General features: G+C 39.5%; 13 protein-coding genes across 15 annotated transcripts; 10 read left to right on the forward strand and 3 right to left on the reverse strand.

Annotated features, from left to right (window-relative positions):
* The first annotated feature begins 5,496 nt into the window (after positions 1–5,496).
* On the forward strand, positions 5,497–19,102 carry LOC137287286 (aggrecan core protein-like). The gene is made up of 12 exons (XM_067819521.1): positions 5,497–5,612; positions 6,255–6,349; positions 6,599–6,655; positions 7,030–7,159; positions 7,749–7,852; positions 8,321–8,380; positions 9,050–9,347; positions 9,815–10,195; positions 16,142–16,227; positions 16,589–16,679; positions 17,065–17,284; positions 19,035–19,102. The coding sequence occupies exons 1-12, from the start codon at positions 5,555–5,557 to the stop codon at positions 19,051–19,053; spliced, it is 1,599 nt and encodes a 532-aa protein (XP_067675622.1). The 5' UTR covers positions 5,497–5,554; the 3' UTR covers positions 19,054–19,102.
* Positions 12,135–14,929, reverse strand: LOC137287395 (perlucin-like protein). The gene is made up of 5 exons (XM_067819657.1): positions 14,708–14,929; positions 14,420–14,511; positions 13,814–13,904; positions 13,076–13,295; positions 12,135–12,247 (listed from the first exon to the last, which is right to left on the reverse strand). The coding sequence occupies exons 1-5, from the start codon at positions 14,850–14,852 to the stop codon at positions 12,220–12,222; spliced, it is 576 nt and encodes a 191-aa protein (XP_067675758.1). The 5' UTR covers positions 14,853–14,929; the 3' UTR covers positions 12,135–12,219.
* A 1,514-nt stretch (positions 19,103–20,616) lies between the features above and the next one.
* Positions 20,617–24,566, forward strand: LOC137286774 (uncharacterized). The gene is made up of 4 exons (XM_067818767.1): positions 20,617–20,934; positions 22,501–22,839; positions 23,275–23,359; positions 23,677–24,566. Exons 1-4 carry the CDS (start codon positions 20,868–20,870, stop codon positions 24,065–24,067), a joined length of 882 nt encoding a protein of 293 aa, XP_067674868.1. The 5' UTR covers positions 20,617–20,867; the 3' UTR covers positions 24,068–24,566.
* Positions 24,567–28,389: 3,823 nt separating this feature from the next.
* On the forward strand, positions 28,390–33,499 carry LOC137288172 (perlucin-like). Its single transcript, XM_067820607.1, has 5 exons — positions 28,390–28,483; positions 30,749–30,834; positions 31,092–31,182; positions 31,657–31,879; positions 33,280–33,499. The coding sequence occupies exons 1-5, from the start codon at positions 28,423–28,425 to the stop codon at positions 33,299–33,301; spliced, it is 483 nt and encodes a 160-aa protein (XP_067676708.1). The 5' UTR covers positions 28,390–28,422; the 3' UTR covers positions 33,302–33,499.
* Positions 33,500–41,579: 8,080 nt separating this feature from the next.
* LOC137287860 (mucin-21-like) lies at positions 41,580–52,506 on the forward strand. The gene is made up of 8 exons (XM_067820240.1): positions 41,580–41,655; positions 45,332–45,364; positions 45,861–46,187; positions 47,402–47,515; positions 48,741–48,773; positions 50,040–50,513; positions 50,668–50,743; positions 51,334–52,506. Exons 1-8 carry the CDS (start codon positions 41,580–41,582, stop codon positions 51,398–51,400), a joined length of 1,200 nt encoding a protein of 399 aa, XP_067676341.1. The 3' UTR covers positions 51,401–52,506.
* Positions 52,507–52,934: 428 nt separating this feature from the next.
* LOC137287861 (uncharacterized) lies at positions 52,935–57,612 on the forward strand. Its single transcript, XM_067820241.1, has 6 exons — positions 52,935–52,995; positions 54,172–54,204; positions 54,613–54,948; positions 56,421–56,534; positions 57,014–57,089; positions 57,540–57,612. The coding sequence occupies exons 1-6, from the start codon at positions 52,935–52,937 to the stop codon at positions 57,610–57,612; spliced, it is 693 nt and encodes a 230-aa protein (XP_067676342.1).
* A 3,698-nt stretch (positions 57,613–61,310) lies between these two features.
* Positions 61,311–66,417, reverse strand: LOC137287862 (perlucin-like). Its single transcript, XM_067820242.1, has 5 exons — positions 66,378–66,417; positions 65,466–65,557; positions 65,153–65,243; positions 64,794–65,013; positions 61,311–61,503 (listed from the first exon to the last, which is right to left on the reverse strand). Exons 1-5 carry the CDS (start codon positions 66,415–66,417, stop codon positions 61,311–61,313), a joined length of 636 nt encoding a protein of 211 aa, XP_067676343.1.
* Positions 66,418–71,965: 5,548 nt separating this feature from the next.
* Positions 71,966–142,640, forward strand: LOC137287018 (uncharacterized). The gene is made up of 15 exons (XM_067819105.1): positions 71,966–72,035; positions 131,333–131,365; positions 131,684–132,019; positions 133,069–133,221; positions 133,631–133,663; positions 134,337–134,672; positions 134,921–135,133; positions 135,427–135,459; positions 135,888–136,220; positions 136,716–136,943; positions 137,290–137,322; positions 137,850–138,182; positions 138,718–138,996; positions 140,433–140,508; positions 140,972–142,640. The coding sequence occupies exons 1-15, from the start codon at positions 71,990–71,992 to the stop codon at positions 141,039–141,041; spliced, it is 2,535 nt and encodes an 844-aa protein (XP_067675206.1). The 5' UTR covers positions 71,966–71,989; the 3' UTR covers positions 141,042–142,640.
* LOC137286665 (N-acetylglucosamine-1-phosphodiester alpha-N-acetylglucosaminidase-like) lies at positions 92,133–123,452 on the reverse strand. The gene is made up of 8 exons (XM_067818640.1): positions 123,382–123,452; positions 104,302–104,705; positions 100,140–100,233; positions 98,396–98,513; positions 96,979–96,994; positions 96,180–96,288; positions 93,192–93,320; positions 92,133–92,217 (listed from the first exon to the last, which is right to left on the reverse strand). Exons 1-8 carry the CDS (start codon positions 123,450–123,452, stop codon positions 92,133–92,135), a joined length of 1,026 nt encoding a protein of 341 aa, XP_067674741.1.
* A 3,937-nt stretch (positions 142,641–146,577) lies between the features above and the next one.
* Positions 146,578–155,203, forward strand: LOC137287019 (uncharacterized). 3 transcript variants are annotated; one of them, XM_067819107.1, is made up of 7 exons: positions 146,578–146,752; positions 148,437–148,463; positions 149,961–150,287; positions 152,089–152,142; positions 152,815–152,907; positions 153,938–154,013; positions 154,346–155,203. In XM_067819107.1, exons 1-7 carry the CDS (start codon positions 146,698–146,700, stop codon positions 154,473–154,475), a joined length of 762 nt encoding a protein of 253 aa, XP_067675208.1. In that variant the 5' UTR covers positions 146,578–146,697; the 3' UTR covers positions 154,476–155,203. The 3 variants fall into 3 exon arrangements, with proteins under 3 accessions (XP_067675208.1, XP_067675209.1, XP_067675210.1); XM_067819108.1 differs by lacking the exon at positions 146,578–146,752 and adding an exon at positions 147,541–147,691; XM_067819109.1 differs by lacking the exon at positions 146,578–146,752 and adding an exon at positions 147,823–147,988.
* A 6,917-nt stretch (positions 155,204–162,120) lies between these two features.
* LOC137287863 (mucin-21-like) lies at positions 162,121–172,070 on the forward strand. Its single transcript, XM_067820243.1, has 7 exons — positions 162,121–162,178; positions 164,385–164,714; positions 164,818–165,070; positions 170,443–170,796; positions 170,866–171,158; positions 171,268–171,343; positions 171,995–172,070. Exons 1-7 carry the CDS (start codon positions 162,121–162,123, stop codon positions 172,068–172,070), a joined length of 1,440 nt encoding a protein of 479 aa, XP_067676344.1.
* Positions 172,071–185,992: 13,922 nt separating this feature from the next.
* On the forward strand, positions 185,993–196,997 carry LOC137287461 (uncharacterized). The gene is made up of 7 exons (XM_067819770.1): positions 185,993–186,068; positions 186,428–186,454; positions 187,409–187,738; positions 193,205–193,889; positions 193,992–194,332; positions 194,735–194,810; positions 195,394–196,997. The coding sequence occupies exons 1-7, from the start codon at positions 185,993–185,995 to the stop codon at positions 195,440–195,442; spliced, it is 1,584 nt and encodes a 527-aa protein (XP_067675871.1). The 3' UTR covers positions 195,443–196,997.
* A 977-nt stretch (positions 196,998–197,974) lies between these two features.
* LOC137287864 (uncharacterized) lies at positions 197,975–215,692 on the forward strand. The gene is made up of 13 exons (XM_067820244.1): positions 197,975–198,053; positions 199,080–199,109; positions 201,171–201,497; positions 202,744–202,851; positions 202,935–203,102; positions 203,497–203,526; positions 203,818–204,141; positions 204,634–204,843; positions 206,432–206,461; positions 207,354–207,677; positions 208,001–208,432; positions 209,393–209,468; positions 215,317–215,692. The coding sequence occupies exons 1-13, from the start codon at positions 197,975–197,977 to the stop codon at positions 215,690–215,692; spliced, it is 2,514 nt and encodes an 837-aa protein (XP_067676345.1).
* Positions 215,693–246,572: the final 30,880 nt, after the last annotated feature.

Here is a 246,572-nt window from a genome sequence, read left to right on the forward strand (position 1 = left end):
CAGATCGATGCTCATGCTGTTGATCACTAAACTGTCTGGTCCAGACTCGATCATTTACAAACCGCCACCATATAGCTGGGACATTACTGAGTGTGGTGTAAAACAAAACTCATTCATTCACTGTATACATTTATTCTTAATACATTGTATACCGATATAAGACTGGATGCAAGTGTCCCTAGCATGGTGTTCTACCTTCGGTTGTTGGCGATCTATAGACTGTTTTTGTCATGCATGTTTAAAATGTTTCAAATTTCATTACTAGTTTAAAATATATATATATGTGAGTGTCTAGTTGTTTTACTGCCCATAGTTATCATTATGTATAATTTGATATAGTCACGACATGTGTGGAATATTGTCGATGTGACATAAAATCAGGAAAACAATTCATGAGGAAAACAATTCAGGATCTGTTTGTGCATTGTATCACATACCGTCCTGATCTGGTAAAAAATAGATCGACCTAAAGGTTAAGCTGTAGGAGAAAAGGAAAACATGGTGATAAATTGCCAGTTGTATTGTCCCAAAACTGTTTTCTACTATAAAAATACTTAAACGCGTCACAATTTATATCTGGACTCACAAAAGTCCAAAAATTCTCCGCACTGTGGCCACTCTCTCACAAATGACTTGACAAAAATATACATGCAGCTTTTATGAATATGTGCTAAGGATGAAAATTTTATTTTCGAAAACTCAAAATTTTAACTCCTTCACCCATGGGCAGGCCCAGTGGGGAAATATGTATTTGGAGTTATTCAAACATTGTCGCCCATGGGCCAATACGTGTTGCGCCCATGGGATTTTTTATAAATCTGTATATTCCAATGCCCCCGGAGATTGGATTGAAGTGTAAGGTGGGCACACACGATATTGACTGCAAGTGACCCCTCCTTTGTTTGATGTCGTTGTTGCGTCACTGACGTTGTTGATGATTGGACGTTAAATCCGTCACTAAGTTTTGTCAATCTTTATTTCCAACATAGCTGCTAAATCCCCTCTGATCATAGCATGTTGAATCTTTATTTTGCCGGTTTTGCCGGTTTTGCCACTTTTGCCACTTTTGCACTGTACCTATTACCGCGGCGGTGTATATTTTGGTGTGTTTTATTATTTCATCTACTTGTCTAGATTTATTCATTTATTAATTTATCGATTGCTTTTTAAAATTTTTTTTAGTTTGTTCGTTAGGTTTACTACTGGGGGCCGACTGCTTTGATAACTGTAATTTTTGCTGTGACGTTTGACGAGCGGGGATAACGGAGGAGGTGACCAAGCCAAAGGAAGACACAAGTACTCCATACTCTATCATTGTCTTCCTTCCTGCATGAAAATGAATCTTTTCTCACTGTAGTCTACGATGACGACACTGAAAGGAAACATAGAACTTAGTCACTATGAAAACCAGAAAATAGCTGAATCCGTCCACGATTTTATCAAGACACAACGCTTGACATTTTACAGAAAACTAATTAACTTATCAATAGCCTTCTCACAGTTGCTCTATGTTTCTACAAATCGCTAGTTAGACACAACAAACCGTAACTTTCTATCTATGTTTACTTAGATGACAGCTGTACTTGAAAGCTGTATATGTCGTATGGGTGCGTTGTTGATATAAACTGTAAAGGTTGTTTACCAATGCCAAACAGTGTGTAAGAAACACACACACACACACAAACACAAGGAGACATGGAGATGTATGGAGAAAATCGAGACATGTGTAGAGCAGCAAAGATTCACGTTGTTCAAACGGTGATGCCAGCCTTTTCGATTATTGTTCGTGCGGCGGCCGTCATTCAGAAATTGGTGCCACAGCTCCTTCTTTCACTGATGTCTTGGCAGAGTATCCCTGACTAGATTAGGGCTGAGTCTTCTGCTATTCGCAGGTTAAAGTTTTTACGGCAGGCGATACTACGGGTGTTATTAGAACAACATTGTCACACTCCACTGATTTTCGACAGCCTTTTCGACAGACAGTTTTGTATTAGATGAAACATTCGAAAGTCCTAGTGTGTGAACCAAAATAATTCGAAGATACCACCATTCGGGATGGGATGAATAAACCCCTTATACTCCTCATCGCAATGCTACATCGCATTTATCATAATGAATGCTTAAACCTCTCTGTGTGTAAAAATAGCATCAAAATAACTTGAAATTCAATCATGTATTTTATTAACATGGTACTGACTATAGTCGATTCGAATCACTGCTTCACAGTCCACTGACTGCCGTGGATGCATGCTTTTTCCTCTGGGCGGGGTAACTTAAGCTTAGTGATTTATTCTTCCTCGCAAGGCCACGTGAACCAGTCAGAAATAGACATTTTTAAATGGGTTGGATAAATGTGCCATGTACGTGTTTATAAACCTTGAGCTTCCAGTTACATTTCATCAACTGTGTACCAATATTGGCCTGGTATATGTTTTTTTTTACTAATCGTGAAGTCCTAAATAATTACATATTGGCTCCATATATGTTCTTGTTGACATCCATGGTACTTATCGTCTTTTTTTTAGGGTACTAATATCTGAAAACATTTGAAGTGAATACACCAGGCTTACACTTGTAGGATATTTATGAATGTAAGTGATGGCTACATTTGTGCACAATCGCAAACGTATAAAGGTACCATGTAAGTCCATCTCGGGTCATTGCAGGTAGCAAAATGTACTGTAAGTCCCCATGGTGATCTACCTTCAGTTCTTGGTGGTCTATGGCCTTTTCTCGCTTTGTGTATTGTTCGAAAAGTACTATAATAGACACATTAAATGCTAGGTTTAAATCACACTGATTTTCTTTAACTGTCCCTTCCTGACACGTTTTATAATATACTTCTATTATTTATCGATGTTTAACTGACCTGGGTGACGTGAGGATATGGCTGAAATATTGCCGACGTGACGGTATATAGTAACACACTCGCACTCAAATTCTTTTCATCAATGATTTTTTAACGAACTTTGATAATGAGGATAAACTGAAAAAAAATTTGCATTGTGCTTCCTTTAAACGTAGAAAGAAATTTGCTCAAGTGTCATGGATAGTTCCAAAGACATTGATATATGCTGTTATGTAAACCCAAACAACTACATTTTGAAATTACGTTAGCTTGCCAGAGGGTCAAACTTTTATTTGGGGTAAGGAAAACATATATTTGGGGTAATAGTAAAGTAGTCTCGCCCATGGGTCAAAATGTTTTTCGCCCATGGCCGAGATTTTTGTTTACATCGCTCTAAATTAGCTGAATTAAGTCAAAATGAGTTGAATTTTGTGTTATGATACTCATGACTATACCCACATTTTACAACCTCCAAAGGATGGAAAAACACAATTTTGAGTAAAAGTTAATATCCTCGTCCATGGGCCAAAATGGTTTCAACCCATGGGCGAGATTTCTTAATATCGCTCTCAGTTACCGGAAATAAGTAAAAATGAGCTGAATTTCGTGATATGATACTTATAAACACACTTTCATTCATTTACAACCTCCAAAACATTAGTTCTGACGAAATTAAACATTCTCGGCCATGGGACACACACACACACACATACAGACACTCACACAGACACAGACACAGACACAGACACACACAGACACAGACAGACACAGACAGACACAGACACACACACACACACACACATATATATATATATATATATATATATATTGTAGTTATAAATATAGTTATAAATTAGTTTCAGTCACAGTAGCCCTGTACGGCATGCATAGGTCGCCATGGTCAAGTGACAACAACACCAAATGGCCAGCATGTTCGCTGCAGATTACTCTTACTAATTTGTAGGTGTTTATTATTCTGAGTGCTGCCCTCTTCTTTATTACAGTTACCTACACCATTGACGTTCTGTCAGTTTGTATGTTGCCTGTACTCTCAGGACACAAACATTGAACCAAACATAGTTTAACTTGGAGGCAAAATATGAATACATTATAGCCCGTATCATTGCTAGAATTGCCTTTAACCCACGGCTAACAGGACTGACAGTGTACAGTGAACCTACTAATTTGGTGTATGCCCAGATGGTGGTCAGGACAGCACACCTAGTTGCGAGTAGAGCAACGTGCAGAAAATTTTGACATATTACTCCGTGTCCTAGTCCACCCAGCTGTGAAAGGTTACATAGTAAAGATGGGAAAGCCGCAATAATTCTGCTTGCATAGTAGCTGCAAGAATTATATGATTCCCCGGATTGCGAATACGATGTGACATCCAATGATCGATTAAACAAATACCAGAACCTCGAGCATGAACCTATATAATAACCTGTAATAACTGAGTAGTCAGTCTCACTGCCTTGGTTGACACTTATCATCTCCCAAATGCTGATGCTGTTGATCACTGGATTGTCTAGTTCTGACTTAAATATTTACAAAACACAGCCATGTAGCTGGTATATTGCTGTGTGTGGTGTTAAACAACAAACAAATGAAATCATATTAGCGTGTTGCAATTGTTTGTAAGTAGCTTTGTTCAAAATCAGATCGGCTTCTGTATCAACAAGCATGAAGACATTTCATGGCAAAATATGTATAAATCTGCCCGGTGGGTAGTACGCTTTGAAAGTACATGTCAGTTTATACCTTTGCACCTTGATGTACAATTCGACGTCTGAACATCGGTATGATATGTAGAAAGGTCTCAAACATTACATATTGTTTATAGGGCCAGGGTACTGATTGTCTTCAAAGTTTCATTTACAATCTGTCTTTGGTTCTAATTTAGCTGAATGTGTGTCAGGTTCAGCCAAACATTGCAAAATCTTATGCTATGATCTATTATCAGTACGTTTAGTGTCTTCTTACGAATACATAAAGGTAGATGCTGGAGAGCTGGTATCTCTCATTCTTTTGCGTTAATCGATTAAGTCGATCATGTTATCAGTGCAGGTACCGTTTGGGATTAGTGATACCGAATGAAAGTCTGAACGTATAGACCATAAATAGTAGCATTCCTCATGAAGATCTATGTTTTAAATGTTTATGTTCATAACTATTGTGCAACTGAATAGAGCACAATGTTGCTTTGTGCATCAGTTGCGACATTTACTTTAATTGTTGCTGAATGATTACAGCAGAAAAAAATAAACATTTAAATCTTACATATACACTTTACAATTTTTGGTATTCTTGCGTGCAATGCATAGACTCCAGCTTTAAGTGGAGGATGCATACAAATATTGTAGGTAATGTATTTCAGTAAATTTTACTTTTTGTGTTAATTTGTGTGTACTTGAATTTATAGAAACCCTCACTTGTGCTTTTTAACGGTGACAGATACCTACGTCAAGTAGAAGTTTCTGATTTGCCTTGTCCTTATCTCTATGATATTCAATACCTGTTCCACGCGACACGTTCATGAACCAATATGATTGTAAGAAAAGTAATACTTTGAAGGCCGGACTTTGACACTACACTGTAAAGGTCAACACGTGTTTCCTGGTCACCTGTTCCCACATGTAGTTCAGCAGGTGGATACATAAGTGTGTGATATAACTGTCTATAGGTCAGTGGAACATATCGAAGACAATGAATCACAGTGACATTATTTTGGTTTCCTTTGCCGTGGTGGTGTGGTCAATCTCGGGTAGGATATTGTCTGTTACACACTATATGCAATCTACACTTGATCACTTCCCAGTAGAACTATGCCACCCAGTAAAATGACATACTATTATACACTACTGAGCTCTAGTTAGATATTGTCTGTTAAACATAATGTGCACGTGAATTGCACACCAGGTCATATCCAAGCAATATTATGTACCATTCAGTCATTGACATACAGTTGTAGAATACCGAGGTTCTGGTTCATGTGCCTCAGGAATTCTGACGCATCTGCGCTTGTTTTCGTTTTTATTACGTTCCAGCAACATATGTCAGTGGGCTTTCTAAAAACAAAATATAACCACGCGTCTAAGATTGATTATTGTCCCGAGCGACACGTGCATCTTACCAAAGTCTCTCCCTCAAAACATCTTCTTTGAAAGGATTAGAAATGGGCTTTAGTTCATGCTTTGCATTACCGAATTATTTGGTCCTGACTCGATTTGTTCACTAACATGTCACAGCTGTAATACTGTTGAAACAAACATATACTCACAATTGTACAATCGATTTCCTATGGATGAGGAAAGGATTTTGTAGCCTCTATTGCATCTCCGTTTGATGAAGCATGCAAATGTTCTTAAATGAGCAGTTAAATTTGCAGTTCATTATATGTTGACAGTGCATGTGTTGGCTCTGCAATGCCCAAGTTGTCACCGGGTGCAGAATGTGAACCAGTGTCGGGAACGGACGGAGAATTGCAGCATCTACCAAGAAGTCTGTAGCCGACATTCAATACATTGTGTTAAGTGATATCACATGCTTAATGGTTTCCATACAAAATGATCGTGCTATAAAGTAAAATGAAATAATACGTCTTAGAGCAGATGTGTGCATGCGTGTGTGTTGGTTCCCACTATATCATTCATTTTCATACCATAGTTTTTGTTCTGTCCATCCCCCAAAGGTAAGTATCGCTGTTGAATAATGCGTTATGACACCTTGATACCTTTTATCTTTTCCAAGGTGTGCATCGGGGTTTTGGATGAATGGCACGTTACAATGGGATGTGGTACTATGAAGGTAAGCTTAAATGAAAGTCCCTTTCTTAGTAATATTATTTTAGACCTAGGGTTGAACATTGTTACATATTAATATATATTTTATCATTATTTTTTTGTTTCTATTTTGGTCAGTTGTGGATATTGTACCCATATTTAATGAAGCGATCTTTGAAAACAATATGCTAAAGAACTTCTATCATAAGGGTTCGCAAAAATATTACATGGGCACAAAACCATGTCCAAGATGCATTATGAAGTCCAAAGTGTGTCTTTGTAATTTGTGTAAAATGTGCAACTTTGTAAACTGGCATTTATTTATGCAAAAAGTATGCTAAGGTGAGTGCGGTCAGTATTACCCCCTTATGTGAAGATATGTCATGCCATCGACTGTAGAGATGCGACTATGATGACCTGCAAGACACGACTAACTGTAGAGGGACACACCCATTTGGCCCCCGGGACAGGTGTACAGTCTGCTGCACGGGAGACATCTGCCAGTCCAGGTTGAAACACATACAACAGGGTAGGAAACTGTCATGATCCAGCATGTAATTAGTCAAGGAGTGAGTGAGCGAGTTTATGTTTTGGCCACTTTTAGTAATATTCCACCAATATCAAGGCGGGGATAACAGACATGGGCTTCACACATTTTACCCATGTCGGGAATCAAATCTTGGCCTTCGTCGTGACGCTTTACTCCTCTGCTCCACATTTGCCATGATAATGCATATATATCTGGCAATTTTTTCAGTCATGAATGCAATCCCAACCGATCGCAGGTTTCCACATTACTTATATTTCCAACATATTTGTAATTGTATCCATTTGCTATGTGGAATCGATCACAGATGTTCATAGTTCTTCCCATGTTCCTACTAAATGTAATAGTGTGAAACGTACACACTTGAAGTTAAAGTAAAATATATTGCCTGCACAATAACATCCACACGCTGTTTGGAGTCACTGACAAAATCCCGATAACCGATAAGTGCATCAATACATATTCGCTTGTGAAATATCAATCTGGTTTGGCATACTGATAAGCAGATGTTGCTACATCCAGTTTGCCATCCTCATCCGATTTGCAAATACAGTGATGGGGTATATTTCAGGCTTAGATACGGTGCCTGGAGTTATCCATTGCCCAGTTTGTGACTACGAACTCGACCCTCAAAGATGCCTGGATAATATAATACCCTGTGAACATCACCACAGAGTGAGTACAAGTACACTATACATTGTATTTGAAGAAAACTCTCATAAGTTTCTCATCTATCAATACTTCAACCTTATCTGCTTGATGGGATGTTGTTGTCAAATGATGCCAGGATAATTTCATACCCTGAGAACATCATCACGGAGTGAGTGCAGGTACACTATACATTGTGTTTGAAGAAACCTCTCATAAGTTTCTCATTTACCGATACTTCCTTACTTGCCTGATGGGATATCGATGTTGTTGTCAAATGATGCCAGTATAATATCATCCCCCTGAAAACATCACCACAGAGTGAGTGTAGGTACACTATACATTGTGTTTTAAGAAACTTCTCATAAGTTTCTCATCTATCGATACTTCCTTACTTGCCCGACGGGATGTTGTTGTCAAATTTCTCACTACTTTAAAAAGAAACGAATTTGGTTTATGCGTCGGTGAGACACGAATGTAACACTTTCCTTTCAGACATGTAAAATAAAGAACACTGATGGGAAATGGTCAGCTGCTTGTTCACACAACTCGTCAGTAAGTGTTTTGTGTTATTTTGTGTACAGGAAAACGTTTTCTTGTTTGTTTGGTTTCTTTTGCCAGTATGGGTGCCTATGCCTACGTTGGTGATGAATGTTTAGGTAACTGCCCTTAGAAACTATTATTGGGTATGCATTTAAATGTATTAGTAAGTTTATTTGTGTTAAATTGTGCTCTTTTTATAAGGTTTTAAAAGAGCATCATACCATTCCTGCTCAGAGGCTGTTTGGCCAAGTTAATGGTAGACATATGGAGGAAATTTCCAAATTTGATGCATCGGTAACAAGGATAATGTGCGACACAAGACTCTCTTTTGACTTGTTGCAAGCGTTTCTGAGTTATTTCAGATGACGATTTGACCAAACATAGCATATGTTTATGACGGTGCCACTGACGGGGCAGGATACGTCTCCATTTCTCAAACGCCTTGTGTCATGACTGTTTCATAGTGATTCATAGACACATGTCTGTCATCATATCGCTTGGTGACAATCACTGGATTGTCTGGTCCAGACTCGAGTTTTCTTTTACAAAAGAACGAAAAACATACCAGAGATATTCACAACTGTACAATCGATTCTGCTTTTAGCAGAATTTTCCATTGGATATGGAAAGGGTTTTTCGCATCAAGTTGGTCATCACCCGTGGCTTTCCTTTCTGTTCTAGTGCACCCGTTCACCCAATTTGTATCCATCCGACTGCACTCTAGTTGCAGGAAGCAAAGAGTGTGTATATTGTTGCAACGATCACACTTGTCTTGACTATGCATTTGGCACAAAGCAACTACCTACCGCTGCAACAACAACCACCAGCGTTGGGGGTACTTCAGCAACGTTGACGTTCGCTCCGCCTTCCTCATGCCATGACCAGTCTCTGTTCCCGTGTCACAGAGCTGCTGGGGCGGCTTGTTCCGACCCTGACTTATCAGTCGAATTCTGTCCACTGACATGCGGTATTTGTAAACGTAAGTCCTTAGTTCCTGCGTGTCTTCGTCTGACGTTTTGTTCTTGTCATAATGGAAACGCGCACTTGCCTTGTCGCACTGCATCCATGGTCCGTGAATTGTAGCGATTTTTTTGTAAGTGTAAAGTTATAACTCTCAAAGGTGAAGTGACACACACACATATACACATATAGACACACACGTATATGTATATGTGTGTGCATGTGCGTGTGTGTGTGCGTGTGCGTGTGCGTGTGTATATATTGTATGTTATATATATATTATGACACACATATATAATCAGGAATGTGCTAATTGCGAAAGTACCCTTCATGTTTTGGTGCAGATACGCCTAGGAATTACAGCTGGTGTTCTTAAAGGTAAACGTATATTATATATTTGGTAGGTTTATATATCCATGTTATGCATTCCATTAACATCTACTGTAACAGTTTTCTGTTAATACTCTCCTGCCTTACGTTTTGCAGCCCCTTCAACAACAGCAGCCACACAACACGTGTCTTCTACATCAGTTCCGACATGTGGCGAGCCAACTACAGCATTACCAGTGACTAAACACACAACGCATATACCGGATAAACATATAACACATTCAACAAACAAACAAACGATATATGTACCTGATAAACACACAACACATTCAGAAAGTGGACAAACGACGCATGCACCTAGCAAACACCCAACACAATCGCAAACAACACAAATACACCAAAAGCATACCACTCACAGGTCAACGCAACACACATCACATTCACCCCTAACACATAAGGCTACAACGTCTCTTACGACAACAACAACTTCAGCCACTTCGACAACAGAGGACGTCCTTGTATCTGGACCAGAAATAGGTAGGTCTTCAACCAGGGCGCTGGTAAACTATCACTATTATCTTCGGTAAGATGTGCGGTCACTAGACCAGCTTATCTCCCTTCCCTTGTTTCTGTCGCTGTGGCCACCCATCTCTTTCTCTCCCTTTCTCTCTCCCTCTTGAAATCTCACATGCACTGAGAAATCTTTCACGGATGTATTATAAACTGGATACATTTATGTACCCGCCAGTTTTTACTTGGTCGACAATCAGATAAAATTTAACTAAGTACAATCACAAACATGCACCAGCATCCACAAACCTAATTACTGTCCACTAGACATCATGTTGCGGCAAACATACTCGCTTATTTTTAACAATATATGTAGGATTTTGAATTACAGTCATAGCTCTGTATTTACTCTGAAAACAATGAATCATGCATCTATAGATGTCAGTCACGAGTCACGATGCAGTCTCACTCTCCCTCCTGTTTCTGGGAAACCAGAGACCACATAATCTATATTGTATGATCCCTGGTAAAACAGGATGTGTGTCCTATAACCTATATTGGATATTACTTGTTTATTATGCACCAGGATCTAGTTTTGTCGATCCATTATTAGGGCAATGGTGGCCCTCCATCTGCGTTTCTATTGTGATACTAAGTGTGGTCTTGAATGTAAAAGTATCTTTTCCCTACCCGTCTCATGACAAATCAATTATTGTAACATATATAGTGGATAGTCTACATCTCATGTGGCATGAGATGGAAATTTGTTCGTGTCGCTGAACACAGAGGGGTTAGTATGCTTTAATGACTGACGGGAAGAGATGACTAGCAATTTTTGTGCTATTATGCGCTGGCGTGGAGCGAACCCGGCTCATGTTCCGGATTTAGCCATTTGGAGTTGCGTCCCTTGGATGTCGGCGTTACATACGTTTGTGGATTCCAGTCTCATATCACATGATGACTATCTTTCTAGGTTTCTAGGTGTTCAGCAACATACTCCTACGTATGGTTTTATCAAGTGTCAGGTAGCTACGTTCTGCAGGTCCTCTGCAGAATATATATGTGCTGTATTTCCTTCGTAAACTTCAGCACATATCGTGAACAAATACAGCGTTCCAGGTTAACCTAAACACTGGAACGAACTCCAGTATGCCTGTCAGTACTTTTAGTTGTCAGATCAATATTTACATGCCTGGTGTTGAGAGTTGAGCCTTTCTGAGCTAGTTACCGACATTCGCCATTTGTAGGCGTCTCTAATCAACTTCGCCCTTGTCCTCCCAAAAAACTAAATTGTATTGTACAACCTCGGTATCTTGGGTTGGCGTAATGAACACTACGCACACAACTTTTGACGCTTACATATTGTTATTGTCAAACACCCTGATAGGATACGTTCGTCACAAAACTTTCAAAGGCAAACTTAAACTCACCAAGTTTCAAAACGTGGTGTTTTTGTTGATTTAAATATTCGGCCACATTCTCCTACCATCGCCAGTTGCTGAAGGATGATGTCCAGCTAGGGTACATACAAACAGCAAAGGATCTGTAAGTCCCTATGGTCCCTAGTATGATTTTCTACCTTGTTTTGCTGGCAATCTATCGCCTTTTTTTATGTGAGGTCTTGTCCAAACTGTGCTGTTCGCATGCTAGTTTTAACTTCGAATTGTGATATTCTAGTTATGAGTCAAACACACGTAGACACACGCGCACACACATGTGACCATATATATGAGGCATATATATACGCATGTATATAAGCACACCTACATGTACATATACAAACAGTCATTAAAATGAAAGAAACTCATTTGTTATTGTCAACATGTGCACATGACCACACACACGCGATCAGATATAAGACGCACATACTTATACATACACACATACTAACACATACAAATGAACACATAGGTATATATACCTACAAATGTACAAGTGTAAATACAGAGACTTATTCACACAAATGTACTTTTGGCATACAACAAAACTTTTTGTTTATTCAGTGAACTGTACACTTCCTGTAGTACATTCAACACAAGGAAAGCGTATACTTATCCAACGAGACTGTCACCAGATGCACTGTAAGGAAAGGATCAAAGTTTATCAACTGTTTGGAATAAAATAATTGCCTGTTGAAGGGTGGAATGGGATACAAAATTATTCTTCATGTGGGTATTTAAATTTAATTTCGTGATATTAACTAGTGCTTTGATTCTGTGATCAGACGTAATATTACCGATCTAACCATCGTCAGTACAGACATTCGTCTTTCCTAGTGGGTAATGTGTAAAGCGTCAAGTATTCGTAGACCTACATTATTCTAGGCACTTAACGGTCCAAACAAGAGAGATAATTTAAGAGGTATAACGTTTAGGGCGAGCTATTTTGATCCCAAAAGTCCCAAATTATCAAAACAGCGCTTGTTTGCAGATAATGGCTCTGTGTAATGTCTAGAGTATTCTGTAAGGAGCATTTCCAGATAAGATTGCGTCCTTGCTCACTGGGAATGATACATGTCAATACGTGAAATGCAACGCAGGAAACAGGTCTGTTGGTCATGAAACATTTGAAATATTTGCACGAAATGTGTCATGCCAAATGTTTAGATTTCAAACAAGATCCGTACATATGTAGACAGATATGTAGACAAATAGAATGACCAAAGTGTTTGGAGAAAAGAAGTCTTTATGGGCTTTGCAAATGTGTGCGTCCATGAACTAAGACGAATTTACATATATATTTATGTAATTTTGTAAAATACATCACCGAAGAAGTCACAATGGTTTACCATCAAAGAGACGCTCCCTACACACTCAATTACTCTTCAAAGCTTATGAATAATTGTTTGATGTTTCTGTGCTCACCAGTTTGATGCAGATATATAGGGATAAGGAGGAGTCAACTTACGGCTTTTCACAAATGTATCCGGCGTTATCAATGCACCTTGCATCATACCACATGAACTCCGAGCCGTAGTTCTGGAGTAACCCACAATCCTCGTTGCCGCTCTCCGACCCAGGCTGTCCCCTCCCCCAGTTGGAGTAGGTCAGCTTGATCCCGCTATCACCCCACACCCAGTTCCCTTCCTGGATTTTGTCATTTGCTCCGAACCAAGCAATGAAGTCAGCTGTATAAACACGAGTGAGTCAGTGAGTTCCACGCCGCTTGTCATAATATTTCACCAACTACAACGGCAGGAGTGCGTGTGTGTGTGTGTGTGTGTGTGTGTGTGTGTGTGTGCGTGTGTGTGTGTGCGTGTGCGCGTGTGCGCGTGTGTGCGTGTGTGTGTGTGTGTGTGTGCGTGCGTTGGGGGGGGGGTAGGAGGGCAGAGATGAGCTTCACACATTCTACCCATGTGGGTGATCAAATCCGAGTCTCCGTCGTGATGAGCAAGAGCTCTAACCACTTGGCTACCCCACTGTCCACGTAAATGGTGAACCAGTAGTTATGTTTCATGTAAATCATATGACAATATGCTCAGCAAATGCGTAAACTACTTGAATACATTGCAACATGGTTTTAAAGTGTATAGTTTTATATAAACTGAATGTAGCATGTACATTTCCTAACTGAACTCCGATTCGAATACATCCTAGACATTGATTTTGTCATGTCCGTTAATTCAATTAAAATCAAGAAACTTACATTTAAAATTCAGTACGAAATTACTGATGAAGCTGTTCTCGTCACTGTCTTCTATTCTGGCCAAGTACGAGTTGTAGGTCTTGCAGATAGCCTGTTATAAAACATGTCCTTCAGCATAATATGTAACCCGGAAAATACTGAATCTGCTCTGTGATCCTATGAAAAATGTAAGCCTCCAACTTATATTCCTAAGAGACTGGGACTGTAAGACCCACTAACATCATGGCATAAAGCACCACTGAGGCAAAAGTTGTTACATCTATGTTTAACAATACGCCCATGAACATAACACACGCACACGCACACGCACACGCACACGCACACACACACACTTGCACATATATGCATAAAGGCACATACTGATGGATTAACTCAAATTACGTCGTTCTGAAAAAAAAAATCAATTATATTTATTCAAGTACATCAATTAACATTTAACGGGAGCTTCAACAAGAAACCGTGCTCACGTTCAATATTTGAAACTGTCGTGCGAAACCTGAGCTGCCTTTGTCAAGAAAATTTATGATAGCGGTAGTGCTTTAGGGTTGAAGAGTCCTATTCACTGAGAATAACAACTGTTGACTGCACTTGAATACACAGGCCTACCTTCGCTGTGTCATATGGCTGCCAGGTTGTGTTGAAGTTGTAACAGGAGGTCTTGTACACGACCCATCCGTCGGGACAGGAGCAGACACAGTCTTGTCAAACAGTAGATATGCTATCATCATAATTTATATCTTTACAAATTTATACAATAGTCGATGCTCGTGGGTCATGCAATATTGTGACATTGTTTATGGAGCTTTACGAATTGTAATCTTTAAACTTCAAAACGCAGTGTTCTCACATATTGTTAGAACTCTTAAAATTAACATGAACCAATCATACTTGTACCTGCAGCTGGAAGGAAGATACAAAGCACGAACAAAAGGAAAGTATTGATTAGGGCGGCCATTTTAGAGGACTGGTACCGGACAGTCTGTTGCGTCTCAGGCGATATCACGGACCTGTCCACGTAGAAGTTTTTACGAGAGTCCATTTGGGTCACGTGATCTCTAATAGAGCAGGAACATGTATTTTGCGAAGTTTCACGGCATCATTTAAGGTCAAATGTGAAAACGGGGATTCTGTTCAGTAATGATGGTTGTGTTAGCTGAGTTCCGTCTCTTTTGTAACTATCTGTATGTGACACCTGGGTGTATCAACATACGCTGCATTTTCGTATGGCGCATTGCAAATAAAATATGTACAATATTTTTATGTGTGTTGGTGAGACCAATTGTCAGCAATATGAATTCCTGGACACCCTGTTTTAAATTATATGTAGATCAACCAAAACCACGTAGACATAAGTAGGTCAGTGACACACGAATTTCGTGTATATACCTTGTCAAAGAATAACCTCGATGATCCAAAGGGGTAAAGTGACTGTAATGTGGTTGAGTATGCTTAAATGCCATATACACCAAATCTTAAATCGTGCGTGACTGGACGTGGGTGTTTGTCATGTGCGTGATGTATTGGAGTGAGTCTTTCGCAGATGTTACAGTGACCAAGAAATGACTCAGTTAAGCAGAGTTACCAAGTCGAGACAAATAGGTCATTGCATGTCGCTCCTATATAAGGCCATGTAATTCTCAGCCAGGACGGGAGTGTTGGGCAAATTAATTCCTTCCTGTTAAATTGTAGATCCTGTTCCTAATAGTATATTACAACAGAACACAAACATTTAATAATAGTTAGGTATCATTACAGTATTGATTGTGAATGTGTAAGGGTTACATGCATTTTGCACGGGCCGGTATTCTGATGCATTGTGTAGAGGCATCAATAAAATTCTTACAATAGATACCGTGATATATACATGACGGTACATGGATGTGTAACTAAAACATAAATTAATTGAACATAGTTCTGTGCTTGTATAGCTTGGGCCAACTGTCCGTTTGTTGATAAGATGTTGCACTTATCTCAGGTCAGACAGAGTGTTAAATACTTTTCGTGTGTTCTATTTCAATGTCACCACACTGTGGAAATATGTGTACGGTATTGATTGGTGGATTGCTCTTTCTAGCACCAGCAGTGTCAGGTAACACACAATTCTATGAAGCAAGGAATGGGCAATTCAGCATCCTTCCCTGAACCTTTAAAGCTGTTTTACCACTCATCATCGCTTGTAACATATTCATGCATTTGTGACCTTCCCTATAGCATCCAATTCTTTCAGTTGCTTGCATGCGTATACTGACTGACAGACTGATTCATATATCGACTGATCCACTGACTGACCGACTGATAGATCGATTGATTGATTGTGCTCTGTCGCAGGTGCTGGTTGTCCCAACGGCTATACGCAGTATGAAGATTCCTGCTACTTTCACCGCAATCAGAAGATGACATTCATTAAAGCATCTGTAAGTTCACAACAATTTTACATCGCGTTACCATCCATTTATAAATGTGTGGCAAGTCTTCCCATAACTACGTTCCCTAATCTTGATTCGTGCGAAAGAAACTACTGGGATAATGTCCCAAACAGAGAACAAAAATAGAATTAATGCGGATGCTTACTGCATCCATTTATGATGAACCCTAGTGCACCTTAAACCATCATGGTTTGTCAATATAGCCTGAACTAAACGCAGTATAGTGAAGAAGGCAGCCTCATAAACATTTCAGACTACTGGCCAGGCAAATGCTTTAAATTATAAATGGCATGTGGACTGATGGGTTATACCGTTAGCATGTAAATGTATATAGTTTCTTCATTTTTAGGAATACTGCCGACAGCACCAAGGACACTTGACTGAGATTGAAACAGCACAGGAAGGAGCCTTTGTGAAGGCATACTTGCAGGAAAGGATCAGTAAGTAGGTTATCGAATAGAAACAGCTTTAAATGAAGATGAAATCCCATGACCTTAAGAGGGTTCCGTGTTAAAATGTGTATCCAGCAACTAAAGCCTTCACAAAGAATCTGGTGGTTTGGTTTGATGGTTTGATGAGTGCTTTTCTTATTGGATCTGTCCACAATATCAATCATTGGTTTGTCATGTGCAGGACTAGGTATTTTTGAGTGCTGCATTAACAATCGTTTTCGAAAGAAAAGCTGTATTTTGAAACTACTGATTACTATTTCCATTTAGAATGGCAATAAATATTCCTAATTGGTTCACTGGTGATGGAATACACAGTAGAAAGCACACACTTTTTTCTAAGAAAGTTTGTTTGCTGATTCAACGGTTGTTTCAGTTAGCAAGGGTGTCTGGTTAGGCGCAAACGACATTCGTTCTGAAGGCTACTTTGTGTGGGACAAGTCGGAGAAGCCGCTGAACTACACGGATTGGTATCCTGGTGAGCCGAATCAGGAGACTGACGAGGAGGACTGCCTGAGCAGCTGGAAATTTGAGGGATACCAGTGGGCAGATCACTACTGTGACCGACCTGACCTGGACCCATTGTGTGAGACAGAGTAAGTTGTTTGGGGTTTAGATAGCGAAGGTGAATGGTTAGCTAGACATGAAAGGATTGTTAGTGAGTAGACCTGACTTCGAGTCCTTGTGTGAGAAAGAGTAAGTTGTTTGAGATTTAGACAGTAAAGCAGAATGATCAGCAAGACATCAGCGGGTTATTAGTGAGTAGACCTGACCTCGAGCTCTTGTCTGAGACAGAGTAAGTTGTTTGAGATTTAGACAGTAAAGCCGAATGGTCAGCTGGACATCAGCGGGTTATTAGTGAGTAGACCTGAGCTCGAGGCCCAGTGTGAGACAAAGTAAGTTGTTTGGTGTTTAGATAGTAAAACTGAAATGGTAGCTGGAAATAAGAACGGCATCAGTGGACAGATCACCCTGACCTTGAGCCATGTAGTGATAAGGAGTTAGTAGGATGAGAATTCAGATGATAATACAGGTGCAACACGCGTAACAAGACGCATCATTCATAACAATGTGTAGACACTAAAAAGCTTACACCTGTCAAACATAGAGATAAGTGAGTGAGTGAGTGAGTTGAGTTTTACGCCACACTCAGCAATAGTACAGCTATATGGCGGCGGTCTGTAAATAATCGAGTCTGGACCAGACAATCCAGTGATCAACAACATGAGCATCGATCTGCGCAATTGGGAACCGATGACATGCGTCAACCAAGTCAGCGAGTCTGACCACCCGATCCCGTTAGTCGCCTCTTACGACAAGCTGAGTCGCCTTTTACGGCAAGCATGGTACTCGGCAAAGTGTCAACACATTGTACTTCCTAGATTTATTATCCATTACCGCACATAAATGTATTGGCCAACATCAGGATTGACAAGGCATGGATTTCGGAAAGTAACATGGTGGGAATTCAGAAATTTTAAGATTTCAAATTTGCGAAAATACTGATATCCATAACCTGCAATAGACAGGCATGTTTAAGAAATCACACCACCCAGCCAGAAATAGTCATGTCGTCGAATGGTAGACGCATGGGTTCAACCAGGCATGTCATCCACTGCCGAAAGTCGCCGTTTGGTTACCATGGAAAGCATGAAAAGATCCAAGGCTTAACTATGGGCACATGGTAACGAGTCGATATACACTCCTGTAAATGTAGCGGAACCTGAACTTTCAGTTGGAATAGGAAATATAAGCGTTCATCGACATTATATTTTTAAAACTATATATGTCTTATGAACGCGCCACATTTGATCATTATCACCACCCTTAAACACAGAGCTTGAGATGCACGTGCTCAAGCCCCATACACGTGCCTGACGTATCATTCTTGACTTTTAAGTTTACAAAAAGGTCAATCAATTGCTGTAGGCCATTAGTTTTGATAATCATCTTGCACCACGCAGTCGTCAGTGTTTGTTTCTAACCCTTTATGTGTTTGTATATTCCACGTCATACACCACGTCATACACGTCATACACATCTGTCAACATGTGCAAACAACCATGAGCACAAGGAAGTTTAACTGGAGATGCAAACTGAAAATATTCATCATAACCATATCATGTTGATTGACCCTGATTTGACTCTGATATATCTCTCATGTTTTTCAATCGTAAATTGAACTGAACTTCCCCCACCTTTTTAATAGCATGTGTCAAATAAATACATGAATTGATGTGTTAGGATTATCTTTTATAGGTTGAAACTATTTATAAAATGGGCAGTGTTTAACTTTACATAGACACACAAATACCTTTAATCCTACTTTTTCGCTTTATTTTTCAGGGTAATAAAATGTAGCTGAGTAAGAGGGTGGTTTTCCTACTGCTTGAATAAAGGTCGCGATTTACAAACATGCGTTTTGGTCTTAATATATTTTCCACGACTTTTGTAATTAAATACAAATGCGCCACAATTCAGTGGTTTGTCGCTTTGCATTTGCCGATATTTTGCGACTGGTCGCAACACCAAGTTTGCTTTTAAGGTCCGATACATCTCTTAAAGCAAGGATTTCCGATAAACCGTTACTCGTGAAGCATTTAGTTTAATCAAATGTCAGTCTTTCTTTCTTGACATATATCCCGATTTGACAAACTCCAGTGTATCATGTTTCCTTTAAAGTATCTTTTTGGGATATACTACAAAGTACATTTGCATCACTATATCGATGTGTATAGTTAACTGCTTTATTCATGCTCTTATCGTCTAGTCAGTATGGATGAAATGGCAGGTTTTACCAGGTGACGAGCAGTTCAGCATCCTCAACATTTTCCTGAATCTTCTTCCATAGCCGATGGATAACTAAAGATTGTTCAAATAGACAAGTAACTGCCTATAATTCAAATGATAACAGAGAAGCATAGCAAAACGAATGAAACATTCTTAACTGTTTAAGATTCCGTCGCCTCACCATATCTGATTTTACAACACAAAATGATTTCTGGTCTTGCAGTTATAAAAGCCTGTAAACACATAAACACGAACACACTCGCGCACATTCACCCTCAAGGTAACATTCACAGATACGCTCACACACATACGTCATGACACAGTCACACAAACTGTCATAAGCACAAATATTTACACTTTTCCGTGTACGTCGCAATAAACTTATTAATCTTCAATTCGACGTTAAGTCAAATAGCTTGTTTACTATCACTTTAAAAAGCACGGTTACAGTTCAAATGTCCCAATATGATATGATATAAACATACAGGTATTCTTTTACGAAATACCACTATTTTGTGAAAATATTCACCCAGGTAGGTGCAATCCCGCTATAACGGCTGACACCTGTTATCCACTGGTTGACTTACAGGGATGTGCAAACATTATTGTCTCACTCTCCAACACCAATATCAAATGATACTTGTAGTATATATTTTGTGGTTAATGTCTACCATAATAATATTTAAACGTTGATGGAAATGCCGTCAAACCAACCATTATTCATTGCCTTAAATTAAGGTAAGCTAAGGCGTAGGACCAGCCTTTAGAGTTTCGTATCCTAAGGCAGTACTCTGTGTGTGTGTGTGTGTGTGTGTGTGTGTGTGTGTGTGTGTGTGTGTGTGTGTTTAGAGAGAGAGGGAGGCAGATACAATGTGATGATGCATGCAGAGAGAGAGATAATATACATATGATGATACATGTAGAGAAAGAGTGAGCGGGAGAGACAGAGGGGGATACAATGTGATGATACATGCAGAGAGAGGGAGAGAGAGGATACAATGTGACGATACATGCACAGAGAGGGGAAAGAGAGAGAGAGGGATACAATGTGATGGTACATGCACAGAGAGAGAGAGCGGAAGAGAGAGAGGGATACAATGTGAAGGTACATGTAGAGAGAGAGAGAGAGAGAGAGAGCGGAAGAGAGAGAGGGATACAACGTGATGATACATGCACATATAGCGCTGATAAGTATACGCACACTCAGACACGGAAAATGACTGCTAGAGATTATGCCTGCCATCTTGTCGTTGTGTGAATCATACATGATGTGTATGATATGAGAAATGTAAGATCAGGAAGCACGGGCTATTGTTGTGTGCGTTGATGTTATATAATGGGGGCGAGAGTTGGGCCTCATAACCTCCACTGGACTGAAGACACGGTATAATGGACGGGCACGAACTTTTTAGCTGTATCATCTGTATCACACTGATGGTCATGGTTCCTGGAAAAGGTACGTCGAACTCGCTGTCAGTCTCAAAAGTATTCACTTGCATGCGATGATGAATAGATCATTTCTAATGAAGTAACTTAAGACGAGGAGATACCCATAGTGAACAAGTAGCATCGGTTAGCGGGACAAGAGCAGTAACTGTTGAGTACAGAGCATCTTGTAAAGTTGGCTTCGGGTGTGTATCGTGGGTACGGTAGTGTACAGAGCGGATGGGGTAGCTTGTGGTGGCTTTTAGCTTAGGCAGTGTTGCCCATGGTGTGTATAAAACATACGGGAAAGCCAGTGGTAGTATGTCTGGCCTATAATGCAACCTGGGTAGACGAGGTAAGCTGTGGTTGTAGGGTAATCGGTAGTGGCAAAAGGGTAGTGGGCTACCAGCTGTGGTAATGTGGTAATGGGATACGTGAGGTAACACTTGCTGAGTTAGGGCAAATGGGCTAAAAGTTCTGGTAATAGGACAAGTGGGAAAACAATGCAGGTAGTAGGGCAAATGGGGTAACAGTTGTGGTAGGGGTAGCCAATGGTTGTAGAGCGGTATGTGGTATCTGGTGTAACAATTGTGATAGTGGGTAAGTGGGGTAACTACGAGTGGTAATAAAATAAGAGGAATAACAATAGTGGCAGGGGAGTAAGTGGGGTAACAAATGTGGTAGTAGGGGTGTGGTATAAAAGTAGCGGTAGTAAGGTAACAGTTATCACAGCAGGATAAGTGGCAAAACAATTGTGGTAGCAGGGTAAATGGGGTAACAGTTGTGGTTTTAGGGTAAGTGATGTAGCTTATCACAGTTGGGTAAGTAGCAAAACAATAATGATAGTTGTAGTAGGTTAACTGGGGAAACAATTGTGGTTTTAGGGTAAGTGGTGTAACAGTTGTGGTAGTAGAATATATGGGATAAGAGTTGTGGTTGTAAAGTGGGGTAACAAATGTGGCAGTAAGGAAGTGGGTGTCAGTAGTGATAGTAGGGTAATTGAGTAACACTTATGGTAGATGGGCAACTGGAGTACACATGTGTCGTAGTCGGGAATGTCGAATAAACATTATGGTAGTAAGGTAAGAGGGGTAGCAATAGTGGTAGTTGGGTAAATGAGGTCACAGTTGTGGTAGTAGGACAAATAGGGGTAACAGCTGTAGTGGCAAAGTAACTGTGGCAACGATTGAGGCAGTAGGGTAAGTAGTGTAGTAATTTCAGGAGTAGGGTAAATTCGTAGAAATTGTGGTAATATGAGGATAACAATTGTGTTAGTAGGGTGGGTAGTGGGTAACCAACGGTGGTGATGATACATGCAGTGGTTGGATAAGTGGGGGTAATAGTTGTGTTAATATGGTAATTAGTTTAACCTGTAACTGTGATAGTATAAGCATGGTATCCATCGGTGGTAGTAGGGTAACGTAGGTAACCAGTAGTGGCCTATATTGTAAGTGGCTATCCAGTAGTGACGATAGGGCAGATGGGCTGGCTCGTCTAAAGCCAATATTTGGTGGAAGCGTCATGACATTCTCTTGAACATTGTCAATGCCGACAAACATCCACACTCACCCACTACTCAACTACTGTTATATTTCAGCTTTGAAACGAAGCGAATCCTGCTTTATTCCTCCGCCGACCCCAGACTGTGCCTATCATCGACTTCAATGTGCTAGCGGTGAAAGAATTGAAATCAGTGAAATATATTATGTTGCAAAAAGTGATAAGCTAGATTGTCTGAATAAACAGTTGAACTGCTCTGCTGTGTTTCATCAAAACTGCTGCAAACAGACACGCGGGGAAACAACTCCTCGTTTCTTCAACACCACCGATAGTGAAAGAATCAAAACTCAATGTTCGAATAAGAGAAAATGTGAGTTTCCTGCCCATCGAACACCAAGCCTGATTTTCTCTGTGGTTACGTATGAATGCATTCAAGGTAAGTTGATCGCGTACGCCTGGATTAACGAGTAGAGAAGGGTGTTTGAGGGCTAGTTGGTTCTCTCGTAAAGATTACTAAGTGGGAATTATACATGCCACGAAAACATTCACAGCCAGTTAGAACAAAATAACATTAGAAAAGAAACATATTGTTCTCTGAAGCTATTCAAAGTTGTGGGTGTAGTGTTAAAGTTCAAGTGAAAACGAACTCTCTTCGGGCCATTTGTAAACATACAGGTTTCGTAAACATTTTGCACGGGTCATTCTCAACACTTACTTTGCAAACTCATGACTTTTTTCCATAGCATTTGTCGTCATCAGACATTCTTGGACTTTCTTTAGTTCAAAACAATGGAAGTCTAAAGTTTGAGAATGACGTTGACTGAATTGCTTGCGTTGACTTTCTTCCTACTTACTGTCACTTTCTTTGAAGGCAAACCCATAGCAATCGCCACTGGCACTATGGCAGCTGTCGCCATTTCTGGAATCGTAATCGCCGTACTGTGCTATTCTAAAAGGTACTTCATCCACGGATTTACACGTTAAAGATTTCCAGCATTCATCATCCATTACGTTTAATCAGTACATGTCCATGATAGATGTTGAATGTTGCTCACTCACACATAGTTTTGAAACTTCAAAATTTTATTTCATTTGAATACAGTCTGTAATTAATACAGAACCTATAACCGGAAAAAAAGCAGGTGGATTAACATACATTTACCTCTGGGATAATTGTACTCCATGCTACATACTCCAAACAATAATTTGATTGTGGTTTGAATCCTGCCTGGTTTCAAACAACCCCAACTAAGTCATTCAAAATATTTTGCAGGCAAAGAAAACAATCACCCCAGGAGAAAAGAACAAGACTGAACTCTGCCCTGTCTCCTCTCTACCATGAAGTGATAGACGCGCAGTCATTTCCCCGTCAGACCGCAAGCTATGAATATGCCACTCTTGAGGATGTACACGGAGGAGGACCGGGCCCAAAGCCAGTTGTGGCAGGATATGATCACTTGGGGTTCGTGTCCCGGGGAGTCGATGCCCGGGGGCTGGGGGTACATTATGACACTGCTTCATGTGCTATGCCAGTCAGTCAGCAGGAGAGAACGGATGACGAGGGGGCCAGGGAAGGAAGTATCCTATACAATCATCTGAGTGTCAATCCGCAGAGGTCAAAGGTCCTGCACAACCATTATGATGTTGCTATGTCAGAGCAGTGAAGTCAGCGTGATCTGCAGCGCCTGGTCTTAAGAGGGGTGTAATAATCATATCGATTCTACTTGGAAAGATGCGGATTAATAGTCACATCAAGTATGTGAAATAGAAAAGGACAACGTTAAATTCGGTGCTGTTGATCGTTTAAAACACTCGTTTGTTTGGGTTTTTTTGCCCCAAACAAAATACCATCATGATCAGTATGCTGCTCCGTGCTCAGTGTGTTCACCACTTGAATGTAACAAATTTAATTGTCATAAAGATGGAATGTATCAATCCACGTCTCTGTTGACAGTGCTTTCAACTAATATTGCCATCCCTAGTGTTGATATGACTCGTCATGTCTCAGTTGCCGGCGCCTGTCATTGCAAGTGGGGATAAGACACCTTATGTCTAGTCACATCAATGCCACTACTGCACTGTTGTCTCAAATAGAGTGGTAGCAAATTACAAATTTGTCGGTTTGTGGTTTCATCTAAAATGGGAATAAAAAAGTACTCGCTATCATTGTTATCAACTCCTGTCACCAACGTTCTCATCTCTGCTTCGTCTTGAGAGGGGGATTATAATGTCATCAGACTAAAATGAAGGGTTCCATACGAAAACAACCTAAGTCAGACTTACGTTGTTTTGCAATAATAACAGAGGTAGGTGGAGCTTGAGAAGCTCCTTCTTGTGATTATAACGCTGTTGGGGTATGCTTTACAGTTTTCGAGAAAGCAATCTTTTAGAATATGATACTCAGTGGCAAAATGACCTATGTCAGACTGTGATGACTTAGGTTGTTTTGTCATGGAACTAAGTGAAATGTCCTCCGACTGCATGGCTACCACCCAAACAAGCAACTCATATATAAATTATATGAAATGAACATTTATGAGGAACACTGTTACCAAACCTAACAAAACATGTAAGTGAACACTGAAAGTATTAATTTAAACCTGTAAACTCCATTTTTCCACTCCAGTGACTTAGGTTGCTTTGGGAGGGGATGGATCACACTTGTTGATGGAATGTTTTGTTCCCACTAAATGCGTTTATAAGAATAATTAACAGGTTTTGGAGCTTAAAAGATTGACAAAATGTCAGGATATTAATTAACACGCTGAAGTTCTAAATCCTTAACGGCATAATACCTAAATTGAAACAGCGATGATAGTTGCTGGCTGTGTCCAAGACGGAAGGCCACCCCATATTGTGATGTGTTATGCAAGATTAGTCGCGAAATTCTTGGTAATTAATCCCCGTAAAAACGCCAGTGTACAGTGTAATGTATAACACACACTCATTAGGTGAAGACGCCTACTAACTGATTGTGAATTTATGTCACCATACAGTAATAAAACGAAACATCACACAGTAACTGATGATGATCAAATTTACACTCTATGCCTCTGCGCTACATTCAAACAGCAGAATCATTATTTTTTAAACGGTAAACATTATTTTATCATTACTTACCTTATTGTTAAACTGTTTTACCTTATTTGTATTCTTGTTGTCCGTTTGTTATTGATGTTCAAAATTCTACTGCACTAGCCTGACGTGAAGGAAGAATTCTAATATTCACACCCACTAAGTAATACCGTGTTACAAGACAAAACAGAATTTCATGTGAGTAAGTGTTTGCCTTATAATCCAAAATCAGTTGGAAAAATTCTGAGAGAACCACAACAATTTTCATCAGGAACAGGACCCATGACTGCTCCATGCCCATTCATTTAAATGCCATATCTTATTTTGTTCTTAACTCCAAATGGAATCTTTTGGGGATAGTCAGGACAAAAGTACATTTGCTTGGATGATATATATCATGCACACAGAATTTCCAACTCTGTAACATGTTTCTGTCGTGCCACATGTACACATGTATGATCATCCGACACCAGTGTAGACAGGTAAGATCCTATCTCAGAGAAGAGTGTCATCTACCTTTGTATTCAGTGTTACTTCAACTTCGCGAAGAAAGCCGTTACTGTAGCCACCATCAAGGCGACTTTCTCTGAATAACTGTCACAAAAACCAAAGGCTGATATTCTGAACGACGACCAGTGCCGTGTCAGGGTATATGTGAAGAGGAGTTCTGTGATGACAGCGACTAGTGAATTCAAATGTTGTTATGACCTGTTTGGTGCTGAAGGTGATGAGATGGTTTTCAACCCAGACATTAAGTTCCACTACCTGAGTGAACTTAGTTTTACGCCGCACTCAGCAGTGTTCCAGCTATATCGCGGATGTCTGTACATAATAGTCAGGGCCAGACAATCCAGTGATCGACAGTATGAGCTTCGATCTGTGCAACTGGAAACCGATATGTGTCAACCGAGTCGATCCCGTTAGTTGCTTCTCCCAACATGCATGAAGTACCTAAAGGCCAACATCCTTACAAGATTATAGAATGACATTAATAATGCCTATGCGTTCGTCACGAGTTTGTTTCCAGTGGCATATCCGAGTAAGCGTTTTCTCATTCATGAAGTTCCTTGATTTGGATTGTTCCTTAAAGTTCTTGAAATCTAACGTTTGAAGTTTTTAAATTAGTTCATATTTTCAGCTTCAAAGGTATAGGTTTCAATTCTTTTATATTTTACCTGCAGAATATAATCGTCAAGGGCACTTCTGTCCGAAATCCTGATAGCGATCCCTATCACAACTAAGTCATGTGAAATGGATTTCTCTTCTACGAGAATGAATTGTGGTTTTACATACAAACAAAATTAGTATTACATTATGTTTTTTTTTCTATGTTATAGCGAAAGGAAACACTGCATTTTCTTTTCAGTGTGTTCATTTGAATTGCATGAACTTTAGGTTAAAAACACTACTCGAAAGCCTTGATCATAGACACGGCTGAAATCCTGCTGTTTTGTGACATTTGATAAGATGTTGATTGCCATGTTCATATTTCTAACTGGACAAGAAGTCTGTCCTATAATGCCAATGACCATTGATGTACTTACAAAACTAAATCTACAATACAAGAGTACAATACTAGAATTGTGTTTCATGAGTACCGCCACTTTATAGCAACTGCAACTTTAAGATTCGGGCTATCTTGTTTAACACCATATTTCTTGCTGAAAAGATTTGTTCCATACTCCATATGCATGACCTTGCCTGCCACAGGGTGAGGCTCATGCTATCACAATGCAATCTTGTTGAAGTGGCAATGATTATTGAATCAAGAACTGCATATTCCATTCGGCTTACATGCTGATACCAGGAAGTGTTCCATTGTCATTGTTATCATTTAGCATTGAAATACAATAATAAATACACTTGCATCCATAATCAGGGTACTTTAACTGACATAATGAAATAGTTAAGTATTTCAGTGACTTAGTTTACATTCATATTTATTTGGGCACGGAAACCTTTGCTATCTTAGGTTGTTTTGACAGTTAACGAAGAAGTCATAAATGCTTTTTTTCGCAATCAATGTTGAAATATTGCTGAAAAATCGTGTAACGATTCATAATCCTTCATTGTATGTTTCATGTTGTGGTTTGTGCCTGTTTATGCCCATTATCTCTCATTCGTCTCTCCTGTAAAGTTGCAAAAAATGGCTGGTTGTTTTGACCTTTTAATATTACACCGGTCGAAGAGTGAATTAGTTACTGAGTATGGTCTTATGCCGCTTTTATTCCCACAATACCACATCGGGTGACGCCACTGATCCTGTGGCCTTCAGAGTAAAGACCCGTGGAGGCAGGGGTTAAAACTGACCTAAGTAGCTCATGCTTGAAGTAAGGGAATGGTCAGGGACGCTGTATTGGTCGACATATGTCATCGGTTCCCAAATGCGCTGATGATGCTCAAGCTTCGAGCACTTGATTGTCTGGTCCAGACTCAATTATTTACAGACCTCCGCCATATAGCTGGAATATTGCTGGGTGTGGTGTAAATCTAAACTCACTCACTCAATCACTTCAGAGTAACGAGCGGACGCTTTAACAAGTAGACACCAGCAGTCGTAGAAAGAATTACACAAGAAAGCAACTTTTTCCCCATTAGGCCAACACATATAAGCAGTCCTGAGTCAAGAACATTCAATCCATAACTTACTCTATGCAATTTTATTAGAACAATATTTGCCATTTCTGCAGTGAAACACTTCGATGACGGAAACCTACATTACGTCTACAGAACCATTGCGACTCTTCTTTGTGAAGAAGTATACTTTGTTTCAGGCATTTAGTAGATGGGAACGGAAGGGAAAAAAGAGATATCAATTGTGTAATTGTGCCTTTATCTGTGTGGTCGTATATTGGATATAAATAGACGATAATCCATGACAGCTGAGTACAGGTCACCAGATAACAGAAACACGCCGATATTTTTGCCACGGCCAGGCAGCAAAATGGTGACGAGGTACATTCTCGTGATACTTCCATTTGTTTTTTTACCCACAATAGTTGCAGGTAAGTGGATGAGGAATATATAAACCATCAAAGTTTGATAATCGCTTATACATAACCTTGACAGTTATGCAGGAGTGGTCAAAGACACCATAAAGTTAGGTGTACCTCCCCTGTGGTTAACATCGTATTCATCGGCAATACAACGACATTTTTGACTGCATGGAATTTTGAGTGTGGGACAGGCAACTGTAATGACATGCAGAATATTCACTCATCGCGTATTGGTAAGGGGCAAGCACCCGGTCCCGTTAAATCGCTTCTTACTTTGAGCAATAGAGTACGAAGGTATAAACCTGCCCAGGTCCCAAATATTTCAGGTGCATCTTTGGTTAACCCCATCTGTCTGATGAATACTTTATTTTGAATGGTAAGACGAAGACACGATCCACTTGAACTTAAAACACTGATTCTAACATTTGTGGTGAAGGTTGTTATACACATCCTTACTCGTTATATTAAAACAAATTTAAATACGTTTTCAAAAGTTGCCTTCTATGCTGCCTTCGAACTAATCCAGGTACAATGAACGTGTTTCTTCGTTCATGTGTAATGTATTTTTCTCCAACTGTCGACATCTATATTCTTTCAGTCAGCCACACTCCCTCAGAATATAATATGCTTAGGGACAAAAATAACGACGTTTTCTTATTTATTCCAGGTTTCGTCACAGGCTAGGCGTTATTACGCCTGTGAAGAAACCTTGGAAAATGCATAAAGGAACACCAGTCCTTTCATGCGATCCCTTATTGTTTTCCCTTGGCATATATTGTAGACAATTTTAGGTGGTTGTACATATCTTTTTGTCTTGCGTGGTGAAGGGTTCTGTTTGCACTCTAATCAACAGGCATAGAACGAGGTTGCTTGTGTTTCAAAGTGAGTGAGTGAGTTAATATTTAAAGTCACATCGGCAATATGGCAGCCACATCGTGACGAGAACATGGAACACTGAAATAGAATATATGTACCTTATAAAACTCCTGTCGACGAAGGACAGTAAAACAACTAGCATATCACAATCAGAAACAAAACTAGCGTGGAAAGTTATAACTAATATCAGTATTTGGACAATACAAAATAAAGACAGACTATAGATTACCAACAATAAAAGGTAGATCACCTGACTTGGGACGTGTTTCAAATGAATGCAGTTTGCAGGATCCTAAAAAGGGGATTTTTGGTTTCTCGGCTGCTGTAGGCCTGTAGTAGTGTAGTCTATGTTTTACATGACGCTCATTTTAATGGCATATCAGTTTGGCTCTAAGTTACCAAAGTGTGAAACGTATGATTTCGAATCCGATGTGCAGGGTCCTACAAAGTGGGGATTTTTGGTTTGTCGGCTGCTGTAGATCCACAAAGTGCGACCAATCTAAATCCTAAGTCTCATCAGACTTGTGCATTTAGGTGACAGTTGCTTTATACTGTTACTACACTCCATGGGTGTTGTGTGAGTGAGGTCCCTTACAATTCACGAGTATATTTCAGTCATTTTTTAAAATTTTGTCAGCAATCACTGCAAACGGAGGATGGAACGTCTATGGTCCAGTTTAACTAGCATCTCTATTTTTTTATACTGGCAAAAATAAGTCATGTGCAAATCATTGTTGGGACATCATCCTCTGCAAAGCGAAACCCGACGTTACACGCTATATTGAAGTTACTACTAATTTAAACGCTAACGTTGAGAGCAAACCTTTAGATTACTTTAGGCAACGTTCCATGAGACACTCTGTGACACAAATGCAAGTACAAGTCGATAGTCTAGACTTTATATGACGCTTATTTTAATGACATATCAGTCTGGATCCAAATTACCAACGCATGAAATTTCACGGTGAAATTTATGTTGCGCGAACTGAATAGAACCGGTTTTGATTTATGAGGTAGTGTGTCTGTGTTTAGCACAAAAAGGCGACATTTCATTTTGTCAGAGGTTAGCAGCACCAAAATAGAATGGAACCTGCCCAAACCAGCATGTGTCCAATCCGGCAAGTTGTCAACATTGGCATAAAATCTCAGTCCCATCCATGGCTTGTGCATTTTTATAATCAGCTCTACCATCAAGCACATTGTCTAAACCGGATTAATTCTTCAGTCCCAATGAGTGCCGGTTTAGACAGCTTCCATTGTATCTAGCATCTTGTGTCATGGTGGCTCCAAATCTAACAATGAACAATCGGACCATGTGCACCAGAGATGAGCCCCGAGATGAAAATGGGATATGAATCACGGTCTACGTGACACCGACAAACAATGACCCTGTTTCAGGAATAGGATGTCCCAATGGATGGATCCGTTTTGAAGGTTCTTGCTATGTATACAACAGCCTTGACCGTACATTTATTCATTCTTCGGTGAGTCACTCCAACAATAGGGCAACACTGTGAACTATTTAGCGCTGGTTAAATTGGAGTATTGATAATGTATTAATAGTTTCGTATTTATGTTTGTTTAACATGATGAAAACAATCTCTGTTTGAAGAATGTACAAATCCCTAGGGTTGTTCCTCTCAAATGTTGCCAAGTCCATTAAATCGGAAATTGTCATTGTGGCATCAACGTGATGTGTAAGTACACAGATGCCATTTATTGCTTGTTTTTACTGTTTCAGAGTTTCTGTGAGGAGCTGGGTGGGTACCTGGTAGAAATACAATCCGAAAAGGAATCAATCTTTGTGACCAATTTCCTAAACGACCTTGTCGGTATGTATAAGATTTGGAGCTCTAATCTAACGGTGGAAATATGATGTGTCGTTGTATGTAGTTCAACAAACACTAGAGTCTGTAAAGATTTAATCTTTGTTGCCAATTTTCCAAAGCAACATGATGTTTAGTGTGAGGGTGTATGTCATCTGACCGTGAGGTCTGGTCGTATACAGACAAACCAGTAAAGTTATTCATAGAAGATTATACACACGCGATTCAACACATGTACATTTAATATCAGATAAATTACTTTATCAGCTTATAATTACGCACCTTTAAAGCAGTGATGTATTTACTGAGTGATAACCCATGACTTCCAATACTCATCTCGAGTGATGACACAAGCCAGCCTTGTACATGTTATGAGGACACTTTACCATCTCATGACACGATATTCGTAAAACACGTGTTCACTCGTAAGTGTTTCGACAGTTTTGCGTAATCGTTTGTCATTGGCATGTGCTTCGTCAGTGAAAAACGGAGTTTGGCTGGGAGGCAACGACTTGATGGCGGAGGGCCACTGGGTATGGGACAAGTCGGAGATGCCCTTTAACTACACCAACTGGAACCCATCAGAACCTGACCAGTCATCCGCTGGTGAACAGGACTGTCTGTCTGTCTGGAAAAGAGGAAACTACCAATGGGCTGATCACTACTGCAACAGACCGGATCTTGCAGCTATTTGCGAAAGGGAGTAAGTAGTGATGTGATTTGCATGTTTTAAATCATATGGTACATCAGTTACAAGATTGACATTGATGTAACAGGGAGTGGAGTCATCCCAAAGATGACATCCGTACCTTGTCAACATGCTGACGGAGTTAAGCTCTGCGGTCATGTGGACAAGGCGTACGATTTCGGATCAGAAGGTCCGTCGTTCGAATCCCAGCACCGGACATCGGAAATTTTGTGGCCGTTACATTGGCATAACTGGCGTTTGGGCGTTTGAAACCCAACCACAATTACATATTGATTACCTTCGTCCCTCATTGTTAGGACGTAAGCTCCAGTTCCAGCCCTGCCCGCACTTGGTCCATGAGGAAAGTTTAGTCAAGGAATGAGGAGTCGGGCGACCGTGACATTACATTTATGTACCAGCGTATATACATTCAAGGACAAACTCAACACCAAGTGCTATACTCACATAGGGTTACTGTCTCTCAGTCCATATATCTCTTAGTACACTTCAGCGAAAGACAGGGCAGGGTTGTACCAACACGGGGAACTGAATAATATGGATTGGCCTCCGAAATGTTGAACTAGTACTCTCGGCACTCTCGGCACTCTCGGCACTCTCGGCACATGTCCTTTTAAATGGAACGATTTCTCGAAACAAACTTTAGGTTTTACTCACATCTGAAACTGAGTTTGACTGTTTGAAACAACCGACTTATTCAAGTCAACTGCAGTTTTAACATAACAAAAACCCAAATAACTCAAGTAAGTTATCCACCAAACTCAAATCATCTACCAAGTTTGATCTTAATATCGATTTCATTTCCTTCTGAGAAATGCATTTTCAAGTGTTGTCTCCAACTTCAGTTAAAACCCAAACTTCAGACTTAAGTTTGATTCGAGGAATCGGGGCCTGATCTTGATCACATATTTCAACATGTTTTGATTAGTAAATAACTGTATCTGATCTTTCACTCATGTGTATTATAATTAGAAGGGTCTAGGGCAGCAGCTTAGGTAACTCACCTTTTCAGGGATTTGTTAATTCCGTCACCGACCTTTAACTCATGTATTTTGTAATCTTCCTATGACATGCCGTGTCTTTGCCTGGCGGAAGCTTTAGCCAAGTTCATATCTCAGTGTATAAATTTTTCTTATTCCCGTCTTTCTGTATCCATTCTGTTTATAACTGTTCAGTTATGAGCCAAAGGTTATCAGGTCCGAGTTGAACGGCAAATATAAATACGGAATCTAATGTACTTCTCCTAATGTTTAGGGATGCATTCTTCCCTTACAACAATATGGTGTATTTAATTAATATATAGGATATTATTATACATGAGCTGTTTACACATGAGCTGTGCATGGACAGATGGGTGCATTTACTTGATTTTAATAACATAATTTTATTTCTTGCAGTTTTGTCGGATGTACCAACTGAGCAACGATGGAGTCATCAAAAGGGGAGACAAGTTCTCGTCTGTGTGTTTGACGTATGGTTTAGGCTGTGTATATGTAGGGAACCGTCAATCAGTAACCGCCTGCGACCATTACATAGCTACATCCAGGCAAATGAATTGGTAATGTGAATTTGGCATTTCTCTTTGTATCAAAGACTCAATTATACGCCTTCATTTGAGTTTGACTTCTGGGTACTTTGTCGTAGCATCAATTTGGTCGTAGATCGAACTTTTGCTTTGTACGTATCGTCCACTTTCCCTTCAAAGAATGTTTTCTTGTAGCTTGTTCCTCATAACGGCAATATCGCAGAGTTATTCTAGCAAAATCACTGCGATCATAATCAAGCCTGTATGGAGTTCCCCACTGATTGATCATCAGCATTGCTCTACACATTTGAGAAACGAACACAAGCATCAGCTAGCGAGCCTGACCACCCGATCGGGTGTCCCTACAATCTTGGGTTGCTGAAGACAAATTCTGTCTTTCAAAGAAGCACAAGTGTTGGAGAATACTCATTTTCCAGTTTGCCCCGAGGCTTTTGTAAGACTATGTTGAGGTATATTAGATTCACCTTTGCGCTGAAGACGCTCCGTGGAAAGTGGCCATGTGAAATGAATACGACAATGTCTGTGTCAAAGAGATACACGTAAAAGAGTTGGGAAGTGTTGCATACAATAGAGTGACTGAGTGAGATCATTTTTATCGTCACATGGGCAATATTTCAGCCATATCCTGACGAGAACAATTGATTTTATATAAAGTGATTAATGGGAAATTGTGAATACCTGTCAACGAAGTACAGTAAAATTAACTAGAATATCACAGAGAAGAATGTAAAGCTAGTCATTAGATTTAAAATGCAGAGGGGGAGTGAGTGAGTAAATATGTAACGTGACAATATTTCAGCCATATCGTGACGAGAACATTTAACTCTGAAAATAACTATATGTATATTATAAAACCTGTCGACGAAGGGCAGTAAAACAACTAGAATATCACAATTAGCATTAAAACTAGCGTGGAAAGTTAATATTGACATCATTATATGGACAATACAATATGAAAACAGAAAGTAGATCACCACACTAAAATATAGAGAAGAATGCAAAACTAGTACTAAATAATTAATAAAATACGAATAAATATAATAATGATAATACATGTACATTAATGATAATTAAATAATTAATAGAAATTAAAAAACGGCTTAATCATTGATGACAATACATGGGAAGAAAACCATGTATACTACCATACTATGGACCATGGGGACTTACAGTACATATGCTTCCTGCATGGATCCTAGCTGGAACTACATCATAATTTCCGCTGTGAGCAATCTTGATACATACATTAAAATACGCATATACTGCGATTAAAAAAGGAAAGTTTTAAACTTACCTTGAATGTTTCGGAACTTACGTACCCGCTCACTTACACAGAGTACGTTGTAGCAGTGTGTCATATCATGCCAACCCAACAAAGACAAGCATATTCAGAAATCAACGTGATGGTTGAAATACATTTGCTTCCGTTGATTCAGTAGGTTTGCATATCTCTTGAAACATGTCATATTTGGGATTTCACTTTCCTAGTAAAGTACAAATTCTAGTACTTTTTTGGTTGAGTGGAAGTCGTGGTGGCTGAGCGGGCTAGCCGGTTGACTTTGTGTGCTGGCGATTAGGTGCCTGACTCTTAGGGTGCAGGTTCGAATCACGGGTGGGACTCAACCACAAAAGTACTAGAATTTGTACTTTACTAAGAAAGTGAAATCCCCAATATGGCATATGCTGCATTTGACCACTTTCTAAATGGCATCGTGTAATCATATCCCTTGAAATATCATTACCAAGGAGTGGAAATCATTGAACGTTAATTGTTTGTGTCTTATTAGTCTCTGTAGCATTTGCAGCTGTTCCTCCAGATTCACCAAGATGAGTGAGGTGTGACAATCTGTCCAGCATGATGACATCAAGATGAGTGAGGTGTGACAATCTGTCCAGAATGATGACATCAAGATGAGTGAGGTGTGACAATCTGTCCAGCATGATGACATCAAGATGAGTGAGGTGTGACAATCTGTCCAGCATGATGACATCAAGATGAGTCCTCATGTTCAGTAACTAAATTGTGTATTGTTTGTGTGGTGATGTAGAAATACGGAAAGCCTTTATAGTGGCGATTGGGGCACCTTCCATGTCAACATACGAATTGTCTTGTGGGGATTGATAGTCAACGACTTGTATGCGAAGATACAAAAGATCTTCTGGTTGTCGATAGATAAGGCTGTGATGGTACAGACGTCGTGTGTACTGAGGAATGCGTTGAATGTGAGGATACTGAGCGTCTTGTGGGTGTGGATAGATAACGCCTTAATGATAGTGATAAAGGGTGTCGTGTGTACTGAGGCATGTGTTGAATGTGAATATACTGAACGTCTTTTTGGCGTGGACAGATAAAGCCTTAATGATAGGGCAACCTGAAGCTAGAAACGGATTCAGAATTCGGGATTGGGAATTCGAATCTCGATTCTAAATATTGTTTTTCAGATTTGGGATTCAAACCCCGAATCTGAATTTTTAGTTCATATGCGGGATTCAGATCACGAATCTGAATTTTCGTCCATTCTCGAATCCTTAATCTGGAAAGAAGTAATCAGATTCGAGATTCGAATCCCCAGTCCCGAATCCCGAATCCGTTTCTAACTTCACGTTGCTTAATGAGTGAGTGAGTGAGTGAGTGAGTGAGTGAGTTAATATTTAACGTCACATCGGCAATATTTCAGCCATATCGTGACGAGAACATTTTGATATTGAAATGACATATGTATACATTATAATCACCTGTCGTCAAAGGACAGTAAAACAACTAGAATATCACAGTTACAATTAAAACTAGTGTGGAGAGTTAAAACAAATACCACTATTTGGACAATACAAGATAAAATACGGGCTGTAGATCGCCAACAACTGAAGGTAGATCACCATACTAGGGACCATGGGGACTTACATTACTTTTGCTACCTGCATGGACCCTAGCTGGATTTACACCATCCCCTCAGCCGTTGGTGATTGTAGGAAAATGTAGCCGAAATTTAAAATGACAAAAATACTACGTTTAAAAAATTGGTCAGTTTAGATTTCACATTGAAAGTTTTGGGACTTACGTATCCTCTCAGGGGGACAATAATTTTACGCTACTTTAACCCCCTTTGAGGGCACAGCCACTAACGATCGCAGTTGACAATTCTTACCACCATGGTTAAAATATCAGCTTTCTATTTACAAAACATATTATTCAAAGTTTATGTAATAATTCTATTTCCTTTAAATAGTCAATGATTAAATGATAATTAACATTAAAAAGATCCTTCATTGTTTTGACATTAAAATATTTATCCCTTGTGATGGCAAAATCAATACAGTCAAGCAAGATATGCTTGACCGTGATTCCCTCATCACAAGGGATACAAAACGGAGGATCCTCACCTTTAAGTATATATTCGTGAGTATATCTAGTATGGCCAATGCGACATCGTCGCATAACAACCTCCTCAAATCTGGACTGACAACCCAAGTAGGTGTAACCAATTTAGGGTTTTATTTCATGTAATTTATTAATACCCACTTGGGTGTCCCACTGCTTCTGCATTAGATCACGGATATAAGATCTAATTGTAGCTTTATAGTCTGAGTATGGAATCAGAAGTGGTGTCACAGATTTATTGAGTGCTGCCTTAGCGGCAAGATCGGCCATTGTGTTGCCAGAAATGCCAACGTGGCTGGGTAACCAACAAAAGACGATGTCGCATTGGCCAGTAGCAAGAACATTATACAACTCAATAATTTCTGTTAAAAGTGGATGGTTACAAGATATGTTTTTAATAGCCTGAAGACAAGAAAGAGAGTCTGAATAGATTATATACTGTTTATATTTAGGATGTCTTTGAATATATTTAAGAACTGTTAGTATTGCGTTTGCCTCTGCTGTAAAAATAGAGCTATCATTAGGTATTCTAGAAGAGATTGTTCTAGATCCAATGACAGTAGCACAAGCTACTGCGCCACCATCCTTGGACCCATCTGTAAAGAAGGATTTGTACGTATTATATTTATGTTTTAATTGAATGAATTCTTGTTTATATTGTAGTTCATTAGTATCTGATTTTTTAAACATTGTCAGTGTTAGGTCAACTTGTGGCCTCACCATTTGCCAAGGGGGAGAAGAAAAAAGCCGGGAAGGAGAAATTTTCTTCAGCTCAATGCCAGCAGCAGAAATGAATTGCTGGATTCTGATCCCAAGAGGTGGAACAAGTGAAGTTTTTTTATTATACAAATCCTCATAAAGAGGATTAAAAACGCAGTTATGAGCAGGATTGGATTCATTAGAATATAACTTTGTGATATATTGTAAAGACAATTTGATACGGCGAAGTTTTAGAGATGGTTCATCGGCCTCAACGTAGAGACTGTCAATGGGAGATGTTCTGAAAGATCCAAGACATAGCCTCAGACCTTGGTGATGTACAGAATCTAATAGCTTTAGGTTGCTTTTGCAGGCTCCACCATACACAATGGAACCGTAATCAAGTTTCGATCGAACCAGAGATCTATATAAGTGAAGGAGGGTAGTTTGGTCCCCTCCCCATTTTGAATTGGAAACAACTTTTAACAAATCGAGTGCCTTCAGACATTTGGCTTTGAGGTACCTAATGTGGGGCAGAAAGGTTAGATGCGAGTCAAAGATGAGACCAAGAAATTTAGCCTCCTTCACAACTTTGATGGGTGTGCCATTTAATGATAATTCGGGGTCTTTATGGGGTTTGTATTTCCTACAAAAATGTATACAATTGGTTTTAGTTTTAGAAAATTTAAACCCGTTTTCCAGACACCATTTATGAATTTTGTTTAGACAAATTTGTAACTGTCTCTCAATAGTTCGCATACTTTTACCACGGCAAGAAATGTTAAAATCATCCACAAATAATGATCCATCAATTGAATCACTTAAAACCTTTGAAAGACTATTTATTTTAATACTAAACAGCGTGACCGACAAAATGCTACCTTGTGGGACACCCTGATCCTGATTATAATGAGCAGACAGGGTTGAACCCACTCGGACTTGAAACTGCGTGTCGGTTAAAAACTGTGATATAAAGAGAGGCAAACGACCTCGCAAACCAAAATCATGTAAATCCTTTAAAATGCCATGCTTCCACGTAGTATCGTATGCTTTCTCAAGATAAAAAAATATAGATACTGCGTGTTGTTTGGTGATAATAGCATTTTTGACGAAGGATTCTAAACGTACTAAATGATCAATAGTACTTCGATTCTTCCGAAAACCACATTGAATATTTGTAATGAGGTTATTAGTTTCCAAATACCAAATTAATCTGTTATTTACCATTCGTTCCATGGTTTTACAGACGCAGCTGGTTAAAGATATCGGTCTGTAATTTGATGGGTCCGTGTGATCCCGGCCAGGTTTTGGTATTGGCACTACAATGGCATTACGCCACGAAGGAGGAAAAATTCCAGACGTCCATATTTTGTCAAATATATCTAAAAGTGTGACTAGACATGGTTCAGGCAAGTGTTTCAATAGCTGGTAATGAACATTGTCATCACCTGCTGCAGTATCATGAGCTTGATCAAGAGCCGTATGCAGCTCATGTAACGAAAACACTTCATTATAGTCTTCACCATTATTGGAATCGAAATTAACTTTTGTCTTCTCCTGGTGTTTCTGTTACCTCTGAAACTCAGGAACATAATTTGCTGATGATGAGTTTTTGGCAAGAGTTTCGCCAATTTTATTTGCAATGTCTGCTTTGTTAGTTACTAATTTGTCACCATCTTTAAGATGGTGAACTGCAAATTTTGAACCTTTGCCTTTTATTCGCTGAACCATGTTCCACACCTTAGACATGGGTGTACGTGAATTAATTTTTGAAACATAGTTCCTCCAAGATTGGCGCTTGTTTTGCTTATACGTACGTCGTGCCTTAGCACTAGTAATGTTAACGTTGTTGAAGTTATGAACAGTAGGATGTCTGCGAAAATATTTTTCTGCTTTCTTCCTACGTTTTCTTGCCTGTTTGCATTCGTCAGTAAACCATGGTTTACAAATATGAGGAGTTGCAGAGGACTTAGGAATGGTTTGATCAGCAATTTCATTCAGTTGTGTTGAGAACATCAAGATGGGATCTGGTACATTACTGAAGTGATCAGGTGTTAATTTTTCAACGCATAATTGCTCATATACAGGCCAATTTGCCTTAGTGAAATTCCACCGGGATGAAGGTGGATTGTCACCTGGTGTTATAGATTTCAGGAGCGTAGGGAAGTGATCGCTTCCGCAAAGGTCATCATGTACAGACCATTCAAATTCATTGACAATGTTCGACTCTGTGAGAGTTAGATCAAGTGCAGAATACGTTCCAGTGGCTGGATGCAAGTAAGTATTGGAATCATCATTAAAAACACATAACTTATTATCGGAAATAAAATCTTCAATAACTTTCCCTTTATTGTTTGTATTTGTACTACCCCATAGAGGGTTGTGCCCATTTAAGTCGCCCATAATGATGCAGGGCTTTGGGAGCTGGTCATACAAACTTTGAAGGTCAGTTTGACGAAGAACTGATGAAAGTGGTACATACAGTGAGCACAAAGTAAGAGCAATGTGCAAGGTCAGCCGGATAGCAACAGCTTGAATATTAGTATTCAGCGGAACGGCACTATGAATCATGTCCTGTCTGACAAGGATACTAGATCCTCCTGTAGCTTTGTCCCCATGGGGAGAAAATGAATGGTAGCAACTATATTGTCTTACGTTAAAAACATCAGTATGTTTCAGATATGTCTCCTGTAGACACAATGCTGAAGGTTTAAAGTCCTGTAACAATAGAAGAATCTCACTATAATTCTTCCTAAGTCCTCTGCAATTCCATTGTATTAGTGTATCCGTCATTTAGGATGTGTTATCGGTGACAGTTCACGACCCTTTTTCTTGGGAGAATGGCTCCGAGAGCGGGTTGTCAGAGGAGGTGACACCTCCATGTCATCTAAAAGATCAAATCTGTTTACAAGTGACACAGAGCCTCTTTGTCCTTTAGGAAGACGGTCACTTGTATTTTGCTTCTTAGAGTAATCTACATTTACATTCTTCTTTTTGATAACCGGTGTAGGTGCTGTTTGAGTTTCAGAGGATTGTAAAGTTTTTCGTGAGGAAGGAACAGAAGGAAGATCCTGAATACTCATAGGTGTCTGAGCTGTCAGCCAAGTCAGGTCTGTTTGGCAATCAATAGATTTAGCGGAAGGTCTCATCACCTCTGCATATGTTGACTTACCTCTCAATGCAGTGCTACCAGATGGTGTAGCTGAAGTTGCCAACTTCCTTGCTTCTGAAAAACTTATGTTCTTCTCAGTTTTAATACGTTGGACACTCATTTCAAACTGCCATACCGGACATTCTTTAGAAGACGACATGTGAGATCCAGAACAATTTACACATTTGATTTCAGACGAACACGTGCTGCTGTCGTGATCTTTACCAGCACAGCGTGAACAAGAAGCATGATTCTTACAAGTGTTCTGCCCATGGCCAAACTTCTGACAGTGGATTTGGAACATACATGTCAATTTTCATAGAGAAGCATCCTACTTTAATTGATTGAGGTAAACTGGGTACATCAAACGTAAGCAAGTAAGTATTTGTGGGTAGATATATTCCGTCCTTTTTAAAGCTGAATCGCTTAGCCTCGACCACTCCTTGCATACGCAGCTGACTAACAATGTCATCGGTTGACAGATCAGCAAGACTCTTATCTCTGTCTCGGATGATTCCTTTGCTAAAATTTAAAGATTTGTGAGCATAGCATTTTACAGAGATATTTGCAAATGATTTTGCTTCCAGAAGATTGGCCGCTTGCTCTCTCTTTAGACATTCTATGAGAATTGAACCAGATCGAGTTTTTGTAACATTCTTGACAGTCCCAGCAATTCCTTGTATTGCTTTCTCAAGCAGAAAGGGAGAACAAGATGTTAACTTTTTCTCACTTGATTCAGCGACAATGAATCGAGGCCATGTGTTACGTTCAGAGTAACAGAGTCTGGTAATGATATCATCCTCATCTTCAGTATCATCAATGTGATAACGTTTTTGCTTTTTGGGGTTTTGGTTTGCCATGGTAATAGATTTGTGTTTCATCCTCCTGGCTCCCCACCCACCACGGAGTGTCAACAAGGACGATGCCTAATGCCTGTGGGCCTCCAACAGGCGGCACCAAGGATACCAAGAGGATATACTCAAGCAGTAGCATTAGAGGTATGCACCACAAGATTGGCCCATGAGCCACCGCCCTCTGGGCATTAGACTCTAGGCAAAGTTCATGTAAACAAAATTACAGTTAAATAATATTACTTAAACCAAGGGCGCCAAGACCAAAATTTAAACAATTCCAAATCACAGTTTGTGCAAATTTCAACATAAACTCCATGCACAGGGCTTGGCATGACCAGCCGATTGGTTGAACCGGGCCCATTCAACCACCCGTCTAGGTGAAGTAAGGGTCGAAGGGGTGTGTTGAGCAAAGGGAACACGATTACAGGGCCCCAGGGCCCTCAACCCCCAGACTCCCGTCCTCCACCGACACAGGGCCGCAACCCACGGCAAACGGGTTGGTGGACCAAATATCCCCCCGGGTCCACAACGGGGGTGTCGGCGAGCTCTTAGCGTGACCCAGCACCCACCACGAGGAGGTGGCTCGCCACGGGTGCCCGTTGTTTAATGCGTGTGTACTTGAGAAATGTGGTGAATGTGAAGATTCTGAACGTCTTTTGGGCGCGGATAGATAACGCCTTAGTAGTTCAGATAAAGAACGTGATATATGTGAATTTGGTCAAAGCCATCTATGTGAAGAGCATGTTTATGGACAGGAGACCATTCACGACAAAGCTAGCGGATCCCGCGATTGTGTGGAGGAAACGTTCATATTTAGTGGAGATGCATGTACAAGAACACCTTCAGGTTCAAGTCTGGGGACGCATTGTGGATAAGAACAGTAGACGATGTGTTTTTAATTACTTGAACGTAACAGCTGTTTTCAATTCAGCACATTCAATGACACACAATGCACAAACTAAGGTTAATTTACACAATGATAAATTGATTGTGCGATTTGAAAGGAAACTCGAAATGACATCTGGGGCCAGAATGCAGCCAACTCATAATAAAAAATCGATCATATGAATAAAGAAATATATCTATATATCGCTTACCGTGTATTATCATTATCACAAAGTTATATATATCTAATCCACCCATATTTGATATATAACGCTTATATGGTAGGCTTAAGATTATTAACATTCGCCCCGATTTCTGGTGGTATCAATGTAATAAGTTAGTTTTAAGCCGCACTCAGCAATATTCCAGCTACATGGCGGCGATATCAATGTAGGTAGTTGAGGAGTGGAATTATAGTGTCCACGGATAGTCTATTATAGTTACATCAAAGCTCATTTAATCTGGAAGGATTTCAAGTGATATTGTTTCTCTTGGGGTCCCTCTCTGTGTTTTGAAAACAATGAGTTCGAAGTCGGTCGTGATACTATCCGCTAAACTTATATTATATGTCAGATACTCAGGGCTAGTCATGGTGTTGATGCAAGACCACTTAATCAACTCGCCAATCCACCATCCTGCTGAACTGTGATTGGCATCTTTTCCAACCGTTCCTATTATCCGCATAGATCTCTGTGAATTGAACTCTCAATTTATGTTTTTCGTTTCAAATTACTTTCACTTTATGTGGGATAAAGTTTCCGATTTCAAAGGAGATGTTCCTGACTGTAGGCCATCTAAACTCACGACTTTTGTTTTATATTGCTTGCACGCATCGCCACGGATTGGCCGATCCCCACCATCTTATGTTATACTAGTATATGGGAACGTACCAATGACTTACTATCAAAGGCCGTGAATTCTTTCTCTCCATATTCCATTACTTTAATACAAATGATGTCTACATAATAGCTAATTGACTGCGATATGTTATACAAAATGACAATACACCTACCACATTGCACATAAAAGCACACAAAAGCTTCGAGAAGAAAAGACTTCATTCAAATAGAAATAGATTTATTATTAGGAAAATCTTGCATAATGATGACATTGTAGGGATTATTATGATGAAAAGTCAATGACGTTTCTAGGTGACAAATAGATGTCAATATCCGGCAATTGATACGTCTTTTTATTGTCAACTTAGAACCGATGGGGCCGCCCATTTCAGCTGTCTGACATTGATCTGGGGGTATCAACAGAGGGAACGCACTTCGACGGTGTACATTGAATGATGACGCGCATATGACACTTAAACCCAAATAGGCATGATGAATACTGGCGGATGATGACTTATTAAGGGAAGTATTGACATTTCCATTGACACTTATTTGTGTCAATGTCAATGTTAACTGTTATTTTAGCACTCGCTGCCGGCTATCACTAGTTACAACTATCACTACTACTTCTACTACTACTACTACAACTACTACTACTACTACTACTACTACTACTACTACTACTGCTGCTGCTGCTGCTGCTACCACTGCTGCTGCTGCTGCTGCTTTTGTTGCTGTTTCTACATATTATTACTGTGAACACCGTCGATATAGGAGTGCATAAGACTTTTGCCAACCAAAGATGGACGTCAAGTTTGGAACCATTATTAGGATTGTCATCTTGTTTATATTGCCAAGTATATATTTCACACAAGGTAAGTTGAATGCATTCATTTATGATGGCTGCACATAGTTATCTAGACACATATTGACGTCGGTTATTGGCGATACTCGGCCTTCTTTTATATTGTGTTGTCTTCATTTGTAGTCCTATTTTTGAAATGTATGCTAGTTTTATTTCTTGTTACTGTGACATCCTGGTTGATTTTACTGTCCTTCATTGACAGGCCTTTACAAAATACCATTAATTATTATGTCTATATTTAACTGTTCTCGTTGCGATATGGCTTCAATATTGCCGATGTGACGAAAAATTTTACCTAACTCACTCACTCACTCACATATGACGCTAAAAGTTAGCTTTATTATCAAAAGGTGGGCGATTTTAAGATATGACACCCATTACCTCATGTTCAAGTAATAGTTTTACCTGCATATACGTTATCCTTACCATATTTCATACTCAGTCAAAGGAGTGTATTCACTGTGTACACCTGCGATTTGAATGATTATGTAAGTGAATGGGTGAGTGAGTGAATGGGTGAGTGAGTGAGCATGGTTTAACGCTGGTATTAGCAATATTCCAGCGGTATCACGGCAGCGACACATCCTCATTATCTCCATGTGGGGAATCGAACCATGATCTTCAGCATGACGAGAGGACGTTTTCACGACAAGGAGTGCGTTTAGTGTTCACCTCACTCAGTAGTATTCCAGTTTCATGGAGGTTTCACCACAAGGCTACCTCACCGCCTCGTTTGAGTGAGTGAGTGGGATGGTTTTTAACAGATTAACATTCCAGCAATATCATGGCGTGGGGCCCCAGAGAGGCCTTCATAAGTACTTGTGCAGGGAATCGAGACCAGGATGCCTTTGTTCAAAGTGACCTTAGCACTAGGGTGACCTTAACTCCCATACCATAGCATAGGCTTAAGGTAGTCTTAGTGCTAAGGTTGTTTTGTACAACAGCACACTGGCCCTCTGCATCATGACCTAACGCTATAACCACCTGGTACCCATTGGAACAGAAAACGATAACCATAAAGGCAGTACCATGTGCCTGCATATATACATGCCGAATATGAAAGCTCGTTCAAATTTCTCAACATGTCTCATGATAGTTATGTGCATGACAAAGACGAGTAAGGCATTTCCATGTGAATGAACAGCTTTCCTTCAGTGCGTAAAAATATTTCGCAATGTTATACATTAGTTGTCGGATAAATGGATAATGTGGCATCTCGTTTGATTTGCAGAAAACATATGTCCAAACTCATCTGGGGAAAAAGGTAAGTGTTACGTCATATAATCCATGCATTTCATATATACAGACCAGTGCCACAGTACCAGTGTAGTGCTATAATTATAGCCTGCCAACATGTCGCCAATGCCCACACGTTGTCGATGCCTGCATGTTGTCCAATACGCAATACATGTTGCATTATACCTTTTTGTGACTGTAGTAAACAAGGTGTAAACAAATATATGTTATGATGGCATCCCCTCTCACATCTCGTAAAACGACAAGAAATTAAATACGACCAAGATAATTGCCACATATAATTATTGTATAATTTAGATTATTGTATAATGTTGATTATCATTTCAAAGACACGTGTTGTAAGATGAAATTGATAACAAAATAAGTGTTAAATGAGTATTGTTAATAATTTGTTCAAATGCTGATAGAAAGCTGACAATTATTGCACAGTTATTAAAAGAACATTGTACTATTTACTGATTTTTCGGACAATGCAATGCATATCTGTGTATATTGTGCTTCAGTTGTGCATATGTGTGAAAGCAACTTTGCCTCTGGAACGTCCATCTATCTGGACACTTTTAAGGCCGTCGACTATCAAGGCAGCTGTGTATGCACACTCCGGGCGCAGGGTGGCGCTGTTGATTTCCAGATGTCAGTACAAGGGGTACACGCTGACTGTGACGCAACCCTGTTTGTTCCGCCACCCATTGATCATACCTACAACTGTGTAGACAAGACACCTTCAACAACTACAGGACGGATCGGGTCAGGACAGATGCTCTTTATATCTCTCACCAAGAATTCTGACGTGGCCGATTTCTGTGTTCATCTGGTGCAGACATCAACAGGTGAGCATGTATACCGTACTTGAACTGAATACATTGGGAAGCGACTGTGCCATCATTTCCCTCACATACCAATTCTATTTAGAATTGTTTTGAACCCGCGAAGAACCGGATCAGAACTGATCTTCAGAAACCTATGCTTGTCGTAGGAGGCGACAAATGGGACCGGGTGGTCAGGTTCGCTGACTTGGTGGACACATGTCATTGCATACAAATTGCATAAACCGATGCTCATGCTGTTGGTCGCTGGATGGTCTGGCCTAGTGAGTGTGACATTAAACAAAACAAGAATATACTATTGCAGTACTGCAATTATGTCAGAACTTTGGACTCTGTTGTTCACAGAGACAGTCGTCATTAACGCGGATTTGTAATGTGATGTTCAAAAACAAACACAATACATACCTGCTTTTATATTTGATGTATAGTTCACGCAACTGTCTTATGCGAAATTCAACATGGACTTTCACCTTACCGCAAAAGGTTACCGTCGCACATTGAGATACCGCGTATGACACTGGCATCGAGGCAGTCTTACTGTCAAGGTTGATTCTGAAGTGTGGATGAGCGTGTTCCTGTGCAAAGAGCTCAGATCAGAGAGCGGAGCGTACTTGGATGGGTAACCGCGTTTGACATCTTGACTCCTGAATGTTTCTAGGACATCAACGAGACACATGTGACACATGGTCCGGATTCGATTATTTACAGATCGCCGCCATGTAGCTGAAATATTGCTGATTGCGGCATAAAACTATCCCACTTGCTCAGTTTCCTCACAAGCTTATGCCAGTCACTCACTCACTCACTACATACAAGACGAACACACTGATTGTCTGTTTCATTCGTGCTTATCCCTGACCTGAATTACCATAACCTGGGTGCATATTTACAGCGAAGTCACGTGAATAATATCTTCGGTCCCACGAAAGCAATTTTATCTATAACACACTGGCAGCAAAGGAAAATGTCTGAAAGGTTATTTGATCATATTGTTATACCACACAAATTAAATCGATATTGAATTTACTTTCTTGGTATTGATAAAGTAAACTTTGCTAGCTCGGATATAACTGAACAAACAACAGTCCTTCATTCTCAGCGTGTAAAGGTTCAGGTAACTTTATAGAATACACTGTAATTTCGTTTTTGAGTAATGAGTAATTCCAAACGTTCATCTCCGTGCACGTTAAAAGGTAATAACATCGGCATCGTTTCAGTGGGATCTTTAAACGTAGTGTGCACACAGGGGACGCTGAAACCTACCACCACCATTGCCACAACGACAATAACGCCTCCGCCTGCAGTGACGTCATCTCCGACCACGACAATAGGTAATTATTTGGCCGTTATTGCATCCACCTTGACACCTGTGAAGTCTATCCAAGTTTCGTAGATCGATGCTCATGCTGTTGATCACTGAGTTCTCTGGTCCCGATTCGATTTTTTACACAACGCGGATGGAATATGACTTTGCGGGATGTGAACACACACAAACAAAAACACAATCGTGTACCTCGTGTATCTTTGTGAATGTTTGCTTCACAACATGTATCCCGCCATATGGCTGTAATATTGCTGAGTGCGGTGTAAAACTAAACTCACTCACTCACAACATGTATCAGTTATAGAAATATGAAAGGAGGGGTAACTGGTCAAGTGGCGGACGATAGCAAGCGTTGACCAATGACAGGGCTTGCTTTGACCACACCCCCATTATGCGGCAGTATCTTCCGTGCTATCGTCCGCCATTTGTGTCAAGATCGTTTAGTTGACGGTCAAAATCGGCTTTCAGTCGAGTTGTAGAAATAACAATAAAAAACTGGCAGAGATCATGAGCGGTGATCGATAGGCCAATCACCCATGATTGGTGATTATGTTTAGATGAGGTGTTACATATATGCGACGGTAGCGTAGCGATCGACAAAGCAGGCGAGTGGGGTACGCCGAAGTCTCCGGCTTTTGTAGATATATTGTACTGAGAAACGTTTCAAGTCGGCATCACAAAATTTTTATACTTTCTAAAAAAGTCTTTATACCTCGCAATGACACGAGGGCCTGTGGCACTGATTGGTTTCTTGATATCAAACAATTGTACTCTTAGCTGTGACTGACCCTAGGGTCCTTCCATAGTTTGTTTCTAGCCTGTATATCATATCCCAGTACCTTTCTCTCACTGGGAGTCATTCTCTTTCTATGCAAGTGAGTCAATTCTTGTAATATCTCATTCAAGACAGAAGTTGAAATCTATCAAATATCAACATATACATGTTAGCTGAAATAAATTTGACTATGGCCATGTGCTTGGTGTTCCCCAGCATGAGGCATACTTGGCACATTCATTTACAGTAGCATACTATATATTTGTTGGCCTTGTTGTGATATATTGTTCCAAGTGAGAGCGAGTTACAAATGATATTTAGAGACAATCAGTTCTGCATAACATTCTTTTAATTTCCCAGCACAGAACGAATTTAGAGACTATCAAATCTGCATAGCATTCACCTAATTTCCCAACACAATATCTTTATCTCCTATATAATTATGCTTTATTTTCAGAGAACGCATGCCAGTCTGATCCAGGAAATAAAGGTTTGCTACTTATGCTATGTCACGTTTCAGAATGTAAACTTTTGTCACGATGTTAATATCTAAGTGGACTTCCGTGACATCTCAGAGTGTAAGTTACTATTGTCTGAAATCACTGAAAATGTGTCTTATCTATGTTATTTATATGTTATGGTATAAATGGTGAGTTGGGCGTAAGCAGTGATTACTATATGTATATAGAGTTTTGGATGGAAATGTGCCCAAACCTGTCTTGCTTAATTCGAAATCATAATTTCTATTTAGAAATATGTTTGGAATAAACCCTTGTTCACAGAGAAGAAAATGATGTACGTATGATTTAAAATACATGTATATGGAGTGACAGTGACATGTAAACGAAGATTAAAAATGAAGAGTCTGACTTTTTGGTCTAAATATTATCCGATTTAGAAACGTTAGTCGGAGAACAGTATAAAGCCTTTGACAAAATTTTAACACACATATATATAATATATATGTGATCTGAGAAATCTGGAATGTGAGAAAGAGGTATCGAAATGTACAACACCAATTTGAGTTTGATTTATGAATTAGGCATAAACGACATACTCAGGAGGCCACCTCCGTTACATATTTTACTGAATAGTTATTTGCGAATTATGACAGTGAGGAAAACAACAATGCCAATGTTTACTTCAAATGCCCATATTTGGCTCTAACACAGGTCGACACAATATAGCTAGAGTGCGGCGTTAAAATAAACACACAAACAAACATAAGCGTGAGAGCAACGGATTAATGTACACAGCTACCTCATCCCTCTCTAGAGTCCATCCGAAAAGTCACATTCTGTGTGCGTTGAAGTCCTTCTGCTGACATAACCCCCTTTACCGTAAGATTTAACTAATTATTACATTGTAACATAGCAATAACCATTGTCAGTTGCTCTTAAAAGCGTCATAATGACATAATGAACACTACTCCAAGATAATGCATAAGATATGTATAGGCATTCCTGGCATACGCTTTGTTGAAACTATCTGAGTTGTAGTCTTGTGGATCCAGGCACCAATCCCTAGAAATCTATAAGTTAGAGTTTACTTTACTGTTATCACAAAGAAGGTGTTCTTGAGGTACACGTTCCACAAAGGAACAACGTGACACACGTGGAAACAGTGTTGGTACCTCTCAGATTAGACTGGTATTCCTGTGTTAGAGCGTCATCCCTGATCAGTAGAACATAGTATTTCTGCTTCCTATTTGTTGTGAATGTACAATGGGTGAAGTTTAAATGTGTGTATGTTTTAGAAGGATCCCTTAATTTGGCCTGTTCCACTGGCACACTGAAAACTACTACTCCTGCTACAACAACGTCCTCGCCAGCCACCGGAAATAGTAACGCAGTTACCACTTCCAATACGTCTGTTGCTGTGACCAAAGTTTCATCAACTACACATCAAGAAGATACAGTGACTGAAAGCAAAGATACATCCACTGCAAATCCAGACAATACTGTGACTGAGAGCAAGGACCCGACCACTGTAACAGTGGCTGAAATTAAAGACCAGTCCACTGCAAGTTCAAATGACACAGTGACTGACAGCAGGGAACAGTCCAGTAAAAGTCAAGGTAATACCGTGACTGAAAGCAAAGATTCATCCAGTGAAAGTCCAGTTGGTACCATTACTGAAAGCAATGTTTCTTCAGGCGGAAACCAAAATATGACATCGTCTGGTCGCACAGGTGTTGATAATACAGAAACACCTCAGTCCGTTATTGTAGGTAAGAATCGTTGTTTCATACCGTTAATACACGTCTACCCTTGAAGTCTCATCAACACGCATATAGTCAGCACAATTAGAAATATTATGATATTCAATAATGATAATATTATTGTTATGAACGTGCTCTTTAACTGTTTTATTTACAATTTTAGTGAGCTTTGTCGTTGTGGGAGTCTTTGCAGCTGCCGTGGTCGTGATGATATTGTTTGGACTTTTTACTTACTGCAGGTAAGAGATACAAATTGGAACAGTGCATAACATGTCGCATTTCCCGAGGATTGCATTAATGTCGTAAGGACGGGGCAGTGACGACGTTCGATACTAACCATGAAATACAGGCCTACGTTCACACACACACGTGTATAACGATTTCAGTTATCACCGTATCCCCTACGAAGGATCGCTGTGAAGAATGAGATTGGTTCTGGGTAGGAACCGTGTGTTTCTCGCAAGACGGGTAGTGCGGGCAGGGCACTATTAGCGCATGTGAATCACGTGCATTTCGCGTGCAAGGCGATGTATCGACTGCCAGTCCCATCCCAGCTAATTTAATCATTGAATACCAAATACTTGAATTATATCTGAAGTATATACCTTCAGTCGGTTGATGAGTTGGATAAAGCATGACCCGTGGGCATTACGAAGAAGGCGTTTCCTCTAAGGGATGCTCTCGGGAAAACAGCCTTACTTTTTTGTAATGTCCTCGGTACTTGCTTTATACTGTGCGTAGCATGCGCAACATTCTCTACAACAGTGTAAGTGTGTGCAACTAACATTTGTCATTGTCTGGTAATTTGTATTGTTGTTATCCTTTTCAGGGACAAATTAAGACTTGAAAAGATGAAGGCGGGACAGGATCTTCCCAATGGACATACTACTGTATAACAATTACTGAGCAACATTGGAGAACTATGCTGAATGCATTTGTATATTTCAGTGATCGTTTATACGATCAAAATACATCTTCTCGTACGAGCAGAACATTGCAAGATGCTGGATCCAGTTACTGAATGGTAACATGCGATGTAGGGTATAGCATTTATCTTCCTTATGGAGTTCCGCAAGGTTGTGTGCTATGTCCTATTCCATGTACTGCTCATACATCATCACAAGCGACATAAACCGATCAAACAGTATCCAGTGTCATCTTTACACGGACAATACCAGCATCTGCTCAGGTTCCGAACCCTTTCAATAATCGTTAGTCAGGGCTTGTGAGAAATCACAAATATCACCAGTGACATAAAGGTACGGATGACCGAACACCTACTGAAACAGAAATTCCTTTTGCTGAAAATGACAAGACAAATGTGCACCAACATAATTTCAAGAGATGAGTCTAAGACATCAGGCAGTCCTTTCATGAGTTTAGGACACCAGGCAGTACTTTCAGGTTGTTGGACCATACTTGTGGAATAGACTTGTGGAAAAAGGAACTTCAGGAACTCCGATGTCTTAAAATCAGTGCAAAGATCCTCTTGTTTATGACAACGTTTATAACTAATACTTGTGTTAATGGACATATAATGTGTTGTTTAGTTACAATAAACTCCCCGGCGCTGCAAAGGCATGATATTAAACTGGATACCTGTGATATATACATGATGCAACATCTAGAAAAATGTTTGGGTTAAGTGCGATGGATAAGCTGAAAATGGTTTCCATAACGATAAGCACATGGTGAACTCGAACGAGGCAGTAGGACCCAGAGACTGGTGGGGAGAATTTAGTTCATGGGAATATACTGATTGAGTGAGCTAGGGTTTACGCTGTTTTAAGGAATATCACGGGAGACACCAGAAATGGACTTCACCCATTGCATCCATGCGGGGAATCAAAACCAAACCTTAAGCGTGATGAGCGAAACGTTTGCCCACATCGTTACCTTACCGCCCCATATGGACATACAACATGTACATGTTAAAGTGATTCCATAAATGAAATCCGACAATGTAAAGACGCTATTATTTCAAATAAAATTCCAAAACATATTAAAATTTATTTCTACTCTGATGTGAATGACCTGAATTCCATTGATACAGTCACTGTGTAAGATAGGTAAAATCAATTAAACTTAAATGCAGTAACTCTCAGTCAACAATGGTTGAGACATTATATACTAGACATGGCAAGACTGAATGGGATTATGTTGAACATATGTCATTGATCTGTGAATGTAGATGTCTGAAGATATCTGTGATTCCGAACATTGTACAATGCAGATATAATACCTGAACGCATCTTCAGTACTGCTGACTGGAATAGTAATAAATAGGTGAAGCTTTTATTGCTATAGGCATGTCAATGTGATTTTAACTGCAGGAACACGGTCTCTGATTAATCCTCAGCGCACGATGTTACACGAAATGGCTCGATAACATCAGATTCACTCCAGACTGAAACGGGGCAACCCTATAAGATGAATAACAGTTTCGGAATCAGTCTGATTTTAAGCTTACCTTTTCTGTCTCTTACACAAGGTAAGGAGTTTGCCTATATTTATCTCTTGCTGAAAAAAATAACTGCAATCGACAAGAACTAGGCGTCGTGCACGTACTTTGCATCAGTATTGATAGACTGACTCGACCAAAGAAAAAGAATTCTTGACCAGCAAACTTTGGGATTGCTGACATGGTTTTTGTACAAAAAGTGGACAAATGTAGAAGGACAAAGTGATTATAATGTGTGTGTGGTAGTTGCACCTACCTCATACTTGATTTTATTTTCCTTACTTTTAAAAAGCGGGTTGGAATCGATGAAAACAGGTACATTTTGCTAGGTCATGTTAAAAGCACTGAACAATGCGTCAAAACTGGTGTTCTCTATTAAAGGAACATTTCAGTTTTCGATATTTTCCATAATACTTAGATCTGGATTTTCCCCAGGTCAGTCCAAAACGTTAAATCTTTCTACAAACTTATTTACGATGCCAGCAAGGTGAACAGGGGGTTATCGTCTTGAAACATTTGAGAACTGTCTAAACCAGCCAAAAAGTATCATCAAGCATGTCAATATATATTTCTCAGCATACATGTTGTCAATTCTACGCTCCGGTGAGCCAATACTGTCAACTGTCGAGAGCTGTGTTAACTTCCTGTGCGACAGCCTTTCATCGCAACCCGACATGAAAACATCATTTTTACTAGCATCCGGTGTAACCTAAAAGAATACCCAATGAGAAAAAACGACAGTGTAAATTGCACGACATACGGCGTCTCATTTTGTCTCAGTACTTTTGTCCTTTCGCTGTATATCATCGTATATCACTTGCAGTGATCAATGTTCATGAGGACAGTCACTTGATTGTGTGGTTTACCATATATAGTTACAATAGAGAAAATGACATGGGTTCATGTTGTTTGTCCTCGAATAATTCACGATACGAAAACAACACCTTACAATGTCATGTTTGCGCTGTAAAATGTGGAAATACAAGTTGCATTTCACCATTATGATGTCAGTGAATCTAATAAATCATCTTAGGGTTTATCTCAATTAAATTTAAGCAAAGTTAGTGCACAATGATATCAGGACAAATTGGGCGGAAAATCTTATCGTGAAACATTTTCTCAGTGAGAACTTGCTTCGCTTGAACACCATACACAGTGGGGAAAAGGACTCCGACATCATTTCACACTACTATTTGTTGTTTGCAGACAATATTTGTCCATCGGAAGTAGGAGAGAACGGTATGTATAATTATTGTTTCCAATTATCCAGATAATGTAAGCACCAACATATCGAAACACATTTTATCGAGAAGCGTAATAGGGGTTAAATCAGTTATTCATGAACGTTTTAAATGTATAAATTTCAGACTCTGGTGTTGTTAACACTTGACCTGCCTTTACGTGTATTTGTGACAGGTGCCACATGTGGTAGGATAGTCGCTTCTTTTGCACTCACTCGGTGTTGTGATTTATATGACCACTGATCATAATTGCGATCATTGTTTCTTTTGACATCACACATGCAAAATCATTCCCTATGATAGGACGACACCTTAAAGCCGTTAGAAAAAAATTGCAAAGGTACACCATCTTATATGTATGCATGTTTTGTGGACACCTGACTTAAGAGTAGTTGTTAAATTTCAGTTGTTCATATATGTGAAAAGAACTTTGTCAGCGGGGAAATATTCTACCTGAACACTGCTAGAGGGTTCAAGTATGAGGGAAATTGCGTGTGTCAACTTACAGCACACGGTGCTGCAATTGATCTCGAATTATCAGTTCATGAAGTCGACAAGTCCTGTGACGCTACCCTGTATTTCTCGCCCCCGATCGATCACATGTATAACTGTGCAGACAAGTCACCACCAACCGTATCCGGAAGGATTGAACCTGGACAGACAGCCTTCATTTCGTTTTTCAAACCTTCCCCGGACGTTGTAGCCGACTTCTGTGTGATGGTTGCGCAAACAACAACTGACGGTGAGTTTACAGAGATTATGCGATTGGAGTTGATAATATGATTTCCAGACCACAAAATACACATGGCTAGGCAAACCACAGCCTAGAGCAAATACTATGGAGATAGCCAAGTCCTGATGAACGAACCCCGCGTCATCCATCACCATCTACTTGATGTTAATGCATCTGGGACAATGTCCACTTTGTGTTCATTTTTTTAAAAAAGTTACTTTACTTTTTGAATAGGGGCGAAAGGTTAGCTTAGTTAAAATGCTCGCTAGGCACTCAGAGGACAGATGCGATTCCCCACATAGGTAAACCGTGTGAAGCCCATTTCTGCTACCCCTTTCCCCTACCCCCCGCTGTACAGGCATAGATGCAGAGAGGTCTTTCATTGCCTTTGTTTATATCCCCAACGAATATATTATATCCCCGTCAGAAAGGATCTTCTTTTTTAAAAGAAATTGATTTCATCGGTGGATATTGATTAATATCTTCTGTAGATACATGTAGATGTATTTTTATGATTGGTAGTTTAGATTAGGAACTAGGTTGTTGGTGGCTGTATCCTCAAAGGGAATTGAAGTATTGCAAAATTATTGTGATCCTGAGAGGGCACATAAGTCCAAAAACATTCAAAGTCAATGTAAACTTACCAGGATTTATAAACGTAGTATTTTTTTATTTTAATTTTGGCTAAAATTTCTTACAATCGCCAGCAGCTGAGGGGATGGTGTAAATCCAGCTAGGGCCCATGCAGGTAGCAAAGGTACTGTAAGTCCCAATGGTCTCTAGTGTGGTGATCTACCTTCAGTTGTTGACAATCCACAGCCTCTTTTTTTATTGTGTTGTCACTTACAGCTAAAATATTTAATTACTAGATTAGATTTAATTACTAGTTTTACATGTATATCTGTGATATTGTAGTTACTGGACAGTATTTTACTGTCGGTCGTTGACAGGATTGTATAATTTATCTTTTATTATTGGTGTTCTACATATTGTTTTAGTCACGATATGGATGAAATATTGCCAAAATGACTTTAAATTTTAACTACCTCACTCACCCACTGAATGAAATCGATAATTGGGCTCCCGAACATTTAGCTTAAAACCAGGGATTTGTAAACTTTTAGCTGACATTGTCTGTCGCTGCTTCAGCTATATGAAGGTCTACGGAAGCAACAGATCACACTGACTCCCACTGAGTGTGACTCCTTGGCTGTCTAATACCGTCAGCTCGTAATTTTCTGCTTTGGTTGAACATAAACACAATCATGTGATACTCTTTTTCATAACAGGTTTTGAAGTTTTATTTGACAGGGATATATGTGTGTCGTAAGACGACAAGAAAACCGTCCGATGGAGCAACACATGCATTCCTTGGTGACTTCACTGAGCTTTTCCTCCACATAAATACATCCTTAAACATACAATTTGGTATGCTATACTATAATGGAACATGATACACATTAATTTGATATTACCATAAGGATCAATGGGATTGACCTGTACACGAGGGAAACTGAGATCCGATAGACCAGCTCCTCACGCTGACAATACTAGGAAAGATGCTACGAAAGATGTTGCTATATCAGCATTTGTTGGTAAGAATTGCAATACATTCTTCTTCTGACTATCAACGAGCCAGTTGGACACCCATGTATGTAGTTTAATTGACCAAGGTCATTTAGAAATAAGAAGTTGCGGAAGTTCTTTCTGGTGTCCTCGCGGTCTTCACAGTGTTAGTTAATTAACATGGAGCACCTTTTGTTTCCGTTAATTCTTTCATTTGTATGTCGGGAATGAATGAAACAAGCAATTGTATCTTCATCATGTGCAATTAAACAATAATCCTCCGCAAATATTACGCCTCGCATTACAAAATAGCTGAAGTGTCTGTTTCAAAGGCACAAAGTGTGAATAAGGTTGTTCTCTCTGGAGCTACTAGTACGACATATAGAAACCATGCTTAGAATATATATGCTGGTCTTTGCAACAGTACCTTGTCATTTTGCCCATTATACAGATTCTTCTTGTACTGCAGGCAAATCATTTCACACAATACCTTTGCTTTATGTTTTAGTAAGCCTCGTCGTGGTCGTTACATTTGTCGTTGTCGTGGTGGCGATAATACTTATAGCGATTGTTTGTTACTGCAGGTAAGTGTAAGCATTTAATGTCGAGATGACTACACCTAAAACTCAGTTAACAAAAATTTTGAATGTATTCTTAAATGTATTATTTACACATACATGGATCAGTAGGTATTATCCAGGTGTCCAGACAGAGATTTGAGATTTCAAACCTTGCAGTAGGTATAGAATACAATGGATAAAGATTTGTCATGCAAAATTTGACATATGGCAGTGATATATTGATACATGTAAACATGTGTATTCACACTGCAAACAATAATTTGTGTTCTCAATCAAAGGGCTGTGGAATCTCATGCAACTATCCTTTATGAGTGATTTATATTGCATTCAACAGCAGCAAACTCATTCTCATTGAAACATGTTTGTATTCACATTACGTTCCAGAATAATCAGTGATTACAGGACATATATGTGAACTGACATGCTGATAGCCATCAAATGTCGATGTTTTAGGGAAAGAAGACGAGTAAGGAAACTATCAATCTCCCCCATCAATGTGAACGACCATGGAAATACTCATTTATAGTATGTGAAGCAGGGATTTCAAGGATGAGATGGATGGCTCTACTCCTGACCCCAAAAAGCTTTTTGTTAAGAAACAATACACAAGAAAGGAATCACTGCTATTATTTTAGATATGTATTGGTACTGTATTGGAGAGAACCTACCGACGAACATCACATCTAACACTGATGACGTAATTTCTGCAGCCACCCGAAATGTGCGTTGGGAAAGCTCCAAAGCTATGACATTCCGGATTGCAAGGGAGTCTATTTCTGTTTGATACACAAGGCCAGACCAAAACAGAGTATGAGATACGATTAGTTGAACATCATGAACACAAGCAAGAATATGATCTATGAACAGTATGTTTGTGATACAGTTTGTGTTTCCAAGGGTAAATGCAGAACGACCCATTTGCTGTCTGTTTCATCTGTTTGATTACAGATTCGAATGAGGCAGAATATTTCAGGTTTTGTTCAGGTATACTAGAAACACTGACACATCTGTATCTGAATGGTGACGACAAACCATTCAGTGTACACACACATACAGTGGTACGCTGAAACAACTTATATATGTCTGATATGTATTTATTTACACGATTGAAGTCCCGGGCCATGAATTACAGACAACGGAAAACACGTATTTTCATAGGAGATCAAGTGCAAAGTCTGTTCCGAAAAAGAAAAATAAAACTTAGAAGTATTAACAAAGAAAAAACACGAATTTCATTCTGTTTGCCTCGCGTTTTGCTATTTGTCACCTGTAATAGTCAGCGTATTCGTTGAATGAATATCATCGTCACCGACATATACTTGGATATGAACATCACACATTAACATTAAATAATGCTTTTCATATATTGATGACAGTTGCCTTCACATATATTTCTTGATTTCTGAATTTTGTGGAATGTTTGGTTGCAAGACACAGTACGATATGACCTGAAAGAAGGACATGATCTTGACTACTCGTAACATGAGTTAATTAAGTTTTGTAGTCAGTCGTGAATGCAACAAGGGCGTATTTATTTTGGCACCTTGAGTGTCTGTTCAAAAGAGTCATATGTCATTTATTTACATTCGGCTGTCATTAACTATCTTTCAGATCCGTATTTGAATACACGTACACGTTGAAACATACCCAGGCAATAAATCGTGACGTGTTGTATTTTATCATGTCAGTTCGAAATGGGACCCATGAAGATCAAGGTAACATTTCATCTTCAGTATCGTAAGAGATTTTGTGGTCAGGCTTGCTGACATGGTTGACAAATGTCATCGCATCCTATTTACGTAGATCTATGCTCATGCTGTTCATCACTGGAGTGCTTGGTCGACTTTGAAAAGTACCTAAAATTTCCCGAGGTTCGGCATAACCACAAAACAGCTACATTGAAAATACAAAGAAGTCAAGCTACGGAAGAGACAGTCCCAAGTTGAACACATGACAATTTGAGGCAACGGTGTTCCAGAATAATAACGGGGAACGATAAAAAAGCCACAGACACGCGATTTGATTTTAAGCTTTTGATCATGATGATTCAATCGTATTCACAACAGTACTGACATCTTATCAAGCCTGAAGGAAAGAATGTCGCCTTATACGCAATCATATTTTTCGAATACCCTCGTTGCATGCAATGTGGCAAAAGTCTTTTTCATGCTGATTACTTATTGTACAATTTACGAAAGCATCTGTCGTGATGAAGCTTTATACCGCCACCTTGCTGGAGTCATATGTCTTGTAAGTAATGATAGATGTTTCAGAGAAAAATGTTTCAGAGTTAATGACAGAAATTACACATTAATTATCTACAAAATGTTTAAACATGTAGCACGACCTTGTGTGTCTAACCGTCGTCATTTTCTTTGCAGTCAAGAACATTTTTACCCGTGTGTTTCATGAGGCATTTATGTTTGTCAGTTCAGCAGGACTTTTATTTAGCCGAATGTAGTGACTAATTGGAGTGGTGAATACCCAGACTCATGGCTGCAAGTACATATGCGCCATTTGAAGTTTATTTTAAATTCGACGTAAAACTATTCCGTGTACGAAATACTTCAAGGCCGAAAGCGCACGTAAAATCTCTAAAACGTCATCTTCCCATCATATATCCATTGGAAAAACATACAACAAGCAGAACACACACAAGACGCATGTCATTCGAAAGTGAAAAACCTGGGGACCGGGTTTTATGAACTTTGGGAGACACACAAGCGGATTTAAGAGTTAAGGTGAACAAAAAGGCAAAGGAAATTGATGTGGTGTTTAGTATTTTGTTACAGTGGCAAAAAAAAGACGTGAACCTTTCTAATTTAAGAGCTTGTCAGTCAAGACAATTTTGAAATCGACATTTTAAATGAGTAAGTGAGTGAGTGAGTTGAGTTTTAGGCTGCAATATTCCTGGTATATGGCGGCGGTCTGTAAATAATCGAGTCTGGACCAGACAATTCAGTGATCAACAATATGAGCATCGATCTGCGCATTTGGGAAGTGATGACATGACTCAAACAAGCGAGCCTGACCACCCGATCCCGTTAGTGGCCTCTTACGACAAGCATAGTCACGTTTTAGGACAATCATTGGTTGCTGAATATTAATTAACCCAAAATAATAATTACTGTGCCATTAATGCTGCACGGTAACTGGCAAACAGAAAGTCCAATAACTTTTCAATGCAGTCGTATGATTTCCTAAAAATCTCTCTCGGCACCAAATCTACAGCTTACGTTCAATCTGTTACGTCATTCTACTTCCATTAATGAAATGACACTGACATGGACTACCAAATACCATGTCTAGAAACATACCCTCTTAAGCATTACGGAATAGTAATTTATATTTTAGTTGGCTTACGGCATACAGTAATCCTGGTATTGCTGATGACGCAATATATATATATATATATATATATATATATATATATATATATATATATATATATATATATATATATATATATATATATATATATATATATCGCGCCGATTTCTGGAGCGAACTATAACTGTTCCATCTTACGATATGAAATGAAATTGATCTAGTGGCTACTATATCAATGTTTTCTACATAAAGGTCATGTATGTAATAATAAACAAACATAAAAAATCGTACGCATAGTGGTAGAAACAGAGTAAAGAAAACCCAATTTGAGCTCTCGATCCTTTACTACTGTGACTGACTTGTACACAAACTTTGGGCAAATCATGACGAGAAAATGTTTGTTAGTTAGTTAGATTAAGAAAACAAACACTATTTCCTTTCTTTATATTGTCTTTATTTTTTATTTATTTATTTATTCATTTATTATTTTTTTTATATTTTGCAGTCAGCAAATATTTACTCGGCTTTTATACGCGAACAATTACCCTAAGTTGTGTTTGTGCAAATGAGAATTTACCTGATGATCTTGCCAGTCCTTATTCTGGAGTTGTAAATGCCACTATGTTAATTAGGTTCAGAAATATGCGTATATCCTAGAAGACGAGGGATACACCCATAGAAAAGAGTTTGAAGAAAATCATTGCAATAAAACGTCGGCGATGGTCTCTTGTGGAAACCAGAATATACATGCAAGAACCACTGAAGATCCAGGTTAGGATTGGCCTTAGTAACCCATGTTCGTCATACGAGGCGACTAACGGTATCAGATGGCCAGGCTCTGTATCATGGTTGACACATCTCCTATTGAAACGCTCCTGGTGTTCACTCGAGCAGTCACCGATAGTTGGCGCCCCTCCATATAACCAAGCCGTCATCACAGGCAGGACAACCAGCCGGCTCGTTCAGGCCCTTATCAGAATAGGTCACTTTTCCCCACTGAGGCACCACCTCTACCTGTGCATCTGTTTCCCCGATCCAGTGTTGGCTCACCCTCCACAAATATTCCTTCCCTCGGTCAAAAAAAAATCTTTATATGTGGTAAGAATCCAGTGGTGATGATTTCCAGAATACAATGTGTGAAACTGTTGTGTGTGTGTTTCAGCATGGCCAGCAAACCCTGCTTTGACGGTCCAGCAGCCTGTTATGTACTGTTGAGAGGGTAAGTAAGTCCCAAAACATTTGATGTAAATGTCAGTTTTTCAGGTTTAATTTTGTGTTATTTTAACAACAGCAAAACAATAGCAAAAGACCCAATGGTCCCTAGTGGTGATCTAACTTCGGTTGTTGGCAATCTCTAGCCCTTTATCTTTACATTGTATTGTTTCGCAGGGTTAAAACTACATGTACCTAGCATGTATTTTGAAAAGAAGAAAACTATTTTATACAATGCCATGTAAAAATGGGCTAGCTTAGTACTCTAAACACTTGACAAGTCACCTTTAAAATTAAACCTTTTTGCAGTGTCAAAAGGTGAACAAGGTATTGCAGGTGAGGTCCGAAATATGAAACGATTGCGCTCAGGCTCTTTGCTCATCGAATGCAGCAGGAAACAAGAATCAAAAAACCTGATGTCAACTCAGCTGTTTGTTCTAATACCTGTTTCGGTTTCACCACATAGTGAGTGAGTGAGTGAGTTACTGTTTGCGTCACACCGGCAATATTGCAGCCATATCGTGACAAGAACAATCTTATTTATATCAGTGTTAAAATCAATAAACTCATTATGTAAAAACATATCATATGACACTAAAACATTGTAATCAAAGAACACAATAAATATAAACCACAGAGTATAAGGTAGATCACCATACTAGGGTCCATGGGAACTTACAGTGCCTCTGCTACCTACGTGACCTTTATCTGGATTTACACCATTCCTCCAGGTGCTGGCTACTGTATGTACGTTTAGCCACAAATTAAAATGACAACAATGCAAAAACTGAAAAGAAAAGGAGGCTTAAATTTGACTTCGCATGTTTTGGGACTTACCTACCTTCTCAGAAGGACAAATATTGTAGGGTACTTCAACCTCCCTTGAGGATACCGCCACTAACAATCTGAATTATTAATTTAACCTTCCAGTTATGGAATCTGTATCTATATACAAATCAGTCAACAAATCTAATTCGTTTAATAATGCAATAATGAGAGTTACATTATAACACAGATTTGTCATAGCTGGTGATTTAAAATGGTTATCCCTTATGAGAGAATTTTTAACACGTCAAGCAAGACATGCTTGTCTGTGATTCTTCCATCACAAGGGAACGTACTAGGATCCTCACCTTTCTATAAGTATCCATGAGTATATCTTGCGTGACCAATAAGTCATCGTTGCATGATAACCTCTTCAAATCTGGACTGACAACCCAAGTAGGTATAACCAATGTGAAGTTTTATCCCCACTTATTATTTATTCATTCCCACTTGAATGTCCCACTTCTGCAGCAGATCACGGATGAAAGTTCCAATGCTAGCTTTGTAATCAGGGTGTGGGATAGGAAGCTAAGTGGTGTCACAGATTTGCTGAGTGCTGTCTTGGCAGCAAGAACGGCCATTGTGTTACCAGAAATGCCCACGTGGCTGGGTAACCAACAAAACACCATGTCGCTCTGGCCAGTAGCAAGATCATTAGATGATTCAATAATTTCTATTGAATGTGGATGTTAACAAGGTAAGCCTTTGATAGCCCGAAAGACAGTCAGACAAGATTATGTATTGTTTACCCTTGGGAGGTTTCTGAATAGATTTCAAAGCCGTTAATATGGCATTTGCTTCAGCTGTAGAGCTGCTATCCGGTAATCTAGACGATATTGTCCTGGCTCCAATAACAGGGCTTTGTAATTGTTATATTTACTTTTCATTTGATTATATTCTTGTTTATATTGTAAGTCATTAGTTTTTGTTATTGCCATTTGTACCCTAACCAATTAGAAAAAAAGAAGTCGGGAAGGGGCTATATTTTCCAGCTCTATGTCAGCAGCAGCTGCAACAAACGCCTTAATTTTGTGTCCAGAAGCGGAACAAGAGAAGACGTTTCGTTATACAAATCCTCATTGAGAGGATTGAAGACAGGGGTATATGCAGGGTTAGATTTGTTAGATTATAGCTTTGTAATATATTGTAAAGATAATTTTATACGGCGTTGTGTGAGAGTGAACGTTGGAGAATTAACGAGCACTTTCCGACGTACTACGTCTTTTTTGCACACGGTTTCACCAGTCCAATTTAGTGTTCGATTGAAAGAGGAGTGACCGAAAGGTATGACAAACTAACATGAACTCCATGGGTGCATTTTTAAATCTGTATGCTTTATGAATTTGAAAGTTAACCAGATGTAACATATAGGAAGAACTACGAGACGATATAGCTGATATGTCGACGCCATTATGCGTACAGCATTAGTTTTTCTTTGTATATTTTGAGAGCGCCCATGATTGGCTTTGCAAAACAAATACAAAAAACACTCATTTCGTACGTATGTATCTACATTCCAGTTATCTGAAACACTGACTTTTTCAGTAAATAGTGTTGCTTGGTTTCATAAAATTAGGGTAGTCCCACCAGTTTGATCACGTAATCTAATGTAATCTGGGATGAATGAACGTGTTAGATGTGCCACAGCCCTTACACGAATACTAGTAACTGATCTTGCAGTCAAACACCCTCATGTCGAATTTGACAGTGCTTAGAAATATCCGATATTCTAAATCTGAACTGCAGAGAGACAAGGTTTTACTCTGAGACTGCTGTAAGTTCAATACAGTCCAATTCGACCCACATGTATTCATAACCAAAATCAGAGTTAACAGAGTAAACACACCAACAAGTCTTTCTTGGTTAACATGGTCTACACATTTGCTAATATTTACACATCAGTGTTGAGTACAACTGTGAATTACATCATATACAAAGTTAGTGCCTTGGTACTTCTATCCAACAAGATCTGGCGACCCCATCCTGAAGAGAAATTAAAAACATGACTGCATCCATCATGAACAGATAGGAGCATGGCAGTATGTCAGCACGTGTTAAATACTCCTGGTGTAAACTATGGAAATTATTTGAGGGAAGAAACGCTTTGGTCCTTCTCAACATTAGTATGTCATAATTGATATGGGATCCTGGTCCAGACAAATTTAGTTAGAGGCTTGTGCGACATGCATGTAAATGTTGCCGAGTATGACCTCAAACAATAGCATGCGAAACATATTACTTGAACGTTGCGCACGAAACGATATTTCTTTGTTAAATGAGAGCAGTTTTTAGTGACCCCATGAACACTTATGTCAGAGCAATGCAGTGAACACTACATACTCCTTCTCGCAAATGAAGTTTGAGAAAATGTTGCATCCAAGGTCCTCCCAAGAAAATCCACTGGGCGCCGACAGAATTCCACAGTTGGAATTTGATTCTTCGCGATCTGACTGGCCTGGTATCCAGTCTGTGAAGGATAAAGATCCCCCCTGTGGAGTCCATTGCCAAGACCCTAACATGTCACTCAAACCTATCCACGATGTCAACTTTGCTCCAGCTTCTGAAATGACAAAGATAATTTACTCTTGGGGAAGGTACGGAGTCAATTTTCTCTGGCAGGTTTTTACTTTTCAACTGAAGGTTTGTTATTTGTATATGAACGATGATATCGTTCCAGGGCAACGATATATAGTCATTACGTGCAAACTTCTTCAAGTAGTTTTTGATGAAGTCGTTTTCGGCCTTTGTTTCAATATGTATCAGGTGTGCCCCGTAGATGCCACAGTCAGTCTATCAAAACAAACAAAAACCTAGAATATTAGGTTACGATGACAGAACAGCTCTACTGGTATGGTCGGTAAATTGAGGATATTTTTCGATAACAAGACGACACACCAAGAGCGAAAAGTATAAAGTGGTATAAATCAGTTCTGAAAGAGCATTAACCTAAGTCTTTTATTATATTTTGGATCGCTTATGAGTGTAAAATTGCTTTAAAAATAATTTATATACCGCTGCTTCAGTCCAGTCCCTCTGTGATGTGATGATAGTGTAGCAGGAGCCTCCATGCTGAACCCATCCGTCTGGACAGCATGTAGTCGCTGCTGAAACGCCTGAAGTTATACACAAGGAATGTGTATGATGCTACGACATTAGCCTTATATCATACGTGGATTTAATTAACTTACTGTCACTTAAAAAGAAATAACAACCGTTCTATAATATGGTACAAATGGAGGTAGGTACTGAAACGTTTCTTTGGGTCACGTTCTTTTGATCTAATTAGAGGCACTCTGTAAATAATCGAGTCTGGACCAGACAATCCAGTGATCAACAACATGAGCATCGATCTGCGCAATTGGGAACCGATGACATGTGTCAACCAAGTCAGCTGGCCTGACCACTCGATCCCATTAGTTGCCTCTTACGACAAGCATAGTCGCCTTTTGTGGCAAACATGGGTTGCTGAAGATCTATTCTACCCCGGGACCTTCACGGGTCGACAATTGGTCAGGTTTGACCATTTACATGATTCATTAATCGTCAATCACGACATCCACACATTTAAGACCTACTCAAAACGAAATAGTTGGGAAGAATATGTTCAGATTATTTTACATAAACAAAATGCACGTAGTAAAGACAATGTAAGTCACCATAGTCCATTCAGCTGCTGGCGATCTATAAACCGATTTTATCGTATTTGTTTTGAAAAGATTTGACATATTACATTGAACTCAAAAGAGTTTAATTAACCTGTGATAATCTAGTCGCCATACTGTCCTTCACTACCAGATTTTTAGCAAGGACAAGTATATGTATTCTTGATTCAACTTTCTGTCGTCACGATATGGCTAAAATATTGCCGATTTGACGTTATATATTAACTCACTAATTCACTCGTATTCACAACATATTACTAACCTGTATGCACAATAAAAAGCAGGAAAATCCCCGTAATCATGCTTAAAATGTCCCCGTCGCATTAAAGAGAGGGAAAGGTTGTCTTAGATATTATACCTTAAGATATGTGAACTAACATATTTTGGGACTGAAATTAGAAAGACTGCGTCGAGGTGTTGCATGACTAGTTGAAAAACAATGTGGCCATTAGAGACGTTTATTTGAACGGTTGCCCGTCGCTCCTTCTGCTTAGTTGCTACATTCTTTTTAATTTACAAAAGAGCGCAACGAAGCTACATACAGCTACCGTCATGTGTGGCATTATTTTTGTGTAACCTGTACTGGATCAATCAAGTAGCAAAAAGCACGATGGCGCTGGAGTGTGGACAACCAGATGTAACTCAGCGGTGATGTTTATGAACACATCAGTCACATACGTCATTTGCTGACGTATGGTATGGTTTGAGAACCTGCGTGTTGATGGTCAGTGCGTGACTGAACGCTCTCGGATGCTGTTAGACGTACGGGAAAGCGAAACGTCACCGTTGATGAAGTCGTTGGTGTGGCGGTGTCATTGCTAGCCGAGCAATTGTCACACTTCTGCTGATGAGTCAAGGGCCTGACTGTTTTTATGGCGTGGTGCGACGAAACCTAGTTTTGCCAGTAGATAATGTTATGGCGTACAGTCCGTTTGGCTCAAAAGTGGACCAATGAATAGCAATAAACACAGAATACTCAATGAAACGCCGATCATACCTGAAACATAAGACCAATTCTGAGTTGTTTCTTTTTGTTTGTTTTTTATTTAGAATTTGCGTCCCCAAAATAAAAGAAGATCGTTGACAAATTATCACTAAAATATTGACACAGTTCACTATGTGACACAAGGGAGGAGTGCAGAGAAAGGGACAGCCAGATGTACTAGAAGCACGTGCACAAGTGCTGACAAAATTATTCATTCATTAACCTACGTTGTGCCGTTCTCCATCCTCTACCGCAAACCTGGCTGTCTCCTTCGTTGCACTGCTCCCTCTAGTGGATGATCTACTTATTTACTTTCACAATATCGACGTTTCGGTATAGCTGCTTCTACGGTTTTCAAGCATCATCTAAGAAGCTTAACCGAAACTTCGCAATTGTAAAAATAAGGCTGATCATCCAAATATATTGGCATCTGTTTACAACCAGCCTCTGTAATACCAGAGGCATGATATTATATGGTACACCAACCTTTTTATAGAAGGCCGGGCGGGACAACTTAGGAATGGCCAGCGAGTCCTAACTTGACATACAGAAGGGAGCAAGCTACAAAGACATAGTTTATATCATTGGAAAGATCTCGAGGAGATGAACACGAAAAGTTCATTTGCCAGTGTGTTCACGTGTTAATAAGCTCACAAATTGGCTCTGAAAATGCATTTCTGCAGAAATTTCTGGCAGAAATTTTTTTTCCGCAGAAATTTCTGGCAGAAATTTTTTTTCCCGCAGAAATTTCTGGCAGCAATTTTTTATTTCACTACCAGAATTATCTTAATTTAACAAAATTAGAGAGTATAAGTAATGATACTGCTGCATGAGTGGTAGTTTCATGTTTATTCCAAGTAATAAGCACTTAGCGTAATCAACGGATCTGATATTTTTGTTTGATACCAGAATTATCTTAGTTGAATAAGATTAAACACAATCGTTAAATAATTTAATGTAGACTTTCTTTAAATGGTGTCGTTTTCCCTGTTTAAAGCCTATTAGTACCAGTACCAGTATTGGGTTGCATTTTCTAATCTCAATAAGCCTACATTGTTTTTGCATGCGACATGGGTTGAAGGCGAATAGAGACGAAACCGGACATATACTACATACATACAATATAATAACAATGTAAGACGTGTGAGCCATAATTTTAATTCATCAACATGCCCGTAAAGACCAGCGTACCAGATGAGATGATAAACAATACCTATGTGACAATGCATCAGTGTTCAAAGTGTCAATACCCGCGAAAATGTAATTGCCGCTTTGAAACAATGATTTTTGCCGAAGTGGCCACCGAGTTTTCACACCTGTTAATCCCATTCAAGAATAACTAATGTGGTACAATATCCCCTTCATATTTGTTATTCCTACCTTTTTTAACCAAGACCCTAGTGAGTGAATTATCGTCCCATCATGACAGAAGCTAGTGAGATCAGTTGATTGGCGTGTTTTCGCAACAAAGGCCAGTGGTTGAAATGTTAAATTTTATAAATGTGTCTGTGATGATGGCAGTTTATATCACTGTTCTAGTGTACCGTCGGCATATTATCAGTTACATGTTTTTAAACAGGAATAGTAAGAACTATGTTGGTCACTCGAGGATTCGTGCAAAATACAGCGTTAAGCAGTTTGAAAATATTCCAATCATTGTGATTCATCCATCCACTTCTAAGCACACACAATAGAAGAAGTTGTTATCCATAAATATTATATATTGAAATGTTGGGTTTTGTACATACAGACCTTGAAACTGACAATCTGAGTTTGCACTCAGTTCCGTCCGACCCAGTCATCCGGGAAAATGGAGGTAGTTTGTTTGCAACCCACAGACGTAATAACATGTCATGTGTACAGGAATCGCACCTGCCTGTCTGTCTAATTACATAATGTGACAGAGACAGACCCCAGGTGCACGAGCCATAAAGCAGTGTAGTTTGTTTACGGTGTATAGCCTGATAGGTGTTAAGTTGGTAAATGATTGAAGTTGAGTACTGCATATTGTCATTAGCAGACAAGCAGAGTGACAGGTGACAATAAACAGACGTTGCGCTTTGTCTATGACATAGACTGCTAGTCACAATCAATGTATTCTTTGTTTCCATATACATGATTTAAAACATTTCAGTTTTCAAACTGAACTATGAAATTAGCATTTCTAATACTCTACATTTTTTTTCAAAAGCATGGGTTGCAAATATGCAGGTACTGTACCAGTGTATTGTTATTATTGCCGAACCAGGGTGCTTGTAACCACAAGAAACATCTCTTGTTCTCCCACTTCGACCGCAACGATAATCTTGCACACATCACTTGTGTTTATGCGAGTTCAAGTTGGCTTTCCGGTTCAAAATAATCACTGCACATGTGCTATGGGTGGTGAAACCACTTTCCCCCCCTGCGCTGGAGAAGCGTTTTTTCAATCGCGTTATTTTCAACTTCATAACTTTATTTTGCATTTTTGATAATTTGTTACCGAACCGATTCAGAATCTGCAAAGAACTGTTTTGTGTTGCATGTGACCTTGAACTGACAAGACGTACTGGATATACTCTATAAAACGTCTATTGTCCATGCAGCACCAACTGGCATTGTTTCGCTGTATTTCCCCAGTGGCCGCTCTATGGCTTGCGCAATTATTAACCGCGGTGTCCACTCAAGGCCAACCGAACCGGAACGATGACCGCTTATAGAGACAACCTGATAAACCACGTTAACAGGTGTGAATACTCGGTGGCCACTCCGGCATAAATTATTGTTTCAACGAGGCAATTACATTTTCGCGGGCATTGTCACTTTGAACACTGATGCATTGTTTATCATCTCATCTGGTACGCTGGTCTTTACGGGCATGTTGATGAATTAAAATTATGGCTCACACGTCTTACATTGTTATTATATTGTATGTATGTAGTATATGTCCGGTTTCGTCTCTATTCGCTTTCAACCCATGTCGCATACAAAAACAATGTAGGCTTATTGGGATTAGAAAATGCACCCCGATACTGTTAAATTAATCTTGCACGACGTGAATCCACTAAGAAGTTACAACTGTGTTATGATGAAACGAATGGGAATAATGCATAAGCCTTTTAAATTGTAAAAGCTATAATGAAATACGGTTAAATTCAGACTGTAAAATTCTCGGTTGTCTGGTACTAATAGGCTTTAAACAGGGAAAACGACACCATTTAAAGAAAGTCTATATTAAATTATTTAACGATTGTGTTTAATCTTATTCAACTAAGATAATTCTAGTATCGAAACAAAAATATCAGATCCGTTCATCACGCTAAGTGCTTATTACTTGGAATAAACGTGAAACTACCACTCATGCAGCAGTATCATTACTTATACTCTCTAATTTTGTTAAATTAAGATAATTCTGGTAGTGAAATAAAAAATTGCTGCCAGAAATTTCTGCGGGAAAAAAAATTTCTGCCAGAAATTTCTGCAGAAATGCATTTTCAGAGCCAATTTGTGAGCTTAACACGTGAACACACTGGCAAATGAACTTTTCGTGTTCATCTCCTCGAGATCTTTCCAATGATATAAACTATGTCTTTGTAGCTTGCTCCCTTCTGTATGTCAAGTTAGGACTCGCTGGCCATTCCTAAGTTGTCCCGCCCGGCCTTATAGTAATCCATGAATAGGCAGTATTTGGAGAGATTTACATACAATCCAGTACATTTTATAATTGGAAATCTAGGAGATCTTTAGGTCAGTTATTTCATTTTTGCCCAAGGAACTCTTTCAGGTATATATCCCTTGTTTCCCATGTTACCAACTCACTAATAGGATGCTAGGTTTTTGGATTGCAAACGGGCGATTTAGTTGGGGTTGAAGTGTCTTGTCACTGACAGGTATACTGACAGGCATAGTTAGCAAACATGCTCATTCTTTCATACATCTTTGATTACCTAACTATATCATCAGACAAAAAGAATAGCATGAACCTTTTTTCCGCTTTACCAACTACTTTTTGTATTTACACTCATTGTAGATTATTCTCAGAGACCCAGCTAGGTACCAGACATCAGATACTTCAAGTATGTCTGAATGTACAAATATATTTTATAATACAGTGAATAGTGTTCTCTACGGGATAAAGCCAACAGATATTTTCGGTATCTGTTGGGGTCTTATGCGGATATCGATGCAAATTAGAGAGGTCATATGCAAAATTTAGGCATTATTTTCACAGTGCAAACAAACATGGCGTCAGGGGTCGGCGATCGTGTCCGGTTGACGAACGTGGTTGCGGTACTGTCAGTGCTTTGATCCCAAAATATTCATTCCTCGTTATGATAGATGAGTTAGATTTCAAAGCATATATAGAAATCCAAAGGTTTACGGGGATACCAAAATCGGTTTTCCGACCGACTGTCAGTGTAAGTGAGAGGACAGTACAGGAATCCAGGTGCACAAAAGATTTGTTAAATTGGTCCGTATTCTATCCCTTTTATTCTCGGCATTGCTCTTTTCTATCGCATTGCTGTGAAATGTCAATGTCAAGTAACTTCTGCATTTTCACTTTGTGAGATGAGTGTCTTCCATCGCGTTTCCCAGTTCTGGTCGCTACATACGTCGACAAGCTCATGGGGTTTTCGAAAGTTTGTTCTGTTCATAGCTTATTAAGTGTATAAGTTATACACTCGACATAAGACTTTTAGTTTCATTCACTCACTCACTTAGCAGATTGAGCTTCTCAACATGCGAAGCTGTAACAGAAAACAGACACCTACATGCAAATCAACTGGAAGATTTTTACGAAAACTGATGATAAAGGTTTGAAAGTTTCAAACACATGTTGTGTCACATATCAGGTTATCTAAAAGGAGATAAGAAAAAGTGTTGAGTGGTGTGTTTGTCAACCTAACAACATGTTGTACATTTTCCTGCTACTACTTCTGACAGTTGATATTGAAGGTAGGTCTTTAATATAACACGAGCCGCCTTCCAAATAAACTAACGCACAAAAGAAACTATATACTGATGCAAATTTGTCTCTGGGAAAATGTAACAAGTAGAGATGTCAAATGTTATGTAATTCATTGTTCAACCACTCATTTATCAAGGGATACTTATAAAATTTAGAACATTTGGGGTTGCCATTAGAAATGTACAGAAGCTGTAAATTTGCAGTTTGTTAAGAGACTTATTGGAGCTTCATGACATGATCAGTTCAGATCAGATGAGTCATTATCAGACATAATTCAGTACTTGAATACGACGTCTAACAGAGTTAGTCGTCGAATAGCGTCGTTTCCAATGGCCTGCCACTCCACTATTCAATGCATCTACCAAGTCTTGACGATTTATAGGTGGTGAGTTACCTGAACGAATTTGTCTGTCTTGGTAATCCCGCAAGTGTTTAATCGGCGAGAGGTCTGGGGATCGAACTGGCCATGGCAGAATGTTCACGTTATTATGCTTGTGAAAGGCCTGTATAAATCTGGCAGCATGGGGCCTGGCGTTATATTGCAGAGACATGACACGCCTATGTTGCTGTAACAATAGCAGCACAACAGGACGCAAACTTGATCAATGTAACGCTGGGATGTTCAGTGTGCATCGAAAACTACCGGATGTGTCGTCAAATCTCTACATATGCAGATAACACTCCCTCCACCAAAAGGAACCGTCTCTTGAATGCAGCAGGGTGTTGTTCTCTCACCTTTGCCAGGGTAGACTTGAACCCGACCATCTGCACGAAATAACTGAAAACGATATTCTTCAGTAAACAGAATTCGTTGCCAATGCGATAGCGAGGGGTCAAGGTCATCCCACGAAATGGTCGATAAGCACGATTATAGCTAAAATGGATAGGATTATCATAAAAACGCCCGCACGTTATCAGAAATGAGCGGGCCACTGTAACTTGATAATGCCCGAAAAATGCTTGACGACGGGCCATTATCAAGCCCGTTATTAGGTGATTAGTTAGCTCAAAAGACCTATCATCTGATCTCCACTCCGTGTTTGTAACGTATTGTTAATGAAGGCCATATTTTATTCTTACATAATGGTGTTCAAAATGTATCTATTAACATTTACGGGTAGTTTGTTGCAGTCATATGTTAAAATGTTTGATAATCTAATGTTGATGTTAGAACCTGAGTGCGTTATTAAACCTGTCTAAAATACCACTCTTTACTCACACGCTAGACGCAGAGTCTAGGTTTGTTTTGGAACTTGGTACATATGGATGAATATTGTTGTCACTGATGATATAACTTTACGCCTTTTACGTCGTTGCATACTGGCATTGGATTTCTATTACGTTGCAATAATGATCTATAACTCGTAAACCGTCTAATGAATATGTGTGTCTTTATAGATTTATTATTATTATCATTATTTTAACTGAACTCAATTACGCACATATTTCTGTGTAGATTATGAGCTATTGTTTCACCTGATCATAACGAGAGAATGAATGTAACATTGATATTGATAATAATCTCTATTGAATACGCTATATTTTCAGGTAACTGTTGTCCAGATACATGGATCCCATATGGCAATTCTTGCTATATGTTTATTGGTACGCAAGAGACTTGGATGGAGGCATCCGTGAGTATCATTATCAGTGGCGCCCTCAATACGCTCCTTGGTACGCATTTCGAGGAAATTCCTAAACTTGACGTATCAGTGACAGAAACGATACCCGACTCTTTTGACTGATAGTATTCGTTCCAAAAAAAATTAGGTAAACAAAGACTAGCGCATGTTTATGACGGGTGTCATCGGTGGGGCACGGTCACTTTATTAGCAAACACCTGGTATCATGGTATCATCATTATGCCATAAAGACTCCTAAACCCATGGTCTCCCATGGTGGCAATCACTGGCTTTTCTGATCCAGTATCGACTTGTTTACATATAACATGGTATAGCTGTGATACTGCTGGAACAAACATATACACATTATATATTCACAACTGTACAACACATTTAGATTTCCTACAGATGTGGGAAGGGTTTTTTCGTGTTTTTTACAGTGATGATAATGTGAACTACATTCTTGGTGCCCTGTGAACGAAAACTGAACTAAGACATTTTGGTATATCATAATAGTCATGTGTGTTTCGAATATCAAAGGTCGTATTTTAATGCAATATCAACTTGAGATATCTTTGTGACAAATGTTTCAAAATTACCATTTATTTCAGCAACTATGTGTCGCGCGAGGAGCTTATCTTGCAACTATTGAAACGGCTGAAGAAAACGCCTTCATAACTGGATATCTGAAAGTATTTGGCGGTAATATTTACCGATCGCATGCATTGGCCGAAATATTTATATTTAAAGATAATATTTATCGAGTGAAAATGCATATTTAAGCAAGAGAGCCCAAACGGACTGTTTTAATCAGCTATTTCAACATGAAACCTAAGATTCCTCACGTGATTGGTTCCTTTGATACAAGCAGATATTGGTGCCAAGATGCATACCTGGATAGGTGGCAATGACATGGAGATAGAGGGGATATGGAAGTGGTCCTCGAGTGGAGAACGGGTCACATATTTCGACTGGGGACCCAGTGAGCCGGAAGGGTGTGCAACCTGTGGGGACTGTATGGTGATATGGCCCAATTACAACTATAAATGGGGAGATTACCCGTGCCACAACACAGCGAACTTCATATGCGAAAAACAGTATGATTTATGAAAATACTTCCCTTTCTGAGACTGTCGTGACAAAACAAACCAATCATAAATTATTTACGAGCTATGAATGAAATTAGCTCCGAGATTGCCATTTGGATATAATTGAGCCATCATCTTATAGACTATATTTCAGTCTTATGATTATAAACCATATCTTCCATTTTTCAGGATAACAGACGGAGGGCTTGTTGGATAGGTCATACATACTTTGATTAAAAGAATCAAACTGTTTCTTTTCTGGTGTTTTTTTTTTTTGCTCGTGAATCAGTGATGGGAATCTTAACTCATCCGTGAACTCCGTTGTTATCAGTCGATAGCCTGTTTTTTATAGGTTTACATTAACTCCGAAGGCATGGCGTCAATAGTGTTTCAACTTGGAATTTTTAGCAGGGCGCTGTCCTTTGTACTTGGCGTCCTGCCCTGTTAATATAAAAAAATGAAAGTAATACTAAGAAACGGATGTTTTATTTCCTATTTAAAGTTGAGGTTACGTGAATAATTGTGCTCTTTAAACTTTAAAAAACAATATGCATCAACATGTCATTACATGCCCGTTTTGGGATAGGGGTGCCAGGTTTGAATTTCTGTCGCCTTCTCGGTTAGTTACTCAGACTTTCTCTGACAGCATATAGCAGCGGCATAGATAAACCGATATGAGGTGTTTGTTGTGGAGTTGATGTTTATAGAGACGATGCTTGTAAAATATTTGTTTGTAACCTGGGAACTGTACAAAATTAAAAAAATAACAACAAAGAACAACTCTCGCAAATTAAAGGTACACTCGGAATATCATGGAAACATAGAATATGAAAATGAGAAAATAAGAAATATTTGTTACATTTGAGTGTACATTTTCAATAGAAGTTGTACACCTAATGGACCAAAAGGTATGGTGCCATTACATTGACTTCATATTGAATCATTATGATCTGAAATAATTCAAACACAAATAACTGTATCCGCAGTTTCACGGTTACTCCTTTGCACTGATTTCACAGACAATTATACTATTCTAATATAAAGGTACAAGGACTGCACGGTATTACCAGTATACCGGTATATTGTATTGCGCTTTTTAAACGACACGTATCGCAATATCCTATCGGTATATTGCGTGAAGAACATATGGCGTTTTTGTGACTATGTGACAGTGCACAATTTATCTTTGTATTCTTCATATTTGTATATTTTCTTCATATTTGTATATTTTTTTGTATGTATGTATTTTGTATATGTTTGCCACTTATATCTTTCTGTGAGTTCACATTCATTTTGAAGAGTTGCAATTTTGAAATGCCACATTAATTAACCTTCGTGTCATGGTTCAAACTGATGTAACGCACCTGGCAAGAATAATTAACACAAGCCATATACCATTGAACATGCCACGCTTAAAACTCAAGCTATTGTTTATTGCACCAGTAAATGTCTTAATGACACGTGGTACAGACATCCAGACTACAACTGCAATAAATCCAGTCTAATTAACCCCAAGCTAATTAGCCCCAACTACTGTTGTCACGGCCAGGTGACATCAGCTGTAGGAAGTTGTAAAACAAACCATAATTAAGTCGGTGTAATAATCCTGTCACGGTCACGTGACTACCCTTCCAAAAATTCATTTCGGCTTGTTCAATCAGTGACCAATAGTAAAAATATCCGATCTTGGTCAACCAATCAAAATGGTTTTTAAAACACCGATTGTACCTTTTTGGCCAATCACAAAAGAATTCCAACATTGATCAGTGGTGTTTCGGCTATAAAAAGAGGTCAGTGATTTCTTGTCTACACACTTGACCTCACAATAAATGTTGAAACATCTCCCTGACTGATCCTTGACTTACGGAATTCTACATTCTATTTAAGGTAAGCTTTCTTGTACAACTCTGATATTACATTATTTAATGCCATGACTAAAATGTCTTATTTATGAATAGAAAGTGGCAATATCATGTATATAGTGTCTTTGCATGAACATCGTCATGCATAATGTCAAAGTCGTTACTGACTGTGTAATAGTGTCTTTGCATGAATATCATCATGCATAATGTCAAAGTCGTTACTTACTATGTAATATTGTATTTGCATGAACATCGTCATGCATAATATCTCAGTCGTTATTTGAACATGTAAATGAAGTAGATGTGCTGTCATGGATTAGTTGTGCCCGTGTTGCACTCATGTATGGACACATTAGATGTACTTTGCATCATCATTATGCTAATAGTGAACTAAAGTGAATGTTTGGTTCAATAGCAAATATCATTTATGTATGTTTTACATAACGACAGCTGAGGCACAACTGAGATATGTGTGAGTGAGTGAGTTAATATTTAACGTCACATCGGCAATATTTCAGCCATATCGTGACGAGAACAATTTAACATGAAATGGAATACATTTATATCATAAAAAAACTGTCAACAAAGGACAGTAAAACAACTAGAATATCACAGAGAATGTAAAACTAGTAATTAGATCTAGAACAGTTCAACTATAAGAGGACAATACAATATAAAACTGGGCTATGGATTGCCAACAACTGAAGGTAGATGACCATACTAGGGACCATGGGGACTTACATTACTTTTGCTACCTGCATGGACCCTAGCTGGATTCACATCATCCCTTCAGTCATTGGCTTTTATGCGGAGAATTAGCCATACATTAAAATAACAAAAATACTGCGATTAAAAACCTGGAAACCTTAAATTTAGATCAAATGTTTCGGGACTTACGTACCCTCTCAGGAGGACAATAATTTTACAGTACTTTAACCCCCTTTGAGGGTACAGCCACTAACAATTTGAGTTACTAATTTAAACTTCCAATTATAAAATATATATCTATTTACAAATCAGCTAATAGATCTAATGCTTTTAAAAATCCTATGATTAAATGAGAACTGGTATTGTTAAAAAGATCTTTCATTGTTCTTGAATTGAAATAAGTGTCCCTTGTGATGGAATACTCAACACAGTCAAGCAAGATATGCTTGACTGTGATTCTTTCATCACAAGGGATACAAAACGGAGGATCCTCACCTTTTAATATATATTCGTGCGTGTATCTTGTGTGGCCAATGCGACATCGTCGCATAATGACCTCTTCAAATCTGGACTGACAACCCAAGTAGGTATAACCAACAGTGGGTTTTATCGCATGTAATTTGTTTATACCCACTTGGGTGTCCCACTTCTTCTGCATCAGATCACGGATATAAGATCTAATGGTGGCTTTATAATCACTGTAAGGAATAAGAAGTGGTGTCACAGATTTGTTGAGTGCTGCTTTAGCAGCAAGGTCAGCCAATGTGTTACCTGAGATTCCTACATGACTAGGTAACCAACAGAAGACAATGTCGTATTAGCCAGTAGCAAGATCATTACACAGTTCAATAATTTCTACTAAAAGTGGATGTCTGCAAGAAATATTTTTAATAGCCTGAAGGCAAGAAAGAGAGTCTGAATAGATTATGTATTGTTTGTGTTTAGGATGTCTTGAATATATTTAAGAGCCGTTAATATGGCGTTAGCTTCAGCAGTGAAAATAGAGCTGTTATCCGGTAATCTAGAAGATATTGTTCTGGATCCAATGACAGTGGCACAAGCCACTGTGTCACCGTCCTTGGACCCATCTGTGTATATAGATTTATAGTTGCTGTATTTACTTTTGAATTGATGATATTCTTGTTTATACTGTAAATCATTAGTTTCTGATTTTTTAAATCCAGTTAATGTTAGGTCAACTTGTGGCCTAACCAATTGCCAAGGAGGAGAAGAAAGAAGACGGGAAGGAGCTACACTTCCCAGCTCAATGCCGGAAACAGCAATAAATGGCTTAATTCTCAGTCCAAGAGGCGGAACAAGAGAAGATTTTTTGTTGTATAAGTCCTCATAAAGGGGATTGAAAACACAGTTATAGGCAGGGTTAGATTCATTTGAGGATAATTTAGTAATGTATTGTAAAGACAATTTTATACGACGTTGTGTAAGAGATGGTTCATCGGCCTCAACGTAGAGACTGTCAATAGGTGAAGTTCTGAAAGATCCAAGACAGAGTCTTAAACCTTGGTGGTGGATAGGATCAAGAAGTTTAAGGTTGCTTTTACAGGCTCCACCATATACAATGGAGCCATAATCAAGCTTTGAACGGACCAATGATCTGTAGAGGTGAAGGAGGGTAGCTTGGTCCCCTCCCCATTTTGAGTTGGAAACAACTTTTATTAAATCCAGCGCCTTCAAGCATTTATTTTTTATATATTTAATATGCGGAAGAAAAGTTAAACGAGAGTCGAAAATTATACCCAAGAACTTGGTCTCCTTGACCACTTTGATGGGAGTGCCATCTAGAAACAGTTCAGGGTCCTTATGTGGCTTATATTTTCTACAGAAGTGTAGACAATTAGTTTTTGACTGAGAAAATATGAATCCATTTTCGAGACACCATTTATTTATTTTGTTTAAACATAACTGTAGTTGTCGTTCAATAGTGTGTATATTTTTACCACGACAAGAAATATTAAAATCATCCACGAAACGTGATCCATCTATTGAATCATTTAAAACCTTGGACAAACTGTTAATCTTAATACTAAACAGTGTGACAGACAAAATACTGCCTTGTGGGACACCCTGATCCTGATTATAATGGTCAGATAAGGTTGAACCCACTCGGACTTGAAATTGTCTATCGTTTAAGAAATTTGATATAAATTGAGGCAAACGGCCCCTTAATCCAAAATCATGTAAGTCTCTTAAAATACCATATTTCCACGTCGTATCGTATGCTTTTTCCAGATCGAAAAAGATCGACACTGCATGTTGTTTATTAATGATGGCATTTTTAACAAAAGATTCTAAACGTACTAAATGATCAATGGTACTTCTGTTTTTACGGAAACCACATTGTATATCAGTGATTAGATTATTTGTTTCCAAGTACCAAACTAATCGGTTATTGATCATGCGTTCCATGGTTTTGCAAACACAGCTAGTGAGTGAAATTGGTCGATAATTGGAAGGATCGGTATGGTCACGTCCAGGTTTAGGAATTGGAACAATTATAGCATCACGCCATGAAGAAGGAAATTCACCAGATGTCCAAATACTATCAAAAATATTTAAAAGGGTCTCTAAACACGATTCCGGTAAGTGCTTCAGAAGTTGGTAATGTATGTTATCAGCTCCTGTAGCAGTATCGTGAGCCTGGTCAAGAGCAGTATGCAGCTCATGTATCGAAAAAGTTTCGTTGTAATCTTCCCCATTATCTGAACTGAAATTAATAACCTTCTTTTCTTGCTGATTTTGGTATTTTTGAAATTGGGGTACATATTGTGATGAGGAAGAATGTTTTGCCAATGTCTCACCAAGTTTGTTCGCAATGTCTGATTTATTAGTCAATAAATGGTTCCCATCTTGGAGATGGTGAATGCTAGATTTAGAACCCTTACCCTTGATTTTCTGGATCATATTCCACACCTTTGATATCGGTGTGCGTGAATTTATTTTTGATATATAGGTTCGCCAAGAGTGGCGTTTACTTTGCTTGAAAGTACGCCTTGCTTTAGCATTTAAAATTTTGAATTTATCTAAATTGTGGACCATAGGATGGCGACGGAAATAATGTTCCGCTCTCTTCCGTGCTTTCCTAGCCTGTTTGCATTCATCATTAAACCATGGTTTTCGCACATGTGGAACTGCAGAGGACTTTGGTATACACTCGTCAGCAATATTATTCAATTCATCTGAAAAACATTGTATGGCATCAGGAATATCATTAAAAAAGTTCAGGTTTTAGTTTGTCTGCACAGAGTGTTTCATATAAAAGCCAGTTAGCTTTTTTAAAATTCCATCTTAATGATGGTGTAACGTCAGATGGCATCACAGGGTTTAATATTGTTGGGAAATGGTCACTTCCACAGAGATCGTCGTGGACTGACCATTCAAATTCACTCAGTAGGTTGGAATCAGTAATAGACAAATCAAGAGCTGAATAAGTACCTGTGCCAGGATGGAAATATGTATTTGAGCCGTCATTATATATGCATAAATCATTATTTGAAAGAAATTCCTCTAGTAATTTACCTTTGGTGTTTGTATTAATGCCACCCCATAGTGGACTGTGGCCATTTAAATCACCCATGATTATACAGGGTTTAGGTAGTTGATCATAAAGATCTTGCAGATCAGTTAGTTGGACAGTCGATGAAGGCGGAATATATAAAGAGCATAAAGTAAAAGCAACTTGTAATGTAAGTCGGACTGCAACAACTTGAAGATTTCTTTTTAGTGGAACTGAGCTATGGATAATATTGTTCCTCAACAGGATTGATGAACCACCAGAAGCTCTATCACCCGGAGGAGAAAAAGAGTGGTATGCATCGAAGGGACGGAGCTCAAAATTATCTGTCTGTTTCAGATAAGTTTCTTGGATGCAGAACGCCGACGGTTTAAAATCTTGGTTTAATAAGTGTAGATCATTTAAATTAGTCCGGAGTCCTCTACAATTCCACTGAATTATAGCAGAAGACATTATTTCCTTGGTGGATGTACAGGAGATCTACCCCTCACTTTCCTTGTGGATGACAAGCTATGAGTCCGACCTTGGATGTGGTCGGACACATCCATGGCCTCAAGTGATCCAAACTTATTATATAGTTGGACCTGATCATTAGACCCCTTAGGAGGCCTGTTACGTTGATTTTTCTTCGTGATTTCATTGCTCGATCTGGATGTAGTGTTCACTTTTGACTTCACATTAGAGTCTGATTTAGATGCCTGTTTCTGAGAAGCAGATGAATCCTTCCCAGAGGATACCTTAGACTGAACAATAGTTTGTACGCTGGAAGTTTCGTTTGAAGAATTCGCCTGTATTTCAGCAGACAGCAATGTTGGAGCTGATGTACAAGCCCAAGTGTAATCCGTTTGACAACCGGCTGAACTGCATGAAACGTGTTTTGGTTTAGAGGCCTGAACAGAAGCAGAAACAACAGCAGCATAACTCGGGCCCGACTGTTCTTGTGCCAGAACGATTTGTTTTGCTTCAAAGAACGAAACGTTTTACTCATGCTTCACCCGTGAAATCTTTGATTGTAACTTCCAGGAAGGACATTCCTTGGATGAAGAGGGATGGCAACCAGAGCAGTTTACACATACAGGTGTGTTATCACAAAGGGTACTATCTTTGCACGCTCCAGCGCATCGTTGGCATGCAGCTGGATTGTGGCATGACTTGGATCCGTGCCCATACTTTTGGCAATTATAGCACCTCAAGGGGTTGGGGATAAAAGTATCAACCCTTAAGTTGCAGTATCCTGCTTTCAGAGATTTTGGAGGCATCGAGAGACAAAATGTAAACAAGTAAGTATTTGTCTTGAAGACATCATTATTCTTTTTGACTGTAAAGCGTTTAACATGAGTAACGCCGTGTGATTGTAGTTCAGTAACTATGTCAAGTTCACTCATGTCTGTAAGGCAACGTCCAGTATCACGGACGATGCCTTTGCTGGTATTTAGTGTCCTGTGAGGGGACACCTCTACAGGAACATTTGCTAGAGACTTTGTTTTGAGCAGAATTTTGGATTGTATTTCTTTCCTGCATTCGATTAGCAGGGAACCAGATCTCAACTTTTTAATGTCTTTCACCTCCCCAACCAAACCTTCAATGCCTTTTGACACAGCAAAGGGATTTAACTTGAGAGGGCCCCCTTCAGGGGCACACATCACAATGAAACGAGGCCAATTGTCAGGGTTACTGGACGTTGTATGCAACTCATCATCTGAAGATAACGAATCATCAGATTCGTGTGATCGTTTTTTAAGTGGGGGTGCCATGGTACAAAAATATATGATTCACCCTCCTAGCTCCCCACCCACCATGGAGTGTCAACAAGGACGATGCCTCATGCCTGTGGATCTCCTGCAGACGGCACCAAGGATACTAGGAGGGTATACTCAAGCAGAAAATATCTTAAAAAGATATATCCCACCAGATTGGCCCATGAGCCACCGCCTTCTGGGCATAAGACTCTAGGCAAAGTTCACAACATCAGATTTCAAAATCAATAAACAATTTAGATGAGCAATTAGGCCAAGACCGACAGTAAAACAAGATCAAATCAAATTTGTGCAATGACATATATAGAAAAGCCATGCACAGGGCTTGGCATGACCAGCCGATTGGTCGAACCGGGCCCATTCGACCACCCGTCTAGGCGAAGTCAGGGCCAAAGTGGTGTATTGAGCAACAGGAACACGGTTGCAAGCTCCTATTGCCCTCAACCACCAGGATCCCTTCCTCCGCCGACACAGGGCCGCAACCCACGGCAAACGGGTTGGTGGACCAAATATGCCCCCGGGTCCACTACGGGGGTGTCGGCGAGCTCTTCGCATTACCCAGCACCCACCACGAGGAGGTGGCTCGCCACGGGTGCCTTGAGATATGTGTTAAAAGGATTTGTATGAATATGCTTTCCCATTATGATTAGTATTTGATGTTATGTTGAAAAAGGAAATGTTATAACTGTTACAGATTTAAGCTCGACCGTTTGAGACGCTAATTCCCCATCAAAATGTATATATTAGATTATTGTTTAAATATCTTTTATGTATATGTATTTATGTATAACACACTTGACCTCACAATAAATGTTGAAACATCTCCCTGACTGATCATTGACTTACGGAATTCTACATTCTATTTAAGGATCTAAGCTGGTTACCCCACAAGAACCAGTTGACAACTATCTTCATGGTTTAAATCAAAATGTACACAGACTGCCATTCAAAACAGATGTTTCCTTCATTATTCAATGGCAAAACTGAATACTGTTATACTATAAATTGTATAAAATAGGAAACAGAATCCTTAACTATGCAAACACATTTTGAGATTGCTGTTATCTGAATCCCGACTAACATGTTCAGGGACTTCCACTATAGTAAATAGGATTGACATGCATAATTTGTGTCACTCACTGTCAAACACCTAAGTGCCCAAGATACCGCAATACGTATCGCAATACGGGTACCCGAATTGCAATATTTTTCAATACAGTTTACTTCCCGATACCCAGCCCTAGAAAGGTACTGCCCATTTTACGATAAGATGCCTTAATTTGACCATATGTATTAAATGAACACAGTGGAAATCAAACAAATGGACATACTTTTCAGTTTATAGAATATAGTTTGGATGCCCTGAGGAAGTCCAAGTATAATGACCATCAGCATGTAAAATTTAACTTGCTATGTCAGAGAGCTGGCTGCATGTATGTGTAGTTCCATTGTTGCTGGTCTGCATGGAACCTTGGCTGTGCCGCGACAAGCCACGTGCTTCACCCATCACATTACGCTTGATCACGGAGAACCTTATCTTACAACCACAAGACAAGAGCCTGTGGGCGGCATACACCGTAATACAGGTCAATTGTCATTTCCTTGCTCAACTTATCCTTGTTTCCCAACTGTTCTGTGTTACCGATCTCACTGAAAGCCTTCTCTTCTGAGGTTTCCGTCGCCATGTTGTTTAAGGGTGTGATCACTTTGAGTATTTTGCTTGTTTTAATAATGTGAACGAAAAGACCTTAAAATTTGTGATGTAGTGTACGAAGTTGTTGCGCCTCGAGGTTTCCCTGAAATGACACCACGCACAAGGTTTAAAATAAACAACCAAATTTTGATTTTTATTCTGTTTACCAAAAAGCAACAGGTAACAAAATGAAATATCTTTTGTTTACCCATTGTCAATAAGCTCCTATTATTGACCTGAGCAGTTTGTCAGTATATACCATGGCCACGAATTTTGGTCGAAAGTTGGCAGATGTATTATGTGGTGTATTAAGTCATACCAGAGGGACGTCAATGGGGGTCTGTTATAGTCCGGATCAAAACTACACTTTCTCATACATTTACACAGCGTAGACACATCAAATTTTACCTCTTCATGAGGACTCTCCTGAGTCTAAATAATATACCTAGCACGCCTTAGTGGCAAGGGGATAACTGAAATCTCTAGAAGTCAATTTTGGATAACAACTCTCTATGGTCAGGCATTCATCTTCCGAAGGTCAGTTTGAAGCGGAGTATCATTACATACTGGATTTTATCGTTATCCAAGTAGATGCTATACTGAATAATGTATATGAATGATAGTAATAAAAATTATGTCAGTGATAAGAGAATTAATGATGAAATCTTACTTTATTTGTTATGGATTTTGTGGAATGTGCTATTTATGTCAAAGATGGTCTGATAATGAAATCGTTCGTCGAGCTGTGGACTGGACCATTATTCTAAATCAAACGTATGCAGACGTGTTGAAGTTAATATTTCACAATACACGATGAACAACACATTTAGATATGCCCTGAGTAAACTGCAACCAAAGCCTAATTTCTGAGCGTGATGGATGCTCGACTGAAATGAGAAGGTCGTTGTGTATTGTCGCTCTCGTCGCAACCGAGTACCACATTTATTGAGAATTCCCTCTTTATAGCCATCTGAGTGGCATGGCCCATCTGTTTATGTCGGAGATTGTGTTAATAACGGTCTTGGTAAGAAAGCCTTTTAACCACAAAAGTGTACGGTCTCTCATATCTTCACATTTTATAACTGGTTCTACCTTCAGATTTGTCATCACCAACTGTTGCAGAATGGTGTTGGGGTGGTATTTGGCTTGCATTTACACCGCAAGTGTTCAAACAATTTTTGTTTCTTTCTTTTTTTATCGCCCAAAATACAACGATCTTCCTCATACATGGCGGTGGCCTTTAAACCATCGAGACTCAGCAAGACAATTCAGCATGGACATCAACCAACTTTAATGGGATTCGAAGACACTTGTCAAATTAATTCAACTCGATCTCGTTCAAATATATACGTTGTATTGATCTCTCCCCGCGCTTCGTTGACGGGTGTAAAATGATTATTTTCAATTTTCAACCTTGAGACAATAAATTTACCAATGTGTTTTATTCCTCTAAGCAATGTGTGGACCTAGTCTACAGTGAATGGTGTACAAGGATGACACTGTGAACAAGCAGATCACAGCAGATTGCCTTGACGGCAACAATTTACTTCGCCGAACACAGAGCTAATCTCTCACTCAAAGACGTACGCGATCACAACATCCTTCACTTAGGATGCTATGGAGGACACACGGAGGTCTTGAAATATGTTTTCTCGCTGAACACAGTGGACATCAACGGTAGAAGAAATATTTAAATGACAACAAGACACCAGCGATGGTAGCGGGAGAAAGTGGACATAGAGACAAGATTGAGCTACTCGTAAATATGGAGCTAATCTCCATATTTGTGATCCTTTGTGATGGAATATTCAACACAGTCAAGCAAGACATACTTGACTGTGATTCTTTCATCACAAAGGATAAAAAACGGAGGATCTTGTGTGGCCAATGCCACATCGTCGCATGATGACCTCCTCAAATAAGGACTGACAACCCAAGTAGGTGTAACCAATATAGGGTTTTATTGTATGTAATTTATTGATACCTACTTCAGTGTCCCACTTCTTCTGCATAAGATCATGTATATAACATGTAATCGTAAATTACTAATCTCAGTATGGGATAATAAAGGGTGTCACAGATTTGTTGAGCGCTGCCTTAGTCCACCTGTTAAAAGAAATGCCAGCGTGGCTGGGTAACCAACAAAAGACGTTGTTGTTGTCGTATAGGCCAGTAGCAAGATCATTATACAATTCAACAATTTCCATTAAAGTGAATGCTTACATGAAAAGCTTTTAATTGCCTGAAGGCAAGGAAGATAGTCTGAATATATTATATATTGTTTATGCTAAGAATGTCTTTGAATATATTTAAGAACCGTTAATATGGCGTGTGCTTCAGCTGTGAAAATAGAGCTGTTGTCCGGTAATCTGGAAGATATTGGTCTGGATCCAATGACAGCTAACATGTAACACGTTCAATGTATGAATGAATGAATGAATGAATGACTGAATGGCGTGGTGCGTAGAGTAGCACAGACATATTAATAAGTGAGGACATACATGCAGGCGTTAATAAGTTTAACACAGACGACTGCATCTGGTAGAGACGTAATTACGAGCTGAATCCTTATATGAGTACTGACAGATTGACGTGTGGAATCCCTACAAGAATACAAACATATTTACGAGTTGAATATATACATGCTGTTGAAGAATGATACAGGTGGCTCAGGTACATTGATGGGTGTAATGAATGCAAGTGTTACAAATGTATTGACGTGAAATATACAGGCATTGGTGTGAGACATTTAATGACGTTTTGAGAAAATATGTGTGCTACACACGCTTTAGCATTAGATTAACATAATATTCACAAAATACTATAATGGTAAGGCTATTTTTCAGAGTATTATCATTTGCCGAAGTACGAGGTCTTTCATTAACTGCCCGAGCAAATGTATTGACGTGAAATATACAGGCATTGGTATGAGGTATGTTTATATACCGCCGAGACATAGCTGGAATATAGCTGAGCGCGTTGTAAAACTAAACTCAACCACCTTTACAAGTATAGAAACGTTATAGAACAAACAGATTAAACCACAAAGCGTGACGACAATAGACCTAGACATTTGTCCATACTACTAGCTGCCATGTTTTTCAGTTCTCAACAACGTTAGAGTTTTAGTCGTTGTTTTCATTAGTGTAATTCATGGTGCAACTGTTAAGGTTAGCACCGGCACAGAATTCATAATGACACAGGTACGTGTGACAAATGTCAGTCAGAGCCGAGATCCTTATGACGTTCACCCAACAACGGGCGTGGTAATGGCCTGTCGTCCATCATTTTGGGGGAATCATCGAGTCACCGTGACCCGCCCACTTCTGTATCATGCGGGCGTTTTAATGATAATTCCACCCATTTGAGCTGTGAAACTTAATACAATGCGTGTATGAAATAAATGCAAACTTTGATTAGCTTCCTATGAAACGCTTGTTTGTTTTTGTGTATACTGGCGTTTCCTATTCTCGTGGTGCTTACGGATATCGGCTGCAAAAATATAACAGAAACAGTTCATTTTGTATGAATGCTTGTTTTTAAATGAAGAAACTCTCACTCTAACATATGCATCTATCAACTGCTTGATCCATCAGGTGCATTGCCACTCTTGAGCCAGATGAAAAACGAGGTCGTCTGCTGCTGACTTTTCGAGACGTCGCCCATTTTCTCAGGGCACATCGAGGCAATAAAGTTATTAAGTGTAAGGAAGAGGAATCCTGTCGGATAGGGCTGGGGAAAGTTACGATTGTTTTTAGTTGGTGAACACTCACAAATATGCATTACATTGCTAAATTTTGATAATTCACAGACTTGAGCCACTTCCTAGCTACCTGTCAGTGATGTAAACAACCGCTAAGTATCGGCGATCTCGGCAGACGGCACTATAAATAGACGATCTTAACAGTTCTTCCACTTACGTCCTTTTTACAGGCGTGCCCTATAGTACGAGGAGGCAAGTCTCCAACTTAACAAGTCAGCATATTCGTTGTAGTATGGGACAAGTCATATTACAAAGTCATCATCTCTGTAAAAGGATTCTGGCAAGACGAGGCACATTACATTTAATACAACAATAACTGCTTCCTTCTAGAGACCTCAAAAGACGAGAAGGAAAAAATCATTCAAGACTTTAATCGACTGCGCGTTGATTGATAATCACTGTTATGTATGTACGTGAAAATGTACATGCATATAGGTTTACTAATTTCTAGTTTACATTGTGCACATACAATAACACTGTTCACCGACTAGCTTCAAGTGTAATCATTACTTAACAGATACTGTTGGCTATCCACCTTTATTGTATATCTTTGTTGTGATCCACCGCTTCCCATCCGACATGTAGGAAAATTCTAAACCAGCCCAAATTACAGTGTAAATTCGGAATGTTTCTCACAGAAGTAGAAAAGCTGATTCATTTTTCAACAGATTCAAATATGCACTTGTGTTTCCTTTTAAAGTGTGATGATGTCCCCAACTAGTTATCGGTGTTCATAATATTACATAATGCCACAGACATCGCCAGTATGATAACTGACGAAAGGATTAGCAGATAAATAAATAAATGAATAAATAAATAAATAAATAAATAAATAAATAAATAAATAAATAGGTACGATAAAACTGCCCTTACATTTAGAGAAAATAGCTGAAACGTTCAATTCATACCTTGTGAATATTGTTTTGTATTGGGGGCTGTGGGATAGCCTAATGTCAGGCTGAAGACCCGACTTCGATTACCCATATGGGTACAAAGTGTGAAGCTAATTTCAGTAAGACTCGTGAAGGTTCCGGGGTAGAATAGGCCTTCAGCAACCCATGCATGCCGTAAAAGGCGACTGTGCTAGTCGTAAGAGGCGACATACGAGATCGGGTGGTCAGGGTCGAAGACTTGGTTAGCAGACATGTCACTGGTTCCAAATTGCACAGATCGATATTCATGTTGTTGATCACTGGATTGTCTGACCCAAACTCGGTTATTTACAGACCGCCGCCATATAGCTGGAATATTGCTGTGTGCCGCGTAAAACTAAAATTCCTCACTCACCCTTCAATTTCAATAATGATTCCCGAACGCCAGAGGCGGTGGTTTAGCCTCGTGGTTAAGGCGGTCGCTCGAAAAAGATCCGGGTTCGAGTCCCCACATGAGTACAATGTGTGAAGTTCATGTCTGGTGCTAGAATATTGATGAAAACTGCGTAAAACCCATACTCGCTGAATATTTTTTTTTCTAATAATAACGACAATAACGGAGTATATAATAAGCTTGACTTTTATGCATTTGACCGAGTGTGTATAGTGACAAAGTGTCATCTGTTATGATCAAAATATTCTACAAACATAAATATTTCTAAATATGCTGTTTATACATAAACGTGACAAATGAATACCAAATAGAGCAACATCAAATTGAATATCTAATGAAACACTGGAAACCTACAACTTCACTTATTCAAAAATTCCCATGTGGGAATGAGTCTCGAGTGGAGAAAATAACTATTAGTAAGCAATATATATATATATAAGAAGTAACATATATAAGAACACACACACACACGCACATATATACATATGAATATATATATATATATCCCTTCCAAACACATTTCGACTCTGGGAACTATGGGCAAAACACTTGTGTGAAATAATCAATTACTGACCACAGACCCATGTATGAAATTTCTCTGGAAAACTGAATATTCTAAGAAATCTAATTTCTTGACATTATAGTGAAGGCTACGAAAAGAGTGGATACTGAAGCATTTGAAAAGGAAATGTATTACACAATGTATTGCTGTTATTAACGAAACATAACTGGAACATATTGGAAACCTTATTTTATGTATAGACTAATTCCATTTCTGAAGAGTGTGGTCTGGCATGCGATCGCTATAACCGCAATGCCGATTCATAACTCACCAGTTTACAAAGGGAGGTAACTTGTCAGGAATCTGGCATTTGGCTAACGTCATTCCCTAGTTTCTCCATTTTTTCCCAACGTTCTCCAAAGGTGCTTTGTACACTGCACAGTATACCATCCTTTCGGTCGATAAAGAACACATGACACTGTGAAACATTAGTCACTTTGATCTAACTTATCGTTGGTACATGGAAACTCTGTTCCTTTTCTAAGGGGATTTCTAGATTACCCAACCGTATTCATTGTGTGTATACGAATAGCAGGGATAAATAACAAAAGTGCCAACTTCCAGAATCAGATGACGTCATATAAAATAATAAATAGAAATGGTGCAAATAGAGTATATTTCTTGTCATGGAAGTATGTATGCTTCGTAAATATCGTGTATGACCATTTGGATTAAAGGGTCATGCTTCCACTAACCCCCACCCTCATTCCTATCGTACCAACCTACGCACACATCCTGGAACACAAACCTCTCTTTAAGGCGTCATATGAGTTGCTTATCGTCGCCGTACACTCAAGTACTTGGAGAGAAGAATACAGTTTATCATGATGCTTACAGAGGCGATGATATTCAGTACGACGGAGGTGATGCAGATCAGTCTGAAAGAAACTACAAGATTCAGACCAGTCTTACTTTTTTTATTTGTGTTGTTACTTACCTGATCTAGATTTAATCAGAACGATCACTGTATGAGAACAACATACAAAACAAATCGATTAGTGTCCTACAGTGCCACGTTAAGGTAGAAGGATTATTGTAGTCACACTCAAAACAGTTCAAGGGCTATTGTGTAACAATGGCATGAAAAACTAGATGGCCATTCACACTTAAACCACGGACCATTCCGTGACTCCCACCCCAGAAAATTAGGGTCAGTTACAGACATCCACTCGCTACAGAGGAAGCGCCATTCTGTGATGCTGTGTCACCAAAACGAGAAGGACAGTTAGTGATAGGTGTTCTTCGAATGCCTGACGTGTTTCCAGCGCAAATCTGACTGTGGCAGGAGATTCTAAGTGCGGGTCCGAATCTGACTCGTGCACTGTAAGAGTGTCTTACTATACTAAACCGATTGTTGGAGGTGCACTGTGAGTGATAAATGGCCTACCGGTTTTGATCCGACTGATGCGTGGAATTGAACAACTCTGGCAGTGTTCCTGCAACGAAACCCTCAGACATGTATATATACCAAATACAGACAGCATATGTAAATATTGTATCTAATAATTGAAACATGTCATGTGCTTGTCTAAATCCAGTCTTGCAGTTCCAACATTCGGGCATAATATTGGTCCATGGCCGTTGACCCGGTTACCTAAGATATTACAGGCTTCCACCGCATGCGCTCATCAACTATATGGGTAAGGGGGGTCAATATTTATCGTTACTTCGGCAATATTTCGGCTAAATATTGATGTGAGGAAATTATACATCCAAAACAAACAAATGACAAATATTTAAAGGGTATAAAATCTTGTCTTTTGTATAAGAGTAAGATTATCACATTTTATTCAAAACTAGTTTGGGCGCTAATAAAAGAGTACATTGATAATTAATTATACAATATAATAGTAGTGGACTATGGATTGCCAGCAGCTGATAGAAAATCACCACACTAGCGACCATCGGGACTCTTGCTACCTGCATGAACTCGAACTGGATTTGTATTATCATCCCTGGCGACTAAAGTTACATTTAACCATAATTTAAAATGACAAAAGTACTACGTTTTAAAAATTGTGGTAGGTTTACTTTTCTTTGAATGTTTCAGGATGTACGTTTCTCCGGACAAAACATTTACGGTACTTTAAATCCCTCATTTGTTTCCAATTAGATATATCTCTTTAAATAAATCAATAATTTAATTGTAATTATCATTACTACAAAGATCCTTAACTGTTAGGTGGGTAGCTCTCTGGCTCATGAATACAAAGGATGGTAGACACTTCGCGCTCACAGTTGAATATCTTGTCAGTGCTGAAAGAACAGTCATCATTGAAATGAAATGTGCATTATATAAAACCTGTTGTCAAGGGACGCTAAAACTACTGGAATATCATAATTAGAATCAAAACTAGCGTGGAAAATTAAAACTAATATCACTATCTGGAAAATATAATATGTAATACGGGCTATAGATCACCACCACTAGGTAGATCACCATACTAGGGACCATGGGGACTCACAGTACCTTTGTTACCTACATCCTGCATAGAAATGCATGGACCTTGTCACATGCGGATATGAATACAGATTGAGTATTATACATTGCTGTTGTGTGAGAAGCTAGTAGAATCGTCATTATTCCTGCTGGTCCATCTTATGCAGTACTGTATTTTAATGTTTTATCGTTTCTCGTGTATACTGTCAAGCGAAACTCTGTACCAAACTAGTGGTAACATATCTCACTTGTATGTGTGAAGCAGAACTCGGGAGTGTGTGCGAAATAAGACTTCACGGCTTGTTTTTTAGCAATATGTACAAGTAAGACCAACTCGTACTTGAGAATCGTATCTTCACAAGTAATCTTTTTCGTTCGCTCCTCGGAAAACGGGGTGTTTAAAACAAAATATTCCTGTCATGAAATACTCATGGTGTACTTACAATCCAACCCACAATTATAGCTTGGAACGCATTCCTGAGAGCAGGTGTACGTGCACCACAACACTAAAACCATTCAAATACCTTCATGATATTTCGATATCAAACCCATTATTGGCCTTCGTTGCTTCTTCGTTGACTAAAGGTCAGAATTTAATTTACACCTATAGCTATTGCTCAGAGTGTTACAGTCATTCACCCACGAACGAACGAGCATATACTTCTTACATATAGTAACACTGACTAATTGAAAGAAAAAATTCCGAAACGTGTGTATTACAATATACAACCACCGATATGTCTCCAAAGCAGACTACTTACTTTAAACCAGAAAAATGGGATGCTCTCACCATTGATCTGACGGGTGACTAGCCAGTGTACCATTGATCACAGTAGTGGTCGATCCTCCACTGTCAAGGTTTATAGCATTGACAAAGCCGAGGTCAAGTAATATGGATGCAAGCTCATGGAGGTCAACCCTTTAAAATTAAAACATAGACGATTATCACTTTGAGTTATTGGACTATTTCGAATCAGGAGTGAACTATTCTGAATCATTCTTACTAGAAGACAAAGACACGCCCTTGTGCTGGAATTCATCTGTTAAGAAATTAACATGTAACATGTTAAGAAAGATAAGAATTGTCGCCGCTCAACGGCTCTTGAAGTGAAGACTTGAAGTGAAGACACATGAGGAGACGTTGGCCGGCGAGGGGTTTTGTGCAAATTAGAGAGGCTTAACACAAAGAAGCACCTGGACACATATTTTATACATTAATTAATTATACATCCCCAGATTTGTCATCCTCATTACATGTTTTGAATGAAACGAGAAGACATTTAGACGCTCTAGTATATCTGACAAATAGCACTCAATATACTGAATGACTTCTCACAGATAATCATCTACTTCTAGTGGCCTAAATGAGGGGAAGGTGACAGGTATGCACCAATATATTAGTACCATACACTCGCCGGTTTGGCCTACTAATACCTAGAGGGACAAATAGCTACAGGGAATAATAGCTACAAAAAATGTTGTGACGGCGATACGCTTACCTGTACACGCGTGGGCTGTACCGGTTAGTGTGCAGTAATGCCTACAGTGGGATTAGGGGAGTAGAGGACAAAGCGCTCTTAACGGAGGGTATACTCCATCTCACACGATTGAAAGGTAGAAAACATATTGAGAGATAAACAAAGTGAGAAGGAAATGTTCTGTTTATTGAGAGAGATTTTTCTTATTGAGAAGGAAATGCATTACTTTGAAATGATTGTAACCAAACTCGTCTTTGCTAACCATGGGAAACCCAAAGAAAGTCGAATACTTCACATCACAGAGAGGAGGACAGCAGATACTAGTAGATGGCTACAGATACAGACTCAACAACCGACGACAGACCTGTGTACACTGGAAGTGTGTTCATGGAAGATCTTCATGTTCACTGCCAGTGCCCTGCGGCGACGAGTACAGACTACAAAGGTAGATGGACGAACAACCATCTCGGGGGTTGGCATTCCCACCTCAACAAGACTGTGCAAAGGGCTCACCCTAACATTTTCGCTTTTACAAAGTGCAGCAGAAGTTGGAGAAAACTGAGAGAAACAAGCTGGTGCAGATGTTCCACGGCGCCCGTTCCTCACCCAGTAAGAGAATCTATACAGAGACTGACCAGAGACTAACAAGACTGAAGGGCCAACTGGCAACTGGACTCAAGCCGCCCCCCCCGACCCCCCCCCCCCCCCCCCATGGAGGTCCTCTCAGCTACTGGACACTTGATTACGTTGGCATAAATGACACAAACAGCTTGAATGGCTTCAGAAATGTACATTTGTATATTTGTACACATGTCAATAATTCACGTTGATCATCTGAATACATGACTTAGAATGTTACGTCATTTAATCACAATTAATAATTCAATAATATGTAATGTAATTTTGTGCGCAGAAATTAAATTGATATGATTAAACCTTATAAAATGTCGTTTAAAGTCTGTCTTTTGTATTCCCTGTAAGCATTAGTGCACAATTAAGTGGGACCTACCACTTCAGTGAAAGGGTAGAGGCAGTATACCTTGTGACCACTGGTGCGTAAAATTGTTCATTTAATACTAGCTATTTGTCCCTGTAGGCATTAGTAGGCGCTACCCACTCGCCACTGAACGCATGAACACCCTCTTGTGTTGTGACTGATTTCCACGTGCCAGATAAGCTGTTCTCGCGGACTGTTGATCGTTACCACACTTTTACTATCAACTACAGATTAAGTTCATGTTGGTCTACTGTATTTATGTTGTACTTGAAACATGTTCTTTCCCCGGGTAGTCAGTAGCAGCGTAGAACTGATTTACTTTGTGCTTGGTTGTCTCCCTATTACATGCACGTTAAATCAAGACCAACATTTTCGATTTGAAAAATTACTCTTCACCATGGATTCCCAACATTGATCAATGGTGATGCGATGTGAGGATCATTGTTTTCATAACTATTATTGCGTTTACATTATATTGCCATTGATACCGAATCTTTAATGACTTTTTTGCTATTATAAATGTAATGTCATGCAATTAACATTGGTTTGTAAACTTTGTTATTTTAGAATTAATGATGCCTTAAAGCTCATCATTTTAGAGGCACCAGAACTAACGTAAGCGGTGTTTTAGACGTTTCTAAATGTACAACACATATTTACACACATAACATATTCATGCCATATATATTTTCGTAAACGAAACGTTCTTGTTTATTCAAAAACGACGTATGTGGGTCAGGTGAGATTTTCAGCCACATAGGCAATATTTCAGCCAGTATAAACTGACAAAAATACATAGCCCATCAGCGTAGTTCTTTTTGTCGTTTGAGTCAGCTGAGACAAAGTTCTAGTCATGCAATTGATTGTTACAATTATGACATAGTCGTGCTTAGACATTTACCTTCAGCGACGTGCTTTCAAAAACGAACCTATGGCAGAGAACGGGTCCATGGTATATTAAGAGACGTTCCATTGTTAACTTGAAGGTTTGTACTTACCAACAGGTTATTGTCGTTGCATTGATATTGTCTATGTTGAGATGCAGGTCTATATTGTCAAATGCAAGTTTGCTTCACGGTGTTTTCTTAATAGTTATGTTGATAACTTCACCAGCTGCTATTTCAGAGGTCTGAGTGGTTGTGGTAAACATGCAGTTTCAATGCTTTTTGTTTCTGTTTCTTTTTTCCTTAATACTGTACATTGTTACTCTACATTTGCATGTAGCTTAAGGATTTGGAGTAAGATTGTGGGAAATGTGTCACATTAACCTGTATTGCAATACAAAGACTCTTTCTGAACTTACCCAATATTCCCTCTTGCCACATCAACATGTGCAACGAGGATCCGGCCATCTTTGTCGTGACCAACAGCTATTCGTGACTTTTGTATCGAAGAAAATTCTTTTAGTGTTTCTAAAACAGGAAATGTTTTCTCGGAAATGAAGACCAAAGGATATGTAATGAAAACTAAATGAAAGTGAAATTAGCATCGGAAGAGGATTTTTCTTACATAGACTCATTTTAGCCCATTCATAAATTTTATTCAGTTTGAAAGGTTGGTGTGCAAAGGCATGTTGCCAAACAAATGGCTCATAAACGCTACAAAACACATTTCCGAAAATGTTTCTGCTTTGTTCAACTCTACTATGTTCATGGATAGTATGTGAGATAGTTTGTAAACTTTATTCGCCGTCAACAATCGTGCGGCTACGAAAGCGTCCTAGTGCCACAGCCTGAAGTCTTTTATCTCCTAATTAGTACTTATTATATCCTGATTAAGACTTTTAATCGCCTAATTGGGACTTAACTTCTCCTAATTAGCACATAGGATCTCCTAATTAGGACATAGTATCTCCTAATTAGGACTTAGTATCTCCTGATTAGGACTTATTAGAGTTTAGAGGTTTGCACTGGAGCAAGACGGTTGCCTTCGTTGTCTCAACCTTGATTGGAGCAGCCTTTTTAACTGGCATTGGTTTTCATTTGTCTGCGTCATCACTGTATTGGGATTCTTGAGAGGCATTTAGAAGTTGGTGAATATAATAAGACGAGTATGTGGATGACAACGTCTTTTCGTTGTCTAACACAACGTTTCTGGGCTACTTGTTTTTGATGTGTTCTGAAAGGGCTGATTTGTTGTCGGCCTCCTCAACTGATGTTTTGTGTTCTTTGATACGTATATCAGATGGACGTGACGTTTCTCCAATGTAGCTACTGCCACAATTGCAGTTTAGTTGGTATATGCAGTCTCAGGGGGTTTGCATAGTCTGGCTGCTGGTACCTCGTTCATTTGCCTTAAGGGTGATCTTCAAGGATTTGTCCAAATAAAATGAAAAACGTCCAGACCTCCCTACCATCAACTATGCCACCCTCAACGACAAGATTAAGTATCGTAAAAAAACCCACAAAACTTCAGCAATTGCCAGGAACAAGCGGTAGTCAACACTTCCCATTGCAGCACTACCATCGTCAACCGTGGAACGTACAACCTTAGTCTGAGTGACAGTTCAACCTACAAGATCCTCCCCAAGGATAAAAAAAGTTAGAACCACAACACAAGAAAACTCTGAAGATGCTCAACAACAATAAGGAAATCAGTGACTCTGTATTCAATAAGCTAAATCCGATCATTTGTCAAGCTTCAACAGTTCGTGGCAATGTTAAGACAAGTTAGACATCTCAAAACAACGCCATCCATTCCACTGACTGGCAACAGACCAGCATCCTAGGTACCAACGTTCACGATTGACGCAAACGAAAACTACTAGAAGTCATCAACATCAGGATATTAACCCAAAGGGTATAGAGATCAATGTGTATATCTCCCCAGTGCCTTGAACATCACAAAAGTCACCCCTGATGTCATTTAATCAGCTGTATATCTGTCTGTTGTGATTACATCTCCCCATCATCATTGTTTATATAACGTCTATTTCATCCACCTCATTGATTGTATACACATACACACCTCAGGCTTATATCACTCTGCTGTGTACACATCTGTTAACTGGCTTCACTTTATCCCTGCTATCACTGTTTTAATAACTGCATTTGATCTGTCCTCTGTGAAATGTTTGTATATACATGTACTTATCGTCTTCTTCCTGCAAATAAAGGTATATATAATATGTCTTGTACTCCTGTCTCTACCACCTGAAGAAGGGGCAAGAAGTAGCCCAGAAATGTTGTGTTAGTCATTAAAAAGAAAATGCCGTCCACATACTCATCTTATTATGACGCAGACTAATGAAACCCACTGCCAGTTAAAAACGCTGCTCCAATCAAGGTTGAGACAACGAAAGCAATCGTCTTGCTCCGATCCAGTGCAAACTTCTAAACTCTAATAAGTCCAAATTAGGAGATATTAAGTCCTAATTTAGCAGATAATAAGTACTAATTAGGAAATATTAAGTCCTAATTAGGAGATAAAAAACTTCAGGCTTTGGCACTAGGACGCTTCCATATGCGGCTATTGAGAGCATAAGGTCAGAATAATGAAAGGCATGCTTGTAGTAGGTGCTGAACACTCTGTCTTGATGCTCTCGTCCACATAGATCTCCCCATCCTTCAACAGCCACACAACGCCTCCAACTAACTGGGTAAAGCGATGTGAACTCAGATCCTGCTCTGACAGATACCTGTAAATGGAAATGATTGTAATGTTGACATATATGTATATTGTAATAATCATCAAATAAATCGTACCTAACAGCAGAATTAAGAATATATATACCAACACAACAAACGTATTTACAGAATTTGAAATGAAAACGTTTTAACCATTTTGTACACAAAATATTTAAAAAAATTGTTTTAATCTAGTTACCTTGGATTAAAACAAAACAGGAGTTGATGAACAGCTGTTTGAAGTTGTACTGAAGCCGTTTAAGAGAAACACACATCTGTTGTCATGTGGAGTTTCTCCACAGGACTGATAATCTGTGCATTTGTTCTTTATATCCACCAACAAAAGAAATTTCCTTTTTATTTAAACAATTCAATAATTACTCTATATCGAATCAATCAATCAATCAATCAGTCAGTCAATCAATTTAAACACTATAAAGACACGTGTAATGTAGTGAAATCCCATGAAAATCCGGATGAGACGTCACAAAAAAGGATTCGGTGGTCAGTCTTGCTGACTTGGATCACACATGCCATCGTATCACTGTATCATCTGGATCAGATTATTTACAAACCGACAATACACAAATTTTATCCCTGCGTTAAACAATAAACAAACGAGAAGTAAAGTTTGCTGTCAAAGTTCACGCACAGAGACACATACGCTCACGCACGCACACACACACACATATATATATAACTCTAACTGCTTCAGATTCCCTACGCGGCGCACAGCAGGCACTCGTTTAGGTTTTTCACGCTTTGTCATGGAAGTTGAACTGCATGTTATGTGAGACTAATGTAAGAAGCATATTTGTGGGTCAAAATGTCACATTTAATGTCACGTGCAGAGGTCTTTCGTTCGTTCAGTGATAGCGTTATTGTTTTGCCGACGACACTTGACGTGCTTGAACAATTTGGCATTGAGTTGAAGTGGAATGAGTTTTAACGTCGCACTTTAGAATATTTGGCTTATCTGACGACATGCATGCATGTTTGTGTGGCCGCTTCTTTTTACAGCCCAGACTGAAGCTTGTTCTGTAGTCCTGGCTCACTGATATACCAAGCTGCATTTATGAATGGATACCCTACTCAGACACATTATGCTCCGAGCCAACCAGTCCTTGTTTTAACTGGTCCTTGTTTTAACCGATAATGCCGAGCGGAACAACTGATACCATATGTTAAGGTCTTTTAGGTATGGAGCGACCGAGGATTGAACCCGAGACCTTTCGTTCTAACCACCACAACACAGATGTGGTAATTTGGCACTGGTTAGATATTAAATGTGGTAAATGGCGGTAAGTCAAGAGGACAGAAATGCAACAGAGTTTTGCAGATTTACTATAATTATTTTGGGCTCGTGTTGTCAAATGGGCAATGAATGTCCTTATTCACCCGCCCCGTAGAGGAACTTCACATGATAGCCGATACGTTGTCCGATGAAGCATCGTGGACAATGAATGTTGACAAATAGCAATCCCATACCAATGAGGCATTGAGGCTTGATTTGATCAATCATTACTGAATATTTCTAATATTTCTAACAGGAAAACAAGGTTCAAGAGCAACCAGACTCAACTATGGACCAACACAAAATAGGTGTCAGTATCCAAAACTTCTAGCGTCTGACATACCCTGTGAAGATGTATCCGTCTACAGTGATGCCAAAGTGAGCATTCCGCACCCCACCACTGTCACTGACCAATCTTCCATCACTGTAAACGTTACCTGTGAAAAAGTCAGGGTTGGGTTGAGACGGGTTCAGCTCGAATTACGTCGTTTATATTGCTCCAATTCATGTTTGTGCGTGTGCATGTGCGTGTGTTTCATCATTTAAAGCAACATCGGACATAAACTGGTGGAAACAGACAAGATATAGTTGTAGTCTACTCCAAAGAAATAATAACATACAAAAACATAGTCAACGAAAGGCGGAGGGATATGGGATGGTTTTGTTCCAGAGTATATAACATGTCCCAGACAGCATCGTTCTAAACCACAAACAATTTACCCTGAAATGCATGATGCCTAGAGAGGTTTACTCTTTTCTCAAATAGAGATTTCGAGTACATCTTTTCGAATCATTACATATTTTTTTTCGAAATATAGAGTCAAACTACTTTCCCGTTGATTTAACCTTTTCGTAATTATCATTGTTTCTGTTTTCTTGGAATAGGTGATGTATATTTCCTTTTAAATAAATAAATAATAAATAACGCAGCATCGACAATATTTAGGCCATATCGTGACGAGAACATTTAATACTGAAATAGAAGATATGTACAATCATAAAACCGTCATCAAAGTACAGTCAAACGACTAGAATATCACAGCTACAATTTGAAGGTAGTGTGGAAAGGTAAAACGTATATCACTATTTGGACAAGACAATATATAAAAAAATAACATGAAATAACTGTGAATACACAATAGACATCGGGTGTGCTCGTAATCTGGGTTGCAGATCTGACACACTAGTTATGGTGTAGGGTTAAGGAAAGTTCACTGGCTCATCCAAGTCACGTGATCACTGTCAGTGACGACATAAACAGCACGTCACAGGCGAGGGAAAGATGAGTGATAGAGTGAGTTAAAATTTTACATCGCATCGACAATACTACAGCAATCTAGCGAAGAAAATATGGTATAGCGTAATTAATTCAAAATATCTACCGTCAATGACCAGAAAAAAACAACTAGCCTATCAAAGATGTAAAATAAAATCAGTAATGAAAGCCAAAACAATTTTATTATAGAAAAAATACAATATAAAAACAGACTATAGATCGCCAACAACCGAAGGTAGATTACCATACTAGGGACCACTGAGACTTACAGTGCCTTTGCTACCTGCTTGGACCCTTCACCATCCCTTCAGCTACTGTCGATTGTAAGAAATGTTAGCCAGAATTAAAATAACAACACTACAATTAAAGACCTGGTAGAGGTAAATTTAGATCAAAGGTTTTGGGACTTACCCTCTCTGGAAGACAATAATTTTATAATACTTTAAGGGTACAGCTACAAACAATCTCAGTTTCTAATCTAAGCTACCAACACTATAATAGCTATACATTTACAAATCGTTACAACACATTTAAAACGTTTGAAAATGCAATAATTAAGTGAGACCATATATCGTTAAAAAGATCCTTCATTGCTCTTGATTTAAAATATTTATCCCTTGTGATGGAGAATTCAACACAGTCAAACAGGATATGCGACATTGTGGCATGATGATATCTTCAAATCTGGACTGAAAACCCAGGCAGGTGTAACCAATGTACGGTTTTATGTAATGTAATTTATGTGTACCTACTTTAGTGTCCCTTTTCTTTTCATTAGATCACGGATATAACATCTAATAACGGCTTCACAATCAGTTCATGGGATAAGAAGTGGTGTCACAGGGGTTTGATGGATACATAAATCTGATTGTCATCTGCATAGATCCCTGACACTGTTCCTTGATGGGAAGGATTTAGAGGCTGAAAAGCATGGGTCTAAGAACCGAACCTTGAGGAACGCTATCTACCATTTGTCCGAGTGTTGAAGATACATCACCGATCTTGACATGCTGGCTTCTAAAGGTATAAACGTATCCTCTCCAGTGCTGTTCCTGTGATACCAAGTCTTGTCTGCAGTCGATGGGGGACGAAAGTGTGGTCGATAGTGTCAAATGCTGCAGGACGATATAAAAGAAGAAAAAAAATGTGATGTTCTGCTGATCCATTGCTGACACGATATCACCGTGAGCACATACCAGTGCGGATTCAGTACTGTACTTATTTCTATAGGCAGACTTGAATGTTGTAAGAGCTGGTTGCTTTGTACAATTTTCTCAAGGCATTTTGAAATAAATGATAGATTTGAGACCGGGCATGAGTTTTTCATCTAGTTTGGGTCATGGTTAGATGTTTTTAAGAACACGAGTCACAGATACTTGTTTGAAGCTCTTTGGCACTCGGCCAGACTTGATATCCAGTAAGGGTGTGGCGATGTGCTTTTGTGTCCGCTTGAGGAGCCACGTTGGTATCACATCCAGAGCAGATGGTTTACTATTTGATTTGTAGACACATTGTAACGGTTCTTCTTGTTTTCGCACAGTGAAGACAGGCCAAGGCATCACTATTGAAAGAATGTTCCTCAGACGCTACAAAAAGATCCTTACTTTCCACTTCAAAGTCCGAGCGATGATTTTCAGTTTTAGCATTGAAAGAAGTTTGCAAATCTGTCCTCTACGTCAGTTGGTTTTCACGTTCAGGGAAACATGACTGTATTTTCGTCGTAGCAGGTTGTTCATCATTGTTTGATTTTTTTTCTGTTTTCTTCAAAGCTGTTTCGTATAAACTGTTGTCTTGTCACTGATTGGGTTTTGTTAACAACATTGCGAGTTTCCCTGTACAAGCCACTGGGTTTTTTTTATTCTGTACGTTATCGTTGGGCCAGCATGTGTGTGGACAAACTACGTCCGTTCGTGACATGAGTGGTGCATGTAAGTCTAAAATATTAATTTTGGTGCCATTTATTCAACGGGTATGTCTTCGCATCAACCCCAGTAACATGGGAACCACAAACCATTAGCTGAGCACTGTCAATGTCTTTAGCAAAATTAGGTATGCTTACGTCCCTGGTGATTCATTTATGTGCATTTCCTGTCTGTAAAGAACGACTATCCTCAACATATCACTCATTACTTTGCACGTACATGTAACATCTTCAAATGACTTCAATATTGCAGAGTTGCTGCGTTTCACAGGAAAAGACTGTAGATAAACGCCAAACCCACACCCCTTCGGTGTGATCTGTTTACATACGTCCCTAGTGTGGTGATCTACCTTCATTTGTTGGCAGTCTATAGCCCTTTTTCATGCTGTATTGTCCTCTGTAGTTAAACTGTTCTAGATTTAATTACTAGTTTATCGACCAATAGATAGCCGTGATTTAAACTAGTTGTTTTACTGTTCTTCGTCAACAGGTTTTTGGTTTCTTATATTCTTGATCTAAAATGTCATTATTACTTGTCCTCGTCACAATGTGGCTGCAATATTGCCGATGTGACGACGAATTTTAACTCACTGGCCCACTCTGTTTAATTGCACTATATCATGATTAGCTGGTACTAATTTTACTGTAACAGATTATCATTTTCCGTCAGCCACGTCTCTGTGATCGCAAGGCTATCAGTGATATTACCCTGGATATAGTCATTGAGAATGAAAGGTTTGTTCCTCACAGACTGAACATTAAACAAAGTTAATTTGAAATTATGGGGCACAGAGGTTTTGGAAACATTGACAAACTCACCACAATGTTGAATTAGGGTAGCACAATCTTTTGTACTTCTGTTTCTGCCACCCCTTGAACCTCGTGTTGTTTTTGGGGGCTGATATTAAGCTTTACTAAAGTCCATAACAGAGGGTCAATGTATCCATGTATATCATCTCTGATTGCTAGACAGCTTGTGTAATTCAGTCGCTGTTGAAATCCTGTCTGATTGGTGTGGTTTGTCTCAAGGTTGCCTATTTTTGGAGTAAAAGAGGCTGTGCCTAGTCTTGTTAGCTCACCCAAGCTAGGCTCAGGCATTGATATTTGAAAACAAGTTCGTAGAATTGTTGTTTTCAGCATCAAAGACAGATATATTCCAAAAATATCAGTTTCACAGATTGAATCTGTTATCCATCTTACAGAATACAGATGACATAGCGTATATGATTTCCAACGATTTGAGCGAGTGATTCACAATGCTGCCCTCAAGTGCAAAACTACACCCCTCATCCCTTCACGATTACTTACCAAAACATTCCCCAGTGTCTACGTCAAAGAAACCCGCATTGGTAGCAAGAACACAATGCTTCTGCTTCGAACTCTCCCTCACCGTGGCTCTCTGACTACTTCCCTTTACACATGTTCCTGGGTGAGCCGGTTCAAGGACAGAAAACGTTTTCAAAGGGTTGTTTACTTTCTGAAACAGCACGGCGACAACTCTCTCGTCGGAACGATAACGTCCAATTCGCTTGAGTTGATGCCTAGACTCCACCAACGGTAGAGTCATGTTTGTGCTGTTTCGTGCCTTATGTTTCGAGTGTGTAAGATTCCCAAACTTGATAGGTTTGCAATTCTCCACCTCTTCGGTAGAGCCGGCTGGGATCAGATATGGCAGCAACTCGTTTAACCCATCAGTAATGAAGTTCTGATCACTGCAAAACAAGACCAGTCACTTGAGTTGAATTAAGCTCAAATTTAACTAAAGGTGTTAGATATCAAGTGTTTTGCTTGCTTTGAATTGCTTGTGTTATAGTTAAAACACAGAGCTGAGGCCTACACATTCTGACCGGGCCCCGATTTCTCGAAACTTAAGGTTTTACTCAAATTTCAAAATGAGTTTGACAATTTGAAACAGATGAAATTTTAACTCAGCTGCATTTTTAAAATTAAAAAATCCCAAACATCTTAAGCAATATATTCACAGATAGCAAACTGTCTTCTATTTTTCAGTGTAATATCAATTTCAGTACATTCTGGAAAAGATATTTTCTCAAGTTTGAGTACAAACTTTAACTTAAGTCAAAACTGAGACTTAAGTTTGTTTGGGGACATCGGAGGCAGGACCCATAAATGTTATGGCTCTGGGTCCTAAGGGCTTCAACTTTTCAGGATGATAGGCGAACACTGCGTGAAACCATAATTTCCATAACCAAAATGCTTTAGCCTCGTTTGTGAACATGGTTCAACTTAGGCTGTATATTAGACTTATCTGTATATTAGAATCAATGCCCCAAATGCAGCAAGAGGAAGCAGTCTCAAGAGCATCGTAATCCAACCGATCTTTCTCATATGCTCAAGTTCCAGTTGCTCTGAATTCCTCTTTTCCGCCTGATTGCCACCTGAAGCTGAAAGGCAAATATACCCTGAGAAATATGCCTGAGGTATATGCATACATTATACATACGTCGAAACCTGTCTTATCTCCGTGCGTTTATAACTAGTTTTCTCAACCATTTGAGGGAATTACCTCTTTGAATGTAATTGTTTCTTTTGAGGATATCGCAAATCTGCTTGTGAGTATTGATAAAAGCATAATAATTATCAACCAAATGCTTGATTAATCCTGTCACGGGATAATGGTTTGGTTTATTACATTACACTAAAAAGGGAAGATATATAAATGCATGTTAATACATGTATAAGACTTAAAGGTTGACTGGTTGTTTCACGCTTTTTGGCGGCATTCTGTGAAAAAATCGAGTCTGGGGTGAGTGAGTGAGTAGTCTTACTCCACACTCAGCAACATTCCAGCTATATAGCGGCCGTCTGCAAAAAATCGAGTCTGGACCAGACAATCCAGTGATCAACAACATGAGCATCGATCTGCGCAATTGGGAACCGATGACATGTGTCAAGCAAGTCAGCAAGCCTGACCACCCGATCCCGTTAGTCGCCTCTTACGACAAGCATAGTCGCCTTGTATGGCAAGTATGGGTTGCTGAAGGCCTGTTCTACCCCGGGGCCTTCACGGGTCAAACAAACAAAAACGCACATTGCCAAAAAGCACAGTACTAGCTTAGATACTTGAACGCTGACCAAATTAGTGACTCCTGTACACATAGGAATAATTTGAGCTGGGTACAAAACACCCAGGTATCGGAACGCACACAACATAACAAACAAACAAAATTATGCAGTCTCCCACACAACCAGTCGCTTTTCACTGTCGAACTGATGTTCGTAGCAACAACACTCGATGCCCAGCTCACTCATTTATTTATTTATTTGAATAAATAAATAAATAAATAAATAAATATATAAATAAATACTATGAGGATAACATATTAGGCAAAAAATTTAGAACTCACATGGATCTGTGCTCATGTAGGCATGTTTGGCAGCGCACACTCTGACCAAGCAGCCAAAGTGGAACTTAAACTCCCGGAAGTTAACTTTAACAGAGAAACTGTTCTATAACTAAGACTGAGTTTATATATATTCTAGCGATATGTCTGTAAATAAACGTGTCTTGGAACAGTCCCTCCCGGATTCCTTGATTCCGCGGTTGCAGAAAAAAATCGCGGAATTTACCTTACCATGAAGAAGAAAAACCGTCTGGTCCGCGGAAAACGCGTTTTCGTGCAGAATCCCTGCAGAATTTGCCACTTTTCTGCCGCAGAATTTGCTTATTTTAAAAACTGAGTGAAAACTGGCTGTCAGCCGAAAAGTAGAGTTAATGTCAAAAGTAGGATTGGTCACGCATAAAAACTACTGACATATTTGTTGTGACAACATTTTCAAAATAATCATGATTAAAGATAGTTTATTAATAAAGTCCGTTTTAGGCATCTTTCAAATAATATTAGATGAATTTGACACTGCAATTACATTCTCAAAATCGATCATTTTGAAAACTGATATTATTTTAGATTTCTTTTAGGTATAAAACTGTTGTTTGCATGAAATCGTAAGCTGTTCGTCTGCATCAAAGTTACAACTGAGAGAGAAATGACTTTCATTCTCAAACACAGAAAAAGGTGAGAATGCTTTGTCATCAAACTTACTCAAGATGTGATGTGTACTGTCGACTTAACTTTATATCTGTGTTTGAGAATTAAACCATGAAGGTCTGTATAATGTTGTTTTGTTTTTTCTAAATGTATTAACCGCAGAATACTTTGCAGAATATTGAAAACTGGGGTGCAGACTTTGTTTGAATTTGCCACGGAATTCTTAAAAAAAACTGCCGCGGAATCCATTAGGGACTACTGGAACAGACAATCCAGTGATCAACAGCATGAGCATCGATCTGCGCACTTGGTAACCGTGTGGCAACCAACCATGTGATATTCTATTTGTTGTACTATCTTTCTTTGACAATTTTTTGCAATATGCATATATTCCATTTAAGCGTTAAATGTTCTCGTCACGATATGGCTGAGATATTGCCTGTGTGACGTAAAATATTAACTCACTCACTCACTGAAGTGCTGTGCGCAGTTCTTGTAGTGTCTGATGTGGCGAATTACACTGGTGTGATCGACGCGATCAACACTATACTATCGATGTTCAGTGTGAGACAAATCGTATGACCGAGAACACCTGAACTATGAACACCTTGAACATTGCCTTGCTGGAGGAACTCCTGCCAATTACGTGCAACGTGAGGTCGAGCACTGTCATGCTCCAAAGATCAACCGTTGACGTTGATGCAGGGAACGACGTGACGTTCAACTGGTCGTCTGGCAAACTCCAGTTCACATCGCCAATAGTCGCAGATTCCGCGCAGTCGAAGGGTTTAGATTGTTGTGGATGATGCGGCCGTGGTGTTTGAACAAAGATGTCTCAGCCAGAAAGATGTCTCAACCCTGAGCGGCGGCGGTAACTCGAGTTCGACCTTAGCTGGGTCTGTCATTAAGACTCCCAGTATTGTTGCATCGGGTCCATAGGTTTGAAATGGTCAGTATGGACACGCTGAAGTGCCTTGCCGCCTCATGCTGCGATGCTCGCCCTTGTAACGACCGATGACGTTGTGTCGTTGAGCATCTGTCAGTCTTTTCATTCTCCTGTTGTCTATAGTAACTAAAGGCAATGTGTATAGAGTACCATTCATGTGGCTTCTTTAAAGCCAACAGTTAACAGCCAAGTTCATACACAATTTCATGATACGCGTGTATTACATGTAGGGTGTGTTTTACCGATTGACAACAGGCGTGTGTGTAACGTTAGACTTTGATTTCTCTTTTCAAACGATTTGTCGTCTGCAACTACCCCCTCCTCTCTCTCTCTCTCTCTCTCTCTCTCTCTCTCTCTCTCTCTCTCTCTCTCTCTCTCACACACACACACACACACACACACACACGTTTGGATTCAGCATGGATTGCTTTGTGCCCCAAAAGTTCCTAAAATGCATTTTCCCCCTGAGGTATATACTGTATACTGATCCAACTTCAAAATTCCTCTTTAATGGGTGTGTCACTGTTTGTTCCGTTGTATATCGATTCAGTCAAGTGTGATTTAAAACAATAATTGATTTTTGTCTGAAAATAGACAAGTGGTGATATATATAAATTTACTGTTTTCATAAACGTTCCAGATTTAACAGTTTTATGCAGCTTTGTCATTCTTTCCAGACTTTCACAAATTTGTTAGGTTAAAAACAAGGCATTCTCGCTCTTATATATCAGATAAGAGTGTTCTCGATTAACATATATATTGATTATAGTATATGTTGTTTATAATTGCCTTATGAGTCCTACGAGAGAAATCACATATAAATATTTACGCAATTGAGAGTTTTAAGAAAATAATGTTAATAGTAAATCTGTAAGGTCACTTAATAATAATAAATAATAAGTCCATTTGTATAGCGCCCTATATCCAATCACCAAGTGGTTGCTCATGGCGCTGACACATATATACATATTTACGAACAGGGGTTCGTTTAGAGGTCGTAGTGCTTCTTGAACAGGAAAGTCTTTACGTTAGACTGGAAACTGGCTATTGATTGGGATTCTTTGATGGACCCATGTAGATTGTTCCAGTGGATAGCTGACAAGTTGGAAAAACGTCGGTGTCCATATGTCTTTAGACGAGCATTGACTGATTGGCTGATCTTAAAGTCCTTCTTGGAACGTAATTTCTGACAAGACTAGAGAGATATGATGGGGCCGCATTGTTAAGACAACTATATGTCATGCTGAGTATCTTATATTCTATCCTAGCTGAGATTGGCAACCAGTGCAGACGCTTGAGGGCTGGGGAGATGTGGCTGTGCTTGGTGGTTCTGCAGATCAATCTGGCTGCATTTTGGCTGCAGCTGCATTTTGGTCTTTTTGTAATCTGGAAAGCAGGTCTTTGTTCATGTTCCCGAGGAAACTGTCACAGTAGTTCAAATGGGAAAGCCACCCGTGGCGAGCCACCTCCTCGTGGTGGGTGCTGGGTAACGCCAAGAGCTCGCCGACACCCCCGTTGTGGACCCGGGGGGATATTTGGTCCACCAACCCGTTTGCCGTGGGTTGCGGCCCTGTGTCGGCGGAGGAGGGGATCCTGGTGGTTGAGGGCAATAGGGACCTGTAACCGTGTTCCTGTTGCTCAATACACCACTTTGGCCCTGACTTCGCCTAGACGGGTGGTCGAATGGGCCCGGTTCGACGAATCGGCTGGTCATGCCAAGCCCTGTACATGGACTATGTATGTGTCATTGCACAAATATTATTTTGAATTGTTCGAATTTTCTTGGCACTACTATTGATCTCTAACTTTGTGGATTGTGAAATATGATAATATAAATTTTGCCTAGAGTCTTATGCCAGAAGGCGGTGGCTCATGGGCCAATCTGGTAGATCAATTATGTATAATTCTTCTGCTGGAGTATATCATCTGAGTATCCTTGGTGCTGCAAGTCGGAGGCCCACTTGTTTTTAGCATTGTCCTTGTGATACTCCGTGGTGGGTGGGGAGCTCAGATGATGAACCATATTAAAGTAACTATGGCTTACACAACCCCCATTAAAAGAAACAAGCGTCAACTTGACAATGATGATGATGAACTGCGACCGTCTATTCTGTCCTTTGAATACTGGCCACGATTTCTAGTGATCGAGACTTTTGACAAATCACCTTTTTGCGGTATCTAAAGGTATACATGGCATCGCAGGTGAGGTACGAAATGTCAGACGACTGCGTTCAGGTTCCCTACTTGTTGAATGTAGCAGGAAACAGCAATCAACCAACCTGTTGTCAACTGAGCTCTTTGTTGGAGTCCAGGTTTCAGTTACTCCACACAAGACTCTGAACACAAGCAAAGGCATTGTTAGAGACCGAGATCAATTGTTTGCAGATATGACTGAGTTTGACATCGTATCAGAAATGAAAGATCAAGGGGTGACTTTTGTTTAAAGATTTACAACTCGGATAAACTCAGAAACAAAACTTACTAACACATATCTCTTCCACTTCTCTTTTCCAAGTATTCCAAAATCAGTAAGAGCAGGATATTGTAATATCAGTGTTGACACTTACATCCCCAACCCGCTTAGGTGTTTTAAGTGTCAGAAATATGGACACGGTGTAAATACTTGCACATTGGCTGTTGTGTGTGCTCACTGGGTGAGAAAACACACACAACAGAAGATTGTGACAGTGATTTCAAAAAATGCACCAACTGCTCAGGCGATCATTCGTCATTTTCTAAACAGTGCCCAATTTGGAAAGAGCAAATGGAGATAAACAGAATAAAGTTTACTCAAAATATCTCCTTTTCTGAGGCAAAAAAAATGGTAAAGAGATCTGATCTTCCAGAAAGTTATGCTACAGTAGCAAAAACATCATCTGAGTCAAGCTCAAAAAGAACAAAATCATCCACAGGCTGCCAAACTACCTTGACCTGCGTAAATTGCGATTCTCCACAGCTTTTGTACCCTGCTATATCATCTCAGACTGAGGAATCACTTCCTAGTACCTCAAAGTCGTCTTCTGATCACAAACCATCATCATATCAGTCACTCTCTAAGTCTAAATCGACAGCTGACTGTCAGCAAACTGTTAAAAGCAAATCTAAACCAAAGTCTGATGCTTCAAAACAACAAAGTGGCAGAGCTCCTAAAGGGTCACAAAATAGAATTCAATTGTTCAACAAATATGGGCCTCTTGAAGACATGGACGTTTCTGAAAACGTCCATTCTAGGGCACATAGCTTGTCGCCCTCCAAAAGAGTGCGGGGTAGATCCCCAATAAATCCCCCCAAAAGATAGTTTATTCCAATAATATTGTACAGTGGAATTGCAGAGGACTGAGGACTAATTTACATGAATTACAGCTATTAGTCCAAGATTTTACACCTTCAACGTTATGTCTCCAAGAGACATATTTAAAACAAACAGATACATTTGACCTTCGTCATTTTAATGCATATCATTGTTTTTCACCTCTGGGTGATAGGTCCACTGGCGGATCATCCATTCTAGTCAGACAAAACGTTATTCAAAGCCCTGTTTCACTTAATACTAACATGCAGGCTGTTGCAGTGAGAATTACTTTACATGTAGCGTTTACGCTATGCTCTCTTTATATTTCACCGTCTTTGACGTTTGCTAAAGCTGATCTTCAGGCTCTATATGACCAACTCCCGAAGCCCTGTATTATAATGGGAGATTTAAATGGGGACAACCCACTCTGGGGTAGTGTAAATACAAACACTAAAGGTAAATTGTTGGAGGACTTTTGTTCTGACAATGATTTATGTATTTATAATGATGGCTCAAGCACATATTTACACCCTGGTACAGGGACCTATTCTGCTCTTGACTTGTCATTGACAAATTCAGAACTACTAAATGAATTCGAGTGGTCGGTCCACGATGACCTCTGTGGAAGTGACCATTTTCCTACTGTATTAAAAGCTGTAACTCCATCTGATGTTCCTCCATCGTCAAGACGAAATTTTAAAAAGGCTAACTGGGCTTTATATGAAACACTGTGTGCTGAAAAGCTTCAACCTGAGCGTTTTATTGACGTTCCCGATGCTATTAAATGCTTTTCTGATGAACTGAATTCCATAGCCTTATGAGTGTATACCAAATTCCTCTGTAGTTCCACACATAAGAAAACCATGGTTCAACGATCAGTGCAAACAAGCTAGGAAGGCAAGGAAAAAAGCAGATTTAAAAATTTAAAATTCTAAATGCTAAAGCGAGGCGTACTTTTAAACAGAACAAACGCCAATCTTGGCAAAATTATGTATCCAAAATAAATTCACGGACACCCATGTCCAAGGTATGGAACATGGTCCAGAAAATTAAAGGTAAAGGTACTAAATCTACTGTCCATCATCTTAAACATGGAGATCAGTTACTTACTGAGAAATCTGATATCGCAAATAAACTGGGTGAAACCCTTGCTAAACACTCTTCCTCTTCTAACTATTTACCTAAATTCCAGCAGTATCAAAAACAACAAGAAAAGAAAACTATTAATTTCAACTCAGATAATGGGGAAGATTATAATGAAACTTTTTCTATTCATGAACTCCATACTGCTCTTGATCAAGCTCATGACACTGCTACGGGAGCTGATAACATACATTATCAAATCCTGAAGCACTTACCAGAATCCTGCCTAGAAACTCTTCTAAATATTTTTGATGATATTTGGACATCGGGTAACTTTCCTCCTTCATGGCGTGACGCCATAGTAGTACCAATACCTAAACCTGGACGTGATCATACGGATCCATCCAATTATCGTCCGATTTCATTAACTAGCTGTGTTTGCAAGACCATGGAACGCATGATAAATAATCGACTTGTTTGGTACTTGGAAACAAATAACCTTATCACAGATATACAATGTGGTTTCCGTAAAAACAGAAGTACTGTCGATCATTTAGTGCGTTTAGAATCATTTGTGAAAAACGCGCTGATTAATAAACAACATGTTGTGTCTATCTTTTTTTGATCTGGAGAAGGCATATGACACAACCTGGAAATACGGCATTCTGAGAGACTTACATGATTTCGGTTTGCGAGGTCGTTTGCCTGAATTCATAGGCAAATTTTTAAATAACAGACAATTTCAAGTCCGCGTGGGTTCTTCCCTGTCTGATCATTACAATCAGGATCAGGGTGTTCCACAAGGCAGTATTTTGTCTGTCACTCTTTTTAGCATCAAGATCAACAGTTTATCTAAAGTTTTAAACGATTCAATTGATGGATCGTTATTTGTGGATGATTTTAATATTTCTTGTGGTGGTAAAAATATGCATACCATTGAACGGCAATTGCAGTTGTGTTTAAACAAGATTAATAAATGGTGTCTTGAAAACGGCTTCAAATTTTCTAAATCGAAAACTAACTGCATACATTTTTGTCGAAAATACAAACCACATAAAGACCCTGAACTATCTCTAGATGGGACGGCCATTAAAGTTGTGAAGGAAGCCAAGTTCTTGGGTCTTATCTTTGATTCACATTTAACGTTTTTACCACATATTAAGCCACTTAAAACTAAATGCCTGAAAGCACTTGACGTGTTGAAAGTGGTTTCAAATTCTAAATGGGGAGGGGATCAAGCTACCCTTCTCCATCTATATCGATCTCTCGTGCGTTCAAAACTTGACTATGGCTCCATTGTCTATGGTGGAGCCTGCAAAAGCAACTTAAAACTATTAGATTCAGTCCATCATCAAGGTCTAAGACTTTGTCTTGGCTCCTTTAGAACTTCACCTGTTGACAGCCTGTATGTCGAGGCCGATGAACCATCTCTTGAGCAGAGACGTATAAAATTAGCTTTACAGTATGTAACAAAACTATATTCCAATCAGTCAAACCCGGCATATAACTGTGTTTTCAATCCTCTGTATGAGGATTTATACAATAAAAAATCTTCTCTTGTTCCGCCTCTTGGATTAAGAATAAAACCACTTATTTCTGCTGTCAGCATTGAGCTGGAAAAAATAGCCCCTTCCCGTCTTCTTTCTTCTCCTCCTTGGCAGTTGGTTAGGCCACAAGTTGACCTAACATTAACGACTTTTAAAAAATCAGAAACGAATGCATAACAGTATAAACAAGAATATAATCAACTGAAACATAAATATAGCAATTATAAATCCTTATTTACAGATGGGTCCAAGGACGGTGGCGCTGTGGCTTGTGCCACTGTCATTGGATCCAGAACAATATCTTCTCGATTACCAGATAACAGTGCTATTTTAACAGCAGAAGCTAACGCCATACTAACAGCTCTTAAATATATTCAAAGACACCCTAAACGTAAACAATATATAATCTATTCAGACTCTCTTTCTTGCCTTCAGGCTATCAAAAATATATCTTGTAAACATCCACTTTTAATTGAAATTATTGCATTGTATAATAATCTTGCCACTGGCCAATACGACATCGTCTTTGGTTGGTCACCCAGCCACGTAGGTATTTCGGCAATGGCCGATCTTGCTGCCAAGGCAGCACTCAACAAATCTGTGACACCACTTCTTATTCCATGCACTGATTATGAAGCTAGCATTAGAACTTACATCCGTGATCTGATGCAGAAGAAGTGGGACACCCAAGTAGGTATAAATAAATTACATGAAATAAAACCGTATATTGGTTACACTTACTTGGGTTGTCGGTCCAGATTTGAAGAAGTTATTTTAAGACGATGTCGTATTGGCCATACTAGATATACTCATGTGCACCTTTTGAAAGGTGAGGATCCTCCGTTTTGTATCCCTTGTGATGAGAGAACCACGGTCAAGCATATCCTGCTTGACTGTGTTGAATTCTCCATCACAAGGGATAAGTATTTTACAGTTAAAACAATGAAGGATCTTTTTACTAGCGTTAATTCATATTTAATTATTGGTTTTTTAAAAGAGATTGATTTTTTGGTGGAATTTTGAATGTTATGTTGTGTAAATAGATGTATTTTAATTATTGGAAGTTTGGATTAGTAACTTGAATTGTTGGTGGCTGTACCCTCCAAGGGGGTTGAAGTATTGTAAAATTATTGTCCTCCTGAGAGGGTACGTAAGTCCAAAAGCATTCACAGTAAATTTAAACTTTCCACTGTTCTTAATCGTAGTATATGTGTATTTTTAATTTTTGGCTAGATGTGACTAAATTGCTGAAAGCTGAGGGGATGTTGTAAATCCAACTAGGGTCCATGCAGGCAGCAAAGGTTTTATGTTGTATTGTCCGAATATTGATATTAGTTTTAACATTCCACACTAGTTTTAATCCCAATTGTGATATTCTAGTTGTTTTACTGTCCGTCGTTGACAGGTTTTTATAGTATCCATATATTTCATTTCAGTATTTAACGTTCTCGTCACGATATGGCTGAGATATTGCCGATGTGACGTTAAATATTAACTCACTCACTCCTTCAAATGGGAAAACACCATAGATCTAACAAGATGGTGGGTTGCATTAGTTGTTAGTAGGTGGCGTATGCTGGAGATATTCCTTATATGCTCATAACAGATTTTACATAAGTTACTGACGTGTGGCTCCATAGACAGTGTAGAATTTATCAAGATACCCAGGTTTTTGACTGTAGGACTCACGGAAATCTGAGATTCACCTATCTTAAGTGAATTTACACTCAGTTGAACTCCGTTGACTGGTGAACAGGCTATGGGAATGTCTGTTTTGTTATCATTTAGTTTGAGTTTATTTGCAGTCATCCATGTCTTCACACTTAACGCACACTCTGCGACTTCTGCAACTTTTGCATCTATAACACTGAGTTTTCTTAGCAGATTGATTCTCGTGGATTGATTGTGTTACCTTTGCTTCTTATATGTGTACATGTATCTGTATATGTTTCTTTAGGGACATATTTTATTCATGAAATATAAACAGAACATGAATATGGATTAACACAACAAGCCAACCGCTTATGTAATTGTCGCTCCATCAAATATAACACAATACAATCAATAATTAGTTTCAAAAAAGTACAAAAGCATCAATTGTCAGAGGCAGGAAATGCATAATAATAGGAAAAGTGTACAATTTTACATTAAATGGTCCGTTGCATGCATAACAGGTTAGATGTTTGGCTAGATCTCCTAATATAAGTTGCTGACAGCAGATGATGTAAATCCAGCCAGGGTCCGTGCAGGAAGCAAATATTCTTGAGTCCCCATGGTCCCTAGTATGGTGATTTACCTTCCGTTGTTTGTGATGTATAGCCCGAATTTCATATTGTATTGTCCAAATAGTAATATTAGTTTTAACTTTCCACACTAGTTTTAATTGTAACTGTAATATTCTAGTTCTTTTACTGCCTTTCACGACAGGTTTTTAATATGTATTCATATTTCATTTCAATATCAAACATGTTCTCGTCACTCACTCATAACAATTTAGAATAATTTGAATCTATGTAAAAGTAGTGTGTGATATTGAACAAAGTCAAGAATAAGGTTATTAATCCCATTACTTCAAGTTTGTTTTCCTCGAATAATTGAATCAAGTCAAAACCATTAGTGTAGAAAATTTTATCTGATCTTATTAAGTCATAACAGGGGCAGGAAAAGAAGTAGTGGAGAGGATCACCCTATGAATACTCACATGCACAATTCTTCAGGTATTATTTGAAGAATGTTTATCAAAAGAATGAGCGTTCAAGTCACTACCCCCACCCCCCACCACAACGTGAGGAGAGGTATGACCTTTTGAAAAAATCTATATCTAAGGGGGTTTGTTTTATATAAGGGAATATTGACTCGTTTGACCCGTAATAGTGTTTTGAACGACTTTATTGATTGTGAGTTAATCATTTCGGTTGGTAAATTGTTCCATAAAATTATGGTGTCTGGAAAAAGGAGCGTATTTCCCTAATTCTAAGAATGAAACTGAAATTTGTTAAAGAACTAAACCAGATGGGTAGTTTGGAATTAGATTATTATTCATGTTGTAGAATAAAGTAAGTTTCTATATTTCTCTTGACTAATGGAATGGAATTGGCATCCTTGTAGATTCCTCTCATGGCTAGTTTCCACTCATATCTCCACAACTCGTTCATAGATCGTGCAATTGGAAACTTTCTACAATAAAAAAACCCCTAAATGTGGCACCAATAATCGAACTGTGGAAGTATATAGTAGGTGTCTATGCACTCTGTTGTATGTCTAGTTAATTTGTCTTTAAATCTTTACCATAAGGACGTACAACCTTCACTATTTCTTTATTTGTTTTCCCAATAACACAATTTTAAAGATATACACCTAAGTGTTCATGGAGATGTACTACATTTATTTGAGTTCCTTTCTTTTCACTTTTATGGGTGAACATACCAAGGGATTTACTTTGCGGGAGAATAAAATTATTTACGTGTTTCGGTATTTCACTTGACACTATCGGTCCATTAGGAAATACGCATAAAATCATCATTCAAAATTCTTGCTGCTTTGTCTAGGTGTTTTACAATTACTTACACCAATTTTTCCAGAACAAGTAGTCGAATATTGCTATTGATGGCATCTACAATATCACTGATGTATACTAAGAACAGTAGCGGCCCTAAGACTGATCCCCCAGGGACCCCTGCCGATATATGTTTTAAATCTCATGATAGGTCATCTATAACTGCTCTTAGTACTCTCATTCTAAGATATCTCCGAAAGCATTCAATTGCACTACTCCGTATTCCATAAGCCTCTAATTTAAACAGTACACCCCTGTGCCATACTTTGTCACAGGCCTTACTAATATTAATGTCATGGAACATGACATTTACTTGCTCCATTATCTAAAGCATTTGCTATACTATAAAGGCATGTAGATATGTATGCTGATAAGCAGTAAAATTTCTTGGCACAATTCCTGAATGCAAATTTGTTAAGACATTATGTTTGCCTTCTCGTTTGCATCTTCCTAAAAGATACCATTTTGAAAATGTCTATGTTGTCATTAAGTCTCTTTTTCTAGTTATTGTTAACTAATTTCCACCGCGATTTTGGATTTTCACTGTTATTTAATTCATCATAATGTTTAGAATAATTATCTGATTTAGCTTTTCTTTCGGCTGATGTCATCTTATTTCTAGTTTTCTAAACGTTATCCAACCCTTATCTTGATTTCTATGTTTGGCTGTTTCTTTGCCTAATTAGTCGACGACTCAAAATATTCATCCATGGCGAGTCAAGTGATCTAATGTAACAACCTTAGTTAGAATGAAGGTATTGCACAAATGAATTATATACTGAACATCATTGAAAACGCACCACTTGTAAATTTTGAAATAAGGCAATAGAATCTTTTGGAAATGGAAAATTAATGGTGGGAATTTTGATAATAACACACTAGATCGTAAATAACGCTCTACAGTAAAAAACGGATCGTTCGAACACATCATCGAACACATCACATGAAAACAACAAAATTCATGCACATCACACACGAAGGGCACAAATTGCATGCAGAAAGCATGCTGTTCAGGGGTATAAATGACCTTCGGCACAAAACCGTTCTCATTTTCGCAGTACTTTCGTAAGTAAAGTTTTTTCGCCATGCCAAGATTGTCACCAGAGGAACGAGAACAGGCCTTGGGTATGTTGCAGGTCGGCGCTTCAAGCAGAAACATTGCACGACGATTTGGGTGTCATCATTCGACCATTCTGAGGCTTGCTAACAGATACCAACAAACAGGAACCAGCAGGGACCGGCAACGCCCAGGTCAGGCACGTGTTACCACCCCTCGTCAAGATCGAGACATTGTACGGCGCCATATTCGGGATCGAACCTTGCCCGCTGCCAGAACCGCCAACGCTGTCCAGGGTCGACGTGGTTTGATCAGCGCTTCCACCGTCCGACGCCGTCTCCGTGCGGCAGGGTTACGTTGTCGACGCCCTTACGTTGGACCCATCCTGACTGACAGGCATCGCCGTGAACGCCGACAATGGGCTGAACAGCATCGTGTGTGGTTGTTACGACGTTGGCATGGTGTGGTGTTCTCCGACGAGTCGCGTTTTCACTTGCGAAATGCTGACGGGCGTCTACGGGTATGGCGTCGACGGGGTGAACGTTATCATCAGGATTGTGTTGTGCAAACCAATCGGTGGGGTGGAGGCAGCATTTTGGTGTGGGGAGGGATAAGTTATCACCACAGAACCGCTCTGATTGTTTGTCGTGGCAGAGTGAATGCCGTTTACTACCGTGACAACATTCTTCAGAACAACGTCGTTCCCTTCTTTCACCAGCATCAAGATCTGCACACATTTCAACATGACAATGCACGAGCCCACACTGCACGTGTTTTGATACAGTATCTGGCTAACAACAACATTCCTCTACTTCATTGGCCTGCATTGTCACCAGATTTGTCACCCATCGAACACTTGTGGGATTACATCGGCCAACGCCTCGCACGTCGTCCGCAGATCAACAACCTTGGGGAACTCGACAATGCCTTGCAGCAAGAGTGGAATGCAGTGCCTCAGGACTTTATTCAGAGACTTATCCGTTCAATGAGGAGAAGTTGCACAGCTTGTGTTGCTGCTAACGGGGGTCATACACGCTACTGACTTTCCATTTTGACCCCATCTTTATTTCATTGTCAGCTGCATTAAATCTTCACTGTTTTGCTTGATTGTTTTTTGCTTCTTTTCTTTATCAAACATTGGTCTACACAAATATGTAAAATTTACATAGATTGCTCACTTCTGCTCTTAGAAATCCACAATTTTAGGGGTGGTGCGTTTTCAATGATGTTCAGTATATTTTCCATTACTAATTAAGTTGTAATATTGATTTCAGTTGAAAGGACTTATATTCATTTCTTGAATGTCAGCTATTTCGTAGTAGTTAATGTTTCTTTTTAAAATGTTGAATCGGTATTGCATCGCGGATAATAACGAAAACGGGACAATGGTTACTGAAAACAGGATCACGTACACCTGAATTCAAAACATATATCTGTACATGTAACGCATAAAAACTACAGATAATTCTACAAAATAAAGACATTTCTGGAGAACTAAATGAACTATAAAAAACATGCTTTCCAGGTATGTGGAACGTTCTCTTTTTCATACTTCACATGCTAGTCTCGTATCTTTGCAACTTGTGGATAAAATGATGTGAAACTAGTGATATTTAAAGATCTGAAATACTATCCAGATACTCGTCACATACATTTATACACTTTAAGTATCATTTAGTACCTGTAGTACCAACCTACCTCAAAGTTCGCTCAATGTGCTGCAGCAAGTAATGGGCTTAGTATGGACGTGAAGCTTTAGTGCTATGCATTTTACGTGGTTATTGCATAGAAAATGATTAACGTGCGCTCACGACAGCTGTGTTCAAACATAATTTTCATTAATTACATTTTGAACAAATGAATATTAACTGACATAAATCTGCATAATGATGCATACCACACACCAAGACACACAAACAAATACACACTCCAACACATACATATATACATACACATATGTATGTACATATATGTATGCTATTCTGGGTGCCGAGCAGTTGGTGACGATCTATAGACCGTGTTCTATATTGCATAGTCTTCTTTTCTAATTAACATAGTTTTGCATTCTCGTTTTGTATTCATATCTGTGATACTTTACTATTCTTCCTCTCCTTCGTTAACAGGTTTTACTCTTTAGAATGCTTCCATCTGTATTGTATAACCTGTTTTCGTCACGATCTGGTTGAGATATTGCCGATGTGTCGTTAGATATACTCTTTAAAAAGTAGGGGAACCTGAAAATTGAAGTCTGGTAGAATGAAAACACATTGAGGAACGTTACAATGAGATAAAAATCATTCATCTTGTGTATGCAGCATTATTTCACATTATCACCACACCACACAGTGCATGGGAAGCACGTGCACACCGTGGGAGACTCCTACACGTGCATGGGGTGTCATTATGAATCTTGACGTTTTTCAGGCAGGTTGATAAATCACTGTAGACTATTATTCCTACAATTTTCTTGCATCTGTGCCTTGTCATGGCTTTCATGCTCAGATCACTCACTACTGACTGAAAATTGTAAATTTGAACTTTAGTACTTTGTCTAAGTTTTTATGGATTTTTTATGGAGCAACTTTCTGGTCGTAGAGTACAGTTTTCAAGGTATAGTCATAGAGACTGCATAGCAGGCCATATAAAGCTCACTAGAATAGCCTCACCACAAGAAGTAGAGGTATATTCACGTTAGCCATGTTTATGCCATTTGTAGTAGTTATCAATAAAACAAGAATAAACTATCACCTTCCCTTGACCGTCGTTGCCATCAATTCAGTACAGCATGTCTCTGATTTTCAAACAAAGTAGGTTTATCTCCATTCTACCATGACCCATTTAAAATCGAACTTCCTCGCTCTGCGGAAGACACTGCGTGATCCGGCAAGAGATGAGAGGCGAGTTAATCTCGTCTGTGAAGGGTTGGTGCCTTTCGTACTTTTAAAACATGTCAACATAAAAAAAAATTGTCTAAAGAAAACAAACAACTTTTCATTCAATGCAATAATGTAATGTCTAACAGCTTGTTTTTATCATCCCAACTCTACACGACTGAAACCAGCCTGTTTGTTTTGTTTGCCGTGATGCTCTACCTCCTTGGTTACACAATAATGGAATCGTCTGACCTACTTATTTTCATGGAAGTAGAGTTACGCAACAGTTAGAAATGGCGAACGAGACATGTGTTTATATTTTGCGAAAGTTTGACATTTGACGTAAAAGTGGAAAATACTTGACTGGATGTCGAATCAGAGATCTCCAGAATCGAAGAATAGATCCTTTTCTGTCAGACCTATCTCATCAAAAATTGTTGATTTTCGCTCGGCTTTCGTGTACTTGCCTCCAACCCGGTAATGTACAAAGTACAAAGTACAAAGCTTACACTTGTATCTAGCTCATGTTTGTACATGTTAACGTCATCGCCCCCTTTGATATTTGTTTTCATACTTGTCATGTTTGGAAAGTTGGAGCTGATTTTAAATGTGCATGTACACATTTCACAGCTGCATTTATCGGCATTTAGATCTCCAGATAGATTTTAATTAAAACTGGTTATAAAACACTAAATCTTTTCTTCCAAAACACACAGTATACAATCGGGCTACAGACAGCAAACAGCTGAAGTTAGATCACAGAACTGGTGACAATTGGTGCTCACAGTGGTTACTCTTCCTGCACATTTTCCCAGTTGGTGTTTCACCATCTCTTTAGCTGCTGGCAAGTGTACACACATTTACTCAAACACTAAAGCTGACAAAAATACCGCACTTACAAATGTGGTAGGGATAACTTTCTTAGAATAGTTTATAGTACTTCCCCCACAGAGGTACATGTATCCCCATCGCTTATGCTTCGAAAGCATTGACGTTTTTTGAAAGTTTGGTGATGCGTCCATGAGATTGTCTGTTTTATTCGAAGGTGGCGTATCCTATAAGATCCTATAAAATTTAGTGATACACGAAAAGCTGATTGCAACGTAGATTTAGCAGGGTTATTTGAATATTCCAAAAGTTTGATGATGGTAAATAATACGGATGGATAGAGTTGTGGGGTGGTGTTCAAGATTTATGATGGTTACGTGTATACCTCCTATCCAACGTTCCCGTACCTTGTGAAGACTATTTAATATCACCACAGTGACAATATTTGCATTTTTTATAACAAGACACTGATAGTTCCTTAACCGTAGAAAATAGGTTTGTCGAATTTAGTCACTATAATTATTTAGATTTGATTCTCAACTTAACCCGTGTGAAAATCTGGGTTCAAAATGGTCTTCAGAAACTGATGTTTTCGGGATCGAGTGGTAAGATTTGCGGATTTGGTTGACACTTGTCATCGAGCTCAGATCGAATAGGCACATGTATTTATCAGGACAGACCGGAAGATGGGACACAGCATAATCGAGCATAAACACTAGTATGAATGAAATGCGATGCCACCAACATTTAGCAATGTTAAGTAATGTCTCCATCATTTACCCCCTTCCAATATATCAGTCTATAGATGACGAGGAAGTCTATCGAGTGTTATGAAATATATCTACTTCATACTTTTTTTCATGGATCTATATATCGTATTCCCTATTTTGATTCTCCATTAGGGCAAGTGTTTCATCTCTGCAGACCCATGAAGTTTCGGATTAGAACGTACATCAGCAAGAGGAGATTAAAGGGATTGGGTGGACAGAGTCTGTCCGATATGTTATCGTATTCCGATATTGTAATCGATGTTGATAAATGGATTGAGAACTTCCGCCAAGCGTTTTCAAAGCGTGGACATGGATCATGGAGGTAGAAAGCACGCTTGAGGTGTTTCAGTTCTGACATGTATCTTTTGAACGACGCAAAGTGACATGAGGGAACACGTGTGGCACACATTCCAGATTGGCCCTCACCGTGCTGCATAAGAGTGTCCATGACGTGAAGACAGTTCTTCTTGACTAAGAGACTCAAACTTGCCGGACATCTCATGTTGTGTAGGCTATTCCAAACGGAAGGAAACATAGCGCTTACAAAGGAAGCGTGGTAGGGCCACGGTGATATGTTTTTCTGTGGTGTCACTGTCTCCTAAGTAGGAGTTATTAAGACAGGGACAGAGACAGTGTGATATGATAATGATATAGACTAAGTATATTTGTATAGCGCACATATCCACGCACTAGTGCATGCTCAAGGCGCTGGTATTTTTCCCTTGATCACTGGACGTCAATCTCAACGGCACATCGTATTTCAATCTCAACTCACTGGGGAGTATAAAACTCTTGCTGCCATTTGGCGCACCGAGTTCATTGAGGCTCTCTCATCCTAACGAGGCACCTATTAACAACTGGGTGGACTGGAACACATAGTCATAGTACTTTGTCCCCTCCTGTTTGGAGGAAACAGTAGACTCTTTCAGTAAACAAAACACATAGCCGTAGACTCGACGTAAGACTTAATAACTTCTACGTAATAGATACTAAATATTACGTATAAGATAGTACGTTTTATGTAGGATATACTAAATCCTACGGAGGAGATAGGACTATCCAAACTCTCAGGACTCAGTATGTTCTATGGGTGCGTGAGTGAGTATAGTTTTACACCACTCTCAGCAATATCCCAGCTATATGGCGGCGGTCTGCAAATAATCGAGACTGGACCAGACAATCCAGTGATCAACAGCATGAACATAGATCAGCGCAATTGGGAACCGATGACATGTGTCAACCAATTCAGCAAGCCTGACCATCCGATCCCGTCTGTCGCCTCTCATGACAAGCATGGTCGCCTTCTGTGGCGAGGTTGTTCAAGGTTTATACTATCCCGGACCTTCACGGGTCGTGTTCTATGGAGTTTGGAGTAGGTAGCTATATATATATATAGGAGATAGGACTATCTACAACGCATGAGAAAAGGAGGCAAAATCATCACCGTGGCCCTACTACGCTTCCATGGTATGCAAGGTAGCCAAGGTTTTTTACGAACATTTTGCTAATAATTTCGTGTAAGTAGGCGTGTTGTATGTATGTTTTAGAGGGCTTAAGTTAAATAATGTTTAATTAAATAATGTTTCATTGTGAATGAATTTGTATAGTCTTAAAGGTCACATGCAACCATAAAATCAAACATACATAAAACACAAGTATCACTTATTCATGACATATAACAATATTATACATTGCTGCTTGTAATATATGGTGTGTGTGCGCTAGAAGAAGTTATAATACATAAAGAATGTATATAGAGATGTTAGGTTTTGTAAACTCATGTTCTCTGAATTGGCGTTCGATCCAATCAAAATCATCTCAGTAGAGATGGTGAACTACTGCGTGGCTTGAAACTGTTATTCGTCCAAGTACAAAGCAGGATTTGATACTGACAAGAGTTCGCAAGAGTTTCCGTCAGATCCAGTCATCCGAGGAAAAAAGGATGTAATTTGTCTGCATCCCACAGACATAAAAACATGTCATGTGTACAAGTATCACACCTGCCTAATTACAAAATGTGCCAATCAATTTATGTTGTTTATGTATAGCCTGATAGGTGTTAAGTTCAAACTGCATGGTTTTTTTATGTGTTTTTTTTATGTAACGAGTAGATTATTTACTTGTTTGTGTACTCAGCCAAGATTAGACTAGTGCTCACTACCTCATACTCCGGGCACGCGCGTGTGTTTTGGGCGCAGCACAGCTTTTGAAGCCACTTTTTCACTCAGCGCCGGGGGAAATTTAGTGAATTGTTTGAACTCCAATTTCGCGAGCTTTTTATTCATAGCTTTGTGTCAATTTTATAGGCAGAATTGGCATTTTTGATGATTTCTTTCGGTAAGTGTATACCAAAAGGTATTAGAATCTGCAAAGTTGTGTTTTACGTTGCATGTGAACTTTAATACAGACGGTAATGTCATATGGATGTTTTCTAATAAATATGGGGAACAGGTATGCAATTGTGTTTTCAAGACTTAAAGGTCACATACAACGTAAAACACAACAAAAAAAGCCCTCGAAATCGGAGTTCAAACGCTTCACTAAATTCCCCCCAGCGCTGGGGGGAAAACTGGTTTCAACAGCTGTGCTGCGCTGCGTCCATAACGCATGTGCAGTGAATAGGTTTCGCGGAGCTTGAAACAGTATGCATGTCCAGCGTCTGAGGTCGTGAGCAGTAGTCTAATCTTGGTTGTGTACACAAACAAGTAAATAATCTACTCGTTACGTAAAACAACTTGTTGATTGTCGTAAGCAGTCTCTGTCACAGAGAAAGCTCAGTGTCTGGCTTATTCACACCTGTATGTCTGCCTGTCTGCTAAAGACAACATGCAATACACAGCTTCAATCATTGACCACGTGTAATTTGAACTTAACACCTATCAGACTATACGACATAAAGAAAACAAGCTGATTTATTCCTCGTGCATCCGAGTCCCGTGTCTGCCACATTATGTAATTAGGCACGTGTGATACACATGACATGTTTTTATGTCTGGGTTGCAAACAAACTGCATTGATTTTTTCGGATGACTGGATCTGACGGAAACTGGTGCAAACTCTTGTCAGTTTCAAGTCCTGCTTTGTACTTGGACGAATGACAGATTCCAGCCACGCAGTAGTTTACCATCTCTACTGACATGATTTTTGATTGGATCGAGCGCTAATTCAGAGAACATGTATTTTCAAAACCCAACATCTCTATATACATTCTTCATGGATGACGACTTCTTTTCGTGTATATGATTTTGTTTGACAACAGTATATGAATCCATATTGAAACGACGCATCAAGAACACAAAATGAAGTTGTTATCCATAAAGAATCTTACTTTCGTGTGCCTGGCTATACTTCTAAAATGCCCATCAAACAGCTAGATCATCTTTCTGTACACACAATGAACCCTCAGCATATCAGCAAATGAAACAGCCAATCGGAAGCCGTCGTTACACTTGAGTGCATATCCACCCGCAATGACTGGGTTCGGTCTCCCGAGGGCTTCGTTTCGGGGTAAGTAAGCCCAAGTACAAAATATTGCACTTTTGAATCGCCATTGTACGCTTATAATTTTGTTTATTTGTTTTTTGAAAAGCAGCAATGTACATTATATGTCATGAATAAGTGATAAATGTGTTTTAATTATGTTTGATTTTTTGGTTGCATGTGACCTTTAAGTTCCCCCTCCATTATTTGTCCATCGCGTCTGTTGTCTTATGGACGAGATTAATAATTTTCTGTGTGAAAGATAAAGTCATCAGAAACATATACCCAAAGTTTCATTTACAATTATGCATATTTACGTGTTAATCGCGAAAACAGTTTCTGTTAACTCAGCTTCGGCCGTTATGCATATTCCGCTGGATGTCACGTGACCTTTCCGCTCGTGACGTCAATGTGACAAGCCTTTAAACACCAAGAGCTCCGGTAATACAAGTCGTGTTGTCTCTGACGTTTTTGCAAATGGTACGATGATTTATTCAATTACCTGGTGATGCATGGAATCATCGAACAATGAAAAGAGCCACCATTTCACCCATTTTCCAAGTATAAAGACAGATTTAGGCAAGTTCATTCCGAGTCAGGAGCGCTTACATTCAAGACCAGCTGACATCGGAATGCACTCAACACAGTCACACCTAAGACTATATTAAAGTACAATGAAACCATGTCTGTGTGTGTGAACTGTGATACCATCATCTGTGTAATTCATCTGTTAAAACAGTCTGGTTGGTTTTGTATGGGTGGGTAAGTGGGGTGAGATAGATGGGCAAGGGTCGGGATGTAGATGGGGTCAATGTGAGTGTGTGTGTGTGTGTGTGTGTGTGTGTGTGTGAAACCATTATTTCGTTATTTTATTTGTTGAAGCAGTCTGTTGAAGGAATGGATGAGTGTTATGCAATAAAGTATTATTTTCAGATGCGTAACTGCGTGTGTTTGACGGTTGTTGTGCCACTGTCTGATGGTTGTTATACAATGTGTGTTGACTGCAGGTGTACCATTTTAATATCATCATGGTTTTTATCCTTGTGTTATTGTGTCTCATATGCCTAAAGAGGCCGTACTCTTTATCAGAGTCTGACACACTGTAATAAACAATTTCCTTGATTATGAAAATCAATCAACTTTACCCATCAAACATAAAACGCGCCTATTGCTTCGAATGTTACCATAAACAAACACCTCATAAGCCGTATATTTTACAAGACGATTTGGTACAGCAAACCAAATTCCGATGAACGTAAGAATAAAAGGGTACCTACTGCATGGATGTGAAAAAATGTCTACAGCGTAAAAAGCTAGACAGCTGTAAAGGGAAAATACTAATTTCATTTATTTCACTTTGAATGGCTCAACTGATTTACTAAGTAAAGAATTTAGTTAATATTTCCATAATTCCACTGTTTCAAATGCACCATTATACTGTCATATTAATTAGTAGTAAGGGTTAGAAGTTTATTTTCATTTCATATTCTTGAAAGCTGCATTTCATTTTTGATATGGTGATCCTTTTATGTCAACCTAAATGGGAAGGGAGATAATTTGATATAGGGTTGGCAGAATGACCATGTGGTTTGTGGCAAGCACATGTGGACTCAGACATGACACATGTGAAGTCTACAGTAATGGTAAGCCACATATTCATGCATATTATTCATTTATTAGACATGTTCATTGGTGAAATGTGTTTGTAAAGGTATCATCTTAACTTGTACAAAACATAACAATAATAATATTTTCATAATTTAGGTTTTATTGCTGTTTTGGACTTGACTTATTGAAAATGGCTTTGACTTCAAACATTGTCCACAGGTGTTCTTTTGGCCTAAAGTTGATGGTAAAGATGTTTGAAATATTAAGCTTGCCATTTATGCAATGTAATGAGTTACTTTTTGTGCTAAAATCTGCACTGTCATAGGTATATGATATGATGTCAAGATGTTGTTGCTCTGTGACTTTAGTGAAGGAAAATAATAGCCATATGATTAATTATATTCTTTTCTTTTGTTACAGTCAATCTAATGTTGAACTTAGTCTCAAGAATAAAGGAAGAACAGGAATATATTTTTTGTTATCAACAACAGCAATTAGTACTTCATGAAACAAAGGGGATGCTAGGTATTTTGGGTGCATAGAATAAGTACAAACTACACACTTAAAATCATTTCGAAATGTTTGCAAGTGTGCATCAAATAATGCCATATTCCGTGGGTGTGGTAGATACGCGCACGTTTCTCCTCAAAGGCGTGTTAGTTTTACGTTAATATTCTCCTATAAGTTCCTTCTTCTATTAATATTTCTATCACGTCTGTTGCCGTATGGTCAATAGTATGGTTGTCTACCTTCGGGTATTGGCAATATACAGACATTTTGTGTTGTATTGTAATAACTGCCCATGGTATTTGTTTATTTTAGAGTAATACTAACCTTAAATTTATTCTGGTGATAATCTAGGTATTTCACTGTCCTTCATCGACCAGTGCTTAATAATCTAATTGTGTTTATTGTTAATGTATAACTTTAAAGTCACAAAATGGCTGGAATGTTGCCGATGTGACTATAAAATTTTAACTTTTGATGGTCAAGCGGACGGTTATCCATGCGCGGGCAGTGAAGCGGTAATGAAATCAGACGCGTTTGTCAGTCCCAATCTTTTACTGACTGTCAAGACAAATTCGAGAATTTCATGACTATGTGAGCAAATGTGTGCGTGTGTGTATGTGTGTGTGTATTGGTATGCTATATTTCAAACGTGTGCTTGATGTACTTTCTGTCTTTTGTATCAGTGTGTGTGCTCGCCCGTATTGGCTAGCATACTATGTGTAATATTTTTTTATCGACACAACACCAACATGGACTATCCTGTTTTGCTATCAATATCATTATCGTAAGAGCCGACTAACGGGATCGAGTGGTCAGCGTCGCTGACTTGGTTAACACCTGTCATTATAGCCGAACTGCGCTGGTCGGTGCTCATGTTCGTGATCACTGGATTGTCTGGATCAGACGCGACTACTTGCGGACGCCTGGAACAATGGTGTGTGCGGCTTTAAACAACAAACAATCACTTATAACTTTATCAGAAATATCATAGCTTTAACTTTACATACACGTAACATCACTGAGACAACATTATCAACATACTTGACACATGTGCTCCTTATGCCCTGACATCATCACCTGGCGCACTGACGCACCCGATTTCATCTGACTGATCAACAATGGCAAACGACAGCTTGAGGTATTGACTGATTTCAACAACTTAAATGCGACATTCATCTTAATAGCATCACAATAGGCTCCAGACTATATTGTGTATCAGTAGTTGCGATCCAATAATCTATAAGTCGCCACGGCAAATGCACAAGACATCTAATCTTGATGTCTGACTGCTCTTGGAGCATTCTCCGACTTTGGAACAAAGACAATGTGCATGAGGAGCATGTGACATGTAGTTACAGAGCAAGAACTTGATTCCGGAACAAAACAGGTTAGCAGTGCATTTATGAGGATGGTTCGTGATGGGGGTACCAGCAAATGAACTATTCAATGCGATTTCTGAGTGTTGTTATGCGTATGTGCCATTATGGACATTCGTACTTGCACACATTCGTATTTGGATTCACTACGACATGAATTGGTTGAAACTTTCCATGGTATCCTACTATGATCTGTGATAATATTAAAACCTGTCATCATCAATAGGAATCATCAACATCATCGTCATCATTATCGTCATCACCACCAACAACAACACCAACAAACAACAAACAATAACAGCAAAAAGCAAAAACGACACAAGGTAGAGGTGGTAGCCTGGTCGTTAAGACCATATAAAGTCATTATTCCATCGCCACATAGGTGCTCCGTATGAATATCATTTCTTGTGTCCCCCGTCGAAGGGGAATGGGGTGTTAAGCCATACTCACTAACCATTACAAACGTCAATATCACCACGAGCGTTTCATCCTGATACTATTGTTACACCAACACTGGTCAAACACATGTCCATCGGTAAACAGTTTCTAATATTGTGACGCAAGATTCAGTTGAACATTCACAAACGCCCAGAGAAGAATAACATCTTTCCCATAATAATGACTCTTCCATTAACCAGTACATGCGTATATTGCTACGAAAGTTTTATGATAACGAGGAATCAATAAAGTTTATACTTGTGATAATTGTACGTCGATAGCGTGCAATTGTTGAGAAACGTTATTGTATAAATAACAATAAGTGCATACTACAAAGTTGAATATGTGATATAACACTGTCAGAATTTGGCCAAGTCTCGGACCACACCAGAAAGGAAGTGACGCGTGGGTTTTCATGACGTGCAGGGCAACAAAAAGAGTAACATGCCATCAGAAAATCTGCTCGTCAGTAACAGTTACCCTCACCAACATGGTCTAAATTATTTGGATTGAGATATAGGATTCTGGTTCACAACGGGCACATGTTCAAAGGAGTGGTTTTCAATGAAATGCCCTGTATATACTCACTGCCTAGCCAGGATGAATTCGTGGTACGCCATTGTGTTGCTGCTATCGTCACACTGTTTCCTCAGTGACGGTAAGGGGAATATATGTAGATGTATTTGCCAGTATAATTGTTATTAATAGTTGTTTGACACTGCACCCATAAATGATCCATTAATATAACAATTCCGTGTAAACTATCGAATGTGGACTAAACAGTCCAATGATCGTCGTCATAAGTATGGGCCTACCTAAGCTGCAGTCTATAGTGTCGATCATTTGATTTTCTGCTGCATATATTTACTTATACGAGCAAGACGTTTAGAGCATCTATAAAAAATATAAACTATTGAGGAAAATAATACATATTAATAGAATATTATCCTCCTCTGTCTTTGCAGGGCAGATGTGCCTTCCTGAGCCGGGTGATAAAGGTAACTATGTTAATACGTGATTGTGCATTGCATTGTTGCCTAAGTCATACCTCCATATTTAAAGCCAAGTGTGCTGAAAAAAATGCATGTGATGATCAATTCATATTTTGGGATATGAAGGGATCTACTCGCAATTGTTATTTTCTCATGTATTATTCAGGATTCCACACTGAGAGTCGCTTACGGATTTGACATCTTGATTCCTGATGTAAGGAGTGATATCCTTTTCATACTGAGCATTTTTCCGAATTCAAATGAAATAATGACCAGACAGTATATTTTGATTTTTAACTAATTCGTCTTTTATTTATTTCACAGTTATCAACATGTGTGAGAACTCTTTCGGTAACGGCAACTCCCTCTATCTGGACACGTCGAGAGCCGTCAGCTATCAAGGCAGCTGCACCTGTCAACTCAACACACAAGGTGGCGCTGTTGATCTGCAGTTATCAGCGCGGGGAAATCAAACTGACTGTGATTCTACCCTGTTTCTATCGAGCCCCATTGAGTACGCCTTTAGGTGTGTTGGCACAGACCCTGTGGTGGCGACAGGGAAAATACAGCCCACGCAGATTGTCTATATTACTCTCACAAAATCATCCTCCAACGCAAAAGCTGCCATGTGTGTGCACATTGCACAAACATCATTCGCAGGTGAGTGAGTGAGAGGGCATGCATATGGTCGATTCCAACGAAATGTGTACCCAGTGTGTTTAGGCCCTTAACATTTTAGCATTTAATTTACTATCTTCATTAATTTCGGGGTTCCCATTTATGGGAACATGTAAGACGACTCGGGTCATTTATAACGGTCTACTCCCATTTGTGAGAACTCCCAGTTGTGAAACTCCCAGTTGTTAGACATTAGAGTAGGTAATTAACATAGATAACACGCCATACTTCCCTATCTCTGAGAATGGATTAACCCTAGGTAATATGTGATTAGCAACTTAACGACCTTGGTCCCAGACCGTCGTCAAGCTACATACCAGCGCCTTTTCAGCAACATTAAGATCTATGTTCAGCAACTTTTCAGCCAGCCTCTCAACTCTGACAAGTTTCAAGTGGACTCTGAGATTCGAGCGGTTGAGCTTGAGTTTCCAGCCGCAGAGGTTAAGGGGTACATTTTTTCACTATACACAGGCCACCTGGAGTAAAACGCGAGAACAGTTTTCAATGCCTCCACGTTGTTCTGTATACAAAACTCTATTAAACTTAGTGTGTGGTCTGCTTTCAGTATATTCAAGATTGATTGAGTGAGTATGGTTTTATGCCTCGATTAGCAATATTCCAACAACATCACGGTGATATGTCCTTCACACATTGAACCCACCTGGGGAATCGAACCTGGCTTTAGCGCTTGGCCCTCCCTTCTCCCCATATATAAGATTGAATATGATTTATACCAAGTAATGATAAGGTTTATGGATGCATATCTCTGTTTACAGTGAGAAACGAGGTTTCAGTGTAGATTCTAACCACACCGTCTTCATACCTTTCATCAGGTTTACTGTATCCTAAACCGGCAGTCCACTTTGCTGTGTTCTATTCTTCTCTGCCGACAAATGTCTTACACAGAATGCCATGTTCCCATACCAATGGCTCAAAATTGTGGGTGCAATGTAAACTCACTCCAGATATTACAGAAGAACAATCCAAGTTTAACTCCTTTCAAATGTTTCCTTTTTTGGTTATTTTTCCAGGATCTCTAAGCTTACTTTGCTATGCTGGGACGTTGAAATTCCACACAACCGCTCCCTCTCCAGTAACGACGCCGACACCCTTGCCAACGACACCACCTGCACAGCCAGTTCCAACTACAACTGTTGCACAACCTGTCAGCAGTGCAAATTCAGGTAACCGTGTTCAGGTGCATGAGCGTATCATGAACAAAATGTCATACTCTCTGTAAATACCTCCATCATGGACGGCATGAAGTGAAAACATAAAAATAAGTGACTCCATTCTTTCCAGTTATATTATACAGAGCAGGGGAGAGGGGCGGGGTTTATATGGCAGGGCATGGACGGCCATTTTGTTTTTATGACGTCTAATGAGTGTCACCTTTGCACATGTGTAACCTTTGTGTGACCTAGTCGATTTTGACTGGTAGACCCTCCCTCTCACTTCAGGACCAGTATGACGTATGACCTGTAGCTCGAGACAGGAAAAAATTTCTTTCAAGCAAAAATTAGTACATTATAATCACATACTGTCAGCAAATACATCACGAAAATTCAACAATGAATGACATATATATTTCAGCCAACATCTGCTCAGCGGACACGAGAGACACGGGTATGTTGACGTTAACTGTTTAATATCCAACCTACGTCACTTCGACTAAGTACATCAGAAGTATTCTGGCATATAGATATCAGCCATATTTTCTGATATGCCATATTGCCGACAGTATCTTAATACATGTACGTCAGTTAGATAAAGGGGAATGTCCAAATAAGTTAAATATGTTCCACAAAGATCGGCTATGGTGTCATAGTTCCACTCAAAACAGTGATACAACCAGTATCGTTATTGCCTTAACCCACAAAGATCAAATGTAACTGTACAAACGGAAACCCAGTTCATTCTTTTTTTATAAATTTAAATAAAAAATCTTGTTCAGACGTAACCTGGCCACTTTCGGTCACATGTGCTGAGGGGTGGCGGGGTAGCTCTTCAGCTCGTCACTCACTGACGACCTCTGTACGATTCCCACATGGCTACAGTATTTGAAATCCATTTCTGGTGTCCCTCCCTGTGATATTGCTAGAATGTTTGTAAACGTGGCGTGAAACAATACTCACTCACATGGTTGGATGGAAATTAAATGTACATGTTGTAGTTGCCTGTCCCCCCTATATAAGTAAGATAATTACCATTTCTTGTAACAATAGCATTAATACCTATGTGCAGCACTTACAGTGTAGATATAACACATTGCATGGAATGTATTAATGTTGTATTTCAGTCATCAACATGTGTGAACGCGGCTTTGGCAGTGGCAATTCAATCTATCTGGACACAACCAAATCTGTCAACTACCAGGGGGACTGTGTGTGTCAACTTAGCGCTCAAGGTGGAACTGTTGATCTCGAGTTATCAGTGAAGGGTGTTCACGCGGACTGCAACGCCAGCCTGAATATAGCTCCTTTTATTGACTATACCTTTAATTGCGTGCAGTCGGAGTCTGTGTCGGCAACTGGGAAGGTGGAAGTGGGGCAGACAGTTTTTGTTACCTTGTCCAAAGCATCTCCTGACGCTGTAGCAGATTTGTGTGTGCATATAATGCAAACATCGTTTAGAGGTAGGTCATCAGGAAATGGAAAATTGACCGAGTATGTGTAATTTTATGTCGCTTTCAACATTTCATAAGTTACACAGCGTTTGAACGTTTGAGTGTACAGCCATTGTGTACTGCCATTGGTTTTCATATATATATATATATATATATATATATAATGATAGGTGCAGTCGTGGTGCACGACCAAGCAAGCCATATGTAGACCACTTTGAGTGCATGTAGTACAATTCGCTTCTTCGTGATCGTTCCAGCTGGATCTCTTAGTGTCGTCTGCAATGCCGGTACACCGAAACCTACAACCATTTCCGGTGTGCCTGCTGCAACAACTGTACCTGTTACAAACAGCACAGGAAGCCAGGTGCCGACCAGTACTACAAACATCACCACACCTGCAAGGTCTGGACAAACGAACACAAATGAGACAACCGCGACAAATGTTACAGTTAAAATCCCACAAGTTATAGGTGAGTAAAGGATCAACATTGAAATCCGTCAATATCATTTTACAAAATTGTTCCCAAAAATTTGTTAACCGTTTACGTTAGAAAACACCGTAAAATATTTCTATGTATGCAAATATGTCAACTAGCCAACATCTGCATGCAGTCTACATTGAGCACAAATTATAAAGATGTTTGTTGAAAGTCATCTAACGGTAATGATTTGGTCGATCCTTTTTGTTATATAAAATATGTAAGATAACTAGTACGAGAGACTTAAAAGTGTGATGTCTAAACTTGTTTTTCGTTGCGTACAGAACCTGTTTGTCAGACTTCATCTGGAGATAAAGGTATGCTTACTTGATATTGTGCAGTTTACCTTAAATTCATGATAGTCATGTTATTTCAGAATATAATTCTTTTGTAACAGACAAGTGCATCATTCCAAAACCAACTAATGCACTATTGTTGTTTATTAACCAATTTGCATCACATTCACAAAATCGAAGAGTACTCACAAAATGACGAGAGAGCTACTTCGCTTCAAAATGACACAGATGGTTAAGATGTCCTTTGCTGTGTCGAAGTTGTAAGGGTTTGCATAAATAAGTCGAGTTTCAAGATTGTCCGTGCAGGCAACACATCACAGATCGAAGCAAGGGTGTGGGCGGAGAGCGTCCGGAAGTTTCGATTTCCACAATTAACTTGTGACATGTTCTGTTATCATAAATTTCCTTCTGTACGTTCGATACATACATGTATACTTATGCCATTTCAGTTGTGAATATATGTGAAAGAAGCTTTGGAAGTGGAACTGCCATTTATTTGGACACTTCTAAAGCAGTTAACTACCAAGGAAGATGCGTGTGCCAGCTAAGGGCGCAGGGTGGCACTGTTGATCTTCAGTTGACAGTCCAGGGAGGCAGTTCACAGTGTGACGCTACCCTGTACTTCACACAGGCCATTGATCACACATATAACTGTGGAGACAGGACACCCTCAAACACTACAGGACGGATCGAGCCAAGACAGATGATTATCCTCACTCTCACGAAGGGCTCGGATGCTGTGGCGGATTTCTGCGTTCTCTTAGTTCAGACATCATTTGGAGGTAAACCTACATAACCCGAGTGTTCAACACCGCAAAACTGTCATTTTACAATATTTATCATTCTCTAGATCACAATGTCACATGTGCATTTTTGAGTAGCATCACAGAGGTGTCTCACCATTATCGTGGTGATAGTTTAACGTATAATTGAGGTGTGAACATGTACGAACCATTTAACTGCGACGTATGCCAATATAACGTTATTCAGCTTCATCGTGAAGCAGGGGTATTCCTGTGTGAGTGCTGAGGAACAAAAGTAATAATCATGAGATGATATTTCAATTTCCATCAGCAGAACTGCCACACATACTCATGATAAAGTAGGAATGGGGTGACAGGCTCTTTCTAGAGGAGATTCCTTGTGATTACTGCAACGGATTTGACTCCAGTTGTTAAGTCCATGTACATCTGCCCAGCAAGAGTTTGTCGGCGACACGCGATCCAATATTACCAAAGTGATAATGGTATGACTTCCCATCTTTTAAAATATTACAGCTGGATCTCTGAGTTTAAGCTGCACTGAGGGCACACGGAAACCTCCCATCACTCCCCGGGTGCCTGCCACAACCTCTACTCTTGTGCGTTCTACAACAGCCGTGCCTGTTACAAAGAGCACTGGAAACGAGGTGACGACCAGTACTACAAACATCACCACACCTGCGGGATCTGGGCAAGCAAGCACAACCACGAAAATGGTTACAGCTCAAAAGCCACAGGTTTTAGGTTTGTATTTGATTAGCATCTTTTTGAGAAGATTAGCTACTTCTCATACAGAAACATATTCAGAAATGCCAAATGTTCCACGTCTTTCAATTTTAGCCAACGCTGTATTTCTATATGCATCAGTCGGTCAACGATTTAAGTTCATAAGGTATTTTACAAGTTATACTCTAGCAGATAATAACACATACATGTATACGTTCATTATGATATCTTGATTTTTTTGTAATTGCCTCTTGATGTTTATCATAGAAATGGTCACTATGTACCTTAATAAGTAAGACATCCTGTACTTTTGTCCGAAGAGCATGATAATGAAGTCTGAAAATAGTGGTGATTTTGGTTGCAGAACCTGCTTGTCAAACTACAACTGGGGATACAGGTATATTTTTTTCTGATATAGTGAGTGAGTTTAGTTTTACGTAGCAGTATTGTATTCTAGCTATATTTCGACAGTCTGAAAATAATCGGGTCTGGGCCAGATAATCCAGTGACCAAAAGCATGGGCATGGATTGAAGCAACTTGGATACAATGACAAGTGTCAACCAAGTCAGCGAGCCTGACCACCCGATCCTGGTAGTCGTCTCTTACGGCAAGCAGGGATAAGTTTTTATCATCAATGGGTGCTTTTCTGATATACTCTCATATCAAATTATATATAATTTAAGATCATTCGATGATTTATTAAGATATTCTAACCATAATCAATAAAAAATTAAAAACTAATGGCATAACATAACTATATCTGTAACAGATTAAAGACTTTCCTCAAAGGAAAGATACAATCTAAGATATTTATCCCTTTTCAGTTGTGAGCTTGTATGAGAATAATTTTGGAAGTGGAACTGCTATCTATCTGAACACTTATGAAACGTTCGAAATATGCATGTATATTTATGCCATTTCAGTTGTGAATATATGTGAGAGAAGCTTTGGAAGTGGAACTGCCATTTATTTGGACACTTCTAAAGCAGTTAACTACCAAGGAAGATGCGTGTGCCAGCTAAGGGCGCAGGGTGGCACTGTTGATCTTCAGTTGACAGTCCAGGGAGGCAGTTCACAGTGTGACGCTACCCTGTACTTCACACAGGCCATTGATCACACATATAACTGTGGAGACAGGACACCCTCAAACACTACAGGACGGATCGAGCCAGGACAGATGATTATCCTCACTCTCACGAAGGGCTCGGATGCTGTGGCGGATTTCTGCGTTCTCTTAGTTCAGACATCATTTGGAGGTAAACCTACATAACCCGAGTGTTTCTAAAACGTTATATTTTTACAGACTGAGAGTTCTCCACAGAGAGAGTTATTCAGATGCTCACACTTTCATGTATGTAAAATATTGAGTAATATCATAAGGGTAGATTATTGGAAAGACCATGTAGCTTGACTGGCCAACTTGAGGTTGATTCGCTTCCATTTCAGAAAGCGCCCATCTCAAAAGAATCAATTTGGTGGTGCGCAGATATAACATTGTGCATTGCTTCTGCGCAGTTTGCCTCATCCCGTCACACTTTCCAAAGATTCAGTGCAAGCAAAGACCAAGAATTTCGAACTGAGATTTCGAACTGAAAGTTCAATATTTAGTTTCCTTTGACATGTTTGGTCTCAGATGTCCCTAAGCTCAAGGAGTAATATATCAGTATACATGACAGTGAAAGTATCTCTGCCCACATGTTGATTATCGAAATAATTTCCATAACGTTATTTTAATGCAGAGTTTTCTAGGTATAGGGCGCTCAAACCATGTTCCGTTTTCACTTTTCTCAGGATCACTAAGCCTTTCCTGTTCGGAAGGGACACCGAAACCTAAAACAACCGCCGTGCCGCCTACCACTAGCACCTTTTCGCAGAACAGCACTGACAGTACGGTTACTGAAAGGGGTAGTACGGGAAACACTACCAGCGACCCTGAACCGAACACCACTACCAGCTCTTCTGAACCCAAACCCACCTCCGCTCCCTCTGAACGGACAACTGGCTCAGGGAGTACCAAGGCTCCGACTCCAGCACATTTACACCAAGCTCCAGCCCATTCCACGATTGTAGGTAAGAATGCAAAGTAGTCATGACTGATCGTCATTGTAACCGTTGATAACTTGACACTGCGCTTCACTGGCATTAATTGTATTGGTTGTCTGTCTTCGAGAATGAATATTTGACGTCTCCATCGCTGATCATGGGGTGCAACTCGGGCTTTTGATGTTGCATGTAATGTAATTTAGACAGTTATATTTTGCAAGGTTAAGGTCGGAGTGTTGTATATTTCCCACGACATTATCTAATAAGCACAAAAGGCCCTACACGCATTGTTTGCATGTGTGGAAGTGAAAATCACTCAAGAGGATTTGAGTCTTTCAGATAAAATCTATTGTAATAGACATTACATGGTGAGATAAAGATACATCAACAAATCTTGTCTTCTGAATATATTGGTTCTCGACAAAAATCGACAGATTTGGCCAGCCTGCAGACAAACGTTTCAACACCTGAATCTAGCAAGGGAGATAAAAATGCAACTGGAAAGAAAGCTAACAGAGCGTCATATTATGAACAAAAGGCTTTTATAACAATTAAAGCTATTTTGGAAGTTGGTCTTCTTGGACTATATAGGACTTTGGTTGAGTCCAAGCAGAGGACATCCTAAAATATACACATCACTATTAAATCAGGCATAGTCTGTCCGCTCAGCTATGGTCCTATGTGGCCAACAATCCTGATTGTGTCTTCGCTGTGGACAAACTCCCTAAAGCCTAAACAATAAACTGGGCATATGTACGCCTGTAGGATAGGGTTATGACATTAAGACTAAAAGGTGCCAGAAGAAGTGTAGCACCATGCGCCAGTGCATGAAGAAGTTGTGACATTGCTCAAATGAACACATGCATGAATGTTATGAGCGGCATTTTTTCTTTCTTCTGACCGTGCTTAAATGTGAGAAAAACTCCCAGTGAACACATTAGATACGAACGATGGGGTTAGATTTTATTTCGATCTAAACATATATTATTCACTAATGAAAAAGGACTGTGTACAAGATATCTAATTTAATGATGCTCTTTTATAGCGTTACAACAAACCTGGAGAATGTATAATTTTTAGAGCCAGTCAAGAGAGGGATTTGTATAAGTTGTGATAGGAAACATCCAACGTGGTTTGCAAGGCAGTATCAATGATGCAGGAACATGTTAAAGAACATAATGGATTTTTGGGTGAGTGAGTTGGTTTTACGCATAATACACCATATAGGGAATCGAACCCAGGTTTTCGGCGTGATGAGCAAACGCTTTTACCACTAGTCTACTCTATTGTCCGATAATGTGTTAGTATTTCAGTATGAGGGACAGGACACATCAATTACCTCTTGTGTCACGAATGTGAACGGGTATGCACTTAAATAGCGATATTAAAATATGTGATGCACATAGTCATCTGTGACCTATACAGACATAAAACGAGATATATTTCAAAATGTTCTGTTTCAGTGAGCATTGTGGTGGTAGCTGTCTTTGGAGTAGTGGTGGTATTAATGATAATAATGGTCACTGTGAAACATTTCCGGTAAGATTTATAGCTTATTGTAACAACGCATGAACACAATCCGTTACACGATCATATGTTGGTCATATGGCTTGTGAACTGATTATGAAAAGTTTCATTTACATGTGGCCGGTACAGATGCAGCGTAAGCCACACAATATATGAGTGAGCTCTAGTCTCAGTCTGAGTCATATTCCACCGAACTTAAGCTGCAGATAACTGCATATTATATAAATCATGCCAGTCAGTGACGACACAAGAAGCCCTTGCCAAGGGTAAGCATGCCATTTACTAAAGGTAATACCTACTGTAGCTTAATCAGGATGGAGTATTTTGAAGTCGTCAGCGCTATGATTGGAAGCGATCACGCAAACACAAAACACCCTTATGCGTGCCAGTTTGCAAAATAACAACGCCCTATGAGATTCAATTTTTCAACAAGTTGCATAACTCATTAATATATTTTTGTGTTTGCCTATATTAGGAAAAAAAGATCTAGCAAGGTAGCAGCTGCGCCGAGTACTGCCAACGGTCTGATCAACGTTAACCTGTAACTGGACGCAAAAGGAAACGGGGACCTTGCCGCAATATCTTTCCACAATATTTCCTTCCCGGAAGTGACGTGAAATCAAGAATCAAAAACCAGTTCATGGACCTTTTTCTGTTGTTAATGGATCACCCACAAAAGGAAATGCAATTCACAGACGATGAGAAGAGACCATCACAGACTGCCCATGTGATTTGTGACAGTTTGGTAAACCACATGAGACCGTTTTGGCTGGAAATCATGGGACCATGCTGTAGTTGTTGCTGTAGGTAATTATTTATCATACTTTATTGGTACTGTCTGTATGTCACCGGCTATGGTATCTCAGTGGTGCGATATCCGCAGCATGGATATTGCCATTCTTCTACATCAGCCATATGCTATGGTTTCGCGGTTTTGTGTGAACACACTTCCCTTGCTACGATGCCTGTGGCCGCTTCGGAACTGCTCATGTGCTGTATAACAGATGCTCATTTGACAGCGGTGATGATTCGTCCATCTCCAATCGCTTAGGATCGAAACAAGGTCTTCCGCAAGAGGGTACTGGCATTGACATTTTAAAATGCCCAAACTGAAAACTACTTTTCTACGAAGGGTTTAAAGGTGCCTATTTGCTTACGTTTCAACGTTCATATGACAAGTACTTTAATTTTGTCCTTCATTGGTTACTGTAAGGAAATACATACGTGTACAGTTTGTTTGCCGTAGGGAACAGTCCAATACCATATGTGAAGCGTTTATGTTTCAATGTATGTTCACGTACTTTGTATTTAATGATATAACTTCGTGTTCTCGGTTGTGTTTAACACCTGCGATTCCGAAATTCACCTGAGTGACTGCTAGTACACCATACGTGTATGCTGTCCCTAGGACACTACCTTAGATAACAGAATCATTGTTTTTGTCAAAGATAACGGTACACTATCTGAGGATACTTTAAGTATGAATCCCCATAGAGATTACTGTCTGAAAAATACCGTTTAAAATATAGTTGGCGGGAAGCATATCTTTGCTACGAGTTAGATACATTTCGCAACAAAGAAATTGTAAGACAGTTTCGACTAACATAAGTGAAGTAATCTGTTTCTTATACACGCCTATGCGTATAATGTTACCATTGAGTCGAGAAGTATATTGCCCATTTATCATTGTCACAGCAGTGAAATAATACACAACAAAAACGGCCAATTGTGACGTCATCTTGCGGACTGCCTACCATTCAGCCCAAGGGTTCGAGGCTGGACACGAACGATTCCGTAATAGCTATTGATTATCAAGGCAAAAATAATAAAACTGGCATAAAATTATCTAAAATCTGGCAAGACCTCAGAAATTATATCAATACTTAATATCATAAAGTCATTCATAGTTTCATGAGTTCCACTGAAGTACGACTAACATAAGTTTTGTAACATTCATGTTTCTCACCCAAAGGTTTGAAAAATATAACATTTTCCAGTGTTTTTAGCATTACGTTTTGATATTGATGTATGTTAAAGAGTTCTGACATTTTCTTGTAAAACACAAGTATTTGTACATACTTTCGTTAAGAGTACATTTCATGCCATTATGAAAATAAAAGTGTTCATTATTTATATTTATATTTTAGTACTAGATATTCTGGTTTTGTTTTTGAACATTTCTTACGTGTTGACAGACACATACAAGTACAACCCTGCGAAAAACAGCGCAGCTCTGATATTTTACGACACTTCGAGTGGTCGTTAGATGCCATGAATACCCTCCCTTGAAAAAAGCGCGCATCACAATTCCTACAAACATGGGTATACGTTTTCATCGCTCGCGTTCGATTTGGAAAACCAGAACGATCCGCGCAGTGTGTGTACACTGCCAGAATTCGGCTTGCCGAACTCGAACATCCCAAATATTGCGTCATTTGGGAGGTTCTCACAGCGTATTTGGGCCAAAAACCATGAACACGCGTATTAAACATTTTCTACGGCAGCGCATGCTTGTCGTGAGGTAGCCTATTCTCGGTAAAGGTTTGGATATAACTCTCTCCCACTTGTGAACATCGACGCTTAGGACACCAATGACTGGGCTGCCTGATTCAAATTCGATACCCTCTTGAGAATGCGAGTTAGAACTGGTCTTCAGTACCTCATGCTTGTCGTCATATGTGACTAATGGCATCGGGTGATCAAACTCGCTGACAATCGACACACGTCATCGTATCTCAGTTGCGTATGTCGATGCTCACAGTGTTGATCACTGGATTTTCTGGTCCAAACTCGATTACTTACAGATCGCCGCCATATAAGTGGAAAATTGCTGAGTGCAGCATTAAACTCCAACTAAGCATCCATCAAACTCTGTGATTTACAGGCCATCATCACAGGGATGGACACCACAAGCAAACATTGTGTGTGATATGCAAGCTTAATCTTTTCCTGCGGCTGCTGCTGCCAGTTGATGCGTCACTTACGCGGTCTTGTCACAGCATTTGCCTACTTTCTAAAAATATAACTTGGCACTAAGTCTAAACATACATGATAATTATCTTAAGTCATGTGTACTTCATGGGGAACGAATAATCTATTAATGTGTCTCATTAACTGACACTTCCTCCGCTACTGAGGCCGTGCATGTATCGCTCAGATCCAGATGTTCCCAGATAATACCACCAGTGACATAACTACAGACGTAACACTGGTGGAACCTCCTTTGGCATTCATAATTCGAGGGTTGGGTGAGGATTAGGGTGGGGGGTGAGAAAACTATTCGCTCGTCAAACTGAATACCCGGGTATTTCCCACATGGGTTCAATGAGTGAAGTCCTGGTGTTCCTCTCCGTGATATTGCTGGACTATGCTGAGACAACATACTTGGTAAAGGAAGTAACTTTATCGAACAGTTATTAATGCACAGTGACAATTAATCAGGTAAAAGCACTCTGAGTAACTCGTCTTGTTCGCATAAATCACAATGGCAACCGGTAAAACATACCCTAGAATTCATGGATAGAATTTTGATCGATCCTCCAGTATTGCGATCCACGTGATTATATATGTTTTGGAACATTCAACAGTTTGATGAAAAACTGTATTACCGAATTCTAAAACAGGTGTTGTGAACATTTGATTGATCCGCATCGGTTTTTTGTGTGTGTGTGTGTGTGTCAGGTAATTGCTATAACCACGCTCGGAACTTTGTTGACTTAAAATCAAGGCTTTTGTCAACTGTTCCTCGGTAGGAAGTGAATAATATATAATGAGGTCGCAATGTAGGGTTCACTAGGAAGGTTTGCCAACTGGAACGTACATGGCACCTTCATCTAAAGGTGATCTTTTAGATCCGAATAAAATACACTACCACCAGGTCAGTAGGTTGTGCTACGGGAGTGCATTATTGATGACAAAATTAACTTGTCTTAAGGTATATGTTCCCAGAAGAGGAAGGACATAATTTGTTTTCGTGACACATGTTATGAGCAGAATACCAGTTGTCTAGATAAAGCGTACATGATGACACCAGGACCTTTTCCTTTGGTCACAGCAGACACCGATAGAGGAATTCGCTTAAATCTGCAGAGAGTCTATCATACTTAGAACAGTGAACTACCCAGTATATCCACATGACAATCAATTTGAGACATGTGATCAGGGTAAGGTCAGACTCGAAAAAAACATTAACATGGAGTAGGGTGCTGTTGGCTTCCCACGAGACACTTGAACAATTGTCGGAGTGGTAGGACAGGTGTACAATAAACGTGAGTATATACATCTGGAGATTGCTTTCATTTCCTAATGTACAAATCAGATTTTCCTATCTTAATGAATGTAAGCACCAGATTTTAATGTCCTTAGGAATGAACGAACCGCATCCGTGGTGTCATGTGTCCACCTGCAGAGGGGTAGGGTGCGGGTTCGACCCCGACGTTAAAATATGGTACTTGTTGGTCCCTGTCTGGTACTCCGCATTAATGGGTGCAACAAGGACCCGCCGGCTTTGGAGTCCGTATTATGTGTCTTTGTGGGGTTTTCATGTTTAACAGCAGCATGGTATCTCAGTCAGCTATCACTAAAACAACGAAAGTCCGGGCTAGTGCATTCAGCATGCATACACACGCATGTACGTGGCCATATTAGGGAAACATTTTTAACTGCATCACTACACCTTGCTACACCCAATGAATGTATGCTCTTGCATGAACGTGATTTCGATAGATGCGACCCCGTACGATATACGGTACAGATCAAAGTTCACTGGTATCAGCTTCTTTATGTTTTGAGTGCGACGTTTCGACACAGTGTCTTGTACCGTTGCACTACTTCAGAAGAATCTCTATCGAAACATTGCACTCACCAAATAAAGGACTTGATATTCAGTTTTTCAATAATGTACGTCCTAAATTCTATAAAGCCATGAAACAAGTTACCTATATCCATCCAAGACCAGCGCGTATCCATTCATAGCAGATACACACCGCGGCAACATACAACATGCAACATGCATATTATCGGTTGTGAGTTGTCGTCTTCCTTTCTCAGGTTATTATAATGAGCATTTACACAAAGGTGTTTTATAATTATTGTTTTATAGATGCTTGACGTGTCGGGACAGAGGCTCAGTCTAGTGCTAGTGAAGATTGATGGTTACATGGCTACGTCACAATAAGACTTCGGAGGGTGTTACTTGTTGTTGCGCTGCCTGGCGCTGAGAATTACGAAATTAAACTGGGGTAGGAGTGAGTGCCTTACATTCTCGTTTACCCACTACATGTTATAATTACCTGGCACAAATCCGGGATCAGTCTGGTGTATCACAGATGCCCTGGCGCACACGCGTGCAGCTTCATTAGAGCAATACATTCGACCGCACTTAAAACTCCAGTTTAATCTAACCTGATCTGGGAATCAGTGTAAAGAAAACCAACGTCCGCTCATCATCGTTTCTTCGGGTTTTCGTACTTCTGTATATTGCATTTTGTTTAAATGCAAATTTTGATTCGGCTTATAATAATTCATCACAGAAATAACACATGTCAATTACACGCCAGCATACAAATGATTTATGAGAATTTGTGTAATGAGTCACACGAACTGGGTACTTTCCATGCAGTTTTGTCGCTTTCTACATGAATAAAACCAGGCAACAAGGACGTCTAATAAAATATTGAGTATATGTCAAAAATAGCAGAGTACAAATGGCCGAGTCTGACACAAGTCATTGTTATTCTGTACTGAATAGAGAAACCAGTGTTGCAGAATGGTGTGTGTAAAGGTATTGCAGTGATATTAACATTTTGACCACCTGCAGACATAAGTGTTTATGAGCAAATCGCATCCATCATCGATATTGATGGTGAATAATCAATACTGATGTATCAATGTGATGCCAGCACCGTGTTGAGTCTGCTGACGTAGTCACAATGAAAAATATCCCGTGATAATTAGGCACCAATTAGCTACAGATCGTATTATGGTCGGCTCCAGCGAAGTAATTAATGCTTTGATAATACCACCGTCATTACAACAGCGCGCCAATGTATGTCAGGGCTGAATGTTTTCATAAGTAGGCAAACTTCCAGCGTGACGACTTTAGCTAAAGAAGCCTCATGTTCTTTGTGGATGACACTTGTGGAAGTACTGTATACTAGCGGAATGCCGACAGACAACGACCTCTGATGAATCTTGTGGACAATGAGAATTCCGTTAGGATGCCTAATCCTTTCATTTTGCTGGTGCCCCGTCGACGGTAAATATACAGGATTAATTATGAGATCTCGATGCATACATCACTAACGTCGTATCTTTTTCTATTTTCGTTCAGCTGCGATTCCGCATAATCCTTTCCTGTTGCTGGTCTCCTGTCGATGGTAAACACACAGGGTTCAAATGTGATCTCGATGCATACTTCACTTACACCATATCTTTTGTTTGTTTTTCATTCAGTCTAATGCTTTTCTGTTTTGGTCTCCCGTCGACGAAATAGACATGACTAGCAATGAGATCACTTCCACCATATGTTTTCTACGTTCATACAGTCGCGATACGGCATATTTCTTTTCTGTTGATGGTATACTGTCAAGGCTAAATATACAGGATTAGGTATGAGATCTCGATGCATACACCACTTTCACCACTTTTGTATGTTCATACTGTCGCGATACGGCATACTCCTTTTTTGTAGCTGGTCTCCTGTCGATTGTAAACACATAGCATTAACAGTGGCATCTCGTTGTATACATCACTCGCGTCATTTGTTTTCTAGTTTAGGTTCATACAGTCTCGATACCGAGTCAGACTTCATGAATATTCCACTCTAATTCCAAAGCATATAGATGCACTTCTAATTGTTTCCCACTTAATGTTTACAAATGCATTCAGCCTTCAGCCAATGCAAACACATGGCCAGGGACCTTCCATAAAGTTTATAAATGTTAAGAAAGAGCGTTAATCCGACGAGATCGTAATAATCATCGGTGTCCTTTCTTCTGAACACGCATGACTTGTATATATCTGTGATAAATATGATATGTAATTGTAGTACATCTGAGGCCCGGCGGGCAGCAGCCGGTGAGGCTGTTTCAGTGTAACATGTGGCTATCAGTACTGCCATTTTCCTCACACAAGAGATGAGGCGTCATGATTCTCTGTTGGTTGTCTCTGTTGATGTTTAGCCTGCCATCCACACGTATGTTCATCTTAATATTTTGTACCTGTTGAGTTCAAGTTTAGGAGGAAGGAATGAATTATCTGCATGTAGAATTGGGGCAGCACGTTGTAGCCGACACTAAATCAGTTTATACAGAATATGTCTGAACCATCTGTACTGACTATGCTGTCAGTAGGTTGGTTATTCATGTATGGACTCATTGTGCGGCTTGCTCTATTTTCTGTGCACACCTGGGATCAATACTGACAAAACTGCAGTTTTCATGCTCAATTTGAAAAAGTATATTGTGTTTTGCGTTAAAAAAGATGGACAGGGGTAAGTATATTCACGTATGTATACCTTGGCTAACGAATGTCACAGAGCATTATCACGTTGGTTTTGGAAACAAGTGAATGTTCATATTTGATATTTCCGCCGTTCATCAAATTCTTGCAACATGAAATTTTTCGTGTTCATTATATTTAGTTCTCCATTATTTGATGATGTATTAATTCAATTATTTGTATGCTTGTATTGCACAATGGCACGTACAGGTGTCATCCATGTATTTGTTTCACAGAATGTCTTACTTTTGTTCGCCTCGACCCACTTTCGTTGTAATCTGGCACAAAAAATAGGAACGCATCTGTACCACTGAAGGCATGTAGATAGAAACTATAAATGTGATCTTTTGTTATGTTCGACGGGTCGATGTTTGTGCATTAACATGTTTTAATAATTCCACTGACATATGATATTGATTTATTTCGTCGTACAATTGCAGGCGCAGCTTGTGAAAGCCTAGAATCAGGTCAGTGTCATTCGTCTGAACATATCGGCAGACTAGGGTCATTTGTCGATAGAGAAAGAAGTACAGTAGCTGCACACTGCATGACCTCGTTTGTGCGAGAATATTCACGAAGGGGGACAGTAAAGTCGAAATTCAGTGTAATTGTCAGCAGAGTGTACTTGTTGAACGAGTGAGTTTATGTGTAAACGTCCGAACATGTGTGTATGTATATGTGTGTGTGTGTTTGTGTGTATTTCATGTAGTGTATAAAGTCTGCAACCAGACATACTTTTTGTATTAAGTCCGTTAAGTTATTATGCATAAAACCATGCAGTATTAATTGCATCCCCAGTGTAAAGCTAAGAACAGTAAAGGTATAACGTGAAAGGTTTAAGCCAATACCGGATGAAACCTATCACCAGGATGGATTTTGCTACAAACAAAAAGTAAAACAGCTGTATGGGAAGTCTGTATCACACATATACTAGCCTGTTGTGTTTGAGCTTTTGAATTAAACATGGTGATGGTGTGTTTTAGCACCCTTGTTTTCGCCGTTTTGGACAATGTTTCAGTTCACTCAGACTCATCGTGTATTGAATCAGTTGCTTCACTGCATATTCTAACATGACGTTTAAGGTTCCATTAAGCACACAAGAGAGTATAAATGGCCTCGCCACGTTTAATTTTCTGTATGACTATCAAATTTTAGGATGTTCCCATACCTTTTGTTCGTAGTATATATAAACCGAATAACGTAAGTTCATACCAAGTCCGCAAAAATACGTGGTCTAATGTTTCCCCCAGTTTTATGTCGGTCACCAGTATTCTCTATGCTAATTTAAAACGCTTTCCGTGATAAGCTCAAAGTCAAATTAGTCTTGCATAATCAGGTAATGTCGAGCAATATTATGCCCCCCTTCTCTTTGTTTCCTGAATAAATGATAAACACACAATCGAACATGTCGTTTCCACGATTATGTCAAGGAGCCTCACCTGGCCTCTTGTCATAATAAAGACGTCACCACAGGAGGATATTCAGTCTGATTCATCCTCCGAACCTAATCCTCTGGGAATTATGTATAATGGTTATAATCATTTATGTGAATATACAACTGGAAATCTCGCATGATGTGTCAGGAGTTGTTTTCTAGAGCAGGCATGTCTTGCTCGACCAGCATCACCCTCCAGCTTACAATGTGTGTTCATGTCAAAAGAATCATCTTAGGAAAGAATCTTTTTGAATGTGGCTAATGCATACAAACAATCATGTCTGCACCATAGTTAGTGAGTGAGTTTCCTCTTTAGGACGATTTTAGTAATATTGCAGCTATATCACGGCGGGGAAAAATCAGAAATGGACTTGACACTTCATGGAATACAACTTCTTTTGGATGTATGCACAACGCATGAAAAGCCCAGAAACATTGTGTATACAATAAAGAAAAAGTTAACATCCATAACATGTTGTCTTATACTTGAATAATATTATTATCGGATGTTTGAAATTTCGTTTTACAGTAGTTCGTGTGTGTTCCGACGAGACCGCTGCGGGCAGTGTAGTGTTCCTTGACACGTCTCTGACGTACTCCATGACAGGCTGTTGTAGGTGTACTTTGAATGGCAGGCCAGTGCCCATTGGTATAAACATCACAGTGGAGAGTATTGCACAGCAGTGTGAAAGTGTGCTGAACTTTTCATCCATAAACTATGACGTCACATGTGGACAACTTCCTGGTCCCGTTGTTTCTAACCTTACGGGAATCATGAATATAACATGGACTAAAAAGAATGCGTTTAAAAGCACAGATACTTGTGTCAGGATAGCAAGAAGTCAACAGAGCACAGGTGAGATAAACTTCATTAAAGTTCAAATGTTTTAATTTCAGATTTCAGATTTTAGTTACCCAAGTCTGGTTGTTTAATTTCAGAAGATCCAGTTCCTTTGGATTGGGTGGGGTGAGATAATTTAAAAGTGAAACATTTTGTAAGTGGGAACTGAAGGGAAATTGGGATCGTGGTCGACTTCAAGCTCACTGCTCTTATTCTTAACACAATGACGTAAACGTCTTGTGTTTCTGGGTGCGAGTGTGTATCAGTTTTTACTAGTCCTGCCTAACGGCGGTATTATTGCCTTATAGCTACACCACTGAGCAAACGTGCCACAGGTAAAAAGTGAAAACTTCACTCAAACACAGTTAACTTACTTCAGGCGAGTTAGTTCCTGTTTCATCCAATCATTCCGAACACTAGGCAGGGAAACAACAAGTGTTACCTTTTAACATCTCCAATCTGCAAAAACGCAGTTGGTGACTGAGTGAGTTTGGCTTTACCCCGCGTTTAGCAATATTACAGCAATATCACTGGGGGAACACCAGCCATACGCTTCGCACAATGAACCCACGTGGAGAATGGAACCAATGTCTTCAGCGTGACTAGGCTACCCCACCGCCCCTAAAATTCTGAAAACAAATCTGGCTGTTGTGCATAAGATGCACTACTTTAACCTCATGGGAAAGGTGTACAAACGACCAGAAATAAATAATTGCCACGTACATCAAAATAGGACGATAGGCGGTTACAACATGTGACCGTGACCTGGCTATGTCATGATGTTCGATGTAGATAGTCGTGTGATGTAGCTTTTTGTATAGCATATCTGTTGCATGCACAATGATTCATTGGCTGGCGTGTTACAGATGTGTTCTGACAGTGGCAGAAAGCAGTACCGAATAACTTACAATAATGTGATACGTGGGGTGCCTAGCTTGTTGTTACAATTTTCGCTCGCCACGCCAAAGATCCGGGTTTCCCCATATTCCCCCTATGGATACAATGTGTTATGCCATTTTCTGGTGTCACCGGTAGGGATATTTCTGGAATATTGTTAAGTACGCTTTCACAAGTAACATAGGGTGTCATACATATGGGTACTACATGATATTATAGCTAAGCTATATAGTGTTGATCTCTTCACGTAGAATAAGTTTGTACATATCCTTTCATCTTTTCAATGAAACGTACAGTTCAACAATTTGAAAGATATATATGCAAAAATGGATTGATTAATAAATTATTATATATTTTTGATTCAGTTCCATGGTCAAAACTCATGACAAAACATGGCACTGCATTGCAGAAGTGAACCATTGCGGTTTTAGGCAGCGTTTAGTAACCTTACACGTATATCACGGGACACCAGAAATGCTTACAGGTATATCACGGGATACCAGAAATGCTTACAGGTATATCACGGGACACTAGAAATGCTTACAGGTATATCGCGAGACACCAGAAATGCTTACAGGTATATCACGGGACACCAGAAATGCTTACAGGTATATCACGGGACACCAGAAATGCTTACAGGTATATCACGGGACACCAGAAATGCTTACAGGTATATCACGGCTCGGGACACCAAATATGGACTGCACGTAGTATACCCATAAGGGAATAGAATCTGCGTTTTCAGCATGACGAACGAACGCTTTAATCACCGCCCCATGTTACAGTTCACTATTATGGTAACAAAAAGCGAATATTATCATCCATGATTATTTTATAGCATAGCTTAAAAACTACCATGCATATTTATCTGTAACAAAGTCAACGTTCATTTTTTTTCATTCAGTTGTAATGTTTTCAGCGGGAAACCTCATTCTTCACTGCGAGAAAGGTGGTGATTTTGAAAAAACAACAGGTATGTTCGTTCTATGCCGTATTGCTACATGCTGCTTTATTATACAATCCTTTTGATATTGATACTGACCTAGTAACTTTGGCAACATGTGTGGAACGTTATAGACATACATGGATGTGTGTGTGTGCGTGCGTGCGTGCGTGCGTGCGTGCGTGCGTGCGTACGTGCGTGTGTATATATATTACAGTCAGTGCATAAAATTCGCATATAGGTTGCCTGATTCCCTGAGTTTGTAAGTTGCCTAAAGATTTTAGCCAGTTGCCTGGTAGTCTGTGTATTTGACAGATCGACTGTTTCATAGCGTATTATCATTATTAGTGCGTAAACATATAGCTTTTTGAGAAAAGAGCCTAAGACACAGATATTCAAGAAGCATGTTTTGCCATATAACAAAGTTTTGACATATAAAAAGCTTTTTGGTCACATTGTTTGCTAACAGGCAATCGAGGGATATCTTTGTTGACAAATAACATACATTACAAAATGTGACAAAAACTTTGGGGGACATCGTTTGCTCAAGTTTTATATGCACAAGCGAAGTTTTATGGCACCTGTAGTTGCATTTGACTCCAGTATTAAAGCACTTGCATTTGTTGTTTGCACACTGCTTGCCACTGTCAAAAGAGCTGCTCCATGTAAGAGAGTCATGACCACTGCGTTTATATGTACCAGGTGACAGCCCTCTCAAATCGCACTTTACTACTGCCAAAGCAGAACAAACCACTGTCTCGCCTCAAACAGCTGCCGCCATTCGAAAACGATTTGGTAATTGTATTACATTTTTGTTACTTTAAAACTAAATATAATGTTTTGCATATCTATTTATCTGTCTGTCCATATGTATATAGATAGATATGTATCTCAATGAAAAAACACATAATATGTAGTACATATGTATGGTGTTAGAAATGAATCCCATCTGTTTAACTTATTCCTGCCTGTGTATACGTGAATACGTAAATGTTTTTTAACATGGTAATTCTCATTTTGCGCATTTATTCTGTGGTGCGGTTGAAATAGATCCGTTTATCCACTTTAAATTCAGCAAAATTTCCCAACAGATCAGATCACGATTCTGTTCCATGGTCGATGTTCATCAGTCAGACATATCAAGATTGATATATTCAGTGTAGCATCATCCTGTTTTGGATCAGGGCGAATCCCGGAGGTGTAGAAATGAACATTTCTGGGTTGATTATAGAGCAATGTCCCTCTATGTAGCACTGGGAAGAGTAAGTGAGTGAATGAGTTGAGTTTTACGCCGCACTAAGCAATATTCCAGATATATGGCGGCGGTCTTTAAATAATCGAGTCTGGACCAGACAATCCAGTGATCAACAGCATGACCATCGATCTACACAATTGGGAACCGATGACATGTGTCAACCAAGTCAGCGAACCTAACCCCACGATCCCGTTAGTCGCCTCTTACGACAAGCACAGTCGCTTTTTATGGCAAGCGTGGGCTGCTGAAGGATAATTCTACCCCGGAACCTTCACGGTTCGCTCTGGGGAGAAGCCAACAGCAATCGTACATTGTATCGTTGTTTCACTACAATCGGAATCAGTATGAGAAACGAATACTAGTTACCTGTGAGTACTTTATATTAGCACAAAATAATTTGACTTCACATCACAGAAGCATCAGGTGAATTGTAAATATTAGAAGCACTATCAAATGATAGTTTACATTATCTCAGTGTGTCGTAGTTATACATTTCATGATGTCCCATGGTAGATAATTGTTTTAGTTTATTGTAGTTCTATTTTGTATTTTCATTTTTCTCAATTCCAGTAAGTAATCTGACGGTTGGAATCCTGTCTGGCATTATAATCACACTTTTCCTCCTCGGCCTCGTAGTTCATTTCAGGTGAGACACGCGTAAATATGGTAGTACACCATTCATTGTCCGCTTGGCCCAAAAGTGGACCGATGAATTGCAATCTTACTCGAAAACTGACAAACATAACACACTCAATTAAACGTTGATCATAATCAGAATGTCATACCTCTAACTACCAGGAGCGGATGACGTCAGGATCTAATCCGGATCTGCAAATGAACTGAAATATTGTGAGTCGAAACAGCATTATATTGACAGTTTCTCACACAGACACAAACACAAACACAAGTACGCATACGCATACGCATACAGCAATATATTCCCATATGTGTACATACGTATACGTGCCCCTGTTTCAGTGACAAGAGGTTGAAGGAGAGATTGATAAAGGAGGAAGAGGAAGAACGCCTGAGAAGAATGGCCAATATGAACGCCATACCTCGGCTGTACCCACCACGGAGGCGAGAGGTCGCAGAGACTACAATATAGACAGTCAGGCCTTCCTCAACAAAATGTGATATATCAACGTACGACAATAATCTATATGAATTCCATTGCTTGTTCCTCCACAGTATGTTATACTAGTAACTAGTGGAACCGAATAATTTTGTTAATGTTATATTGCACTTCTACAAACTGTGATCAAATTACATCATGCTGCTTGTTCGCACTAATGATTCCAGAGATGTATGTACGAGTGTTGGCAACGTCAAACGGTGAAACGTTGTGCATAGTTACTGACGCAAATTCGTCGTGGTTGTTTTACGTTCACAATGAGCTGCATGACGTCATATTGCAGACTGGGTATTTATTGTAACATATTGCATTATCTTTAAAAACACTTTCTTGTATTCCTCTATAATCGTATGGTGAACAAGAGCAGTGCCTTCTAACCGAGAATATCCAGCGTGCAGTATTTTTGTGAAGCTTTCATGTACGTCCTATACAGTTGCTTGGCTACTGATTGTTTTGTCTGTTTGTTGTTTTACGCCGCACAAGGCAACAGTCGAGCTATAGGCGGTGGTCTGTAAATAATCTAGTCTCGACTTGACAATCCAGTGATCAACAACATGAATGTCGATCTGGGCAATTGGTTTGTGTTAAGGCAAAGATATCTCTGTATAATGAGTTCACGTGACTTTGTGATAATTAATTCCAATGTTTGTTTTCTACATTTATTATTGACTCAATGAGAATTAAAATCAAACTGTTTCATATGTTCATTTTTCGTGTTTTTGTATTATTGTGCCCTGTTAGGCAAATACTGAAGTAAGAAGGCAACTATGTTACATTGGATGTCTTGTGTGTGTGTATGTGTGTGTATATACGCATGCATGTGTGTGTAAGTGTGTGTGTATACATACATACATACATACATACATACATACATACATACATACATACATACATACATACATACATACATACATACATGTGTGCATGTACTTTCCAAAGGTTATAGACAAATGTAAAATACTAATGGGTATTGTCTGAGTGAATCACGAAATAACAGTAATGATATCAGATATAGTTCCTGAAAAGGATATCATGTCCAGCTCAAACAAATGTCCCAAAGTTTTCAGTTTTCAGAAAGTTTGCAGCATTCCGTACTTCAGTCCCCTGAACACCAGAGTTAAATGTGTTTATAGCAATTGCCCTACGTACATTGTACAGCAGAGGGAGGGAGTTTAGATTTACGCCGCACTCAGTAATATTCCAGCCTTGTGGCGGCGTTTTGTAAATAATCAAGTCTGTACCAAACAATCCAGTGATCAACAACATGAGCATCGATCTGCGCAACTGGGAACCAATGAAATGTGTCAACCATGCCATCGAGCCTAACCACTCGATCCCGTAAGTCGCCTCTTTTGACAAGCGTAGTCGACTTTTATGGCATATCGTTCAGCTTGGCGTGTTGTACACTGCGTATGCATAACCCGTGAGGTCAAGTGGCACTGACGGCAGGTCGAGTTAACTTCGTTACATCTGGGAGCAGAGAATGTTATTAATGTTACGTTCGTGCGGAAGACGGATACATACATCAGAACTTGTTCCCGAAAACAACACTTCTGAAAAAACTGTATGAATCGATCTGTTTTATACAATCATCTATCTTGTTTGGGTTACTAACTTAACAACGTACAGACGTCAATCACTTTCACAATTCGATCCACTCTCGCCATCACTCTAGTTCAATAATGACTGGAAACACCAGCTTGTCTTGCTGATCGTTCTTAAAGGCACGAATCGGGAACTTTAAACCCTCGATATGTAGCTTCTTGTTTAAAGAAAATGAAAACATTAGTAACTACTTTTGGGCCCTTTCACAACAAAGGACTCATCCAGTTGTGACGCGATCACGCAATGCATCACCATTTACCTGATCAGGTCAAAGTGAACAAGCCGCGCGTGTACCTGTAATGCTTGTGTTGTGTTAGTGAGTGATTTATTTTTCAGCATCACATTAGTAATATTTTCAGGCATATCTTCACGAAAAAAAATCTGAAAACAAAAAACATTTTAAGAGTAAAACCTATCGACGATGAGCAGTAGACGTGGTGGGCAAGCTGGCTGAAGCGGCAGGATAGTGATCCAGGGAGGTTGAAGTATCGGGATCGAGCCCACCTGTGAAAGCCTTCGAGTCAACTTTGTGCAAGACGCTTTCAGTGTTGTCACAACCCCTAACGTAGAGTACGCAACCTTTCCACTTAAAAGAACCCACGAATCCGTTGGTATATGACCAGATTGTGGCCACACGAATACGTACTAACATCTAGTTGCGGGTACAGCAGTGTGCAGTAAACCTGGACACAGTACTGTGACCATGTGTCTCAGACCACCCAGATGGAAGTAGGCATGAGAGAGCCACGATAAACCCAGCCACCTTGTGGCAGCAAAAGTTGTATCTTTCCCAGGGAGCTGAGATTGATAATACGATGTGACATCCAATAATCGAGGTAAATAAATACCAGCGCCTTGAGCAAGCAATAGCTGCATGGATATGTGCGCTATATCCTAACGAGCTATATCGATCACCAACAACTGAAGGAAGATCACCATACTAGGGACCATTGGGACTAACAGTACTTCTGCTACCTACATGGACCCAAGCTAGATTTTACCATCCCTCCAGCCGCTGGCACTTGTCGTCAAATTTAGCCATAATGAAGTGTCACCAAAATGCTTCGCTTAAAATCCTGAAAGTCTTCAATTTACTTTGAAAGTCTGAGGACTTACGCACCTTCTCAAGAGGACAGTAATTCTATAATGCTTTAACTCTCCCTTCGGGCGTCTGCATGTGGATTTATGTATCGTGATATATGTCTGTGAGACAACCACACATTTCATTTTATTGACCGTTTATTGACTGTAGTGTTAACATCTAGCCGGCGAACTGCGATATAACTGGCGCAATGCTGAAGTGTCAAACCCGATTTACTAACACGACTGTTGCATATACAGTTTATAGGAAAATACTGCTTTGTTCCAATTCGTGTAATGTAGGAGCGTCTTCTGTGTAATCTAAGGAAACTGCCGTTCCAGTGAGTGAGTGTGTTAATATTTACGTCACATCGGCAATATTGCAGCCATATCGTGACGAGAACATACTTGACATAGAAAAGGAATACATGTATATTATGACAAACCTGTCGACGAAGGACAGCAGAACATCTAGAATATCACTGGTAGAATATAAAACTCGCATGGGAAACTAATCGCACTATTTGGACAGTACAATATAAAACCTAGGTATAGATCGCAAACAACTGAAGGTAGATCACCATACTTGGGACCATTAGGACTTATAGCACATTTGCTACCTACATGGACCCTAGCTGGACTTACATCATCCCTTCAGCTGCTACCGGTTGTATGAAATTATTGCATGTTTTACATTGTGCATAATAGGCGCTAACATATGAATCCTTGAAAGGAAATGAAAATGATTAAGAAACGGTTGTAAAATCCATCCAACCTTCATGTGTGACTTTGTGATGAATTAAGAATAAAGTATTTCATTGGTTATTGGACCGCTCCTGTTGTATCAAATGCAACTGAGAGCGGTTGGAGAGGGGAAGATCGATGGTTCTCACATCAGTTGTGTTATGGTCTTGTACATTAAACGATGGTGGTTGGTATTACTCTGTATACCAAACAAACACACACAGAAACGAACAAATAAGCAAACAAACGTACATAAACACACTCGCACTCACTCACCTCGTCCTTTAAATACTAAGTGGTTATTTGACCGACAAAATGTTTTAACATGCGGATTTGAATGTATGACACCTTGCAGAGAAACTGTAAGAATGTATGATACCAACAGCTTATGAGCATGTCTATGCAGGGAAAGCGCAACAGGTGGTTACGTATTGATTTACGCTCCACAGGCGTTGTGCAGTAATTAATGCATAAATTACGCATACATGCAGTGTAGCAGATGTGACGCAATATCATTATGTTATCAGGCGTGACACTCACTTGTTACAGGTCGTGTCACAGCTTTCAATCTTTGTCTAATACACACACACGCATCTCTGCTCTCTCATACAAACGTTATCTATTTAGGCTCATTCTCATACAATGACTATGAGTTGTTGGCGATCTATAGCCCGTGTTTTATATCGTACTGTCCTCTTTAATTGCAATGTTTAGATCTCAATGCTAGTTTTATGTTTATATGAGTGATAGGCTAGTATTTTTACTGTCCATCGATGGCGGGTTTTTATGTTTTCAATTTATTGCTTTTAATGTTAGTATAAATTAAATTGTTCTCGTCACGATATCACTGCAATATTGCCGATGCGACTATAAATATTAACTCACTCACTCACAATGATTATGATATGAAGTCTATTTCTAGTGTGAGCTACCGGCATTGATAGAATGCTGTAACGTATACTCACTGATGCTCAATAACATTAATATGCTGGATGGTAAGAGATCTATACAGATATATTACTCACGATCTAGTCTTAACTGTACAACTGGGTCTGCTTTCAGCACCGACCTCTTATAGATGCGGTATGGGCTTTGTCGCGTCTATGTGATGACTGTCAGCTGTAAGCTGTAAGTGACACCCTTGAAGATACCTGTTACCCTGATTCAGCAGGGTATGGCGCTATATACCTGGACACAGTATTCTTATTGTTATGCATGTATATGAAAAAATCCAGAGGGCTTTCAGTTTCTCTGTTTTCCGAAACCCAAGAAGATGTGTAAAGTGCCAAATCACCATGACACTGTACAAGGTGTAGTAGTCTATGTTACGAGTAACCTACCCAGTGTTAAATATGACAGTCAAAAGCCACATATACACACATTTGACTTCACTTGTTTAATTCACGTGGACTCATTTCATCATGCAACATCCCCGAACCAGCTGAATTCGACGTTCTTGTGATTTCGGCGATTGCATTGCTCGCGCTACATATGTATATGGGGGGAATATGGAGTGTACAAGCCGTTGCGAAGGTAAAGCGGATGCCCAGTGACTGTCACAATAAATTTTATTGACAACAGAAATCCGGAAGTTACCATTTATAAAAAAAACCCGGCAAACGTCAACATTATTTATCCGAGATCGTTGATACCACTTATGATGCAAATTCAATTGTCTCCATAACAGAAAAAAAATGCATGCGAAAATTCAGTAAGGTCAGTCGTCTGTTAGTGGCAGTATATAAATTGGGAGCCAAGCGATCATAACGCTCTCACAGCTCGGAGCGATAAGTATTGCTCATCGTCGAAAACCCATACAAAATCACCGGATGTGGAGAGAGGCAACGATTTCAAAGATACAATGTCTTCACCGCTATTTTTGTAGGAAACACTTGATTTTTCTTTGTGAAATAGATGAATATATCCTTCAACACTCACACGTAGTAAAACAAGAACTTCAAATGACAACAAAATAAAATATGCTTTTGCGTTACATCGTTGAAAAAGCCTGACGTGAGGGTAACTGTATCGGGCTTGAAAAAAACCTCAAGCAGCACACTAATGGTTGCAAACACATGCGCCAGTCTTTGTTGTTACCCGATGCTTCCCAAACGGAACATTGATTAAGACTTACGCAACAACATTGTCATTTCTCTGTGCATTTCGGAGCATACATTAACTGCAAATCATTAAAATTTACAGTCTGCAAATGTTTATGGATTCCAAGCATTTGTGGTCTCAGCTCATGGAATGTTCGAAGCAGTGTCAACATATGATCGCTTAAATATGAACGTGTTTCTGCATGACTAATAATAGCACATATACATGAGTCATGCAAAGTCTTTGTGTCGTTAAGCCAATCGAAAATAAACATATCTCTGTCTCAATACATCAATGCTCGAGATTCGAACGCGTCAAACAAATGATTTGGTCGGTTGTAAAAAAAGATGGATGCAGCCTGACATATTAGGTAGCTTAATGCAATACATGCACAAGAGGCCTGTACTTCCTTATTGCTCTGAGGACAACTAATTCGTGAAGGCCGAATGCACAGTGTCGCTATGGTCTTACTTTTCTGTTGCATAGCAAGTTTCTTGACAGTGTCTCTCTGCACTGTAAAAGGTATGTTAAGATATACTATCGTAATAGTATATATCTTAAAGTATTCCGAATGTTTCAGCCAACTCAGCAAATTCTCTTTTGTGTCTCTGTATTGTTCAGGTTAACCGATCGTTTCATCATATAGGGTTTGTTTACAAATGCTGTTTTCTTTCTCATGTGGCATGGAGTAAGTAAGTATGGGTTTACGCCGTACTGAGCAATATGCTAGCAACATTCTGACGATGGACATCAGAAATGAGTTTCAGTTATTGTACCCGCTAGGGGAATAGAACCCGGATCTTTGCAGTGACGCGCGAACGTTCCAACCAATGCTCTATACCACCGCCCATACAAGAAATTGAGGGTACTTGCAAAATGAAATAACTTTACTGTTTGCTTGTTTTCTCCTCAACAGGACATGTGTGTCCCGCGGATAGTGATGGTAAGCATTATTTTGAATTTTTCACAGAAGTGATTTAAAACGAAATGCACCAGGCCAGTGGTATCACACTGACATACAGTGACAGGGCTTGGGTTAAGATGACCGTCGTAGATCTAGACACCTACTGCATCAAATTTAAAGTCACATAGGCAATATTTCATTTTATTGTAGACTTATAATAACTGAAAGGGCATTATAAACATCTGTCAACGAAGGACAGTAAGACAACTAGACTAACAGCACCAAGAAAGAAAACTAGAATCTTCTTTCTCTAAAATTGGATTTGAAATCAGGACAATACAGTTTGCAAAAAACTGAGCAATAGATCGCAAACAACTGAAGGTAGATCACCATGCTAGGGTCCACAGGGACTTCCATTGCCATTTACTATACTACCTGCATGTGTCAGTGAGTGAACGAATTTAGTTTTATGCCGCGTTCGACATTTCTTCGGCTATATGGTAGCGGCCTGTAAATAATCGAGCCTGGACCAGACAATCCAGTGCTCAACTGCAAAAGCATTGGTGTGCGTAACTGGGAACCGATGACATGTGTCAACCAAGACAGCGAACCTGACTACTTGATCCCGTTAGTCGCCTCTTACAAGCATAATGGTATTCTGTTGCAAGCATGGGTTGCCGATGACCTATTCTATCGCGGATATTTACCTGCATGGACCCCAGTTTGGTTTACACTGTGCTTTAGCCATTATTTAAAACAATGAATATGTTACGATTAAAAGTTCGGTAGAGAGAAATTGACCATGAAAGTTTTGAGGCTCACGAACCCTCTTAGGAGAATTCTAATTCTACTGTTCTCTAACCCCTTTTTGACCATACAGCCGCGAAAAACCGAAACTTATAATCTGAACCATCAATTATGAAACTTTATCTATTCACAAAATGTATATGAACATTAATGTAATAAAGCAATCACTTTAGGAAAAAAACAATGATTGAATGGTAATTAACATTTATAAAAGGGTATTTGTTTTCTCTTTTGATGCTAAAATAGTTATTCCTGAGGATGGAGAATTCAACACAGACAAGCAGAATATGCTTGACCGTGACACTCTCAACACAAGGAATACAAAACGGAGGATCCTCTCCTTTCAATAGATATTCATGAGTATATATTGTTCGGCTAATGCGACATCGTCGCATGATCATCTCCACAAATCTGGACTGGCAACCAGAATTAGGAGGTATAAGCAGTACAGGCTTTTATTGCACGTAATTTATTGATACCTACTTGGGTGTAACTCATTCTTCTGTATGAGATCACGGATGTAAATTCTAATGCTAGCTTTGTAAACAGAGTATGGAATAAGAAGTGTCCACAGATCTTTTGCTGCCTTAGCAGCAAAATTGTCTATTGTGTTACCAGAGGTTCCTGTGTGATTTAGCGTCCAGTAGAGGACGATGTTTTAAAGGTGACTAGCAAGGTCATTAATTATATCGATTTAAAGTGGGTGCGTGCGTGAGAGATTTGTTGTGGCCTGAAGGCAAGAAAAAGATTCTGAAAATATGATATACTGTTTATATTTTGGATGTTTTGGAATATATGTAAGGGCTGTTTAAATGACGCACACTGCTTTAAACGATTAAGTGGGTATGGTTTTAACTGTTAGCAATGATCCTGAACTAGAAATGAGATTCACACATTGACTTTAAACGAGCTGAGGGAAATGATAAGTCTAAGTGAGAAAGTAAGCATGGCTTTAGGTTGGTTTTAGCAATATTGCAACAATACCACGGAGAGGGACACAAGAAATGTACGTCGCACTTTGTTCCCATGTAAAAAATCAAACCCAGGTATTGAGTCTGACGAGCCGACCCTTTGATCATCAGATTTCCCATCGGTTCCAGAACTGAATTCAGCGTCATTGGATCCTAGCATGGAAATGATGGCAAGTCTATGCCTCTGAAGTCATGCGTGCTTTTAATGTGACCGATAAGATAAGATAAGATAAGATAATGCTTTATTTATTATTATCCCGAAGGAAATTTTCTTTGCATGGTTAACATTGAAAACACATACAATACAACGAAAAATACACATACATAAAACCACCAAAACACCCATACATGTGCCAAATGTCAGTAAAACACCTACCAACAACACCAAATTGTGACATATAAATTATGAATACATGGATATTTAAGAGATAAATAGTGGCACCATTAAAATGTTTGTTGAGGAACGTTAGCACTAAACGTATGTTAATATAACAGCTTGGAACAGTTGATAAGGTATTGTAAAATGATCAACAAACATTAAAATAATTCATTTAAAATGCTGATGCTTGCTGGGATGAAAGAATGTCGAGCACTGTTTGTTCTGTATATCGGGGTGCACAGTCGTCAGCCAGAAGAAAGGCGTTGAAATTCAGGACATCGGACATGAGTGCTCTCATTTAACAGTTTTCGTGCCTGTTGTTCGATTTACTGCTTGTAAATAGTGCCGATATCTAGCATTTTAAGTCCAGAAATTTTACGTGCTGTGTTAACAATTTTGGAAAGTTTGCATCGACTTTGAACGGATAGACCCCTCATATCAGCAATGAATATAGAAAACTAAAATACTTTGAACAAAAGACGTATAAAATAATAACAATATGCTTGTGTCAATATTAAAATAATAACATTTAATTTAAGGTAGCTAATGTCACTCCATTTTGAGCTTTCAGAGCGATAGTCACTCTCCAAGTGTCTTATGAATCCCAGGAGTGTGGCGTCATCTGCACACTTTACAATTAAACATTGTGAAAAAGTATAGATATAGTCATTTGGGATATATAGGATACCTGTTAGCTAGTTTTAACTCAATCTTTGATAATCTAGTGGATTTACTGTCCATCGTCGGCAGGGTTTATATATTATATATATGCAATATGAATGTCAGTCACGATATGGCTGAAATATTGCAGTCTGTGACTTTACATTTTAATTCACTCAACTTAGCTGTAAAGGTATCCTTTTGTTATTACTATAAGCACACGAGACAACACATCAAGTATGTCACGCTTTTGGTAACGAATCTATAAGCTATTGTTCATATTGTGTATTAGCTCACAAAATATACAACCTGTCGTTGCCGATGTAAACATGTTTTCTCTTTTTTAAAGATATATACAAAACATACAGTTATAGCTGTGTGACACATACCAATTGACATTAAGCAATAAGCATTGCATAACATTACTTATAAAATTATAAGCAAGGTATTGTGGACACGTATGTAAGCATGATGTCCTCTGTAAAAGTGTTGAGATACAAACCGCCACTGCGAAAAGTTCATGTTCTCATTTCTCACAATCATGACAACAGAAAATGAGTTTAACAGTGACTCTAAATTCACGTAGAATAGTAACATGGAGATAAGATGATCTAAATGATATTCTGTTTCAGTGGTGCATGTTTGTCAAGCTGAATCCAAACAAGGACCATCCATACATGTGGATGGGTCCACGGCCAAGGACGTCCATGGACAATGTGTGTGTGAACTGCATGCCGTAGGTGGACCTGTTGTTGTCAAGTTGTCAGCTCCGGTGGTCCCAGCTGACCAGTGCGGCTCTCTTGTTTTTTCCACAGAGATTGGCTTTACTGTTCATTGTGGTAATACGGTGCCAACAGTGTCTGGCAGCATTGGGACTGAACAAAATGCTTACCTCACTATTGCAACGGAAACGGATAGCGCAAATACTGATTACTGTGTGAAAGTGGAGAAAGAATCTGGAGGTAAGTTGCAAGTGTCACTTGGTAATAGATCTTTAATATCACAACTCTTATGAGAATTGTACCGATTGTATCTATTTCACTACAGTCTGGTTCCAATTTACAGAGGGACAGCTGAAGGTGGCCTGTACGGAGATCCAGCATGCGGACAAGGCAAACAAAGCAACTAAACCTCCTACTACCACCAGTTCCGTGGTGTACACTACATCCAGCTTTAGAGTGGACATCACGACTTCAAGCCCTAAAGGGCTACATACCAGCCCCGAACTGGACACGACTTCTAGCTCCGGGGAGGACGCTACATCAAGTTCAGGAGCAAGCACAGCTTCTAGTTCAGGAGGAAATGACTTTAAGAGAAGGTGTTTATTGTTCTTATTCTTTATAATTGTAATGCACTGACATTACATCTTACGTAATTTCTTCCGTCTTTGGTGCATGGTTATTTTTACGGATGTGCCAAAGTTCAGATTTGAATACACTAAATTCTTCTGACAATATATTAGAAAAAATATATTTGTATAACCCCCACCTTCTTTATTATATATGTGTGTTCTGTGAAGAGAATTTGCCCATGTGGTCCAGTATAAATGGTGGTACCAGCACCTTCACACGCATACAGTGTAGAGCATGTGATGTAACCTTGAGCATGCTGCAATCGAGGAAATGAGCCCATCATATAATGCACTATTATCATAATTACATGTCAGCCTTTTCGCTGCTTCACTGCTCTCGATCCTTGTTGCGACAAATGCACATAGGTTTAGATATGTTCATATTACATCTCCACTCTTAAGCGATCCCTATCTTATCCTACTGACATGATATCAATAAAGTGAAACTGGTAGTTCTATCTGCCAGTCCCACATTCTGTATTATTGCTTTATTCAACAGTAAACCGTTAAGGGCATCCCATGTGAAAATGTGTGAATTAAAGGACTTTCGTTATATGTCGTTACGTGAATGGAACACGTTATTTTCACACTTGTTGATATCAAGATAGACCGGCAATACTGGAAGTGCAGAACTGACTGATTACTACTAGCAAATGGACGCCCGACTAAAGGGATAAAATTACTGTAACTGTCATGGTATCTAGCCCACTGGAAAGGTGTCTCATCCACGGTACGGTTTTCATTTTAAAACCAACTTGAAATTCACATCCATTTTCATCCTAACCTTACCAGAAACAGCTGAGCAGATTCCAGTACCGTTATGCATGAGTTCAGTGAATGTCTAACGCCTCCTTCAGCAATAACTGCACCGAAATGCAACAATTTCCGAAAGAGTGAGTAATATGTGTGCTTGAAATGCCGCTTTGAATGTTTTTGTTGCTGTGTCTCGTAGCGTAAGAAGATTAAATAGGAGGAAATGCCAGTGTTAAGCTTACGAAACATTTGTCTATTTGGTACAGTCCAAGAGCACGCGTATATTGCTAACTGAAATCAAACATAATCAAGGTGAATAAGGTTTCAAACAACCACCAAAGGTCTCAGTAATGTTTATGGGCGTTGCCGTTAACGTCAACACACATATTCCATTGACTTCTAAACGTCTATGAACATAATTGTTTTAATGTGGAAAGTAGTTCGTGTAATGGCAACGAGTAATTTCTTCTTTTCTAACTTTTTATTCTAGATAACAATCTGTCACATTCTGTCACTCGTAATTAGGTTACCAACGGATCCCATGTATTATGTCATATTACATAGATCTGGAATTATTTTAAACGAAATACAATGACATCCACATCCACCTTTACATGACTAATTAAAGATCTCAATAATCTCTCGTTACCTTTTTAAAAGAGACAGTTTGTTGACATTTCCTGTGAAGAAAATTAAAAATTACATGCATCGGTAATTTAAGGCTTTCATTAAGATTAGGTTGCTTTGCTCTCAAAATGCTTGAAATAAAGCATCCATTTTTTAAAACCTGGATTGATTACTGCTATAAAATATTATTTCTCTCTCGTGCATATATCTGTACGAAGCGTCTTTTTTCCAACAAACATGAATGAATGAATGAATGAGTGAGTGAACTGTGGTTTTACATTTGCACATACAGACAAAACTTGGCAGTGAGCAATAACCACATTTTCCTGAATCGTAAATTTTTATTGGCTGGTTTCTTAGGTGTCATCATTCAACGTAAGACTGAGGGTTCCCGGTGGACCCCACTGTTTGTGTCTTTCTTGACATTGTCCCCCTATATATCGGGTTCCCAAGCTGTAGTAGTTAGGGCTACGCCCGGAGAGAGGAAGGTCGCAGGTTAAAGCCCCACCTGCGTCATACCAAAATATGTTGAAAATTGGTACTTGTTGGTGTCTGCCTGACCCTCGGCATCAATGTGTACATCAAGGACTGGTCGGCTCGGAGTCAGTACCATGTGTCCGCGCAGGGTATTCATGGTTAACTTCCGAGGGCATAATATCTCAAGCTAGCATAATGAAACCACTGTAAAGCCTGGGCTATTACAGGCAACCCCACTTCACTTCACCTAACCTCCTACATGGTTCCAAATATCCCACGAATATGAGACTCGTGCACGTCCGGGGTAGAATAGGCCTTCAGCAAGCTATGCTTAGCAATAAAGGCGACTATGCTTGCGGCAAGAGGCGACTAACGGGTTCAGGTGGTCAGGCCAGCTGAGTTCGTTGACACATGTCATCGGTTCCCAGTTGCGCAGATCGATGCTCATGTTGTTGATCACTGGATTGTCTGGTCCAGCCTCGATTATTTACAGACGGCCTCCATATAGGTGGAATATTGCCGAGTGCGGCGTAAAACTCAACCCACTCACCCATAAATATGATATTTGTTTCGAGAACATCACTTTGGCGCCAGAGAACCGGCGTTGCAGTCTGTTTCACTCACTCACTGATACGTCCTACAAAGGGATATCGATCCATGTATTGACCATTTAGTAGCAATTGTCATTTAGACTGGCTAGAAATACCACAACTATTCGAACAGGGTCAGATCATAATGAGTGGTATCTACGACCTGATATACACCATTAGTACAAAAGGTCTTTGGACCACTGTATATGAAAATCTCATTATGGAGTATGTGTACAAATAATGGAGAATGTGTACATTGACTAGCAAAGTGTTTAATGCTGAAAGGAACGATAATATCAAATTTAAAAAAAAATACAATTGGGTAGTTAACCATTTCAAATTTTATACCATTTGCAATGCTGTAACTAAATATAAAGAACGCTACAGATCAAGCACGAAAGATATATACATGAATTATTATCAATAATACAGCATCGATTAAAGGGTGGTGTGCAACATTGGAACATTCATATGTTTATTGCCAAGCATGTATTAACTGCAAATCAATAATGTTTATAGCTTAGAAATGTTTACGAATTTCAAGTTCATGTGATCTCAGCCCATAGAATAACAGGTAGACTCTGTCAACGTATGAAAACTTACAGAAGCGGGTCTACGTCAAAGTGCGCTATACCTCAGTTGGCCCAGTAGAGTCATTTGTGGGCAATCTGTACAAAGATCAGCCATAAATTTCACAACTCATTTGGTCAAGTGTAAAAGAGGTGAATGAACTAACGGTTTCATGACAGAAAACACAAGAGGGTAGAACATCCTTCTTTGTTTCTGATCAGTACTGGATCGCTGAAAAGGCAGTTTGATATTTACGATGGTTCGAAGTTTATTGTTCACTGGATGGTTACTGCTGCTGTCTCCGTACAGGAGTTATGGTAAGTTAAAATACTTATCTTAAAGTTCAATCTGAACGCGTACTTTCAATGTTCCTGCACTGATATGACTAGCTGGTGCCTGTTAAATCTTTACGCAACATGGGACGCCTTAGTTCGCATGTTCTAAGGTTAGGTGGTTGATTTGTTGCTATTCAAACTATATGGCAGCGGTGAAATATTCGCATTTGGACCAGACAATCCAGTGATAAACAGCATGAGCATCAATCTTCGTTGTGGGATACGATGGCATGTGGTTACCGTAGACTAATTTCTTAACCGGATCTTCACGGGTACAGGTTCCAAAATTATGGATGCATAATATATTTTCTTTTTCATTCTCAACGAAAAAAATGACGTAATTGAAGTTTAAATTGATAACAATGATATAATTATGATGGCAGTTATGATCGATTCATCTGAATTGCTTTTTTTCATCAACCATCACGCACATACTATTTGAACTGCTTAGAACAAAGATGGCACACATATGCTATATTTGATTCGCTTTGAACAACCACGGAAATAGTCCTTTGTACTTTGAGCAATCATAAAAAAAAAATCACTGCATATTTTAAAAAGCATGCTACCAATCCACACTACATTAAAACACTCCGGAAATAATCTCCCATACCTAAAACCAACCATGACACAAATCCTCAGACAATAGCCTTGTGTACGATTCAACAACCGTGGCATCAAGTGACCAAACCTCAGCACATTTGACATCAATCTTCCGTACATTGGAACAAACATTACGCCAATTATTTGTGTATTTGAACCATCCATAAAAATAATCTTCTGCATATTTTTGTATCAACCAAAACAATAGTCTTCCAAATATATGATCAGTCCTGTCTTCAGTATATTTGAACAATATATTCGAACAATCATTACGTCAATGTGGTTACTCTAGCTACTCTTTCCTAAAGAAACATCTTTGATCTAGCAATGTGTTGTCTTCATTATGACATACCACCAGGTCTAATAATCAGTCTCTACAGTTGTATATAACTCTGACAATGGCACAACAAGCAAACAAAACATAGAATGGTGATAAATCCCTCATTGTCTTTTTTCTCTTTCTCCTCAATAGGGCAAGTTTGTCCGGCGGGTACCGAAGGTACGTATTGTACTATATTTTCCCCGAGCTCTTTGATGGAAGCATTAATGTCTCGCTCTCAGAGTCTTCTCGCAGAGCATAGATTCTGGGTTAAGGCAGCTTTGAAAAGCATAATATTTCGCGGTGTACCTTGATCGACTCAGGGCCATTTCCTGGATTATCGAAAATGTGTGCAACGTAAACGATAACACATTTCAGACTAAACTCACATTTCAGACTAAGCTGCAATATGTACTGTTTGATAAGTTTAACTTTCAAATTTTAATTATTGCTGCAGTGCAATCAGTTTCTCAAAATAATACCTCATCCGCTTTTCGATCAGAACGTTGGCGATGATGCGCATAATGTCATTTTGTTTCAGTGGTTCATGTCTGTCAAGCTGAATCCAAACAAGGACCATCCATACATGTAGATGGGTCCACGGCCAAGGACGTCCATGGACAATGTGTGTGTGAACTGCATGCCGTAGGTGGACCTGTTGTTGTCAAGTTGTCAGCTCCGGTGGTCCCAGCTGCCCAGTGCGGCTCTCTTGTTTTTTCCACAGAGATTGGCTTTACTGTTCATTGTGGTAATACGGTGCCAACTGTGTCTGGCAGCATTGGGACTGAACAAAATGCTTACCTCACTATTGCAACGGAAAAGGATAGCGCAAATACTGATTACTGTGTGAAAGTGGAGAAAGAATCTGGAGGTAAGTTGCAAGTGTCACTTGGTAATAGATCTTTAATATCACAACACTTATGAGAATTGTACCGATTGTATCTATTTCACTGCAGTCTGGTTCCAATTTACAGAGGGACAGCTGAAGGTGGCCTGTACGGAGATCCAGCATGCGGACAAGGCAAACAAAGCAACTGAACCTCCCACTACTACTAGTTCAGGAAGCGAAACAACTTCTAGCACAGGATTGGACACTACCTCTACCTCCACAGTGGACAGTACATCCAGCTCAGGAAGGAGCACTACTACTAGCTCTGTAGTGGACACTGCTGCTAGCTCCGGGGTGGACACTACGTCCAGCTTCCGAGTGGACACCACATCTTCAAGCTCTGTGGTGGACACTACTACTAGCTCCGTGGTAGACACTACTACTAGCTCCAGAGTAGACACTACTTCTAGCTCCGGGAAGGACACTACATCCATTTCAGGAGCAGCCACCACTAGTTCAGGAGTAGGAGACACCACGTCCAGTTCAGGAGCAACGACCACTTCTAGTACAGGAGGGAACACAACATCGAGGTCAGGAGACATGACTTCTACCTCTGGAGGAGAGATCACTTCTAGCTCAGCAGATGCCTCGACTTCTAGTTCAGAAGGAAACACGACCTCTAGCACGGGGGTTGACACCACCACAAGCTCAGAAGGGAATACGACTTCTAGTTCAATAGACGTTACAACGTCTAGTTCAGGAGGAAACACCACTTCTATTCCAGCAGTGAACACTACTTCTGTTCCAGCAGTGAACACCACAACTAGTTCCGGAAATGGAACAGATGTTAATTCAACAACAAGCGGAAACTGTTCAGAGGCCAGCGGATCAACGGCAAATTGTACGGGAAGTACGAGTCCACTGACAGGTCCTGCAAGCTCAAATACTTTGGGTAAATATTACATAAATGAATTCTTGTGTCAGCAAACATATTTTACTTTTATAGATATCAACAAATTGCAGATTTCATAATAAACTATACACGGTGATCCACGTTCCAGAAAGCCCAATCGTTCTTGGGACGTTAGGAGGAATCATAGCTCTCCTGGTGATCCTTGGCGCCATTGTTTACTTGAGGTAAGTCGTGACAAAATAATGTCACATTTAATCAAAAGCAAGGTAGTATTTATAATTTAGTATTTGAATTCACTGATTCGATCGGAGCATTCCGAATAAAATAGTTTTAAATACCTTCGATGGTTTGTCTTGACATAATCACGTACTGTCCAACGTTTCAAATGCTTTCCGGAACTTCTGTTCATGTTACAATATGTGCACGTGGTCTCAACGTAACTGTAAACGGTTCATGTATCAAAATTGTATATCATTAAAAAAAAGTAGGGGGTACTCCATTTCGTGAGCATTCCACTAGCTTATACCAATGCATATGAGAAAACGTAAGATGTATCCATTCAGATGAAATATTTCCAAAGGAAAGGAGTAAATCAGATTCTCCCTTAATTTCTCTTCATCAATTCTTTCCCACATTTCTGCCTCATTTGCATTTGATCAATCTTGTAAATCCAATATCCCCTACGTTTGTGAATAGTATATATCCTGCTGAAATTTCAACTTTAACATAGCTGACATAGATAACATTTTTGGGAGATTGATATGGTATTTAGAACCGAGGATATTCTGCACTTGAACATAAAAATATTTCATGCATTTCATTTGCATATTTGCTTTGCAATTATGTTTATACCTCACACATTTTATCTCTTTCAGGGATAAAGCTCGTGCGAGGAAAATAGCAGAGACAGCGAGACAAGATCGTATCAGACACAGCTACGAACGAATGTGAACACTGAAGTTAATTAAAGACAGATGTGTCTTGACACACGTTTCCTTATCAATTTAATAACTATGGGCAGCTATAAAGGTTTGTAGATATGGATTCATCGATTTTATCTGAAATGATATGGCATGGCATATGTTATAACAAGTATATCGTTAAGTGTTCTGTCAAGCACATTTCTCAGACACTGTGATTTACTAGTATACAACTGGTAAATATAACGATGTGATAATAATCATTTTAATTTCGAAGCACTGTTTGAACCTATGAATGTGATGAAATATTATTGTATTTTGGGTTTTGTTCATAGTAGTAATTCACGCATGATTAATGTGATATTTTGTTTCCGTGTTAAGATACGTAGTACTTAATAATACGTACAGAGGAACAGGTGGAAACATCGACTAAGGTGCCGTAAATCAACGTTAGGAGCTGCTTGAGTGTATCAGGCCCAACCTTAATGGGTTCGAATCTTTATTTGCTCTTTTCAACACCATATGTGTACTTACATGCTTCAGCAAAACGTTTTGCTTTAAACTTACACTATACTGTGATAAAACTGGAATATTGTTGACTCCCAAACTGAGGAGCATGATAACTGAATTACCATGTCTTGCACAAAATGGAAGGAGACGTCAAGTAAAGAGAAGTTTTGAAATAGTCTCCGAAGGCTGTTAAGCTTGTTGTACCAACCCCGGCATTGGTAAATGACTGGAACCTTTCAATGGTGCATTTCTGCTAAATATTGGATTTGATATGTGCAAATAAATCTGTATTCTAAAACTGTTTTAATTTATATGTTTAAAATGGTCATATGTATGAGTTGTGGACTTGGTATCAATTCTGTACATATGTTCAACAATGAGTGGAAATGAGATCGTGTGACATTGTTGCGGTGACGAAGATGTGAAACAATGTCTGTCGCACTGTTTAGGTGGATGGGAAAGACCCGTGTGTGAATAACGTCCGATGATAGGGAAATGTCGAAATATATCGTCTGCTGTCGTGACAGGTGCATGATGCATGATGCATTGGCATCAATGTGTGTCAAACACATTTTTGGGAGACGTACACGGCCTTGATGTGAGCTATGGCCAAGGTGTGTGAGACACTTCTGTGGGGTATGCTCTTGGTCCGTCATGTGATTTCATAACCAAGGTCTGTGAGACACCGTTATGGGGGCCTAGATGTGAGTTATGGTCAAGGTATGTCAGACACTTTTATGGGAGACGTACAAGGCCTAGATGTGAGTTATGGTCAATGTGTGTCAAATAGTTTCGTGGGAAATGTAAGAGGCCTTGATGTGAGTCATGCTGAAGGTGTCTCAGACACTGTTGTGTCAGATGTACAAGATCTTGATGTGAGTTATGGTCAGTGTGTGTCAGACTTTGTGTCTTTGATACTCTTCTTGTGTTTACTTTCCTTTGTTGACAAGCTTTTAGTAATATACATATATTTATGATATAGTTAAAAAACTTGTTTTATTCCCGATATGCATGAAATATTGCCGATGTGGCTTATAATCTTACAATTTGCTCACTCACTCACTCTCTAGTGAGTGAGCGAGAGAGGCAGTTCAAATTTAACGTCACATCGGCAATATTGCAGTCATATAGTGACTAGAAATGTTGTAGATACATGATAATTCACACTCTTTAAAATGCATAATGCATGCCTGGCAATAATATCAGCTATCAGCCATCGGGGAAGCTACCATTTAATTCCACCAAAATAGGTATTTAGCTTACAATGTTAAATTAGTATCATGACGAGAACAATGAACTTAATACACTGTATAATGAAAACATCTGGAAGAGTAAAACCTGTCGACAATGGACAGTAAAGACACTAGACTATCACAGATATGAACATAAAACTAGCATGTAAAACTAAAACACGGTAATGAAAGAAGACAATACGACATAAAGCACAGCTATAGATCACCAACAACGGAAGGTAGATCACCATACTATGGACCATGGAGACTTTACATCTTTTGTGGTACCTGCATGGAGCCTAGTTGGATTTACACCATCCCCACAGACGCTGTCGATTGTAAGACAATTTAGCAAAAATTTAAAATAACAAATGTACTATGTTTAAATACTTGGTACGTGAAACTTTTAGTATGAAAGTTCTGGGGCTTACGTACCCTCTCAGGACGACAATCATTTCACGATACTTTAAACCACAGTTGCTACTTCATACGGCCATTAATAAAATAACATTTTTCTAGTCTATATACAAAACATGTTGTTTAAAATTTATCCAACAATTCTACTTCTTTAAAAATAAACAATTATTTAATGATAATTTATGTTATTGGAAAGATCCGTAATTGTTTTGACCAATGTTAAATTAAACAGTTCGTTGCAATGTTGCATTAGATCGACTCTGTCGCCCTCTACCTGCCGAACAGTATATTAAACGAACCCCACAGAGCTGTGCCCCAATATCTAACGCACGTTTGATTGAAACCAGGTCGGCTCACACTGTCAACACCGCGTGCGACAATTTTCGATATAGTGAGCAACGGTCTACATTCCATATATGGCAAGCGTTCTGTTTGGAAGATGTTCACCTCGAAGTTTCAAATATCGGTTTCAGGCAAGTCGGGAGGGACAATAAGTATCTTAATTCATCAATAGGATGTTACGGTGACTGCATATTCCACAATATATATGATATAGTCCAAAATATTGTAAACATATTATACATTGTGCCCTGATTCAAATATAAAGTATATTCTTAGATATGTCTGACTGGGGGCTACACAATTTGTGCTATTGTTTTTTTATACCAACTCGGGACTTCAAAAGTTGACTATCTCGAATATTAACATTTATCACCCATTTTTACTGATGAAAATTGCCATTTTTCATGGACAAAATAAATTTTCAGTCTCACATGATAAATCAGAACACGACCATTAAAAGAAATGTAAGGTCACACAAAAATAAATAAATTTCGGACTGATAACGAAAACGTGAAGCAGCTTGAAAGCGCATTGAGCATGATTATACGTCATTCTAACACATTCGAGATTGAAACAGTTTCAGTGGCAGTGCTCTACGTATATATGTGAAAAGTTGTTTATATTCAGGAACACATCAAAGGGTATGGAATGCCACAGCTGCCCCAAGGATAAGCAGTCGACTGGAAATAATCCAGCTCATGTACATTTTCTGCTGTCCGACCCTAGTGTACTCTCAGCTTTAGCATGGTTGATTTAGCTTTGATATATCCTGGCGTCACAGTCCTTTGTCACGGAACCCAGCTCCTGAGACCGCGTTGCCATTGAACTTGAATAAACCGAAAACAACTGAAAACGTGGTAAAAGTGCACATTTTTATTACTATAAACCTTAAATGGTCGTCAAATTCATATAACTTCCACAGCCCAGTTTCCGCTGACAACATTTCAGAGTAAACACACAAGATTTCGAAGCAACTGTGTTACCTAGAATTAAGAGTATCACAAGATTGAGGGTCTATGCCGAAGACGTGCCAGAGGGAAATAAAACTGACAAGAAACCCGGTTATACAGCATATATGTCTGATACACTAAAACCTTTAACTGGACATGGTCATTCTCAACTACCAAACAAACAAGGTATCCATATCCGCACTCATTTACCAAGGTGCAAGACTTAGTCTGTTCGTTGTTTAGACTCGTGAAGGTTCGGGCTAGAAAATTCCTTCGGCAACCCATGCTTGCCATAAAAGGCAACTCTGCTTGTGGTAACCTGGTTGACACATGTTATCGGTTCCCAATTCCCAGCCGTCCAGACTCGATTATTTACAGACCGACGCCATATAGCTGGAATATTGCGGAGTGCGGCGTAAAACTAAACTCACTGACTGTTCGTTGTTTAACAAGAATATTACTGAATGCCAAAACTAAACTCACTCACTCAAATAATGTATGCATAGACACTGAACATGGACGACAGTCTGACTGAAGGAAGACTGACAGGTAAGGGAGAGCGAAAATGCAACACACCGTTGTATCGATCATGAAGTGACCTAAGTAAATGGTTCGAGTTATCCAAAGTTCGTTAGACGCTAACATGTTTCAGATTGTTGTCCCCGCACGAAGGCTTTCTTGTTCTGCCTAACACGTTACTGAAATGAGCGGAAAAGGTCAATCATGACACGTACAATCACGGAGGCTATCTGTAAACATGATATCTCGTTACTTCTATTTACCCATACTTTCCGAATGATCCTGATGCCATTTATCACACTTGTCCCAGGCAGTAATCTGCAATACACCCAGATATGTGAAGGCAATTAACATTGATTTTGTTTGCAAACGATATCCCCTCGGTAGATGACCATTGGATTTGATTAATATACTAATTAACTGCATTACTGTGCATAAGGTACATTAGTTCACATTAAAATTAAGTTTGTCCCATAAATTTTGTCTCAAGCCGTTGAGAACAAAACATAAAATATATTCAAAATCTAAGCAAAACAATGCGTAGTCCCAGGCTACATTTAGCAAAGAAATATTAAAAGCTCCAAACATCGGTTATCAAACTCAACGACAATGGATGCAAACAGAACAAATTCCTGAAAGTTTTGTCCCATTAACCGACCTACAAACAATCTGACGTCATCATTGTTTCGCCATTGGGGGTACCAATTTTATACAAGATACGTCATAAGGTATTGAGACGTGTGTGTTCAGTTCGTGATGCTGGATTCATAAGGTTGGTAAAATGAGTGAGTTTAGTTTTACGCCGCACTCAGCAATATTCCACCTATATGGCGGCGGTCTGTAAATAATCGAGTCTGGATCAGACAATCCAGTGATCAACAACAGGAGCATCGATCTGCGCAACTGGGAACCGATTACATGTGTCAACCAAGTGAGCGAGCCTGACCACCCGATCCCGTTAGTCGACTATACGACAAGCATAGTCGCCTTTTTATGGCAAGCATGGGTTACTGAAGGCCTATTCTATCCCGTAACCTTTGGTAAATGAGGATTAGCAGAGATAATTCACGTTAATAAGGCTTAGGTCGCCACGCAATACAAACTACACACTGTGCCATTTTAAATATTACTGAAACTCGTTCAAGGATTCGGCCAGCTAGTTGCATCTGAAATACATAATATGGTTTTGGGGCGATGGGGTAGTCTAGTTGTTAAATCCTCCGCTCTTCACGCGAGACCCCGGTTCGATTCCCCAAATTGGTACAAGATGTGAAGCCAATTTCTAGTGCCCCACGCCGTCATATTGTTGAAATATTGCTAAAAGCGGCATATGACTTTACTCACTCAATGTCGTGAACTTTAAGTCCATTGTGAAGAATATAAGCATTCAGTTCCCTCTGTTCGTTCCTTCATTTATTGGTAAAGTTAGTAATCATTCATTGAGCTCGTGGTTGCACTTGCAAGTGTGAACAAACAGTGAGTAGGCAGGGCGTTCCCGATATGGACAAAGGTAGGTAACTCTAGGTCTCTTCACTGAGAAAAGCCACGGGGACGTAGTCCTTCACATAACTTACACCTTTCCCGCTTTATGGTTCTGATACACTCTACTCAGTACTACAAAAACATACATGTATATGGTTTCACGTATTATCATGCTTCATTAACACAGACAATATACAAATAATCACACGTGTTGTCATGGCTCGTCAGGTCACAAACAAATACTCTTACGTGTTATCATGGACTATATGCACAATGTAGAAATTACTCACACGCATGATCATGTTTCGTCGGGTCACACATTATACAAATACTCACACGTATTATCATGTTTCGTCGGGTCACACATTATACAAATACTCACACGTATTATCATGTTTCGTCGGGTCACACATTATACAAATACTCACACGTATTATCATGTTTCGTCAGGTCACACATTATGCAAATACTCACACGTATTATCATGTTTCGTCGGGTCACACATTATACAAATACTCACACGTATTATCATGTTTCGTCGGGTCACACATTATACAAATACTCACACGTATTATCATGTTTCGTCGGGTCACACATTATACAAATACTCACACGTATTATCATGTTTCGTCGGGTCACACATTATACAAATACTCACACGTATTATCATGTTTCGTCGGGTCACACATTATGCAAATACTCACACGTATGATCATGTTTCGTCGGGTCACACATTATACAAATACTCACACGTATTATCATGTTTCGTCGGGTCACACATTATACAAATACTCACACGTATTATCATGTTTCGTCGGGTCACACATTATACAAATACTCACACGTATTATCACGGCTCGGCAGCTCACTCAAATCAGTACTCTCATGTGTAACCATGGCTCAAAACCACAAACTATATACAAATACTCACGTGTATTATCATGGCTCCCATTCTCACACATATTATAGACCCATGGAGGGCACGGGGTAGAGTAGACCTTCTGCAACCCATGCTTACCATAAAAGGCGACCATGCTTGTCGTAAGAGGCGACTAACGGGATCGGGTGGTTAGGCTTGCTGACTTGGTTGACACATGTCATCGGTTCCCATTTGTGCAGATCGATGCTCACTGGATTGTCTGGACCAGACTCGATTATTTACAGACCGCCGCCATATAGCTGGAATATTGCTGAGTGTGGTGTAAAACTAAACTCACTCTCTCACATATTATAATGGCTCTTCAGCACAGTAGATTCTCTTTTTGCCTGCAATTTATTTGCCTGTAAGCGAACTAGGTTTAACAGTCCAGTGTTTGCACATTTATACTCTGTTCGAGAAGTGGACTTCACTCACCACCAAAGTCACTCACTGACCACACTGGACAGTTCAGAGTGAGTGAGTTAAAATGTATCATCACATCGGCAATATTTCAGTCATATCGTGACGAGAACAATTACTTCAGAACCTATAAATATGAATTATTGGTAAACTCTGTCAACGAACGACAGTAAAAGTACTAGAACACAGAAAAACTAGTTTTGAACAATACATTGTACAAATCGGCTATTTATCGCCAACAACAAAAGGTAGATCACGATGCTAGGGTCCATGGGGACTTACATTACTTTTGCTACCTGCGTGGACCCTAGCTGGACTTACACTATCATTTCAGCCACTGGCATTTATGCTGAGAATTTGCCAGACATTAAGATTACAAATATACTACGATTAAAGACCTGGTAGACTTGAATTTAGATCAAATGTTTCGGGACGTACGTACCATCTCCTCCTGTTAGTATCAAGACTTTTGCGTGTAGCTCTTCACAGCGACCGACATTTACATTACATTTACATTAACGCGCGCTGTTGAGAAGCTTCATTGTTCCATTTAACAACTTCCGGCGAACAAACGCAGGTTCGATACCGATTGGTTTCTATTTTTTCGTCGCAATTTCATTTGTTTTCTTCTTATGCACAATACTTACCGTTTAAATAATTTCATTTCAACGTAAAAAGCAACTAGCTCCATAGTATTTTGAGCGGGGGCAACTCTTACCAAGTACGACTTATTTTACTTCCTTTAATCAGAAGTTCAATTTGTTCGTACGAGTTATGGCGTCACATCCGCCATATTCAGTTTAATGGCTGACGACATGCACTGGGTGGGTAAGCCAAGTTCTCATCCCGATACTTCAAAGTGTGTATGCACCGTGTTCATTAAAACACATTTCTAGGCCAGTGGTAATATCATATTCATATTTCTGGGTTTTTTTTTTTTTTTTTTTTTTTGGGTTCATCATGGACACTTGAGGTTGAGAGGGTAGCGTAAATGGAATTCTTTCATTGTCATTGCTAGTGCAGTAATTGAGATTAACATGAAGACATTCAATACGCATAGAAAATTACTGAATACGTTTCAATTTGTGTATCATATTGGCACTTATTCATTTCGAACATGCCGTAACCTATCTCCCCCGTTAGATAATAGCACAACCCTTCTTGTGTCGTTTCTCGGATCTTGGGTGACAGCGAAGTAGACAAGAAAGGCTAACCCACATTGCAACCCACGATCGCATCACATTCATAGAGCTCCCTGAGAAAACACTTCTCATTACAACCTGGTTTGCAATATCGATAAATAATTTAGCTTGTTCGATTTACGGTTTTCATTTGAATTCAACATTGCTACATTTATTTTAAAATCGAGGGCGTCAGTCGGAGGTTTTTAACGCTAAAATGTGCCTGTTGAAACAAATGGTCATGCAGTACGCGATGAGCGTTAACTTAGACCAACCCTACTTGTTCTCGCTGTTTCATTTATCAAACCTATTGCTGTTTAAATCCATGTTAGATTAAATAGAATCACCTGGAAGGAATCTTGTAACATGTTTCTAGAATATCAAGTAAAAAATTGGAGCAACCTATATTTCGTCTTTTGACTCATACGTCATTATGATATCGAGATGCTCTGCTCGTATTCAAAATAATCATGAGTCAACACAATCTGAACACCATACTTAACTTGGTGGTGTGCTCACTATTGATGTCCTCCAATCCCTGATGTGTGTCCCGCAGTGGATGATCGCTGCTGTCGGCAGAAGAAAGGACAATGACGTAGCCATTGACGAGTTCGAAGTTTCCGCACGAAAAGCATGCTCCGCTGAAAGAAATCCCCCGAAAGGGCTGATTAGCGCTTGGCATGGATTCAGCAGGAACGACTGTATCAGAAGTTGCACGACCATCTCGTGGCCGGCTGTACGGACTTCGGGTGAAACGCGCATTCCTCGCCTTGAATGTCCGAGCAGCTTCATGCTGAGTCCTCAAGATCCGTTTTGTCGTTGCCTGAGTCAGCCGAGGATATCGAGAAACATGTTTTTATTGTACAGTTCCCCATGCACCAGCAGACTTGTCAGCAATCCATGCCAATTTACTATTCCACTGGATACGTTGTACTCTTTGGCGTAGTCAAGCTTCTACTATTCCAAGTCTGATTCACTTGATCTGCTCCTGAACTATACAAAGTCTCAGAATTGGAAGTATGTTGAATATCATTACCTTCTCTTTTTGCACACCATATCTTGGTGATCTACCTTCAGTTGTTGGTGGTCTATAGCCCGTGTTTTATACTGTATTGTCCTCTTTAATTACACTCTTTTAGTTTCACATGCTAGCTTTTACCCAGCTAACAAAAGTACGTTGTGAGGACGTTGTCTCAACGTTACGTTTACGTCCCCAGAACGTCAGCATATAACGTCCCACTTACGTCTTTTTTGTGGAGTCGAAAACACGTCCTCACAACGTTATTTTCTACGTTCATACGACCCACAAATAACGTCCCCGCGACGTCATAAACATAACGTTGTCACAACGTTATTTATATTTTTTGGGGTATATACGTACTCAGAAGGTACAGTAGTCTGAGGATAAAATATTTGTATTAGGTTTCTGGGTTGTTGTCACCATGATCATAACACTATCCAGGGCTAAAAGACATAGTTTCCGTTGTTTTTGTTAGATTTAAATTACGAATGCTGGAAAAAAGGTCAAGTGATCAACAGTTCGAAAACTTTTTTCGGCAATTATAAATGTGTGGTTTGGGTTTTTCGAAACTGTTTACTTTGAGCCCTGGTAACAAATAACAGAGATTCTTCTTTTGTTTACACTGAACCATTTATTCCAGTATAATACATTGCTAAGAAACGTTTCATTCTAGACTTGCACTTCCTCATCTTCCCCAGCGGCAGCATGCATCTGAAACAAGAATAGTTTATCTTTAAGACCTAATATTATTCAAAAGCACAAGATTAGAACATGCCGTTACATTTTTAACACCCTGAATGCGAGGGGTTTTTATTTGTTGTCTGCATACGGCTATAAAACTACACAGAAAATGTACAAATCATTTTCATTAATATTATCAGTTTTACTTATAACTTTGAATTAAATCGCTGTTTATTAGTCTGTTCATATGAAACTGCAATATTTGTCCCAGCATATTGAATATTGTACATCACAGGAACTAAAGCACATGTTGCAGTAATGGCTACGTGTGATCCTCCAACAGTTGTGTGGAGGCATAGACTGTGATAGATCCTGCAGTACACTTACTGAGTCAACTTCCCGTGTAAATATTCAAACAATCAAGAGCTTTCAATGAATGAAAACTCATACCCTATATCCACATATGATATGAGGATGAACAAGGATATTTGAAGATACTGAAATTATTTTCATGAAAAAGTATCTGAACGGAAAATATGGTATGGCCATTGTGTTTACTCTTGTTCAACCGACCTTCACCTCCAAGAAATTGCCTAACATGTGCAACGTTGTTTAGGTGTGACATCACTATCGAGGGCCGATTTCTTTCAAAATAGCGGCCTCGCTGACATGGGTACACAAGATTTTGCGAGCACTCTTTCCTTGATTTAGGGATGTTTTGTACATGAAAGTGAGATGTAAGTAATCAGAATCTGACTATCTGTGTATTGTTATATGTTTTTATCGTATACATTGTAAATGACGGAAGAAGCCAGAAATGCTGTGGTGATTTTGCTTCAGTCATGGTGTCACGCTGCACTGACACGACAGTTTTTTTCATGAATGATCAAATGATTGCATCGTATCAATTTGTAATTTGCTATTTCCTGCTACGATACTCTTCCCCTGAATATTCAAAGCGTATTGCGCCATTGTAAGCAATGATTAGACGGGTAGATGTCTGAAATTTTCCGAAAATGCTACGTGGTGTAAAATCGGATTTTTTCTTTGTTTTCATTTCAAACAAGCGTAGTCTTTCGAGCACAGCGTTCCTTTTCATGCCCAGTATCTTTCGTTTCGTTTTATCCAGACCCTTGGTATTGGTAACAAAGCCCATTTGTAATTTGATTCTAAGATATATGGGGAAATCAATGATGCATTTGTCGCAGCTGACAATGGAATATACATGATGAAATAGGCGTCTCAATACCGGCCTTAGCGGAACTAGATCTATCCAATACGGCGGAAAGGGGATTTTGGCGTTTCTGTAAGTGTGTTTTCGAAAACATCCCAACTGATTCTGGGTTCAGCGGCGACGTTTCAGAATTATCATTACTGATATTAGTGATATGTTATTTATGAAATTCAATACACCCAGTAATTATCCGATTTTCGCATTTCAAAACATACAGCAAATAACGAATCGCGAAAAGCGACATGAAGCCAGTTTTGAGGGGTTAAGCAATAGTGCGTGGTATCAAGAAATGTCTTTACCGTAGATAGATTATTTCCCTAATAAATATCGATATTTCAGTGTTAGTGATAATATATTCATCTATCAACCTTCATCATAACATAACCCTAGTAAATTTTCGGACAACTATGGCATGAGAAGCGTATGAGAAAAGATAACCACGTGGGTGGGGAGAGGGAAGGGGAATGGTATTTCACAAGGTAGAAATGTCCTCTTATCTGGACTTGCCCCTTTGAAGGATAGAATTACATCCATGGGCCTAGCCCTCCGTACAGCCTTGGAGTATGCGACAGTTATGCCTACGTTTAATAACACTTGTGTAGCAAGTAACGGTTTCAGATGTGGTATACTGCACTCAATATTACAATATTTATGTAAACATTATTCAAACAGAAACACTCAAAGAATAAAATCGCTTACCCTGAATCCACGTACGATATGGTATGTAAACACTACTCAGTATCCAAAATGGCGGAAATTTTAAACGCACTTAGTGTTAGCGTGTATTTTCGAAAACATCCCAGCCTAATCTAGGTTCATCGGCCAAGTTACAGAATTATCATTGGTGATTTCATGCAAAACTGATCTCAGTGAGCATTAATATGCTATTTAGAAATTCAGAACTCCGAGTAATTACCCGCGTTTTAACAGTTCAAAACATATATCAAATGACGCTGTGAATTTCGGATTTGAGAAAAAAGTAGGACAAGTAAATAGATCTAATCAAGAGTCAGTTTCATTATTCTTAATGAGTACGTTCTGAATTAATACATACAAATTACTAATCTAAACAAAACAATAAACAAAATACTCACTGTTATGGTGATGAGCCCGTTTTAAAAGTGAGGAACAGACACAGAACCCTGTACATGAAGGACTGGCAGCCGCGCGAGAAGTGTGATGTCAGCGAGCGGGAAAGTGCTCGCACAGGCAATGACGTCACATGAAGAAGTCATGTGCAATGTGCCTCAATTTGGATCTTGTGGGTTAAAAGATCTAGAAGGAAACGTGTTTCATAACTTCCCTGAAATGAGTGAAGTCAAGAGCGCAACAATAAGTGTATAGTATAATAATAAATTGTATGAAACAAAAATAGGGTAAATACTATGAATAAACTTCATTATATACTGAAGAGATAGATCTATATGGTAATTTAAAAAGAAAATATCACATGCTTCGATCCTGTTAAATATGATTTTCCATCAAGTAAGCTCCGGGATGCGGAGAATAAGATGTAACGATTTTCCAACGGGTCAGCGCTGGCAAGCCGTGGACAGAACGTCCTCACAACGTTATACGAACGTTGCACCTTGGTCTGAAATACACGCTGTTAGGACGTCCTGGTTACGTGAAGTGTAACGTTGTGACAACGTCTGTAAATGACATTCTCATAACCTTCAAACGTGAAGTTATATATTTGCTTCAGTTGAACGCATTTAACAAAGCAAACAAAACACATTTATTCAAAAGTTGTTCTAGATTCAATATCGTCCTGATAACTAATTAGATGGTCAACTGCAAATACAAACATCTTCCAACAGATCAAGTGAACAAAATATATGAAACGAACGTCCTCACAACGTTACAAGTACGTTACACCAAAGTATGAAAAATACGTTGCAAGGACGTAGCGAGAACGTAATGTGTAACGTTGTGGCAAGGTTGTGATATGACGTTATCCTAGGACGTTCTAATAACGTCCTAGTTACGTCATTTTCCGACGTAACCAAACCCTGACGTAAACATAACGTTGTGGGAACGTCGCGTGTTAGCTGGGTATGCTTATATCTGTCATAATCTAGTATTTTATTCTCCTTCGATGGCAGATATTTATGTTCTAAATTTATTAATTTTAATATTGATATAAATTAAATTGTTCTCGCCACGATATGGCTGCCATATTGCCCATGTGACGCTAAATATTTACTCACTCACCATATCCCTAGCAGCCTTTGTAAGTTCCTTCGTTTTTCGAAAGTCGCCACCGAACATATTTAACGGTTCCTGCTTTACATTGCAAAACTGTGCAAAGCAGTACCCACTCCCGCGTATTTTATCAGAAATAGATTTGTCCTGACCCATGTTGCAAAGATATCACATCATATATCCATATGTGTTTTTAGTTAGTGGGTGAGTTGGGTTTAAAGCCGCTTTGGATGGTGTGACATATATTAGAACGAGTTAGCAAAATGATAAGATGGTTTAAAAGAATGGTTACGTACATGACACAGACAATCCAATGACCATACTAAAAACCCACGCTCTAGTTCCTCACTGTTCCTGGCAAACTTGAACGTCTTCGGCCTTCTTTGAACACTGTAACCACGGACTAAAATCTAGTTGTCCGTATTATTAATCTTTATAGATAGATGTGTATATCTGTCCCCAAACCAAACACAAGTTTAACGAAGGACATGCGTATGCGTAAGTTGAATATACTGTCTCCATATTATAATTGCAACGTTAAAATTTATAGGTTGATCAACCTCATGGGCGTGCAACAGACGTTCGCGAATACAACAATAGGTTAATGTATCATCGTGTTTCAATGGGCAAGTGTTACCGGAATCGATAGTGAATGTTAACAGTAAAGATCAGCTTGTGGATACGACAGTATCAGGGCATGGTTAGGTTACCAACAGCCACAGGTTTACATCCGTACCGGCTGGTATGAAACAAAGGTTCACCATGGTATAAGCATTGTCTTAACTCCGTGGATGATGCTTCTAGACGAAGAATTCTCTTGGACTATCATGCTGAAGGAAAATGGTACTTACCGAGACAATATGGAACCTGGGACTATACTGGATACTGTTGAGCATGATGCCACACCTCACTCATGGTAAGGCGAGGTTGTTCACATGAGAATCCTGTATAGCGTGTATATTGTTTCAGGCAATTTGCAGAAACATTTCAGTGTTTCAGTGTAAAGCAATCCCATATGCAAACAAATCTGCACAAAAGAGGTCATTCTCCCATCAGAGTTCATGGATTCGAGATTGCAACCATGCACATAATTATATTCGACGGTATAACGTAGAGTAACTGGGTCTGAACTCCTCTGCATTTTGATCTTTCATGTCAATTCGTTTGATTCGAGCTGCATGTTTATAAGCACTTTGTCTCATTTATCGTCATATATATTAATACATTAGAACATTATTACATATAATAAAATGTTCTTTCTCTTATTTTTACAAGGCGTCACCTGCCCAGCGAATGCAAATGGTATGTATTTATGCTTGCGTGTGTGTAATATCTAAACTAATTGTTCAGTAGCATTAACGGGCGTTTTAGACAATTTATTTACAACTCAATCTCCATTTACATGAGACACTGTATTTTGTATGCATCCGGCTGAGTACGGTAGAAACAGGGCTAAATACACATTCTGTTCTGGGCATTGAGTGAATCAGGTTCACTGGGTAGTGATTGGGTACGATACACAATGGAGCAGCATTGGTGTGACACCGCGAACGAGAGATAGTGTTCGGAAGTGGGTACTGAAGAATGGTGCAGTAGCGTGGAAAGTGCACACTATGCATGGTGTTGGGAAGTGGGTACACAAGAGATCTGATTTGGTACCCAGTACAGGGGAAATGGAGCAGTAACTCGGAAAATGCACTTCATGCATACTGTAGGGAAGTGTGGACACACGACATAGGATTGAGTGCACAATGCTGAGGTAATTTCATACGGAAAATCAGTAAGGTAGTGCACAGGTAATCGGATTGGGTACGCAACGCAGATCGATTGGTACTCAGTAGATACAAAACCGGGTAGAATTCACGATATAAACTGATTTGTCTTCAAGCGGTATATCGGTGGTTGAACCTACATCAGGCTGGAAACCCCAGGTACAAATTACTCATCTTAAACATCATGGGATATGTGATATATTTTTACATTTAGATAAGAGAACTAAAGTATCTGTTCTAGCTGTACCACACAGAACATAATTCACATATACTCATGGAAACACATAGGGGAACATAAGAAAATACAAGTGTTCTTTTATTTTTTTCCAGGTTCCTTCACAAGGTATGAATTGCACTGTGAGTGAAATTCTGAAAATAAATAAGTGAACACTTGCACTTTCATATGTTTCCTTATTTGTTTCTAGGAGTATATAGTGTAAACGCTCAGCTGCTTTAATCCTTAGTATCTGTCGTCTCGTTGTAGTTGTGACTATGTGCCAGTCTGACGTCAAACAGGCACCCTCGCTGTACTTGGACGGAATGCATTCAGACGGTTTCACCGGCTCCTGCACGTGCATGCTCCAGGCGGTGAATGGAGCTATAAACTTTACCATTTCAGCCGAGGCTGTTCCTACAAACTGTCAGGCTGTGTTGTATTCTACATCAGTTGGGTTCCTGCTCAGCTGTGATGGACAGCCACCTGTGCCCGCGTCTGCATCCCTGCAGCCTGGACCTGGTGTGTATATCACTCTCGTCAGACAGGTGAAGGACGAAACTGTTGCATCGTGTGTCCATCTACAGCAGTCTGGTGGAGGTAGGTTTAGGCCCAATTATCTCATACTCCCACGATACTTAAATACGTTCACTGATTGTTTTTATGTATATATTGTAGATGCAAGAACAACATATTCGACACTCGCATCAGAGTTTATTATTTTCATCTTTAGTTACAATATTCAGCTGTATTGTATCCATGAAAACACTTCTGTGACGTTGACTGACAGATGAATGCTTGCATACTACATCGGGGTAGACGTTTCACGACTCAGGGGCATGAAAAGATCTGTACAGCTCTGATGAGGTTAAAAAAACTACAATGTAAGCAAAAAACAATTCCATAATGTTTGCTCAGTGCACTTCAAACATGTTTACTTTAGGCATTAACAAACTTTATTCTGTGTATTGAAATTGTACAAAGACATTTGATTGAATACACATTTGAACAGCATTTCATTAAACTTATCAAAACTTGTTTACCAGTAAGTATATATAAATCATTATTACTACAACTAATACAGGAATAAAGGTAGAAGTGATGTGAGTTCGAAGTAACTTACATTTGTTCCTTAGCATGCTGTAATTAGCAGACAGTGAGGTGAGCAACTTTCCCGCATGGTGGTCAGGCACAGACTGAAGTGCATGCTTTTTTAGACCATGTGCTACCTTAGGAATGTCATGTGATAAACAAGTGCTGGAAACGAGGCTGATTTAAATACATTATGAATATTAGCTAAATTAGTTAGAAAAGTCTTGGCTGGTGCAAGTGGGGTTTGAACCTGTAAGTTTAGGATTACAAATCCACAGCCATAACCATTAGACCAACGAGTTAAGATGTTTGAATGTGAAGTTTAAGTAAACTTGAGTTTAAGATGAAGTTTAAAGGTCACATGCAACGTAAAAAACAACTTTGCAGATTCTGATACCTTTCGGTATGCACTTACCGAAACAAATCATAAAAAATGCCACTTCAACCTATAAAGTTGAAAAAAACGCGATGAAAAAAAGCCCGCGAAAATGAAGTTCAAACGTTTCACTAAATTCCCCCGGGGGGGGGGGGGGGGGGACTGGTTTCAACAGCTGTGCTGCGCTGCGTCCATAACGCATGCGCAGTGAATAGGTTCGCGGTGCTTGAAAAAGTATGCATGCCCAGCGTCTGAGGTCGTGAGCAGTAGTCTAATCTTGGTTGTGTACACAAACAAGTAAATAATCTACTCGTTACGTAAAAAAACTTGTTGATTGTGGTAAGCAGTCTCTGTTACAGAGAAAGCTCAGTGTCTGGTTTATTCACACCTATATGTCTGTCTGCCTGTCTGCTAAAGACAACATGCAATACACAGCTTCAATCATTGACTACGTGCAATTTGAACTTAACACCTATCAGACAATACGACATAAAGAAAATAAGTTGATTTATGACTCGTGCACCCGAGTCCCGTTTCTGCCACATTATGTAATTAGGCACGTGTGATACACATGACGTTTTTGTGTCTGTGGGTTGCAAACAAACTACATTCATTTTTTTCGGATGACTGACGGAAACTGGTGCAAACTCTTGTCAGTTTCAAGTCCTGCTTTGTACTTGGACGAATGACAGATTCCAGCCACGCAGTAGTTTACCATCTCTACTGAGATGATTTTTGATTGGATCGAGCGCAAATTCAGAGAACATGTATTTTCCAAACCCAACATCTCTATATACATTTTTCATGGATAACGACTTCTTTTAGTGTATATGATTCTGTTTGACAACAGCATATGAATCCATACTGAAACGACGCATCAAGTACACAAAAAGAAGTTATCCATAAAGAATCTTACTTTCTTGTGATTGGCTATACTTCTAAAATTCCCATCAAACAGATCATCTGTCCGTATACACAATGAACCCTCAGCATATCAGCAAATGAAACAGCCAATCGGAAGCCGCCGTTACACTTGCGTGCATATCCACCCGCTATGACTGGGTTCGGTCTCCCGAGGGCTTCGTTTCGGGGGAAGTAAGCCCAAGTACAAAATATTGCACTTTTGATTCGCGATTGCACGCTTATAATTTTGTTTATTTGGTTTTTTTTGAAAGCAGCAATGTATATTATATGTCATGAATAAGTGATAAATGTGTTTTAATTATGTTTGATTTTTTGGTTGCATGTGACCTTTAAACTTTAAACAATGTTAACACACAAAATTAATGGAATATTGAAACATGCAATCTTGCATTTACACACACATATATATATACCTGTTCTAGGTTAATGTATATATAGGGTCAGATATGATTGTCAGTTTGTAATTTTGGCTTTTGATTAGGGTGTGTGTGTGGGGGGGGGGGGGGGTACGGGCGGAACTCCTACCAATGAGAGAATGGTCACATTGGTGTGGGTCACTATCAAAAGGAGTTAATGTGTGCGTTCGTCTTGAAATAACACGATGTTTAGTCACAGCTGACATGCTTGTTAGACACAACAGGGATGAGTACTATAGATACGGATGTATGTTTGGCATTATAATGGGAACAACCAGACTAATCCTTTGTTGCCTACATGTAGCTAGACTGTAGACACAATAGCAGTTCTGTATGAACCCACATATTGCCCCCAGTATTGAAGTATGACACTATAAGACAGCAAACACAACATCAGTTCATATTTTATGTGCTCACACATTGCCTGCAGCTAGATATAACGCCACTAAAATGTAGACACAAAAGGAATTGATACTGTATTTACCCACACATTGCTCACGGTAGACATATCACTAATAAGCAGAAGACACAACAACAATTAATTCTTATGTGCCTACATAAACTGAACTCAGTCCTATATGTAGGTATGACACCATTGGAGAAATAGTGTAAGTGTTGTATGCACCTACATATTGTTCATTTAAATATATTGCACAACTAAACTATAGCCTACGTCTGGGTATGACACTATTGCAGAATCAACAGCTGCACTTCATGTACCTAAAATGTATGTAATGTACCCTCATGTATGTATCTCCCTACTGAACTGTAGACGCAACAGCAATTGTATGTGCCCACACATTGCCTCCATTTATATATGACATATTATACAAAAAGGAAAAGTTTTGTGGACTACTACCTACGTTTGGGTTGGAATATAGTATATAAATAGCAGCAATATATACGTCATGTGTGTACGTGTATTTATTCTCCGTCCAGTCTGGAACACGTGAAGGTCCGGGGTAGAATAGGCTTTCAGTAACCCATGCTTGTCATAAGAGGCGACTAACGGGATCGGGTTGTCGGGCTTGCTGACTTGGTTCACACATGTCATCGGTTCCCAACTGCACACATTGATGCTCGTGCTTCTGATCAATGGATTGTCTGGTCCAGACTCGATTATTTACAGACCGCCGCCAAATAGGCTGAGTGCGGCGTTACACTAAACTCACTCACTCCGTCCAGTCTGGACACTGTGGTAAACAGGGACAACCTTCATGTGCGTATTGACCACATGGAGGTTGGACACTATCACAGAAACACATTACTAAAAAAGTAATATGTAACATCCACAAGGAAATGGTCACTACAACAGAGCAGTAGGTAGGTGGACTATGCATTCTATGCATGCTCAATAACGCCTACACCATGTAGCACGTATCCATACCAGAACGGCTAGGCCCTATGACAGACCCAACGGTACTCGGTACATACAACATTCAAAATACATGCTGGCTGAATACTGAGAAACAGATATGCTGATAGTGACAAGTCAGCCACCTTTTACCGTCTGAAAGGGATATTTGTGACTTTGTAACTGTCACTTGGATATACGGCTAATATGGAGTCAAACGCAGCAATGTTTCAAAAATAAAAACATAAGCCGGGTCTGAGTATAAGCAGAAATATTATATCCACGCTGCAGGGTGGTGGAACAGGTTATATATTGGATTCATACCATAATACAACAGGTGTCGCATGTAAGTTTTGCTCCAGTTGGTATGGAATATTTACAATAGGACAAGAAGTGGTTGGGTACAAAACCTGGATTGATACAGTAACATATCGGTTGGAGAAGCTTGACATGAGAGTGTGTCGACAAGTCCTGGTGTAGTTTCATGTGACAGATGTGTTCTCTGATCTTCATGAGGATTGACATAAAGAGGAGTTGAGACAGATCCTTTGGTATAAGGAGAGTGTTGACAGGTGCTCCTGAGGTTTGAAATAGATATGCGTTGGCATGTCCTCGTGATGATTTGTAGGACAAGTATGTGGACTGGCCCTCGTGAGGTTTGATATAAGAAGTATGTTGACAGGTCCTCGTGGTGTGTTATAGAACCAGCATGTAGGCAGTTACTCATGAGGATTGATAAAAGAAGTATATTGACAGGTCCTTGTTATGTTTCTTAGAATAAGTTTGTTGACAGGTCCACGTGGTGTTTTATCAAACAAGTATATTGGCAGATCGTCGTGAAGTTTGATGCTCTGATATTCACAACGTGCAGGATTGTATTGTTAGGTCATATCGATATCTCCAGAACAGGTGGGAGTAGGCCCACTCTCGGTTTGATGGTATTTACATGAAAGAACTCAGATGGTCGAAGCGTGTAACATACTGAAGTATTCTATTGCAATGTGGGACTAGGCCAGCAAAGTAGTGATTGATTGTAAGAGCATCGATCTCTCTAATGGGAGCACAATACCACACAATGAGCTATGGCACAGCTGCAAGAAATATGTTCTCAGATGTCAATACCTCCATGAGTTATTTATGCTCATTGCACGTTATGTGGATAACAGAGTTGCTTCATTATAGCAGCCCAGTCTGGATCACAGCCATAATAACTGTTCCGGTCTGTGTTTTCATACACTGACGATACGCAACCGTGTTTGTCTTGACAATCACTACATTAGTGTGTTTTGCAAAATGCCTTTGTTTCGTTTTCATATTGGATTAATTGCCAATCTATTTCCAAAGCGCACAAAGAGGGAGTTCTAAGTACATGTCTATACAACTTCTCTATTACTAATATGAACTACTAAAACCGCATGCACTTGCTTGATAACGACGTTAGTAGCTACTACGAAACATTGTTCATATTCATAATATCGAAGTTGCATATCCACCGAACTCTCCCAGCTGTTCATCACGCCTTCTTGTCACTAGCGAAACGTGTTTTCTGCCCATTCATCATAATCCCTGCACTTGCAATCTTAATTTAGTGAATATTGTCTAACATGATTTTCTGTCCATTCGATTTCTTTTGTCTATAGGCATTTATCGGATAGGCAGGACAGGGTATTTCTCTGTGCTGACGTTTAATGTCTCTTCATGCAAATGGTTTCCAGCGAGGTGTGGGTACCCAGCACTTCAAACAGTGATGGAGCCCCTGTTTCGATTCGCCCACATGGGTACAATGATTGTGTGAAACATATCCATGGTCTACAACTAGACTCACTCACTAAAGCGTGTTCCGTTTGGAAAGAAGAGCATTGGATATTGATATCTAATTTTTGTTACATGTTCGTTTCTTTCAGATGGACAAATGAAACTGACATGTCTGGTCCAAGACATAAGTGACACTTTGGACAAGGTCACGACTACTACCACCGTTCCTCCCCCGACAGACCCGCCGTCAACGTCACAACCAACGACTAATGCACCTATCACTACATCTACATCTTCGGTTTCAACAAATACTGATTCACCAACCACATCTTCGTCAGTGCCAAATAGTTCAGATTCGCCAACCACGTCTTCATCTGAGGTGATCACTACTGCCATTCCCACCACTTCTTCAGCTGTGTCGAACAGTACTGAAAATCCCATCACTTCTTCACCCGTGTCAAACAGTACTGAAAAACCCATCACGTCTTCACCCGTGTCAGACAGTACTGAAAAACCCACCACGTCTTCACCCGTGCCCACCACTACTGAAAAACCCACAACGTCTTCACCCGTTTCAAACAGTACTGAAAAACCCACCACGTCTTCACCCGTGCCCACCACTACTGAAAAACCCACCACGTCTTCACCCGTGTCAGACAGTACTGAAAAACCCACCACGTCTTCACCCGTGCCCACCACTACTGAAAAACCCACAACGTCTTCACCCGTTTCAAACAGTACTGAAAAACCCACCACGTCTTCACCCGTGCCCACCACTACTGAAAACCCCACAACGTCTTCACCCGTTTCAAACAGTACTGAAAAAACGACCACGTCTTCATCCGCGGCGAATAATACTGACATGCCGATCACATCTTCTCTTCCTACCACTACTAACACAGCTGTGACAAATGCTTCAGTATCGACGAGTACAAGCAAGCCACCAGACAATACCTCCACATCGACAGTCTCCTCTCCTACAAATTCATCTGGTTCATCCAACACTGAGGCACCTGTTTTGCCCCCAACCAACACATCGTCAACCACTTCATCAATTTCAGCAAATACAGGCAATGCCACGACCGTATCAGCAGATGTTACCAGCTTAAAAACACCAAACACAACAAGCAGGATAACGGTCACAAATACATCATCTGCTCCAAGACAATCTGCTCTTTCTCCAGGTGGCAACACCACGGAAGCTCCTCTCGTCTCATCCACAATCCCTGTCAACGTCACAACTACACAAGCTACGTCTTTCCTCGACCGATATCTAGGTAAACGATGTTTTACATGTTCATATATATAGATGTCTTGATATGATTAATATTTATTATCGACAACAATCATAGAGATACATTACAATATCAAAGTATTGTATTGTCTAGGAGATTAGGCATTTACAGTCAAGAAGACGTAGTGATTTTTATTTATTTAGACAGTCGAGCAAAAACAAAATGTATTGAGAACGGTGACTGAAAACAAAATGTTACTATGATTGAAACAGCCGTTGTCATAAGGCAAACGTAATTTGAAAACATTATTACGATCAGTACATACCAGCGGAAAAAGCCCTTTTTCCTGGAGACTTGTCAACCACCAGCAAACATATGCATGAACACTTTCTGCTGCCCTTTAGATTATGTAAATCTACGCATGTGTTTTATTTATTGTTGTAGATGACATTCTTGTGACTTCTGCGTTCGTGGGAATCATTCTACTCCTTTGTCTGCTTGGTTTATTTGTGCGATGCAGGTAAAAGCATTAAACGTGATCCGTTACCGATGACGCCATCAACACAAATTTGTAAAGTAACTCCTTTGAATTCAAACATACTTAAGTGATATTTCTGAACATTTTAGTTTAGTTTGGTTGTTTTTTCTCCCCGCTCTTAGCAGTATTACAGCTGTATGGCGGCTGCCTACAAATAATCATGTCTGGACCAGAAAACAAGTGATCAACACTATGAGGATGGATGTACGCATCTGGGATACGATGACATGTGTCAGTCAGCCAATCTGATCAACCGATCCCTTTAGTCGTTTCTGACGTCCCTTCGAACCCTGATCTTCACAGATGTAAACTTTAAGTACTCCGCAGACAGACCGAAGGATTGATATAAACAGTCATCATTCAATCGACATCATTAATCATTGTTGTAAACGTTAATTCTTTATTCGACATAACTAGTGTTTTATTAATCAGAACAAATGTTGTAACATTTATTATTCATTTGACAACAAAATACTCAAAACACGATGTTACTACAAAATGCACAAAAATCAGTTGTAAAAGTAATTTAAATATTAGTATTAAATTAGTTCGATTTTATTTGTAGAGACAAAATGGCAGCCAGGAACGCCCACCAAGCCGATCCTGAAGGGTGACATCTGACGGTCTGGTAGTTCATGAAAGTGAGGATGCATGCTAGAGTGGAAATTAACCATGTGATATGACATACAGCAAGAACACGTGTGGAGTCATCCAAGAATAAAATACCGCAAGGACTATTGTCAAATACACAAAGAATACTTAAAGGAATCCCCCAGGAATGTTGACGTTGACACACACGTGAGATATAATCCCTTTAACACATAATACATGTGCAGTTAATGGATAGATAAACTACCAAACGCGCAACTGACCTACAAACACAAAATATTTCTAGAATTGTTAATTAATTTAAAACTATAGGAGTCGTTGACATGGACACACAGGATGTTCGGACACGAATTCACTTGCAAAACCATCACGTCCATTGACCTGGACACAGAGAATATGTGTGCCATAAATGAACATCTAGATATCATCAGGGCCATCGTCTTGACTTGATAAGACTTGACAGAGACTATGCCTAGAAATATTTTGGAGATGAATAACATACAAAGTATCTTGTATATTGAAAATACTTTGCAAAGAAATGTGACATGAGTACACAAACTGTGCACGTAATAAAGAAAACTATAGAAAATTGACAGTCAAAAAGTGCTCCCAAAATATAAATTTGTTTAGGCAATAACCGCGAGATGGGACAATACACCACAAAGACCAGACACCACAAAGTTTTCCTCTATTCTTACGATAGAGGTCTCATGTGTATATGAACAAACACAATAACCGCTCACGTCTACGCATCGATAGAATAGGGCATTACCACCGTATCTGATGACATGTTACTTTTCGAATCGTGCCTCGTGTTTATAGTGATGTCACATGCACGTTAATCCATTTATGCATAGTTGCCTGCATTACTTCATGATATATCAATGTGTTTTTAGAAACTGACTTCGTGACTCGCACGATAAATACTTACCCGTGACTCGCATAAGTTTAATCTTCTGAGCAGGACGTCAACACTCAAGCATAAGTACAATGGTTATCGCAAATCGAAGTTTAAATGTGCATGCACAACTTCATCGCTGGAGTTTTATATGGCACGTACCGTCCCAGCTTGCTGTAGCGTTTGGGAAAGAGCAGATAAGCGGAAGAGTTGCAGGCGTATATCCATACAACACTGTCTAAATGACAGTTCCATGACACCCTGATGACGTATTTCTAATGCTGACGTGTGCTAAGTACTTTATTATGACTGCAATGACTCACATTTTCCAAAAATAATTTATACAGTTTATTTCTAAGTGTATGTTCATACATTTTGTCCCTGATACATTCGTAGCAGTGGGAGTAAAGGTAACCCGTTATGTACATATTGATGTACAAGTAAAGTCAACCACCGTTGTGTCCAAATATGATGTTTCTCGAATTTACTGTTGTCTCGAAGTACAAACGTGGTCCCGGTGTTTCATCTTTAATCATCTTTCTTAGTTTTGTCTAACTTCGGAATAGTCGAAGTATGTATATTAGTGTCTTCGTCTTTGACACAACGGTGTTTGAGTTTGTATACTACTTGTTGAGATTGAAATAAAAGTGTTTGTGATAGTATTGTCGTCATTACTTATTTGGTCATTGCTAATCACCTACAACTGCAGTAATCATTGAGTGTTTGTTGTTTTACGCCGCACTCAGCAGTATTCCACCTATATGGCAGCGATCTGAAAATAATCGAGGAGTCTAGATCAGACATTACAGTGATCAACACCGTGAATACCAATATACACAACTGGGGTACGATGACGTGTGAGTGAGTCTGTCCATCCTATCCCGTGTGTCGGTTCTTGCGACATGCATGGGTTGCTGAAGACCAGGTCTAACCTGGGACTTCAGTGGTTCGCAGTTTTAGTCTATCCTGGACAACATGTAATGTTATAGAATGTCTCCCCATAGCGAGAGAAAACGCCACTGGCGGGTCGAAAGCGGGTGTTTTCACCTGCTGGTAGAATTGTTAGTAGAATTAAGGTGAGCAATACACACTGGGCTTTGTTCAACACATCAAAAACGCGAATCAAATGAACAATGCCTCGTTCTTCGACCTCACCAGTAATTTTGCCCACATCAATGCAGCTACTACCGTAAATCCTTATTGTTCTTATATATAATTTCTCGTACGTATTTCAAGCATATTTCTTCCACAGGAAGCATGTGCAATAGGCACAAAACTACGGATGACAACTTCTTGTTTATTGCTCAGAGACACGCTTCGATGCAGATTCTTACACCAGTATCTAACTAAAAGTGACTACAACCAAGTTATGACAAGTATGCATATATAGTATGTTATGAAAAAAGTTGAATGCTTCATTTGTGGCTGAGTATCTTCTATAATGCAGACCAGACAAACAACACAGATATCTACCTATGGCGTCTGTGAGCCAGCACGCGATCCTGGGTGGAACTGCGATAACATCACGCAAACCAGTGTATTACGTTCCAACACTATAGAGAAAATACGTGTGACTGACTAGGGAACCACATTGATCTCACGGTCCAAGGAGTAACGGCCACACGGACCTTAGTAAGTTATGGCGACCGAGGGAAACGTCTTAGTGAGATTAAACATTCTTATATACATGGCTGTCCTGATCATCAACAGCAGTAAAGGTAAGGTACAGTATATTGTCCGGAAATTTGCCATGTGCTCACCATTTATGTGTCAAAGAGGGGCACGTGTAATAATATCCATGGGTGATTTATGTGTGTTCTTTCTATCTACCTACCAACCTACCATCCTTCCATCTATCTATCTGTCTATCTATTTATCTATCTGTCTATCTATCTATCTATCTATCTATCTGCAACCTAAAATAGACAACCCACGGGTGTGGATTCTCGTTTGTTCGCGCTCTATGTTATGTACTTCATTTATATATGTACTAATGTATTGTGCTCGACACACCACACGCATTATGTATGTATGTATGTATGTATGTATGTATGTATGTATGTATGTATGTATGTATGTGTGTGTGTGTGTGTGTGTGTGTGTGTGTGTGTGTGTGTTGTGTGAGTGTATTAATGTGGGTGTTTTCTCCCGCTCATGCCCCGTCACTCGCTGTCTACTTCTATCTCTGTCTATTTACCTGTATACACATGTACATAAAATTATATATTTATACTATGTGTGTGATACCCCTCCCCCCTCCCGTGTGTGTGTGTGTGTGTGTGTGTGTGTGTGTGTGTGTGTGTGTGTGTGTGTGTGTGTGTGTGTGTGTGTGTGTGTGTGTGTGTGTGTGTGTGTGTGTGTGTGTGTGTGTGTAAAGCAAAATAAAGACGCAACACTAACTTTGTTCCAATGCGTTTATCTTCGTTTGGTGTCTTTTTTGTGGATTTCTTTACATATGTGTCACAATACACTACTGAACTCCATCATTTATCTATACATATATTAACACATACAGATAATTATACACACAAACATAGAAGTACATACACATACCTTGCATTAAGATTCCACAATTTTTTCTGAAACCTGTACAATGAGTCTCTCTGTTCATAGGCGAAATGGTCATGGATGCATGAATATGCCAGGCATGTCACGTGTAGAAGTTGTGCCAGAGTGACCTAATCAGATATAGTATGTCTTTGTTTCTACAATTACCTACCCGTAACTTTACCTCTTCATTGCAGGATCTGTGTGCTCGACACCCGATACCGAAGGTAACATTTTACACTTGAATGACCGCAAAGTAGATACAAATTGTGATTATTATTTTATCAGGATGTCGGTTCTAAAGCACAGAGATACTATTTCGGTTTTATAAAGACTTTCCTTTCCACTGATTTTGTGCGTTCTCAATTATAGTTTTTCTTCACTCATACGTACTTTGTATTGTAGATTATAACAGCTACATTTTATGAAAAAGACACAACTGCGCGAAGTAATCAAATCTGTTTATCTGTATGGTCTGTATGTTTCTAAGAATTACCTAGCATGTAACAATGTAATCATTCTAAATCAACATATGCTGTCATCTTTATGTGCCAGTTACAAGCACCATCCGCTGATTACAGAAGGTAACAGATCTCGAATAGTGTTCCTATCTGTTGGTAGGATATGTGCGTTACCAAACATAAGTACTCCTAGTCACGTACAATATCTGTCGTAGCACATTATCACAGAGTTTAGCCATTCCTCTATATATGCAGCATAACTGTTGTAAAACACTTGTATTCTTGATTGATTGCCTACAATTAAGCAGTGGAAGAAATCAATCTTTTTTAAACAATAGCTGTGTACAAGCATTCCCACCGTCCGGTTAGTTATATTGACATGGATATAGCATTGCTCATTCGGGGTGACTGCGTGTACACTGAACAAGTCTGACATGCGATATAGGGGTACTTGCAAGTCAAACCTGAATGGGCGGGTGTTCCGGTCTTTTCGTGTAGGTGATATCTGTAGCTGCCTTGGTGCACTCATTTCAGACTTAACTTTCACAGTGAGTTAAACAGATTATCACAGAGAATAAAAACAAGAACTAGAGCTTTATGGACAATATAACATTAAGAACGGGCTGGTGATTACCAGTAACTGAAGGTAGGTCAACATATATAGTGTGCGAGTCTGGACCAAACAATCCAGTGATCGATCAACAACATGAGCATCGATCTCCTCAAATGGGAACCGATGACATGTGTCAACCAAGTGAACGAGTCTGACCGACCGATCCCGTTAGTCGCCTTTTATGTATGGAAAGCATAGGTTGCTGGAGGCCTATTCTACCCCGGGACCTTCACGGGTCTCACCACATATAATGGTTGCTACATACATGGACTCTAACTGCCTTCAGATAGGCATGAATTAAGATCACATATATACTATGATATAAAAATGTGGTATGAGGAAATATACTTTCGCGGTGTGCGTATGTTCTCACGAGACCAATAGTTATATAACACGTTAAAGCCCTTTGAGGGTGCAGCTGCTAACGGTTTCAGTTATGAATAAACTAATTTTGAAATGACCAACATCTTGATTTTTCAACATATTGTTGAATGCATGAGGCTGCAGAAAAATTAAATGTTTGGTTTTACTCTAGACAACTGTTTTCCGCACACCTAATACAGTGGAAGCTGTCAAATCCGGCATCTGTCTAATCCAGCAAGTTGTCAACACCGGCATAAAATTCAAGTCCCTTCCGTGACTTGTACATCTATCATCAGCTCTGCAATCCGGCACATTGTCTAAAACATCCCTAGTCCCAATGAGTGCCGGGTAAGACAGCTTCCACTGTACGTGTCAGTGTGTTGTTGCTGTATACGTTATAACACTTTTTCGGTGACGGAGAGATTGTAGAATTTTCTACAGACCTCCAGAGGACGAAGCTGTGAATACACAGTGACTATCAGAAATCCGAAATGAGACATGGGTTATATCCTAAATCTTTCTGATTAAACGCATTGTAAATTCAGAGGTACAAAATACTATTTGTTTAATTCCTGATGAAAATTCTATTTTAATATTAAACGACTGACACGTTTCACGTCTGATCCGGTTCCAGGCACTCTTACATTTTCAGGGATGAAATTAGTTCACATAAATATTACAGCGCGACAGCATTGTGATATCGAACCCAAATTTATGAAAGGAATCTTAGGAAAACAAATCTTGGATGAATGTTTTCTTTACCACAATTCTCTCGTTAATTAATGTCACCTGCAATCCTTATTTTACTTTATAAGGAGAGCATGGTCAGGTCGATACTATTATGATTTTAGAGAACATGGTGAGGTCGATGTGCGTCAACGGCCAGCTGTTTGGTAAGAAGGTTTACCTGGACACGTCTTACTTCACAACAAACATGGACACGTGCACGTGTTCCATCACAGCCACGAGATCAGGGGGTTCCGTCAGCTTTAGTTTCCCCGTCGTTGACAAAGACAACTGTGACGCAACGATATCTCTATCCGCATTTGCCTTCATTAGAAACTGTTCTTCTGGTGGATCCTACAACGGGTTTCTGAATGTAAACACTACCGTTGATCTAAAGCTGCAAGGGTTAGGTCCTGTTTCCCACTGCATGCTGGTTTACACTGAGGCTGCAGGTGAGTGAGTGTGTTTAGTTTTACGCCGCTTTTCGAAGATTCCAGCTATATGACGTTGGGGACGCTAGAAGTGCACTTTACACATTATACCCACGTGGGGAATCAAACTGAGTTCTTTGGTGTGACGAATCAACCCTTTAACCACCAGCTACTCCACCACCCCTGGGGAAGCATGTATCTATACAACACGTTGGCCATTATAACCCTTGGCGTTTATCAACTTAAGTCTATCCAACGTTTTATCAGAAAAAAATGTTTTCCAAATCCTTGTGAATCCCAGCTACTTTGCACGTACTATCGTTAATGATGATTTACATTTGTCCAATACAGTTACACAGAGTTATCAATGCCTACGGGACGGGTGGATAGCCGGGTGGTAAAATGTTGGTTCCTCTTGTCGGAGACCCGGGTTTGATTCCCCACATGGGTATAATGTATGAAGGACATGTTTGTTGTCACCTACCATGATATTGCTCATGGTTGCCAAGACGGCATAAGACGAAACTAATTTATTAATTCATTCACTAATTATTAACGTGTGTGTTTCTTCATGAAATATCTGAATTGTCTCATCTGATGTTATACGATCGTGCTTTCCTGCAAACTAAGTATTTTCCTGTTGAGAAAGTCCCTGTGTATGACATACTGAGTGCGTGAGTTGGGTTTTACGCTGTTTCAAGCAATATTCAAGCAGTATCACGACCAGAGACACCTGAAGTGGACTTTATACATTGTACCTATGGGGGGAATCGAAGGCAGGACTTCGGCGTGACGAGTGAGTGAGTGAGTTTAGTTTTACGCCACACTCAGCAATATTCCAGCTATATGGCGGCGGTCTGTAAATAATCGAGTCTGGACCAAACAATCCAGTGATCAACAACATGAGCATCGATCTGCGCAACTGGGAACCGATGACATGTGTCAACCTAGTCAGCCAGCCTGACCACCGACCCGTCGCCTCTTACGACAAGCAGAGTCGCCTTTTGTGGCAAGCATGGGTTGCTGAAGGCCTTGTCTATCCCGGGACCTTCACGGGTCTCGGCGAGACGAACAAACACCTTAACCACTAGGCTAGTCTACGTGCCACATACTGAGTGAAGCACTGAAATGAGCTCGACATTTTGACGGTTTCTTTTTCAAATTTACGGAGACATTTCACGTCTCAGGGACTGATTTGGCGCGAAAAAACGTAGACTGTTGTCATGTCAAGGTGTTTATGTTGACACTTACGGGTGTGTATTTACAGAAATGATGCTGTCTGTCTACTGTAATGCAGCAACAACTGTAGCTACTCCCACGACAACAGAGCAGTCGTCTCTCACGACAACAGAGCAGATAACGACTACACCAACAGGTGAGCTGAGTAATGTCTCCGCCTTTCATCCAAATTGTCTTGATTATCATGTCGGGTATAATCAATGTACCTTCATACCGCAGTCGTACCGCCGACAACGTATGCCCCAACGACGCAAGGGACATCGGCTGTGCCTGTGTCCTCACCAACCTTACAGATCAGCACCACAGAGCCGCTGACGTCTCAAACTTCCGCTGTCCTCACTACTGAACTACCCGACACTACTTTGCCAGTAACAGAAGATAATCATTGTGAGCACATTTTATTTTCCACAGGACGGGGAAGCCTAATGGTTAAAGCGTTCGCTAATCATGCCGAAGACCCGTTTTCGATTCGCCGAATGGGTTCAATATGTGAAACTCATTTATGGTTTCCCTAGCCGTGATATTGCTGGATTACTGTTTAAATCATACTCTCTCATTGTTTATTCAAACTGAATGATAGGTGGTTACATTAGTAATGCAATACCCGTTTAAGATGTTAAGCCAGGGGATTCTGTTCCTAATGAAATTGCGTTATGAATTTCCGTATACACATATCACGTCAGTATGTGAAGCCCTGATATTGCCGTGATATTGCCGAACTATTACTAAAAGCAGTGTGAAACCATTTTCATTAGCTCACTGTCAGTTTTTAATGTTTCAGTAACCGTTTGTCCCGAGTCCTCTATACCAGGTAAGATGTGAGCAATTTGTTTCCTGTAACATTTTCCGATATCGTAAGTGAAACATACGGTATATATCTCATCGTGACGTATTGTGGTCTATAATAACGGAACGTCGAGGGGTTTCAAAAAACAACCTTCAATGTACCACAAAAACACAACGTATGCATAATCAGTGTCAATCGTCTAGTGGGTCAGGACACTTCTGTCGTAATTATCATGATTATTTTGGACATTTTGACAGTAAAGAATGTGGCACTTGCAGTTTAGGTTCTGAAACATACCGTTCCAATTTCTTGTAGTTGTTGGGATGTGTCGTTCTGATGTACAGCAAGGCACGAGGATGTATCTGGACTCTACTGTATTCTCGGGACGGTTCTCCAGGTGTTCCTGCAAACTAAGTGTTGTCAGCGCAGCTGGTGGATCTGTAGATATCTACCCTTCAACTATTGACCAAAAGAACTGCGAAGCAAGAATCAGTATTGACCTCCTAAACTACAACCTAGATTGTCGAAGTTTCCCTAATCACGTACAACCATTCCTTCACGGTACAAACAGCTTGGATTTAGATATTTCCGGTCAAGGTGCTGCAAGATATTGCTTGCTGATAGAAACGAAAGCTACAGGTGCGAAACGAACCATTTTGTTTTGATAAACTGGTGCATTTCCAATGGATTCAAGTGGGTCTAATACGCACGTACACGCATATATACGCAAAAGCATGAACGACCACAATAACTTAGGTTATCTGCAGAATTTTACAATCAATTAATAGCCAACACAACATCAACACAATATATGTGAACTGGTAACGTCAATGAATGTAAAATATGTGTATCGTATGATGTCGGCTTTTCTTATAAGTCACCAGTCTTGACAGAATTCCAGAATATCCCATATACTCCGAATGCACACGACACGATCTGATAAATATGTACTATGGTATTTGTGTCTTATACAGAATCATTATTATTACGCAAACGGAAATATTATATAAGTATATGTTTTAAGAAATGGTGTTGGATCAGGTGTAATCTGTTTCACAATTGTGCATAGCAGAATGGACCTAGATTGAAGCGTTTTCAAGGGGAGTTTAAACAGTGTGTGTGTTACTGCAGAGGTAAGACTGCAGCTGGAATGTGCTCCCGGGGTTCCCGACGAAGCACCACCAACGACCACAACATCTACAATAAAACCAACAACAGCGTACGTGACAACATCCTCATCACCCACGACCATCTCCACAGTGTCGGTAACTTCCACCATCGTCCCGGAGACGTCTACAGAGTCGATAACAACTTCTCCATCAGTGACACAAGGGAATGCTTGTGAGCGCCTTTGTTTAGTATGACATATTTGGTGTAAGACCCATAACTCTAAACGAAGATTGCATAACGCTATTGCACACTATGAACCTTCAACAAACGTGAACTGTAGTGTGTGAAAAGTGGTCATCGTATGGCCAATTCATGGGCAGAACCTCTTAGAATCATTGGTTTTATTATAAAATTTCACTATATGTTTAGATACAGTGATATATGCATACCACTGAATATCTGACAAGGACCATAACTTTCCATAATGAATACAGTTGTGAGTCACTGTAGGTGTAGACGTAAAGCAATATGATTCCATCAAATACCAACAGATTCAGCAGCGAATCGTGTCACATATTCTAGTCATTTTCTTTGGACCTCTTGCCTTGTGACATGCGCGTTTTGTGCATTCCAGCGAATTCCGTCCTACAGCTGGACAAAATGGACATACAGCGTCGTCCATGGGGAAAAACGTTTCTATTTGATACAAACATACGTTCTGATCTCTTTCCTCCTGTCGCGGTCATGTATCTTGGTCATGTATCTCGTTGACGTAAGCATCACCGACACACTTGGCAGTGGCAGACGTATGAAGACTTTTATCATATGTGTGATCAGGATCAATCATGTTGTCAAACATTAGTGAGTGAGTTACAATTTACCGTCTCATCGGCTGTATTTCAGCTATATCGTGACGGGAACATATTTGACATTGACATGGAATGTGTGTATAATTTTTAAAACACCCTGTCGTCAAAGAACAGTAAAACAATTAGGATATAACCAAAGGTAATATGTTAGGTTAAAACTAATAACACTATTTGGACAGTACAATATAAAAACTGGCTATAGATCGTCAACAACTGAAGGTAGATCACCATCCTTGGGACCATGGTGACTTACAGTACCTTTGCTACCTGCTTGGACCCTAGCTGGAATTATATCCACGCTTCATCCAGTTGTGGTCACTTTTAGCCCACATTAAAATGACAAAAAAAACCTACCACAATTAAAACAGGTGGTAAATTTAAATTTCGTTCGAATATTTCGGGACTTACGTACAAGAGGAGGACTCTAACTTAGAAACTCCATCCATCCTTTGTCAAAAAATGGTTTTATCACACTTGTAGATGTACATACCGAGTTCCAGTTAGTGTCTAATCCACCTTATTTACGGAGATCGTTCGGCATTTGTGGGGATACAGTTTTGCTTTTAATGTACCATTTATGCATCGCATGTCTGAGGTTGCTGTCGTCCCTGACGTAGGTTTGCAATTTACACGACATATGACCCGGGAAGGTTTTCACCCTATGTGTTGTACTGGCATGACATATATTTCCACTTGACGGGAAATGATAACCTAGTTACAAGTACACAGTGTGCTTTGTTGCATATTTTGCAGACACTACTGTTCGAAATTATTTTGATAAATAGCAGCAAGTGTTTCAACACAGTCTGATATTTCATTTCTATCAATTCTGTTTTATTATGCAGTAGTATGAATACATAAAGGTTTATGCATGAAGTATCTCCAAAACGGATTCTTCTTATCGACTAGCTTGACTATAACTGTCTGATTCACAACTTCTATGTTTTCAGTGGCCGTTTGCCCCCAGGCAGCGATACCAGGTGAGGTGCATGATGACGATGACGATTTGCATGTACAATGTGCTCTGTTCACTAGCAATTTGGACATTGGAAGGCATCACCAAGGAGATGGGTTTTCATTCTGGTTTAGCATGTTGTCACATTTGGTTCAAATTTAATGATGTCTGGAAGTTGATTCCACACTGTGGTATTTATCTACATCTATCACTTATCGAACCGTTTGAAAAGGGGTTATTTAGAAATAACCCAATATTAATAAGTGTGAATGACATCATGTAACCTTTGCAGCAGATCTAAATTAAATACAATTCATATTTTCAAATGTGTTGTGTAAGAAAAGCAAAATGTATGGACGTCAGCTTCTTCACTGTGCATAGTGAGTGGGTGAGTGGGTGAGTGAGTGAGTGAGTGAGTTAATACTTAACGAGGCATCGGCAATATCTCAGCCATATCATGACTAAAAGACATGAATGAAAAATGAAAACATTTTGAAGAATACAACCTGTCATGATGGACAGTAAAAATACCAGGGTATGACAGATACGACTATAAACCGGGCATGGAAACATTCTAGTAATTAAAGCGGACAATAAAATATAAAACACGGGCTATAGATCGCCAGCGACTGAAGGTAGATCACCATACTAGGGGCATGGGGACTTACAATGCCTCTGCTACCTGCATGGACCTTAACTAGATTTACATCATCCCCTCAGCTACTGGCGATTGTATGCAAGTTTAGCACATTGTGAAGAACACGACGTTTCGGAGTGTACGGTTTCACCTGTTGAAAGAGCAAGCATACACTCCAAAACGCCGTGTTATTCACAATAAAGAAGTTGGCGTCCAAAACTCTTGCTTTTCGTATGCATTTCACTTCTAAACGCACTTCAAAGATATAAATGTGTTGTAGTGATAGGCATGTGTCGTGAGGGGATACAGCAAGGCACGAGGATGTACCTGGACTCCACACTGTTCTCGGGCGACTTCTCCAGATGTTCGTGTACACTTAGTGTTGTCAGCGCTGCTGGTGGATCCGTGGATATCTACCCAGAAACCATAGACCACTCTAACTGCAAAGTCAGCATAGACATTGACGCCCTCAAATACAGTCTGGATTGCCACAAAAACGATAACCACGCACCATCATTTCTTCATAGTTCGGACAGTCTAAATGTGGATATTACCGGCGAAGGAGCTGTAGGTTACTGCTTATTGATTCAAACAAAAGCTACAGGTTAGTAGAGAAGACTATTTGGTAATTTAGTCTGTTAAACTAATTGTTATTAACTATCAGTGTCGTTGCGGACATAAGCATAAACTGTGATCACACATGCACATAACTTTGAAGAAGGATTCGTGACTCATGAAGTCAACACGGTTTCCAGCTGGAATCTTTCCTATGCCGTACTATCTCTGGCACCAGAGAACTATGCGCCCATTTTGTCAGTTTGAAAGTCGATTTAAAGAGGTGAAGCATAACCACAGAAAATGATAAATGCGGGGTAGGCTCAATAGAGTTATTTATCATGCAATATTCGCATTAAACCTTTATTCCAGAGATAAGGCTGCAGCTTCAGTGTTTTCCTGGAGTGCCTGCTGGCTCTGAAAACGTGACAACATCCACGACTACATATACGTCAAAAATACCGTATGTGACAACGGCAGTGACAGCAACCCCGACGTCCACATCATCCACAACAATGTCCACAATCACGTCTACAACAACGTCCACAACTACTAGTGGTATAACATCCACAACTTTCTCGACAACGGAGTCACCGAAAACGACTGGCCAACCGACATCAGCAACGACAAGCAGAACAGCTACCGTAACGTCAGCTGTACCATCAACGTCGCCAACAGAGATCACTGCAGCACCAGTAACAGCTACATCTCAGACTACCAAGACCACGATGACCTCTGAAAGTAATAGTACAGACAACATAACTGTATTTGACGACAAGCAAGCAGCACAGAAAGTTTTTCCTGGTATGTAATATTCTGCAAACATGTTAACTACTAACAACTACAAAAATTCAGAAATGATTTGTTCCTTTGAACAGAGTTTCTTTAACGTGGTAGGGCGTGGATGACATCCACGGATGGCATCCTTACCTTGGCACCTTGCTTACATAGTTAACCTCTTTGGTCATGTGAACAAAGCGTCCGACATTAGATCAGTGGTTAGAATTTCAGTACGGGAATCGGAAATGTTATGGCCGCTACATAAATATACAAAAAAAAAACTATTACCACACGTTGTTTTAATGGTGCAAGATCACATGAGAACGATGTTTTCAATTGTATATCGTACCGGGTTAGTCAGAAAACAAAACACACGTGTTTCTATTTATTACCGAGTTTAGTCGGACATATCAGTACTTGTAATTCTGTAATTCAGTTTGCTTAATTATTGAAGGTTTCTAATTAAAAGCATAGTCATGCTATTTCACACACCTATAACCATAAAATGTTAAAAGACATGATGACAAAGAAGAAAACGATCATAATGTTTGAAAATGAGCTGAAAAGAAACACTTTCTTCAATGACAGTCATTGAAAGTGTCACTCGTGACCTTTAGGATTTTGGGGATTAGGATGATTGTCGTTTAAAAACGGTATTTGAAACGTTGGCCCTATTTGTTTTCGTTTGTTTCTGTTTGGCTGAATATTTAACGTAAGGACCGGTGATTCAAGCAACGCCCATTGTTTTAATTGAAATAGTGCCTGGAAGTGGAGATTTAATTTTGTACGACCTGTGTTTCATTTTAATTATTTCTTCGGTAGAGAATGCAAACTTTTGTATCTCCCTTGCTATTGTTTCAGTATTGCTAAATGTGGCAAAAAAATCACTGTTATTCAAGAATTTTTAAAACGTTAAGTAAAAAATGTCATCTGTGTTAATGAAGTTGAAACTGAACGAAACAGTGTTTTTTTGTGATTTTCAAGTGGTGGAAGTTACCTCCGGGGTGTCTGCAGGAGCTGTTCTACTGCTTGGGATCGTTGGCATCCTTCTCTGCAACAGGTTAGTTAACGGTAAACGTACCCGTTCGCTTCCATTCACTTACAAAGGATTATCTGTATAATGCAATCTAACACTGATGTGCCAAGAAGGTACGTACATATTAGATAACAAACTGTTAACAACTGTTAAACAACTTCGGAACAATCGGTCATCACTTCAACACACAAAATAGATATTTGAGACAGAAAATTACTCTGGCAGATGCTTCTATGCAAATATGTTTTTGACGGATAACACACGCACACACACGCACACACACGCACACGCACACAAACACAAACACAGACACACACACACACACACACACACACATACATACATTGCTATTTGTTTCATGAGTGTCGATACACTAGTTCTGTCCAGAGGGTAACCTTTGCGTAATATCGAGCTTTCCAGCTGCACACAACTATACAATTGGCGTTGAGGCAACCTGTTTCATATCAAGCAACACATAGCTTTGACAGCCTTGCTGCGCAATGACCTGTGCATTGAGTGAGTGAATGGATATTTCAGCCATCGAAGATGTTTGACACTGAAATGGAATATATGCATATTATATATTATAATAACCTGTCAACGTATGACAGTAAAACAACCACTATATAACAAGTTGATTTAACTCTAATATGGAAAGTGAAAATTAATAGTACTATTTGGACAATACACTATGAAAACCGGCTGTAGATCGCCAACAACTGTAGGTAGATCACCGTACCAGGGACCATGGGGACTTACAGCACCTGTGCTACCTGCATGGACTAGTCAGAGCTCCAAATAAGCTTTTGACCATGTGGGTATGATACCCATACATATGAAACTAAGTGGGTATTTCCAAATTATAGTGGGTATATATGCTTTCAGATACCCACCATCTTTTTAGGATCCGAATACTCATTTCAAATAAGACAAACAGATGAGTGATATTTAGTTCAATAATAATGTTAGACAAAATCCATCCATCAGTGCCAAACTATAGTTAATACGGTTTTACCCATGTGTAGTCCCAAACCTTACAAAGTCAGTTTAGCTCTACACACTTTTTTAACCGTAGAATACTTGTTGTTTTATTACCATGGCTAACTATCAGTACAATCGCAAATGGCTGAAGGGATGGTAGAGATCCCGCTAGGGATCAAAGTCACCACAGTCCTTAGAATGGTGATCTAGCTTCAGTTGTTGGCATTCCTCAGTATTTTCATATTGTCTTGTCCTAATCCGAAATCCTATTTTAAAGATAAATACTAGTTTTTACTGTATATACTTTGATATACTAGCTGCTTTTACTGTCCTTCGTCGTATCTACAAATCAGTTAACAAATCCAACTCTTTTAAAAGTGCAGTGATTGAATGAGAACTAACATCGTTAGAACGACCCTTCGTGGTTTAATGATTTACAACAGTTATCCCTTGTGATGGAATATTCAACACAGTCAAGAGGAACATGAGGTTAGAAACGGATTCGGGATTCGGGATTCGAATCCCAAATCTGAATATTTTGTTCGGATTCGAGATTTAAATCCTGTATGTATGTATGTATGTATGTATGTATGTATGTATGTATGTATGTATGTATGTATGTATGTATGTAGCATGTAGCATGTATGCATGTAGCATGTATGTATCATGTATCATGTATGTATCATGTAGCATGTATATATCATGTAGCATGCATGTATGTATCATGTATGTATCATAGATCATGTATGTATCATGTAGCATGTATGTATCATGTATAGATCATGTACGTATCATGTATCATGTATGTATCATATAGCATGTACATATCATGCATCATGTATGTATCATGTAGCATGTACGTGTCATGTATCATGTATGTATCATGCATGTACCATGTATCTACGTATCTATGCATGTACCATGTATCTACGTATCTATGTATGTATCATGTACCTATGTATCTATATATGTATCATGTATCTACGTATCTATGCATCTCTGTATCTACGTATCTGTCTGTGTATGCATCTCTGTATCTACGTATCTGTCTATGTATGCATCTCTGTATCTACGTATCTGTCTATGTATGCATCTCTGTATCTACGTTTCTGTCTATGTATGCATCTCTGTATCTACGTATGTCTATGTATGCATCTCTGTATCTACGTATCTGTCTATGTATCTATCTACGTAGGTATCTATGAATGTATCTATGTAGGTATCTGTGAACGTATCTATGTAGGTATCTATGAATGTATCTATGTAGGTATCTGTGAATGTATCTATGTAGGTATCTATGTATCATAAATGCATCTGTGTATCAGTGTATGTCTCTATGCATCTATGTATCTGTGTATCTATCTATGCATCTGTGTATCTATCTATGTATCTATGTATCTGTCTATTTATCTATGTCTCTATCTATTTATCTGTGTATCTATGTATCTGTGTATCTATCTATGTATCTATCAATATTTTATTTTCAGATTCGGGATTAAACTCTTACAAACATGAACACCCAGACCTACATTTTTCCATATTTCAGCCTCAACTTTGGTTTTTCTTCATATTCGGGTTTGAGCATTTGAATCCAGAATCTGAATATTTTGTTCAGATTGGGGATTCGAATCCAGAATCTGAATATGTTGTTCAGATTGGGGATTCGAATCCCGAATCTGAATATTTTGCCGCTAGTAGACCTGGGTTTCGTAAAAAAAACATGAACACCCAGACCTACATTTTACAATATTTCAGCCTTCACTTTGGTTTTTCTTCATATTCGGGTTTCGACATTTGAATCCCGAATCTGAATATTTTGTTCAGGTTGGGGATTCGAATCCCGAATGTGTATATTTTGTTCGGATTCGGGATTCAAATCCCGAATCTGAATATTTTGTTCAGATTTGGAGTTATGAACAACAGTGTCAACATACATTATCTCACACCTTCTAAGGTACTAGGGGCCGCTAGTAAACCTGGGTTTCGTAAATACATGAACACTCAAACTAACGTTTTCCCATATTTCAGCCTCAACTTTGACGTTTCTTTATATTCGGGTTTCGGCATTTGAATCCCGAATCTGAATATTTTGTTCAGATTGGGGATTTATGAGCAACAGTGTCAACATACATTATCTCACCCCTTCTAAGGTACTGGGGCCCGCTAGTAAACCTGAAAATATCCAGCACTATGTTAACATCAATATCCACGCCATCCCAGCCCACCTCACCCCCAGTCACAGTACATGCCTGCATGTGTGTTTCCCATCACGTATATCTTATCCTTCTCGTTTTGTTATTCATCCATGCGACACTGATTCCAAACAGTAGATGTAATAAAGTGCGATTACAATAGATGTAAACAAATAAATATATCATACTGCAAAGAAAAGAATCGAGCAGGAATTTATCTTATTTTTAACCATTGACCACTGCTCCTCAGTTTTTGCTTTTCGTTTGTCAGCGTTTGTCAGCATGGACCATTTATAGACAAAGGACTTCTAGGTTTATCACTGCCTCCTAATTACACATGCCTAAACATGCCACTAAAGTAAAATACTTCAACGACAAAACGAATGCTTAGTAATACCTAAAAGTAGACCATTTGGCAAATACTACCTGTCGCTTCATGGAAGAACTGTCCGTGGAAGAGTTGGAAAACGGCACCGTTTGCATTTAGCCACGCACACTTTCACTTGCAACATGTAATTTTATGAACACACGAAGGCGATACAAAGAAGTGAAATAAATACATAGTCCTCGCATATACTGACTTTACATCTATCACTGTATCGTTGACTAAAGCTTGGTCAGTATCACGACATACCATAATACATGCGCAAGACACAAAACCATCAATGGCTTTCTACCACACGTATTCAATCTATGATATTTTCTTTCTTCTTCCAGACACCTTGAGCAATAGGACTGACATCTGATATAACATTTAGGAAATATGGTGAAGATGGAGTTAACAAAATATAGCAAACACATTTCAAAAAGTATGTCAGTGTTTTGATAGTCATCACAAATCATTGTTAACTGTCAACAAATGTGTATGAATTTAGAGTTAATTTCATTAACGTTTCTAGTTTCATTTCATCACAGTTTTCACATGCAACATTCAGAAATCATATATGTTCTTGTGTTTGTGAGGACACAAGTCGTCTCAGCTTACTAACGTTATGTGTGTATATGGGCGTATGGTTTGTAGTTTGTGTTGTTAGTAATTACAATCACGATTTCACGATTTTGATATTACCATGATTTGAAAATGTCTCCCCTTAACCGCGTCGTTTCTGTTTTAAAATGATCTTTCACGGAACTAATGACGAAATTTCATTTGTAAGAAACGTTTTAATCTAATTATGGGAATGCCAAGTTGCGAACAACGACGTATCACTGAAATGCGCAAACACATTAATGAAAGCAACCGATTTGGGGAAGGTCAGTCATTGCTAACGGGCGTAAATATTGTGAACGTCTAGCTAAAATCTGTAATATTTCTTGTTGTTACCAATTCATTGACTTCTTACACAATAACATACGATTTCTTAAATACTTGTAGAACATTTGACAAGGGAAGAATGTAAATACAGATGCACTTACACTGTCTTAGAAACATGAAAGAGGACATATAAAAATATTATTTGTTCATTTTACCCACAAAACATCTATAACGTGGGTTGAGACAACTGATGCATTGTTCCTTATGAATGGTGCCACAGTATCCATTCTCGTTGTGTCTAATCACTCTTTGAATAGCGTACAAAATTATTCGAATTCCGATTCTGGCTGAAATATGGAAAAATGTAGGTTTGGGTGTTCATGTGTTTACGATACCCAGGTTTACTAACGGCCCCTAGAACCTTAGAAGGGGTGAGATAATGTACACTGACACTGTTATTCATAACTCCGAATCTGAACAAAATATTCAGATTCGGGATTCGAATCCCCAATCTGAACAAAATATTCAGATTCGGAATTCAAATGCCGAAACCCGAATATAAAGAACAGTCAAAGTTGAGGCTGAAATATGGAAAAATGTAGGTCTGAGTGTTCATGTGTTTACGAAACCCAGGTTTACTAGCGGGCCCCAGTACCTTAGAAGGGGTGAGATAATGTATGTTGACACTGTTGTTCATAACTCCGAATCTGAACAAAATATCCCGAATCCCGAATCCCGAATCCGTTTCTAACTTCATGTTTCTCACAGTCAAGCAAGACATGCTTGGTCGTGATGATTTCATCACAAGATGTATAAAGGATGATCTTCACCCTTCGATAAGTATTCATGTGTATATCTGGTGTGACCAGATGACCTCTTCAAATCTAGACTGACAATCCAAGTAGGTATAACCGATCTAAGGTTTAATTTCATGTAATTTATTGATACCAATTTGGGTATCCCATTTCTTCTGACTAAGATCACGGCTGTAGGTTCTAATGGTAACTTTGTATTCAGAGTATGGAATAAGAAGTGGAATAGCAGATTTGTTGAGTGCTGCTTTAGAAATGCCAACATGGCTGGGTAACCAACAAAAGACGATATCTCATTGGCCGGTAGCAAGATCATTAAACAATTCAATATCTTCTATTAAACGGGTATGTTTACAAGAACGATATTTAATGGCCTGCAGGCATGAAAGAAAGTCGGAACAGATGATGTATTGTTTACATTTACGGTACTTATTAATAAGGGTTGTTAACATGGCGTTAGCCTCTGCTGTGAAAATATAGCTGTTATTTGACACTCTAGAAGACATTGTTTTGGATCCATTGACAGTGGGAAAACATTGAGAACACAGTAAAATGCTCTGCTGGGATAGGAAAAAACATACCTGCCTCGATATGAACCTGTTCCATGTTTCGTCACATATTTGTGTTTGCAGATATCAAAAGAATCATCCTGGTGATGAGGAAAACGAACGGAAGCAACCCATAGCGGGCTATGCTAACTTGGAATATGCATCCGCAAATGTTGCAGTGCTGAACCCTTTATACAGCGAAGACACAGAACAAGGACTTTCTCAAGAACCTGGGTCACTTCAACAAGAACAAGAACAAGAACATAACATATCCTCGTCTTCTTCAGAGCGTCTGACCAGCCCATCTGTTGATCAGGCAGTTACTGAATTTACTGACGCACAACAGGTGGAACTGACCTATGCTTTGGTCAATAAAACAGGCAGTGGCGTTTCTAACTATGCGACGGCACCTGACACCAGGAACATAAAAGATTCTGTATCTGGGCTTTTAAGATTATGAATTTTTTGTTATGCAAGTGGGATTTGGACTCCTCAGTGAGACGTGGATGGGGAACATTGCAACATGGTTTTTGAGACCATGATACATTTATGACATATCTTTAGCATTACTTAATAGTATCAATAAAATAGAGGCCCTGTTGTATTTTATAATACCATTCAGAACAAATTTTAATCCCTGTACCCTTGAATACTAATAACTAATATTTTTGTTTAACTTACAAACGGTTTGTTGTGTGTATGTTACATATTCATTGACTACTAGCCGTCCCTCTGTAGAAATTGGAGCATCACCCTTTGTGGTTTGTCTGGAATGGTCCAGTGCTCTATGCCATGACATCACATGCAGGAAACATTTGAGAAGGTGCGATTATAGGTGCGTTTTTTTCCATCTAATCGGAAAGAACATGTACCCCAGACGCGGTTAAAATGTGTGTATATGTACATGATTGTATGTGTGTCGAACAATCCAGCGCAAGCAAACAGAGACGATTGAAAAAAAGAGTTCCATTAGTACGTTCATTGTAATTAGTTTCAATGGTAAGTACACCATATTAAATGTTTAAGATCCAAACATACCTTCGAATGAATAGTAACTAATAAAAATATGCCTTAAAGAACAATTCCCACGAACGCTGCGCATGAGATTCAAGTCCACAAGTTGTTCGTCCGACAGTAGTTGTTTTCAGACGAAATGATTCAGTAATTGCAAATAACATTTCTTCTTCTTATGTTCTCTCATGTGTCCAAGAGCAATAAATGTTTCTTATTTTTGTATAGTATAGCTATTTATTATATATTGTATTTACATTATAATTCAGTAATGTTACAGCTTTAAACGTACACCATGTGGTTGGACATATACGCCTTCGTGGTTACATCTATCTCCCGAACGCTTAGCTTAACTACACTCTAAATGAAAACAACGCATAGGGAAAAAAATAAGATATATATTGTATTTATTCCAACTAGCATATCTCATAACGGAATAAACCTAGTGTACCAAGATTGTGTACACCGATTTGAGAAGTGTATTGATGCCATTACACTGCCGTACCAGTCACTGTATAAAGTGTGGTCCCAGGGGTCGTTGTTGTCAGTAGCTAGTGGGTGCGCCACGAGCTGCTATCACTGCTCGACACCGCCTTGGAAAAACCATATGATATGTTTGATTCCTGCCTGGGAACGCCACTGCAGGTTCTCCAAGCGTATGCGGGACCCGTTCACGTTGAAGTACACGTCGATCCAGCTGATCCCAAAGATGTTCTATGGGGTTCAAGTCGGGGACGTGGGCGGCCACGGTAGGACTAATGTTCTCACTGGCAAGGTCGACCATCGTCACACGTGCCGCACGAGGTTGGGCGTTATTTTGCTGTAAGATCTCTCGCTGGTGGTTGACAATGGAACAGACATGTGGACAAAGAGTCCGGTTGATATACCGGTTTGCAGCCAGATTCCCCTGAACCATCACCAAGTGTATGATATGGCACCCGACATCATATAACACTCCCTTAGCCATCGACCTGTCGCAGACAGTTGGGCGCGTAGCGTTCATCCCTATCTCGGTACACAAATTGTCTTCAATCGTGGGGTTGCAGGAGAAACCAGATTCTCCTCCAATTCTGTCAGATTCAAGAGCTGTACGATGGTGCACCACCGAAGACATTGACGTCAGTGTAGACGACGCTACACAGGCCCAACCACTTGGCGTCTCGCTCGAAGTCTCGCCTCTCTCAGTTGTGGATCGTTCAGTCGGATACTCAACGTACACCTAGCGCACGTCCTACTGTATCCGTGACCTTGGCTTGCCGATGGGGTAGGTGCAACACCTAAATGTACCTATCCTGAGCAGAGGTAGTCACCCGTGGTCGTCCACTTCCTGGGCGATCTCTCATGGAATTGAATGTTGTATAACGGGCCCACTGACGGGATATTGTGATTCTAACGACGTTATATGGACGTTATAACTACGTGCAGTCGCACACTGGCTTTCTAAACCTTCCAGTGTCCAGTCGTTCATTCCTCATCAATATTCCACTCATTTCATGTGCATTGTGATCAAAATGCTCGTTGCACGTGAATTACATGCATTTTCTTCACATTTGTTGACAACAGTAACGTTAGGAGTTTGGGTTGTGTTTGCACAACATAACCATCAAAAATCGCATACATCACATCACTCAAACATAAATATAGTCTTAAGATCGACTATGAAAATATATACAGGAAAAAAACAATCTCTGTGCGTTTCGTTTTCTTGTCAAGAGTGTACTACCGCAGATATTGCGTGAAGTTATCAACCCTCAACATGGTGGCAACAATTGATTAATATCAGTTGCCTACATATCTCACCGTACCCTGTGTCAGTGAGTAGACAGTAAAACTTAAGTTAGCCCTTTTGGTTTACCTTTGTGTTTACAATGTCGACATAGGGACATTCATTTGAAACCTCCAGCTAAAGCCGTAGGTTTCCCGTGCTTCAAATACTCAATAACACCTGGAAATTAGACAACAGATGGTGTTTATTACCAAAGTGAGAAACGGAGTGTTGGCGAGTTGCCTCCATCGAATCAAAGTTCCGCACCACTCGTGTTAATAGAATATTTTCGGGTGGTTCCAGCCTGGGCTGATCTTGATAACTTGTTCCCATAAATCATTTGGAGATGAATCAGATCAATTCCGGACATAACTGACTTCGTTTTGAGACCTTCTTCCGACGTTACACCCCGAAACATACGGCAACAACACACGTCTCCCTCACTGTCCTTAAAACTCGCGACACTCTTTCCAAACTCTGAAGCCATCATGAGAATAATCTTAAATTTAAATAATAAATTCACTCTCATTGGCTAATGGTTTAGGAATGCATTTTACCTAGCAACAAAATCCAGTTTGCACAGTGTTTGGGATGACTTTTTCGAATTAGCCACATATCATGATAGCGTGTAAGCGTCACTATAAAATGATAATGTCTTCACCGTACTGCCAGTAGATAGTACATTCGTGACCACTCTAAAACGAACACGTCTACCACATGTTTCTTCTCTAATTAGAAGTTTTATCATTCTTGATACGGATTGGTCGTGTCCTCCGACGCAAGCATGGTTTTGAGATTTTACGTGCTCTTTCATACATGTTTAGGTAATTTGTCCATTGCATTATGCACTTTTAATTATCCGTTAAAAAAAGTGGAGATGTTTAGCTGTGTGTTTAATGTTTATAATTACGTACTAGTTTTAATTCAATTCTGTAATATCTATTGATTTTATTGTATTTCGTAGACAGGTATCTATCTAAAATTACTTATTTCTGACAGTGACAGTGGCACCCTCTGTACGAGGTAATGTTAAGTGTAGGAAGGTGGTAAAACCTTTCAGTTAGATGGCTATCTGCAATTTATCAACGACGATGTATTTATATTTCTAATTATTGTCTCTAACGTATCATTAATCTGTTTTCCACAATAAACTGACAGGGACATATTGTTCTATATAAAACGGATGCGATTTCTTTCCTGGATGGTGAACATTTTCGATTTTCTGGTGTAGAAACGGGTTCGTTCATGCGCATACTCAATGCATGCATTTTCTTTTGAATGCGTGTGATAGATGTGTTGCATTTGCCGGGTCCAAATGCCATACCGATTCCATGGCAAAAGGACACGAGTAGGAGAAACTGTTCTATCAAACTGACTTCTGTTTTGGCGCGGAGCGCGATGTCATCAATGTGAAGATGTGAAACTAGTGTTGGGGATTCTGAGTTTTGTAATTCTGGGAATATAACCCTCCAAATTATTGCGTGGAACGAATAAGGACAGAAAATGACACCACATGGACATTTTTTTGACATTTTCACAGATCTTCAATTGCTTGATAATATATGCACTACAGAACTGTCTCAACAATGTTTGGCCCTTCTGATGCCTCTGATCAAGTTTGGAATGTTCTCCTTCTGATAGCAATATACTTAGAATGTCTGGAGAAAAGAGTCAAATGGTGTTCTGTAGTCAATCCAGCACATGGAGAGATTACTGTGTTACCATTAATGTTACCTGTGCCACAGATAACCAGAAACATAGTTACCACTGATCCAACATAACTAACGGTGAGCCAAAACCGAACAACATGCACTGTTATCGGAAGACTTCACCAATGTCAAACTTCATGAAACACCTCGCAGTTAACCATCGTTAGCTTTTACATGTACAATCACATCTAGTAAGACAGGGGACAGAAGATTGATCAATCGTGCTTCCTGTTTAACTTATTATCCGTGTTACCATGACAATATTATAGCTAATATTGTCAAATTACTGCGAATGGTTCTGTTGAAACGTCAGGTAAAAATACGTGTTTCGGTGAATACAAAAACTAGGGAGGAGTTCATTAAATGAGTTGATGGGAAAACGTGATGAATATGCGGACCTCGCCCTTGAAATATCTCGCTTGCATCCCAAGTGCATTGTCGTCAGGCTCCCCATTGTTCTCGATGTTCTTGGTTTGGTACCTCCTGATCTCCTGGCGCAGATTTGGAGAGTGTCCGGGTTTTCCACTGGATGCACAGTCCTTCTGACACACTGGGTAATGCAGAAGGGTGCATTGTTGGAGATTCTTCATATTCTTTTGGAGGGTTCGACTAGGCACCGTTTCCCGGGAGAAGTCCCACTTACTGTGTGGCCTTCCCGTGTAGAGGGAGGCAAGACCCTGATCTGATGATGAGCCTTACCAGCCTGACTGTGCCAGATCACTTAAACCCTTAAACCCTCTCTGGGACAGTAATGAGGGTATATATATATTGTATTAAATACTACAGGCACTAAGTGTCTGCTCCAAGCTCTCGCACATCACATTATACCGTAGATAAAACGCACTTTGTACTAAGTGCTTTATTTTATCTTCTGTAAACCGTAGCTAGCTAGAGACAGTATAACATTTGAAGAGAAACATCCAGTTTAAAACTGTTGAAATATAAACAGTTTGTAAAGTCACAACTTCGCTAATAATTTCTATTGTTTTGGAATTCACGTGCATCGAGGAGAACAGAAGAATGAGAAGCGGTAGATCATAACAAGAACTGTACAATAAGCATGTTTTCATTGGCTGTTGGTTTGTTGTTGTTGACAGTATTCCCGTCGCAAAATAATCATGTCTGGACCAGCTAATCCACTGATCCCCAGCATGAACACCAACATGGTATATTTATCAAAAAGAGAGAAATTGAAAGAACTGGTTAAAAACTCAAACAAGTGTTGCATCCAATTTACGGTGGAGTTTTTAAGCTCACTATTTCAAATGATCTTTCTTTCACACATCCACCTACACCAGCAACTTTTTTGTCTGTTGTCGACTTGGACTAAGTTACTGTAGAGATATCTGTCCTGACAAGGACACTGACGCGAGTCAAGACTAGGTCACAGTGCGTTTCCTCCAAATGTTGACTAATGTTGATAATTGTGAACCGTCTTCTTAGAAACAGTTTCACCTCTCCCATGTTTTATTGTTCACTTGAAGATGTTCACTGTAGCAATAGTTCACGTAATAGTTTTTGGCTCTTTTGTTTCCTGTCATCCACTTCTTGACAGTAGATCTAGGCTGCTCATATGCGATCTATGACTAAATATTAAGCATGTGATTGTATTGGTTAAAATTAAACTCAATCTTTACAAGGTGTTGTCGTTCATAAGTCGCCACCAAACGAATTTGGAAACTACTTAAGTGTGTTGTTTTTATACCATTTTCTACAGAACTATACTGTGGCTTGTATGCAATTTAGTTTTATCCGCTCATTAATCAAATCAGCTGATTACGTTGTAAACACATTGCAAGATGTGACGTGAAGTTCAGAAGTACTGGTTTCTCAGTTTAATTACAGCTAATACTGGGGACAGAGAACATTAAGTTCACTCATGACATATTTCCCGTAATTTCTTTGCTGTCAAACACTCTATAGTGTTCTAAATAATGGTGATGATTGTGCGAGGGTATCGGTAAGAGTTGCTGTTTCCAACTAAAAACCAACCCCACAGACTTTCCAATTATCCAGAAGGTGATGGTATTATTTGGGATCATATGGATGAACCAACCCCTATCTCTCAGTGGTCAATAGTAGTAAAACAGAATCCAGACTTAGCTGTAAATATACATGGGCAGGATACAACCCTAATAAACGTCCGACCCACCTACTCCACCTGGATGCTAACAACCTATATGGCTGGGCTATCAGTCAGTATCTACCAACAGGGGCATTCAAATGGGTCCAGCCGGGGTTAAGGGGGAGGTGATGAGTACAGCTCTGGATTCAAACTATGTTTACATGCTCGAAGTGGACTTAGAATGCCCGGCAGAATTACATCAGTCTCACAATAGTTACCCCCTGGCACCCAAACGTTTAAAGGTTAATCCCGACTGGATGTCTGAGTACGAACATAACTTGCTTGGGGGTATGGGGTGTCCCCAATAAAACTGGTACCGAATTTGATGAATAAAACAAACTATATTGTTCACTCTTGTAATATACAGCTGTATCTATCACTGGGTATGAAGCTGACTAAAGTACATAGGATACTGAAGTTCAATCAAAGCCCATGCATGGAACCATACATCAGGATGAGCACAGACATGCGAAACCTGGCCACTAATGACTTCAAGAAAAACCTATATAAACAACTCCCTGTTCGGAAAAACAATTCAGAATTTATAAAACGTGTCAACGTGAAGCTAGTCAGGTCGAATGAGGAAGACTCGGAAGCTCGGAAGCTCGGTGTACAATAGAAGTACTATATTCGATGATAACCTGGCGGCTATACATATGAAAAAGAGCCACATTAAACTTAATCGACTGGTCTATGTCAGCATGAGTATTCTAGACCTGTCAAAACACTTGATGTATGACTTCTACTACAACAAACTTAAGAAACAGTATGGTGACAGGTGTGATGTGCTGTACACGTATACTGACTCCTTGCTGATGGAAATTCAAACAGAGGATCTGTACAAGGATATGAAAACCAATACACAAATGTATGACACCAGTGACTACCCGAGAGACCACCCAATGCACAGTCAAACCAGTAAGAAAGTTTTAGGCAAGTTGAAAGACGAATGTGCTGGCATGCCAACTGCTGAATATGTGGTGCTGATACCTAAGATGTATTCTATCAAGGAAGCAGATGACGCTGACATAAGAAAGGCTAAGGGTGTGAAAAAGAATGTGGTAAAATGACATATCAAGCATACCCACTACAAACAGGCCCTATTCGAGAAGAAAATGTTCAAATACCAAATGAACATACTCCGTAGTGAGGGGCATAAGATATATGGGTCGACTTTGAATAAGACGTCTCTATCGCTCATGAATACAAAACGATGGATAGCCACGGATGGTGTCAATACCTACTCTTAGGGCCACTGTGGGGTTCTGCAGACAGCCGACTGAAACTATTTAAGTAATAGAAATATAATGGAGAAAGTTTACTACAACCTGTGGGAATATTGGAAAGGGACAGACTCTATTAAAAAATTAGCTAAAGCTGCACACGTTTTGGAAGAAAAAGCCAAAGCCTGGTTGCAAACCAAGCTGTATGGCAAGTATACTTACCTGCACTGAGATATATACCCAGGAGAAAATTCGGTATTCATATCCCTAATCAAGTTCACCAGGCAAACCTGTTGCTTCTTCCAGATGATGCAGTCAGGGGTAAAACCTACAAGTATGCACTGACCGTTGTAGATGTAGCCAGTCGTTACAAGTAAGCCGAACCCTTGACCATAAAGGACTCAACACAAGTAGCATGTGGTTTCCAGTGCACATACAAACGCATTCCGCTGACGTGGCTTTCCATGTTACAAGTAGACCCGGGTAGAAAATTCATGGGTGCCGTGTCACAACAGTTAGCCAAACACAATGTTGAGATAAGGCGTGATGCAGCTGGTGAACATCGAAGCCAAGCCATTGTCGAGAGATTCAATCGCTCCTTAGCCGAACGTTTATTTTCACGCCAATATTCACATGACTTAGAAGTGGGGGTCCCCCTACCCGCAGAACCCCACCAAACACTGAATGGGTAGTGCAACTTCCACGGGTGATTGATTTTATGAATCGTGAAACAACTAGACTATCAGAGGTGTGGGGAAACCACCCATGTGACCAGTCCACAAAATGCATATGAAATCTGTTACACTGGGGGCAGCAGCACCCTGTCGTAAAAAAAAACAAAAAAAAATACACATCGAACGATTGTTAGATATTTATACCAACCAGGTGAATACGAGGGAGACACCCGTAAATGTGTTAGAGATCATATCTGGTCTAGGAAAACGTATAATATTGATCGAGTGGATATAAAAGCCGGGGAGCCTAACTTGTATTTCTTCGAAAATGGGCCGTGTAGAAAGTTCGTACGTGAGAAATTACAAATTATACCTTGGTCTTTAACAGCCATTTAACTTCCCCTATGTAGTCTTTTTTCCTCTCGTAAATAAGCTGAAATCGTTTGTTTTTTTTATCCTCACCATGGGCTTTACATAAATGATAATGACCTTTCACCCCTATACCACACACCGAGCATGTGTAGTTGATATTATCTTTAAGGTGATAAGAACAATAACCCTCGCTGTGGCTCTTTTTACCACAAATTTCGTTTTTCCCCATAAGTACCCATTGACAAATATGTGGGGTTATTCTCATTTTGTGATATACTAATTTGTGTGATTAATCTAATTGTTTAACCATTAACACTACCGCCGATGAACCAAGTATGACGAAGACCAATTTACGATCTTTCTGACGCTCTGAAGGAGTGAAATACTGAGACATCGTTGGTTCATTTTATGGTTCCAATTGTTTACCCGTTAATACGTAATATTCTTTCATAGCTTCATCGACGTCTGTGAAAGTTCTGACTGCATGATTTTCGAGCTGGAGTTGATTATTGATAAAATCTAGTCTCTTCAAACGTCTCTCAGCATATTCAGCCTGTGCGGCTTGTAGTTTCTCTGTGGTTATATTGTGTCATTTACGTTCCACCTCTATCTCAGCCGCGTTTTGGCAATTGTGAAAACAGGGAATTACTCCCGGAAAAATGGTAGAGCATTCATGATAGCTCCACCAACCATCATTGCTACCGTAGCCATGTTATATACATTATTTTAAAATATTTTCAGCTATAATACCTTGCTTTACCAGAACGTCCTTGGTGGCCATCGCCATACCAATGTTCATAGGAAGCATAAACATGTCCTGCAAGTCGATTTTTAATCAACCGAGCGTATCCTTCTGCCTTTCTTAAGTGACGGGCGTATCCTACTGCTAACTCGGAAACCACTCATGTGTGGTATGTGTCATTAAGGAACGAGTTTCCCTCAGACATAATATATAATAATAGAGATACTATTTTAATTACAACATAATACGAGGGTCGATGGGGGTTCCCCCCATATCCCCAGTGGGGGTGAGTAGCGTCACTGGTTCCTGCGGTGACCCCACTTGTGGTGACTTGAAATAGGCTGTCCGCATGACATATAATGAAACAGCAGCTGCTACTACACCACCTACAGCTATCCACATGTAATGATTATGTTTATTATGTCTTAACAAGGCGTTTCTTCTACCAGTCTCAACTCTTTTTTGTTCTTCTTCTTGGTGACTTGCGTCACTGACTCCTTGGATGTATCCACCTGGCTCTCCACTAAGCTGTCGTCCACAGGGGTGTGGAGTGTTCCCACTTGGGGTGTCCCCATCTCCACTTTGCCGTCCGCCATCTTTAATAATAATATTGTTATTATTCATTTTATTAAATTTAGAATGCTTTGCTGTGATGATCGCTGTCGTCATCGGGACCAGATACATGCCATATTTGTGGTATAAAGCACAACTTATATAGCTCAAGGCATTATCAATAAACAGGTCCTTCTCTAAATCCTCCCACTAACAGAGACGACGTTCAGGTGGTATCGGCAAAAGGTGTGACACTATGCCGGTGTAAATCTGGGTAATAGCAGAACCTATGACTTTTGTCATCTCAGCCCCGAGTTATGCCTCATACCTAACATATAATTTATTCATTTCCTCGTGTGACAGTTTCTGAATCTTATCAGCAGTTATGTTTTCTCCTAAATATTATTTTGCCTTACCACCAACAACCAGTGTTATCAGTCTGTCTCACTGCTTGTTGTCCTTTTGTTCCAATAATAAACTGCTCCAATAATTCATCACACTCCATTTTATAATATTGTACTCTAGTTTTTATTTTAAAAAAAATAATAATAATATCCAACATACACTACACACATAGAGATAATGGTTAGGTTACACACGACTAGAACTTCAAAAACTGACATTACCGGAGGTCATTACTAAACTATTGCATTTATTAAAAATAAAAGCTGACCGAAGGTCATTACTACTATTTACTCTCCCGTGTGGACCCGGGACAGAATGTGTCCACAGCACCCCATTGCTTGTCGTAAGAGGCGACTAAATTGGGCAACCTGTTTGCCGTGGGTTGCGTTTCGTGTCGGTGGAGGACGGGAACCTGGTGGTTGAGGGCAGTTGGGCTTTTAACTGCGTTTCATTTGCCCAACACACCACTTTGGCCCTTACTTCACCTAGACGGGTGGTTGAATTGGCCCGATTCAACCAATCGGCTGGTCATGCCAAGCCCTGTGCATGGACTGTCTATCTGCCATTGCACAAATTTGATTTGGAATTGTTTTAAATTTTGGCTTTGGCAATACTGGTGATTTGTAACTTGTTTGATTGTAAATTATGATAATATGAACTTTGCCTAGAGTCTTATGCCAGAAGGCGATGGCTCATGGGCCAATCTGGTAGATTAATTTCTTATAATTCTTCTACTGGAGTATATCATCCGGGTATCCTTGGTGCTGCAAGGTGGAGGCCCGCTTGCTTTAGCACTGTCCTTGTGATACTCCGTGGTGGGTGGGGAGCTCGGATGATGAACCATATGACACCAATCATGGCTGATGAAATACCAACCAAAAAAACTAAACGTCCACTTGAAATTGATCCTGTTGATGCTGATCATAGACCGTCTCTATCGATTGAGTATTGGCCACGTTTCCTCGTTATTGAGACTCCGGAAAAGACACCATTGAAGTTGAACCCTTTCGCAGTGTCAAAGGGTATTCAAGGTATTGCAGGAGATGTTAAGAACATTAGACGCTTACGTTCGGGTGCCTTACTAATTGAGTGCAGCAAGAAACAACAAGCAACCAACTTGATGAGTATTGAATCTTTTGTGAGTATTCCGGTCACGGTCTCTGCTCACAAGACCTTGAACACGAGTAAAGGTATCATCAGAGATCGGGATCGATTGTTTGCTGACATGACCGAACTTGATATAGCATGTGAAATGAAAGATCAAGGTGTGCTGTATGTGAAGCGTTTTTCAACCCGAAAAAACAATGAAACATTCCAAACGAATACTTATCTGTTTTCTTTTTCATCGCCAAATGCTCCCAAATCAGTGAAGGCAGGTTACTGCAATATCCAAGTTGAAACCTACATCCCCAACCCACTCAGATGTTTTAAATGCCAGAAATATGGACACGGTGTAAATACCTGCACATTGTCTGTTGTGTGTGCTCACTGTGGTGAGAAGACACACACAACGGAAGATTGTGACAGTGATTTTAAAAAATGCACCAACTGCTCAGGCGAGCATTCTTCTTCTTCGAAACAGTGTCCAATCTGGAAAGAGCAAATGGCAATAAACAGAATAAAGTTTACCCAAAACATCTCTTTTTCGGAAGCAAAGAAACTGGTGAAGCGATCTGACCTTACAGAAAGTTATGCTACAGTAGCAAACACATCGTCTGTGCGCAGCCCTAAAATAACAAAATCATCTACAAGCTGCCAAACTACCTTGACTTGGGTCAATTGTGACTCTCCACAACCTTTATACCCAGCTATGTCATCACAGACTGAGGAATCACTTCCTACTACATCAAAGTCTTCTTCTGATCATAAATTATCTTCACAGTCACGCACTGAGTCTCAATCGACAGCTGATAGACAACAAACTGCTAAAGGCAAACCTAAGCCTAAGCCTGATGCTTCAAAACAACAAAGTGGCAGAGCTCCTAAAGGGTCACAAAATAAAATTCAGTTGTACAATAAATATGGGTCTCTTGAAGACATGGACGTTTCTGAAAACGTCCATTCTAGGGCACATAGCTTGTCGCCCTCCAAAAGAGTGCGGGGTAGATCCCCAATAAATCCCCCTAAAAGATAGTTTATTCCAATAATATTGTACAGTGGAACTGCAGAGGATTGAGGACTAATTTACATGAATTACAGCTATTAGTCCAAGATTTCACACCTTCAGCGTTATGTCTCCAAGAGACATATTTAAAACAAACAGATACATTTGACCTTCGTCATTTTAATGCATATCATTGCTTTTAACCCCCGGGTGATAGGGCCACTGGAGGATCATCCATTCTAGTCAAACAAAACGTTATTCAAAGCCTTGTTTCACTTAATACTAATATGCAGGCTGTTGCAGTGAGAATTACTTTACATGTAACGTTTACGCTATGCTGTCTTTATATTTCACCGTCTTCGGCTTTTGCCAAAACCGATCTTCAAGCTCTATATGATCAGCTCCCGAAGCCCTGTATTATAATGGGTGATTTAAATGGGCACAACCCACTCTGGGGTAGTGTTAATACAAACACTAGAGGCAAATTGTTGGAGGACTTTTGTTCTGACAATGACTTATGTATTTATAATGATGGTTCCAACACATATTTACACCCTGGTACAGGGACTTATTCTGCTCTCGACTTGTCATTGACAAATTCAGAACTATTAAATGAATTCGAATGGTCAGTCCACGATGACCTGTGTGGAAGTGACCATTTTCCGACTATATTAAAAGCTGTAACTCCATCTGATGTTCCTCCATCATCAAGACAGAATTTTAAAAAGGCTAACTGGCCTTTATATGAAACACTGTGTGCTGAAAAACTTACACCTGAACGTTTTATTGACGTTCCTGATGCTATTAAATCTTTTTCTGATCAACTGAATTCCATAGCTGATGAGTGTATACCAAATTCCTCTGTAGTTCCACACATAAGAAAACCATGGTTCAACGATGAGTGCAAACAAGCTAGGAAGGCAAGGAAAAAGGCAGAACATTATTTCCGTCGCCATCCTATGGTACATAATTTAAATAAATTTAAAATTTTAAATGCTAAAGCACGGCGTACTTTTAAACAGAACAAACGCCAAACTTGGCAAAATTATGTGTCCAAAATAAATTCTCGGACACCCATGTCCAAGGTATGGAACATGGTCCAGAAAATCAAAGGTAAAGGTACTAAATCTACTGTCCATCATCTTAAACATGGAGATCAATTGCTTACTGATAAATCAGATATTGCTAATAAACTAGGAGAAAACCCTCGCTAAACACTCTTCCTCTTCTAATTATGTACCAAAATTCCAGCAATATCAAAAACAAGAAGAAAAGAAAACTATTAATTTCAATTCGGATAATGGGGAAGATTATAATGAAACGTTTTCTATTCATGAACTCCATACTGCTCTTGATCAGGCTCATGACACTGCTACTGGAGCTGATAACATACATTATCAACTCCTGAAGCACTTACCAGAATCCTGCCTAGAAACTCTCCTAAATATTTTTGATGATATTTGGACATCGGGTAACTTTCCTCCGTCATTGCGTGACGCCATAGTAGTACCAATACCTAAACCTGGACGTGATCATACGGATCCATCCAATTATCGTCCGATTTCATTAACAAGCTGTGTTTGCAAGACCATGGAACGCATGATAAATAATCGACTTGTTTGGTACTTGGAAACTAATAACCTTATCACAGATTTACAATGTGGTTTCCGCAAAAACAGAAGTACTGTCGATCACTTAGTGCGTTTAGAATCATTTGTAAAAAACGCACTGATTAACAAACAACACGCTGTGTCTATCTTTTTTGATCTTGAAAAAGCATATGACACTACTTGGAAATATGGCATTTTACGAGATTTACATGACTTCGGGTTGCGAGGTCGTTTGCCTGAATTTATTGCCAAGTTTTTAAATAACAGACAATTCCAGGTCCGCGTGGGCTCTACCCTGTCTGATCATTACAATCAGGATCAGGGTGTTCCACAAGGCAGTATTTTGTCAGTCACTCTTTTTAGCATCAAGATCAACAGTTTATCAAAAGTTTTAAACGATTCAATTGATGGATCGTTATTTGTGGATGATTTTAATATTTCTTGTCGTGGTAAAAATATGCATACCATTGAACGGCAATTGCAGTTGTGTTTAAACAGGATTAATAAATGGTGTCTTGAAAACGGCTTTAAATTTTCTAAATCGAAAACTAACTGCATACATTTTTGTCGAAAATACAAACCACATAAAGACCCTGAACTGTCTCTAGGTGGGACGCCAATTAAAGTTGTGAAGGAAGCCAAATTCTTGGGTCTAATCTTTGATTCACATTTAACTTTTTTACCACATATTAAATCACTTAAAACTAAATGCCTGAAAGCACTTGACTTGTTGAAAGTTGTTTCAAATTCAAAATGGGGAGGGGATCAAGCTACCCTTCTCCATCTCTATCGATCACTAGTTCGTTCTAAACTTGATTATGGCTCAATCGTTTACGGTGGAGCCTGCAAAAGCAATCTTAAACTTCTTGATCCTGTCCATCATCAAGGTCTGAGGCTTTGTCTTGGATCTTTTAGAACTTCACCTATTGACAGTCTCTATGTTGAGGCTGATGAACCTTCTCTTGAGCAGCGCCGTATAAAGTTAGCTTTACAATACATTACTAAATTATACTCTAATCATTCTAACCCTGCATATAACTGTGTTTTCAATCCCCTTTATGAGGATTTATATAACAAAAAGTCTTCTCTTGTCCCGCCTCTGGGACATAGAATTAAACCCTTTCTTTCTGCTGCTGGGATTCAGCTGGAAAACATAGCTCCCTCCCGTCTTCTTTCTTCTCCTCCCTGGCAGTTGGTCAGGCCTCAAGTAGACCTAACATTGACCACATTTAAAAAATCAGAGACTAATGAATTACAATATAAGCAAGAATATAATCAATTAAAACATAAATATAGCAATTATAAATCCTTATTTACAGATGGATCCAAGGATGGTGGCGCTGTGGCTTGTGCCACTGTCATTGGATCCAGAACAATATCTTCTAGATTACCAGATAGTAGTTCTATTTTTACAGCTGAAGCTAGCGCCATATTAACGGCCCTTAAATATATTCAAAGACACCCTAAACGTAAACAATATATAATCTATTCAGGCTCTCTTTCTTGTCTCCAGGCGATTAAAAATTTATCATGTAAACATCCACTTTTAATTGACATTATTGAATTGTATAATAATCTTGCTACTGGCCAATACGACATCGTCTTCTGTTGGTTACCCAGCCACGTGGGTATTTCCGGTAACGCAATGGCTGATCTTGCTGCCAAGGCAGCTCTCAACAAATCTGTGACACCACTTCTTATTCCTTACACTGATTACAAAGCTAGCATTAGAACTTACATCCGTGATCTGATGCAGAAGAAGTGGGACACCCAAGTAGGTATAAATAAATTACATGAAATAAAACCGTATATTGGTTACACCTACTTGGGCTGTCAGTCCAGATTTGAAGAGGATATTTTAAGACGATGTCGTATTGGCCACACACGATATACTCATGCATACCTATTGAAAGGTGAGGATCCTCCGTTTTGTATCCCTTGTGATGAGAGAGTCACGGTCAAGCATATTCTGCTTGACTGTGTCGAATTCTCCATCACAAGGGATAAATATTTCAATGTCAAAACTGTAAAGGATCTTTTTACTAACATTAATTCTCATTTAATCGTTGGTTTTTTAAAAGAAATTGATTTTTTGGTAGAAGTTTGAATAACGTGTTCTGTAAATAGATGTATTTTAATTATTGGTTGTTTAGATTTGTAACTAGAATTGTTAGTGGCTGTACCCTCAAAGGGGGTTGAAGTATTGTAAAATTATTGTCCTCCTGAGAGGGTACGTAAGTCCACAAACAGTTAAAGTCAATTCTAAATTTCCAGGTTTTTAATCGTAGAATATGCGTCTTTTTATTGTATGGTTAGATTTCACAAATTGCTGACGGCTGAGGGAATGATGTAAATCCAGCTAGGGTCCATGCAGGTAGCAAAGGTACTGTAAGTCCCCATGGTCCCTAGTATGGTGATCTACCTTCAGTTGTTAGCAATCTATAGCCCATTTTTACATTGTATTGTCCTGTATAGATAAATTGTTTTAGGTATAGTTACTAGTTTTATATTCTACTCTGTGATATCCTAGTTGTTTTACTGTCCTTCGCTGACAGGTTTTATAATAGATATATATTTCATTTTAGTATTAAATGTTCTCGTCACGATATGGCTGAGATATTGCCGATGTGACGTTAAATATTAACTCACTCACTCACTCACTACTACTATTTACTAAACCACTACTAAAAATAACTAGACCAAACGCAGGTCATGGCCGACCACGTGCTAATCCACTGGTTGGTCGGTTTTCAACACAAGCTTGGCGTGTTTAGTTTCAGCGAGCTTTTTCTTCACCCGTTGTCGTTCTGACTTATTCATCACATCGTTCTCTCTCAAACACTCGTCAAACGTATCCCTGTCCTTCCAGTGAAATAATGACACCCAACGCGTCTGCTCTCTCAGGTCTTTCAACACCAAATTGAATTTTTGCGTCAGCACCCATATGCTGTGGTTTGCGTGCCAGCCAGGGAAGGCTAAGTACGACAGCATGTCTCTCTTGTTATCTCTCTGTTAGCACTACAGTCATCTAGTATGAACACTGTCGGCTTTCCATTAAATTGGTTGTGAAACAATGTTAAATACCCTTGTAGCCGTGTACCCGGGTCAACTCTATGTACGTCCGGGTCTGTCATCTTTCCTTGTACGTTTTATTCATGTTCATATTAGGACACAAGATAACTATTTTTTCAAATACTTCTTTATAATACCCCTCCAACAAATCTAACACGAAAACAGTCTTACCACAACCCGTCTGCCTGCATATAATAGGGCAGTGTGGATCATGGGGGAGACCTCCATACCCACCAGTAGACTTGTGGGGGAGCTTTCCCAGTGAGGCTGACCACAGATGACTTGCAGTCAGCTGTCCTCAGGACCCCGCACTAATAAATGACTTGCACGAATCTCCCATTGTCTATATTAAGTTGCGCGTCCATAATTACATATCAATATAATTTCAACTTCCCACGTGATTGGGCCTTCTTCGTTATTTGAATGGTTATCCCCTCGCTTCCATTTTCGATGCAGCGCCCACTACCGTGTAGACTGCTATCACCCGTTGATCTCATATCCAACCATAACGCGAACTTAGTTGTTCAGTAACCACCAATATTCAAGGAGTATAGATCAAGGTCACCAGCCATGTTCTCGACTATTGAGTTCAGTCTGATCGCCGGGAGTTTCTTTATTTCATCCCACTGCTGGTATGCTTTCATTCCATGGCTAAATAACTGATTAGGCACTCCCTGTATTGTTGGGCACCCGTGGCGAGCCACCTCCTCGTGGTGGGTGCTGGGTAATGCTAAGAGCTCGCCGACACCCCCGTAGTGGACCCGGGGGGATATTTGGTCCACCAACCCGTTTGCTGTGGGTTGCGGCCCTGTGTCGGCGGAGGAAGGGATCCTGGTGGTTGAGGGCAATAGGATACCGGAATGCCGACGAACGTTTCAGTTGACATCAAATTAGTTGCTTGTTGCCTTTTGCTGCACTCAATGAGCAATGACCCTGAACGTAAAAGTCTAATGTTTTTCACATCACCAGCTATGCCTTGTATGCCTTTTTGCACTGCAAAAGGATTTAACTTCAATCGTGTGTTATCTTTAGTCTCTTTTACTAAAAAACGTGGCCAGTAGTCAATTGATTTTGGCTGTCTGTGGTCATCGTGATCAGGATCAGTGTCGAGAGGACGTTTTGTTTTCTTTAGGGGAGTTTCGTAATCCATGTTTAGTGTTTTAAGATTCATCATCCGAGCTCCCCACCCACCACGGAGTATCATGAAGACGATGCTAAACTCAAGTGGGTCTCCAACTTGCAGCACCAAGGATACCCGGATGATATACTCCAGCAGAAAAACCAAAAGATAAATTCTTCCACCAGATTGGCCCATGAGCCACCGCCTTCTGGGCATAAGACTCTAGGCAAAGTTCATGTATACAAAATTCAAGTTAAATAACATTCTATAATCCAAAGGCGCCAAGACCGAAATACAGACGATTTCAAATCCCATTTTGTGCAATTACATAAAGTCCATGCACAGGGCTTGGCATGACCAGCCGATTGGTCGAACCGGGCCCATTCGACCACCCGTCTAGGCGAAGTCAGGGCCAAAGTGGTGTATTGAGCAACAGGAACACGGTCGCAATGGCTCATGGGCCAATCTGGTGGAAGAATTTATCTTTGGGTTTTTCTGCTGGAGTATATCATCCGGGTATCCTTGGTGCTGCAAGTTGGAGACCCACTTGAGTTTAGCATCGTCTTCATGATACTCCGTGGTGGGTGGGGAGCTCGGATGATGAATCTTAAAACACTAAACATGGATTACGAAACTCCCCTAAAGAAAACAAAACGTCCTCTCGACACTGATCCTGATCACGATGACCACAGACAGCCAAAATCAATTGACTACTGGCCACGTTTTTTAGTAAAAGAGACTAAAGATAACACACGATTGAAGTTAAATCCTTTTGCAGTGCAAAAAGGCATACAAGGCATAGCTGGTGATGTGAAAAACATTAGACTTTTACGTTCAGGGTCATTGCTCATTGAGTGCAGCAAAAGGCAACAAGCAACTAATTTGATGTCAACTGAAACGTTCGTCGGCATTCCGGTATCAGTCTCTCCTCACAGAACACTTAACACCAGCAAAGGAGTTGTTAGAGACAGAGATCGATTGTTCGCTGACATGTCCGAACTTGATATTGTTTCGGAAATGAAAGACCAAGGAGTCATTTACGTCAAGCGTTTTGCAACACGCAAAAACCATGAAACCGTTCTGACGAACACTTACCTGTTCACATTTTCTTCTCCCAAAGCTCCCAGATCAATAAAGGCAGGATATTGTAACATGACCGTTGACACCTACATACCAAATCCTTTGAGGTGTTTCAAATGCCAGAAATTTGGTCATGGTGTTAGTACTTGTACATTGTCCGTTGTATGTGCTCACTGTGGTGAGAAGACACATACAACAGAAGATTGCGAGAGTACTTTTAAGAAATGTACCAACTGCTCGGGTGCTCACTCATCTTTTTCTAAAGATTGTCCAGTTTGGAAACAGCATATGGAGATCAACAAGATCAAATTTACTCAAAACATTAGTTTCTCTGATGCAAAAAAGATTGTCTTAGGTTCTGAGATTAAGGAAGCGTATGCTTCCATTGCAAAAACACCGTCTGATAAAACCCCTACAGTAACCACGTCATCTGCAAGCTGTCAAACGAACTTGACTTGGCTTAAAACCGAATCTCCTATGATGTTATCGCCTGTAATATCTACACAAACTGTGGAACCACTTCCTGACAAGCCCCAAACCCAATCAGAACCTTCTTCTGCTTGTGATACATCTTCTCAGGCATCTCAAATGACTCAGTCTAACAGGAACGTTCAACCAGTTGTCAAAAGCAAAACCAAACCGAAACCAGATTCTTTCACAAAGCAAAGTGGCAGGGCCCCAAAGGGATCAGATTATTTAACAGATACGGATCGCTTGAGGACATGGACGTGTCTGAAAACGTCCATTCTAGGGCACATAGCTTGTCGCCCTCGAAAAAGGTACGGGGTAGATCCCCTATTAATCCACCTAAAAGATAGGTCCATCTCAGCATATCGTGCAATGGAACTGTAGAGGACTACGAACAAATTTTAATGAAATACAGTTGTTAATCCATGATTCAGCACCATCAGCGTTCTGTCTGCAAGAGACATATCTGAAACAGACAGATAACTTTAGTTTACGTCAGTTTGAAGCGTATCATTATTTTTCCCCTCCAGGTGATAGGGCCACTGGAGGTTCCACTATCCTCATACGACGGGATGTTATTCACAGCCCTGTTACACTTAAAACTAATCTACAAGCTGTTGCTGTGCGACTGACTCTGGGAGTAGCATTTACACTATGCTCTCTGTATATTCCGCCTTCTTCAATACTACAACAGACTGATCTTCAATCACTATATGATCAACTCCCGAAGCCATGTATTATTATGGGGGACCTAAACGGTCACAACCCATTATGGGGCAGTACTAACACTAATGCTAAGGGCAAACTACTTGAAGATTTCGTTTCAAATAATGATCTGTGCATATTTAATGATGATTCAAGCACCTATCTGCACCCTGCAACTGGCACTTATTCTTCTCTAGATTTATCTCTCGCAGATTCTAACCTCCTCAATGAATTTGATTGGTCTGTTCATAATGACCTTTGTGGAAGTGACCACTTCCCAACTATCCTCTCACAAATCACTCCATCCGATTCTCCATCGTTTACAAGATGGAACTTTTCGAAGGCTAACTGGTCTTTATATCAAACTATGTGTGAATCAAAACTGCGACCTGAGTGTTTCACTAATATCAGTGATCCCATTGAAACTTTTTCTGACATTTTAAATAGAATAGCTGATGAGTGTATACCAAAGTCCTCTACGACTCCACATGTACGAAAACCATGGTTCAATGCAAATTGTAGACAGGCCAGAAAAGCGAGGAAAAAGGCAGAACATAATTTTCGCCGTCATCCAACTGTCCATAACTTGAATAAATTCAAAATACTGAATGCAAAGGCGCGTCGTACGTTTAAACAAAACAAACGACAATCTTGGAGAAATTATGTCTCCAAACTTAATTCACGCACGCCGATGTCCAAGGTCTGGAACATGGTTCAAAGAATTAAAGGCAAAGGTTCCAAATCTGCCGTACACCATCTCAAAGATGGTGATAATTTAATTACTAATAAGTCTAAAATTGCAAATAAAATCGGCGAAACTCTTGCCAAAAATTCTTCATCAACAAATTATGTTCCTGAGTTTCAGAGATATCAGAAACAACAGGAAAAGACAAAACTTAATTTTGAATCAAATAACGGTGAAGATTACAATGAAGTGTTTTCATTACATGAGCTACAAACTGCTCTTGAGCAAGCTCATGACACTGCTACCGGTGATGATAATATCCATTACCAGCTTCTGAAACACTTACCTGAACCATGCTTGATGACACTTTTAGATATATTTGATAAAATATGGACGTCTGGGGAATTTCCTCCATCATGGCGTAATGCTATTGTAATCCCAATACCAAAGCCTGGCAGGGATCATACAGATCCGTCTAACTACAGACCAATATCTCTTACTAGCTGTGTCTGTAAAACCATGGAACGTATGGTGAATAATAGATTAACTTGGTATCTTGAAACCAATAGCCTAATAACCAATATTCAGTGTGGTTTCAGGAAAAATCGTAGTACCATTGACCATTTGGTACGTTTAGAATCCTTCGTTAAAAATGCTATAGTAAATAAACAACATGCTGTATCAATTTTCTTTGATCTTGAGAAAGCTTATGATACAACCTGGAAGCATGGCATTTTGAAAGATTTGCATGATTTTGGTCTGAGGGGCCGTTTGCCTCTTTTTATATCAGAATTTTTAAAAGACAGACAATTTCAAGTCCGAGTGGGTTCAACCCTGTCTGATCATTACAATCAGGATCAAGGTGTCCCGCAAGGCAGTATTTTGTCTGTCACACTTTTTAGCATCAAGATCAATAGTTTATCCAAGGTTTTAAATGATTCCATTGATGGATCATTATTTGTGGATGATTTTAATATTTCCTGTCGTGGTAAAAATATGCATACAATTGAACGGCAACTGCAGCTATGTTTAAACAAAATAAATAAATGGTGTCTTGAAAACGGCTTTAAATTTTCTAAATCCAAGACGAATTGTATACATTTTTGTAGACAATATAAGCCTCATAAGGACCCAGAATTATCTTTAAATGGCACCCCTATCAAAGTTGTAAAGGAGGCCAAGTTCTTGGATTTAATTTTCGACTCTCATTTAACATTCTTACCACACATTAAATCCCTTAAAGCTAAATGCCTGAAGGCACTAGATTTGCTAAAAGTTGTTTCAAATGCAAAGTGGGGAGGGGATCAAGCTACCCTCCTTCACTTATACAGATCATTAGTACGATCTAAACTTGATTATGGCTCCATCGTTTATGGTGGAGCATGTAAAAGCAACCTGAAACTTCTTGATTCTATCCACCACCAAGGTCTCAGACTTTGTCTTGGGTCCTTCAGAACCTCACCTGTTGACAGTCTCTATGTTGAGACTGATGAACCTTCTCTTACACAACGCCGTATAAAAATGTCTTTACAATATATCACAAAACTATGCTCTAACAAATCCAACCCTGCCTATAACTGTGTCTTCAATCCTCTTTATGAGGATTTGTATAGCAAAAAGACTTCACTTGTTCCACCTCTTGGGCTCAGAATAAAGCCGTTTATTGCTGCTGCTGGTATTGAGCTGGACAACGTAGCTCCTTTCCGTCTTCTTTCCTCTCCCCCTTGGCAGTTGGTCAGGCCACAGGTTGACCTAACTTTAACATCATTTAAAAAATCAGAAACGAATGAATTACAATATAAACAAGAATATAATCAATTGAAACATACATATAACAATTACAAATCCTTATTTACAGATGGGTCCAAGGACGTGGCGCAGTTGCTTGTGCCACTGTCATTGGATCCAGAACAATATCTTCTAGATTACCAGATTGCAGCTCTATTTTTACAGCTGAAGCTAACGCCATATTAACAGCTCTTAAATATATTCAAAGACACCCGAAACGTAAACAGTATATTTTATAATATATTCCGACTCTCTTTCTTGCCTTCAGGCTATTAAAAATATTTCTTGTAAACATCCACTTTTAATTGAAATTATTGAATTGTATAATAATCTTGCTACTGGCCAATACGACATCGTCTTGTGTTGGTTACCCAGCCATGTAGGCATTTCTGGGAATGTGATGGCCGATCTTGCTGCCAAGGCAGCACTCAACAAATCTGTGACACCACTTCTTATTCCATACTCAGATTATAAAGCCACAATAAGATCTTTTATCCGTGAACTGATGCAGAAGAAGTGGGATACCCAGGTAGGTATAAATAAATTACATGCAATAAAACCTTACATCGGTTATAGTTACTTGGGTTGTCAGTCCACATTTGAGGAGGTCATTATGCGACGATGTCGCATTGGCCATACGAGGTATACTCACGAATATCTATTAAAAGGTGAAGATCCTCCGTTTTGTATCCCTTGTGATGAAAGAATCACAGTCAAGCATGTCCTGCTTGACTGTATTGAATATTCCATCACAAGGGATAAATTTTTTAACTCACGAACCTTGAAAGATCTTTTTAATAATGTTAGCTCTCATTTAATTATTGCATTTTTAAAAGATTTAGATTTGCTAAATGAATTGTAAATAGAAAAATATTTTATTCTTGGAAGTTTGAATTAGTAACTTAGAGTGTTAGTGGCTGTATCCTCGAGGGGGGTTAAAGCACTGTAAAATTATTGTCCTCCTGAGAGGGTACGTAAGACCAAAAACGTTTAAAGTACATCAAAATATTCCACTGTTTCTAATCGTAGAATACGTGTCCTTTTAATTTATGGCTAGATTTTCTGAATTGCTAACGGCTGAAGGGATGATGTAAATCCAGCTAGGGTCCATGCAGGAAGCAAATGTACTGTAAGTCCCCATGGTCCCTAGCATGGTGATCTACCTTCTGTCGTTGGTGATATATAGCCCGTGTTTTATATTGTGTTGTCCTAATAGTGATCTTAGTTTTAACTTCCAGACTAGTTTTAAATTGTAACTGTGATATTCTAGTTGTTTTACTGTCCTTTGCTGACAGGTGAATTTATGAAATATATATCATCAATTTCAGTGTTACATGTTCTCGTCACGATATGGCTGAAATATTGCCGATGTGACGTTAAATATTAACTCACTCACTCACTCACTCACTCACCCTGTATTGTTACTTCTACTTTGGTGATTTCTGGATTCAAAAATTTCTTGCTGTCTCTTTCGAATGGATCATATTCCTCAACGGGTATGATCAATATACCTTTCATCGATCGCACCAGCACATTCATGTTGATATTCCATACGGTGTCACTTTCGTCACGTGGTACCATACTGTGTCGCAGTATCTTATCGTACAGGAAGGTCGTGTTCCCAGAGTAGTGATTTTGAATCTGCCTGGCAAGATCTGGACTAGTCATCATATCATACTCCAACGAGATGTTTTCGACCTCATTACTACCCTCGTCACCGTTTGGCACACGCACAACTTTGCTGTAATCATTGAACGTGAGTTCGTATTCCAGCCTGTCACCCAATACGGCTTTGTAAAATGGCGCGTGTGAGATTAGCAACTCAAAGTCAAGCAGGATTCAAAACCGATTCCCATACACTTCGGCGATTGCTTTTTCACTTTTCAGCAGTCTGCATGTTTCATCTGGTGTGAATGGGTACCTGATATCTAACCCATTCAATCTTTTGCTGCCGAGTCCCTGGTATACGATGTTTTTGTGTTCTACCTCACTTTACCACAGGTCTGTGTGTAACAGTAACATATATCGCTGTCGTCTATGCTAAGCACCTCGTTACCGCTAATTCTTATAATGACCTTCTTGACTATAGCATGACTCACATTTTTCACAAGCTCGCGTTTTTCATTACCTGATGTCAAAGTGATGTTAAACGCCAATCGTGCCGTACCAGGTACTATAACGTCGTTCTCACCCAAGTTTGGGAAACAGTGTTTGGTTCTGGTCTGTCTTGCTGGGGTTGTTCGTAATAGTAACCAACCTGCGGGCAGCTCTGACTCCTATTGGCTCTGTTAGTCTTCGAAAAGGATTTAGCTGTCTACCGTATGACATTACATACAAGTATTATTAATATTTAACATAATATAATTTTAAAACGATGGATGTTTTTAAGATGGATGGTTTTGGCGCTACTAATCCTCCTGATGTTGATTACGATGAAGATACTTCATTTAATGGTTCACAAGCAAGAGCCAACAATGTTAGAAACAGCAGTAAATGACTATTACGAAGGATTAAAAAGCAGTAAAAACTACATCAAGCCTATGTACCAAGACTATACGAACTTTACCATAGATGATAGTGGCACTCTACGTCTTAGGGATAACCTGGAGGTGGACCTCTTTAAAAATCATACTAGAAAACCACTTGCCTTGTCAACTATAGGCACTCGCTATGGTACTGATTTTATCCATGAAAAACTAAACATGCATGAATACGGTGGTGCAAAACCTAAAATGCCACACATACACCCTTCCCCCCACCAAAGTTGTTCATGATCTGCAAACATTACGATCTGAACTTGTGGCGGACAGCTTTGTGGGTGTAGGGCTTTCCCCCACTGACATTACAGAAGCTACAGAAGCGTCTATCAGCGTCACAAAAGTGTTGAGTAAATACTGGGACAAACTGTTGGCAGGGTTTAAATTTCCAATAAGGAACTGTACCGCCTAGATGAAGCCTTGAAACGCATACGTGGAGAACTCGTGAACAACATGGGAAAACTGAACGAACTCGACGAGCACGTAGCTCGTGAAAAAACCAAACTCAGCGAAATGGAAGACAAGGATATGAAGCATCGTATCACAGAACGAATTAGTAATTTAAAAGACGAGAGACGTGCTCGATTAGAATCCACTTCCTAGAATCTTGAACAGCTTTGAACTCAGAAATCAGGAATCATTTGGGAAACAATCGATAGAATACTGAACGAGGATACAACTTTAGCCAGCACGATGCCGATATTGTTCCGTGGGCATTCGGCTTCATCATTTCTACTGTTGTACTATCAGTGTGGGGAACCCCCATACCCCAGGGTGGCACCACACCCCCGAGTGGTGGTGACGTCAGAGACTGGATAAAAAACACATCTGAAATCTCTTGGGGAAGTCCTAGCGAAACTCGCTGGTAAGGCCGCGGAGGCCCTGCCCGGTATCCTAGGAAGTATTGTATCATGGCTGCTCAGCACGCTTGGTAAAACAGCCGCATGGCTGGACTGGTGTACGTTGCAGCTAGGAGGGTCCTTCGGTGACTTGTAGTCGGCTGACCACAGGACCCCAACTAGAGGGTTCCCCTACGTAACCGAATAAGACACAAACCGACCGGGACACCTCCGACAGCCAAGGCTGTTTTACGATCGATATGTTGCTGGTTGACTGCCTGCACTGTTTGGGAGATCGTGTGGGTGACTTGCGATTGTCTGTTTACTGACTCTGGTGGTGGTTGCACTATACCAGTTTCACCAGTATGGGGGTGTGGGGGTATGTGGGAGACGTTTACAGCAGCATTAACACCTATTTTTTGGTCGGCTGTGGTGATGATTATTTCATTGTTGTAGTTCGTTATTTTATTGATTCTCAGACGCATGTCGCTTGGGGCCATGTAGAATCCCACACCGAACACGTAGTCTACTTTTGACCTGGCATATTTTAAGGTGTCCTGGTAACGTTTTATAGAACTAGTTAGATCTACCGGTGATGTTATTGCATCCTCAATATTAGCCGCAAACTCCTTCTGAGCGTAGTAAGCGGTCCCCTTACCTATGATGCCAGAGCGCTTCTGCAATTGAGCGCCAAGAATAGCCCACACGTACGTTCTAATCGAATCGTTTAAATGGATAACGCCAGCGTGAGTGTATCTTTTTGATGTATCCAGCATAAATCCTTTACCATCATCACCTGGCCCCTGTTTAAACCTCCTTGCTGTCATCAAAAGCCAAGTAACGGTCGTCCCACTCCTTTGTTTTAAAGTAGTGATATGACTTGTAACCCCATTTTTTAACCACATCGTAGCTGGCTTCCACGAGAGACTGATTGTGAATGATAGGAATTCCTAATCCGTGATTTGGCCCAGGTAAACGGATCAGCACCGAATACATTACAAACTCATTCGTATGCCGGTCTATCATACAAATTGTTTATTGCATTCCACGCCTTATCCTGAGGTATTGGTGCGCTTATTTCTCTGAGAATACGTCTGATATGGTAGTACACATGAAATATCAACACAGATTTACTCAGTTCATCCCGCCTAATGTCTGTCAACGTCAAGCCGCATCCAGTCGCCATGCACCACACAGCAAAATTGAACTGATTCTGCTAGAACTGCATCGGGTTGTTAGACCGTGCGTGTACCATTTTCACGTTCATGACAGAAAACCCATAATGTTCAAACAAATCCATGAATCTGGCTATAAAATAGTGGGGTGTCCTGTGGACAGCCGACTGAATGGTGTAGAGGTCTCCACCATGACTTGCAGTCGGCTGTCCACAGGGGTGTGCGGCGTCCCTACAGGACACAACGATGTTCATGTGTGTGAAGTCGGAGGCGTTTATGTGGTCGTTTTTAGGATATCGTGCTTCGGGTTTATGCATATCATTATTATATATAATATATATTATACTGTGTACATTACGCTTCCGGATATAACGAACGGTGAGCCCATTCAACATATGCATGCCATTGATAACACTTCTGGTCAACTCGAAATAGCCTTGTGTGATATCACCTACTACCCACAATAGATAAACATCGGAAACAAAAGAAAATAATAATAATGTGTTGAACGTCAATGGTTCGAAAAACACAATAGAAGATGGTTACTACAGCAGATGCTGAGCTTAAAATAAATAATAAATAAAGAACAGTGGTGTTAGACAACAAGGAAAAAAACAGACTGATAATCAGTCAGCCGTTGGCGGAGACTCTAGGGTTGTCATCATTTTCAATACCTTCTGGCCAGAACATCAGTGGTTCTAAATTTCCAGATCTAATTCCACACCATGAAGCTATGCATTCATCTCGACCAGCTTAGCACAACGGATAATATACAAAATGAGCATCCTTCCTTGAGGGTTGTCCCGGTTAAACCAGAAAAATACAATGAGGGTCACACTGAGTCATTTTCATCTCGTCAGTATAAAAAATTAACAAATGATAATAATACCGAATTAAGAGTATCAATTTTAGATACAAGAAATAATACTGTAAATATAGGTTACCTATGCATAACACTACATATACAAAATGACTAGCAATCAAGGACCAGGAATGCGAATAAAAAGATGCGTTAATACAGGTTTATCAGATCTAGGTGATACTAGAGGATATGATGATGCAGGAATAAATGGTAAAATATACGCTTTTAAGCTTATGAACAACGTTTACAAACGAGTTGAAGTCCCCGCCGCCGGTAGATCTGGTAGTAACTTTAACATAGATACATTAGGGTCTGTCAGCAACACACGATGTGATATATTTCACGACAACGCTGGTGAATGGAAGATACCACCATCGTTTGGTGGTAAACTGTTTGATTTAGAAGGCTTTGATAGGCCTACAGATATTTATCAAAACTTACCATACCATCTAATACACACTGACGACAACAAGTGGATGATGTTACCAGTTCAAATCGACTGGCTTCCCTACATAACACTAATCTCCCCATACGTTTTCATGGAAAACAAAGACCAGTACCTGAACAAAGTCGTAAACAATGGAACCCTGCTCGTGGCTGACGTCCCATCACAGAGATGCAGTGTAATCATCACACCAGCCTCTATTAGAGCGGTCCACATGCTGTCATGTAAACCTGGGAAGAATGTGGCATTGCAGCTGGCTACTGAATTTGCTGGTGTAACCACCCTCCTAGAAAGCCTATCGTAGAATTCCACGCTGGCCATATAAGTTTTCCTAGTTGAGGCACCGCAGATTGATACTGAAATCATGAAAGGAATCAAACTCTGATGTGTTAAAAAACACCAGGGTCATTTGCTCAATTTACGTATGGGTGGGTGGTGTTTCACACACCAGTTTGCGAGATGTCACAGTTATAGTGGAAGACAGTGCAACTCTAACCAAGATTTTTCTAAGCGAGCACATCAGTTTTATTGGTTTGAAGTTCACACACGAGACATTATCAGAAAAAAAAAATTGAAACTATTTTCTAACAGTATTATATAAAAAATGGTATCCATTGCACGAGGGGATGTCAATAAGTTTTGAGCCATGCATAGAAAAACACAAAATATTGGTATGAACCACATTTATTTTTTCAACATAGTCCCCTTGTGAGTCAAGACACTTTTCTGCCAGTCGCTGATGCCATCTCTGTAAAAGGCGCCATTTTGGCCCTCAAACCAAGCCTCAGTAGCAGCAATAAGCTCATTATCATCCTGAAATCTATGACCACGCAAGTGTTTCTTGAGATTTGGGAACAGATGGTAATCACTTGGTGCCAGGTCTGGAGAGTAGGGGGGATGTGGCAAGATTTTGTACCCGCATTCCTGGACAGCAGCGGCTGCAACGCAAGAGGTGTGTATTGGAGCATTGTCTTGATGTAGAAGAATACCACGTCTGATCTTGCCCCAGCGCTTCTCCTTGACTGACTGTCGCACTAGCCTCAACAAGTTAGCGTAATATTCCCCATTCATTGTTCTTCCTTTTGGTAAGTAATCTATGTGGATGACGCCTTTGCTATCCCAGAAGACTGTCGCCATTACCTTCTGCACTGATCTGGAGGCTTTGAACTTTTTTGTCCTGGGAGAAGTGACATGTTTCCACTCCATGGATTTTTGTTTGTTCTCAGGATCATAGTGGTGGATCCAGGTTTCATCACAGGTTACTAGTCTAAAGTGAAAATCTTCTGGATTCTTGTTGTATCTGGTTAGCATGGAGTTGCTTATGGTGACTCTTGTTTGCTTCATTTCATCTGTAAGCATTCTTGGCACCCATCTTGCGCACTCCTTAGACATGACGAGATGTTCATGAAGAATTGTGTCGATGGATGGATCCGTGTGAAATGCCTGTGGTCTCCTCTAACTCGTGGAGTGTGATTCGACGATTTTCCAGCACAAGTCTACGCACTCTGTCAATGTTTTCCTGACTAGTGTTTGTTGTTGGGCGACCTGGACAGGGGTCATCTTCAAGACTCTCTCTCCCATGCTTAAATTCATTGACCCATCGTTTGATGGTAGCAGATGAAGGGGAAGACTTCCCATAAACTGCTGAAAGCCTTTCTACAATGCTCTTCGCCGAGTTTCCTTCAAGAACAAAAACTTAATTACTGCTCTATACTCAATTTTATTCATGTTCACTGCCGCGAGGGGGGTCTCTTTCTGTCAATATGAGCTGTTCAATAACTTCCGAGAGTAGGATACCAAAACTTCTATATCACATCAGCTACACCCCAAGGTTCAATGTGGTACCATAGGCTGTGACACCTGGGTATGAAAAATGCTCAAGGCTCAAAACTTATTGACATCCCCATGTAACACTTGGTGATCTAGGAGACACAAATGAGTTTAAATTACCTGGTGAGGATGACACCCCATACGTCTTGCCACTAACCGATTTTACAGATCTCGAATGGGTAATTTATAAAATAAAACTAACCAACCCTTACATCGTTTTTAATCAAAATCGTCTCGTTTCCAAAATTATTAACAACGGCATCCTTTTCACATACTATATTCCCTCAGAAGAAAACCCTGTACAGGTGTTATGAATACTCGGTCACAATGGCAACATATTAGCACCAGTCAACGATTAGATAAATATATTTGGTACAGACTTATTAATGATTAGATTACATACACTTGGTACATACATATTAATGATTAGAGCACACACAGT

Source organism: Haliotis asinina, chromosome 6, assembly GCF_037392515.1.
Source record: "Haliotis asinina isolate JCU_RB_2024 chromosome 6, JCU_Hal_asi_v2, whole genome shotgun sequence".
Lineage (NCBI taxonomy): Eukaryota > Metazoa > Mollusca > Gastropoda > Lepetellida > Haliotidae > Haliotis > Haliotis asinina.

Excerpts from the sequence above, each read along its gene's own strand:
- LOC137287286 (XM_067819521.1), top strand. The coding sequence starts at position 5,555 with ATGAATCACAGTGACATTATTTTGGTTTCCTTTGCCGTGGTGGTGTGG. Across the intron at positions 6,350-6,598 it reads ATTGCAGCATCTACCAAGAA|GTGTGCATCGGGGTTTTGGA; the intron begins GTCTGTAGCCGA and ends ATCTTTTCCAAG. Across the intron at positions 16,228-16,588 it reads TGACATTCATTAAAGCATCT|GAATACTGCCGACAGCACCA; the intron begins GTAAGTTCACAA and ends CTTCATTTTTAG.
- LOC137287395 (XM_067819657.1), bottom strand. The coding sequence starts at position 14,852 with ATGGACTCTCGTAAAAACTTCTACGTGGACAGGTCCGTGATATCGCCT. Across the intron at positions 13,296-13,813 it reads TTTCGTACTGAATTTTAAAT|CTGACTTCATTGCTTGGTTC; the intron begins GTAAGTTTCTTG and ends GTGTTTATACAG. Across the intron at positions 12,248-13,075 it reads GGATACATTTGTGAAAAGCC|TGCATCTGGTGACAGTCTCG; the intron begins GTAAGTTGACTC and ends CTTTCCTTACAG.
- LOC137286774 (XM_067818767.1), top strand. The coding sequence starts at position 20,868 with ATGGACGGGCACGAACTTTTTAGCTGTATCATCTGTATCACACTGATG. Across the intron at positions 20,935-22,500 it reads GGTCATGGTTCCTGGAAAAG|CTTTGAAACGAAGCGAATCC; the intron begins GTACGTCGAACT and ends GTTATATTTCAG. Across the intron at positions 23,360-23,676 it reads GTACTGTGCTATTCTAAAAG|GCAAAGAAAACAATCACCCC; the intron begins GTACTTCATCCA and ends AATATTTTGCAG.
- LOC137288172 (XM_067820607.1), top strand. The coding sequence starts at position 28,423 with ATGGTGACGAGGTACATTCTCGTGATACTTCCATTTGTTTTTTTACCC. Across the intron at positions 30,835-31,091 it reads GTACATTTATTCATTCTTCG|AGTTTCTGTGAGGAGCTGGG; the intron begins GTGAGTCACTCC and ends TTACTGTTTCAG. Across the intron at positions 31,880-33,279 it reads GCAGCTATTTGCGAAAGGGA|TTTTGTCGGATGTACCAACT; the intron begins GTAAGTAGTGAT and ends TATTTCTTGCAG.
- LOC137287860 (XM_067820240.1), top strand. The coding sequence starts at position 41,580 with ATGCCTAATGCCTGTGGGCCTCCAACAGGCGGCACCAAGGATACCAAG. Across the intron at positions 47,516-48,740 it reads ATCTCCGACCACGACAATAG|AGAACGCATGCCAGTCTGAT; the intron begins GTAATTATTTGG and ends CTTTATTTTCAG. Across the intron at positions 50,744-51,333 it reads GGACTTTTTACTTACTGCAG|GGACAAATTAAGACTTGAAA; the intron begins GTAAGAGATACA and ends TATCCTTTTCAG.
- LOC137287861 (XM_067820241.1), top strand. The coding sequence starts at position 52,935 with ATGAATAACAGTTTCGGAATCAGTCTGATTTTAAGCTTACCTTTTCTG. Across the intron at positions 54,949-56,420 it reads TGCGCAAACAACAACTGACG|GATCAATGGGATTGACCTGT; the intron begins GTGAGTTTACAG and ends TATTACCATAAG. Across the intron at positions 57,090-57,539 it reads GCGATTGTTTGTTACTGCAG|GGAAAGAAGACGAGTAAGGA; the intron begins GTAAGTGTAAGC and ends TCGATGTTTTAG.
- LOC137287862 (XM_067820242.1), bottom strand. The coding sequence starts at position 66,417 with ATGATTACGGGGATTTTCCTGCTTTTTATTGTGCATACAG. Across the intron at positions 65,244-65,465 it reads GGGACTGGACTGAAGCAGCG|ACTGACTGTGGCATCTACGG; the intron begins GTATATAAATTA and ends TTGTTTTGATAG. Across the intron at positions 65,014-65,152 it reads CTACTTGAAGAAGTTTGCAC|AAGCTGGAGCAAAGTTGACA; the intron begins GTAATGACTATA and ends TTGTCATTTCAG.
- LOC137287018 (XM_067819105.1), top strand. The coding sequence starts at position 71,990 with ATGTTGTACATTTTCCTGCTACTACTTCTGACAGTTGATATTGAAG. Across the intron at positions 72,036-131,332 it reads TCTGACAGTTGATATTGAAG|GGCAGATGTGCCTTCCTGAG; the intron begins GTAGGTCTTTAA and ends CTGTCTTTGCAG. Across the intron at positions 137,323-137,849 it reads AACTACAACTGGGGATACAG|TTGTGAATATATGTGAGAGA; the intron begins GTATATTTTTTT and ends ATGCCATTTCAG.
- LOC137286665 (XM_067818640.1), bottom strand. The coding sequence starts at position 123,452 with ATGTCCGGCAAGTTTGAGTCTCTTAGTCAAGAAGAACTGTCTTCACGT. Across the intron at positions 104,706-123,381 it reads GGACACTCTTATGCAGCACG|TGATCAGAACTTCATTACTG; the intron begins GTGAGGGCCAAT and ends CTTGTTTTGCAG. Across the intron at positions 93,321-96,179 it reads GTGGCAAGAGGGAATATTGG|GGTTGACCTCCATGAGCTTG; the intron begins GTAAGTTCAGAA and ends TTAATTTTAAAG.
- LOC137287019 (XM_067819107.1), top strand. The coding sequence starts at position 146,698 with ATGAGAATTCCGTTAGGATGCCTAATCCTTTCATTTTGCTGGTGCCCC. Across the intron at positions 146,753-148,436 it reads TTGCTGGTGCCCCGTCGACG|GCGCAGCTTGTGAAAGCCTA; the intron begins GTAAATATACAG and ends GTACAATTGCAG. Across the intron at positions 152,143-152,814 it reads TGATTTTGAAAAAACAACAG|GTGACAGCCCTCTCAAATCG; the intron begins GTATGTTCGTTC and ends TATATGTACCAG.
- LOC137287863 (XM_067820243.1), top strand. The coding sequence starts at position 162,121 with ATGCGACATCGTCGCATGATCATCTCCACAAATCTGGACTGGCAACCA. Across the intron at positions 164,715-164,817 it reads AGTGGAGAAAGAATCTGGAG|AGGGACAGCTGAAGGTGGCC; the intron begins GTAAGTTGCAAG and ends TCCAATTTACAG. Across the intron at positions 171,159-171,267 it reads TGCAAGCTCAAATACTTTGG|AAAGCCCAATCGTTCTTGGG; the intron begins GTAAATATTACA and ends TCCACGTTCCAG.
- LOC137287461 (XM_067819770.1), top strand. The coding sequence starts at position 185,993 with ATGGTACTTACCGAGACAATATGGAACCTGGGACTATACTGGATACTG. Across the intron at positions 186,069-186,427 it reads GATGCCACACCTCACTCATG|GCGTCACCTGCCCAGCGAAT; the intron begins GTAAGGCGAGGT and ends TATTTTTACAAG. Across the intron at positions 187,739-193,204 it reads TCTACAGCAGTCTGGTGGAG|ATGGACAAATGAAACTGACA; the intron begins GTAGGTTTAGGC and ends CGTTTCTTTCAG.
- LOC137287864 (XM_067820244.1), top strand. The coding sequence starts at position 197,975 with ATGGCGACCGAGGGAAACGTCTTAGTGAGATTAAACATTCTTATATAC. Across the intron at positions 198,054-199,079 it reads GATCATCAACAGCAGTAAAG|GATCTGTGTGCTCGACACCC; the intron begins GTAAGGTACAGT and ends TCTTCATTGCAG. Across the intron at positions 203,103-203,496 it reads AGTAACAGAAGATAATCATT|TAACCGTTTGTCCCGAGTCC; the intron begins GTGAGCACATTT and ends TTAATGTTTCAG.